General features: G+C 49.0%; 2 gene segments (V, D, J or C); one reads left to right on the top strand and one right to left on the bottom strand.

The window, feature by feature from the left end:
• The first annotated feature begins 15,037 nt into the window (after positions 1 to 15,037).
• LOC140897083 (immunoglobulin heavy variable 4-61-like) lies at positions 15,038 to 15,428 on the top strand. The segment is given in 2 exon segments: positions 15,038 to 15,083; positions 15,178 to 15,428. Coding segments are annotated over 2 exon segments (297 nt in total).
• A 228,240-nt stretch (positions 15,429 to 243,668) lies between these two features.
• Positions 243,669 to 246,078, bottom strand: LOC140896792 (immunoglobulin heavy variable 4-38-2-like). The segment is given in 3 exon segments: positions 243,669 to 243,674; positions 245,567 to 245,886; positions 246,033 to 246,078. Coding segments are annotated over 3 exon segments (372 nt in total).
• Positions 246,079 to 288,358: the final 42,280 nt, after the last annotated feature.

Here is a 288,358-nt window from a genome sequence, read left to right as displayed (position 1 = left end):
CATGGTAGGATACTTTACCATGCCATGCTAGTAGCAAGTAATCTGGTATCATCACATGACAAAGCCTGGCAGTGTATGGTCCCAGTGTTTGCTGGCATTCAAGCAACATCCGTTCTTTATCTCTCTGTGTTATCCTCATGAGAGTGATATTGTTCATGGTAACCTGGTTGAAATAGGGGAATTTTATTAAGGAGACATTCAGAGGTGCCCGTTCCTACTGGGCTGTTTGCCTATGGCTGAAAAGAAATCCTCCCCACAGTTAGCCACCTGGGGGGGAGGGGCATTGGTGCTGAGCTGTTCGCATTTGGCTAGCAGGGATCTTCCCTGATAACAGCCACACGGTGGTGGGAGGAGTAAAGCGATCAACCCAGAGAATTGGATGGGGGAGGTAGTTTGTTTTCTGCTGCTGCATGTTAACTGGAAAACCACAGCACTAAATGGCCAACTCAATGGGCTTTGCTTGGTATGGGAAAGGAGGGCGCTGCTGTTATGAAGGTGGAAGAAGCCGAAAGACTGTGGCTTACCATGGCTGCCTCCAAGCCGAAATCTGTTGCCTGGCCCTGCGTGTGTGATCTTCAACACCAAAGCTGCAGGCACTCAATATAAGATGCAAAATGCGACCAGGTACCAAAATCACATGTGCTATGTAATGTGAATAGTGTTGTTCACCGTGAAAGAATAGAGCCATTGTTCTGTAAAATGTATCTTTTTAAATACTTCACTCCCTTTTTTTCCTCCAGCAGCTGCAAATGTTTCAAGCCTCCCTCCGCTGTCCCAAAGGCTCTCTCAGATAAGGCGGTGAAAAAAACACACACGCGATGACATGTTCTCTGAGCTCATGCAGTCATCCGGCACTGACAGAGCTCAGCAGAATGTGTGGAGGGACACAGTAGCACAGTACAGGAAAGTGGCCAATGAATGTGAGGAGGGATGATCAAGATGAGAGGTGGTGGCAGGAAGATCAGAGGAGGCAGGATGCAACACTGGGGCTACTGCGGGAACAAACGGACATACTCCGGCATCTGGTGGAGGTTCAGGAACGGCTTCAGGATCACAGACTGCCCCTGCAGCCCCTGCTTAACCACTCTCCCTCCTCCCCAAGTTCCATGGCCTCCTCACCCAGACGCCCAAGAACACGGGGGTGAGGGGGAGGCTCCAGGCACCCAACCACTCCACCCCAATGGACAGCCCAAGCAACAGAAGGCTGTCATTCAACAAGTTTTGAAGTGGCCATTTCCTTCCCTCCTACCCTCCTCCCACACCCCACCCAGGCTACCTTGTGAGTTATCTCCCTATTTTTATAATCAATTAATAAAGAATACATGGTTTTTAAATGATAGTGACTTTATTTCCTTTGCAAGCAAGCTGTGATCGAAGGCGGGAGGTCGGGTGGCTTACAGGGAATTAGAGTCAACCAAGGGGGCAGGTTTTCATCAAGGAGCGATGATGCGCAGTGCTTCCTGCTGTGCTCTTCGAATCGCCTTGGTGTCTGGTTGCATGTATTCATCAGCCAGACGATTTGCCTCAACCTCCCACCCCGCCATAAAGATCTCCCCCTCACTCTCACAGAGATTGTGGAGCGCACAGCAAGCAGCAATAACAATGGGAATATTGGTTTTGCTGACGTCTGATCAGTAAACTGCACCAGCGACCCTTTAAACAATCAAATGCACACTCTACCGCCATTCTGCCCTTGCTCAGCCGATAGCTGAACAGCTCCCTACTACTGTCCAGGGTGCCTGTGTACGGCTTCATGAGCCAGGGCATTAAGGGGTAGGCTGGGTCCCCAAGAATAACTATAGGCATTTCAACATCCCCAACAGTTATTTTCTGGTCTGGGAAGTAAAACCCTTCCTGCAGCCATTTAAACAGACCAGAGTTCCTGAAGACGCAAGCATCATTAATCTTTCCCGGCCATCCCACGCTGATGTTGGTGAAATGTCCCTTGTGATCCACCAGTGCTTGCAGCACCATTGAAAAGTACCCCTGGCGGTTTATGTAGTGGCTGCCTTGGTGGTCCGATCCCAAGATAGGGATATGCGTTCCGTCTATAGCCCCACCACAGTTAGGGAATCCCATTGCAGCAAAGCCATATAGTATAACCTGCACATTTCCCAGAGTCACTACCTTTGATAGCAGCAGCTCAATGATTGCATTGGCTACTTGCATCACAGCAACCCCCACAGTAGATTTGCCCTCTCCAAATTGATTACTGACTGACCGGTAGCTGTCTGGCATTGCAAGCTTCCACAGGGCTATTGCCACTTGCTTCTCAATTGTGAGGGCTGCTTTCATCTTGGTATTCTGGCACTTCAGGGCCGGGGAAAGCAAGTCACAAAGTTCCATGAAAGTGCCCTTATGCATGCAAATGTTTTGGACGGACTGGGAACGATCCCAGACCTGCAGCACTATGCGGTCCCACTAATCTGTGTTTTTTTCCTGGGCCCAGAATCAGCTTTCCACAGCATGAGCCTGCCCCATTAACACCATGATCTCCAAATTGCCAAGGACCATGGTTTTAGAGAAGTCTGTGTTCATGTCCTCATCACCGTGCTTCTGTTACCTCCTCACCTGGTTTTTCAGGTGCTGGTTCTGTATAAACTGCAAGATAATGCATGAGGTGTTTACAATGGTCATAACTGCTGCGGTGAGCTGAACGGGCTCCATGCTTGCCATGCAATGGCGTCTGCTCAGGCAATCCAGGGAAAAGGGTGCAAAATGATTGTCTGCCATTGCTTTCACAGAGGGAGGGTTGACTGATGATATTTACCCATAACCACCTGTGACAAATTTTTGGCCCCATCAGGCATTGGGAGCTCAGCCCAGAATTCCAATGGGCAGCAGGGACCATGGGAACTGTGGGATAGCTACCCACAGTGCATCACTCCCAATGTCGACGCTTGCCACGGTACTGCCACCGAATTAATGTGCTTAGTGTGGGTGCATGCACTTGACTTTCTACAATCTGTTCCCAAAAATCAACTTCTGTGAAATCGGAGTAATTTTGTAGTGTAGACAAAGCCTTATTAGTTGTCACGGAGAGTGGGGGAGTCCAGGCCCTGCACCCCTCTTCCTGGGATCCACTGAGACTCTCAGCCAGCCAGTAAAACAGAAGGTTTATTGGACAACAGGAACACAGTCCACAACAGAGCTTGTGGGTACAACCAGGACCCCTCAATCACGTCCTTCTGGGGGAGCAGGGAGCTTAGACCCCAGCCCTGGGGTTCCCTCTCCCCAGCCCCAAACTGCAAACTCAACCCACCCAGCAGGTTCCCTGCTGCAGTCTCCGTCCACATTCCTGGGCAGAGGTGTTACCTCCCCCTCCCTCTCCTGGCTCAGGTGACAGGCTCTCAGGTCTCCCATCCCCAGGGCACATTCCCAGGTCAACACTCCCCCCTCCCTGCTGAGTCACATCGTCACATTAGTTTATTAAGGTGTCATAGGATTCCTCATTGTTTTTGTGGGTACAGACTAACATGGCTACCCCTCTGATACTTAAAAAGAAAAGGAGGACTTGTGGCACCTTAGAGACTAACCAATTTAGGTGCCACAAGTCCTCCTTTTCTTTTTGCGAATACAGACTAACACGGCTGTTCCTCTGAAACCTCTGATACTTGTCACTCTGCTGAGGATGTTATCTTAACAATTGACCATCTCGCTGATCAGATTAACAGGTAGTGTGTTATGGACAAAGTCATTCAGCCAGAGCCAGATCTCTGGATAAATCACTCTCCTATTTGAGCTCTGAGTTGGGGATTTCAAGTCAAGCAGAGGATGAACTTATCAGCCCCTTACAAAAAGCCAGTGTATGCAGACACGGTGACTCAGCTCCCTGCGTAAAACCCTGCCATTCCCCAGACCCTGCAACCCTAGCACTGAAAAGCCACAGCCCTGAGCCACAGCTGTCATCTCCCCAGAACACCCGACGCGGGCAGAGACACGAGACGTTGGCTTCTCTCTCTGCAGAGCTCAGAGGTGATTTACTCCCCAGCAAGAGCGGGGCATCCCCAGGTTTCTTCTCCAGCAGAATCGGCCAATGCCTGACGTGTCCTTATTTGCAGGTGTCCCGTCACAGGTGCAGCTCGTGGAGTCCGGAGCGGGTGTGAAAAAGCCCGGAGCCTCTCTCCGCCTCTCCCGCAAAGCCTCCGGGTTCCCCTTCACGGATTAGTGCATGGAGCGGGTCTGTCAGGCTCCCGGGAAGGGGCTGGAGTGGGTCGCCGTATCAGCAGCGGCAGTGGGAGTAGCACTTGGGAGGCTGATGCAGCCAAAGGGCGATTCACCATCTCCAGGGACAATCCCAGCAACCTGCTGTGTCTGCAGCTGACCGGCCTGAAGCCCGAGGACACCGCCCGCTATCGCTGTGCCAGACACCCACCCCTGCACAGTGAGGGGAAGCCGGTCTGAGCTCAGACAAAAACCTCCTGGGGCGGTTCCCAGAGAAAGTCCCGGCTGGTTTGGTGCTGCCAATCCGCGCGCTGGGAGCTCACAAGAGAAAGCAATTTCCTCCGTTTGAAATGGGGGAAATGAACCCGGCTGTACAGTCAGATCTAGATCCACAGGAGGCGGAGATACCGGGAACCGGGTGTCCCGCACTGGCTGTCTTGGGGATTCACTCGGTCCCAGATATTCTATTGCAGACACTGATAAGGGTTCAAAGGAATTATTATCTGTCCAAGAGAACTCCAGATATTCCCATGTTCGCCTCTCCGTTCCCGTGTGAGGATGGAAAGCAGCATTGGTGAAAACACAAACCCTGGCATCTATAAAGGGAACCGAATCCCTATTTGTCTATGCCAAAGAGCTGTGTGGGACATGTTTTAAGATGTTATACATGTATTCCACTCCCTGCCCTGTACATTGTCTCACTCCGATTAACCTCAACAATGAACTGGTCTCCAAACAGTCTGAGAGCCGAGTACCATGGCGCATTATGGATTCAACTATCCATCCTTGCCGTCTGAGCACCACTCAGTAAAACAGGCTATTTAACATTCCCTTGTTTCCCCATACACCCCCCCACCCCATCTATCCATCCATCAACAGTCATCCTTCCTATCTATCTATCTATCTATCTATCTATCTATCTATCCCCGCTCACGGTGCTTAGCCAGAGGAACCTCTCTCTTATATGAAGGGGTCTCTATGCAAATCAAGAGCTAATCACCTTGTTTAAATCCTGCCAAGTCTCTGGCCCTGCAGCTCCTGCCAGAAGAAGACGCAGGTTTTTCCACACTCTCACTTTCACTCTGCCCCTCGGAATTTCTTACACAAAACCCAGGAAGATGAGAGTTTGGCTGAACTTAATTCTCACTCTGTCAATTCTCCCAGGTAACTATTAAAGAACAATGTGTACGCCCCTCCGGGTTCCTGAGCGTGATAGAATCAGGGGTCTAAAGAAATCTCTATTTTCAGCGGCCAGGCTGCGGGTCCTGCTGGTGGAGTCCGAAGGGATTGGAAAAAACCTGGAGCCTTCGGGTTCACCGTCAGCAGTTATCTCATGGATTGGATGGATCCGTCTGGCCCCCGGGAAGGGGCTGGAGTGCCCAGTGGGTTTTGCATCAAACCCAATGAATGGAGCGAATTCCTCAAATCCTCAGCCAGCGTCAAGTCACACAACTGCTTTCACTAGATTCGAGTTACTCTCGATTTACACCCGTGAGGATCTCGCCCTTTAAGCAAAAGGGGATGTTTAGCGCATTAAAGCTACAGAGGGTGATTAGTACATTATAACCGGTGTGGGGCCCCTCACCTTGGCGTCTCCGCCCTTCACAAGCGCTTATTGCCTTTATCCCCACAAGGCCGGGGAACTATCACAGCCCCTGGTTCAAAGAGGAGGGACGGACGCCGGGACATGCAAATGGGCAATGCAGAGTCCGGGTGGGGCTGTGGGGCAGAGATCACCCAGCGCCTGACTAAGCCCCACTGGCAGAGCCTGGGAATATGGGCACAGCTGAGACTTCCCAAAGGACTGAGGGATTCTTTTCACCCCACTGACATCTGTAAATCAAAGCCTTGACTCTCAGCTGGTACCAATGGGTGTTGCTGAGACATCCCGACCCACAATAAATCTCTGCAATTTCATAATTTCACCATGGAGATAAAAGACCCCGCCCCTCAGCCCTTGATGACATCACTCAGCCCAGCGCTGGTCCTCGGGTCAAGGGGGACAGTCACGTGACCAAGGCTTCTAAGATCGGGGTCACTGCAATTGCAGACAGAGGCTGAGGCAGAGGGAGAAAAAGACCCCGGGATGGAGAGAGACCAGAACGCGGCTTCTACTGAACAACATAGAGCCCAGTGCTCCCTCCATCCTTCCGTGAAAGTCCCATCCTAGATTAGGCAACCCCTGAATTTTAACTGCCAGGATTTCCATTGTTATAAACAAGCGTGCCTCAGTTTCCTCTTGGAGCCAGAAAGTCTCACATGCGCCGCCCCCGTTCTCCTGCCAAATATTTTTCTCTCCAACCCTCTGATCCCAAGGCCATGAAGAACAAGGGGTGTCCTGCACTGAACCACCCGAAACATGCTCTGTCAGGCCATAAGATGGTGTTGAGGGGTGAGAGATCACTTCAGTCCTCCCCGGGATAACAGTATCATCAGGATCCGGCCGCCCAGGCGCTGCACAGCACAGAGGAAGGGACCGTCTGCACCGATAGTTAATCACCCAAAATAGTAAGGGTAAGAGTGTGTGTCTCTTATAAGGAGCGGGGCATGCAAATAAGGAGGAGAGTTTCCTGTTTAAATGTGTCCCTCTCCCTGCACAGGCTGCAGCCGGAGACACAATCCGCAGCCCCCTGGGTCTGTGCAGTGACCAGCCAGTCCCCTGAGAACTTTCCCCTCCAACACCAGGGAAAATGCGATTTTTGCTCCTTTTATTTTTCGCTGCAGCAGCTTTGGAAGGTATTTTCCTCCTCTGAATAACTGACAAAGTTAGAAGAATAGTTTCTTACCTCTACTTTTATGTCGATATTAACAACCTCTCTTTATTCCCAGGTGTCCGGTCCCAGAGGCTGGTGGAGTCCGGAGGGGGTGTGAAGAAGCCCGGAGACTCTCTCCGCCTCTCCTGCAAAGCCTCCGGGTTCACCTTCAGCAGCTACAACATGCACTGGGTCCGCCAGGCTCCGGGGAAGGGGCTGGAGTGGGTGGCTGAGATTAGAGCCGATGCATCCAAGCAATGGTATTCCCCGGCTGTTCAAGGGCGATTCACCATCTCCAGGGATAACGCCAGGAGTGAGCTGTATCTGCAGATGACCGGCCTGAAGCCCGAGGACTCCGCCCGCTATTACTGTGCGAGACACAGTGAGAGTAAAACGGTCCATGCTAATACCAAAACCGGAGCTGCGGGACTTCCCGCGCCGGCCGCGTGGGGGCAGCAACGACACAAGCAAAACTCTCCTGTCGGGGCCGCGGCAGGGGCAAGGGCAGTCAGGGCTGAAACCTCCGACATCGCGGGTTAACTCTTTCATGTCCGGACTACGTCCCCCCTCCCAGCGCATTGCGGAGCGCTGCTCGCCTCACGCAAACGGCTCTTCTCGTGCGAGTGAACGGGGGATCTCCGGGGAGCGAAGCAACGAGCCATTGGTCCCTTCTCCATACGGCTAAACCTGCCGGGGACTGTTTCCCTCTGGTCCCCGCACAGCTCCCTGGAGCCGGTCACTGCTGGGAAGGGGATGCAGTCCCAACTCTCTCCCAGCGCCAGCGGGTCCCAGCCCCATGGGACCCCGTGAACCGGACCCTCCCCCACAGCCCGCTGCTCAGGGGCTGGAGCTGCAGAGCTGAGATTCGCCCTGACTTAGGACTATTCATATTTATTTGTTTCCTTTATAACAAACAAACAAACAAACGAAAAAGAACCAGCTGCGGACACCGCCACCTGTCACTGCGCCAGGGACACAGTGACCAGGGCACAGCAGGGCCGGTACCAAAAGGGGAAGTGGCTTTTCAGCAGTGCAGAGATACTGGGTACCGTGGGATTGGTAACACCACGTGATTCTCTCTTGCCTTTCCCCAGCTGTGTTGCTGACAGAGCAGGGGAGTAGCTCCCGGGCTCAATGTCTACAGTTACACTAGCACATGTATGCCCATGACAATGGACCACCCAAGACAACCACGAGACTTTCTGTTCCCCTCTCACCTAGACAAAGACACCCCCTCTCCGACCCCTCTTTTCTACACTGATAGAAACAACTTAGGTATTGCCCCTCTGACATTGTTAATTACCACCCTGTACCTGTAGGGACACTTTCTGTTTGCCAGACGCTGGGAATGGGTGACAGGGATTGGATCACTTGATGATTCCTTGTTCTGTTTATTCCCTCTTCTGAGAGTGGCCAATGCCAGGTGCCCCAAACAGGACACTGACCAAGATGGACCATGGGTCTGACTCAGCATGGCAGTTCTTATCTGAGCCTGTGCCTATTTCCATGTATCCTCATGTGCATATCGGTATGATTTATGTGATCTAAGAAGGTCTCTTTCCTTCCTGTGGAAGGTAGCACTGACGCAGGCTCACACAAACAACAATCAGCACACCAAATCTCATTCCCTGCTGGACTGGGCAGCAGTCTTTCTCACACCCACCCTCACTCCGAGGCAGTTCTTCTACATGAAATGCACCTAATAACACGGCACTGTGTTTCTCCCCATCCTGCAGTCCAGATTCTGCCCTGTGTCCTGCCATCACAGCCTGTGTTCTGACAACGCCCAGGAGCTGCATCTCCTCTCCATTCCCTTTTCCTGCCCTGTCACCAGAGCTGCTTTTCAGGCTTTGTGGCCTAAACCAGCACAGCTCTGACGTTCAGCTGCTGCTCCTTCACCATGAGACATTCCCATGAGAGAGTCATTTCCCCGAGGACATTGTTAATATCTATTTCATATGCCCATCATAACATTTTCCCATAGCAACTGGTACAGGAGAGACACCCTTTTACTTAAATGTGGAGAAACAAAAATCATTATACTGGGAAAGAAAAAGAAAAGAAAGAAAGAAACCTTTAAGTGCAGACCAGGGGATATAAGCTGAGCCCTTGAAAGGCACTTTTCTACCCCAACAAGAGTGTACATTTGGGATTAGACCAGTATCTGTACATGGATTTAAATTCACTGTTTCATTTATAACAAAACTAATTTCCCCTGCAGACAAGGCCTAAATCAAACTGGTGCATGTTTATGTCTACACTACAAAATTAGGTCAATTTATAGAAGTCGATCTTTAGAAAGCGATTTTATACAGTCTATCGTGTATGTCCCCACTAAGTGCATTAGGTCAGTGGAGTGTGTCCTCAATACCGTGGCGAGAATCAGCTCATGGAGTGGTGCACTGTGGGTAGCTGTCCCACAGTCCCCACTGCCCATTGGAATTCTCGGTTAAGTTCCCAATGCCTGATGGGGCAAAAACATTGTCGCAGGTGGTTTTGGGTACATGTCATCAGTCTCTGCTCTGTCCCTCCCTCCCTCCTTGAAAGCAATGGCAAACAATAGTTTCACACCTTTTCTCCTGGGTTACCCATGCAGATGCCATAGCATGGCAAGCACGGAGCCTGCTCAGCTCACCGCTGCTATTGTGAGCATTGTAAATACCTCACACATTATCCTGCAGTATGTGCAGAACAGGGCTAAGAGACGCCAGCACGAGGACTATTGTGAGGAGGACATGGACACAGATGTTCCTGAAAGCACGGGATGTGGCAATTGGGACATCATGGCAGCAGTGGGGCAGGTTGATACAGTGGAACGCCAATTCTGGGCCCCTCAAACAAGAACAGACTGGTGGGACTGCATAGTGTTGCAGGAATGGGATGATTCCCAGTGGCTGTGACAGTTTCTCATGCATAAGGCCACATTCGTGGAACTGTGTGAGTTGCTTTACCCCACCCTGAAGTGCAGGAATACCAAGATGAGATCTGTCCTGACAGTTGAGAAGTGGGTTGCGATAGCCCTGTGGAAGCTTTCAACTCCTGACTGCTACTGGTCAGCTGGGAATCAGTTCAGAGTGGTCAAATCTACTGTGGGGGCTGCTGTGATCCAAGGAGCCAAGGCAATCACTAACCTTCTGCTAGCAAGGGTAGTGACTCTGGAAAATGTGCAGGTCACAGTGGATGGCTTTCCTGCAATTGGGTTCCCTAACTGTGGTGGGAGAGATAGACAGAACGCATATCCCTATCTTGGCACCAGACCACCTTGCCAGCCAGTACACAAACCACAAGGGGTACTTCTCAATGGTGCTGCAAGCACTGGTGGATCACAACGGATGTTTCACCAACAGCAATGTGGGATGGCCAGGAAAGATGCATGATGCTCCTATCTTTAGGAACTCCGGGCTGTTTGAACAGTTGCAAAAAGGCACTTACTTTCCAGACCAGAAAATTACTGTTGGGGATGTTGAAATGCCTAGAGTTATCCTTGAGGACCCAGCCTACCCCTTAATGCCATGGGTCATGAAGCCATACACAGGCACCCTGGACAGTAGTAAGGAGCAGTTCAACTATAGGCTGATCAAGTGCAGAATGGTGGTAGAATGTGCCTTTGGACATTTACAAGCTCGCTGCTGCTGTTTGCTGACTAGGTTAGACCTTAGCGAAACCAATATTCCCATTGTTATTGCTGCTTGCTGTGTGTTCCACAATATCTGTGAGAGTAAGGGGGAGACGTTTATGGCGGGGTGGGAGGTTGAGGCAAATCGCCTGGCAGCCAGTTTTGAACAGCCAGACACTAGGGCGATTAAAGAACACAGCTAGGTGTGCTGCACATCAAAGAGGCTTTGAAAACCAGTTTCATGACTGACCAGGCTACGATGTCACCGTTGTGTGTGTTTCTCCTTGATGCAAAACTGCCCTCTTTGTTGAATTTACTTCCCTGTAAGCTTATCCCCCTCCCGACTTCAACCACAGCTGGCAAAGGAAATAAAGTCCCTATTGTTTTGAATCCATGCATTCTTTATTTATTTTTTAAAAAGCGAGATCACTGACAAGGTAGCCTGGGTGAGGTGCGGGAGGAGGGAAGGACAGGTCCACATTGCTTACTGTAGCCAGACTACAAATCAAAACTGTTGAATGACAGCCTTCTGTTGCTTGGGCCATCCTCTGGAGTGGAGTGGCTGGGTGCCTGGAGCCTCCCTCCCTGCATTCTTGGCCATCTGGGTGAGGAGGATATGGAACTTAGGGAGGAGGGCAGGCAGTTTTACAATGGATGCAGCGGTGGTCTGAGCTCTTGTTGCCTTTCCTGCAGCTCCACCAGAAGCCTGATCATGTCCGTTTGCTCCACTATTAGCCTCAGCATCTCCACCTGAATGGGTCTGATCATGCTCACTGAATGCTTTCCTGGCCTCTGCCACTGAATGCCTCCATGCATTCAGCTGTGCCCTATCAGTGCGGGAGGACTGCATGAGCTTGGAAAACTTGTCATCATGAGTGCGTTTTTTTCGCCTTCTAATCTGCGATAACCTCAGGGACAGAGATGATAGGGGGAGCATAGAAACATTTGCACCTGCAGTGGGGATAGAAAGGGAGAGTAAAATTTAAGAAGATACATTTCTAAGAAGAAAAGGAAGACTCTTTCACAGTGAATCAAGCAATTCACAGCAGACAGCACATGTGCTCCAGATAGAAGCCATGGTAAGCCAAAAAGGGTATGCGGGGTTGGCTTCTTCCACCTTCATAACATGTGGAAATAGTCTCAAACTGCAGTGCCCTCCTTTCCCATAACAAGCAATGCCAGTTGGGTTTGCCGTTTAAAAGGAGAGGTTGTGGTTTTGGGTTGGATGTGCAGCACACCCCTCTCCCCACCGTGTGGCTATATTCCAGGATGATCCCTTTTAGCCAAGCGCAAACAGCCCAGCATGAACGGGGTCCTTTGTCTATTTCCTTACAAAAATTTCCCTGTTTCAACCGGGTGACCATGAATGATATCACTCTCCTGAGGCTGAGACAGAAAGATAAAGACCGAACGTTGCATGAATGTGACCAAAACCCACGATCATTCGCTGCCATGCTTTGTGCTGCAATGATTCCAGCCTACTTGCTACTGGCTTGACATGCTAAAGTGTCCTACCCTGGAGGACGGAATAAGGCAGCCCTCCCCAGAAACCTGCTGCAAAAGCTTTCAGAGTACCTCCAGGAGAGCTTCACGGCGATGTCCCTGGAGGATTCTCACTCCATCCCCAGACACGTTAACAGACTTTTCCATTAGCTGTACTGGCCACAAATGCCAAGTCTGCAGGGAAAATCAAACATTAAACACAATTGCTTTAAAACCCTGTACTGTAGTTACAAATGAGCACTCACCAGAGGTGCCTCCTCTGCTTGATTCTCTGCTTGCCTGCTACACATTCCCCTCCTCCCCCTCCTCCTCCTCCTCCACACAATCCTCCTCCATGTTGCATGAGACTCCCCCCTTGCAGGTCTCCATGGACAGTGGTGGGGTACTGGTAGGGTCCCACCCTAGAATGGCATGCAGCTGATCATAGAAGCAGCATGTTTGGGGCTCTGACCTGGAGCATCAGTTTGCCTCCTTTGTCTTGTGGTAGGCTTGCCTGAGCTCCTTAACTGGAGCATCCCTGGTGTAGCCTCTCTCCACCATGCCTTGTGCAATTTCGGCATATATATGAGCATTTCTTCTTTTTGATCAGAGTTCGGCCTGCACAGATCCTTCTCTCCACACAGCGAGCAGATCCAGTGTCTCCCGTTCACTCCATGCTGGAGCTCGTTTGCGATTCTGGGACTGCATGGTCACCTGTGCTGCTGAACTCGCCACGCTGACCAAACAGGAAATGAAATTCAAAAGTTTCCAGGGCTTTTCCTGTGTACCTGGCTAGTGCATCGGAGTTGAGAGCGCTGTCCAGAGTGGTCACAATGGAGCACTCTGGGATAACTCCCAGAGGCTAATACCATCAAATTGTGTCTACACTACCCCAGATTCAACCCAGAAAGGTCGATTTTAGCATTACTCCCCTCATTGGGGAGGAGTTCAGCAGTCGATTTTAAGAGCCCTTTAGGTCAAAGGAATGGGTTTGGTTGTGTAGCCTCATTGCTTATAAAATAGACCTAAGGCGGCTAAATTCAACCTACCCTCATAGTGTAGACCAGGGCTCAATCAGTCATGAGTCCCTAGAGCTCTCAGCTCCGGTCTACACACAGCTTTTGTATCCATATGTGTTTGAGTTAGGAGAGTAATGTTTTCACCCATGAGGGTATAACAGTGCAATGTCTAGTTTGTATGAGGTAATACCAGTGTAAACTTGCCTTACTCCAGACTATCTTGTTCTCCGTCGCCTCTGGATCATGAACAAGCATTTTGTCTGATTTCTCCTTGGAGGTCCCGGTGTTTGAGAGAAAGAGCAGAGTGTCTGAGCCCAGAATATTGGTTGTCTCTGAGCCATTCATGCTTTTCTCAGAAATGTCCCGAACCCCATTGAACCGGGCATAGCTTAGAATGGCGTCACCAGATACTTTACAGGTCAGCATGAGAGACTGGCTGGGCTTCAGCACTGACATACCCCTACACTCGGAGCAAGTTTCACTCCCCACCCCACAGCAGGGCCCGGCAATGTCTCTCTCACACTGTCTCTCCCCCTCAGACGTGTCCCAGCTACAGGAAAAGCACCGGACACTAAGGCGATGTGTTTCCCCCGAGCGTGTGCTCTAGACTGTCCCTGGGTTACTGCTGTCATGGCCTTTATTCTGACAGAGCCCATAACCTGCATCTATCCTCCCTGCCCAGCTCTCTCTCCCCTTTCCCTGAAGCGCTTTCTCACACTCTGGTGCCTGGAACCAGCCTTTGGCTCCCCGCAGATGCGGCTCCTTCCCCATCAGATGCTCCCGGGAGAGTCTCATGTCTCTGGACATTTCCTCTCTCTTGTCTGTATTTTCCAGCTCTGCCCAGGGTGTTCAGCAGCAGGCACGGCTGGAAGGCTGGATTCAAACTCCCAGTATAGGGACCCGATCCACAGTCCCTTGCCTCCCTTTGAAGGGCTCCAATGAATGTGAATTGACTTTGGGTCACATGCTAAGACACGAAGGGGATGCGTGACTCTGCTGCCCACCAGACAGCTCCCTACCTAGAGGGGTCCCTCCCTTTATACCTGCTGGGTGAAACCCGCATGCAAATCCCTTCCCCTGGAGGTTCCTGTTTAAATACAAACCCCTGAGTCGGGGAGTCAAGGTTCCTTCCCCACTCTGAACTCTAGGGTACAGATGTGGGGACCTGCATGAAAACCCCCTAAGCTTATTTTTACCAGCTTAGGTTAAACTTCCCCAAGGTACAAACTATTCTACCTTTTGCCCTTGGACTCTATTACTGCCACCACCAAGCGTCTAACAGATATATAACCGGGAAGAGCCCGCTTGGAAACATCTTTCCCCCCAAAATCCTCCCCAAACCCTACACCACCTTTCTTGGGGAAGGCTTGATAAAAATCCTCACCAATCTGCATAGGTGAACACAGACCCCAAACCCTTGGATCTTAAGAACAATGAAAAAGCAATTAGGTTCTTAAAAGAAGAATTTTAATTGAAGAAAAAGTAAAAGAATCACCTCTGTAAAATCAGGATGGTAAATACCTTACAGGGTAATTGGATTCAAAACACAGAGAATCCCTCTAGGCAAAACCTTAAGTTACAAAAAGACACAAAAACAGGAATATCCATTCCATTCAGCATAACTTATTTTCTCAGCCATTTAAATAAACAGAATCTAACACATATCTAGCTAGATTACTTACTAAGTTCTAAGACTCCATTCCTGTTCTGTCCCTGGCAAAAGCATCACACAGACAGAGAGAACCTTTGTTTCTCCCCCCGCCCCTCCAGCTTTTCAAAGTATCTTGTCTCCTCATTGGTCATTTTGGTCAGGTGCCAGCGAGGTTATCCTAGCTTCTTAACCCTTTTACAGGTGAAAGGGTTTTTCCTCTGGCCAGGAGGGATTTTAAAGATGTTTACCCTTCCCTTTATATTTATGACACAGGGAGTGTCAGTTTCTCCCCAGACACAGAACTGCCCGGTCCTGCCCGCTGAGGCGTTTCCCTTCTTTTATGAAAACAAGAATGACATCTCTGTGGCTTTTCCTTTCCCTGTTATCGGCCCCTACCTGTGAGTGTGTATTAGAGAGCGGGGAAATTGAGGACAGTTCCACAGATTAATTGGCTGCCTAATCACTTCCATAACTTGTTTCCCTCTGTTTCAGGTGTCCTCTCTCAGGTGCAGCTGGTCGAGTCCAGCCCGGGCGTGGTGAAGCCTGGACAGACCCTCACACTGACCTGCGCTGTCTCGGGTGTCTCCATCACTGACAGCAGCTACGCGTGGAGCTGGGTCCGGCAGTCTCCCAGGAAAGGGCTGGAGTGGGTAGTACGTATATATCCGTACAACGGGAACAAGTCGTTTGCCGCGTCGCTCCAAAGCCGGACCACCATCTCGTCGGATACCTCCAAGAACTAGTTCTCCCTGCAGCTGGCCTCCCTCGCGGCTGCAGACACCACCATGTATTACTGTGCCAGAGACACACAGTGACACAGAGCAAAGCGGGGCTGGTACAAAAAGGGGAAGCGGATTGTCTAGACTCACTCGGGGCCCTTTCACACTCACGTCTCCATTAGAAGCGGGATGAGACACTGGTCACAAGGAGGTTTAGGAGGTGGAAAGGGGAGAGGGAAAATTCCTCGTCTCCTCACTCAGCTCCTTGTAAAAGAGAGACACAGAGCTCATATCTCATGGCTTCCCCAGGGAGAATCAATCAGACAAGCAATCAGGTCTCATTCCCAGCAGCAATCCCATAACCCTTCTGGCACCAGCTACAGAAGACAGCGCTGCCTTTCTCCCTCAGGAGCCCAGGAATTCCCAGCGGGGTTCAAGTCAAGTTCGCGTAGCCCAATAACCTGTCTCTGAGCATGACTAGCAGGGACTGCTTCACATAAGGACCCCGCATCTAAGGATATGAGAATACCCACCCTCCAGAACACGTCTCACTCTGGCCTCTAACAGAGATTGGGTTAAACCAGATTTCAGAGGAACAGCCGTGTTAGTCTGTATTTGCAAAAAGAAAAGAAAAGGAGTACTTGTGGCACCTTAGAGACTAACCAATTTATTTGAGCATGAGCTTTCGTGAGCTACAGCTCACTTCATCAGAAGATGAAGTGAGATGTAGCTCACGAAAGCTCATGCTCAAATAAATTGGTTAGTCTCTAAGGTGCCACAAGTACTCCTTTTCTTTTCTTTTTGGTTAAACCAGAGACACTCACACTGTGGCTCTCCAGCCGCAGGGGGCTTTTTAATGTGTTTCCCGCCGGCCTTTGCAGCACGTGGTATGGTTTAATTATGAACCCATCCAAGTTATTAACCAATCAGGATGTTTTTATTATGTTATTAACCAATTGAGTTATCGACTTGCACTAAGTTATTAACTTACTGTGGGAATTTTATAGATATAGATATACAGATAGACATCAAAATAATATATTATATATAAATACTTATATACTAAATATATATAGAGAGTGTGTCTATATGTATACATATACACTAAATATTTTCCCTGTCATTCACACTACTGTGACTCTTTGGGTAATATTGATGGATAGTTTGGCTCCTGAACCCCTGAGGCCTGGGTATCACTGGTTTGAACCCTAAAGGACAAGGTTTAACATCTCTGCCAAATTCTCCCGCTCCCCCCTTGCCAGTGTGTGTCCCAGCCCCGCTCCTGACCTACCACAATCACAGGCCTCCTTTGGATACAGCCCAGAACTTTCCTGTCTCCCAACTTCTCTCCCTCCTGCTCCTGCCCTGAAAGCTGTTGGCTGGTGCTACATGGGAAAAAACAACTTTTCTCCCTCCCCCAGTTAGACGGGGTGGCCTCTTAGTGAGAGAACTCCCGACCGAGGGAGCTGGCCTGCACCCTCCCAGGACCCAGCCCCCTTTACCAAAATCCCTGCTCCATTTACTGAATCCTCTTGCTTCCCCTGTGCTGGCTTCTCCTGTGTTTAGTGTGAACATCTGCCTGTTCACAACCACTGGATTTATTTCCAAATTCTCTTTCCCACCCCCCCGGAAATGACGTGAACAACTCAACAGGCGCCCAAATCCAGTGGGTCATAGAATCACAGAATATCAGGGTTGGAAGGGACCTCAGGAGGGCATCGAGTCCAACCCCCTGCTCAAAGCAGGACCAATCCCCATTTTTTCCCCAGATCCCTAAATGGCCCAGTCAAGGATTGAACTCACAACCCTGGGTTTAGCAGGCCAATGCTCAAACCACCCAGCTATCCCTCCCCCCAGTTAGGTCTGGGGATCCTAATTCCCTTAACTCCCGTTCCAAACCCGCAACCACATGTGCAAATACCACATTGACCTGTCCCTGACGCCGGTGTACAACACACTGTAGATGGACTCCATGGAGCCAGGCTGGGATTTTATCAAGAAACCTGCGGCAGTTAGGAGCCAGAATCTCACTGGATTTTACTGGCAGTTGGATGCCCAGACCCCACCCTGTCTCTGCTCTTCTCTTCCCCTTGTCACTGGAGCATGTGAGCGACTCACGACCATTCCTGGATTTTACCCTCACACGTGAAGCAGGGAAGTCTCATTAGCCCCATTTTACATATAGGAGGAACAGAGGCCCTGACTCAGTAAGGCTGAGCCTATCCAATGCGCCCAGGGGATTTGGGCACCCACCGCCCATTGACATGAGTGGGCATTGTGCACACAGAGCCCCTCGGTTGATTCATACAACGACAACAGGGAGCGAGTGCATGATGTAGGGACTGACTCTGCAACTTCTGTCCTGTCTCCTAGGGCCCCAGGCGAATCACCAAAGATGAAAGTACAGCCGGGCTGAGCTGACCGTGTGGTCTCTCTGGGGCGCAAAGGAATCGGGGCATAAATTCCATTGCAATGACCTAGCGCCTCCCCCTCAGTCTATCACTCTGGGTTCTGAGGTCGTTTATTTGCCAAGGCCGGTGCCGCTGCGGTTTATTCAAATGCCATAGCAATGACCACATGCAAATGAAGTAAGAAAACTTCCTGATAAAGGAGAGAGACTGATCCTTACTGGAAATCTGCCGGGGCAGCCAGACAGTTCACAGTCGTTGCACCACACAAGGTGGTTGGGTAGAATTAAAATGGCATGTCTGGGGTTCCTTGTCCTTTTGGCAGCCTTCTCCGGTAAGTGGAGTAAACTTACAGGCAGCGAGCTCAGACAGCTGGGGTAGCATAGGAAGGATGGTTTATGGTTAAGATACAACTGGGATTCAATAAGTCTTTGAAGGAGTCATTTATGTGAAAAGTTACCTAGGGGGGTTGGGTGCCAGATTCTTATTGGTTTTCTGACGAACTTGGTGTCAAAACCCCTTGGGCAGCTTGGAAATTGTTAGGCTGGGTCTCTCTGTGCCTCAGTTTCTTGTCAGTAAAGTGATAATAACAAGTACTTCCCTACCTCCCCCGGGTGTTGTGTGGATAAAGTCCTGAATACCCCAGGAGCTCACATAATTCTAAGGGGGGCGGGGGAGGGGGCAATAGAAGGACCTGGATAAATCTGGGAAGAGGAGGGGCGGGAAGAGAGAAATTAATCATATTTTCCTTCCGTATCATTACACATTTACAGGTGTCAGCTCCCAGATCCAGCTGACCCAGTCTGGGGCAGAAATCAAGAAGCCTGGAGAGTCTGTGAGGGTGACATGTAAAACCTCCGGCTACACCTTCACCAGCTACAACATTAACTGGGTACGGCAGGCTCCCGGGAAAGGACTGGAGTGGATAGGATACATCAATCCCAGTAACGGTGGCACTGGCTATGCCCAGGCCTTCCAGGGGCGATTCACCATCACCAGGGACACCTCCATAAGCACGGCCTATCTACAGCTGGGCAGCCTGAGAACCGATGACACAGCCAGGTATTACTGTGCTAGGCACACAGTGACACAAACCACATCTACAGTAATTCAAAAACCCCCAGTGACAGAATCCAGGTCTCCTGCTAACACTGCAGCCCTCAGCCACCCTGGGAATGGTTACCCATAGAATCATAGAATATCAGGGTTGGAAGGGCCCTCAGGAGGTCATTTAGTCCAACCCCCTGCTCAAAGCAGGACCACTCCCCAATTTTTTCCCCAGATCTCTAAATGGCCCCCTCAAGGATTGAACTCACAACCCTGGGTTTAGCAGGCCAATGCTCAAACCACTGAGCTATCCCTCCCCCATGTGAACAGACGCTGGATAATCATTTGCCAAGTGACTTAGGGTCAGTGAAAGCTAATGGGATTTAGAACCTTAAGTGCCTAAATCAATTTTCAGGTTATGACTCTGTTCCTGGGACACAGTCAACTTTAACTGGAGGAGAAGGGGAACAGAACAATCAAAGCTCTTGGAGAAGCTGGGTGTGCCAGGAAGCAAGCTGTAGGAAACATTTGTCTGCCACAGATTGGACCCGTTACCAGGGCGTTGTCCCCCTGCCTTTGCCCACAGCTCTCGGGAGGGAAGGGAGCTCCGGCTATTAGAACTTGTTAGCGAACCTCGCTGGGAGTGAGAGGAGACTAAGGACCCACCAAACACAGGCTCCTTTAACTCTGTCTGTGGGAGGAGAGCAAGCTCTGGGAAAAGGGGGCTACCCAGGGAGTGCGAAGGAGGGAGGGCAGATTGGGAGAGGAGGGGGTGCTGAAAAGAACCCCAGGTCACTGTGTGCTGTCAGAGTGAAGAGAGGCAGCCCTGAGACAGATCACACTGACTTTGGGCTCACAGGCTGAGGCTTCCCTTCTTACAGAAAGAACAGGAGTACTTGTGGCACCTTAGAGACTAACCAATTTATTTGAGCATAAGCTTTCGTGGGCTACAGCTCACTTCATCGGATGCATTCAGTGGAAAATACAGTGAGGAGATTTATATACACACAGAACATGAAAAACTGGGTGTCTTTTCATGTTCTGTGTGTATATAAGTCTCTTCACTCAAGCTGCAGTGGGGGAGGTTTAGATTGGATATTAGGAAAAACTTTTTCACTAAGAGGGTGGTGAAACACTGGAATGCGTTACCTAGGGAGGTGGTAGAATCTCCTTCCTTAGAGGTTTTTAAGGTCAGGCTTGACAAAGCCCTGGCTGGGATGATTTAACTGGGAATTGGTCCTGCTTCGAGCAGGGGGTTGGACTAGATGACCTTCTGGGGTCCCTTCCAACCCTGATATTCTATGATTCTATGTAGCTCACGAAAGCTCATGCTCAAATAAATTAGTTAGTCTCTAAGGTGCCACAAGTCCTCCTGTTCTTTTTGCGAATAGAGACAAACATGGCTGCTCCTCTGAAACCTTCTTACAGAGAACACGGACACCTCAGAGGGACAAAGACTTGAATCTCACTGAGCCCTGAAAACATATGGGGCAGGTGGGACTCAGAGTGACTGAAGGGAAATCCTAGCGAAATAAACACCCGGGAGGTTTTAATAGATCTGCTCCATCTCTGTCTTTATTTTCCCCACCACTTCTGTGGTGGGCAGGTGAGTAGCTGGTGACTGTCCCTAAATCCCTTAGGTATTCAGGGGACTATTGGCATAAATGTTTTCCACATGAGTAGAGGATACACAATCTAACCCAGTAAAAGGACATCAGAGGCAAGGAGACAGGAGCCTTCCCTGAAATTTCACACTTCTCAGAGCAGAGAATGGCCAGAATTATAAATGGAGATTAAGGGAATTAGGCACCAAAATCCATATAAAACTGAATGCAACTCGGTGTGGGATTTTCAGAAATATCCAACTGCCTCAACAGTACTAGTCCTGTTGGTTTTCCTCTGCACCTTTGGAAATCACAGCCAGCATGTCTATCTGTCTGCTAATGACTCTTTGGGGCTGAGATTTGAAACCCAAACTACATTTCAATCAGTGGGACCCAGATATACAAATCCACTCAGCAGCTCTCAAAAAATCCCAGTCTGTTTAAATATCTATTAAATAGCCGTGTTGACACGCTGTGGGGGTCTGTCTCACACACCCTAACGGAGTTCAGGGCCCCATTATGCCTGGTTCAGCACTTACCCATATGGACAGACTGTCCTAGCTCTGAGGAGTTTACAGTCTAACTAGACAAGCCAAACTCTAGCAGAAGCTCAGAGAGGTGAAGTGACCATCCAAGGTCAACCAGCAGGTCCACTGGAAAAGCAGGAGGAGAACCCAGGTCTGTTCTTTAGATCCTTTGGTTACAGCTTATAGCTGAGGCCTGCTTGGCACACAGATATTGTACAGGTATGAGATTTGGGGTAGGGATTTTGTAGTACGTGTGTGTGTAATTGAAATAGTTGTGTCAATATGCTCCCTAGAGTGGACACAGTTATATCTACAGAAATGTGCCTTGTACTGATATATTGCATTCTCCTTCCCACACAAGAATAGATATATTAGCATGAGGAACTTTAGACAGATTCGTAGCCTCTGATTTCAAAGCCAGAAGGGAAGATCCTGATAATCTACTTTGCCCTCTTGTGTAACATTGATACGCCTGTATCCATAATAGGGGTGGAGCTGGGTGTGTGTGGGGGGAGGGTGTTGTACCCCCTGAATTATACCATTATAATTTCAATGGTACACCTTTTGTAAGTGGACAAATGCTAAGATTGTCAAAGCTGTGTAGGGGATTTAGGCTCCAAGGGCGTAGACATGCAAAGGCACAAATGACACTTAGGCACTAACTCAATTATAAATCAATGTGCCCAAGTATTTGTATCTTTGAAAAATCCACATCAAGTCCCCATTGATTTGAGTGGGAACTGGATATCCAAATCCCTTGGACAGCACAGGAAAGTTCAGCCTCTACATCTGTTTTGTGTTTCCCTTTAAATCCTAATTCTTTTCCTTAAATCCCATTTTGAATATTTTACCTAGATAAACTGCAGCTCACAATAGAATCGGAGTCTTCTCCTGAGGTGCTACGGCAGCAGATATAATTAAAAATAAATTTGCAGGTGTTCTGAAAACCAGACAAATGACAGATGCCAGACCCAAGCACAGTTAATGCAGTCTGATTCCCATTCAGCTCCTTGGAGCTTTTAGGGTGTCATGGATGTTGAATATGAAAATAAAGTAATTAAACCTCTCCTTTAAAGATGGCAATGGGAGAAAATCACCAGCAAAAAGAATCACCTTGCTTTGCCAGGCAGAGGGTATTGGCAGAAACAAACATGAAATGCTTGCTAAATTTTCTGTTCTTGCTGGCAGCCTTCCCAGGTAAGTGAATTTCAGAGAGATCTGGGACGTGTAGGAGAAAGGAGAGCCAACAAGAAGGGTACTCAGTCTCATGCATTATTGTCCCTTATCTGCAGGAATCCGTCCCAAATCCAACTGGTCCAGCCTGGTGCTGAGATTAAAAAACCTGAGAGTCAGTGAAGCTGTCCTGTAGAATCATAGAATCATAGAATCATAGAATATCAGGGTTGGAAGGGACCCCAGAAGGTCATCTAGTCCAACCCCCTGCTCAAAGCAGGACCAATTCCCAGTTAAATCATCCCAGCCAGGGCTTTGTCAAGCCTGACCTTAAAAACCTCTAAGGAAGGAGATTCTACCACCTCCCTAGGTAACGCATTCCAGTGTTTCACCACCCTCTTAGTGAAAAAGTTTTTCCTAATATCCAATCTAAACCTCCCCCACTGCAACTTGAGACCATTACTCCTCGTTCTGTCATCTGCTACCATTGAGAACAGTCTAGAGCCATCCTCTTTGGAACCCCCTTTCAGGTAGTTGAAAGCAGCTATCAAATCCCCCCTCATTCTTCTCTTCTGCAGGCTAAACAAGCCCAGCTCCCTCAGCCTCTCCTCATAACTCATGTGTTCCAGTCCCCTAATCATTTTTGTTGCCCTTCGCTGGACTCTCTCCAATTTATCCACATCCTTCTTGAAGTGTGGGGCCCAAAACTGGACACAATACTCCAGATGAGGCCTCACCAATGTCGAATAGAGGGGAACGATCACGTCCCTCGATCTGCTCGCTATGCCCCTACTTATACATCCCAAAATGCCATTGGCCTTCTTGGCAACAAGGGCACACTGCTGACTCATATCCAGCTTCTCGTCCACTGTCACCCCTAGGTCCTTTTCTGCAGAACTGCTGCCTAGCCATTCGGTCCCTAGTCTGTAGCTGTGCATTGGGTTCTTCTGTCCTAAGTGCAGGACCCTGCACTTATCCTTATTGAACCTCATCAGATTCCTTTTGGCCCAATCTTCCAATTGGTCTAGGTCCTTCTGTATCCTATCCCTCCCCTCCAGCGTATCTACCACTCCTCCCAGTTTAGTATCATCCGCAAATTTGCTGAGAGTGCAATCCACACCATCCTCCAGATCATTTATGAAGATATTGAATAAAACCGGCCCCAGGACCGACCCTTGGGGCACTCCACTTGATACCGGCTGCCAACTAGACATGGAGCCATTGATCACTACCCGTTGAGCCCGACAATTTAGCCAGCTTTCTACCCACCTTATAGTGCATTCATCCAGCCCATACTTCCTTAACTTGCTGACAAGAATACTATGGGAGACCGTGTCAAAAGCTTTGCTAAAGTCAAGAAACAATACATCCACTGCTTTCCCTTCATCCACAGAACCAGTAATCTCATCATAAAAGGCGATTAGATTAGTCAGGCATGACCTTCCCTTGGTGAATCCATGCTGGCTGTTCCTGATCACTTTCCTCTCATGCAAGTGCTTCAGAATTGATTCCTTGAGGACCTGCTCCATGATTTTTCCAGGGACTGAGGTGAGGCTGACTGGCCTGTAGTTCCCAGGTAAACTACAGGTAAACTACAGGCCTGTAAACCATCTGGGTACAGCTTCACTAGCCCCTTGGTGTCTTGGATTCACCAGGATATGAGGAAAAGGCTAGTGTGGATAGGATGGTGTGACGTTATCTGACTAAACTATGATTATATAGATCAGAGGTGGCCTGAGGGCCACATCTGGGTGGGGAAATTGTATGCAGGGCCATCACTCTAGGTTTGGGGCAGGGGTTTGGGGTGAAGGAGGGGTGTGGGGTGTGGCAGGAGGCTCAGGGCAGGGGGTTAGGGGTCTGGGAAGGGGTGCAGAATGCAGCAGGGGGCTCAGGGCAGGGGGTTGGGGTGCAGGGTGCAGAAGGGGTGTGGGCTCTAGCCCGGCACCACTTACCTCGAGTGGCTCCGGGTTGGCTGCAGCACACAGCAGGGCTAAGGCAGGCTCCCTGCCTGCCCTGGCCCTGCACTGCTCACGGAAGTGGTCAGAATGTCCGGCAGTGGCTCCTGCGGGTAGGGTGGGGCAGGCGGCTCCATTAAGTGCTGCCCTCGCCTGCGGGTACCACCCTCAAGCTCCCATTGGCTGCTGTTCCCCATTCCCAGCCAATGGAAGCTGCGGGGGGCAGTGCCTGCAGGAGAGGGCAGCATGCGAAGCCCTCTGCACCACCACCGCTTCCCCATGGGCCACAGGGATATGGTGCCGGCCGCCTCCGGGAGCAGCACAGGGCCAGGGCAGGCAGGGAGCCTGTCTTAGCTCTGCTGCACCGCGGGGCTGGCAATCCTGCCCTCCCCTGACATAGATCATTATATATTTGCAACAAATCTTGTACAAAATCTGGCATGGAAAAAGTATCTATAAAAAGTTTATGATTTGCTGGTTATGAATATTGCTCTCTCTATGCATGTGTCATTTTTGTATTTGAAGTTATAAGTATTGGCTCTATTCCTGGATTTCAAATGTTGTCTCCTGTGGTAATGCCCACAGGGTAGCCAGCCAGCACATCTTGGAGGGACTGTTCAAGTTAAGTGGCTCATCAAGAAACACTTGGCTGACAATGGACCATGGGAGATGCCCATCAACATTGAGTGGACTGTCATGTAAAGGTGCTGAGTGGAATGTAGGTGATGGCTTCCGGCAATGACTGAGGGAAACTGGGCACGAACATGTGACTTGCCCACATGACTCCAAACTCCATCTTGTAATTTTCCACAGTAAAAACAGTGGGATGCCCTCTGTCACGGCGTCCCTGGGCGATGCTCTGGAACTGCTCCCTACGAAGCCAGTCAGGACTCTGGGGGAGCCTCCTCTCTGTGAGCAGACTGTCTCCAGGGCAAGAAGCTTTGACCTTCCTGGGTCTGACCACGGAGCATTCAGCATCTCTGTCCACACCGTGTGCTTCCCACAGTGAGTCGGCCCAGGTGGGGTCCTGGGGAAGCCAGAGGGTCCTGCCCCCCAACTCCGCAGTCAGACGTGACTCTCAGCCAGCCAGTAAAACAGAAGGTTTATTAGATGACAGGAACATGGTCTAAAACAGAGCTTGTAGGTACAGATAACAGGACCCCTCAGTCAGGTCCATCTTGGGGGGCAGGGAGGTCAGAGCCCCATCTGGGCCTCCCTCCATTTCCCCAGCCAGCTCCAAAACTGAAACTCGCTCACCCCTCCGCTCACCTTTTTCTCTTTCCCAGGCCAGGAGGCCACCTGATCTCTTTGTTCTCCAGCACCTTCACTTGGCACCTTTGCAGAGGAGGGGCCCAGGCCATCAGTTGCCAGGAGTCAGGGTGTCGGCCATTCTCTGTGCAGGCAGCATCACACTGGCCTTCTAGGACTCTGCAACAATCACACACCCTTATCTCACCACCTAGATACTTAAGAAATGCCGAGGGGAAACTGAGGCACCCACACAGCATTCAGAGAAAACATTAAGAACATTCCCACTTTGTCACACCCTCCACATGCCAAAAGCTATAAAAGGCCCTGGAAACACCTCCATGTTGTCTTCAATCCTGCTTCTTACCTCTGGAGGAACTTTGCTACAAACAGAAGCTCTGAGCAAAGGACTGAATGACCCATCCGAGCTGTGGGAGTGCTCCAGAGACTTGACTTAAGCCAGAAGTTTATTTCATCACTGCTACAAGCCTGAACCAAGAATTTTGCCATTACTGGATGTCATTGATTCCTTTAACCAATTTTAACTCTCACCTTTCTTTCTTTCTCTTTATGAATAAACCCTTTAGACTTTAGATACTAAGGGATTGGCACCAGTGTGATTTTTGGGTAAGATCTAAGTTATATAATGACCTGTGTGTGTGGCTGGTCCTTTGGGATCAGAATTAATTATTATTTGGTGAGATGGATTGTAAAGAACCACTCATCTCTGAATCCAGTGTTTTTGGTGCTGATATAAGAACTGGAATGCCTGAGGAAACTGCCTTTATGTTTTCTTGTTAGCCAGTGTGGTGAAATAAAAGTTTACTTTTGTTGCTGGTCTGGTATATCCTATGGGGGATTCACCACCAGTCTTGGGGTGTATCTGCCCTATTTCTCAGCAGTTCATTCTGCATTTGGCATCCTCAGTTGTGACCCACTGAGGCACGGTTACAGATGGATTAACCCGAGTTCTGGTGGAATTGGCTATGCCTCCAAATTAAAAGGGTGATTCACCCTCTCCAGAGAGAACTCCATCAGCACAGTCTATGCAGAGATCAGTGGGCTGAAAAGTGAAGACATCACCATGTATTACTGTGAGAAGCACAGTGAAAGAAAATATGTCAGAGTCATGAAAAAACTATCTGCAGAGGAAACCACAATCTCCTGACCACAGGAGAGCCCCTGGGGCAGCAGGAAACAGGACTCTGAATTCTATTTATATGGCTCATTGCACATACTAACCAGAAACACATCTGCACACCCCAATAGTGAAACAGAAGCACTATGGTGTCCTACAAAATGTGATAGTGATTTTGGGCATCTCCCGTTTTTAGTTGCTCAAGCTGAGACACCTTAAAAGGGATGGATTTATAGAAAATAAGGCTGCAATTTCAAAATCTGCCTAGATTTGGATGACTAAACACTTTACTTAGGATGTTAATATCATTGCCCCATTTGGCTTCCCTTTCTTTGTGAAGCATTTTATACTGTCTAGAAGAAAAAAAAATTTATATGTGACTGGAGCTCCTACACAATACCTTAATACAAATAATTAGTGATCAGTGATAATATTCTTGTCCCTGACAGTGACTTGCCATGTGATCTTGGGCAACTCATTGCAGTGCCTCGGTTTTCCCACCTATGAAATGCAGACACTTACTTTCCTTTACAAAGTGTTTTGAGAAGAACAGATGAAGTCAATGGGAGTCTTTCCACTTACTTCAATTCTCTGTGGATCAGGTTCTACGGGAGTTAGTATTATGCCTGGTGATTTCAAACTGGCTAGGGAGTTAGCTGATAAAATACCATGAGAGTTCAACACAAGTTAGGCACCTAACTCCCTTTGGCTCTTTTGAGCATCCCAGTATAATTAACTAGAGTTGTATCCATACCAGTAATTATCCCTGATATGCAGGGGAGTTCTTTCCTAGTCAGAGTTTGCGCTGTAGAAAAAGATTCTTATTCAGGACCTATTATAGCTTTTTTTTTTTTTTTTTTTTTTTTTTTGTGGAAAATGCACATCAGAGTTTGGCAGGTTTTGTTTAAAACCAAGCTACTGGTTTAAGTTCATTGACATTTTGCAGTTTGGAATTATTTTGATGAGCTCTTTAGTTGTTTGAAGAAGAAAGGGAGACTGATTGTGGAAATGGATTTTTGGTTGAAATTATAATTTGAAAATTCATCCTTAGGCCCCAATCATTCAAAGACTTTGGCACATACTGAAGTTTACTCACATAATGGTTCCCATTGAAGTCAATAGGGTTCCTCATGTACACAAAGTTAACACATGCTTTAGTCCTTGCAGGCCAGACAGGAAGAATGCTCCTAATATTAACACGTTAGCCCAGGATTTAGGAGGTCTGCCACAGGCTTCCTATGTGACTGCAAGGAAGTTTAGTGGGGCCAGATGTTTAAAAGTATTAAGGTGCCTAAAGATGCAGAGAGACACATAGTCTAGTTTTCAAAAGTGATTTCTATTACAGTTAGATGTTTGCCCTTTTGAAAATCCCACTAGGCACCTATCTGCTTCCTTGGGCCCCCAAATATCTTTTGAAAGCAGGCTTTTACTCTCTCAATGCCTCATGTGTAAAACTGGGATGAAACTTCTTATCTCACCAGTTCGTTGTTAGGATAAATACACTACAGATTGTGAGGTGATCACGTCCCACAGCAGTGCAGCCATATAAGTAGCTAAGAGATAAATCTGGAGCATACCTCATTACTCGGATCTTTGAGTCTATCATGCAAGTTTTCAGCCTTACTCCTTCTGGCTCATGGGTTCTGTACTTTTTGAGGGTGGTGCGATCTCCATATGCAAATAAAGAGGAAATTTCTTTCCTTTTTAAAAGATTGCGGTTCGTCCTCAGATAATGCTCTTTGCAGCAAAAGGAGCCACGGTGTTCTGCTACGGCAGGGGGTGTTGAGAAGAATAACCATGAAAAGTCTGTTCAGTTTTCTTCTCGTGTTGGCAGCTCTCCCAGGTAGGTGAATTTCACTGGGACAAGGAAGGGGAAAAACAGAACTAGCCAGAAGAATTCTCAACCTGCTTCTTCTTTCTCCACAGGGGTAAAGGCTCAGATCCAACTAATCCAGTCTGGTGCAGAGATTAAGAAACCAGGGGAGTCTGTGAAGGTGTCCTGTAAAGGCTCTGGTTATACATTCACTAGCTATGCAATCACCTGGGTTCAACAGATTCCCGGCAAAGGGCTGGTTTACATAGGATGGACTAACACAGATACAGGAGTGCCTACTTATGCGGAGAGTTTTAAGGGAAAAGTCACCATGACTCTGGAGAAATCCATCAGCACAGCCTTTCTGCAAGTGAGCAGCCTCCAAGCTGAAGACACGGCTGTTTATTACTGTGCCAGAGGCACGGTGAGAGAAACCTCATTCAGAGCCATTCAAAAAGGAGAACTGGATTTACTCCTGGTGTGTGGCAACATCTGCTTATTACACTAACAAGCAGCATCATTATTTCACTGCTACATTCTGCACACTTGTGTCCCTGGTATCCACCTGTTGTGGGATACTCCAAGTCTCCCAGGGAATTTAGACATCCCATTCCTGTAGATTTCTGATGGGTACTGAGCAGACATAGCCCTAAGCTGCTCTGAAAATCTCATCCTCACATTGTCCTCTCTTTGGGGCATTAGCCACCATTTCCTTAGGGATGTGTGTGACACCTAGCACCATGAAGGCCCGATCTCTGCCTGTGGCCTCGAAATGCTATAATAGTAATACTAATATAAGTAACAAATGTGTCCCTGCACTGACATGCCAGAGTTATTACAGAGAGATGCACCCCATGGTCTAGATTCTCAGCTGGCTTAAATAAGCATAACTCCATTGGCTTTGATGAACTATACTGGTTTATGCCTGCTGGGAATCTGGCCCCATTGACTCCAATGGAGAGATGTTGATTTACACCAGCTGGGATTCTGGACCCATTGATTCCAATGGAGCTATGAACAATTTACTCCGTTTGGGGTTTTGGCCCACTGACTTCAATAGAGCTACACCAATTGGCATGAGCTGGAAATCTGGCTCCATGGTAAATAATCTTGAAAAGTGCAACTAAAGATAAGCCCAGTAAAACTGAATGAACTGGGTTTGTGTCAGAAACGTACCTGATCATTACAAGTTCGTAGTGGGAGATTCAGAATGCAAGAGGTGATGGCTTTTTCTTCCTAAATAAAGAAAATAAGCAAAAATAAACCTTCAGTAAAACAAAACAAGCATGAGGTTGAACAAACAAGTTAAAAAAAAAGCAGAAACAATAGATACACAATTGCAGAGAAAACAATATGCAGCTGCATATCCCACATTATCAGTTCATTCAGAAGTAATACGAGGAGAGTTTTATCAAACATCCTCACCTTCGATCTACATTCTCATAGCTTCCCCACCACCAACGTAACTTAATAATGTCATTTCAGCTTGCCAGAGGCTCTAACGCAGAGCAAGGATTTGAGCCCAGATTTTTCAAAATGCTTGTGTAGTCCCGTGGTCCTAAGTGACAAAGGAGCACAGTCCCTACTGAAAAACCAATGCCGCTCAGCCATGGGCTCGCACCCAAATCACAAACTGATTTTAAACCTTTCACTTTTCAGTGCCAGTCTCCGCATGGATTCTCTTTATTCTCTTTTGCTCTGCCTTAGGTTGGTAAGGGTGTGAATGACACCGAAGTGGTTCTCTTGCTGCCAGTCTGTGTGTAGGCCAGCCTGAACCTAGTGCTTTATAACCACAAGTCCTTCCAGTCCCGCCTTATGCACCTCGGGCAAATCATGCAAATTCGGGGCGGAAGCCTTCTGTTTAAAGCCACTTTCTAAACTAAAGCCCTTTCTGCAGCTTCTGGGTCTCTTGCTCTTCATTCATCCCCTTTATCATGCTGTCCTTATGGAGATTTCTTCTTGCTAACAGCTCTCTCAGGTGTCTTCCTGTTCCCTTAAATTACATGCACTTACCTATCATTTCAGTTTCTACACTGGGGATGTTACTTATTTTTGTATTTACAGGTGTCCAGTGCAATGCGGAGCTGGTGGTGGAGTCAAAAAACCAGAAGAGTCACTAAAACTCTCCTGCAAAGCTTCTGGATTCACTTTCAGTAGCGACTCGACGAACTGGGTGCCTCAGGCTGCTGGGAAAGGGCTGGAGTGAGTAGCCCGAATTAGGCACGATACAAGGAGCAATCTACTACACAGACTCGGTCAGGGGGCGATTCGCCATCTGCAGGGACAATCCCAACAACCTGCTGTATCTGCAACTGACCAGCTTGAAGACTGAAGACACTGCCCAGTATTAGGGGGGAGGGATAGCTCAGTGGGGGGAGGGATAGCTCAGTGGTTTGAGCATTGGCCTGCTAAACCCAGGGTTGTGAGTTCAATCCTTGAGGGGTCCATTTAGGGATCTGGGGCAAAAATTGGGGATCCCTCCTGCTTTGAGCAGGGGGTTGGACTAGATGACCTTCTGAGGTCCCTTCCAACCCTGATAGTCTATGATTCATATACTGTGCCAGAGACACACAGTGAGAAGAAATCCACTCACAGCCATGCAAAAACCCCTGGGGGCAGCACAAAGAAAGGTTGTCACTAGCTCAGCCTGTAGAACGAAATTTTCTCAGCGGGCTAAAGGACTTAGATGCGCAGTGGGGAATCCAGCTTCCTTGAGTGGCTTTGGCGTTCTTGAAGTACACAAAGTGGGCCAGCTGCAATACAAGTTGGAATTGTGGGTGATGTTTGAAATGGTTTAGTGTGTCTGTGAAGTCAGAGCACTGGCTCTCTCATGTCTGTACATAGGCCACAAATTGAACAGAGTTCTCCTCTATTAGAAATGGCGCTTAGCCATCGAGTCTAACCTCCTGCACAACACCTGTCTGTTTGTACAACTACAAACTTCTTTCACTGCTACACTGAGCAAAAAGGAATCCTCAACTGCCAGAGGGGCGGGGGAGGGGGGGTGGGAGGGTTTGAATTTTTAGGGATAGATAGATAGATCGATTTCCTTGGTTTAACAAAAATCCCCAGGGATACTTTTGAAACCGAATAATCTCTCAAAGAAAAATGGATGATTTTTTTTTTTTGCTAGGTAAGAAGAGAAAATTCAGGGAAGTTTAATCCTTTAGAAAGAAAAATATGGGGAAATATTTTTCGCTCTTTAGCAAAAACTATACATGGTGGCAACAAAATGCCAGGTCTTAGCATGGGGGTGAATGTTTCATAAAGGCTGGACCTGGAAATGATCAAGAGGATTTTGTCTTCATCAGATACTGAAGGCTGGGGTTTTCAAAGGGATGATTTGGGCACCCAAATCCCCTATAAATGTTTGGGAATGGAGTAGCCAACTCTTTTATGAGGTTTTGGAAATCACAGCTCACGTATGCATTTCACTGTTCAAGAGTGCTGGTATGCATAGATTTATCAGTTCTCTGTTATTGCAACTTTATTCCTGTCCATTGGGTGTCACATGCTGGAAATGTAATATTATGCGCCTTAAAATTTCAGGTTCCCGATTAACTCGAAGCTCACACTTCAGTCCCATTGGTGTCAACCTGCTCTACTGCCCTCCTTTGTCAGGGCCCAAATTCCATTACACTGATCTAGTGTCTCTCCGTCCGTCTGCCTCTCTGGGTTCTGACGAGATTTATGAGTAAAGGTCAGTGCAGCTTTTATTCAAATGATTTAGCACTGCCCACATGCAAATGAAGTAGGAAAACTTCCTGATAAAGGAGAGCGATTGATCCTCACAGAAAAACTGCCCCACAGAGAAAGTGTTTATTGCTTTTTGCAGCCCGCAAGGTTGATGAGGAGAATGAAAATGATATGTCTAGATTTCCTTTCCTTTTTGGCTACTCTCCCAGGTAAGTGAAGTAAACATGCAGGTGTCTGGTGCAGACAGTTGGGCTAGGATGGGAAGGAGGGTTTTATGCTTCTAAATTCTGTCTCCATATGTAGCAGGAGCATATACTGCCAGACCACTTTGTTTATCATCTGCCTGGATTTCAGGGTTTTTTATTTAGTCCCACCTCATTTACACTAGAGGAGTTGAGGAATAATTCCAAGGAAGCCAGCAGCGATCTGTCAGTGAAAGGGAGAGAGAATCAGACTCTTTGTATGGATTAAAATGCTGTTTGGAAAAAATCGATTAGCTCTAATGATTAGGGTTGCGATCCTGGCCCTATCCAAATCAATGGGAGTTTTCACTCTAGGTGTTCAGTTCACCTACCAACCTTCTTTCCCAAGGTGCCTTTTCCCAGCTGAAAATGGTCCAGTCAGGCCCAGCTATAGTGAAGCCCACAGAGCCTCTCAAGTTGACCTGTGTGGTGTCCGGTATTTCCATTTCCAGCAGTAACTGGTAGAGTTGGTTCCGACGGACTCATGGGAAGGGGCTGGAATGGATGGGGCTCATTGTGAGCAATGGAGACACTGTCTACGCCCCGAGTTTGCAGACCCACATAGCGATCACCACAGACACAGGCAGGAATGAGTGCTACTTACAGGTCCGCTCTGCTGCGGCAGAAGATACTGGCATGTATTACTGTGCGAGGGATATATATCTGTTTGGCACAATGACTGAGACCATTTCAAATACTGGAAGGAAACTGTTCAGATGCCAGTGACTTGTCTCCTTCTGTCTCTGGTCCCACCCATGAGACCACACTCTGCTTCTTCCTTCCAGAGATGGGAAAGAACCAAGGAGTCCTGGCTCCCACTATCCCACCCAGATCTCTCCCACTAGGCCCCACCCCGCTCCCAAAACTGGGAAAGCAGCCCCCAAGTCACCCCGTCTATTATTTAATTAACCTTTCTCAGAACACACACACACACACTTTACTAGATAAGGGCTGTTGGCTTCAATGGATCTATGCTGACTTAAACCAACTTGGGATCTGGCCCACTGATTTCTGTGGGGCTACCTCACTTTACACAATCTGGACATCTGGGCCTTAGATTTCATTCATTGTTATATGTAGCCTGTGAAATCTCTTTATGGTTTGTTGGTTTGGTTTGGTTTCACTGCCAATTCGGTCCAGGTAAGTTTTAGTTGTTGCAAAGGAAATAGTCAATAAAGCATACATTTACACAAATTGTTTCTTCTTTCCTGCCCTATATCCTGTGATCAAATAAAGTACACATGCATTACTTCTGGGTAAGACTTTCCTTATTAAAATCTTGCATTTGTTCTACTGGGGGATCTCTGAGAAGCTCAGCTAGCAGGTGAGAAATGTTCTTCTGACTGAAAATGTCTTCCTGTCCAATGAGTAAATTTGCTAATTAAAAATAATCATCAGATTAGGAATAAAGGTTAAGTTACCAGTAGAAACAAACTTGTCCTCAGAGTTCCCCCCCCCATGATGTTTTCCTTCATCACTCAATTTATATTTCTGTGACAGGCACATAACTGAAATAACAACGGCTGATGCTAATTATTACTGAGGTGCACTGGGTATTTGTGAATGAAAGGAAGTGATGAAGGTCTCCTTCCTTCCTTCCCCAACATTATTTTTACAAAGGAGGATGTTTTATTATCCTTTTCAAAAAATGGGCATTTCCCTCATCTACATATATAAGTTCTCTCAAAGATGCAAAACTCCCCCATCTTATTTAAAAACTCAATGGACCAGAGAGGCTTGTTCCTTCAATTTGCCAGCAACCTGCTGAATTCACCTTCTAACCAATCCTATGGCTGTGCCCTTACCTGTCTGCAGCTTCATTTTCCTGAGTGGACTTTCATGTTAGTTAAATATTTATAAATAACTATGTATATATCATTAGAAATCTGGACAGAAACTATAGTGATGAAGGAATAGATAGATTGAGGTGTATGGAAATTAGATAGATAGATAGATGTGGAGATGTAGTGGAGGAAGAATACATAGATAGCCAGCCAGCATACATATTGAGGGAAGGATTGATGGATGTTGCAGAGAGAAGGCTAGATAGCCAGCCAACATGCAGAGAGAAGGAAGAATAGGTAGATGGACAGATGGAGGCATAGCTCTTGCTGATGCATGGACAGAGAGGTAATTTTGAAAGTAGATTGTTCAAAGGTTACTCTTTTTCAGGTGTCCTCTCCGAGGTTGTCCTGACCCAGTCAGGTCCAGAAGTCAGGAAGCCAGAAGAGTCCACTATTTTGAAATGTGCTGTAATGGGGGCTGATCACAGCACATCTGTCATGACTTGGATGAGACAGGCTCCGGGGAAGGGACTGGAGTGGCTGGGTTACTACTATTCCCAGACTAGCTGTCACGGAGTGTGGGGGAGTCCAGGCCCTGCACCCCTCTTCCTGGGATCCACTGAGACTCTCAGCCAGCCAGTAAAACAGAAGGTTTATTGGACAACAGGAACACAGTCCACAACAGAGCTTGTGGGTACAACCAGGACCCCTCAATCACGTCCTTCTGGGGGAGCAGGGAGCTTAGATCCCAGCCCTGGGGTTCCCTGTGTTCCTCTCCCCAGCCCCAAACTGAAAACTAAACCCACCTAGCAGGTTCCCTGCTGCAGTCTCCGTCCACATTCCTGGGCAGAGGAGTTACCTCCCCCTCCCGGCTCAGGTGACAGGCTCTCAGGTCTCCCATCCCCAGGGCACATTCCCAGGTCAACACTCCCCCCTCCCTGCTGAGTCACATCGTCACACTAGCATCTTCTACTCCCCTGCCATCCCGGGGTGATTCACCGCTTCCAGGGACAGCTCCGGCCTCTATCTGCAGATGCACAGCCTCAGAGAGGAAGACACTGCTGTGTATTACAGTGTGAAACTGGGCATGTCCACAGTGCTCCAGCCCCTTACAAATACCCCGTGGCACAGCAAGAACCCTATATTATCCTCCTTCAGTTCCCGCATCCTGTCACCTGTGCCATCATCACACCTAGAACACAATGGCTTGGCAGGTGGTGTGCTGTGAACTCTGCTAATCACAGTCTCTCTGATGGTCTCCTTGTTTCCTTGTGCTGCCCAATCTGTTTGTTGGCCCTACCTGATGACTCTGGTCTTAAACGAAGGCTGGACTCCTTTATGGGCAGGGACTGTATTTTTTTGCTATAGAATCCTACAGTGCCTGGAACAACGAGGCTCCAATTAAGTGTGATGTTAATAAAAAGCACCTACGTGACTTAGGAGCACAAGTGAAATTGAAAGTCAGTGGAACTCACTCTCCTAAGTCACTCAGGCAATTTTTAAAGGAGGAGGGGGAGTTATCCAAAACTTCTATGGAGAGTTACAAACACTTTCCCCGATCTTCTTATAGTAGTCTTCATAATTATGGGGAATTAAAATAGCAACAATTATGTTTATGGCAGCACCCATAATCCACCACTCACTTTCCGGACATTCACAAGGGACAGAGGCACAATGTAGGCACAGAGAGGCGCCCGGAGGTACTGCAGTTAAGGGAAGGCACTGCTCTGTGTTACTGCGTGAGAGACACAGAGAGCAGACCCCTCCTGCGCTTAACACAAAAACCTCCTATGCAAATCTCCATCCTGCCCATTGCCAGTAGTCTCCGCCATGACCAAGCCGTTTAGACACAGAGGAGCACAGATTATACTGTCTCCAGTTGTTTGTCTGGGCTTCAGTCCTCTTTAAATGCACATCGCTCATGAAAACCCCACTGTGCTGACAGAGCAGGGATCACCTTATGTATTGACCAACGAGGCAGAAATAGCCTTGCTTATCTTTCCCTCCTTCAGGCTGCTTTTCAAACCCTAACCAATTAACTAAGGAGAAGGAATGCCAGAGATATGATGTAAAGGGTCATGGTGTGGCCTGCCCTTGAATTTTGCACACTGTGACTTTAACACGATTTTGTACCCCACTAAACAAGGCTGAATTGTGCTTCTGGGGCACATTGTCTTGTCTGGTTACACAATAAACTACAGGTTTCAGCAGGGTAGCCATATTAGTCTGTATCAGCAAAAACATCTAGGAGTCCTTGTGGCACCTTATAGACTAACAAATTTATTTGGAATAAGCTTTCGTGGGCTATAACCCACTTCATCAGATGCATGGAGTGGAAAATACAGTAGCAGGTATAAATTTACAGCACATGAAAGCTGAAATTGTGGAAAAGCAGCATCACTTTCCCCATAATCTCAGCCATGCAGAACACAATGTCACCCACAGCCTCAGAAACAACTCTGACATCATAATCAAAAAGATTGACAAAGGAGGTGCTGTCATCATCATGAATAGGTCAGATTATGAATGAGAGGCTGTAGGCAACTCTCTGACACCACATTCTACAAGCCATTACCCTCTGATCCCACTGAGGGTTACCAAAAGAAACTGCGCCATCTGCTCAAGAAACTCCCTGAAGCAGCATAGGAACAAAACCACGCAGACAGACCCCCAGAGCCCCAACCAGGGGTATTCTATCTGCTACCCAAGATCCATAAATCTGGAAACCGTGGACTCCCCATCATCTCAAACATTGGCACTCTTACAACAGGATTGTCTGGCTCTGTGGACTCTCTCCTCAGGCCCTATGCTACCAGCACTCCCAGCTATCTTTGAGACACCACTGACTTCCTGAGGAAACTACAATCCATCGGTGATCTTCATGATAACACCATCCTGGCCACCATGGATGTAGAAGTTCTTTACACCAACATTCCACATGAGGATGGACTACATGTCGTCAGGAACAGTATCCCTGATGAGGCCACGGCACACCTGGTGGCTGAACTTTGTGACTTTGTCCTCACCCACAACTATTTCAGATTTGGGGACGATTTATACCTTCATATCAGCAGCACTTCTATGGGTACCAGCATTGCCCTACAGTATGCCAACATTTTTATGGCTGACTTAGAACAACGCTTCCTCAGCTCTCGTCGCCTAATGCCCCTACTCTACTTGCGCTACATTGATGACATCTTCATCATCTGGACCCATGGAAAAGAAGCTGTTGAAGAATTCCATCTGGATTTCAACAATTTCCACCCTACCATCGACCTCAGCCTGGACCAGTCCACACAAGAGATCCACTTCCTAGACACTACGGTGCCAATAAGCGATGGTCACATAACCACCACCCTATATCGGAAAATTACTGACCGCAGTACTTACCTACATGCCTCCAGCTTTCAGTCAGACCACATCACACAATTCATTGTCTACGGCAAAGCCCTAAGATACAACCGCATTTGCTCCAACCCCTCAGACAGAGACAAACACCTACAAGATCTCTATCAAGAGTTCTTAAAACTACAATACCCATCTGGTGAAGTGAAGAAACAGATTGACAGAGCAAGATGGGTACCCGGAAGTCACCTACTACAGGACAGGCCCAACAAAGAAAGTAACAGAACGCCACTAGCCATCACCTACAGCCCCCAACTAAAACCTCTCCAGTGCATCATCAAGGATCTACAACCTATCCTGAAGGATGATCCCTCACTCTCAGAGACCTTGGGAGACAGGCCAGTCCTTGCTTACAGACAGCCCTGCAACCTGAAGCAAATACTCACTAGCAACTACACACCACACAACAGAAACACTAACCCAGGAACCAATCCCTGCAACAAACCCCATTGCCAACTCTGTCCACATATCTATTCAAGGGACACCATCATAGGACCTAACCACATCAGCCACACCATCAGGGGCTCGTTCACCTGCACATCTACCAATGTGATATATACCAAAAGAAAAGGAGTACTTGTGGCACCTTAGAGACTAACCAATTTATTTGAGCATAAGCTTCATGAGCTACAGCTCACTTCATCGGATGTATAAAGTGGAAAATGTAGTGAGGATACACACAGACCATGAAAAAATGAGTGTTTATCACTTCAAAACATTTTCTCTCCCCCCACCCCACGCTCCTGCTGGTATTGCTTATCTAAAGTGATCACTCTCCTTACAATGTGTATGATAATCAAGGTGGGCCATTTCCAGCACAAATCCAGGGTTTAACAAGAACGTCTGAGGAACAGGGGGGGGGGGAGGGGGGGAGACAAAAACAAGGGGAAATAGGTTACCTTGCATAATGACTTAGCCACTCCCAGTATCTATTACAGCCTAAGCTAATTGTATCCAATTTGCAAATGAATTCCAATTCATTCCAATTCAGCAATGTGATATATGCCATCATGTGCCGGCAATGCCTCTCTGCCATGTACATTGGCCAAACTGGATAGTCCCTACATAAAAAGGATAAATGGACACAAACCAGACCTCAAGAATTGTAACATTCAAAAACCAGTAGGAGAACACTTCAATCTCCTTGGACACTCACTAACAGTCTTAAAAGTGTCCATTCTTCAACAAACAAACAAAAAAACTTTAAAAACAGACTTCAATGAGAAACTGCAGAACTGGAATTAATTTGCAAACTTGACACCATCAGATTAGGCCTGAATAAAGACTGGGAGTGGCTGGGTCACTACAAAAAATAATTTTCCCTCTGTTGATATTCACACCTTCTTGTCAACTGTTGTGAATGGGCCTCATCTAATGGGCCTCACCTAATCAAATTGGCCTCATTAGCACTTACCCCACGCTTGGTAAGGCAACTCCCATCTTTTCATGTGATATATATGTATACCTGCTTACTCTATTTTCCACTCCATGCATCTGATGAAGTGTGTTCTAGCCAATGAAAGCTTATGCCCAAATAAATTTGTTAGTCTCTAAGGTGCAACAATAAACTACGTAACAATTAAAGGTGTCATTGTAACACATAAGCACAGAGGGGCAGAGTTAAAGGGTCATTTGTGAACCCTGAATATTTTCAGGGCCACTCCTATAGACCTGGTGAGCTCTACTGACTAGGGGTATTCAGAGTTGGATGTTGAACTATGAAAAAGCCATTTTAGGTTGGGATGTTCAAAGGCACCTAGGCAATTTGTGCATCCAGATCCCATGGCATTGCAATGCAAACTGGGTCCCTTACTCCTTTTCTCTGCTTGGAAAAATCTCAGCCTCAGGGACTTGCCCCAGACCAGGAAGTTCCCAGAGCTTGTGATTCACAGCCCAGTGCCTTAAGCACAAGTCACGCATCCTTGGAGAGACCCATCCTACCCTAGGCCATAAGGGGAGTAGATTGATGGTACTCAGGCAGATTGCATCCTTCATTGAATGTTCATCCTTCACTTCTGTTCATGCAATGGCCTTTGGCAGGGAGTGTATATTAGAAAGAGCTGGGCAGCAGGTTTTGGCACGTGGTGGGGGCAAATAAGGCAGAGCAAAGAAACATCCCCTTCTGTAGGCAGTGTCCTAAGGCTGAGAGAACAGTTTCCCCTATTCTATTTGTCCATAGTCCTATTTCCTGCTGAGGGTTCTGGTCTCCGCTTTTCTATATCAGGCCACACCCTGACCCTGGAAGCTCCACACACCCGTTCAGCTGCTCCCCCTGCCTGCGCTCTTCACTGAATTCAGCACCTTTTATTTCCCACCTGCCCGGCTCTCCCCAGAATATGCAAAGCTGCCAGATCTGACTCCCTGCTTAAACCCCAGCTCAGGCATCTAAGCCAAAGGCCCTGCATCCAGCTCAGGGACTTACAGGGCTGCACTCCCATCCCATCACCATGCTGGGTCCGCTGAGAATCCGCATTTTCCTGATTGGACTCTCCTGTGCATTTCTTTGGTTGTTTACAAGTCATTTTAGATCGCTCTGCAGTTCATGGGCTCAGGGGGGTTTCCAGAAGTTCTGAAGTCACCTAGGAACACATAGAAAAATCAATAGTTCTTGTGCTCCTAAATAATGTAAGTGCTTTAGAAAAATCCCCTACATGTTTCATCCTACATGGAGAGACATTGAAATATTGGGAGTTATACTAGGGATTTATTCAGTGGTGGATTTAGAGTTAGTGGGGCCCTGTGCTCAGTTTCATTTTTGGGGCCCCTCCTTGGGACCCAGCCAAGAAAAAGATCATTCTCTCTTATCTCCCCCGTCCCTGTTTTTCATTCTTTTTTTCTTCCTCCTCCTCCTGTAAGTAATAGGAAGTAAATGAAAATAAAGGGAGGTACCTTGACTGTTGTTGTCATCTAACTTATTTTTCCACAGGCCACTTGAAAAAATCACTGGGGGTGGCGGTGGACACTTAATGATCTTTCCAAATATTATGCATACTGGTCGCTAACGATTTTAAAGCACTTCGGATAAGAGCCCTTTATAAAAAAAATGTAAAACAAAAGTGGGGTGGGGAGTCTGGCCAGGACTTAGGGTGCGGGAGGGGGCTCAGGGCTGGGGCAGGGGGTTGGGGTGTGGAACACTTACCTGGGACAGCTCCATTTGGTGCGAGGGATGCAGGTGGGGATGGGGGGGATGCAGGAGTCAGGGAGGGCAGGTGGCTGTGGCTGTGTGAGGGGGTGCAGGAGTCAGGGCTGGGGGTGCAGGGTCTGGGAGGAAGTTAGGGTGCGGGAGGGGGCTCAGGGTTGGGCCAGGAGGTTGGGGTGAAGAGCGCTTACCTGGGGCACCTCCTATTTGGTGGGGAGGGGTGCAGGAGTCAGGGTGTGGGGGGTGTAGCAGTCAAGACTGAGGGTGTGGGCTGGGGTGGGAGGGGCTGAAGGGGGTATGTGTAGGGGAGTGCGGGGCCCCGCCTTTGCTCCATCTGCCCTGATTCCACCCTTTTCCCCAGGGCCCCGCCCCTGCCTCTTCTCCACCTCCTCACCCAAGCGCGCTGCGGCCCCACCCCTTCCCCTCCCTCCCAGAGCGCCAGCAAACAGCTGTTCGGCGGCGGGGGAAGTGTTGCTGAAAGACACCACAGCCCCACTACTTCAGTGCCCCACTAACACTTCAGGGTCATTCTAAACTCACACTCAGTAGATATTCGCTCTGCTATTCCAGGAAACGCATTTGGGACTAGGGTTTATTTCCCTTATAAAAGCAGGCCATGCAAATTCCCTCACCCAGCTTCCTCTTTAAAAACAAACCCTCACCTCACCTTGCAGGTCTGAGGTGGAGAATCCGCAGCCCCCAGTGTCTGTGCAGTGCCAGGCCTAAGCCCCACAATCAGGAACATGCCACTGGGCTACTTTCCCTTCTGATTGCAACTGTTTCCCCCTGTACATTGTTTTCCTGAAGACACCGGGGAGCCTCCAGGTTTTGTATCAATCTCACCGGGAGCCAGGTCTCAATGTGCAGGTGTCTGGTCCCAGGTGCAGCTGGTAGAGTCCGGAGAGGATGTGAAAGAGCCCGGAGACTCTCTCCGCCTCTCCTGCAAAGCCTCCGGCTTCACCTTCAGCGATTACTGTATGCAATGGGTCAGACAGGGCCCTGGGGAGGGACTGGAGTGCACAGGGGAAATACACCCAACTGCAACTACCAGCAACTACGCACAGCCCTTCAAGGGCCGCTTCACCATCTCCAGGGACAACCCCAACAACCTGCTGTACAATTTAAACAGCAGTGCGGGATGAGACCTATAACTGTGCTGTCCACTGTCCCCATGACTTATGTGCACATTGGTCTGTTGAGAAGTATAACTGCACAAGTAACCCATGTAAGAAACATTCCATTTTTCAAAACTTGTAGATAAAAGAGTAACCGTATCTAAAAACCTGCTGTATCTGCAAATGACCGGCCTGAGACCCGGGGCACCGCCCGGTATCACTGTGCCTGACACACAGTGAGGGGAAACCGGCCTGAGCTCTGACTAAAACCTGCCCTGTGGCTTTCAGAATCAGGTCGCTGCTGACGGGGATCAAACATCAAAATCTACAGAGGAGAAAAGACAGAAAACAGGGGAATCTACCAATCCCTGTCCGTCACCTCCACTTTCCTGTTCCAGGCAATTTACCCAACGTAGAGGTTCACACTCATACAAGAAGGCACGTATGAGAGGGGCTTCCCCACTCCGTCCCCCTGCCACTTACATACCAGGGGGGGTCCCCTTCTCCACCCACCCCACCCCACCCCACCCCACCCAGCATCTCCACATTCCCCATGTGCTGGGACTGATGCAACATAAATTACATCGGACAAACGGATCTTTGTGGGAGGGAACATCTGTTTGTCCTGAGATGGCCCAGGGCTTCCACTCGTGGGGCCCGAAACGGGGCCCCCCGGCCCAACCTCAACAAAGAGAATAAATTACTATTAATTATTTATTATTATCCAGGATAATACTATAACTGAACAGCAGTGATTCAGGACTCCCAGTTTTATCGCAGGTGCTAGTATGCCCCAAACTGAGGTAATGTATCAGCCCCCCCACAATGTTTAGTGTCGTTGCTTTCACAGCATCTGTGAGACAGGGAAATGCTGCTGCCCCCGCCCCCGTTCGAGATGAGGAACTATCGAGAACGAGTCTATAAAATATTTGCTGGCAAAGTTTGAGACTGCGCCAAAGCTGAGGAGGGGGAGGAGGATGAAGATCATGGTGATGCTGATTGAAAGGGGCCTAGAAGCGCTAGGCTGTCATTACCAGGACTGCAGCTTCCTTTCTTGCTTTCTCTCTTTTCTGCTACAATCCCTCACTCCCGGCTTCCTCTCTTTCTGCTCTGACAGCCCCTCTCCGGAGCACTTCAGGACCAGGCTCCCATTTCGCAGGACTCCATGCAAACAAATGGGACCTGATCCGATGTCGATCCAAGCCACCTAAAAATCCCCCGGGGTTTCAGCGCGATGTGGGTCGGAGCGCTGCAACACATTGACACATAACTCCCCCTTCTCTCGGAATCCGAGGGCAAGAAATGAGATCACCCAGAGAAGGAGTTTGTGTGTCTTATAAGGAGCGGGATATGCAAATCAGGGTGAGAGTTTCCTGTTTAAATCTGTGCCTCTCTCTGCCCAGGCTTCACCCGGAGACACAATCCGCAGCCCCCTGGGTCTGTGCAGTCCCCAGTCGGTCCTTTGAGAACTTTCCCCTCCAGCACCCGGGAAAATGTCCGGTCCCAGACGCTGGTGGAGTCCGGAGGGGGTGTGAAAAAGCCTGGAAACTCTCTCCGCCTCTCCTGCAAAGCCTCCGGGTTCACCTTCAGCAGCTACGAAATGAGCTGGGTTCCCCTAGGCTCCCGGGAAGGGACTGGAGTGGATCGCTTACATAAACCCTGGTGGGAGTATTACATACTACCTCGATTCAGTGAAAGGGCGATTCACCATCTCCAGGGATAACGCCAAGAGTGAGCTGTGTCTGCAAATGACCGGCCTGAAGCCCGAGGACGCCGCCCGGTATCACTGTGCGAGAGACACAGTGCGGGGAAGCCGGGCTGAGCTCAGACAAAAACCTGCCCTCGCTGGCTAAGGGCAAACTCTCCGCTGGGGGCGCTGCAGTTCTACAGCTGGCAGCGGGGAGAGCCGTGAAATTAATTACTCCTCCCTTGAGCTGCCTCGCTGTGGCTCTTTCTCACACACACAAATGCAGACACTGACTAACCGCACTATTTGCAGAGACCAGCCCGCAACTTTCCCTTGTCCCTAATAGGCTCTGTGCCCCACGCACCGCTCGTCCCCGACTTTCCTCACCCCCCTCCACCTCCCAACACCCCAGGCTGATAGAACCAACATTAAAGTGTATGAATTAAAATGTGTTATTTAAACCACCTCTAACAGCCAGGCTGAGGGTTTCCAAGCTGTCCTAGAGATACGGACACCTCATGCCTATTATAACCCCTCGGGAGCTCTAGAAGACACATCTGCCTGATACTCCAGTACCCATTCAGTCCCATGTCACAGACAACTTATCCCTACCCGCATGTCCTCCCACTGCCATTCCCACCTCATGGAGACCCCCACGGCAGGGCTTATTCCCCTACCCTCCATATCCACACACCCGTCCCCAGCGTCTCCCTTCAACTATTTTCACCTGCAGAGAACCCCATCAGCAGAACCTGAGCCCCTCCTTTCTATAACTCATAGATATTAGCTGACAAAAGGAGAAGCTTTTCAAGTGGCTCAAATCTGGTGCCTACAAATTTGGGATCATTCAAGACAGGTGTAGATTTGTCCCTGAAGGAAAAGTATAGTCAGGATCACACTGCAGCATGCTAGATGCTGTACAAACATACAGAAAAGTGCAGTCGAGTTCCCCCTCTTTCAGCCCTTGTGCAAGAGATTCGGGTCAATAATGAAAGGAGGGTGTTTCTCTCATAAGCAGCAGGATATGCAAATAAGGAGGACAGTTTCCTGTTTAAATCTGTCTCTCTGCGGAGGCTGCACCCAAAGAGAAAATCTGCAGCCCCCTGTGTCTGTGCAGGTACCAGCCAATTCCCTGAGTAGTTTCCCCTCCAACACCATGGAAAATGAGACTTTGGTTCGACTTAGGCCTTGTCTACACTGGCAAGTTGGAGCACATTAAATCAGCTCATGGTGCTGTAATTCCTGAGGTGTCCACACTGGCAAGTTGTGCCCGGACTCTGCGGTTGGAGTGCTCTGGGTAATACACCTCGATGAGACGCATAGAGCTTTCTGCGCCCCGGCGACAGCATTGCGGTGCCAGTGTGGCCACCCTGCTCTATTACTGTGCTCTGATCGGCCTCCGGGACGTGTCCCACAATGCCTGGGCTCGCCTCTCTGGTCACTGGTTTGAACTCTGCTGCCCTGCCCTCAGGTGGCCAACTGTCAGACCCGGCCTTTAAATTCTTTGGGAATTTGAAAGTCCCTTTCCTGTTTGCTCGGGGATGTGTGGAGTGCTCTCAGGGCATCTTTCCAGGTGACCAGGTCTCCACGTGCCAGGCAATCCCCTGCTTGGAGCAATGCCGAGGTGCTAGACCTCATCAGCGTTTGTGAGGAGGAAGCTGTCCAGTCCCAGCTGCACTCCAGCTGTAGGAATTATGATACCTATGGGATGACATCAAGGTCCATGACTGGGATGCCGTGCAGTGCAGGGTTAAAATAAAGGTGCTGTGGAACGCCTGCCACAAGGCATGGGAGGCAAACCACTGCTCCGGTGCTGTGCCAACGACCTGCCGGTTCTACAGAGGTGGACACAATACTTGGGGGCGACCCCACCTCCACTGCAAACAGCCCCGTGGACACTTCAGGGGCTGTTCCAGCTGAGAGGACACCAACCCAGGAGGAAGAAATTGGAGGCGACGGTGCAGGGGAGGAGAGGGGCCCAGAGGCAGAGGACAACTCAGCATCCATAGGTGCAGGCAGCCAGGAGCTCTTTTCTACCCCGGAGGAGGCTAGCCCGTCACAGCAGTCAGAGCTTGGGGAAGTGCAAACAGCAGAGGAGGCACCTGGTAAGCAGCTTTGATTTTGGAAAGCGAGTAGCTGGGGGCAGTTTGTTGGGGCGAGGAGGGTTGCAGGAAGCACACTTGGCTATGTGCGGTGCTCGTATAGACACATGCCCGGAGGTGGAACAGGGCATTGATGGTCTCTCTCACATCCTAGTAATCGGCCTCAGTGATCTCACTGAAAGCCTCATGCAGATAATGGGCAATCTGCTTCTGCAGGTTCTTTGGCAGAGCTGCTTTGTCCCTTGTCCCATTAAGGGTAACATTCCCAGACTACTGTGATGTCGGGGCGGGAGGGAGGGGGGCAGCATTGCTGCACACAGAGAAGCCGCATAAGGGCCAGGGCAGAAGCCATGTCTTGCACAAGATGATACCTTGCTTCCTTGCTCACCCTCAGCAGCGAGATATCTTCAGTGATGAACACAGCCTGTGGAAAATGTGTGGACAGTAGTGAGTATTGTGCCCCCACAGTTTGGGCACCATCCTGTCCCCTGTGGCCACCCACTCCCTCCCCCCCTTGCTCCTTCACTGTCCAGCCCTGCAGACTCCCACCATTACCAACTGCACTCGACCCTGGTCGGCATGCAGTTTGTCCCGGATGAAGTGCAGCAGCCGTTGCATGGCATTCCAGACAGCAAGACTGCATATGATACCTGGACATACGTAAATCTGTAAATGTCCCTGGGGCCCCGCACCTCCCTTCCCCCATCCCACACAGTGCAGATGTGCCATACCGTGTGTCTCTCTCCTACTGCTTTTTTTAAAATAAATGTGTTGGTTTTTTTGTTGTTTTTTTTTTTTTGGTTTGGAAGCACTCTTTATTGCATTAAGTGACAGCAAGCATAGCCCAGGAAAGTGACAGGGACTGCTAGTCAGTGCGTCACACAGAGCAATCACAGACACCTACCAGCATTACAAGCATGCATGGCACCAAACATTACTGGCCTTCAGCATCCAATTGCTGCCTCAAGGCATCCCTAATCCTTACGGCCCAGCCCTGTGCCCTTCTAATAGCCCTGGTCTCTGGATGTTCAAATTCAGCCTCCAGGTACTGAGACTCAGTGGTCCAGGCCTGAGTGAAGCTTTCACACTTCCCTTCACAAATATTATGCAGGGTACAGCCTGCGGTTATATGCATAGGGATGTTGTCATTGGCCAGGTCCAGATTCCCATACAGACATCAGCAGCAGTCCCTTAAATGGCCAAAAGCACACTCAACAGTCATTCTGTACTGACTCGACCTGTTGTTGAACTGCTCCTCACTGCTGTCAAGACTCCCCATGTATGCCTTCATGAGCCACAACATCAAGGGGTAGGCAGGGTCTCCCAGGATCACAATGGGCATTTAGATTTCCCCTACAGTGATCTTCTGGTCCGGGAAGAAAGAACCCGCTTGCAGCTTCCTGAACAGTCCTGTGTTCCAAAAGATGCATGCATCATGCAACTTCCCGGACCAGCCTGCGTTAATGTCTGTGAAATGCCCACAGTGATCCCCATACTCCTGAAGAACCATGGAAAAATACCCCTTTCGATTAATATACTTGGAGGCTATGTGGTCTGGTGCCAGAATTGAAATGTGCGTGCTGTCTATCACCCCTCCACAGTTAGGGAAACCCATTTGTGCAAAGCCAGCCACAATGTCACGCACTTTGCCCAGAGCCATGGTTTTTCTGAGCAGGATGTGGTGAATGGCCCTGCACACTTCCATCAACACAAGTCCAACGGTTGGCTTGCCCTCTCCAAACTGGTTAGCGACCCATTGGTAGCTGTGTGGAGGAGCCAGGTTCCAGACTGCAATCGCCACTCGCTTCTGCACCAACAGGGCGGCTCTCATTCTTGTGGCCCTGCACCACAGGGTGGGGCTGAGCGTAGCACACAGTGCCATGAAAGTGCCTTTCCTCATCCAAAAATTCTGCAGCCACTGCTCCTCATCCCAGACTTGCATGATGATGTAATTCCACCACTCGGAGCTTGTTTTCCAAGCCCAAAAGCAGCCTTTCACGGTGGTCAGCACCTCCCTGAATGCCACAAGCAATCTCGTGTCATATTTACTATGTGCAGAGACATCATTGTCAGCCTGCTCATCTTCACTTCGTAGTTTAAGGAGTAGCTGGGCTGCCATTCCTGTCATGTTAGTGAGACCCATGAGCATATTCCTCACCAGTTCGGGATCCATTCCCACAGAAGGAAGAGGCAGACAGAGCTGCAGTACAAAAACCATTGAAAAATGGCGCCAAATGCTGATGGAAGCGCAGAGGCTACTGGGATGCAAAGCAAACCCCCCCCCCACACACACACACACTCACACTCACACACCCCTTCCCACAAGCTTCATATGCAGACAAGGAAGAGGTGCTCTGTGGGATAGCTGCCCAGAATGCACCGCTCCGAATGGCTCTGCAAGTGACGCAAGCGTGGCCACGCCATTGCACTGGCGGCTGACAGTGTGAACACAGAACAGCGCTTTCCCTGCCGTGCTCTCTGGGGGATGCTCTGTCTCCAGGCGCTGTACATCTGCAAGTGTAGACACAGCCTATGTGTATGTTATCACTGCAGTGGGGTGTGAGCCCCACCCCTAGGATCTCTCTTACCCGGGCTCTAAAGCCGGGAGGTTTTTGTCTGAGCTCAGACCAGCTTCTTCTAACTGTGTCTCTCGCACAGGAAATACAGGGCGGTGTCCTCAGCTAAGCCGCCCAGAGGGGAAGATTTCTCATAAGCCCCTATCACTGCGTTGGGTTTAGTCACCGAAGCAAGAGAGTGGATCTCCTTACCGAAAATCTCGGGGTGAGAATTTCGAAGCTAAGAGATTGGGACAGACATTTGCCTTTCAGATTATTCCGCAATGAACATCGGAAGCCCCAAGTCAGATTATTTGCTAATTACTTTTTCTGAAATTTATTCTCTTTCTGGTATTTATGGGCTTTAGAAAGAAAAGGAAGAGGGCACTGGATCTTTTACGACAGATACCCTACAGAACTTGAAGAGCCTCCTACTGCTTGTGACAAAGGTCCTTTTAATTCTGCCTCATTACAGTGAAGAAAGTGAATTAGTCTTCCAGTCTCAAAGACGCCCAATGGAGATACACCCTCCATTGAATGTATTTTCCGCTATGGCAAGGATTACACTCCAAACAGGCCCCTTTACACCAGCAGTCTCCAATAATAAATAAGTAGTAAGAGAGAGACAGAGATAATATCTACATGCATCTTAAACATAACAATTAAAACCCATGAAACAAACAAATCTTGCGACTGATGCAAACGCAGGCGCTAAACGCCAGAGAGAGTTTTCACGATTAACAGGCAAAAAGGCTAGACATTCTTCCAAGTCCTCCATAAAATTCCTTATACAATCCAACGATAGATAGATAGATCGATTAAATTTAATGGGTTTTACATTTTCAACTGTAAGGAGCACAAACTGAATACCCTCAGGAATGTTTCTTTTTTGAGGTCGGACTGTCTAATCCACCGGCCACTGGATTTTACAACGCGACGCTGCGTCATACGCCTCCTATGTCCCCCCGTTATATTGTCCCCACCCCCTGGCCCATGCAAATGAGCTCCCCGGGGCCCCGTTCATAGCCCAGCCGCAGGCCGCTCACCCCGCACAGAGCCAGCGACGGGCTTCAGCTTCTCATCCCGCCTGGGGAACGAGCCGCCAGCCGCAGACATGACCCCCAGCCTGGCCATCGCCTTCCTCCTGCTGCTCCCAGCGGGTACGGGCGGGATCTGGACTGCAGCGGTGCGCCCCGTACCATATCTTCCGGAATAACTGCGCCTCCAGTAATCACTGCAATATTTCCCCTTTATTTCCCCCTCTGCAGGTGTCTATTCGCAGATCAGCCTGGTGGAGTCTGGTGGGGGAATCAAGAAGCCGGGAGAGACCCTCAGACTGACCTGCACCGTGTCCGGATTCTCTCTCACTAGCGAGGGGGTGCACTGGGCCCGCCAGCCAGCGGGGAAAGGGCTGGAATGGGTCGGAGTTATCTGGCACGCTGGAAATACGGCTTACAGCGGTGCGCTCACAAATCGCCTCAGCATCACCAGAGACTCCTCCAAAAGCCAAGTGTTCCTGCACCTGACCGGCCAGCAAATCGCTGACAGCTCCATGTACCACTGTGCTGGAGACAGACAGCGAGGGGAAACCTATTAGAACCAGCCCCCAAACTCATCCACCGCTGTGTAGTGGGGCCAGTAGCAGGGCGTGTGCACCTAGCGAGCCCCACCTAAGCCTCACGGTACGATTGAATCATTGGCTGAGCCTCGTCCTGGCCTTCTGTCCTACCTCTGGAGCACTGGCCCTTCTCCTCAGACTCAGGGCTTTCCCTCCAAAACCCTTTCCAACATCACATCCCAAAGCAGAAATATCATGGTGCTTCCTTCCAAAGTTTCTTTTCCCAGTCGTTTTCCAGGTTCTCCTGAATAAGGAATAGATCGGTAATGCGACTAGGTCTTGGTTCATAACTTTGACACCAACATCTAAGGGAAAGAGTGCGGAAACACACCCAGATTAGCTAGAGATATAGATAGGAGGCGATAGATAGATAGATAGATAGATAGATAGATAGATAGATAGATAGATAGATAGATAGATTAGATAGATACCTCTGTTCAGTTGTTTTACCGTTGCTAATAAAAATAAAAATGTATTATTTTCACAGAAAGGAAATTGAATATATAAACATGAAAGTGGACGAGAAGCTGGATATGAGTCAGCAATGTGCCCTTGTTGCCAAGAAGGCCAATGGCATTTTGGGATGTATAAGTAGGGGCATAGCGAGCAGATCGTGGGACGTGATCGTTCCCCTCTATTCGACATTGGTGAGGCCTCATCTGGAGTACTGTGTCCAGTTTTGGGCCCCACACTTCAAGAAGGATGTGGATAAATTGGAGAGAGTCCAGCGAAGGGCAACAAAAATGATTAGGGGACTGGAACACATGAGTTATGAGGAGAGGCTGAGGGAGCTGGGCTTGTTTAGCCTGCAGAAGAGAAGAATGAGGGGGGATTTGATAGCTGCTTTCAACTACCTGAAAGGGGGTTCCAAAGAGGATGGCTCTAGACTGTTCTCAATGGTAGCAGATGACAGAACGAGGAGTAATGGTCTCAAGTTGCAGTGGGGGAGGTTTAGATTGGATATTAGGAAAAACTTTTTCACTAAGAGGGTGGTGAAACACTGGAATGCGTTACCTAGGGAGGTGGTAGAATCTCCTTCCTTAGAGGTTTTTAAGGTCAGGCTTGACAAAGCCCTGGCTGGGATGATTTAACTGGGAATTGGTCCTGCTTTGAGCAGGGGGTTGGACTAGATGACCTTCTGGGGTCCCTTCCAACCCTGATATTCTATGATTCTATGATTCTATGAAAGCTTTTTATTTGCACATATACAAAGGGGAAGTTGTAAAAATATAATAATAATCTTCATTTTCAGCAGCCCTCTCTGTAATGATGACCTCATGACAGAAATAAATTGTAGACAAATTCTTTGAACTAATTGCATTTGTAAATAAAGTAGAAGTAAACAATACAATATAAAAATACAAATTAAAATACAGTAAATAATACAATTTACTAGAAGAGCTTTCAGGAAATTCTTCTTCTCTCCTGGGGCATCTAAATTGTGGAATTCCTTCTCTAAATATGCAATCAGACTCTGAGAGGATATAAGGTGGAAATAAAGGATACAAGAGACCATAGAGGATATAGGATGTGGGTAACCCACAAGCTTAATGCTCAACTCTTAGTTATATTGATATGAATTACACCCAGGTAATAAGCAAACCATCAGAAAATTGGATGTGGGTTGTATTTTTCCAGTAAATGAATTTGCTTTGTTTGAATAGAAAGGTTATGCTTAATTACCTAATATTGATACTAAAATTAGTAGCAGAAAGTTTTTTATTGAAACCAGTAAAAAGTTGATAGCTCTCTGATTGATCCAAATGTAGCTTCTGTTGCTGGACAAAGATCTACTACTGTCCTAGCAGATGCCTGGATGGCACTGTTTAATGACCCAAGTAGTCTCAACAGTAGACTTACAAGAGAAAGAATGGCAATAGTCTTCTCTGAACGTAGTAGCAAAAGTAATCCACCAGCCTCACTACTAAGATCCACCCCATCTTGGCAGATACTTTCCAAAGCCAGTAATAATGGCTGGAGTAATTTTCAGACAACAGCCAAGGATTGCTCATGAGAAAGCCAGAGGGTTTGGCCAGGTTGGACGAATATGAACTTAGTCCCAGTGTATCTTCTATATTTTCCAAGATATTCAGTCTTTTTGGACTCTTGCTGAAAAAAGAATATAATGAAGACATTACATTTATAGCTTTTTAAATGTCTTTTGAAGAGTCGTACTAGTGCTAGCTGGAGTAGATGGGATCTGCAGTGTGTATGGGAGAGATTAGGGTTAGACTTTTCTGTGAGCAAAGCTTGTGCTCCACCATGTCTTCCATGTCTTCCAGAGAAGTTTGCAGCTCCATCAAATGCACAAGCAGCCATCTGTTTGGGGTCCAATTGACAAGCATTTATCTCTTCTAAGATGTGGGTTGTCACAGATGCAGCCGATGTGTCTTCTATAACTTGAAGATCTAGAAATGCATCTACTGGCCTACCTCTGACATCAAGATAACGTATACGATGACTTAATACTTGGTGCCCATTTGTATCTGTGCATTCATCAGCCACGTATGCAATTTTCTGAATGTGGTGAGAGAGGTCTTCACTTTTTCAACTGTTGAGTCTTTCACTGTTGCACCGCATGCTTCTAGCCAGTCAGTTGAGTTTCTTGAAGAAAGTCAGTGAGCATTTGCTGGTCTTGTTCGGAACCAGTGTTCAACTACAGGATGAACAAATGGCTATGCACTTAACATTGGCCTCCAGTCTGCAGTGTGTTGTATCTCTTGCTTAAATAGAAAGTAGGATGCCACAGCCATGTTTGTTCGCATGAACGGTGTTGTGTCTCCAGCATTCTTAACAGCCTCATTAAGTACTTCTAAAATTGGCTTTGAAAGGGGGCTTATGAGGCTTTCTGCATGTTGATGCACTCCAGAGACCTGGTGTTTTGCTGCCTTTTCACGTAGTTTGTCATATTTGGCTTTGCTAATTGGTCTGACAAGCCAAACTCCTCCACTTTTACCAGTTATAGCATTGGGAAGCTTTCCTTCTTCGGAAGCTTTTTTGCAAGAGGTGCACCATCGTAACTTCAATAAATGGGAACAATTTGACTGACAAATATCGGGAACTGCCTTTAGGATTTGGAGACACTGTTTCTTCAGTAGGTAGCTGTATTTGTGCTTTGGGCTGGTCAGATGTAGATACACCACTTGAACCTTCAGATGATATGTTGATATATTCTTGGTTATTGATGTGTTCTTCACCTTGGTTAATTTTTGAGGCCTTTGAGTGGAAAAATTGTTGTATTGTTTTTTGTCTTTTCATTTTCACTTTGACCTGCAACATATAAAAGAGATATGAATAAATTAAATATTTTGTTAGGATAATGTAAATTTAACATAAGAATAATGCAAAATACACCAAAACACATAACAAATCTAGATTTCTAAAAAAGTATAAATTAAAAAAGTGTATTTAATTTAAATTGACTTTTGAAAAGTAAGCCATCATGGGATAAGAGGGAAGTCCTCTCATGGATCAGTAACTGGTTAAAAGATGGGAAGCAAAGGGTAGGAATAAATTATCAGTTTTCAGAATGGAGAGAGATAAATAGTGGTATCCCTGTGGGGTCAGTACTGGGACCATTACTGTTCAACATATTCATAAATGATCTGGAAAAATGGGTAAACAGTGAGGTGGCAAATTTTGCAGATGATACAAACTATTCAAGTTAGTTAAGTCCAAAGCAGACTGAGAAGAGTTACAAAGGGATCTGACAAAACTGGGTGACTGGGCAACAAAATGGCAGATGAAATTCAATGTTGATAAATGCAAAGTAATGTACATTGGAAAACATTAATCTCAACAATACATACAAAATGATGGGGTCTAATTAGTTGTTAACACTCAAGAAAGAGATGTTGGAGTCATTGTGTATGGTTCTCTGAAAACATCCACTCAATGTACAGCAGCAGTCAACAAAGCAAAGAGAATGTTGGGAATCATTAAGAAAGAGATAGATAATAAGACAGAAAATATCATATTGCTTCTCTATAAATCCATGGTACATGCACACCTTGAATACTGTGTGCAAATGTGGTCACCCCATCCCAAAAAAGATATACTGGAATTGGAAAAGGTACAGAGATGGCAACTAAAATAATTAGGGGTATGAAACAGGAGGAGAGATTAAAATGTCTGGGAATTTTCATCTTAGAAAAGAGACACTAAGGTGGGGGTTTGTTAGAGGTCTATAAAATCTTGACTGGTGTGAAGAAAGCGAATAAGGAAATGTTATTTAATCCTTCACATAACACAAGAACTAGCAGTCACCCAATGAAATTAATAGGCAGCAGGTTTAAAAAAAACAAAAGGAAGTACTTCTTCACACAGCATAAAGTCAACTTGTGGAACTCTTTGCCAGGGGATGCTGTGAAGACCAAAACTATAAAAGGATTAAAAAAAGAACTCAATAAATTCCTGGAGAATAGGTCCATCAGTGGCTATTAGCCTGGTTGGGGAGGGATGCAACACCATGCTCTGAGTGTCCCTAGCCTGTTTGCCAGAAGCTGGGAATGGGCAACAGGGGATGGACTGCTTGATGATGATCTGTTCTGCTCATTTCCTCTGAAGCACCTGGCCTTGACAACTGTCGGAAGACAGGATACTGGGCTATATGGACCATTGGTCTGAGCCAGAATGACCATTCTTATATAGGTTTCAGAGTAGCAGCCATGTTAGTCTGTATTCGCAAAAAGAAAAGGAGTACTTGTGGCACCTTGGAGACTAACAAATTTATTTGAGCATAAGCTTTCATGAGCTACAGCTCACTTCATCGGATGAAGTGAGCTGTAGCTCATGAAAGCTTTCTTCTATAAAAATTAATTATAATAATAAACATGTTTAGTACAGAAACTCCCCAACATAACGACCTCTCAAGATAGCAATGATGTGAGATAACAACCTTGACAAATAATGCATTTTTAAAATCTTGGCCTACTGGGAAACATATCTCTATAAATCTAGCATTCTAGAGCAAAGTCACTAAAACATAGTCCAACAAACAGATGTACATTTAATGGGCCCCTCGCTTTTCCCTGCCCCGCACCCCACTCACCGCTGTTGTCCTTGGTCAGTGGAGACTCAGAGTTCAGAGGTGCTTTCAGGTGAGTTCATCTCCCAGCTGGGGGGCAAGAAGGCACCTTGCTCGTTCCTCCAGCTGCTCACTGTTCGCTCTGGCCACTGCTGTTTGTTGTGCCACCGTTCACTCCACCGCTCTGTCCCCCATGGCCCTGCGCCGTCACCTTCTGCTGCCACCTGCCACTGTGACCTCTGCGAGTCGGTCTCTTGAGGTTCCACCAGATCTCAGTGATTTCAGCCGAGCTCTCAGTGGGGAACCTCGCTGCTGGTGCAGGCTGGGCCGTCTCTGCCACAGAAACACTGTCCCACAGCCGGTCTGAGCACTTAGACCTGATTCTCAGTGATTTCAGCTGTAGTGGTGACTTAACAAAACAAAAGACAATTTATGAAGCCTAATCAGCTCTGTCTTTAAACAGTGGAGAGGGGCAGGTCAGATCATACTTGTGACTCAGCCAGACCACCAAGGAAAACACCTGTCCCCACCCTCTCTCTTGATGCCCTCAATCAACACAGGCGAAGCACAGTTCTACTGCCCTATACTCAGACAATAAGAATAACATTTCATTCCCCCCCCCCACACACACACACACACCCGCACTCAAGTGATTTGTAACCCAACCCCAGCCAAAATCTGTCACTTGGGCAACACAGCTCTGTTTGCTAGATACCTAGGTAGATTAGGTGTGAATGGAAATACAATCTGGTCCTGAAGCCTTTCCCCCCAACCCTCAGCTCATCACTAGCTGTCAGCGAGAGCTCATTTAGACTTTGCTTACAAATCACAATTTGAATATTATTAGGTTGGCCAACATCACCGAAATGAATGCACTGACATTGTCCTAAAAAACAACAGCTGTATAAGGAAGCTAGTCTTTGTTCATACTTTTCAAATCTATTATACTTTTTCAGATACACATATTTTAACATACACTTTATATGCTTTGAAAGTGTGTATTAATGTTTCAATTTCAATTCAAATTTCCAAACAGTCACTAAATTGGCATGTAACTAGTTCACAAAACTGGCGGAGGGTGGGGGTGTTGGGGAAATTCAGGGGGGGAGTGTACACCTCCCCTAGGGGGGTGCAGGGAAATCACCTGCAAACTCAGTCATTTGAAACATGGATAGTGCATGAAAGCAGAAAGCGGTGTGTGCACTAAAATGCATGATTGTGTGTATGTACAGATCAAAAGAAGAAAGAACACATGAACACTGAAGAAAATTAAGAAAAACAGGAGTGAAGGCTGGAGCGTGCCTCAGTGCTACACAAAAGATGGTGGCGTTGTGGCTATTACCAGCTAAGGGGGACGCTAGGCATGATGTCACTCCTAGGAAGAGTCCAATACGGGTATGAGCTTGGCAGGATTGCTTCAGGACACTGCTGTCTCCGACCTCACATTATTCCGGATTTTATTGGCAGTGAGATTATGTATTTATGTAAATAAGTTCTGAAGACACACTCAGAATTTTACCAGTAGCAGCTGGCCAACAAAACGCTGCTTTCGAAGGCTGAGAGCAGGCTTACTCATAGAAATACTAATTTTACAAGTGCAATTATCGTTTTTTTCCTCAGCCCTGGCCTCCTGCCTGCCAGTAATGAACAATTAGTGAAGGGTAAGTCTAGGCTAAGGGTATTTGTGTAGCCAGATCTGTATATTTTTGTCATATTTGAACGAAAATGTCTATAGAGAGAATCTTTTCCCCCCATCTCCTTTATTTATCAACCAACTTTGAAAAAAAATTCAAATAGATTCAGCTTTTTTTTCCTTTTAGAGGCCCCTCATATTGCAAACCCCGAAACTGTAGCTTGGTTAGTTTACACCTTAATCCGGCCCTGGGTAACTCTCTCTATTCACTGATTTCATGGTTGCAAATCTCAGGCGGGCAGAAGACAGAGCAGAAGGGAACATTCCGTGTGACAGCGGGACCCTGGAGTCCACCCGCCAAGAGACTGAACAACGCGATGCTGCGTCACACGCCACCTGTGTCCCCCCGTTATATTGTCCCCACCCCCTGGCCCATGCAAATGAGTTCCCCGGGGCCCGGTTCATAGCCCAGCCACTGGCCGCGCCGGGCTTCAGCTTCTCATTCCGCCTGGGGAACGAGCCGCCAGCCGCAGACATGACCCCCAGCCTGGCCATCGCCTTCCTCCTGCTGCTCCCAGCGGGTACGGGCGGGATCTGCGCTGCCGCTGGGCGTCCGATACCGCATCTTCCCTAATAACTGAGCCCTGGGAATCACTGTAATATTTCCCCTTTATTTCCCCCTCTGCAGGTGTCTTTTCCCAGATCAGCCTGGTGGAGTCCGGTGGGGGAATCAAGAAGCCCGGGGAGACCCTCAGTCTGACCTGCAGCGTGTCCGGATTCTCTCTCACTAGCGAGGGGGTGCAGTGGGTTCGCCAGCCAGCGGGGAACGGGCTGGAATGGATGGGAGGGATCTGGGGTGGTGAAAGCAATAAGTATAACGATGCTCTCAAAAGTCGCCTCACCATCACCAGAGACACCTCCAAAAGCCAAGTGTTCCTGCAGCTGACCGGCCTGCAGCCCGCAGACACCTCCGTGTATTACTGTGCCAGAAACAGACACACAGTGAGAGGAAACCGATCAGAGCCCGCACGAAAACTAACCGTGCGGAGAGCCAGCCTGCCTGTGAGAGCCGCCGGGAGCAGCAGCTGCCAGCCCCGCGCTCTCTCTGCTTCGTTAGTTGTTTGCTTCTTGCGGATTCCCCTGAAAGTTACAAACCCTCCTGAATTAAACCCCGTATCATCCCAAGTCACACAGTGAATCAGAGACACCAAGATTGAGAATGGAACCCAGGAGTCCTGACTCCCACGGCCCTGCTCTACCAATTTGTCTCTCGTTCTGCTCAGAAGTGAAAGGAAAGACCCCAGGACTATTCATAGCTAGATTCATTCTGTAGCAAGCATCTTATTCTTCCCTCTCGTGCCTGGGGAAATAAACAAGGAGTCTTTTTTATCGGGGACTGTTGTAGATCCTAGAGCCCGACTGTCATGAGCTATGGAACAGAGCCCAGGCCTTCTGTTTCCTGGAGGACAAAGTCGGAGTCAATGGCTCAAGGACACATTGATTGAGAGCAAACAGCCAACACCTGACTCTGGCCCTCGGCCTGCACGGTGCTGAGCGGGCTAAATCTCTTCCCCTTCAGCCCATTGAGAAATCTCTGGGGGTGAAATTCATCCCAGTGCCGAGAGCCCAGCACAAAGGCCTGAGCCCCTAGTGAGCCCCACCTCAGCATGAGGTGTCCTTTTAAACTTTCACAGGCCTTGTCCTACCATCTTTACAGGAGCCAACTTCTCTGTTTTATTGCAGTTCCCCTGAGGTGTTGCCATCTCTGCCTCTGTGCCCCAGATGCAGCCTCATAAAACCAATTCATGACAAAATAAATGTTTATGGAGATCCACTTTGAGACGTGCACTCCGTGCCTCAGTTACACCGTCACCTCCAAACACAAGGCAGAGTTCACCCAGAGGAATTTCCCAAACCCACGCGGATGCTTGGAGATGAACAATCCGGATTCTTCCCTGCTCTACTCCACGTGGTCCACTTTAATCTCTGCAAAGCAGATGGGCTGTGAGCCTCTTCTGATCTTCAGCGCATCCTACACTTTCAGAACAGGAACAAGTTTCACCTCCCATTTCTAGAATCGACATCAGCTGATACACAGAACAGGGGCAGAAGCCCAATTGGTCAGGTGACCAGTGTCAGCCCCTGACTGAGAGCAGGATATGGAAATAGGGTTGCTTAGCTCCCTGCTTAAAACCTGCCTTTCCCCAGACCCTGCAGCTCTCGCACTGAGAAGCCAGAAACTTTGGGGACCGAGCAGTGAAAGAGTTAGTCCCTGGAGGTTCCCCGACCCTGGCAGAGAAATGCGATTTTGGCTCCATCTCTTCCTCACTCCCGCAGGGCTCAGAGGTGATTTTCTCCCAGACAACAGCGGAGGATCCTGAGATTTCTTCTCGGCCACAATCTCCTGATTCTTAACGTGCCTTGATTTGCAGGTGCCCGGTCGCAGGTGCAGCTGGTGGAGTCCGGGGTGTGTGTGAAAAAGCCCGGAGCCTCTCTCCGCCTCTCCCGCAAACCCTCCGGCTTCACCTTCAGCAGCCACTCGATGAACTGGGAAGGGGCTCCTGGGAAGGGGCTGGAGTGGGCCTCGGTAATTAGCGGAGGGGAGAGGGCAGCACATATTACCCCGCTTCAGCCCTGGGTCCCTTCACCGTCTCCAGAGATACCTCCAGCAGCCTGCTGTACTTGCTAATGCCCGGCCTGGGACCCGAGGACACCGCCCGGTGTCGTTGTGGGAGAGACACCGTGAAACGAGACCGATGAATGTTAATAGAAAAGCCCAAGCTGCAGAATCTCATTCTCCGGTGCGACGCGTGGGGGCAGCAGATCCACAAACAATTCACCCCAGGGCACGAGAATAAGAGGGACACCAAAATGAATAAGAGCCTGCCATCAGGTTTTCACCTTATAATTCACTGGCTATGGCCCCCATTGCTGCACAAAATCCGGATGGGCCGGCGGGCCAGGGATCATTCAGCTCCTTGATAAACCCTACTCAGCTCCAACCCGAAATGTGGGGCAGGGCTAGGAATTTTTTAAGGGGCATCATGGATTTATTCACCCACCTCAGATCTCAGGTTCACAGCCCAGGATCTCTGCCTTGTAAAAGGGCGGAACTAAAGATCCAGCCCACAATATGTTTCCAGGATTTAATGCAGTAACCATAGAGATAAAGGACCCCACACCTCCGCCCTTACTTACCTTAATCAGCCCAGTGCTGCACAGGGGAGAGTCACGCGCCTAGGGATTCTGGGATGCAGCGGAACTGGGTGTCAAGTGTTGGTGAAGGGTTAAAGGTGACTAGGATCAGAGTCTAGAGAGGAGAGGGCTGGAGTTATTATCGGGTGCTGCTGCTATATGGACTTTCAATTTTCCTTCTGAGTCTCTCTGTTCCCAGCTCATGCACCATAAGAACATAAGAACGGACCTACTGGGTCAGACCCATCGAGTCCAATATCCTGTCTTCTCACAGTGGCTAAGGCCTGATGCCCCCAAGGGATTGAACAGATCAGGCAATCAAGTGATTCATCCTCTGTCACTCAGTTCCAGCTTCTGGCAAACAGACGCTAAGGATACCTGACTAACAGCCATTGATGGACCTATCCTCCATTAACTTACCTAGTTATTTTTTGAACCCTGTCATATTTTGGCGTTCACAACATCCTCTGGCAAAGAGTTCCACAGGTTGACTGTGTGTTGTGTGAAGAAATACTTCCTTTTATCTGTTTTACACCTGCTGCCTATTAATTTTATTCCGTGACCCCTAGTTCTTTTGTTCTGAGAAGGAGTAAATAACACTTCCCTCGTTACTGTCTCCATACCAGTCATGATTTTATAGTCCTCTCTCATCTCCCCCCCTTAGTTGTCTCTTTGCCCACTCCCCAGTTTTGTTAATCTGTCCTCATATGGAACCTCTTCCAAACCCCTAATTTTTGTTGCTCTTTTCTATACCTTGGTATGCAATAGTGGAATATTACACACACAATCACTAATATTAAATACGGGCTTTGAAAAAACAACATAACATAAATATAAGGGGATTTCAGGATGGGAGCAGGGAGCAGTCTCTCCATTATTTTGGTTATTATTCTTGTTATTCTCTTGATAGCTGCAACTCCAGGTTATTTCAGGAAAGAGGTGGACAAATTAGAAAAAATCCAGAGAAGAGCAACGGAAATAATTAAAAGTCTAGAAAACATGACCTATGAGGGAAGAGTGAAAAACTTGAGTTTGTTTCATCTGGGGAAGAGAAGACTGAGGGGGACATGGTAACAGTTTTCAAGTCCATAAAAGGAGGAGTACAAGGAAAGAGGGAGACAAATTATTCTCTTTAACCTCTGAGGATAGGACAAGAAGCAATGGGCTTAAATTGCATCAGGAAAAACTTGACATGAGAAAAAAAGTCCGAACTGTCAGGGTGGTTAAGCACTGTTCCCAGGGTGGTTGTGAAATCCATGCTGATCTTAAACACAAAAAAGAAGCTTACAAGAAATGGAAGATTGGACAAATGACCAGAGAAAAGTATAAAAATATTGCTCGGGCATGCAGGAGTGAAATCAGGAAGGCCAAATCACACCTGGAGTTGCACCTAGCAAGAGATGTTAAGAGTAACAAGAAGGGTTTCTTCAGGTATGGTAGCAACAAGAAGAAAGTCAAGGAAAGCGTGGGCCTCTAACTGAATGAGGGAGGCAACCTAGTGACAAAGGATGTGGAAAAAGCTAATGTACTCTATGCTTTTTTTGCCTCTGTCTTCATGAAAAGGTCAGCTCCCAGACTGCTGCACTGGGCAGCACAGCATGGGGAGGAGGTGACCAGCCTTCTGTGGAGAAAGAAGTGGTTCGGGACTATTTAGAAAAACTGGACGAGCACAAGTCCATGGGGCCAGATGCGTTGCATCCGAGAGTGCTAAAGGAGTTGGCGGATGTGACTGCAGAGCCATTGGCCATTATCTTTGAAAACTCATGGTGATCGGGGGAAGTCCCGGACAACTGGAAAAAGGCTAATGTAGTGCCCATCTTTAAAAAAGGGAATAAGGAGGACCCTGGGAACTACAGGCCACTCAGCCTCACCTCAGTCCCTGGAAAAATCATGGAGCAGGTCCTCAAGGAATCAATTCTGAAGCACTTCGAGGAGAGGAAAGTGATCAGGAACAGTCAGCATGGATTCACCAAGGGCAAGTCATGCCTGACTAATCTAATTGCCTTCTATGATGAGATAACTGGCTCTGTGGATGAGGGGAAAGCGGTGGACGTGTTGTTCCTTGACTTTAGCAAAGCTTTTGACACGGTCTCCCACAGTATTCTTGCCAGCAAGTTAAAGAAGTATTGGCTGGATGAATGGACTACAAGGTTGATAGAAAGCTGGCTAGATTGTCGGGCTCAACGGGTAGTGATCAATGGCTCCATGTCTAACTGGCAGCCGGTATCATGTGGAGTGCCCCAAGGGTCGGTCCTGGGGCCGGTTTTGTTCAATATCTTTATAAATGATCTGGAGGATGGTGTGGATTGCACCCTCCGCAAGTTTGCAGTGACACTAAACTGGGAGGAGAGGTAGATACGCTGGAGGGTAGGGATAGGATACAGAGGGACCTAGACAAATAAGAGGATTGGGCCAAAAGAAATCTGATGAGGTTCAACAAGGACAAGTGCAGAGTTCTGCATTTAGGACGGAAGAATCCCATGCACCACTACAGACCAGGGACCGAATGGCTTGGCAGCAGTTCTGCAGAAAAGGACCTAGGGGTTACAGTGGACGAGAAGCTGGATATGAGTCAACAGTGTGCCCTTGTTGCCAAGAAGGCCAATGGCATTTTGGGATGTATATGTAGGGGCATTGCCAGCAGATCGAGGGACGTGATCGTTCCCCTCTATTTGACACTGGTGAGGCCTCATCTGGAGTACTGTGCCCAGTTTTGGGCCCCACACTACAAGAAGGATATGGAAAAATTGGAAAGAGTCCAGTGGAGGGCAACAAAAATGATTAAGGGACTGGAACACATGACTTATGAGGAGAGGCTGAGGGAAGTGGGTTTGTTTAGTCTGTGGAAGAGAAGAATGAGGGGGGATTTGATAGCTGCTTTCAACTACCTGAAAGGGGGTTCCAAAGAAGATGGATCTAGACTGTTCTCAGTGGTAGCTGATGACAGAACAAGGAGTAATGGTCTCAAGTTGCAGTGGGGGAGGTTTAGGTTGCATATTAGGAAAAACTTTTTCACTAGGAGGGTGGAGAAATGCTTGAATGCTATACCTAGGGAGGTGGTGGAATCTCCTTTCTTAGAAGTTTTTAAGGTCAGGCTTGACAAAGCCCTGGCTGGGATGATTTAGTTGGGGATTGGTCCTGCTTTGAGCAGGGGGTTGGACGAGCTGACCTCCTGAGGTCCCTTCCAACCCTCATAATCTATGATTCTGTGACTCATACCAAGCTTCAGAGTAACAGCTGTGTCAGTCTGTATTCGCAAAAAGAAAAGGAGTACTTGTGGCACCTTAGAGACTAACCAATTTATTTGAGCATAAGCTTTCGTGAGCTACAGCTCACTTCATCGGCTCATCCGGGATCTGAGGGAATTTAAGGGAGCTCTTTGTGCACCAGTATGGTCAGGATGGCCCCGCACTCGGTGAGCGCCTCCCAGACACAGAGTCCAACTCCCTCTCCTAGAGTGACCAGCCAAATAACTCCGAGCATTCAGGGAAAGGGTTTGCCTCTCCTATAAGCAGCGGGATATGCAAAGAAGGGTGTCAGTTTCCTGTTTCAAGCTCTCTCTCCCTCTGCCCAGGCTGCACCCGGAGAGACAATCCACAGCCCTCTGTGCAGTTACCAGCCAACCCCGCAAGAACTTTCCCCTCCTAAACCAGGGACAATGAGGCTTTGGCGCCACTCACTGGTAATCGTAGTGGCTTTGGAAGGTATTTTATCCCCTGAATGCCCTGCAGAATGTTGAGTTATTGATTCTAATACCAAACTGGTTTTAACATGCCTTTATTTGCTGGTGCCCGGTAGCAGGTCCAGCTGCTGGAGTCTGGAGGGGATGTGAAAAAGCCTGCTAGCATGTGATATATACATTGGTAGTGTGTGATCTATGCCATCATGTGCCAGAAATGCCCCTCTCCCATGTACATTGGCCAAACCAGACAGTCTCTACGCAAAAGAATAAATGGACACAAATCTGACATCAGGAATCATAACATAAAAAACCAGTAGGATAACGCTTCAGCCTGTCTGGCCACTCAGTAACAGACCTAAAAGTGGCAATTCTTCAACAACAAAAACTTCAAAAACAGACTCCAACATGAAACTGCAGAACTGGAATTAATTTGCAAGCTGGAGACAATCAGATTAGGCCTGAATAAAGACTAGGAGTGGTTGGGTCATTACAAAACCTAAACCTAATTTTCCCAATACTGATTTCCCCCTACTGTTACTCACTCCTTCTTGTCAACTATCTGAAACGGGCCACTCTCATTACCACTTCAAAAGTTATTTTTCCTCCCTTGGTATCCTGCTGTTAAGGGAATTGTCTCATTAGACTGACCTCACACTTGGTAAGGCAACTTCCATGTTTCCATGAATTTATACCTGCTCCTGTATTTTCCACTCCATGCATGAAGAAGTGGGTTCTAGCCCATGAAAGCTTTTGCCCATATAAATGTGTTAGTCTCTAAGGTACCTCAAGGACTCCTCGTTGTTTTTGCTGATACAGACTAACACGGATACCACTCTGAAACTCTATACATGTACAGATTTGTTCAGTACCCAACTGTAACCATGCCTTCTTGTCTCACAACTGAGAATGCCAAATTCAGGACAAACTGCTGAGAAATAGGGCAGATACACCTGAAGATTGGTGGCTAATCATCCATAGGATATAGCAAACCAGCAACAAATGTAAACTTCTGTTTCGCCACAATGGCTAACAAGGAGTCATAAAAGCAGTTTCCTTTGGCATTCCAGTCCTTGTATTACCACCAAAAACACTAGACTTAGAGATGAGTGGTTCTTTACAACCAATCTCTACAAATAAAAGGTTCTTCTGATCCCAAAGGACCAGCCACACACCCAGGTCAATATATAACTTAGATCTTACCCAAAAATCACGCTCATGCCAATCCTTTAGGATCTCAAATCTAAAGCTTTCATCATAGAAAGAAAGAAAGAAAGAAAGAAAGAAAGAAAGAAAGAAAGAAAGAAAGAAAGAAAGAAAGAAAGAAAGAAAGAAAGAAGAGAGTTAAAGTTGGTTAAAGGAATCAAATACATTAAATAAATAGCAAAGTTCTTGGTTCAGGCTCGCAGCAGTGATGGAATAAACTTCTTGCTTAAGTCAAGTCTCTGGCTGCTTCCAAATCATTGGAAGGTACTCGGTCCATTGGTTCGAAGGCTCCCATTCGTATAAGTCCATATTCCAGAGGTTTGAGCAGGAAAGAGGAAGAATGGAGGGGTGTCCAGGACTTTTTATATCTTTTGCTATCTGAAGGGAAACCCATGGTCGAGTCACAGGTCCATGCATGATTTCCTTACTCATTGCAGGAAGACATTACCTATACCCCAGTGTAGTGAGGTGGCCTGGCCCTCCCCAGACACAGAGGAAGAGGGTAGCTCCATCCCCTCATGGGCAGAGCCCTACCCACTAGCTCACCCCCTGGAAGCCAAGGGGTGGGGCTGGAAGTATAAAAGTGGGACCAGAAGCTCAGATGGGGCCCAGACACTGGAGGGGACAGACGCATCCCCTGAGCTCTCACACTGGGAGGTAGCAGGAGTCCCGCAGAGTGCAGACGACTGGCCCGGACCTCCTGGACCCCTGGACAACTTGGCCTCGCAGGAAATAAATGACTGGCCTGGACTGCTGGCTGGCCCAACCCTGGCAGAGCTTCTGCTGGCAACTGAGGCCCTCGCCGATCACTGTACCTCACCAGATCAGCAGGTACCCATGGAGGGGGAGTGTGGAAGTGGCCATGGGATAGTAGACCCCTGTCTGGCTGCAATGCTGGCAGAGAGTGAGTCAGCGTGTTGCGGCTTGGATCCCCACTGACACGATGGCAGACCCCTCTGCCACCCTTAGGACCCTGGGCCAGGACGCAGTGGAGTGGGAAGGCCTGAGTCCCCCCTGCCACCCAAGCCGGGAGGGGATCGGAATGGGTCTCTGCCACAGACAGCTCTGGATGCTGGCGCATATTGCACCGATTCAGTGGAAGGGCGATTTACCATCTCCAGGGACAACCCCAGAGACCTGCTGTATTCGCACAGGAACAGCTTGAGACCCGAGCACACCGCCTGGTATCGCCGCCAGAGACTCGCTGCTGTAGTGGAAGCTCAGACAAAAACCTTCCCTCAGAGTGGGTGTTCTCCTCTTGGGGCGCCCAAGGTCTGTAAAATGTAAAGAGATTAAATCTGAGAATCGACACGAGACTGGGCACCGTCTTCAGTAACGGCCCCACTCTCGCATCCATGGCTCTCACCAGGAAATAGGATGCTTTAAATAAAACAGGCAGTGATTTGACCTCCCCAGTATCGTTCTTCCTGCCGCCAGAGTGACAAGACTTCGCAGCTCCCTCACTGTCTCTGCAGGATTGATTCCCGAGCGGTCCTGCAGTCCCAGACTTTACTCCCTTGCCACGCGGCTGGCACTGCGCAGAATCCTGCAATTCATGCAACGCTTGGGGCTTCGAGTGGAAAAAACACACACACCTCCCAGCAATGAGCGGCCACTGAGCGAAATGTAGAGAGAGGAAAATTCAGCCTCAATAAAATCCTCATACGTGTACCGGGAAAAGTCCGAGTGTTGTGGTTAGGGTTATGCCTAAAGTTAGGGTTAGGGGATAGGGTTAAGATGAGAGATACGGGTATGATTAGAGTTAGGGGACAGGGTTAAGATTAGGATTAGGGTTAAGGCTAAGGGTAAGGTTCAGTGTGGTTAAATATAAGTGGAAGGGCCGGGATTAACTTTAGTGTCCGGGTCAGTGTTATATTAAACGTGAGGTTTAGAATTACAGAGCCAGGGTTAAATTAGACTGTTGGATTAAATCAGGATTTTCGGGGTTAGAGGAAGAATTAGCATTTTAGGGTAAAGGCAAACATTTGGTGTATGGATTAGTGTTCAGATCCGGATTTGAAGAGAGGTTAAATTTAGGGTTAGACAGAAAGGCAGGGTTAGGTTCTTGGTCAGATTTAAAGAAAAACTGGGGAATTTTATCTTCTCTAAGAAACAGAGTGTGAGGAACCCCAGGGTATATTATAAAGGATCTTGTCATTTTCTCCTGCATAAATTTAAGTTTTACATTGTTTGGAAATCCATTAACTTCCCTGGGGTGACCCCTGTTTTGCAGCCGAGGGAGGGAGAGAAACGTGTTCTCTTGACTCCAAGTGAAGTGTTTCTTACTGACAAGGAGGTGAGAGGACTTCCGGTTCCTTGAGCTCATCGGTTGCTTTCCTGGGGCTTTACACTGGGGCGAGTGAGAAGAAAATCAAGCCCTATAATGTCAGGGTAGTCTGATAAACACGACAGCAGCAATGCTGGGACAAAGCGGTCTTTTCCTTTTCGTTCATTGGGCACGCTGTGTGACTCCTCTATGCCCCCAAAATCTCAGAAAGGTGTCCCCTCCCCTCCAAAAATTTTTCTCAATCCCCACAGAGTCTACCAATGTTCTCGCTCTCACCAAACTCTCCTCCGTGTCTGATTCTGCCTCGTCTTCCCAACCCCTGTTCCTACAACACTGCTCGGTTTGAGGGGCGGAGCGGTGTTTATGAAATGTCCCTTTAGCCGCAGTAACCACAACTCCCCCCGCCCCCCTTTCAGTACCAGAGCCCCTCCTCCGGCGAGCAGAGGATTTCCATGCCCCATGCTGTCCCCATGGGTCTGTCCCCCTCTATTCATAGGCGGCCTGTCCCGATCCGTCTGCAAGAGACAAAGCTGGGAACCCACTTCCAGACCCAGCTACTGAAACTCACGGTGCATCTGCAGAGACCCAACACCCACTATCGGCTGAGTCCCCCCAACCCTGCCATGCCAGACCCTCCCTTCGTCCCCTTGCTGTGGGGTCTGGAGCCCAGACCAGCCTCCTGCTTGTCAGACTCTCATGTGTGCGCGGGGCGGGGAGGGGTTCGGTCCCCTCTCAGTTGAGGTGGGATGTTTGTTGTCACCGCTTCCCGCTTCGTTCCCACAGGGCCCGGTGGCAGATTGTTCTCACCCAGTCGGGTCCCGAAGCGAAGCAGCCCAGAGAATCCATGCCGCTGAAATGCGCCGGGAGCGGGGTTAATCCCAAGGACAAGCCGCTCCTCTCACACCCTCCGGGCCGATTCATACCAAGGCCAGCTCCAGCGGCTACCTGCATACCCCGGGCGGGGACCGGAGAACACGCGCTGTATCGCTGAGTGAGGAGACTCAGACTGGGTGAGCCAGGCTGCAGAGACCCGCTGCGGACTCGCCCTTCTGCCATTCTCCGCGTGGGGGCAGCGTTGACACCCAGCGCGGCTGTGGGGACCGGACTGAGAACACGCCCCAGGGTGGACGCGCATCTCACTCCAGCTTTTCACTCCTCCCTTCCCTGGAAACGTCTCCCACTGATGCACAAAGCCGCAATCCAGAGCAGAGCCCTGCCTGCCTCTGTCCAGCCGCTCCTCTCCTCGCAATTCTCGGTTGAACTCCGGGGAGAGAAGCAAACCGCGATTGTCCCGTGTGGTGAAAGCTGCCGGGGAATATTTCCCACCAGGCAGAGCACAGGTCAGTGGAGCCGCCGCTTCTGGGAAAGGGGGATGGGCCGGGGCTTCAGTCGCAGCTACTGCCCAGTGCCCAGGGCTTTATTCTGTCTCCAGGGGTGTCCCAGCCCAATGGAACCCTGTGACCCGACCCCTCCCCCGGCACTGACCCCACTGACCCGCCGTACCACAGCCCCATACGCCGGGAGGGGGCACCGGGGCTGAGTCTCCCAGTCCCACCCCCAGTACGAACTGACAGCAATCGGGCCCTGCAGTCGCGTCAGGGAAATTCTTATTTGGGGCCCTTCTTCTTTCTTTCCTCTGCCAGGGACAAATTCTGAGCGCACAAAAGAACCTGCCAGATAGTCGCAGATTCATAAACCGCAAGGGAGCGGTATGATAAACTAGTCTGAGCTCCTGCATAATACAGGCCATCGATCCTCAGCCTGATTCATTCTGGTTCTACCACCCTCATTAATAAACCAGGCTGTGAGTCCACTTAGTGTCACCACGGTCAGCGACACATTCCAGAGGAAAGGCACTGACCTCTCACTGGAACCCACCACCTGGGTTGGTTGGTTTGTTTTCCAGTTGACTATTTTTTCTACCAAATGTGGCTCTGGCACAAGGACCATTTTCCTAATAGAAAAAATTCCTGGTTTAAAAGAATAAATACCCCCCCCCCTCCTCAAAATATTCATTTTCTGGCTTTAATATGGCCAATAACACAAAAAAGGAAAACAGAGAAGGGGGGCGGGCTGCAGAGTCCCCTTCTCCCATGCACCACGAGGGGGCAGTGATGAGGAATACGGCACCGCACAGCCTTGGGGACAAGACTGGAAAGGGGCAGTGGGTTCCCTACCTACCCGGCTCCTTTACACACAGAAACTGCGTTTGCACGTTGACCCTGTCAATCCCCCCTGAACGCTGTGCGGAAAATAACGGGTAACAGTTTTCAAAGAAAAGCAGCCACAAAACTACATCCCGAGGTTCCCCTCAGATCCAGCCCTTGTGTAATCCAATCCTTTTGAGATGAAGCCCAAATTAAGGTCGGCCTTTTCCATTGGACCCATATTATTATTTTTAGTATGCCTTCCTTTGGAAGCTTGGGCAAGTCACTGAGACCCAGATTTCAAACGTTATTTAGGTTCCCAAAGAAGGACATTGGCACCTAATGACATTATGAAGGCTCCTAAACGCCTAAATTCCATTGAAATCAAGGGGTGTTAGAGTCCCGGTCACTTTTGTAGATCCCACAAGGTGCCTTCCTGCATTTTAGGGCACCTAAATACCTTTCAAAATCCCCTTCTCTCTGCCTGCGTCCCCGCTTTGTAAAGAAAATTGCAATTCTTGACATCACTGTCGTGTGGTGAGGTTAAATACATTTAAGCCTGGCGAGGCGCTGAGATGCTATGGTTAGGGGTGCTCCCAGAAGTCCCTAAGACAGACGGCTGGAATATATGACGAGAGGTATTTCTAGCATTACGGTGAGCAGAGTGTCAGATCCGATGCTTAACACAGTCAAAGGAAAGATTCCCATCGAGTTCTCTGAGCTTTGGGTCAGACCCAGAGCAAGACCAAAAGACTTGCCCATTTCTCTGAACCCCACGAAAAGAAAATGAGACGGCTCGGGAAGGAGTTTGTCTCTTATAAGGGGCGGGATATGCAAATAGGCGACTGTCTCCTGTTTAAATCTCTCTCTGTCCCAGCAGCACCCGACCAAAACTGCAGCCCCCTGTGTCCCTGCAGTTACCAGCCACTCCACTGAGGACTTTCCCCTCCAACACCAGGGAAAATGAGACTTTGGCTCAATTTACTTTTCCTTGTGGCGGCTCTGGAAGGTATTTTCTCCCCTAAAGGCACTGGGGAAGGGGGCAAACATTCCTGGTTTTCTGCAACGATCTGAAAACGTATTTTGTAACCTGCTTTTATTGATATTCGTGTCCTGTTAACTGAGTTAATAGTGTTTCATGTGGCTGGTTCCCTCATTGTTCGCTTTTCTCTCCCCCCTTTCCCACAGGGGCCCGGTCACAGGTTGTTCTGACCCAGTCCGGCCCGGAAATGAAGAAGCCCGGAGAATCCACTCGGCTGAAATGCGCCGTGAGCGGGTTCACTATCACAGATTATTATATGGCTTGGGTCAGACAGGAGCCGGGAAAGGGGCTGGAATGGCTGGTCAACTACTGGAAACCAGGGCAGGGCGAGTATTATTCTCCCACCATCAAGGGGCGATTCACAGCCTCCAAGGACAGCTCCAATTTCTACCTACAAATGAACAGCCTGAAACCCGAGGACACCGCCCTGTATTACTGCGCGAGAGACACAGTGAGGGGAAGCCGGTCTGGGCTCGGACAAAAACCTCCCCCTGCAGAGACAGGGGAAGGGAGTTCCTGGGGGTGGCGCTTTCGATCCACAGCTGTGAGAAGAGAGACACAAAGTATCTCCCCTTGGCAGGATCCCACACAGCTGCCAGCGGAGAGAGAGGCGCTGCTGAGTCCATCTGTCCCCAGGGAGCGCAGGGAGCAGATGGTCGGTGGCTATTTTAGGGAAGAAGGAGCAGGTGCATCCGCCCTCACTCTGCGATGCTCCCCACGATTCACCAGGGCTTTCTGGTCAGCCGGTCTCCAGTGCAAGGCTCCCTCCTTCTCCCATTGAAGGGAGAAGCTGAGCCCCGAGGGAAGGTCAGTGGCAATGTTGAGCCCTTAATGAAGATGATTGACTGGAAGGGAGGGGTCACTGGTCTAGAGGTGACCTTCCCCCTCAGCCCAGGGATCATTCTCTGTGGGTGAAATTCACCCCCGTGTGGAGGGCCTAGCACGAGGGCCTCTGCCTGTACTGTGTCCCGCCTAGCCTGAGGAATATCGTCACCCCATGCAGCCGTTTAGAAGTGTACAATCCCGATTTCCCTGCCTTCCCCCTTCTGTTTACACTTAGGCCTGGGCCAGTTGGGTGGGATATGGGTCTCTTTTCTTGCACACTCCTCCTGTGCCTCGTACACCTTTGGGTAGGGACAGTTTGGGGTCCCCACACCAGTGCTGACAGCAGCCAATGCGCAGAGTGGGGGAGAATCCATGTGAGTCAGGTGAGCAGAGACAGCAAGACTAAGGCGATTGCTGAGTGTTCCCAGGGCACAAAGAACCAACCTTTTCAACCTCAACCCTCAGGACCCATCCTAGAGAGACAGCAAAGTGGCGCCATTGAGCAAACAATTCCCGGAACCGACAAGAGGGGGTTCAAACATACACCAGTGTTATTCCCCATGTCTCTGCTTCACAGCAAAAGGGGGAGTTTTGGAAGAAATACAAACACGTGTCCAAAGGCCATTCCTGTCCCATGGGCACAGAGTGCCTAACTGCCCTGGGTGCTCTCAAACATGCCACCGAAAATACATTATTTCGGCAGCATAGAAGCAAATGAATTTTCCTTTGTTCTCTCGCCTTACAAACGGACCGGCTGTGTCCTGTGGCCGGCTGCCCCACGCTGGGTACCCATATGGCTGCACCTCTCTGGAGGTGCTGACCACCCAACTTCTCACAATCAAACTCCTTCTAAGTTGCCGCAAAATGGGCAAAGAAAAACTCACGGGCACTAAATAATGAGTCCCTTTTAAACAGCTTATCCTGTGAGCACGGTAGGAGAATTGGTGTTGTAATGACAGAGGCCCCAATATTGTATGCTAAGGATGATACATGAATTTACCAGGGCTTTGATCATGTATCAGGCGCTGTGTTAAAGATACTGGCATTCAATCCTTGCTCGATGCTCTAGTACGTCACTCTCCTCCGGGAGATGGGGCTGGGATCTGGAGTCCATTCGAAGTTGAATTGATCGGTCCCTTAGGAAAAGGGGAAGATGCAAATGCAGCTACTCACCTCCCCTGCTTCAGAACATAAGAACATAAGAACATCAGACCAAAGGTCCATCCAGCCCAGTATCCTGTCTGCCAACAGTGGTCAATGCCAGGTGCCCCAGAGGGAGTGAACCTAACAGGTAATGATCAAGTGATCTCTCTCCTGCCATCCATCTCCACCCTCTGACAAACAGAGGCTAGGAACACCGTTCCTTACCCATCCTGGCTAATAGCTGTTAATGGACTTAACCTCCATGAATTTATCCAGTTCTCTTTTAAACCCTGTTCTAGTCCTAGCCTTCACAACCTCCTCAGGCAAGGAGTTCCACAGGTTGACTGTGCGCTGAGTAAAGAAGAACTTCCTTTTATTTGTTTTAAACCTGCTACCCATTAATTTCATTTGGTGGCCCCTAGTTCTTATATTATGGGAACAAGTAAATAACTTTTCCTTATTCACTTTCTCCACATCACTCATGATTTTATAGACCTCTATCATATCCCCTCTTCCTCTCCTCTTTTCCAAGCTGAAAAGTCCTAGCCTCTTTAATCTCTCCTCATATGGGACCAGTTCCAAACCCCTCATCATTTTAGTTGCCCTTTTCTGAACCTTTTCTAATGCCAGTCTATCTTTTCTGAGATGAGGGGACCACATCTGTAAGCAGCATTCAAAATGTGGGAGTACCATGGATTTATATAAGGGCAATAAGATATTCTCTATCTTATTTTCTATCCCTTTTTTAATGATTCCTAACATCCTGTTTGCTTTTTTGACTGCCGCTGCACACTGGGTGGACGTCTTCAGAGAACTATCCAGGATGACTCCAAGAGCTTTTTCCTGATTAGTTGTAGCTAAATTAGCCCCCATCATATTGAATGTATAGTTGGGGTTATTTTTTCCAATGTGCATTACTTTACATTTATCCACATTAAATTTCATTTGCCATTTTGTTGCCCAATCACTTAGTTTTGTGAGATCCTTTTGAAGTTCTTCACAGTCTGCTTTGTTCTTAACTATCTTGAGCAGTTTTGTATCACCTGTAAAATTTGCCACCTCACTGTTTACCCCTGTCTCCATATCATTTATGAATAAGTTGAATAGGATTGGTCCTAGGACTGACCCTCGGGGAACACCACTAGTTACCCCTCTCCATTCTGAAAATTTATCATTTATTCCTACCCTTTGTTCCCTGTCTTTTAACCAGTTCTCAATCCATTAAAGGATCTTCCCTCTTATCCCATGACAATTTAATTTATGTAAGAGCCTTTGGTGAGGGACCACCAAAACCCGTAATTCTCCAGACCCTGAAGCTCTCGCACTGAGAAGCCGCAGCCTTGTGGGTTTAAGCAGTGAAGTAGTTATTTACCCTTCCCCCAAATACAAAAAAAAAAAAAAAAAAAAAAAAAAAAAACCAGGGGTCACCAGATGAAAATAATAGAGATCCGAAAGTCTAATGAGGATCCCAGCACCCTGTTCCCGGCGCTGTACAGACAAACAGGAGGGGACAGTCTGACTCCCGCACCCGGAGCCCTAGGGCCAGTCAGTCAGATCACTAGAGGCAGGAGTGTGTGTCTCTTATAAAGCAGGGGCATGCAAATCAGGGTGAGAGTTTCCTGTTTAAATTTGTCCCTCTCTCTGCCCAGGTTGCACCCGGAGACACAATCCGCAGCCCCCTGGCTCTGTGCAGTCACCAGCCAGTCCCCTGAGAACTTTCCCCTCCAGCACCCGGGAAAATGGGATTTTTGCTCCTTGTCATTGTCGCTGTAGCAGCTTTGGAAGGTATTTTCCTCCTCTGAAGACCTGACCGAGTTAGAAGAATATTGTGTTCTCGCTGTTTTTATACCGATATTAATGGCCTGTCTTTATTCACAGGTGTCCGGTCCCAAACGCTGGTGGAGTCCGGAGGGGGTGTGAAAAAGCCCGGAGACTCTCTCCGCCTCTCCTGCAAAGCCTCCGGGTTCACCTTCAGCAGCTACTCGATGAACTGGGTCCGCCAGGCTCCCGGGAAGGGACTGGAATGGGTCGCTCTTATATACCCCGGTGGGGGTAGTACATACTACCTCGATTCAGTGAAAGGGCGATTCACCATCTCCAGGGATAACGCCAAGAGTGAGCTGTATCTGCAAATGACCGGCCTGAAGCCCGAGGACACCGCCCGCTATTACTGTGCGAGAGACACAGTGACACCAAACCGGTTTGTGATCGTACAAAAACCGAGGCTGCGGAATCGCCCTTCTCCCGGCGGCCGCGCGGGGGCAGCAGCGACACCCCCCGCTTCGGGCTCGGGCAGGAGACCCGGCCCCCGGGGGAACGGGACACAAACCTCCCGCCAGTTTAACCCTTCCGTTCCCGGGGAATGTGTCTCCCCTTCCTGCCCAGAGCCCTGCTGGGCCTGAGGTGCAGAGACCCCCCGCTTCATCTGTGAACTCCAATCCGGAGTGAGTCCTGTTCTGAGTCGCTCTCCCCTCATAGACCTGGCACGTTGGCTCTGCCGGGGCCCGTCTCAGTGTCAGACTCACAGGACAGCGTCTGTCAGTGTAAATGGCACAAGGGCGTTGGGGTTTGCATCAGACCCAAGTGATGGAGCGAATTGCCCCTGGGGCCAAATTCCCCCCCCCCCAGTGTAAAGTCACCGCAACTGCATTCACTAGACACAAGTTACTCCTGATTTACACCAGGGAGGCTCTGGCCCTTTCAGAAAACTGGCATTAATGCAGCAGAAGGTGATTAGTGCATTATAGCCGATGTGGAGCCCCTCACCGTGGCGTCTCCGCCCTTCACTTGCGGGAACTGAGGCAGAGAGATGGAGGCCAGGGTGTGGAAATGGGCCATTCAGGGTCCGGGCGGGGCTGGGGGGCAGAGATCACCCGGCGCCGGAATAAACCCCGCTCCGCTGCGCCGGGGGATGTGGCGCCGCCGGGACTTTCCAAAGCGGCTCCTGGGTTGTTTTCACCAACTGCCCTGTGGAAATCCCGGCCCGGACCCTCCGCTGGTGTCAGTGGGTGGAGCTGAGACATCCCAACCCCCAATAAAGTGCCCCCATGTCACAGAGTCACCATGGAGATAAAAGACCCCGCCCCTCAGCCCCCGATGACATCACTCAGCCCAGCGCTGGCCCTCAGCTAAGGGCTGTGGACAGGGACACGGTGGGATTTAATGGGGTGGCTCAGGGGGAGGCGGCTGCTGAGGGAGAAGTTGAGGCCCGTTTATGAAGATATGGGTAAGGGTCGGTCCTCCCGCCGGTATTGTTCAATATCTTCATAAATGATCTGGAGGATGGTGTGGATTGCACTCTCAGCAAGTTTGCAGAAGACACTAAACTGGGAGAAGAGGTAGATACACTGGAGGGTAGGGATAAGATACAGAGGGACCTAGACAAATTAGAGGATTGGACCAAAAGAAATCTGATGAGGTTCAACAAGGACAAGTGCAGAGTCCTGCTCTTAGGACCGAAGAATCCCATGCACCGCTACAGACTAGGGACCGAATGGCTCGGCAGCAGTTCTGCAGAAAAGGACCTAGGGGTTACAGTGGAGGAGAAGCTGGATATGAGTCAGCAGTGTGCCCTTGTTGCCAAGAAGGGCAATGGCATTTTGGGATGTATACGTAGGGGCATTGCCAGCAGATTGAGGGACGTGATCATTCCCCTCTATTCGACATTGGTGAGGCCTCATCTGGAGTACTGTGCCCAGTTTTGAGCCCCACACCACAAGAAGGATATGGAAAAATTGGAAAACGTCCAGCAGAGGGCAACAAAAATGATTAGGGGACTGGAACACATGAGTTATGAGGAGAGGCTGAAGGAAGTGGGATTGTTTAGTCTGCGGAAGAGAAGAATAAGGGGGGATTTGATGGCTACTTTCAACTACCTGAAAGTGGGTTCCAAAGAGGATGGATCTAGACTGTTCTCAGTGGTAGCAGGTGACAGAACGAGGAGTAATGGTCTCAAATTGCAGTGCGGGAGGTTTAGATTGGATATTAGGAAAAACTTTGTCACGAGGAGGGTGGTGAAACACTGGAATGCGTTACCTAGGGAGGTGGTGGAATCTCCTTCCTTAGATATTTTTAAGGTCAGGCTTGACAAAGCCCTGGCTGGGATGATTTAATTGGGGATTGGTCCTGCTTTGAGCAGGAGGTTGGACTAGCTGACCTCCTGAGGTCCCTTCCAACCCTGATATTCTATGATTCTATGATTCTATATTGAAGAAAACTGCCCGAGGACCGACCCTTGGGGCACTCCACTTGATACAGGCTGCCAACTAGACATGGAGCCATTGATCACTACCCTTTGAGCCTGACAATCTAGCCAACTTTCTATCCACCTTATAGTCCATTCATCCAGCCCATAATTCTTTAACTTGCTGGCAAGAATACTGTGGGAGACAGTGTCAAAAGCTTTGCTAAAGTTAAGGAACAACACATCCACTGCTTTTCCCTCATCCGCAAAGCCAGTTATCTTGTCATAGAAGGCAATTAGATTAGTCAGGCGTGACTTGCCTTTGGTGAATCCATGCTGACTGTTCCTGATCACTTTCCTCTCCTCGAAGTGCTTCAGAATTGATTCCTTGAGGACTTGCTTCATGATTTTTCCAGGGATTGAGGTGAGGCTGAGTGGCCTGTAGTTCCCAGGATCCTCCTTCTTCCCTTTTTTAAAGATGGGCACTACATTAGCCTTTTTCCAGTTGTCCAGGACTTCCCTTGATCGCCATGAGTTTTCAAAGATAATGGCCAATGGCTCTGCAATCACATTCACCAACTCCTTTAGCACTCTCGGATGCAGCACATCCGGCCCCATGGACTTGTGCTTGTCCAGCTTTTCTAAATAGTCCCGAACCACTTCTTTCTACACAGAGGGCTGGTCACCTCCTCCCTATGCTGTGCTGCCCAGTGCAGCAGTCTGGGACCTGACCCGGAGACACAATCTGCAGCCCCCTGGGTCTGTGCAGTGACCAGCCAGTCCCCTGAGAACTTTCCCCTCCACCACCAGGGAAAATGAGGTTTTTGCTGCTTGTAATTTTTGCTGTAGTGGCTTTGGAAGGTATATTTCTCCTCTGAAGAACCGCCACTGAGAAAAATATTATGTTATCACTGTTTTTTATATCGATATTTACAACCTGTCCGTATTCTCATGTGCCCGGTCACAGGTGCTGGTGGAGTCGGGGGGGGGGGGTGAAAAAGACCGGAGACTCTCTCCGCCTCTTCTGCAAAGCCTCTGGGTTCACCTTCAGCAACTTCTGGATGGACTGGCTCCGACAGGCTCCCGGGAAGGGACTTGAATGGGTCGCTGCTATAAACTTTGGTGGGGGCAGTACATATTACCCTGATTCAGTGAAAGGCCGATTCACCGTCTACAGGGATGATTCCAAGAGTGAGCTGTATCTGCAAATGACCAGCCTGAAGCCCGAGGACACTGCCCGGTATCACTGTGCGAGAGACACAGTGAGGGAAGACGGTCTGAGCTCAGATAAAAGCCTCTCCCTGCAGTAACTGGAGAAGCAGTTTGATGTTGGGGGCGCCCAAGACCTCTAAGTGAAAATGAGATCAGTTCTGGGAAAGGGACTAGTGACAACAAACACTTTTTATTGTTATTATTCCTCATTTTTGATTTTACGCAAGGTGAAGGAATTTATACAAGTTCCCGCAAAGGTCAGGACATTCTTATTTGGGTCCCTTCCTCTTTCTTTCCTCTCCAGGGAAGAAATTCTGAGCCGGCACACCACCTTTGATTCACTGATTCATAGACATAAAGGTTGGAATATTCAGGGCTGGGGGCCCTGCTCCACCAATGTTTGGAACTGTTCTCTCCCCCAGCCCTGCCTGGAGCGGCCCCCGGCCCCCGCGCACCTCACTCGGGCCCCGGAGCAGCCCCTCCATCCCAGCCCCGGAGCGTCCCTGCCTGACTAAAAGCGGCGCAACTCTCCCTCACCTGCCCGCACTGCCTAAGGCTACAGCACAAGAGCAATGCCGGGGGAGTGGGCGCACAGATACTTCACAGCCCTCCCCTCCCTTTCCCCTGCACCCACCCGGAGGAGAAGCTGAGGGGGCTTCCGGTGGGAGATATCTGGAGTGGACCTCACTCACCTGAGCAGCTACTGGGTCTTCGGTGAGTGTTTGACCCTGTGACCCTGTGATATCCTCTGTTCTCCACTTGGTTAATTCAATCTAGGTATTTTAAGGCCCTCATCAACGCTGCATTTAGGATTCATCAATGAATCTCAAAGTAGAGAAATATAATTTCCATTGTACAATTTGGGAACAGTTTAAGTTAGCTGGGAGCCCAAGTCCAACTTTCGATAGTGACTTATATTTCAGAGCCTAAATTCCTGAGACAGTGATTAGGATTTAGGTTCCCAAATCATGTAGTTATGCCAAACCCAACTCCCTTAGACTCCTGTGCCAATTCTAGACATCTAATCTGTGTTGCCGAAAGACATCAGAGCCTCACTACCTCAGTGCCCCAGTAACACTGCAGGGGTCATTCTCAGCTGACTCCCAGTAGGAATTCACCCAGGCAACGCATTGGGGACTACAGTTTATTTCCCTCTTATAAAAAGTAGACCACGCAAATTCCCTCACTCAGCTTCCTCTTTAAAGCCAGCCCTTCCCTCACCCTGCAGGTCTGGGGTGGAGAATCCACAACCCCCAGAGTCTGTGACGTGCCAGGCAGAACCCCAAGCTCAGGAAAATGACAGTCTGGCTACATTTCCGTCTGATTTCCTCCAGTACATTGTTTTCCTGAAGACACCAGGGAGCCTCCAGGTTTTGTATCAATCTCACTAGGAGCCAGGTCTTCAGGAATCTCACTGTGTCTTTATTTGCAGGTGCCCGGTCCCAGTCCAGCTGGCAGAGTCCAGAGGATGTGTGCAAAAGCCCGGAGACTCTCTCCGCCTCTCCTGCAAACCCACCATGTTCACCCTCAGCAGCAACTGGATGCGCTGGGTCAGACAGGCCCCTGGGAAGGGACGGGAGTCTGTTGTATCTGCAAATGACTGGCCTGAAGCCCGAGGACACCACCCAATGTCAATGTGCTGGACACAGTGAGGGGAAGCCGGTCTGAGCTGAGACAAAAACCTGCCCTCGCTGGCTAAGGACAAACTCTCCGCTGGGGGCGCTGCAGTTCTACAGCTCGCAGCGGGGAGACAGTGCGCGTGATACCTCCTGAGTGGCCTTTCCGTGACTCTCCCCCACTCAAATGCACACACTGACTAACCGCACTATTAGAAGAGGCCAGCCCGCAACTTTCCCTGTTCGTCTAACACACTCTGTGTCCCTCACTCCACTGCTCCCCGCCTTTCCTCACCCTTCCACCTCCCAATATCCCAGGCTGATAGAACCAACGGTAAAGTGGATGAAAACATGTCATTTAAACCCCTCTTATAGCCAGGCTGAGGGTTTCCAACCTTCCCTTCAGATATGGGCACTTCATTCCTCTTATAATCCCACAGAAACTTTGGAAAACCTCAGCCTCTGGGATTCAGGCTTGTGAGCTAACCCCTTAATTCCTAGAACCCCCGCCCACAAAATTACATCTTAAATAACTACCCCCACCCCTCAAGAAAACATACACAAAGGCAAAGACATAGAGAGAGCAGAATGCAAGGAGATAAATAAAGCTGACCTTGAGAGTTTCCCTTCCACTGATCATTCCAGACAGAAGAAGGGAACAGACAGTGACACCCTTATGTTCACGCTGGCACATTACATGCTGAATAACCCTTCTGGTGGCAAGTATCAGAGGGGGAGCACCTCATTAGTCTGTATCCACAAAGCCTACAAGAAATCCGGTCAGGGTGGCACCTTAAAGACTAACCGATTTCTTTTGGCATAAGCTTTGTGGGCAAAAAGCCTCCTTCTGGTGGAAGTGAATATTAGCGGGTGTTTGGGTATTTCTATATGATTCAGTAACATGGGACAAATCTTCTCCCGGCCTTACATAGCCCATGGCGCAACTCAGAGACGCAGTGAGCTGCTATCTCCCTTAAAGACCCTTGAATATCCCAACCCCAGCTCGCAGATTAAAAAAAAAAAACATCTCTGCAAAGGTTCGCCCACCCCTAAAGGAAACGGAGCTTTGCCTGAGCACAGGACCCCTCACCTGGGAGATAACACTCACTGCCTGACTGAGCAGCTATGTGCCGAATCACGGTGCCTCTTGGGTCGCGACTCTCAACAACAACAGCGGGGATCCTGACCCCCAAATTCCCACTGATTTTAAGGTGCTGGTAGAATAATAATACATAATAATTTTGTCTTCTCTTCCATCATTGCTAGAAAGAGTTTAACGTATTGTCTCCAATTCTTCTTCTAGAAGAAGAAGATTTCAGAAATTACTAGTAAAAGCAAAACCTAGCTATTCTAGAGTGGTTTTCACTGATATACCTCAAAGCCTTGTCAAAGGAGGGTCAAAATCTGGTTACCCAGTTGTATTGCCATACAAATCGAGGCACAGGAAGTGTAAGTTTCTTGCCAAAGGTCACCCATCACACGAGTAGCAGAGCCAGGAATAAACCGCCAGATTCTCAAGTGCCAGGCTAAGGTCCCCCGACCGATCACACTGCTCCAGGGATCTCAGAAGAGCAGAGGGACAAGCAGACAGAACTGAGTGGAAGATGAACGATCTTTAAGGAATTTTATCTCCCCAAAGCAACCAGGGTAATTGTAGAGCATTCTGCAGAAATTATTCCATGAGTGGAGCTCTTTACCCAGATAACCCTTTCCCGCTACACCCAACTACCGGGAGGCTGACTTTGCTGAGGGCCGAGGGCCAACATGTGTCTTATAAAGAGGAGGAGATGCAAATTCAGTGCCTCGGCTCACTATAGAAATCCCATGATCTCCGGGACCCAGCAGTGTGAGAAGGGAGGAGGGGCCAGTCCGAGTGTCGGTGCAGATCCCACCAGAAAACCTTCCAGCCTCAGCAACATGAGACTGTGGCTGAACCTCGCTTTCTTACTAGCAGCCCTTCAAGATAATTTTATCCCCTTCCCCACTACATGGACTGCAGACGCCGGAGGATGCTGCACATCCCGAACCTGACCCAAAGGACAGTGAAGTCACTTGGGACACTTTCTGCTGCTTCCAATGGGCTCTGAGCCAGGCGGTGTGTGAATGTGATTTTCATTCTTTCCAGGTGTCCGGTCACAGGTCCAGCTGGTGGAGTCCGGAGGGGGGATTCAAACCCCTGGGGGATCTCTCCGCCTCTCCTGCAAAGCCTCCGGATTCACCTTCAGCAACTACTTCATGGACTGGGTCCGTCAGGCTCCCGGGAAAGGACTGGAGTGGGTCGCAGAGATACGCAATCCTGCTTATAGTTCAGCAGCATATTACAGTGATGCGGTGAAAGGGCGATTCATCGTCTCCAGAGACGAGTCCAGCAGCACGGTGTATCTGCAAATGAACAGCCTGAAAGCTGAAGACACCGCTCGGTATCACTGTGCGAGAGACAAAGCGATCAGAAACCTCCTGCAGTTAGCACAGAAACCTCCAGCGCGAATCCCCCTCCCTCTCCGTGCCCACAGTCACTGACAGAACAGAGCCGTTCAGACAGGAACCGAGAGTGGGAAGCCTCCAGTCCTTTCTCCGGGCTTCACTCCTCGGAAATTTCACTTTTATTGTCAGAGACCCGCGGTTCCGACAGAACCGAGACCACCTTATACGTTTCCTAGTCACGCAGAAATAGAATCCGCCTAAGAAGTGTGATTAACATTTAGCTGCCAGCCCTTCAGCCTGCCTTGCCAGCAAACTGAGCTGGAGAAGACAGGCAGGAAGCAGGAGCCAGAGAGCCAAGCTGGAGCCTGAGCGAACTCGACTTTTTTACACCGGGATCTTGCCACACTTTGCACTCACCTAACGAAGGCTGAATTGTGTTTCTTGAACACGCTGCTTCTTCTGCAAAGCGACTGGGGTATCCTAAATAGTCAATGCCACGTTCTGCAGGAGGGGGAAATCGGTCCACTAGTCCTAAAGTCACAGGCAGAGCGTGGGAATTCCCTGTACAGACTCCAGTGGATTCATCTTTTTCCAGACTCCAGGTTTCTTGCACTTGCCCATTCTTAATAAAACGCCCAGGGTACAGAGCCGTCTGGTTTTAAAAATTGCCTTTAAAAATAATCCTGGTTTTCTGAGCGCGCAGTAAATTATCACCACTGTTCTCTGGTTAATTCATAAAAAGAAAAGGAGGACTTGTGGCACCTTAGAGGCAAACCAATTTATTTGAGCATCAGCTTTTGTGAGCTACAGCTCACTTCATCGGATGCATTCAGTGGAAAATACAGTGGGGAGATTTATATACACAGAGAACATGAAACAATGGGTGTTACCATACACACTGTAAGGAGAGTGACCAGGAAAGGTGAGATATTACCAGCTGGGCGGGGGGGAGGGGGCGGACACCTTTTGTAGTGATAATCAAGGTGGACCATTTCCAGCAGTTGACAAGAACAGTATGGGAGGAAATAAACAAGGGGAAATAGTTTTACTTTGTGAATTGACACATCAACTCCGAGTCTCTATTCAAGCCTAAGTTAATTGTATCCAGTTTGCAAATTAATTCCAATTCAGCAGTCTCTTGTTGGAGTCTGTTTCTGAAGTCTTTTTGTTGAAGAATTGCCACTTTTAAGTCTGTAATTGAGTGACCAAAGAGATTGAAGTGTTCTCCGACTGGTTTTTTAATGTTATAATCCTTGATGTCTGATTTGTGTCCATTTATTCGTTTGCGTAGAGACTGTCCAGTTTGGCCAATGTACATGGCAGAGGGGCATTGCTGGCACATGATGGCATATATCACATTGGTAGATGTGCAGGTGAACGAGCCTCTGATAGTGTGGCTGATGTGATTAGGCCCTATGATGGTGTCCCCTGAATAGATATGTAGACACAGTTGGCAATGGGCTTTGTTGCAAGGATAAGTTCCTGGGTTAGTGATTCTGTTGTGTGGTGTGTGTTTGCTGGTGAGTATTTGCTTCAGGTTGGGGGGCTGTCTATAAGCAAGGACTGGCCTGTCTCCCAAGATCTGTGAGAGAGATGGGTCAACCTTCAGGATAGGTTGTAGATCCTTGATGATGCATTGGAGAGTTTTTAGTTGGGGGCTGAAGGTGATGGCTAGTGGCGTTCTGTTATTTTCTTTATTGGGCCTGTCCTGTCCTAGAAAAGCCATTTACAACACACACTTTACTTCTCTACAAAAGAAAAAGGACACTAAACTATCTAAACTACTACATGCCACAAGAGGCCACAACAGTGGTTCCCTTAACCCACCCAGCAATATTCTTAATCTATCCAACTATACTCTTAGCCCAGCAGAAGAATCTGTCCTATCTCGGGGCCTCTCCTTCTGCCCCTTCACCCCCACGAACATGATACAGTTCTGTGGTGACCTAGAATCCTATTTTCGATGCCTCCGACTCAAGGAATATTTCCAACACATCTCTGAACAGCATACTAACCCACAGAGACCTTCCTACCAAGACTACAAAAAGAAGGATTCTGGGTGGACTCCTCCTGAAGGTCGAAACAACAGACTGGACTTCTACGTTGAGTGCTTCCGCAGATGTGCACGGGCTGAAATTGTGGAAAAGCAACATCACTTGCCCCATAACCTCAGCCGTGCAGAACACAATGACATCCACAGACTCAGAAACAACTCTGACATCATAATCAAAAAGGCTGACAAAGGAGGTGCTGTTGTCATCATGAATAGGTCGGAATATGAACAAGAGGCCGTTAGGCAGCTCTCCAACACCACTTTCTACAAGCCATTACCCTCTGATCCCACTGAGGGTTACCAAAAGAAACTACAGCATTGATTCAAGAAACTCCCTGAAAAAGCACAAGAACAAATCCGCACAGACACACCCCTGGAACCCCAACCAGGGGTATTCTATCTGCTACCCAAGATCCATAAACATGGAAACCCTGGACACCCCATCATCTCAGGCATTGGCACCCCGACAGCAGGATTGTCTGGCTCTGTAGACTCCCTCCTCAGGCCCTACGCTACCAGCACTCCCAGCTATCTTTGAGACACCACTGACTTCCTGAGGAAACTACAATCCATCGGTGATCTTCCTGAAAACACCATCCTGGCCACTATGGATGTAGAAGCCCTCTACACCAACATTCCACACAAAGATGGACTACAAGCCATCAGGAACAGTATCCCCGATAATGTCACGGCTAACCTGGTGGCTGAACTTTGTGACTTTGTCCTCACCCATAACCATTTCACATTTGGGGACAATGTATACCTTCAAATCAGCAGCACTGCTATGGGTACCCGCATGGCCCCACAGGATGCCAACATTTTTATGGCTGACTTAGAACAACGCTTCCTCATCTCTCGTCCCCTAACGCCCCTACTCTACTTGCACTACATTGATGACATCTTCATCATCTGGACCCATGGAAAAGAAGCCCTGGAGGAATTCCACCATGATTTTAACAATTTCCATCCCACCATCAACCTCAGCCTGGACCAGTCTGCACAAGAGATCCACTTCCTGGACACTACGGTGCTAATAAGTGATGGTCACATAAACACCAGCCTATACTGGAAACCTACTGACCGCTGTACTTACCTACATGCCTCCAGCTTCCATCCAGACCACACCACATGATCCATTGTCTACAGCCAAGCTCTACGATACAACCGCATTTGATCCAACCCCTCAGACAGAGACAAACATCTACAAGATCTCCATCAAGCATTCTTACAACTACAATACCCACCTGGTGAAGTGAAGAAACAGATTGACAGAGCCAGAAGATTACCCAGAAGTTACCTACTACAGGACAGGCCCAACAAAGAAAATAACAAAACGCCACTAGCCATCTCCTTCAGGCCCCAACTAAAACCTCTCCAGCGCATCATCAAGGATCTACAACCATCATAGGACCTAATCACATCAGCCACACTCTCAGGGGCTCATTCACCTGCCCATCCACCAATGTGATATATGTCATCATGTGCCAGCAATGCCCCTCTGCCATGTACATTGGCCAAACTGGACAGTCTCTATGTAAAAGAATAAATGGACACAAATCAGACGTCAAGAATTATAACATTCAAAAAGCAGTCAGAGAACACTTCAATCTCTCTGGTCACTCGATTACAGACCTAAAAGAGACAATTCTTCAACAAAAGAACTTCAGAAACAGACTCCAAGGAGAGACTGCTGAATTGGAATTAATTTGCAAACTGGATACAATTAACTTAGGCTTGAATAGAGACTGGGAGTGGGTGGGTCTTTACACAAAGTAAAACTATTTCCCCATGTTTATTCCCTCCCCCCGCCCCCCACTGTTCCTCAGACCTTCTTGTCAACTGCTAGGAATGGCCCACCTTGATTATCACTACAAAAGGTTTTTCCACACTCTCACTTTCACTCTTCCCCTCGGCATTTCTTACACAAAACCCAGGAAAAAGAGATTTTGGCTGAACTTAATTCTCACTCTCTCAGTTCTCCCAGGTGTCTATTAAAGTACAAAATGTACTCACCTCCGGGTTCCTGAGCCTCATAGAATCAGGGATCTAAACAAATCTGTATTTGCAGAGGCCAGGTCTCAGGTCCAGCTGGTGGTGTCCGGAGAGGATGTGAAAACGCCTGGGGACTCTCTCCGCCTCTCCTGAAAAGCCTCCGGGTTCCCCTTCAGCGGTTATCTCATGGACTGGATCCGTCTGGCCCCCAAGAAGGGGCGGGACTTGCTGGCCAGAGCTGCTGCCCAGGGCAGCGCCTACTACGCTGACTCCGTGAACGGGCGATTAGCCATCTCCAGAGACAACGCCAACAGCCTGGTGCATTTGCAAATCAGCAGCTTGAGAGCGGAGGACACACAGCCAGGGACCTAGGACAAAAACCGAGCCCTGTAGCCACTGTCTGGAGTTGGCTGGTTGGGGCGCTCAGGGTTTGCAAAACTGGAAATCTGAGGGAAGACTCAGATGACATTTAAGCACCAGACCCGCCCCACTGGGGGCACTGGCTGTGTCAATAAAGTAGGGAGCCAGCGGCTTCGAGTCACATAAGGGTCTATGGCTCGTTATTATAAAGCCTGCCTAGAGATGCCTGGCTCCCAATGGAATTTACAGCCTCGAATTAGGCACCCTGACTCTCAGCCCCACTGTGCCTGAACCAGAGCCTGGACTTCAACAAGGTCCATCTTCTACCTCCCAGGGGAGGGCCCAGCCATCGGGCTAGGAGGTTTCCCGGGGAACTCGTCTCCGTAGAGTTGCGGTTGAAGTTCTTCTACTTGCTTCAGAATGGAAAGAGTCTTTGTGACCAGAGAGCAGGACAGAGTATGAATGAGAATGACTGTATAGCCCGGTGACCAGGGTGCTCTTCTGGGATCAAGGGAGGTCCAACTTCAGGTCTCTGTGCTCTAAGGGTTATTTGAATGCTCGATTAGCAGGTTTCAGGCCAGTGTGGTTATTAGAACACTGGGCGGGCTGGGCCTCGGGGGACCTGGCTTTTCATCTAACAGCCAACAGACCTCGGGGAAATCAGTTTCCTTCTCTCTGCCTCAGTTTATCCACCTCGAAAAAGGGGACACGAAAGCTCGCCGTCCGTTCCCAAATCTCCGTTACAGAGCGGAGTATTTTTGTCACCCAAGGGTGTAATCACTCCTGGGCTGTATTTTACCGACTGGATACATTCAGTGCTTTAGATTACTTTGAACATGCTTCTATCCCCTCAGGGTCTCACACGTAACATGGCATCTCCCAAAGCCCGGGACAAGGGACCTCGGCGAGAAAAGCAATCCCAGCCCCTGGGACTCCATTTTAAGAGCACGGATATGCAAGTGGAGTAATTGTATTCCCTGCTTAAAGCCCTTTGGTTGGGAACCTGCAGCTCCCGGTGTCTGCAGCGATCGACCCAACCCTCTAGAGAACTTTTCCCAGCAAACACACTTGATGTTTTGGCTGCATTTCCTTTTCACTGTGACAGCTTTCCGAGGTGAGTATCTCTTCGGGGGGAAATGGAGATACCCTTGTTTTGAAATAACGTATGGCAATATTGGAATCAGAACTGTGATCAGTAGCAGCATTAACAGAAGCATCAATCATGTTAGCATCAGCACTGTCATCTGGATTCTCCGTGTGCTTTTACATCCTCCGAGGCTGGGGCTCAGGCTCCGCTGGTGGAGTCCGGAGGAGGAGACATTAAGAAGCCCGGACAATCTCTGCGCTCACCTGTACAGGCTCCGGCTTTGATTTCAGCCAGGCCGGGATGCACTGGGTCCTACAAGCTCCCGGGAAGGGAGTGGAGTGGGTCTCCGTGATTTTCTTCGATAGGGTAAGGAATATCACGCCGCTTCTGTCAAAGGATGATTCACCACCTCCAGGGACAACTCCCCAAACCTGGCCGATTTAGACATGAGCAGCCTGAAGCCAGAGGACACGACCTGGTTACTGTGCAGCGTCGCAGTGAGTGAAACCCGGTCTGAGCTGAGACAAAAACCCGTCCCCTGCAATGCCATGAGGCTCTTGCTCTTGGTGGCGCTGAAGGTCTGCAAGTTACAATGAGCCCAGCGAGGACAAAGGGAAGTAAACAAAGAAATCAGGGGGTTCATGTCATGTTCTTTCTCACGGGGAATTGCCCAGCAGGCCAGATAAGAATCCAGATGTTTAATCACAGATGTTAATAGGTTTATAAAGACTCCTTCCACCTCCCCTCTCCCTCCCCACAATACATTGTCTTTGCCCTCCTCTCCAAAAAAGGACAAATCCTGTGATGTTCTGGCTCTGTGTAGCATCCTCCCTCCTATGACCTACAGACCCGGCGCCCTCCTTTGTGTAACCTTTGCAGTGACTGACAGCACCGCTGGGGGGACAGTCAGACAGAGAGACCTGACTCTGTTGGGTCTTAGAATGAAGTCAGGGCCAAATGCTCCGACTCGCATTTGTGCAAAAGGAATGGGAATGGGAGTGTGAATCGGAATGGAAGAGGAATATCCATGGGAACAGAAATGGGACGGTGAGCATGAAAGAGAATAGGAAGGTGAGTGTGACTGGAAGTGGAAATGAGAGTGTGTGAGTGAACAGAAGGGGATGTAAACAGGAATGGGAGTGTTCATGGGAATGGGAATAGAAATACCTGTTTCAACGTGAATGGTTACAGGGGTCTGAATGTAAGTGGGAACGGAAATATTTTATTATTAAGTAGTAGTCGAATGTCTGAATTTTACATCATACAAAATCTAAGACATAAAAAGGAGAAGGATTCTGCCTGCACTTCATTGCTTATTAATAATTAACTAAGTAGATGATTATGCTGATGATGATTAGGGGGGAGGGAGTTGGTGGTGGTTGCGATCCTAGCGCCTGGGGTCTCCAATCATAGTCTAGGATCCCCTATTCCTAGGCACGGTACAAACACAGACCATGACACCTCTCTCTACCCCGCGGAGATTACAATTCGAGCATAAATGGGAAGTGGAGTGTGAATGGGAGTGGGAGTGTGAACGCGGACATAAATATCAGCAGGGCATAATAATCTTCCTTCACTGTCTGCTGAATCCTCCCTCTACTCCCTCCCTAAAGCAAAACTCCCAGACACGCCGCTCTAGGCACACTAATGTCAGGGAGGCTCCTCTGCAAAATCTTAACTCTGTCTTCAGACCCCCACCCCCAGCTCCTCCCACCCGCACACACAGGCGGGCCCCCAGACCTGGTCCAAAGTGGATCATTTCAATGCAGCCGGTCACTGCTGGGAAGGGAAAGGGGCTTCCCTCCCAAATCCCTCCCAGTGGCAAGGGAAATCTTCTGTCTCCAGGGGGTGGCCGAGCCCTATGGATCCCTGGGACACGACCCCTCCCCGGACACAGACTCCCCAGACCGGACATTGCATGGCCCCTGTGCCTGTGCAACGGGGCTCCAGAGCTGAGTCCCCCCAATCCCCAATATCACCTCAGAATAGCCAGACCCTCAGTTCCCGTGTGAGGAAATACAGTCACTGCAGGGAGCTGTTCATTCCTCCCAGGGGTCCAAAAATCTAATGAGGATCCCAGAGCCCTGTGCCCGGCGCTGCACAGACACTCCGGACGGAACACTCTGACTCCCGCACCCCGAGCCCGAGGGCGAGTCAATCCGATCACTGACACACAGGAGTGTGTGTCCCTTATAAAGCGGGGCATGCAAATGAGGAGACACTTTCCTGTTTAAATCTCTGCCTCTCTCTGCCCAGGCTGCACCGGAGACACAATCCGCAGCCCCCTGGCTCTGTGTAGTCACCAGCCAGTCCCCTGAGAACTTTCCCCTCCAGCACCCGGGAAAATGGGATTTTTGCTCCTTGTCATTGTCGCTGTAGCAGCTTTGGAAGGTATTTTCCTCCTCTGAAGACCTGGCAGAGTTAGAAGAATATTGTGTTCTCGCTCTTTTTATACCGATATTAACGGCCTGTCTTTATTCCCAGGTGTCCGGTCCCAGACGCTGGTGGAGTCCGGAGGGGGTGTGAAAAAGCCCGGAGACTCTCTCCGCCTCTCCTGCAAAGCCTCCGGGTTCACCTTCAGCAGCTACTCGATGAACTGGGTCCGCCAGGCTCCCGGGAAGGGACTGGAGTGGGTCGCTGCTATAAACCCCGGTGGGGGTAGTACATACTACCTCGATGCAGTGAAAGGGCGATTCACCATCTCCAGGGATAACGCCAAGAGTGAGCTGTATCTGCAAATGACCGGCCTGAAGCCCGAGGACACCGCCCGCTATTACTGTGCGAGAGACACAGTGACACCAAACCGGTTTGTGATCGTACAAAAACCGAGGCTGCGGAATCGCCCTTCTCCCGGCGGCCGCGCGGGGGCAGCAGCGACACCCCCCGCTTCGGGCTCGGGCAGGAGACCCGGCCCCCGGGGGAACGGGACACAAACCTCCCGCCAGTTTAACCCTTCCGTTCCCGGGCAACGTGTCTCCCCTTCCTGCCCAGAGACCCGCTGGGCGTGAGGTGCAGAGATCCCTCGCTTCATCTATGAACTCCAATCCGGAGTGAGTCCTGTTCTGAGTCGCTCTGCCCTCGCAGACCTGGCATGTTGGCTCCCCTGGCCGGTCTCAGTGTCAGACTCACAGGACAGCGTCTGTCCGTGTAAAGGGGACAAGCGCGTTGGGGTTCGCATCAGACCCAAGGGATGGAACGAATTGCCCCTGGGGACAAATCCTCCCCTAGTGTAAAGTCACACAACTGCTTTCACTAGACTGGAGTTACTCCTGATTTACACCAGGGAGGCTTTGGCCCTTTCAGGAAACTGGGATGTTTGTAGAAAAGGAGTACTTGTGGCGCCTTAGAGACTAACCAATTTATTTGAGCATAAGTTTTCCTGACCTACAGCTCACTTCATCGGATGCTCAGGAAAGCTTATGCTCAAATAAATTTGTTCGTCTCTAAGGTGCCACAAGTCCTCCTTTTCCTTTTGCGAATACAGACTAACATGGCTGCTACTCTGAAACTTAACTTTAATAGTCCCTTCAAGATGTGCTGGCTAAATACCTTGTGGGTGTTACCTAGGAGCAAACATTTGAAATCCAGGTATAGAGCCAATACTGATAACTTCAGTTTCAACCATACATGCTGACAGATAGCATCATCATAACCAGCAAATCATAACTTTTCTACTGACGCCTTACTTGACACACCTTGTATGAGGTTTGTTGCAATTATATAACAGTGGTAGAAACAATGATCTACATGGTCCTATTTTACTCAGTCACAGGTGCGAAAAAGCCCAGAGATTCCGCCTCTCCTGCAAAGTATCCGGGTCCTGGCTGGGCTGGGTCCGTCATCTTCCTGGAAGGGCATCCAAATGTATCTCCGACACAGACAGCTCTGGAAGCGGCACACATTTTCCCGGTTCAGTGAAAGGCGACTTACCATCTCCAGGGACAACTACACAGACCTGCTGTATCCGCACATCAAGGGCTTGAGAAGCCAGGACAGGGTCTGGTATCACTGTGAGAGACTCACTGACTTGGAAGCACAGACAAAAACCTTCCCTCGGAGTTGATGTTCTCCTGGTTGGGGCACCCAAGATCTGTCAAAGGACGGGAGGTGCAGTAGGAGTGGAAATGTGATCGCCGACATGAATCTGGATCTTTAATAATCATCTCCCTTCAGAGCTGCCTGCATCCTCGCTTACAGAAAGACTGCCAGACACACGGCGCTTGCCAGCCCAGAGAAATTTAACTCTCCAGTGAGTGTCCCAGCCCAATGCAACCCTGTGACCCCACCCCTCCCCAGTCACTGACCCGACGTTCGCATAGGCAGGGGTCCCGGAGACCCTTTCCCGAAGACGGGATAAATTGATGACAATCAGGCCGAAAATTCATAACCGGGGAATTGGGCTCACGCCCCGCAGCTGCTTCTTTCCCACTTTATACCCCACCGCACTGGGCTGGGCGCTGCACCGACCCACAGGAAGGGACGATCTGACTCCTCTCTGAGCCCTGGAGCAAGCAATTCGCAGCCTTCGGGGAAGGAGTTTGGCTCCATTATAAGCAGGTGTGAATATGCAAATAGGGCTGAGAATCTCCTCTTTAAATCTGTCCCTCTCTCTGCCCAGGCTGCACCCGGAGAGAAATTCCGCAGCCCCCTGTGTCTGTGCAGTGGCCAGCCAGCCCCCCGGGAACTTTCCCCTCCAGCACCAGGCAAAATGAGACTTTGGCTCGCAATTGTTTTCATTGTAGCAGCTTTGGAAGGTATTTTGTTCCCCCCGCTTAAATGGCAGAGCCCAAAGACTAGAACATTTTTGCTCTTTTCACACCAGTACTTGTAACATGCCTTTATTTGCAGGTGTCCGGTCCCAGGTGCAGCTGGTGGAGTCCGGAGGGGGTGTGAAGAAGCCCGGAGACTCTCTCCGCCTCTCCTGCAAAGCCTCCGGATTCACCTTCAGCAGCTACTGGATGGATTGGGTCCGCCAGGCTCCCGGGAAGGGGCTGGGGTGGGTGGCTGAAATTAACGAGGCTGGATCGAGCCAGTGGTATTCCCCGGCTGTTCAAGGACGATTCACCCACTTACTTCCCTGGTCCTTCTCACATGAACAGAGAGCAACAATACCCGAAGTCCAAAGGTGCAAACAATTTGATGTTTATTGGGGTGAACTTCCAGCAAGCATGATTCCAGTTTCCTTCCTTAGTATCCTCCTTCCCAGCTCTGACACCACAGAGCCTTGCACCTGTGTCCCTGTTCCCATTCCTACCCTTAGCCAAACATGATTCCAACTTCCTTACTCCCATTCCCTGTTCCCATTTCCCCCTTTAGCAAAACATGATTCCAATTTTCTTACCCCCATTCCCTGTTCCCATCTCCCCCTTTAGCAAAACATGATTCCAATTTTCTTACCCCATTCCCTGTTCCCATCTCCCCCTTTAGCAAACTTACCCCTGTTCCCATCTCACACACCCACATGCCCACCCCCCCAGTCACTTCCTCATTGACTACAGATTATATAGAAAAACTTGTGTTCTGCTTAGCTATACCTTAACCAATCATTTTCCTGAAATTTAACTAACCAATCCTAACATATTGTAACATGATTATGTAACCAATTATATCCCACCACCTCAATTAGTTTACACCCATCAAAATTAATTATACAGCAGACAGGAACAATCACAGAACCAGACAGATTATACAGACAAACAATAGCAAAGTGGGAACTACAATGACAAGACAACACAGAAGTGAGGATTTCACATCCCAGCTATTGATAAGTGAGTTCTTGCCAGACAGGATGCTATCAAACTAAGTTTCCTTTTACATTTTCTAGGCACTTCCCTTTCTCTGGAGGTGATAGGAATACAATCCTGTCCTGATAGTGCCTAACAGCCCAATAGCACCTTATTTCAATGTGACTAGTTTGGAATGTGAGGAGGTGACCGGTCGCTTCCCAGCTTATGGCTGCCTCTGCTGCTTAGCCAAAGGCCTTAGCATAAGAACAGGGCCTCAGACTGTCACAGTAAAAGAAGGCCCTTACACCAGCAGATAGTGATTTTGATTCTTTTATACCTCTATAATTAGCCAAGTGATAAGAATACACCTAAATTCTTAGAGTATAGGCCTTTACAAACAGGCATGAATATCTATATCCTAACATTCACCGTCTCCAGGGACAATTCCAACAGCCTGGTGTACCTGCAAATGACCGGCCTGAGAGCCGAGGACACCACCCGGTATCACTGTGCCAGACGCACAGGGAGAGGAAACCTCGTAGTGCTGATACAAAAACCAGAGCGGAAGAAATCCCATTTCTCCCCTGCGCCACACAGCCTTCGGCCACCATCGTGAGAAAGAAGAAACGGGGTGAAAAAACCTAAAACCTTCGCCGTCACTTTTTCACTGCACAGCTCCAGAGGGGGATGCAGCCCCCTGCAGTTCAAAGCAGAGACCCTTCTCGGAGCGCTACTTTCTCTCTTCAAGCCAGAAGCCTCGCTGAGGCGGATGGGAGACTTCCAGAGAGTGAAGAAAGCAGCATTTGGCCCCCGACCTCCGTCTGAACTTCCCACGGCACATTCCCCTCCGTTCCCTGCACTTTTCAGCGGAGCCGGACATGGCGGGGAAGGGGGATGGCCAGGGAATTGACTCCCAGCCCTCGTTTTGCGCCCTGGTGAATTTTCACCAGTCTGAGAGTGTGTCAGCCCAGTTGGACCCTGTGACCAGACCCGAGTCACTGACCCCCACCCCCAGTGGCCGGCCGTTGCACAGCCCCACTGCTCGGGGGGTGGGGGGGAGGAGGGAGGCTGCAGAAACAAATCTTCCACCATCACCTAAGTTGACTAGGAACAGGCCCTTAATACAAGCTGGGGAAGAGTTGTTTTAAAAGGTATTCATGTCTTCCTTATCCAAAAGTGAAATGAGGAACCCAGCGCTCTGTGAGACATCCAGGCTGTTCTGTGAACACGAGTGGAAGTAATTCACATCACCAAGGGAAGGAATTTGAGTCTCTTATAATGATAAAAACAAAGAGGAGTCCTGTGGTACCTTAAAGACAAATTTATTTGGGCATAAGCATTCGTGGGCTGGAGCGTCTGACAAAGAGGACACCAGCCCACGAAAGCTTATGCCCAAATAAATTGGTTTGTCTTTAAGATGCCACAAGACTCCTCCTTGTTTTTGCGGAAACAGACTAACACGGCTACCCCTCTGAAACTTATAAGGGTAAACATGGAAATAGGGGTGACAATTTCCTGCTTAAATCTCTCCATTCCGAGACTGCACTCCAAGAGACAATCAGTCTGTGCAGATACCAGCCAAACCTCGGCCCCCCAATATAACTTACCCCTCCAACACCAGGCAAAATGAGAGTTTGGCTTCATTTGCTTTTCATTGCAGTGGCTTGGAAAGGTAATTTCTCTCAGTCGTTCTATTGTAGAGACAGGAGAATATTGTACACTTCACCATTCATACTGATTAAAGAAAAGGAAAATTTATTTGAGCATAAGCTTTCGTGAGCTACAGCTCACTTCATCGGATGCATTCAGTGGAAAATACATACATAGAAAACATGAAACAATGGGCGTTACCATACACACTGTAAGGAGAGTGATCACTTAAGGTGAGGTATTACCAGCAGGAGAGCAGGGAAAAAACCTTTTGTAGTGATAATCAAGGTGGGCCATTTCCAGCAGTTGACAAGAACGTCTGAGGAACAGTGGGGGGACGTTCTTGTCAACTGCTGGAAATGGCCCACCTTGACTATCACTACAGAAGGTTTTTTCCCGCTCTCCTGCTGGTAATATCTCACCTTAAGAGATCACTCTCGTTACAGTGTCTATGGTAACACCCATTGTTTCATGCTTTCTATGTATATAAATCTCCCCACTGTATTTTCCACTGAATGCATCCAATGAAGTGAGCTGTAGCTCATGAAAGCTCATGCTCAAATAAATTGGTTAGTTTCTAAGGTGCCACAAGTCCTCCTTTTCTTTTTGCGAATACAGACTAACACGGCTGCTACTCTGAAACCTGTCATTCATACTGATGTGATTCTTAACGTAGTTTATTCCCAGGGGCCCTGTCCCAGGGGTTGGTGGAATCCCGGAGACTCTCTCCGCCTCTCCTACAGCGCCTCCGGGTTCACCACCCGCAGCTACGGGGTGCACTGGGCCCGTCAGGGGCTTCCGGGAAGGAGCTGGAGTAGCTCTCCCTCATGTCCCCAAGTGTGGAACTATATTCTACTCCCACTCTGTCCAAGGGCGATTCGTCACCTACAGCGGTAATTCCAACAACCTGCTGTATTTGCAAATGAACAGCCCGAGACCCGAGGACGCCGCCCGGTATCACTGTGCCAGAGACACGGTGACAGAACACGTATTAGTGTTCATACAAAAACTCAGCCCTGCAGAATCCGCTTCTCCCCTGAGTCGCGTGGAGGCAGGAGATTCACAAAGAATATAGCTGCCGGGACAGGCATGGGAATGGGTTTTATGTCACCCATTGCGGCACAAAGCCCCGACGGGCCTGTGTGGCAGAGAGCACTCAGCTCCTGTATGAACCCCCACTCAGCTACTCCTGGAAATATGATGAGCCAAGGCTGGGATTTTCAAAGGAGCCTCCTGGATGTCGTTACCCACCTCACAACCGAAGCTCACAATCCAATATCTCAGGTTAGTAAAAGGGCAGAACTAAGCAGCCCGCACAACATTTCCACAATTTCATACTGTCTGGTTAAGGGGAACACCACTGGTCATAACTATACGAATCAGCCCAGGGCTGGCACCGAGTCCTTAGTAATGATAAGTGAAGAAGGCAAGAAAGAAAGTTAGTTATACCAGAGGGAGAGTATTTGCCTGTTTACTGAATGGTACTGAATGGGTTAGAGATTAGATAGATAGATAGATAGATAGATAGATAGATAGATAGATAGATAGATAGATAGATAGATAGATAGATCACGCAACTGCTTTCATTTAGTGGGGATATATTTTCAAATTAAATAGTGCAAAAGATAGTTTCTCTATCCACATTAGACTCTCTCACCCACCTGCCATTAGATTTTTACAACTCTAGACTGTGTCACACACCTCCTAGATCGCCTTTTATATTCTCCCCACCCCTTGGCTCATGCAAATGAGCTCTCCGGGGCCCTGTTCATAGCCCAGCCGCTGGCCGCTCACCCCGCACAGAGCCAGCGCCGGGCTTCAGCTTCCCATCCCGCCTGGGGAACAAGCCGCCAGCCGCAGACATGACCCCCAGCCTGGCCATCGCCTTCCTCCTGCTGCTCCGAGCAGGTAAGGGCGGGATCCGCGCTGCCGCTGGGCGCCCTGTAGGGCATGTTCCCTAATAGCTGCGCTTCCCTGGGAATCACGGCAATATTTCCCCTTTATTTCCTATTCTCCAGGTGTCTATTCCCAGGTCAGCCTGGTGGAGTCCGGTGGGGGAATCAAGAAGCCCGGGGAGACCCTCAGACTGACCTGCACCGTGTCCGGTTTCTCTCTGCCGAGCTACCATGTCCACTGGGTCCGCCAGCCAGCGGGGAAGGGGCTGGAATGGGTCGGAGCCATGTGGACTGGTGGAGGCACTGGTTACAGCGATGTTCTCAATCTCGCTGCAACAAGTAGACAGTTCTTCCCGATCACATCTGAGAATAGAAATCAAGAGCCTTTTTATCTCCTGCTGGCTGTAGAATCTCGGCCCAGAGTTGCACAGGTCTCAGACCCAGTCGCTCTGTGGTGTGGATCACAACCTGTGTGTCATGAGCAGAACAGCACGCTTATTCAGAGCTACGAGCTAACATGGCATGGTGGCTCTATGCCTGCAAGGTGGGGAGCAGGTTGCATCTCTTCCCCCACAGCCTGTTCCTTGATAATTTAGTGGGGGTGAAATTCACCCCTCTGGGGATGGCTCAAAAGAAGGCGCTATGCACCTGCAGAGCTCAACTTTCCCAGTCCTTGTTCTGTCGTTTGTACAGACACCAACTTTCTCTGAAAGTGGATACCATTTTCATAACTGTTTTATGTGTATTAAATGTTGGGTGCCCAACATAGAATTCCTGCAGGGTCTTTCTCATGAGAAATTACAACACACCCAGACTCTGAAAGCCCATCTCCTTTGAAGGCCCCTCAGACTCAACAATTAAAAATTGAGGCAGTTAAAACAATTAGTCATTTTTTTTTTATAATCTTGGCCCATGGGCACACTAAGCAAATTCATATTTCAATGATAAAGGCCGAAAAGTTCTCTGATAAGGATAAAGACAACAAGGAGTCTGGTAGCACCTTAAAGACTAACAGATTTATTTGAATCTCATTTCCTGTTTGGCCAGGTGAGCTCATCAGCACAGGTGAACCAGCTGAGCAGCGGGGGACAGCAGAGCAGCACACAGCAGGAGTTTGCCTGGGAGTTCGCCTGGAGTGAGCCCAGTGAGGCTTACATCTTGCCAACTTCTCTGAGGAAGCTCATAGTAAGAAGGTGGTGTGGAAGGGAGGGGTTCAGCTATTGTGACCTGCACTGGATGTGCCATGTTTGTCTTTCTTCCACAGGACAGAAGCGACTTTGTGTGTACAAAGTGCAAGCTGGTCTCCATACTAGAAGAGAAGATTGAAGGTCTGGAGCAACAGATAACGACCCTGCATTGCATACGAGAAACGGAGGATTTTCTAGACAAAAGTCAGGATATGCTTCTACGGGCACAAAGCTCTAAAGATTTAGAGCAGGTTGCACAGCGGAGCCAAGAGGCCAGTGAAGAAGCTTGGCAACATGTGACCTCCAGAAGAAGAAGGGGGAATGTCCGGGTTCCAGCAACGCGGACACAGGTAACTAACCGCTTTCATGTTCTCTCCACAGGTACCGTTACGGAGAGTGGACCAGATGATATGTCTGGGGGGAGAAAGCAGAAGGAGACTCCACTGGTTGGAAGGCATGAGATGCGCTGTCCTGAGATGGAGGGTTCCACGACCACCACTCCCAAGAGAAGGAGGCGGGTGGTGGTGGTCAGGGACTCTCTACTCCGGGGGACTGAGTCATCTAATCTGCCGCCCTGACAGGGAAAACTGAGAAGTCTGCTGCTTGCCGGGGGCTAAGATTCGCGATGTGACGGATAGACTGTCGAGACTTATCAAGCCCTCGGATCGCTACCCCTTCCTGCTTCTCCACGTGGGCACCAATGATACTGCCAAGAATGACCTTGAGCAGATCATTGAGGACTATGTGGCTCTGGGAAGAAGGATAAAGGAGTTTGAGGTGCAGGTGATGTTCTCGTCCATCCTCCCCATGGAACGAAAAGGCCTGGGTAGGGACTGTCGAATAGTGGAAGTCAACGAATGGCTACTCAGGTGGTGTCAGAGAGAAGGCTTTGGATTCTTTGACCATGGGATGGTGTTCCATGAAGGAGGAGTGCTGGGCAGAGGCGGGCTCCACCGTACGAAGAGAGGGAAGAGCATCTTTGCGAGCAGGCTGGCTAACCTGGTAAGGAGGGCTTTAAACTAGGTTCACCGGGGGAAGAAGACCAAAGCCCTGAGGTAAGTGGGAAAGCGGGATACCGGGAGGAAGCACAGGCAGGAATGTCTATGAGGGGAGGGCTCCTGCCTCATACTGAGAATGAGGGGCGATCAGCAGATTATCTCAAGTGCTTATATACGAATGCACAAAGCCTTGGAAACAAGCAGGGAGAACTGGAGGTCCTGGTGATGTCAAGGAATTATGACGTGATTGGAATAACAGAGACTTGGTGGGATAACTCACATGACTGGAGTACTGTCATGGATGGTTATAAACTGTTCAGGAAGGACAGGCAGGGCAGAAAAGGTGGGGGAGTAGCACTGTATGTAAGGGAGCAGTATGACTGCTTAGAGCTCCGGTACGATACTGCAGAAAAACCTGAGTGTCTCTGGATTAAGTTTAGAAGTGTGAGCAACAAGAGTGATGTAGTAGTGGGAGTCTGCTATAGACCACCGGACCAGGGGGATGAGGTGGATGAGGCTTTCTTCCGGCAGCTCACGGAAGCTACTAGATCACATGCCCTGGTTCTCATGGGTGACTTTAATTTTCCTGATATCTGCTGGGAGAGCAGTACAGCAGTGCATAGACAATCCAGGAAGTTTTTGGAAAGCGTAGGGGACAATTTCCTGGTGCAAGTGCTAGAGGAGCCAACTGGGGGGGAGCTTTTCTTGACCTGCTGCTCACAAACCGGGAAGAATTAGCAGGGGAAGCAAAAGTGGATGGGAATCTGGGAGGCAGTGACCATGAGTTGGTTGAGTTCAGGATCCTGGCACAGGGAAGAAAGGTAAGCAGCAGGATACGGACCCTGGACTTCAGGAAAGCAGACTTCGACTCCCTCAGGGAATGGATGGGTAGGATCCCCTGGGGGACTAACATGAAGGGGAAAGGAGTCCAGGACAGCTGGCTGTATTTCAAGGAATCCCTGTTGAGGTTACAGGGACAAACCATCCAGATGTGTCGAAAGAATAGTAAGTATGGCAGGCGACCAGCTTGGCTTAACGGTGAAATCCTAGCAGATCTTAAGCATAAAAAAGAAGCTTACAAGAAGTGGAAGGTTGGACATATGACCACGGAACAGTATAAAAATATTGCTCGGGCATGTAGGAATGAAATTAGGAGGGCCAAATCGCACCTGGAGCTGCAGCTAGCGAGAGATGTTAAGAGTAACAAGAAGGGTTTCTTCAGGTATGTTGGCAACAAGAAGAAAGCCAAGGAAAGTGTGGCCCCTTAATGAATGAGGGAGGCAACCTAGTGACGGAGGATGTGGAAAAAGCTAATGTACTCAATGCTTTTTTTTGCCTCTGTCTTCGTGAACAAGGTCAGCTCCCAGACTGCTGCGCTGGGCATCACAACATGGGGAATAGATGGCCAGCCCTCTGTGGAGAAAGAGGTGGTTAGGGACTATTTAGAAAAACTGGATGTGCACAAGTCCATGGGGCAGGATGAGTTGCATCCGAGAGTGCTAAAGGAACTGGCGGCTGTGATTGCAGAGCCATTGGCCATTATATTTGAAAACTTGTGGCGAATGGGGGAAGTCCCGGATGACTGGAAAAAGGCTAATGTAGTGCCAATCTTTAAAAAAGGGAAGAAGGAGGATCCTGGGAACTACAGGCCAGTAAGCCTCACTTCAGTCCCCGGAAAAATCATGGAGCAGGTCCTCAAAGAATCAATCCTGAAGCACTTACATGAGAGGAAAGTGATCAGGAACAGTCAGCATGGATTCACCAAGGGAAGGTCATGCCTGACTAATCTAATCACCTTCTATGATGAGATTACTGGTTCTGTGGATGAAGGTAAAGCAGTGGATGTATTGTATCTTGACTTTAGCAAAGCTTTTGACACGGTCTCCCACAGTATTCTTGTCAGCAAGTTAAGGCAGTATGGGCTGGATGAATGCACTATAAGGTGGGTAGAAAGTTGGCTAGATTGTCGGGCTCAACGGGTAGTGATCAATGGCTCCATGTCTAGTTGGCAGCCAGTGTCACGTGGAGTGCCCCAGGGGTCGGTCCTGGGGCCGGTTTTGTTCAATATCTTCATAAATGATCTGGAGGATGGTGTGGATTGCACCCTCCGCAAGTTTGCAGTGACACTAAACTGGGAGGAGTGGTAGATACGCTGGAGGGCAGGGATAGGATACAGGGGGACCTAGACAAATTGGAGGATTGGGCCAAAAGAAATCTGATGAGGTTCAATAAGGATAAGTGCAGAGTCCTTCACTTAGGATGGAAGAACCCAATGCACAGCTACAGACTAGGGACCGAATGGCTAGGCAGCAGTTCTGCAGAAAAGGACCTAGGGGTGACAGTGGACGAGAAGCTGGATATGAGTCAGCAGGGTGCCCTTGTTGCCAAGAAGGCCAATGGCATTTTGGGATGTATGAGTAGGGGCATAGCGAGCAGATCGAGGGACGTGATTGTCCCCCCTCTATTCGACATTGGTGAGGCCTCATCTGGAGTACTGTGTCCAGTTTTGGGCCCCACACTACAAGAAGGATGTGGATAAATTGGAAAGAGTCTAGCGAAGGGCAACAAAAACGATTAGGGGTCTGGAACACATGAGTTATGAGGAGAGGCTGAGGGAACTGGGATTGTTTAGTCTGCAGAAGAGAAGAATGAGGAGGGATTTGATAGCTGCTTTCAACTACCTGAGAGGTAGTTCCAGAGAGGATGGTTCTAGACTATTCTCAGTGGTGGAAGAGGACAGGACAAGGAGTAATGGTCTCAAGTTGCCGTGGTGGAGGTTTAGGTTGGATATTAGGAAAAACTTTTTCACTAGGAGGGTGGTGAAACACTGGAATGCATTGCCTAGGGAGGTGGTGGAATCTCCTTCCTTAGAAGTTTTTAAGGTCAGGCTTGACAAAGCCCTGGCTGGGATGATTTAATTGGGTATGGGTCCTGCTTTTGAGCAGGGGGTTGGACTAGATGACCTCCTGAGGTCCCTTCCAACCCTGATATTCTATGATTCTATGATTCTAGGTGACCATGCAGTCCCAGAATCGAAAAAGAGCTCCAGCATGGCCCAAATGGGAGGTATTGGATCTGATCGCTGTATGGGGAGATGAATCCGTGCTATAAGAACTTCTTCCAAAAGACTAAATGTCAAAACATTTGAAAAAATCTCCAAGGCTATGATGGACAGAGGCTACAGCAGGAACGCAACACAGTGCCACGTGAAACTTACGGAGCTCAGACAAGCTTTCCAGAAAACCAAAGAATCAAATGGATGCTCCAGGACAGAGCCCCAGACATGCCTCTTCTACACTGAGCTGCATGCAGTTCTACGGGGGGCCACCACCACTAACCACCCCTGTCCGTGGACTCTGATGATGGGGTACTCTCCACCATGACTGAGGATTTTGGGGACGGGGAAGATGAGGAGGAGGAGGACGAGCTTGAGGAAAGCACACAGAACACCGTTCTCCCTGACAGCCAGGATCTTTTTATCACCCTGACTGAAATACCCTCCCAACCCAACGAAGCCGGAGAAGGGACCTCTGGTGAGTGTACCTTTTAAAATATAATACATGTTTTAAAAGCAAACTTTTGTAATGATTAAGTAGCCCTGAGGACTTGGGATGCATTCGTGGCCAGTACTGCTACTGGAAAAGTCTGTCAACATGTCTGGGGATGGAGCGGAAATCCTCTAGGGACATCTCCATGAAGCTCTCCTGGAGGTACTCTAAAAGCCTTTGCAGAAGGTTTCTGGGGAGAGCAGCCTTATTCCATCCTCCATGGTAGGACACTTTACCACGCCATGCTAGTAGCAAGTAATCTGGTATCATTGCATGGCAAAGCCTGGCAGCGTATGGTCCCAGTGCTTGCTGGCATTCAAGCAACATCCATTCTTTATCTCTCTGTGTTATCCTCAGGAGAGTGATATTGTTCATGGTAACCTGGTTGAAATAGGGGAATTTTATTAAGGGGACATTCAGAGGTGCCCGTTCCTACTGGGCTGTTTGCCTATGGCTGAAAATAAATCCTCCCCACAGTTAGCCACGTGGGCGGGGGGCATTGGCACTGAGCTGTTTGCGTTTGGCTAGCAGGGATCTTCCCTGATACCAGCCATGCGATGGTGGGAGGGATAAAGCGATCAACCCAGAGAATTGGATGGGGGAGGTAGTTTGGTTTCTGCTGCTGCATGTTAACAGGAAAACCACAGCACTAAATGGCCAACTCAATGGGCTTTGCTTGGTATGGGAAAGGAGGGCGCTGCTGTTATGAAAATTGCAGAAGCCGAAAGACTGTGGCTTACCATGGCCGCCTGCAAGCCGAAATCTGTTGCCCGGCCCTGCGTGTGTGATCTCTAACACCAAAGCCGCAGGCACTCAATATAAGATGCAAAATGCGACCAGGTACCAAAACCACATGTACTGTGTAATGTGAATAGTGATGTTCACCGTGAAAGAGTAGAGCCCTTGTTCTGTAAAATGGATCTTTTTAAACACTTCACTCCCTTTTCCCCCCAGCAGCTGCAAATGTTTCAAGCCTCCCTCCGCCATCCCAAAGGCTCTCTCAGATAAGGCAGTGAAAAAAACTCTGAGCTCATGCAGTCGTCCAGCACTGACAGAGCTCAGCAGAATGTGTGGAGGGACACAGTAGCACAGTACAGGAAAGCAGCCAGTGAATGTGAGGACAGGAGGGATGATCAAGATGAGAGGTGGTGGCAGGAAGATCAGAGGAGGCAGGATGCAATGCTGGGGCTACTGCGGGAACAAACGGACATGCTCCGGCATCTGGTGGAGGTTCAGGAACGGCTTCAGGATCAAAGACTGCTGCTGCAGCCCCTGCTTAACTGCTCTCCCTCCTCCCCAAGATCCATGGCCTCCTCACCCACACGCCCAAGTACACGGGGGTGAGGGGGAGGCTCCGGGCACCCAACCACTCCACCCCAATGGACAGCCCAAGCAACAGAAGGCTGTCATTCAACAAGTTTTGAAGTGGCCATTTCCTTCCCTCCTACCTTCCTCCCACACCCCACCCAGGCTACCTTGTGAGTTATCTCCCTATTTTTATAATCAATTAATAAAGAATACATGGTTTTTAAATGATAGTGACTTTATTTCCTTTGCAAGCAAGCTGTGATCAAAGGCAGGAGGTCCGGTGGCTTACAGGAAATTAGAGTCAACCAAGGGGGCAGGTTTTCATCAAGGAGAAACAAACAGAACTGTCACACGGTACCCTGGCCAGTCATGAAACTGGTTTTCAAAGCTTCTCTGATGTGCAGCACTTCCTGCTGTGCTCTTCCAATTGCCTTGGTGTCTGGTTGCATGTATTCAGCAGCCAGACGATTTGCCTCAACCACCCCGCCATAAAGATCTCTGCCTTACTCTGACAGAGATTGTGGAGCGCACAGCAAGCAGCAATAACAATGGGAATATTGGTTTCGCTGACGTCTGATCGAGTCAGTAAACTGCACCAGCGACCCTTTAAACATCCAAATGCACACTCTACCACCATTCTGCACTTGCTCAGCCTATAGTTGAACAGCTCCTGACTACTGTTCAGGGTGCCTGTGTACGGCTTCATGAGCCATGGCATTAAGGGGTAGTCTGGGTCCCCAAGGATAACTATAGGCATTTCAACATCCCCAACAGTTACTTTCTGTTCTGGGAAGTAAATCCCTTCCTGCAGCCATTTAAACAGACCAGAGTTCCTGAAGACACGAGCGTCATGAATCTTTCCCAGCCACCCCACATTGATGTCGGTGAAAAGTCCCTTGTGATCCACAAGTGCTTGCAGCACCATTGAAAAGTACACCTTGCGGTTTATGTACTGGCTGCCATGGTGATCCGGTCCCAAGATAGGGATATGCATTCTGTCTATAGCCCCACCACAGTTAGGGAATCCCATTGCAGCAAAGCCATCTAGTATGACCTCCACATTTCCCAGAGTCACTACCTTTGATAGCAGCAGCTCAATGACTGCATTGGCTACTTGCATCACAGCAACCCCTCAGTAGATTTGCCCACTCCAAATTGATTCCCGACTGACTGGTAGCTGTCTGGCATTGCAAGCTTCCACAGGGCTATTGCCACTTGCTTCTCAACTGTGAGAGCTGCTCTCCTCTTGGTATTCTGGCACTTCAGGGCCAGGAAAAGCAAGTCACAACGTTCCATGAAAGTGCCTTTAAGCATGCAAATGTTTTGGAGCCACTGGGAATGATCCCAGACCTGCAGCACTATGCGTTCCCACTAATCTGTGCTTGTTTCCCGGGCCCAGAATCAGCTTTCCATGGCATGAGCCTACCCCATTAACACCATGATCTCCAAATTGCCAGGGACCATGGTTTTAGAGAACTCTGTGTTCATGTCCTCATCACCATGCTTCTGTTGCCTCCTCACCGGGTTTTTCAGGTGCTCGTTCTGCATAAACTGCATGATAATGCATGAGGTGTTTACAATGGTCATAACTGCTGCCGTGAGCTGAACGGACTCGTAGATGTTTGCCATCCTACGGCATCTGCTCAGGAAATCCAGGGAAAAGGGTGCAAAAGATTGTCTGCCATTGCTTTCATGGAGGGAGGGCTGACTGATGACATTTACCCATAACCATCCGTGACAAATGTTTGGACCCATCAGGCATTGGGAGCTCAGCCCAGAATTCCAATGGGCAGCTGGAACCATGGGAACTGTGGGATAGCTACCCACAGTGCACTGCTCGCAATGTCGACGCTTGCCACGGTACTGCCACTGAATTAATGTGCTTAGTGTGAGTGCATGCACTTGACTTTCTACAATCTGTTCCCAAAAATCAACTTCTGTGAAATCGGAGTCATTTCATAGTGTAGACAAAGCCTTAGTTTTTAAGGTGCAAGACGATTACTCATTGTTTTTGTGGATACAGACTAACATGGCTACCCCTCTGATACTTGTCACTCTGCTGAGGATGTTATCTTAACAATTTACCATCTCGCAGATCAGATTAACAGATAGTATGTTATGGTCAATGTCACTCAGCCAGAGCCGGATCTCTGGATAAATCACCCTCCTATTTGAGCTGTGAGTTGGGGATTTCAAGTCAAGCAGAGGATGAATTTATCAGCCCCTTACAAAAAGCCAGTGTATGCAAACGCGGTGACTCAGCTCCCTGCGTAAAACCCTGCCATTCCCCAGACCCTGCAACCCTAGCACTGAAAAGCCACAGCCCTGAGCCACAGCAGTCAATCTCCCCAGAACACCCGACACGGGCAGAGACACAAGACGTTGGCTTCTCTCTCTGGCAGAGCTCAGAGGTGATTTACTCCGCAGCAAGAGCGGGGCATCCCCAGGTTTCTTCTCCAGCAGAATCGTCTGATGCCTGGTGTGTCCTTATTTGCAGGTGTCCGGTAACAGGTGCAGCTGGTGGAGTCCGGAGGGGGTGTGAAAAAGCCCGGAGACTCTCTCCGCCTCTCCCGCAAAGCCTCCGGGTTCCCCTTCACGGATTAGTGCATGGAGCGGGTCTGTCAGGCTCCCGGGAAGGGGCTGGAGTGGGTCGCCGTATCAGCAGCGGCAGTGGGAGTAGCACTTGGGAGGCTGATGCAGCCAAAGGGCGACTCACCATCTCCAGGGACAATCCCAGCAACCTGCTGTGTCTGCAACTGACCGGCCTGAAGCCCGAGGACACCGCCCGCTATCGCTGTGCCAGACACCCACCCCTGCACAGTGAGGGGAAGCCGGTCTGAGCTCAGACAAAAACCTCCTGGGGCGGTTACCAGAGAAAGTCTCGGCTGGTTTGATGCTGCCAATCCGCGCGCTGGGAGCTCACAAGAGAAAGCAATTTCCTCCGTTTGAAATGGGGGAAACGAACCCGGCTGTACAGTCAGGTCTAGATCCACAGGAGGCGGAGATTCCGGGAACCGGGTGTCCCGCACTGGGCGTGGTGGGGATTCACTCGGTCCCAGATATTCTATTGCAGACACTGATATGGGTTCAAAGGAATTATTATCTGTCCAAGAGAACTCCAGATATTCCCATGTTCGCCTCTCAGTTCCCGTGTGAAGATAGAAAGCAGCATTGGTGAAAACACAAACCCTGGCATCTGTAAAGGGAACCGAATCCCTATTCGTCAATGCGAGAGAGCTGTGTGGGACATGTTTTAAGATGTTATACATGTATTCCACTCCCTGCCCTGTACATTGTCTCACTCCGATTAACCTCATCAATGAACTGGTCTCCAAACAGTCTGAGAGCCTAGTACCATGGCGCATTATGGATTCAATCATCCATCCTTACCGTCTGAGCACCACTCAGTAAAACCGGCTATTTAACATTCCCTTGCCAAATATCTGTTTCCCCATACACCTCCCCTCCACCCCATCTATCTATCCATCAACCATCCTTCCTATCTAATCTAATCTATCTCTCTATCTATCTATCCCCGCTCACGGTGCTTAGCCAGAGGAACCTCTCTCTTATATGAAGGGGTCTCTATGCAAATCAAGAGCTAATCACCATGTTTAAATCCTGCCACGTCTCTGGCCCTGTAGCTCCTCTCAGAAGAAGGCGCAGGTTTTTCCACACTCTCACTTTCACTCTTCCCCTCGGAATTTCTTACACAAAACCCATGAAGATGAGAGTTTGGCTGAACTTAATTCTCACTCTGTCAATTTTCCCAGGTAACTATTAAAGAACAAAGTGTACTCCCCTCCGGGTTCCTGAGCGGATAGAATCAGGGGTCTAAAGAAATCTCTATTTTCAGCGGCCAGGCTGCGGGTCCTGCTGGTGGAGTCCGGAGGGGTGTATCAAAAAACCTGGAGCCCTCGGGTTCACCGTCAGCAGTTATATCATGGATTGGATGGATCCGTCTGGCCCCCGGGAAGGGGCTGGAGTGCCCATTGGGGTTTGCATCAAACCCAATGGATGGAGCGAATTCCTCATTGGGACAAATCCTCAGCCAGTGTAAAGTCACACAACTGCTTTCACTAGGTTCCAGTTACTCTCGATTTACACCCGTGAGGATCTGGCCCTTTAAGCAAAAGGGGATGTTTAGCGCATTAAAGCTACAGAGGGTGATTAGTACATTATAACCGGTGTGGGGCCCCTCGCCTTGGCGTCTCCGCCCTTCACAAGCGCTTATTGCCTTTATCCCCACAAGGCCGGGGAACTATCACAGCCCCTGGTTCAAAGAGGAGGGACGGACTCTGGGACATGCAAATGGACAATGCAGAGTCCGGGTGAGGCTGTGGGGCAGAGATCACCCAGCGCCTGACTAAGCCCCACTGGCAGAGCCTGGGAATATGGGCACAGCTGCGACTTTCCAAAGGGACTGAGGGATTCTTTTCACCCCACTGACATCTGTAAATCAAAGCCCTGAGTCTCAGCTGGTACCAATGGGTGTTGCTGAGACATCCCGACCCACAATAAATCTCTGCAATTTCATAATTTCACCATGGAGATAAAAGACTCCGCCCCTCAGCCCTTGATGACATCACTCAGCCCAGCGCTGGTCCTCAGGTCAATGGGGACAGTCACGTGACCAAGGGCTCTAAGATCGGGGTCACTGCAGTTGCAGGCAGAGGCTGAGGCAGAGGGAGAAAAAGACCCCGGGATGGAGAGAGACCAGAACGCGGCTTCTACTGAACAACATAGAGCCCAGTGCTCCCTCCATCCTTCCGTGAAAGTCCCATCCTAGATTAGGCAACCCCTGAATTTTAACTGCCAGGACTTCCATTGTTATAAACAAGCCTGCCTCAGTTTCCTCTTGGACCCAGAGAGTCTCACATGCACCGCCCCCGTTCTCCTGCCAAATATTTTTCTCTCCAACCCTCTGATCCCAAGGCCATGAAGAGCAAGGGATGTCCTGCACTGAACCACCCGAAACATGCTCTGTCAGGCCATAAAATGGTGTTGAGGAGTGAGAGATCACTTCAGTCCTCCCCGGGATAACAGTATCATCAGGATCCGGCCGCCCAGGGGCTGCACAGCACAGAGGAAGGGACCGTCTGCACCGATAGTTAATCACTCAAAATAGTAAGGGTAGGAGTGTGTGTCTCTCTTATAAGGAGCGGGGCATGCAAATAAGGAGGAGAGTTTCCTGTTTAAATGTGTCCCTCTCCCTGCCCAGGCTGCAGCCGGAGACACAATCCGCAGCCCCCTGGGTCTGTGCAGTGACCAGCCAGTCCCCTGAGAACTTTCCCCTCCAGCACCCGGGAAAATGCGATTTTTGCTCCTTTTATTTTTCGCTGCAGCAGCTTTGGAAGGTATTTTCCTCCTCTGAATAACTGACAAAGTTAGAAGAATAGTTTCTTACCTCTACTTTTATGTCGATATTAACAACCTCTCTTTATTCCCAGGTGTCCGGTCCCAGAGGCTGGTGGAGTCCGGAGGGGGTGTGAAGAAGCCCGGAGACTCTCTCCGCCTCTCCTGCAAAGCCTCCGGGTTCACCTTCAGCAGCTACAACATGCACTGGGTCCGCCAGGCTCCGGGGAAGGGGCTGGAGTGGGTGGCTGAGATTAGAGCCGATGCATCCAAGCAATGGTATTCCCCGGCTGTTCAAGGGCGATTCACCATCTCCAGGGATAACGCCAGGAGTGAGCTGTATCTGCAGATGACCGGCCTGAAGCCCGAGGACTCCGCCCGCTATTACTGTGCGAGACACACAGTGAGAGTAAAACGGTCCATGCTAATACCAAAACCGGAGCTGCGGGACTTCCCGCGCCGGCCGCGTGGGGGCAGCAACGACACAAACAAAACTCTCCTGTCGGGGCCGCGGGAGGGGCAAGGGCAGTCAGGACTGAAACCTCCGACATCGCGGGTTAACTCTTTCATGTCCGGACTACGTCCCCCCTCCCAGTGCATTGCGGAGCGCTGCTCCCCTCACGCAAACGGCTCTTCTCGTGCGAGTGAACTGGGGATCGCCAGCGAGGGAAGCAACGAGCCATTGGCCCCTTCTCCTTCTGGCTAAACCTGCCGGGGACTGTTTCCCTCTGGTCACCCCACAGCTCCCTGGAGCCGGTCACTGCTGGGAAGGGGATGCAGTCCCAACTCTCTCCCAGGGCCAGCGGGTCCCAGCCCCATGGGACCCCGTGAACCGGACCCTCCCCCCCCAGCCCGCTGCTCAGAGGCTGGAGCTGCAGAGCTGAGATTCGCCCTGACTTAGGACTATTCATATTTATTTGTTTCCTTTATAACAAACAAACAAACAAACAAACAAACAAACAAACGAAAAAGAACCAGCTGCGGACACCGCCACCTGTCACTGCGCCAGGGACACAGTGACCAGGGCACAGCAGGGCCGGTACCAAAAGGGGAAGTGGCTTTTCAGCAGTGCAGAGATACTGGGTCCCTTGGCATTGGTAACACCACGTGATTCTCTCTTGCCTTTACCCAGCTGTATTGCTGACAACGCCCAGGAGCTGCATCTTCTCTCCATTCCCTTTTCCTTCCCTGTCACCAGAGATGCTTTTCAGGCTTTGTTGCCTTAACCCACACAGCTCCCACGTTCAGCTGCTGCTCCTTCACCAAGAGACATTTCCATGAGAGTGTCATTTCCCCGAGGACATTATTTATATCTATTTCATATGCCCATCATAACATTTTCCCATAGCAACTGGTACAGGAGAGACACCCTTTTACTTAAATGTGGAGAAACAAAAATCGTTATACTGGGAAAGAAAGAAAGAAAAAGAAAGAAAGAAAGAAAGAAAGAAAGAAAGAAAGAAAGAAAGAAAGAAAGAAAGAAAGAAAGAAAGAAAGAAAGAAAGAAAGAAAGAAAGAAAGAAAGAAAGAAAGAAACGTTTAAGTGCAGACCAGGGGATATAAGCTAAGCCCTTGAAAGGCACTTTTCTACCCCAACGAGAGTGTACATTTGGGATTAGACCAGTATCTGTACATGGATTTAAATTCACTGTTTCATTTATAACAAAACTAATTTCCCCTGCAGACAAAGCCTAAGTCAAACTGGTGCAACTATGTTTATGTCTACACTAAAAAATTAGGTCAATTTATAGAAGTCGATCTTTAGAAAGCGATTTTATACAGTCTATCGTGTATGTCCCCACTAAGTGCAGTAGGTCAGTGGAGTGCATTCTCAATACTGTGGCGAGCATCAGCTCAGGGAGTGGTGCACTGTGGGTAGCTGTCCCACAGTCCCCACTGCCCATTGGAGTTCTGGGTTAAGTTCCCAATGCCTGATGGGACAAAAACATTGTCGCAGGTGGTTTTGGGTACATGTCATCAGTCTCTGCTCTGTCCCTCCCTCCCTCCTTGAAAGCAATGGCAAACAATAGTTTCACACCTTTTCTCCTGGGTTACCCATGCAGATGCCATAGCATGGCAAGCATGGAGCCTGCTCAGCTCACCGCTGCTGTCGTGAGCATTGTAAATACCTCACACATTATCCTGCAGTATGTGCAGAACCGGGCTAAGAGACGCCAGCACAAGGACTATTGTGAGGAGGACACAGATGTTCCTGAAAGCAAGGGATGTGGCAATTGGGACATCATGGCAGCAGTGGGGCAGGTTGATACAGTGGAACGCCAATTCTGGGCCCCTCAAACAAGAACAGACTGGTGGGACTGCATAGTGTTGCAGGAATGGGATGATTCCCAGTGGCTGTGACAGTTTCTCATGCGTAAGGCCACGTTCGTGGAACTGTGTGAGTTGCTTTACCCCACCCTGAAGTGCAGGAATACCAAGATGAGATCTGTCCTGACAGTTGAGAAGTGGGTTGCGATAGCCCTGTGGAAGCTTTCAACTCCTGACTGCTACTGGTCAGCTGGAAATCAGTTCAGAGTGGTCAAATCTACCGTGGGGGCTGCTGTGATCCAAGGAGCCAAGGCAATCACTAACCTTCTGCTAGCAAGGGTAGTGACTCTGGAAAATGTGCAGGTCACAGTGGATGGCTTTCCTGCAATTGGGTTCCCTAACTGTGGTGGGAGAGATAGACAGAACGCATATCCCTATCTTGGCACCAGACCACCTTGCCAGCCAGTACATAAACCACAAGGGGTACTTCTCAATGGTGCTGCAAGCACTGGTGGATCACAACGGATGTTTCACCAACAGCAATGTGGGATGGCCAGGAAAGATGCATGATGCTCCTGTCTTTAGGAACTCCGGGCTGTTTGAACAGTTGCAAAAAGGCACTTACTTTCCAGACCAGAAAATTACTGTTGGGGATGTTGAAATGCCTAGAGTTATCCTTGAGGACCCAGCCTACCCCTTAATGCCATGGCTCATGAAGCCATACACAGGCACCCTGGACAGTAGTAAGGAGCAGTTCAACTATAGGCTGATCAAGTGCAGAATGGTGGTAGAATGTGCCTTTGGACATTTACAAGCTTGCTGCTGCTGTTTGCTGACTAGGTTAGACCTCAGCGAAACCAATATTCCCATTGTTATTGCTGCTTGCTGTGTGTTCCACAATATCTGCGAGAGTAAGGGGGAGACGTTTATGGCGGGGTGGGAGGTTGAGGCAAATCACCTGGCAGCCAGTTTTGAACAGCCAGACACTAGGGCGATTAAAGAACACAGCTAGGTGTGCTGCACATCAGAGAGGCTTTGAAAACCAGCTTCATGACTGGCCAGGCTACGATGTCACCGTTGTGTGTGTTTCTCCTTGATGCAAAACTGCCCTCTTTGTTGAATTTACTTCCCTGTAAGCTTATCCCCCTCCCGACTTCAACCACAGCTGGCAAAGGAAATAAAGTCCCTATTGTTTTGAATCCATGCATTCTTTATTTATTTTTTAAAAAGCGAGATCACTGACAAGGTAGCCTGGGTGAGGTGCGGGAGGAGGGAAGGACAAGTCCACATTGCTTACTGTAGCCAGACTACAAATCAAAACTGTTTGAATGACAGCCTTCTGTTGCTTGGGCCATCCTCTGGAGTGGAGTGGCTGGGTGCCTGGAGCCTCCCTCCCTGCATTCTTGGCCGTCTGGGTGAGGAGGATATGGAACTTAGGGAGGAGGGCAGGCAGTTTTATAATGGATGCAGCGGTGGTCTGAGCTCTTGTTGCCTTTCCTGCAGCTCCACCAGAAGCCTGATCATGTCCGTTTGGTCCACCATTAGCCTCAGCATCTCCACCTGAATGGGTCTGATCATGCTCACTGAATGCTTTCCTGGCCTCTGCCACTGAATGCCTTCATGCATTCAGCTGTGCCCTATCAGTGCTGGAAGACTGGACGAGCTTGGAAAACTTGTCATCGTGAGTGCGTTTTTTTCGCCTTCTAATCTGCGATAACCTCAGCAACAGAGATGACAGGGGGAGCATAGAAACATTTGCACCTGCAGCGGGGATAGAAAGGGAGAGTAAAATTTAAGAAGATACATTTCTAAGAAGAAAAGGAAGACTCTTTCACAGTGAATCAAGCAATTCACAGCAGACAGCACATGTGCTCTAGATAGAAGCCATGGTAAGCCAAAAAGGGTATGCGGGGTTGGCTTCTTCCACCTTCATAACATGTGGAAATAGTCTCAAACTGCAGTACCCTCCTTTCCCATAACAAGCAATGCCAGTTGGGTTTGCCGTTTAAAAGGAGGGGTTGTGGTTTTGGGTTGGATGTGCAGCACACCCCTCTCCCCACCGTGTGGCTATATTCCAGGATGATCCCTTTTAGCCAAGCACAAACAGCCCAGCATGAACAGGGTCCTTTGACTATTTCCTTACAAAAATTCCCCTGTTTCAGCCGGGTGACCATGAATGATATCACTCTCCTGAGGCTGAGACAGAAAGATAAAGACCGAACGTTGCATGAATGTGACCAAAACCCATGACCATTCGCTGCCATGCTTTGTGCTGCAATGATTCCAGCCTACTTGCTACTGGCTTGACATGCTAAAGTGTCCTACCCTGGAGGATAGAATAAGGCAGCCCTCTCCAGAAACCTGCTGCAAAGGCTTTCAGAGTACCTCCAGGAGAGCTTCACGGCGATGTCCCTGGAGGATTCTCACTCCATCCCCAGACATGTTAACAGACTTTTCCATTAGCTGTACTGGCCACAAATGCCATGTCTGCAGGGAAAATCAAACATTAAACACAATTGCTTTTCAACCCTGTACTGTAGTTACAAATGAGCACTCACCAGAGGTGCCTCCTCTGCTTGATTCTCTGCTTGCCTGCTACACATTCCCCTCCTCCCCCTCCTCCTCCTCCTCCACAAAATCCTCCTCCATGTTGCGTGAGACTCCCCCCTTGCAGGTCTCCATGGACAGTGGTGGGGTACTGGTAGGGTCCTGCCCTAGAATGGCATGCAGCTGATCATAGAAGCAGCATGTTTGGGGCTCGGACCCGGAGCATCAGTTTGCCTCCTTTGTCTTGTGGTAGGCTTGCCTGAGCTCCTTAACTGGAGTGTCCCTGGTGTAGCCTCTCTCCACCATGCCTTGTGCAATTTCGGCATATATATGAGCATTTCTTCTTTTGATCAGAGTTCTCCCCGCACAGATCCTTCTCTCCACACAGCGATCAGATCCAGTGTCTCCCATTCACTCCATGCTGGAGCTCGTTTGCGATTCTGGGACTGCATGGTCACCTGTGCTGCTGAGCTCGCCACGCTGACCAAACAGGAAATGAAATTCAAAAGTTCCCGGGGCTTTTCCTGTGTACCTGACTAGTGCATTGGAGTTGAGAGCGCTGTCCAGAGTGGTCACAATGGAGCATTCTGGGGTAACTCCCAGAGGCTAATACCATCAAATTGTGTCTACACTACCCCAGATTCAACCCAGAAAGGTCGATTTTAGCATTACTCCCCTCGTTGGGGAGGAGTTCAGCAGTCGATTTTAAGAGCCCTTTCTGAGTCTCTCTGTTCCCAGCTCATGCACCATAAGAATGGCCCTACTGGGTCAGACACATCGAGTCCAATATCCTGTCTTCTCACAGTGGCTAATCCCTGGTGCCCCCAAGGGATTGAACATATCAGGCAATCAAGTGATTCATCCTCTGTCACTCAGTTCCAGCTTCTGGCAAACAGACGCTAAGGATACCTGGCTAACAGCCATGGATGGGCCTACCCTCCATTAACTTACCTAGTTATTTTTTGAACCCTGTTGTATTTTGGCGTTCACAACATCCTCTGGCAAAGAGTTCCACAGGTTGACTGTGTGTTGTGTGAAGAAATACTTCCTTTTGTCTGTTTTACACCTGCTGCCTATTAATTTCATTCAGTGACCCCTAGTTCTTGTGTTCTGAGAAGGAGTAAATAACACTTCCCTAGTTACTGTCTCCACACCAGTCATGATTGTATAGCCCTCTCTCATCTCCCCCCCCCCCCCTTAGTTGTCTCTTTTCCCACTCCCAGTTTTGTTAATCTGTCCTCATATGGAACCTCTTCCAAACCCCTAGTTTTTGTTGCTCTTTTCTGTACCTTGGTATGCAATAGTGGAATATTACACACACAATCACTAATATTAAATATGGGCTTTGAAAAAACAACATAACATAAATATAAGGGGATTTCAGGATGGGAGCAGGGAGCGGTCTCTCCATTTTTTTGGTTATTATTCTCGTTATTCTCTTGCTAGCTGCAACTCCAGGTTATTTCAGGAAAGAGGTGGACAAATTAGAAAAAATCCAGAGAAGAGCAATGGAAATAATTAAAAGTCTAGAAAACATGACCTATGAGGGAAGAGTGAAAAACTTGAGTTTGTTTAGTCTGGGGAAGAGAAGACTGAGGGGTCATGGTAACAGTTTGCAAGTCCATAAAAGGAGGAGTACAAGGAAAGAGGGAGACAAATTATTCTCTTTAACCTCTGAGGATAGGACAAGAAGCAATGGGCTTAAATTGCATCAGGAAAAATTTGACATGAGAAAAAAAGTCCGAACTGTCAGGGTGGTTAAGCACTGTTCCCAGGGAGGTTGTGAAATCCTTGATGATCTTAAACACAAAAAAGAAGCTTTCAAGAAGTGGAAGATTGGACAAATGACCAGGGATGAGTATAAAAATATTGCTCGGGTATGCAGGAGTGAAATCAGGAAGGCCTAATCACACCTGGAGTTGCACCTAGCAAGAGATGTTAAAGGTAACAAGAAGGGTTTCTTCAGGTATGTGAGCACCAAGAAGAAAGTCAAGGAAAGCGTGGGCCCCTAACAGAATGAGGGAGGCAACCTAGTGACAAAGGATGTGGAAAAAGCTAATGTACTCAATGCTTTTTTTGCCTCTATCTTCATGAACAAGGTCAGCTCCCAGACTTCTGCACTGGGCAGCACAGCATTGGGAAGAGGTGATTAGCCCTCTGTGGAGAAAGAAGTGGTTCGGGACTATTTAGAAAAACTGGAGGAGCACAAGTCTATGGGACCAGATACGCTGCATCCGAGAGTGCTAAAGGAGTTGGCGGATGTGATTGCAGAGCCATTGGCAATTATCTTTGAAAACTCGTGGCGATCGGGGGAAGTCCCGGACGACTGGAAAAAGGCTAATGTAGTGCCCATCTTTAAAAAAGGGAAGAAGGAGGATCCTGGGAACTACAGGCCACTCAGCCTCACCTCAGTCCCTGGAAAAGTCATGGAGCAGGTCCTCAAGGAATCAATTCTGAAGCACTTAGAGGAGAGGAAAGTGATCAGGAACAGTCAGTATGGATTCACCAAGGGCAAGTCATGCCTGACTAATCTAATTGCCTTCTATGAGAGATGACTGGCTCTGTGGATGAGGGAAAATCAGTGGACATGTTGTTCCTTGATTTTAGCAAAGCTTTTGACATGGTCTCCCACAGTATTCTTGCCAGCAAGTTAAAGAAGTATGGGCTGGATGAATGGACTATAAGGTGGATAGAAAGTTGGCTAGATTGTCGGGCTCAACGGGTAGTGATCAATGGCTCCATGTCTAGTTGGCAGCCGGTATCAAGTGGAGTGCCCCAAGGGTCGGTCCTGGGGCCGGTTTTGTTCAATATCTTCATAAATGATTTGGAGAATGGTGTGGATTGCACCCTCAGCAAGTTTGCAGATGACTCTAAACTGGGAGGAGAGGTCGATACACTGGAGGGTAGGGATAGGATACAGAGGGCCCTAGACAAATTAGAGGATTGGACCAAAAGAAATCTGATGAGGTTCAACAAGGACAAGTGCAGAGTTCTGCACTGAGGATGGAAGAATCCCATGCACCGCTACAGACTAGGGACCGAATGGCTCTGTAGCAGTTCTGCAGAAAAGGACCTAGCCATTACAGTGGATGAGAAGCTGGATATGAGTCAACAGTGTGCCCTTGTTGCCAAGAATGTCAATGGCATTTTGGGATGTATATGTAGGGGCATTGCCAGCAGATCGAGGGAGGTGATCATTCCCCTCTATTCGACATTGGTGAGGCCTCATCTGGAGTACTGTGCCCAGTTTTGGGCACCACACTACAAGAACGATGTGGAAAAATTGGAAAGAGTCCAACGGAGGGCAACAAAAATGATTAGGGGACTGGAACACATGACTTATGAGGAGAGGCTGAGGGAAGTGGGATTGTTTGGTCTGTGGAAGAGAAGAATGAGGGGGGATTTGATAGCTGCTTTCAACTACCCGAAAGGGGGTTCCAAAGAGGATGGATCTAGACTGTTCTCAGTGGTAGCTGATGACAGAACAAGGTGTAATGGTCTCAAGTTGCAGTGGGGGAGGTTTAGTTTGGATATTAGGAAAACCTTTTTCACTAGGAGGGTGGTGAAATGCTGGAATGCGTTACCGAGGGATGTGGTGGAATCTCCTTCCTTAGACGTTTCTAAGGTCAGGCTTGACAAAGCCCTGGCTGGGATGATTTAGTCGGGGATCGATCCTGCTTTGAGCAGGGGGTTGGACTAGCTGACCTCCTGAGATCCCTTCCAACCCAGATATTCTATGATTCTGTGACTCATATCAAGCTTGTGATCCCCTATGATCCCCTGATCCCTTTCCGCAGTTCTTATTCCTAGGCAGTCATTTCCCATTTTGCATGTGTGCAACTGATTGTTCCTTCCTAAGTGGAGTACTTTGCATTTGTCCTTATTGAATTTCATCCTATTTACTTCAGACCATTTCTCCAGTTTCTCCAGATCATTTCACATTAAAACAAATCACTTGCAACCCCTCCCAGCTTGGTATCATCCACAAACTTTATAAGTGTACTCTGTATGCCATTATCTAAATCATTGATGAAGATATTGAACAGAAGCGGACCCAGAACAGATCCCTACGGGGCCCTTCTGCTTAAGTCCTTCCAGCATGACTGTGAACCACTGATAGCTACTCTCTGGGAATGGTTTTACAACCAGTTATGCACCTACATTGTAGTAGCTCCATCTGCTGGTATATAGGTCTGTTTGTTAGCCTGGAATAGAATTTTGGGTTTCACTTTTTGATACTATTATACTAATGTGTGTAAACAAGGGACAAAGACATTGTGATGTTGCTTTTACCTAGTCAGCTGGATTTGTTAGTACAATGAGAACAGATAGGAGCAATTAAAGTGTTACTCAGAGAACACTTTGAGATTGCCTCAATCCCTACCTCAAGGCAAAATCAAGCAACCAGTCAGAAGGGGCTTGGGGGCGGGGGGGTGTATAAAACACTAAAAGACCAAATAAATGCCCATCCCTGACCAGAGCACACACAACCTCACTCCTTCCCCCTCCCATGGGGCACAAAAAGGGTGGGACGAAGACCCCATATCCAAAATGGAGCATGACCCTAATCTGTAAGGGATGGGACTGTGGCTGTGCACAGCAGGTGTGTTTGGGCCTGCTAAGAAGGAGGAGGTGGGAATAGGAGGAATAGGGGATGGGGACACAGTCAGAGCTGGGAAGAGGGACATGCAGTAAATGCTCTTCGGTGTCAGAGCTGGGAAGAGGGATGCGGGGTAAACCCTCTGTGGCATCACTGCTGGGAAGGGGGTGTCAGGGTTCCCTCCCCACTCTGAACTCTAGGGTACAGATGTGGGAACCCACATGAAAGACCCCCTAAGCTTATTTCTACCAGCTTAGGTTAAAACTTCCCCAAGGCACAAATTCTTCCTTGTCCTTGGAACAGTATTGCTGCCACCACCAAGTGAGTTAGACAAAGATTTAGGGAAAGGACCTCTTGGAGATCCTGTTTCCCCAAAATATCCCCCAAGTCCCTTCACCCCTTTCCTGGGGGTGATTGACAGTAAACAAGGTGAGCGCAGACCAGACTCTTGGATTTTTAGGACACTAAAAACCCCAATCAGATTCTTAAAAAACAGAATTTTTATTATAAAGAGAAAAAAAAAAGTAAAAGAAACAGCTCTGTAAAATCGGGATGGAAGATAATTTTACAGGGTAATAAGATTTAAACACAGAGGATTCCCATCTAAAAAACAGGAATAAACCTTCCTCTTAGCATAGGGAAAATTCACAAGCTAAAACAAAAGATACTCTAACACATTCCCTTGCTGTTACTTACTATTTCTCTAATTTTAGATGTATCATTCAGTAGGAGCTGGATTATTTGCTTGGTCTCTCTCTTTCTCTCCAGAAAGAACAACAACATCCCAAAACAAAAAGCTTCCCCCACAGATCTGAAAGTATCTTCTCCCCTTATTAGTCCTTTTGGTCAGGTGCCAACCAGGTTATCTGAGCTTCTTAACCCTTTACAGGTAAAGGAGGGATTTTATGCTACCCTTAGCTATATGTTTATGGCAGGGGAACATGGGGTAAATGCTCTGTGGTGTCAGAGCTGGGAAGGGGGAAGCGGGGGAAGCACTCTGCGGCATCAGAGCTGGGAAGGGAACACTGGGGAACAGACTCTATCGGTGTATAGAGATAAGCCCGACTGGTGTGAAGGGCTGTGGAATATGCTTGCTTGGAAAGTAACCTCAAAAAACATTGCATTATCTGTTCTTTGGACTTCTGGTTTTTGCTGCTTGCTGTCTGGATGACAAGAACCAGGGAAGTGGGAGGGTGGAAGGAAATCCCTCTAACACCATCTAGGTTGTATTTCCCTAGTTGAAAAGAAGGTCATTTGAGACAGTATGAAAAGTCTTACTAAAGTTAAGATATAACACATCTACCACTTCCCCTTCTTTTTTTATATGATCATGTGTCCATAGGAACTGGGGCTTCTTGAATATTCAGACGTTTGAATTTGGCATTTATCTGACACCAAAGTTAAAATGCACCCTGCAGAAGAGGAATATTTCTGGAATCAGTTACTGGTGTAACAACTAGGACTTGGATTTTCAAAGGTGCCTAAATGCGCTGGGTTTGAAACCCCTATTGCGGTTTGTTGAGCATCAGATACTAATACACTAATACTCTCAGCTACCTTTGAAAAATCACCCAATGCCACTATCAATCTAACACTCTTGAAAGGTTACATCATGTTCCAAACTCCTCTGGCCTCAATACAAAAAGAAAATTTCCCGTGATGCTGCCCTGCTTACTAGCAAAATAGTTTTCTCTGTAAGGGCCTGATCCACAGTCTGCTAAAGCCAAAGGTGGGGTTTTCCATTCCCTTCAACAGACTGTAGCTCAGCCCTTACATCTGAAGGGATCTGAGGGAATTTAAGGGAGCTCCTTGTGCACCAGTATGGTCAGGATGGCCCCGCACTCAGTGAGCGCTTCCCAGACACAGAGTTACCACCAGTCCGACTCCCTCCCCTAGAGTGACCAGCCAAATAATTCCGAGCATTCAGGGAAAGGGTTTGTTGTCTCTCCTATAAGCAGCGGGATATGCAAATAAGGGTGTCAGTTTCCTGTTTCAATCTCTCTCCCCCTCTGCTCAGGCTGCACCCAGAGAGACAATCCACAGCCCTCTGTGCAGTTACCAGCCAACCCCCCAAGAACTTTCCCCTCCTAAACCAGGGACAATGAGGCTTTGGCTCCATTCACTGATAAGTGTAGTGGCTTTGGAAGGTATGCTATCCCCTGAATGCCTTGCAGAATGTTGAGTTATTGATTCTAATACCAAACTGGTTTTAACATGCCTTGATTTGCTGGTGCCCGGTAGCAGGTCCAGCTGCTGGAGTCCGGAGGGGATGTGAAAAAGCCTGGTAGCATGTGATATATACATTGGTAGTGTGTGATCTATGCCATTATGTGCCAGAAATGTCCCTCTCCCATGTACATTGGCCAAACCAGACCGTCTCTACGCAAAAGAATAAATGGACACAAATCTGACATCAGGAATGATAACATTCAAAAACCAGTAGGAGAACGCTTCAGCCTGTCTGGCCACTCAGTAACAGACCTAAAAGTGGCAATTCTTCAACAACAAAAACTTCAAAAACAGACTCCAACATGAAACTGCAGAACTGGAATTAATTTGCAAGCTGGAGACCATCAGATTAGGCCTGAATAAAGACGGGGAGTGGTTGGGTCATTACAAAACCTAAACCTAATTTTCCCAATACTGATTTCTCCCTACTGTTACTCACTCCTTAAAAAGAAAAGGAGTACTTGTGGCACCTTAGAGACTAACCAATTTATTTGAGCATAAGCTTTCGTGAGCTACAGCTCACTTCATCGGATACAAGTGAGCTCACGAAAGCTTATGCTGAAATAAATTGGTTAGTCTCTAAGGTGCCACAAGTAATCCTTTTCTTTTTGCGAATACAGACTAATACGGCTGTTACTCTGACAACTGTCACTCCTTCTTGTCAACTGTCTGAAATGGGCCACTCTCATTACCACTTCAAAAGTTATTTTTCCTCCCTTGGTATCCTGCTGTTAAGGGAATTGTCTCGTTAGACTGACCTCACACTTGGTAAGGCAACTCCCATGTTTCCATGAATTTATACCTGCTCCTGTATTTTCCACTCCATCCATGAAGAAGTGGGTTCTAGCCCATGAAAACTTTTGCCCAAATAAATGTGTTAGTCTCTAAGGTACCACAAGGACTCCTCATTGTTTTTGCTGATACAGACTAACACGGATACCACTCTGAAACTCTATACATGTACAGATTTGTTCAGTACCCAACTGTAACCATGCCTTCTTGGCTCACAACTGAGAATGCCAAATTCAGGACAAACTGCTGAGAAATAGGGCAGATACACCTGAAGATTGGTGGCTAATCCACCATAGGATATAGCAAACCAGCAACAAATGTAAACTTCTGTTTCACCACAATGGCTAACAAGGAGTCATAAAAGCAGTTTCCTTTGGCATTCCAGTCCTTGTATTACCACCAAAAACACTAGACTTAGAGATGAGTGGTTCTTTACAACCAATCTCTTTAAATAAAAGTTTCTCTGATCCCAAAGGACCAGCCACACACCCAGGTCAATATATAACTTAGATCTTACCCAAAAATCATGCTCATGCCAATCCTTTAGGATCTCAAATCTAAAGCTTTAATCATAGAAAGAAAGAAAGAAAGAAAGAAAGAAAGAAAGAAAGAAAGAAAGAAAGAAAGAAAGAAAGAAAGAAAGAAAGAAAGAAAGAAAGAAAGAAAGAAAGAAAGAAAGAAAGAAAGAGGAGAGTTAAAGTTGGTTAAAGGAATCAAATACATTAAATAAATAGCAAAGTTCTTGGTTCAGGCTCGCAGCAGTGATAGAATAAACTTCTTGCTTAAGTCAAGTCTCTGGCTGCTTCCAAATCATGGGAAGGTCCTTGGTCCATTATTTCGAAGGCTCACATTAGTATAAGTCCATATTCCAGAGGTTTGAGCAGGAAAGAGGAAGAATAGAGGGGTTTCCAGGAATTTTTATATCTTTTGCTATCTGAAGGGAAACCCATTGTTTCAAACAATGCCCTCAGCACAGCTAGTGGAAAATTACAGGTGACAAGACAGTGTTTGGAGTCACATGGTCGAGTCACAGGTCCATGCATGATTTCCTTACTCATTGCAGGAAGACATGCAGGGAAGAAAGGTAAGCAGCAGGATACGGACCCTGGACTTCAGGAAAGCAGACTTCGACTCCTTCAGGGAACGGATGGCCAGGATCCCCTGGGGGACTAACTTGAAGGGGAAAGGAGTCCAGGAGAGCTGGCTGTATTTCAAGGAATCCCTGTTGAGGTTACAGGGACAAACCATCCTGATGAGTCGAAAGAATAGTAAATATGGCAGGCGACCAGCTTGGCTTAATGGTGAAATCCTAGCGGATCTTAAACATAAAAAAGAAGCTTACAAGAAGTGGAAGGTTGGACATATGACCAGGGAAGAGTATAAAAATATTGCTCGGGCATGTAGGAATGTTATCAGGAGGGCCAAATCGCACCTGGAGCTGCAGCTAGCCAGAGATGTCAAGAGTAACAAGAAGGGTTTCTTCAGGTATGTTGGCAACAAGAAGAAAGCCAAGGAATGTGTGGGCCCCTTACTGAATGAGGGAGGCAACGTAGTGACAGAGGATGTGGAAAAAGCTAATGTACTCAATGCTTTTTTTGCCTCTGTTTTCACTAACAAGGTCAGCTCCCAGACTGCTGCGCTGGGCATCACAAAATGCGGAAGAGATGGCCAGCCCTCTGTGGAGATAGAGGCGGTTAGGGACTATTTAGAAAAGCTGGACGTGCACAAGTCCATGGGGCCGGACGAGTTGCATCCGAGAGTGCTGAAGGAATTGGCGGCTGTGATTGCAGAGCCACTGGCAATTATCTTTGAAAACTCGTGGCGAACCGGGGAAGTCCCGGATGACTGGAAAAAGGCTAATGTAGTGCCAATCTTTAAAAAAGGGAAGAAGGAAGATCCTGGGAACTACAGGCAAGTCAGCCTCACCTCAGTCCCTGGAAAAATCATGGAGCAGGTCCTCAAAGAATCAATCCTGAAGCACTTGCATGAGAGGAAAGTGATCAGGAACAGCCAGCATGGATTCACCAAGGGAAGGTCATGCCTGACTAATCTAATCGCCTTTTATGATGAGATTACTGGTTCTGTGGATGAAGGGAAAGCAGTGGATGTATTGTTTCTTGACTTTAGCAAAGCTTTTGACACGGTCTCCCATAGTATTCTTGTCAGCAAGTTAAGGAAGTATGGGCTGGATGAATGCACTATAAGGTGGGTAGAAAGCTGGCTAAATTGTCGGGCTCAACGGGTAGTGATCAATGGCTCCATGTCTAGTTGGCAGCCGGTATCAAGTGGAGTGCCCCAAGGGTCGGTCCTGGGGCCGGTTTTATTCAATATCTTCATAAATGATCTGGAGGATGGTGTGGATTGCACTCTCAGCAAATTTGTGGATGATACTAAACTGGGAGGAGTGGTAGATACGCTGGAGGGGAGGGATAGGATACAGAAGGACCTAGACCAATTGGAAGATTGGGCCAAAAGGAATCTGATGAGGTTCAATAAGGATAAGTGCAGGGTCCTGCACTTAGGACGGAAGAACCCAATGCACAGCTACAGACTAGGGACCGAATGGCTAGGCAGCAGTTCTGCGGAAAAGGACCTAGGGGTGACAGTGGACGAGAAGCTGGATATGAGTCAGCAGTGTGCCCTTGTTGCCAAGAAGGCCAATGGCATTTTGGGATGTATAAGTAGGGGCATAGCGAGCAGATCGAGGGACGTGATCGTTCCCCTCTATTCAACATTGGTGAGGCCTCATCTGGAGTACTGTGTCCAGTTTTGGGCCCCACACTTCAAGAAGGATGTGGATAAATTGGAGAGAGTCCAGCGAAGGGCAACAAAAATGATTAGGGGACTGGAACACATGAGTTATGAGGAGAGGCTGAGGGAGCTGGGATTGTTTAGCCTGCAGAAGAGAAGAATGAGGGGGGATTTGATAGCTGCTTTCAACTACCTGAAAGGGGGTTCCAAAGAGGATGGCTCTAGACTGTTCTCAATGGTAGCAGATGACAGAACGAGGAGTAATGGTCTCAAGTTGCAGTGGGGGAGGTTTAGATTGGATATTAGGAAAAACTTTTTCACTAAGAGGGTGGTGAAACACTGGAATGCGTTACCTAGGGAGGTGGTAGAATCTCCTTCCTTAGAGGTTTTTAAGGTCAGGCTTGACAAAGCCCTGGCTGGGATGATTTAACTGGGAATTGGTCCTGCTTTGAGCAGGGGGTTGGACTAGATGACCTTCTGGGGTCCCTTCCGACCCTGATATTCTATGATTCTATGATTCTATGATTCTATGACATTACCTATACCCCAGTGTAGTGAGGTGGCCTGGCCCTCCCCAGACACAGAGGAAGAGGGTAGCTCCATCCCCTCATGGGCAGAGCCCTACCCACTAGCTCACCCCCTGGAAGCCAAGGGGTGGGGCTGGAAGTATAAAAGTGGGACCAGAAGCTCAGTTGGGGCCCAGACACTGGAGGGGACAGACGCATCCCCTGAGCTCTCACACTGGGAGGTAGCAGGAGTCCCGCAGAGTGCAGACAACTGGCTTGGACCTCCTGGACCCCTGAACAACTTGGCCTCGCAGGAAACAAATGACTGGCCTGGACCGCCGGCTGGCCCAACCCTGGCAGAGCTTCTGCTGGCAACTGAGGCCCTTGCCAATCACTGTACCTCACCAGATCAGCAGGTACCCATGGAGGGGGAGTGTGGAAGTGACCATGGGATAGTAGACCCCTGTCTGGCTGCAATGCTGGCAGAGGGTGAGTCAGCGTGTTGCGGCTTGGATCCCCACTGACACGATGGCAGACCCCTCTGCCACCCTTAGGACCCTGGGCCAGGATGCAGTGGACTGGGAAGGCCTGCGTCCCCCCTGCCACCCAAGCCGGGAGGGGATCGGAATGGGTCTCCACCACAGACAGCTCTGGATGCTGGCGCATATTGCACCGATTCAGTGGAAGGGCAATTTACCATCTCCAGGGACAACCCCAGAAACCTGCTGTATTCGCACAGGAACAGCTTGAGACCCGAGCACACTGCCTGGTATCGCTGCCAGAGACTCTCTGTTGTGGAAGCTCAGACAAAAACCTTCCCTCAGAGTGGGTGTTCTCCTCTTGGGGCACCCAAGGTCTGTAAAATGTAAAGAGATTAAATCTGAGAACCGACACGAGACTGGGCACCGTCTTCAGTAACGGCCCCACTCTCGCATCCATGGCTCTCACCAGGAAATAGGATGCTTTAAATAAAACAGGCAGTGATTTGACCTCCCCAGTATCGTTCTTCCTGCCGCCAGAGTGACAAGACTTCGCAGCTCCCTCACTGTCTCTGCAGGATTGATTCCCGAGCGGTCCTGCAGTCCCAGACTTTACTCCCTTGCCACGCGGCTGGCACTGCGCAGAATCCTGCAATTCATGCAACGCTTGGGGCTTCGAGTGGAAAAAACACACACACCTCCCAGCAATGAGCGGCCACTGAGCGAAATGTAGAGAGAGGAAAATTCAGCCTCAATAAAATCCTCATACGTGTACCGGGAAAAGTCCGAGTGTTGTGGTTAGGGTTATGCCTAAAGTTAGGGGATAGGGTTAAAATGAGAGATACGGGTATGATTAGAGTTAGGGGACAGGGTTAAGATTAGGATTAGGGTTAAGGCTAAGGGTAAGGTTCAGTGTGGTTAAATATAAGTGGAAGGGCCGGGATTAACTTTAGTGACCGGGTCAGTGTTATATTAAACGTGAGGTTTAGAGTTATAGAGCCAGGGTTAAATTAGACTGTTGGATTAAATCAGGATTTTCGGGGCTAGAGGAAGAATTAGCATTTTAGGGTAAAGGCAAACATTTGGTGTATAGATTAGTGTTCAGGTCCGGGTTTGAAGAGAGGTTAAATTTAGGGTTAGGCAGAAAGGCAGGGTTAGGTTCTTAGTCAGATTTAAAGAAAAACTGGGGAATTTTATCTTCTCTAAGAAACAGAGTGTGAGGAACCACAGGGTATATTATAAAGGATCTTGTCATTTTCTCCTGAATACATTTAAGTTTTACATTGTTTGGAAATCCATTAACTTCCCTGGGGTGACCCCTGGTTTGCAGCCGAGGGAGGGAGAGAAACGTGTTCTCTTGACTCCAAAGTGACGTGTTTCTTACTGACAAGGAGGTGAGAGGACTTCCGGTTCCTTGAGCTCATCGGTTGTTTTCCTGGGGCTTTACACTCGGGCGAGTGAGAAGAAAATCAAGCCCTATAATGTCAGGGTAGTCTGATAAACACGACAGCAGCAATGCTGGGACAGAGCGGTCTTTTCCTTTTCGTTCATTGGGCACGCTGTGTGACTCCTCTATCCCCCAAATCTCAGAAAGGTGTCCCCTCCCCTCCAAAAAATTCTCTCAATCCCAATGTCTACCAATCCCAATGTCTACTCTACAGAGTCTACCAATGTTCTCGCTCTCACCAAACTCTCCTCCGTGTCTGATTCTGCCTCGTCTTCCCAACCCCTGTTCCTACAACACTGCTCGGTTTGAGGGACGGAGCGGTGTTTATGAAATGTCCCTTTACCCGCAGTAACCACAACTCCCCCCGCCCCCCTTTCAGTACCAGAGCCCCTCCTCCGGCGAGCAGAGGATTTCCATGCCCCGTGCTGTCCCCATGGGTCTGTCACCCTCTATTCATAGGCGGCCTGTCCCGATCCGTCTGCAAGAGACAAAGCTGGGAACCCACTTCCAGACCCAGCTACTGAAACTCACGGTGCATCTGCAGAGACCCAAGACCCACTATCGGCTGAGTCCCCCCAACCCTGCCATGCCAGACCCTCCCTTCGTCTCCCTGCTGTGGGGTCTCGAGCCCAGACCAGCCTCCTGCTTGTCAGACTCTCATGTGTGCGCGGGGCGGGGAGGGGTTCGGTCCCCTCTCAGTTGAGGTGGGATGTTTGCTGTCACCGCTTCCCGCTTCGTTCCCACAGGGCCCGGTGGCAGATTGTTCTCACCCAGTCGGGTCCCGAAGCGAAGCAGCCCAGAGAATCCATGCCGCTGAAATGCGCCGGGAGCGGGGTTAATCCCAAGGACAACCCGCTCCTCTCACACCCTCCGGGCTGATTCATACTAAGGCCAGCTCCAGCGGCTACCTGCATACCCCGGGCGGGGACCGGAGAACACACGCTGTATCGCTGAGTGAGGAGACTCAGACTGGGTGAGCCAGGCTGCAGAGACCCGCTGCGGACTCGCCCTTCTGCCATTCTCCGCGTGGGGGCAGCGGTGACACCCAGCGCGGCTGTGGGGACCGGACTGAGAACACGCCCCAGGGTGGACGCGCATCTGACTCCAGCTCTTCACTCCTCCCTTCCCTGGAAACGTCTCCCACTGATGCACAAAGCCGCAATCCAGAGCAGAGCCCTGCCTGCCTCTGTCCAGCCGCTCCTCTCCTCGCAATTCTGGGTTGAACTCCGGGGAGAGAAGCAAACCGCGATTGTCCCGTGTGGTGAAAGCTGCCAGGGAATATTTCCCACCAGGCAGAGCACAGGTCAGTGGAGCCGCCGCTTCTGGGAAAGGGGGATGGGCCGGGGCTTCAGTCGCAGCTACTGCCCAGTGCCCAGGGCTTTATTCTGTCTCCAGGGGTGTCCCAGCCCAATGGAACCCCTGTGACCCGACCCCTCCCCCGGCACTGACCCCACTGACCCGCCGTACCACAGCCCCATACGCCGGGCGGGGGCACCGGGGCTGAGTCTCCCAGTCCCACCCCCACTACGAACTGACAGCAATCGGGCCCTGCAGTCGCGTCAGGGAAATTCTTATTTGGGGCCCTTCTTCTTTCTTTCCTCCGCCAGGGACAAATTCTGAGCCCACGAAAAAAACTGCCAGATAGTCGCAGATTCATAAACCGCAAGGGAGCGGTATGATAAACTAGTCTGAGCTCCTGCATAATACAGGCCATCGATCCTCAGCCTGATTCATTCTGGTTCTACCACCCTCATTAATAAACCAGGCTGTGAGTCCACTTAGTGTCACCACGGTCAGCGACACATTCCAGAGGAAAGGCACTGACCTCTCACTGGAACCCACCACCTGGGTTGGTTGGTTTGTTTTCCAGTTGAATATTTTTTTCTGCCAAATGTGGCTCTGGCACAAGGACCATTTTCCTAATAGAAAAAATTCCTGGTTTAAAAGAATAAATACCCCCCGCCCCTCCCCCCAAAAGATTCATTTTCTGGCTTTAATATGACCAATAACACAAAAAGGTTAAACAGAGAAGGGGGGCGGGCTGCAGAGTCCCCTTCTCCCATGCACCACGAGGGGGCAGTGATGAGGAATACGGCACCGCACAGCCTTGGGGACAAGACTGGAAAGGGGCAGTGGGTTGGTTCCCTACCTACCCGGCTCCTTTACACACAGAAACTGCGTTTGCACGTTGACCCTGTCAATCCCCCCTGAAATCTGTGCGGAAAATAACGGGTAACAGTTTTCAAAGAAAAGCAGCCACAAAACTACATCCCGAGGTTCCCCTCAGATCCAGCCCTTGTGTAATCCAATCCATTCGAGATGAAGCCCAAATTAAGGTCGGCCTTTTCCATTGGACCCATATTATTATTTTTACTACGTCTTCCTTTGGGAGCTTGGGCAAGTCACTGAGACCAGATTTCAAAAGTTATTTAGGTTCCCAAAGAAGGACATTGGCACCTAATGACATTATGAAGGCTCCCAAACGCCTAAATTCCATTGAAATCAAGGGGTGTTAGAGTCCCGGTCACTTTTGTAGATCCCACAAGGTGCCTTCCTGCATTTTAGGGCACCTAAATACCTTTCGAAATCTCCCGCTCTGTGTCTGCGTCCCCACTTTATAAAGAAAATTGCAATTCTTGACATCACTGTCGTGTGGTGAGGTTAAATACATTTAAGCCTGGCGAGGCGCTGAGATGCTATGGTTAGGGGTGCTCCCAGAAGTCCCTAAAACAGACGGCTGGAATATATGACGAGAGGTATTTCTAGCATTACAGTGAGCAGAGTGTCAGATCCGATGCTTAACACAGTCAAAGGAAAGATTCCCATCGAGTTCTCTGAGCTTTGGGTCAGGCCCAGAGCAAAACCAAAAGACTTGCCCATTTCTCTGAACCCCACGAAAAGAAAATGAGACGGCTCGGGAAGGAGTTTGTCTCTTATAAGGGGCGGGTTATACAAATAGGCGACTCTCTCCTGTTTAAATCTCTCTCTGTCCCAGCAGCACCCGACCAAAACTGCAGCCCCCTGTGTCCCTGCAGTTACCAGCCACTCCACTGAGGACTTTCTCCTCCAACACCAGGGAAAATGAGACTTTGGCTCTATTTATTTTTTCCTTGTGGCGGTTCTGGAAGGTATTTCCCCCCCGTAAAGGCACTGGGGAAGGGGGCAAACATTCCTGGTTTTCTGCAACGATCTGAAAACGTATTTTGTAACCTGCTTTTCTTGATATCCGTGTCCTGTTAACTGAGTTAATAGTGTTTCATGTGGCTGGTTCCCTCATTGTTCGCTTTTCTCTCCCCCCTTTCCCACAGGGGCCCGGTCACAGGTTGTTCTGACCCAGTCTGGCCCGGAAATGAAGAAGCCCGGAGAACCCACTCGGCTGAAATGCGCCGTGAGCGGGTTCACTATCACAGATTATTATATGGCTTGGGTCAGACAGGAGCCGGGAAAGGGGCTGGAGTGGCTGGTCAGCTACTGGAAACCAGGGCAGAGCGAGTATTATTCTTCCACCATCAAGGGGCGATTCACAGCCTCCAAGGACAGCTCCAATTTCTACCTACAGATGAACAGCCTGAATCCCGAGGACACCGCCCTGTATTACTGCGCGAGAGACACAGTGAGGGGAAGCCGGTCTGGGCTCAGACAAAAACCTCCCCCTGCAGAGACTGGGGAAGGGAGTTCCTGGGGGTGGCGCTTTCGACCCACAGCTGTGAGAAGAGAGACACAAAGTATCTCCCCTTGGCAGGATCCCACACAGCTGCCAGCGGAGAGAGAGGCGCTGCTGAGTCCATCTGCCCCTGGGGAGCGCAGGGAGCAGATGCTCAGTGGATATTTTAGCGGAGAAGGAGCAGGTGCATCCGCCCTCACTCTGCGATGCTCCCCACGATTCACCAGGGCTTTCTGGTCAGCCGGTCTCCAGTGCAAGGCTCCCCCCTTCTCCCATTGAAGGGAGAAGCTGAGCCCTGAGGGAAGGTCAGTGTCAATGCTGAGCCCTGAATGAAGATGATTGACTGGAAGGGAGGGGTCACTCATCTAGAGGTGACCTTCCCCCTCAGCCCAGGGATCATTCTCTGTGGGTGAAATTCACCCCCGTGTGGAGGGCCTAGCACGAGGGCCTCTGCCTGTACTGTGTCCCGCCTAGCCCGAGGAATATCTTCACCCCATGCAGCCGTTTAGAAGTGTACAATCCCGATTTCCCTGCCTTCCCCCTTCTGTTTGCACTTAGACCTGGGCCAGTTGGGTGGGATATGGGTCTGTTTTCCTGCACGCTCCTCCTGTGCCTCGTACACCTTTGGTTAGGGACAGTTTGGGGTCCCCACACCAGTGCTGACATCAGCCAATGTGTAGAGTGGGGGAGAATCCATGTGAGTCAGGTGAGCAGAGACAGCAAGACTAAGGCGATTGCTGAGTGTTCCCAGGGCACAAAGAACCAACCTTTTCAACCTCAACCCTCAGGACCCATCCTAGAGAGACAGCGAAGTGGCGCCATTGAGCAAACAATTCCCCGAGCCGAGAAGAAGGAGCTCAAATGTACACCAGTGTTATTCCCTACGTCTCTGCAAAAGAGGGAGTTTTGGAAGAAATACAAACACGTGTCCAAAGGCCATTCCTGTCCCATGGGCACAGAGTGCCTAGCTGCCCTGGGTGCTCTCAGACATGCCACCGAAAATAAATTATTTCAACAGCATAAAAGCAAATGAATTTTCCTTTGTTCTCTCGCCTTGCAAATAGACCGGCTGTGTCCTATGGCCGGTGTGCCCCGTGCTGGGTACCCATATAGCTGCCTCTCTCTGGAGGTGCTGACAGCCCAACTTCTCACAATCAAACTCCTTCTAAGTTGCCGCAAAATGGGCAAAGAAAAACTCACTGGCACTAAATAACGAGTCCCTTTTAAGCAGCTTATCCTGTGTGCACGGAAGGAAAATTGGTGTTGTAATGACAGAGGCCCCAGTATTGTATGCCAAGGATGATACATGAATTTACCAGGGCTTTGATCATGTATCAGGCGCTGTGTTAAAGATACAGGCATTCAATCCTTGCTAGATGCTCTAGTACGTCACTCTCCTCCGGGAGATGGGGCTGGGATCTGGAGTCCATTCGAAGTTGAATTGATCGGTCCCTTAGGAAAAGGGGAAGATGCAAATGCAGCTACTCACCTCCCCTGCTTCAGAACATAAGAACATCAGACCAAAGGTCCATCCAGACCAGTATCCTGTCTGCCAACAGTGGTCAGTGCAAGGTGCCCCAGAGGGAGTGAACCTAACAGCTAATGATCAAGTGATCTCTCTTCTGCCATCCATCTCCACCCTCTGACAAACAGAGGCTAGGGACACCGTTCCTTACCCATCCTGGCTAATAGCTGTTAATGGACTTAACCTCCATGAATTTATCCAGTTCTCTTTTAAACCCTGTTCTAGTCCTAGCCTTCACAACCTCCTCAGGCAAGGAGTTCCACAGGTTGACTGTGCGCTGAGTGAAGAAGAACTTCCTTTTATTTGTTTTAAACCTGCTACCCATTAATTTCATTTGGTGGCCCCTAGTTCTTATATTATGGGAACAAGTAAATAACTTTTCCTTATTCACTTTCTCCACAACACTCATGATTTTATAGACCTCTATCATATCCCCCCTTCGTCTCCTCTTTTCCAAGCTGAAAAGTCCTAGCTTCTTTAATCTCTCCACATATGGGACCGGATTCAAACCCCTAATCATTTTAGTTGCCCTTCTCTGAACCTTTTCTAATGCCAGTATATCGTTTCTGAGATGAGGGGACCACATCTGTATGCAGTATTCAAGATGTGGGCATACCATGGATTTATATAAGGAAAATAAGATATTCTCCATCTTATTCGCTATCCCTTTTTTAATGATTCCTAACATCCCGTTTGCTTTTTTGACCGCCACTGCACACTGTATGGATGTGTTCAGAGAACTATCCACCATGACTCCAAGAGCTTTTTCCTGATTAGTTGTAGCTAAATTAGCCCCCATCATATTGTATGTATAGTTGGGGTTATTTTTTCCAATGTGCATTACTTTACATTTATCCACATTAAATTTCATTTGCCATTTTGTTGCCCAATCACTTAGTTTTGTGAGATCTTTTTGAAGTTCTTCACAGTCTGCTTTGGTCTTAACTATCTTGAGCAGTTTAGTATCACCTGCAAACTTTGCCACCTCACTGTTTACCCCTTTCTCCAGATCATTTATGAATAGGTTGAATAGGATTGGTCGTAGGATTGACCCTTGGGGAACACCACTAGTTACCCCTCTCCATTCTGAAAATTTGCCATTTATTCCTACCCTTTGTTCCCTGTCTTTTAACCAGTTCTCAATCCATGAAAGGATCTTCCCTCTTATCCGATGACAACTTAATTTATGTAAGAGCCTTTGGTGAGGGACCACCAAAACCACTAATTCCCCAGACCCTGAAGCTCTGGCACTGAGAAGCCACAGCCTTGTGGGTTCAAACAGTGAAGTAGTTATTTACCCTTCCCCCAATACAAAAAAAACCAGGGGTCACCAGGTGAAAATAATTGAGATCCGAACGTCTAATGAGGATCCCAGCACCCTGTGCCCGGCGCTGTACAGACACACAGGACGGGGCAGTCTGACTCCCGCACCCCGAGCCCTAGGGCCAGTCAGTCAGATCACTGGAGGCAGGAGTGTGTGTCTCTTATAAAGCGGAGCATGCAAATGAGGGAGACAGTTTCCAGTTTAAATTTGTCCCACTCTCTGCCCAGGCTGCACCAGGAGACACAATCCGCAGCCCCCTGTGTCTGTGTAGTCACCAGCCAGTCCCCTGACAACTTTCCCCTCCAGCACCAGGGAAAATGGGATTTTTGCTCCTTGTAATTTTCTCTGTAGCAGCTTTGGAAGGTATTTTCCTCCTCTGAAGACCTGGCAGAGTTAGAAGAATATTGTGTTCTCGCTGTTCTTATACCGATATTAATGGCTTGTCATTATTCCCAGGTGTCCGGTCCCAGACGGTGGTGGAGTCCGGAGGGGGTCTGAAAAAGCCCGGAGACTCTCTCCGCCTCTCCTGCAAAGCCTCCGGGTTCACCTTCAGCAGCTACGGGATGAGCTGGGTCCGACAGGCTCCCGGGAAGGGACTGGAGTGGGTCTCACACATTTACTCTGATGGGAGCCAACAATTTTACGCAAACTCAGTGAAAGGGCGATTCACCATCTCCAGGGATAACGCCAAGAGTGAGCTGTATCTGCAAATGACCGGCCTGAAGCCCGAGGACACCGCCCGCTATTACTGTGCGAGAGACACAGTGACACCAAACCGGTTTGTGATCGCACAAAAACCCAGGCTGCGGAATCGCCCTTCTCCCGGCGGCCGCGCGGGGGCAGCAGCGACACCCCCCGCTTCGGGCTCAGGCAGGAGACTCGGCACCCGGGGGAACGGGACACAAACCTCCCGTCAATTTTAACCCTTCTGTTCCCGGGCAATGTGTCTCCCCTTCCTGCCCAGATCCCCGCTGGTCCTGCGGTGCAGAGATCCCTCACTTCATCTGTAAAATCCAATCCGGAGTGAGACCTGTTCTGAGTCGCTCTCCCCTCAGAGGCCTGGCACGTTGGCTCTGCCGGGGCCCGTCTCGGTGTCAGACTCACAGGACAGCGTCTGTGCCTGTAAAGGGGACAAGCGCGTTGGGGTTTGCATCAGACCAAAGTGATGGAGAGAATTGCCCCATGGCCAATTCCCCCCCCCCCCCCGAAAAGTCACCGCAACTGCTTTCAGTAGACTCCAGTTACTCTTGATTTACATCAGAGAGGCTCTGGCCCTTTCAGAAAATTGGGATGTTTATCGCATTAATGCAGCGGAAGGTGATTAGTTCATTATAACCTGTGTGGGGCCCCTCACCGGGGCATCTCCGCTCTTCGCACGCGGTTATTGCCTTTATCCCCTCAACGCGGCCGGGAGGCCGGCGAACTATCACAGCCCCTGGTTCAGAGGGGGACTGAGACAGAGAGATGGAGGCCGGGGTGTGGAAATGGGCCATTCAGGGTCCGGGCGGGGCTGGGGGGCAGAGATCACCCGGCGCCGGAATAAACCCCGCTCCGCTGCGCCGGGGGATGTGGCACCGCCGGGACTTTCCAAAGCGGCTCCTGGGTTGTTTTCACCAACTGCTCTGTGGAAATCCGGGCCAGGTCCCTCCGCTGGTGTCAGTGGGTGGAGCTGAGACATCCCAGTAAAGCGCCACAATGTCACAGAAAGAAAAGGAGGACTTGTGGCACCTTAGAGACTAACAAATTTATTTGAGCATAAGCTTTCCTAAGCTACAGCTCGCTTGATATGATGTATTCAGTGGAAAATACAGTGGGGAGATTTATATACACAGAGAACATGAAAGAGTGGGTGTTACCGTACACACTGTAACCAGAGTGATCACTTAAGGTGAGCTACTACCAGCAGGAGGGGGGGTGGGGAACCTTTTGTAGTGATAATCAAGGTGGGCCATTTCCAGCAGTTGACAAGAACAGTAGGGGAGGAAATAAACATTGGGAAATAGTTTTACTTTGTCTAATGACCCATCCACTCCCAGTCTCTATTCAAGCCTAAGCTAACTGTATCCAGTTTGCAAATTAATTCCAATTCAGCAGTCTCTCATTGGAGTCTGTTTTTGAAGTTTTTTTATTGAAGAATTGGCACTTTTAGGTCTGTAATCAAGTGACCAGAGAGATTGAAGTTTTCTCCAAATGGTTTTTGAATGCTATAATTCTTGATGTCAGATTTGTGTCCATTGATTCTTTTACGTAGAGACTGTCCGGTTTGGCCAATGTACATGGCAGAGGGGCATTGTGGGCACATGATGGCACATATCACATTGGTAGATGCGCAGGGGAATGAGCCTCTGATAGTGTGGCTGATGTGATTAGGCACTGTGATGTTGTCCCCTGAATGGATATGTGGACAAAAGTGGCAATGGGCTTTGTTGCAAAGATAGGTTCCTGTGTTAGTGGTTATGTTGTGTGGTGTGTGGTTGCTGGCGAGTATTTGCTTCAGGTTGGGGGGCTGTCTGTAAGCAAGGACTGGCCTGTCTCCCAAGATCTGTGAGAGTGATGGGTCGTCCTTCAGGATAGGTTGTAGATCCTTGATGATGCGTTGGAGAGGTTTTAGTTGGGGGCTGAAGGTGATGGCTAATGGCGTTCTGTTATTTTCTTTGTTGGGCCTGTCCTGTCCCAGACAAGCCATTTACAACACACACTTTGCTTCTGTACAAAAGAAAAAGGACACTAAACTATCTAAACTACTACTTGCCACAAGGGGCCACAACAGTGGTTCCCTTAAACCGCCCCTAAGAACTTTCCCCTCCAACCACAGGGAAAATGGGGCTTTGGTTGTACCTCGTTCTCATTGCAGCATGTCCGGAAGGTCCATTATCCCTTTCCATGGGTTGGATGTACTGGGGAGGCGGGGGGGTTATTGTGCTATTGCCCGAGGTCCTCATGTTCCCCATAATTAATTGTTATTCCCAGGTGCCCGGTCTCAGATCCAGCTGGTGGAGTCCGGACAGGATGAGAAGAAGCCCGGAGACTCTCTCCGCCTCTCCAGCAAAGCCTCCGGGTTCACTTTCAGCAGCTTTGGGATGAGCTGGGTCCGACAGGCTCTCCCGAAGGGATTGGAGTGGGTCGCCCAGATTCACGGCTGTAGCATATAGGACAGTGACTCGGTAAAAGGGCGATTCGCCATCTCCAGAGATGACCCCAACAACCTGCTGTATCTGCAGATGACCGGCCTGAAGCCCCTGGACACCGCCCGGTCTCACTGAGCGAGAGACCCAGCGAGGGGAATCCCGACCGGGCTCACACAAAAACCCGAGCGGCAGAACCGCCCTTCTCCCGTGCGCCGCGCGGGGGCAGCACTTCCACAGACAGCCCAGCCCTGGGCACAGGAACGGGACCCACAGCCAGAGTGAAAAACAAATCCGCGCTCAGGTTTCAGAGCTCAATATCCATCTATAGAGCCCAGAATCCTGGGACCGGAAGGGACCTGGAGAGGTCATCTCCTCCCGCTCAGTGCACTCATGGCAGGACTAAATATTATCTAGACCATCCCTGACAGGTGTTTGTCCAACCTACTCTTAAAAATCTTCAGGGACAGAGATTCCATAATCTCCCTGGGAAATTCATTCCAGTGCTTAACTACTCTGACATTTAGGAAGTTTTTTCCAGGTCTGCAGGAATCTCACTGTGTCTTTATTTGCAAGTGCCCAGTCCCAGGTCCCAGGTCCAGCTGGCAGAGTCCAGAGGAGGTGTGCAAAAGCCGGGAGACTCTCTCCGACTTTCCTGCAAACCCACCATGTTCCCTCAGCAGCAACTGGATGAGCTGGGTCAGACAGGCCCCTGGGAAGGGACGGGAGTCTGTTGTATCTGCAAATGTCCGGCCTGAAGCCCAAGGACACCACCCAATATCAATGTGCTGGACACAGTGAGGGGAAGCCGGTCTGAGCTGAGACAAAAACCTGCCCTCGCTGGCTAAGGACAAACTCTCCGCTGTGGGCGCTGCAGTTCTACAGCTCGCAGCGGGGAGACAGTGCGCGTGATACCTCCTGAGTGGCCTTTCCGTGACTCTCCCCCACTCAAATGCACACACTGACTAACCGCACTATTAGAAGAGGCCAGCCCGCAACTTTCCCTGTTCGTCTAACACACTCTGTGCCCCTCACTCCACTGCTCCCCGCCTTTCCTCACCCTTCCACCTCCCAATATCCCAGGCTGATAGAACCAACGGTAAAGTGGATGAAAACATGTCATTTAAACCCCTGTCTTATAGCCAAGCTGAGGGTTTCCAACCTTCCTTTCAGATATGGGCACTTCATTCCTATTATAATCCCACAGAAGTTTTGGAAAACCTCAGTCTCTGGGATTCAGGCTTGTGAGCTAACCCCCTAATTCCTAGAACCCCCGCCCACAAAATTACATCTTAAATAACTACCCCCACCCCTCAAGAAAACATACACCAAAGGCAAAGACATAGAGAAAGCAGAATGCAAGGAGATAAATAAAGCTGACCTTGAGATTTTTGCTTCCACTGATCATTCCAGACAGAAGAAGGGAACAGACAGTGACACCCTTATGTTCACGCTGGCACATTACACGCTGAATAACCCTTCTGGTGGCAAGTATCAGAGGGGTAGCACCTCATTAGTCTGTATCCACAAAGCCTACAAGAAATCCGGTCAGGGTGGCACCTTAAAGATTAACCGATTTCTTTGGGCATAAGCTTTGTGGGCAAAAAGCCTCCTTCTGGTGGAAGTGAATATTAGCAGGTGTTTAGGTATTTCTATATGATTCAGTAACATGGGACAAATCTTCTCCCGGCCTTACATAGCCCATGGCGCAACTCAGAGACGCAGTGAGCTGCTATCTCCCTTAAGGACCCTTGAATATCCCAACCCCAGCTCGCAGATTTAAAAAAAAAAAAATCTCTTCAAAGGTGTCATGGAGTCCCTGGGCGATGCTCTGGAACTGCTCCCCATGAAGCCAGTCAGGACTCTGGGTAGTTGCCTTTCTGTGAGCAGCCTGTCTTCAGGACACACAGCTCACACAGCTTCCACCTTCCTGGGTCTGACCTCGGAGCATTTAGCATCCTCTGCCCCTCCGTGCGCTTCCCCCCAGCGAGTCCGCTCAGGCGGGGCTCCTGGGGAAGCCAGAGGGTCCTGCACCCCAACTTCGCAGTCAGACGTGACTCTCAGCCAGCCAGTAAAACAGAAGGTTTATTAGACGACAGGAACATGGTCTAAAACAGAGCTTGCAGGTGCAGAGAACGGGACCCCTCAGCTGGGTCCTTTTGGGGGGCAGTGAGCCAGACAACCACGTCTGCACTTCACTCCATGTCCCAGACAGCCCCAAACTGAAAACCCCCTCCAGCCCCTCCTCCTCTGGGCTTTGTCCCTTTGGGCCAGGTGGTCACCTGATTCCTTTGTTCTCCAACCCTTCAGCTCTCACCTTGCAGGGGGGGGAAGGGCCCAGGCCATCAGTTGCCAGGAAACAGGGTGTTGGCCATTCTCTGTGTCCAGACTCCTGCACACACATGCCCTCTAGGGCTCTGCAATGATCATACACCCTTACTCCACCCCCTAGATATTTAAGAACTGCCTAGGGGAAACTGAGGCACCCCCACACTATTCAGAGGAAACATTAAGAACAGTCCCACTTCGTCACAAAAGGTTCTCCCACCCCTAAAGAAAACGGAGCTTTGTCTGAGCACAGGACCCCTCACCTGGGAGATAACACTCGCTGCCTGACTGAGCAGCTATGTCCCGAATCACGCACGGCGCCTCTTGGGTCGCGACTCTCAACCACAGCGGGAATCCTGACCCCCAAATTCCCACTGATTTTAAGGTGCTGGTAGAATAATAATACATAATAATTTTGTCTTCTCTTCCATCATTGTTAGAAAGAGTTTAATGTATTGTCTCCAATTCTTCTTCCAGAAGAAGATGATTTCAGACATTACTAGTAAAAGCAAAACCTAGCTATTCTAGAGTGGTTTTCATTGATATACCTCAAAGCCTTGCCAAAGGAGGGTCAAAATCTGGTTACCCAGTTGTATTGCCATACAAATCGAGGCACAGGGAGTGTGAGTTTCTTGCCAAAGGTCACCCATCACACGAGCAGCAGAGCCAGGAATAAGCCGCCAGATTCTCAAGTACCAGGATAAGGTCTCCCGACAGATCACACTGCTCCAATGATCTCAGAAGAGCAGAGGGACAAGCAGACAGAACTGAGTGGAAGATGAACGATCTTTGAGGAATTTTGTCTCCCCAAAGCAACCAGGGTAATTGTAGAGCATTCTGCAGAATTATTCTATGAGTGGAGCTCTTTACCCAGATAACCCTTTCCCGCTACAACCAACTACCGGGAAGGTGACTTTGCTGAGGCCCGAGGGCCAACATGTGTCTTATAAAGAGGAGGAGATGCAAATTCAGTGCCTCGGCTCACTATAGAAATCCCGTGATCTCCGGGACCCAGCAGTGTGAGAAGGGAGGAGGGGCCAGTCCAAGTGTCGGTGCAGATCCCACCAGAAAACCTTCCAGCCTCAGCAACATGAGACTGTGGCTGACCCTCGCTTTCTTACTTGCAGCCCTTCAAGGTAATTTCATCCCCTTCCCCGCTACATGGGCTGCAGACAACAAGGAATTTGCACATTCCTAACCTGACCCAGAGTACAAGGACGTCATTGGGAACTTTTCTGCTGCTTCCCAATAGACTTAGAGCCAGGCCGTGTGTGAATGCGATTCTCATTCTTTCTTTCTTTCCAGGTGTCCGGTCACAGGTCCAGCTGGTGGAGTCCGGAGGGGGGATTCAAACCCCTGGGGGATCTCTCCGCCTTTCCTGCAAAGCCTCCGGATTCACCTTCAGCAGCTACTGGATGGACTGGGTCCGTCAGGCTCCCGGGAAAGGACTGGAGTGGGTCGCAGAGATACGCAATCCTTCTTATAGTTCAGCAGCATATTACAGTGATGCGGTGAAAGGGCGATTCACCATCTCCAGAGACGAGTCCAGCAGCACGGTTTATCTGCAAATGAACAGCCTGAAAGCCGAAGACACCGCCCGGTATCACTGTGCGAGAGACACAGCGATCAGAAAGCTCCTGCGGTTAGCACAGAAACCTCCAGCGCGAATCCCCCTCCCTCCCCGTGCCCACAGTCACTGACAGAACAGAGCCGTTCAGACAGGAACCGAGAGTGGGAAGCCTGCAGTCCTTTATCCGGGCTTCACTCATCGGAAATTTCACTTTTATTGTCAGGGACCCGCGGTTCCGACAGAACCGAGACCGCCTTATACATTTCCTAGTCACGCAGAAATAGAATCCGCCTAAGAAGTGTGATTAACATTTAGCTCCCCGCCCTTCAGCCTGCCTTGCCAGCAAACTGAGCTGGAGAAGACAGGCAGGAAGCAGGAGCCAGAGAGCCAAGGTGGAGCCTGAGCGAACTCGACTTTTTTACACCGGGATCTTGCCACACTTTGCACTCACCTAACGAAAGCTGAATTGTGTTTCTTGAACACGCTGCTTCTTCTGCAAAGCGACTGGGGTATCCTGAATAGTCAATGCCACGTTCTGCAGGAGGGGGAAATCGGTCCACTAGTCCTAAAGTCACAGGCAGAGCGTGGGAATTCCCTGTCCAGACTCCAGTGGATTCATCTTTTTCCAGACTCCAGGTTCCTTGCACTTGCCCATTCTTAATAAAACGCCCCGTGTACAGAGCTCGTCTGGTTTTAAAAATTGCCTTTAAAAATAATCCTGATTTTCTGAGCGCGCAGTAAATTATCACAACTGCTGTCTGGTTAATTCATAAAAAGAAAAGGAGGACTTGTGGCACCTTAGAGACTAACCAATCTATTTGCGCATAAGGTTTCGTGAGCTACAGCTCACTTCATCGGATGCATTCAGTGGAAAATACAGTGAGGAGATTTATATACACAGAGAACATGAAACAATGGGTGTTACCATACACACTGTAATGAGAGTGACCAGGAAAGGTGAGATATTACCAGCAGGAGGGTGTGGGGGAGGGACCTTTTGTAGTGATAATTAAGGTGGGCCATTTCCAGCAGTTGACAAGAACAGTATGGGAGGAAATAAACATGGTGAAATAATTTTACTTTGTGAACTGACACATCAAATCCGAGTCTCTATTCAAGCCTAAGTTAATTGTATCCAGTTTGCAAATTAATTCCAATTCAGCAGTCTCTCATTGGAGTCTGTTTCTGAAGTTTTTTTTTGTTGAAGAATTGCTACATTTAGGTCTGTAATCGAGTGACCAGAGAGATTGAAGTGTTCTCCGACTGGTTTTTGAATGTTATAATCCTTGATGTCTGATTTGTGTCCATTTATACTTTTGCGTAGAGACTGTCCAGTTTGACCAATGTACATGGCAGAGGGGCATTGCTGGCACATGATGGCATAGATCACATTGGAGGATGCGCAGGTGAACGAGCCTCTGATAGTGTGGCTGATGTGATTAGGCCCTGTGATGGTGTCCCCTGAATAGATATGTGGGCACAGTTGGCAACAGGCTTTGTTGCAAGGATAGTTTCCTGGGTTAGTGGTTCTGTTGTGTGGTGTGTGGTTGCTGGTGAGTATTTGCTTCAGGTTGGGGGGCTGTCTGTAAGCAAGGACTGGCCTGTCTCCCAAGATCTGTGAGAGTGATGGGTCAACCTTCAGGATAGGTTGTAGATCCTTGATGATGCGTTGGAGAGGTTTTAGTTGGGGGCTGAAGGTGATGGATAGTGGCGTTCTGTTATTTTCTTTGTTGGGCCTATCCTGTCCTAGAAAAGCCATTTACAACACACACTTTGCTTCCCTACAAAAGAAAAAGGACACTAAACTATCTAAACTACTACATGCCACAAGGGGCCACAACACTGGTTTCCTTAACCCACCCAGAAATATTGTTAATCTATCCAACTATACTCTAAGCCCAGCAGAAGAATCTGTCCTATCTCGGGGCCTCTCCTTCTGTCCCTTCACCCCCACGAACATGATACAGTTCTGTGGTGACCTAAAATCCTATTTTCGATGCCTCCGACTCAAGGAATATTTCCAACATACCTCTGAACAACATACTAATCCACAGAGACCTTCCTACCAAGACTACAAAAAGAAGGATTCTGGGTGGACTCCTCCTGAAGGTCGAAACAACAGACTGGACTTCTACGTCGAGTGCTTCCGCCGATGTGCACGGGCTGAAATTGTGGAAAAGCAACATCATTTACCCCATAACCTCAGCCGTGCAAAACACAATGACATCCACAGCCTCAGAAACAACTCTGACATCATAATCAAAAAGGCTGACAAAGGAGGTGCTGTTGTCATCATGAATAGGTCGGAATATGAACAAGAGGCTGCTAGGCAGCTCTCCAACACCGCTTTCTACAAGCCATTACCCTCTGATCCCACTGAGGGTAACCAAAAGAAACTACAGCATTGATTCAAGAAACTCCCTGAAAAAGCACAAGAACAAATCTGCACAGACACACCCCTGGAACCCCAACCAGGGGTATTCTATCTGCTACCCAAGATCCATAAACATGGAAATCCTTGACGCCCCATCATCTCAGGCATTGGCACCCTGACAGCAGGATTGTCTGGCTATGTAGACTCCCTCCTCAGGCCCTACGCTACCAGCACTCCCAGCTATCTTCGAGACACCACTGACTTCCTGAGGAAACTACAATCCATCGGTGATCTTCCTGAAAACACCATCCTGGCCACTATAGATGTAGAAGCCCTCTACACCCACATTCCACACAAAGATGGACTACAAGCCGTCAGGAACCGTATCCCCGATAATGTCACGGCTAACCTGGTGGCTGAACTTTGTGACTTTGTCCTCACCCATAACTATTTCACATTTGGGGACAATGTATACCTTCAAATCAGCAGCACTGCTATGGGTACCCGCATGGCCCCACAGGATGCCAACATTTTTATGGCTGACTTAGAACAACGCTTCCTCAGCTCTCGTCCCCTAACACCACTACTCTACTTGCGCTACATTGATGACATCTTCATCATCTGGACCCATGGAAAAGAAGCCCTGGAGGAATTCCACCATGATTTCAACAATTTCCATTGCACCATCAACCTCCGCCTGGACCAGTCTGCACAAGAGATCCACTTCCTGGACACTATGGTGCTAATAAGCGATGGTCACATAAACACCACCCTATACCGGAAACCTACTGACCACTATACTTACCTACATGCCTCCAGCTTTCATCCAGACCATACCACACGATCCATTGTCTGCAGCCAAGCTCTATGATACAACTGCATTTGCTCCAACCCCTCAGACAAACACAAACATCTACAAGATCTCTATCAAGCATTCTTACAACTACAATACCCACCTGTTGAAGTGAAGAAACAGATTGACAGAGCCAGAAGAGTACCCAGAAGTTACCTACTACAGGACAGGCCCAACAAAGAAAATAACAGAACGCCACTAGCCATCTCCTTCAGCTCCCAACTAAAAACTCTCCAACGCATCATCAAGGATCTACAACCTATCCTGAAGGACAACCCATTACTCTCACAGATCTTGGGAGACAGGTCAGTCCTTGCTTACAGACAGACCCCAAACCTGAAGCAAATACTCACCAGCAACCACACACCACCCAACAGAACCACGAAACCCAGGAACCTATCAACAAAGCCCGTTGCCAACTGTGCCCACATATCTATTCAGGGGACAGCATCATAAGGCCTAATCACATCAGCCACACTATCAGAGGCTCGTTCACCTGCGCATCTACCAATGTGATATATGCCATCATGTGCCAGCAATGCCCCTCTGCCATGTACATTGGTCAAACTGGACAGTCTCTACGCAAAAGAATAAATGGACACAAATCAGACATCAAGAATTGTAACATTCAAAAACCAGTAGAAGAACATTTCAATCTCTTTGGTCACTCGATTACTGACATAAAAGTAGCAATTCTTCAACAAAAACTTCAAAAACAGACTCCAATGAGAGACTGCTGAATTGGAATTAATTTGCAAACTGGATACAATTAACTTCGACTTGAATAGAGACTGGGAGCAGATGGGTCATTACACAAAGTAAAACTATTTCCCCTTTTTTATTTCCCCTCCCACTGTTCTTGTAAAGTGCTGGAAATGGCCCACCTTGATTATCACTACAAAAGGTTCCCCCTTCCCCCCGCACCTCCAACCCGCTCTCCTGCTGGTAATAGCTCACCTTTCCTGGTCACTCTTGTTACAGTCTGTATGGTAACACCCATTGTTTCATGTTCTCTGTGTATATAAAATCTACCCACTGTATTTTCCACTGTATGCATCCGATGAAGTGAGCTGTTGCTCACGAAAGCTTATGCTCTAATAAATTTGTTAGTCTCTAAGGTGCCACAAGTCCTCCTTTTCTTTTAACTCTCACATGAACACATATAAACACAAACAGACACATAAAAGGAGAAATCTACTATACAGGCTCAGTGAAAGGGCGATTCACCATCTCCAGGGACAATCCCAGCAACCTGCTGTATCTGCAAATGAGCAGCCTGAAGACCGAAGACACCACCCAGTATTACTGTGCGAGAGACTCACCGTGAGAAAAAAGAACAGGAGTACTTGTGGCACCTTAGAGACTAACAAATTTATTTGAGTATAAGCTTTTGTGGGCTAAAACCCACTTCATCGGATGCATGCAGTGGAAAATACAGTAGGAAGATATATATATATATATATATATATATATATACAAACTGAGAACATGAAACAATGGGTGTTATCAGAAATCCACTCACAGCCATGTAAAAACCTCTGGAGCGCAGCACAGAGAAAGGCTGTCACGTGACTTGCTCACAATAAGAATGCATTTTTTTTCTCAAGCTGCCTAAAGGAGTTAGATGCACAATATGGGATTCCAGCTCAGCTTGGTGGCTTTGAAACTATGAGCCTAAGGGGCCAGTTACAAGACAAGTTGGCATTCTCGGTAATGCTTAGCATTGCTTTGTTTTTCTGTTAATTCATAGGATGCATTCTCACATTCTATATACTTAATACGTTGAACAGGACTCCCTTGATTCATACAAGCGAGGGCCAGGACATTACATTTAGTCTGGACATTACATTTAGTCTCACCTCCGGTTTGTGGATAACACGTACCTATAACATCACAACACCTGCTCACTGACTGTCCCTATCAAACCTTCTCATTGACTTCACACCCATCCTTCTTAGTGTAGCCAGCTTCCAGAGAACAGCAGTGAAAGGTGCTTTGCAGACAGATTTCTTGTGAATAGGCAGACAGATGGACTTTTTGAAGTTTAGTGATAACCCCTGGAAACAGTTCTAAAACCAAATCAGCCTTCAAATAACCCCCGCCCCCCACGTTCCATGGTTTACAGGAGACAAAAATGACCAAGTTCCATTAACTTAAAGAAAAGGAGGACTTGTGGCACCTTAGAGACTAACCAATTTATTTGAGCATGAGCTTTCGTGAGCTACAGCTCACTTCATCGGATGTATGCCGTGGAAACTGCAGCAGACTTTATTTATACACAGAGAATATGAAAAATTTGAATAATGAAAATATGAAATATGAAAATATGAAAAATTTCTCCAGCGAGAAACTGCTGAATTGGAATTCATTTGCAAATTGGATACTATTAATTTAGGCTTAAATAGAGACTGGGAGTGGCTAAGTCATTATGCAAGGTAGCCTATTTCCTCTTGTTTTTTCCTACCTCCCCCCACCCCAGATGTTCTGGTTTAACTTGGATTTAAACTTGGAGAGTGGTCAGTTTGGATGAGCTATTACCAGCAGGAGAGTGAGTTTGTGTGTGTATGGGGTTGGGGGGATGTGAGAAAACCTGGATTTGTGCTGGAAATGGCCCACCTTAATTATGCACATTGTAGGGAGAATGGTCACTTTGGATGAGCTATTACCAGCAGGATAGTGAGTTTGTGTGTGTGGATTTTGGGAGGGGGGTGAGGGGGTGAGAGAACCTGGATTTGTGCAGGAAATGGCCCAACTTTATTATCATGCACATTGTGTAAAGAGTTGTCACTTTGGATGGGCTATCACCAGCAGGAGAGTGAATTTGTGTCGGGGGGTGGAGGGTGAGAAAACCTGGATTTGTGCTGGAAATGGCCCACCTGATGATCACTTTAGATAAGCTATTACCAGCAGGACAGTGGGGTGGGAGGAGGTATTTTTTCATATTCTCTGTGTATAAATAAAGTCTGCTGCAGTTTCCACGGCATGCATCCGATGAAGTGAGCTGTAGCTCACGAAAGCTCATGCTCAAATAAATTGGTTAGTCTCTAAGGTGCCACAAGTACTCCTTTTCTTTTTGCTAATACAGACTAACAAGGCTGTTACTCTGAAACCTGTCATTAACTTAAAGGAAGAACAGGGGGAAATATTTTCTGTTTATCAGACCCACATGGGGGCAGCAAAGTGTCATGTTCCATTATGAAACATTTCTTCCCAAAAACCAAACCTGGGAACAATCACAAGGAATTATCGCCCTCAGCACTGAAGGCTGGAATGTTCAAAGTGGGGGTTTGCCCCCCAAATCCCTTTCAAATCAGTGGGAATGGATTACCCTGTGCTCCAGGGTAATTTGGAAATCACACCTCACATACGTATTTCACCAGTGAAGGGTGCTAGTGTTTATACATCCACTGATTCTGTTATTTCAGTTTCATATCCACTGGGTGTTACATTTTGATAACCCAATATTGGGCATCTTAACATCTGAGCTTTTAACTCACACTGAAGTCCCACTGAAGTCAATGTGGCTTTAGTGTTTCCCTGGACTGGGGCCCAAATTTCATTAACATACTCTGACATCCTCCATGACTGTGTCCTTCTAAACTCTGAGGTCAGTTATTTGGAAAGGTGGAGGAAGCTGAGGTTTAGTCAAATGATTTAGCAATGCCCACATGCAAATGAAGTAGGAAAATTGACTGATAAAGGAGAGCAGTCAACCCTCACTGAAAAGCTGCCAGCAGGGGAAGGGTTAATGCTTTGCAGCCCTGCAGGTTCTTGTGGAGAATGAAAATGATCTGTCTGGGGTTCCTTTTCTTTTTGGCAGCTTTCTCAGGTAAGTGGATGAACCAACAGGTGTCTGGTTAGGATGTCTGGGCTAGGGCAGGAAAGATCGTTTTAAGACTAAGACGTAGGACGTGGATTCAGAAATTCTTGGATTCTAAATCCTATAGATTTGAACAAATTACTGTGGATGGAATTTTAAAGCCATGAAGAGGATTTTGATACTGAATTTCCATTAACCTTTAATGGGAACTAGGTGTCAAAATGTCTTAGGGTACTTTGAAAAATCTCAGGCTGATTCTGTGCCTCAGTTTCCCATCTGTAAAATGGGGATAACTGTACTTCCCAGGAGTGTGGTGTGGATAAATTAGTTATTACATACAAGCAGATCAGATTCTGTCATGAGGAGGGCAGCAGAAGGAAAAGAATGGAATTAACTGTGTTTTTGTTGTTTATTTATCCCATATCCAGCTGACCCAGTCTGGGGCAGAAATCAAGAAGCATGGGGATTCTGTGAAGCTGACATGTAAAACCGCCAGCTGCACCTTTACCAGCTATGACATTGAGTGGTTACGGCAGGTGCCCGGGAAAGGTCTGGAGTGGATAGGACTTATCAATCCCAACAATGGAGGCACTCGCTATGCCCAGGCCTTCCAGGGGCGATTCACCATCACCAGGGACACCTCCATGAGCACGGCCTATCTACAGCTGGGCAGCCTGAGAACCGATGACACAGCCAGGTATTACTGTGCTCGGGATGCAGTGACACAAACCACATTGACAACCATTCAAAACCCCCAGTGAGAGAATCCAGGTCTCTTGCTAACACTGGAACGTTTAGTCCCTCCAGAGAGCATTTGCCCATGTAAACAGGCTGAGGGTAATTTCCCCCAAATATCTTGGGCTCCCAACTCACTTACACCTCCTGGTAAGTACATTTTTTTCTGTCTCCTTACTCACTTTTCAAACTATGAATTAGGCTCCTGTGACACAGTCACCTGTCACAGCAGCAAAACTGTCCTGGGTGAACGCCCTGAGCACCAGACTACAGGGTATTTTGTGGAGGGGTCTTTCAATCTCTCCCATTGTAACTGATTCAAACTGTTCCACCCTGACTAAGTTAATACCCATTAGGCCTGAAAGAGAACAGGGATGTCTGTACCTCAAATGTCACCCTCCCCTGACAGTGGAAGATGTGGGCTCAAATCCCTGCTCCCAATTCAGGCGGGGGGGGGGAGAGGGAATAGAACGGTCTCTACCATGTCCCAGGCAAGTGCTCTAACCACTAGGCTAAAAGTTAAGGGAAGCACCAACAACTCCTTCTCTGGCACAAGTGGTTTTGGGGAATGGAGGTGGGAGGAGTGGGGGGTTAAGTAGCAGCTGAGGCACCTAACTCCAGCAGAGGGCTGTGAATCCCAACTGGAGTGACGCACCTAACTCCCTTTAACAGGTGGGAGACAGGCCAGTCCTCGCTTACAGACAGCCCCCAAACCTGAAGCAAATACTCACCAGCAACTACACACCACACAACACAAACACTAACCCAGGAACAAACCTCTGCAACAAACCCTGTTGCCAACTCTGTCCACATATCTATTCAAGGTACACCATCATAGGACCCAAACACATCAGCCACACATCTACCAATGTGATATATGCCATCATGTGCCAGCAATGCCCCTCTGCCATGTACATTGGCCAAACCAGACAGTCTCTACGCAAAAGAATACAGAAACCTTTCCTCCGCATTTCCTAGGGCAGAGGTAGGCAAACTATGGCCTGTGGGCCACATCCGTCCTGCGGGACCGTCCTGCCTGGACTTGAGCTCCTGGCTGGGGAGGCTCCACCCCAGCCCCTCCCCTGCTGTGCCCCCCCCCCCCCCCCCCGCACAGTCTCAGCTCGCCACCCGCCAGCGCTCTGGGCTGCAGGGTTGTGAGCTCCTGCCAGGCAGCACGGCTGTGAGAGCTGCCGGCCTGCTCCAGTGCTCTAGACTGCGCGGTGGCATGGCTGGCTCCGACCAGGCGGCGCGGCTGCTCGTCCAGGTCCTCTGAGTGGTATGGTAAGGGGACAGGGGTGGTCCGGGGGGGCAGTCAGGGGACACGGAGCAGGGGGCAGTTGGATAGGCATGGGAGACCCAGGGGGCCTGTCAGGGAGAGGGGTGTGGATGGGGCTGGGGCAGTCAGGGGACGGGAAGTGGGAGGGGATGGATAGGGGGCGGTGGCCAGGCTGTTTGGGGAGGCACAGCCTTCCCTACCCGGCCCTCCGTGCAGTTTCAGAACCCCGATGTAGCCCTCAGGCCAAAAAGTTTGCCCACCCCTGTCCTAGGGGGTAGATGAGGCAGCTCCCCGCTCAGTGTGCTGGCTTTTGCAGACCCTATTATCAAGTACCTAACTCTCCTCTACAAGTGAATCCTTACCTCTAGGACAGCCCCACCTGCCCAGATGGGGAATGGCAGGGGACAGCTCCTCTCACACCCCTCTGCTGGCCCCTTCTCAGCTGCAAGGGCCAGTCCCAGCCAGTGTCTTCTCCAGGTTCTCCCACTGGGCCTCCTGTCAAGCCCATCACACAACAGCTCAGTCCCCTCCCAGGGGCAGCTCTGAACCAAGGGTCCTTCCTCACCTCCTGGGCTTCACTTCAGTTCCCCCCCTTGTGAGGGTACTGGGTCCCTGGGCTCCTCTCTCTCAGAGTCCATGTAACTTAAACCGGCCTTCCACCCCTCCTGCGCTCTTGGGTCCCCAGGCCCAGGCCTGGGGTGTGGGGGGGCAATTGCCCCAGGGTGCAGGCGATTTAAAATGACCCTTTTAAATCGCCCCGGCATGGGAGGCTCGCCCCCAGCTCCACCCCTTCTGCCTGCGCCCTCAACCCATGGCCAGAGCCTGGTCCTGGAGACCCCCCACAGCCAGAGAAGCGAGCCGCAGCCGCAGCCCCATCCCCACCCTCGCCTGAAGGAGCCCCGGTCTGAGGTCTGATGTGCCTGCTGCACACGAGGGAATGAAAGGCCTCCCTCCCACCTAACTAATGGAGCCCCATAGGCTGGCTCCACTAATTAGGTGTCTCCTGGACCCTGGAGAGGAGGTGGAAGAAGGTGAAGTGATGGGAGAAATAGGGGGTAGGTGAGAGAAATAGGAGATATGTGGGGGTCAGTGGGGTGAGGTGGGGGTGGGGGGTTTGAAGTGTCCCAGCCCCAGCTGGGCTGGGGAGAGCAGGCTGCAGGAGGTGGAGGGGCTGAGGAGAGCAGGCTGCTTAGGGAGTCGGGGGGCGGAGCTTTGAGGGGGATCAGGCTTCGTGGAGGGGTGCCAAGATTTCTGGCATGTTGCTGGCATTTTGGAGCCTGTGGCTACCTGGGTGTGATTTTATGGATAAAGTAGAGTAATCCAACGTTTAAAGAAATAGATCTGTGATTTTATTTTGATTGGTGTCACTTTAAGAAGATGCTTTATGCTATTTACTCTGTCTTAGATACTGATCCTGCAAACAGGTCTGCCTGTGGAGGGCTCCCATGCATGGGCATTTGCAGGATTGGGGCTTTAGTGAATAAATACTGGAGAAAAAGGCCTAGCTCAGGGGTGGGCAAACTGAGGCCTAACTCAGGGGCGGGCAAACTACTGCTCGCAGGCCGAATCGGGCCGATCAGGGCTTTAGATTTGTCCCGCGTGATTGCCACCCCCATGGTGCCGCGGGGAGAAGCGGCTGGCACCAGGTCCCTGTGGTCCCTGGGGGAGGGGGAGCAGAGGGCTCTGTGCACTGCCCTCACCTGCAGGCATGACCCCCCGCAGCTCCCATTTGCTGGGAACAGGGAACCGTGGCCAATGCGTGCTTCGGGGGAGGTACCCGCAGGCAAGGGCAGCGCACAGAGCCCTCTGCCCCTCCCCCCCAGGGGCTGCAGGGATGTGGTGCAGGCTGCTTCCAGGAGCCACGCAGGGCCAGGGCAGGCAGGGAACCTGCCAGAGCCCTGGTGCGCGCTGCTTCCACCCTGGAGCTGCTCCAGGTAAGCAGTACTGAGCCAGAGCCTGCACCCCTCCTGAACCCGACCCCCTGCCCTGAGCCCCTTCCTGTATACCACACTCACTCCCGCACCCCGACCCCCTGGCCCAGCCCTACATTCATGGCCCTGCATGCAATTTCCCCACCCAGATGTGACCCTGGGCCCAAAAAGTTTGCCCACCCCGGAATAGAGAGAATCTTATTTAGTGGCTAGCAATGCAGAAATGGAATCCTCCTCAGTTCCTATGAATAATTAGCTTGGTGAAGATCTTGTAGGTGTATTCTCAAAACTACCATACCCACACGAGGAAATAAGGAAACAGATCAACAGAGCCAGACGTGTACCCAGAAGCCTCCTGCTGCAAGACAAGCCCAAGAAAGAAACCAACAGAACTCCACGGGCCATTACATACAGTCTTCAGCTAAAACCTCTCCAACGCATCATCAGTAATCTACAACCCATCCTGGACAACGATCCCTCACTTTCACAGGCCTTGGGAGACAGGCCAGTCCTCGCCCACAGACAACCCGCCAACCTAAAGCATATTCCCACCAGCAACTACACACCGCACCATAGTAGCTCTGACTCAGGAACCAATCCATGCAACAAACCTCGATGCTGACTCTGCCCACATATCTACGCCAGCGACACCATCACAGGACCTAACCAGATCAGCCACACCGTCACCGGTGCATTCACCTGCACGTCCACCCATGTCATCTACGCCATCATGTGCCAGCAATGCCCCTCTGCTATGTACATCGGCCAAACTGGACAGTCCCTACGTAAAAGGATAAATGGACACAAATCAGATATTAGGAATGGCAATATACAAAAACCTGTAGGAGAACACTTCAACTTCCATGGACACACACTAGCAGATTTCAAGGAAGCCGTCCTGCAGCAAAAATACTTCAGGACCAGACTTCAACGGGAAACTGCTGAGCTTCAGTTCATTTGCAAATTTGACCCCATCAGCTCAGGATTAAACAAAGACTGTGAATGGCTCGCCAATGACAAAAGCAGTTTCTCTTCCCTTGGTGTTCACACCTCAGCTGCTAAAAGAGGGCCTCATCCTCCCTGATTGAACTAACCTCGTTATCCCTAGCCTGATTCTTGCTTGCATATCTATACCTGCCCCTTGAAATTTCCACTACATGCATCTGACGAAGTGGGTATTCACCCACGAAAGCTTATGCTCCAATACGTCTGTTAGTCTATACGGTGCCACAGGACTCTTTGCCACTTTTACAGGTCCAGACTAACACGGCTACCCTCTGATACAATCCAGCACTAAGCACAGAAGCGGGATTTGCAACCAGAGTGAAAACAAAATATCTGTCATCAGGTTTCAAATCTCTATATCCATCTATGATTGTGTGTCCGTAAAAACTGGAGCTTCTTGAATATTAAGCTGTCATGGGATAAGAAGGAAGGTGCTCTCATGGACTGGTAACTGGTTAAAAGATAGGAAACAAAGGGCAGGAATAAATGGTCAGTTTTCAAAATGGAGAGAGGTAAATAGTGGTGTCCCCCAGGGGTCTGTACTGGGCCCAGCCCTATTCAACATATTCAGGAATGATCTGGAAAAAGGGGTAAACAGTGAGGTGGCAAAATTTGCAGATGATAAAAAACTACTTAAGATAGTGAAGACCCAGGCAGACCGCAAAGAGCTACAAAAGGATCTCTCAAAACTGGGTGACTGGGCAACAAAATGGCAGATGAAATTAAATGTTGATAAATGCAAAGTAATGCACATGGGAAAACATAAATCCCAAGTAAACATAGAAGATGATGGGGTCTAAATTGCCATTCAAGAAAGCGTATGCCCAAATACATTTGTTAGTCTTTTAGGTGCCACAGGACTCCATATTGTTTTGTTTTAAATAAGGAAGTGTTATTTACTCCTTCTCATAACACAAGAACTAGGGGTCACCAAATGAAAGTAATAGGCAGCAGTTTTCAAACAGAAAAGGGAAGTATTTCTTCACACAACGCACCGTCAACCTATGAAACTCTTTGCCAGAGGATGTTGTGAAGGCCAAGACTATAACAGGGTTCAAAAGAGAACTAGGTAAGTTCATGGAGGATAGGTCCATCAATGGCTATTAGTCAGGATGAGCAAGGATGGTGTCCCTAGCCTCTGTTTGCCACAAGATGGGAATGGGAGACAGAGAATGGATAACTTTATCATTACTTGTTCTGTTCATTCCCTCTGCGGCACCTGGAATTGCCCATGGTCAGAAGGCAGGATACTGGGCTAGATGGACCTTTGGTCTGATACAATATGGCCGTTCTTCTGGTCATATTTGAATGTGGCCTTTATCACAGTGGTTTTCAAACTTCTGTGCTGGGGACCCCCTTCACATAGCAAGCCTCTGAGCATGACCCCCCCCTTATAAATTAAAAACACTTTTAATTATATTTAATACCATTATAAATGCTGGAGGCAAAGTGGGGTTTAGGATGGAGACTGACAGCTCGTGACCCCCCATGTAACAACCTTGTGACCTCCTGAGGGGTTCCAACCCCCAGTTTGAGAATCACTGCTTTATCACACACCAAAGTAAAAATGCACACAACCTCCTGGATAGTTACAGGTTCATAGAATTAAAGGCCGGAAAGGAGCAGTATGATACTCTAGTCTGATCTCCTGCATAATACATGCCATAAACCCTCAACCTGATTAACTGGGATTCAGTCTAGCACCCTCTTTACTTCAGCATGCTGTGATTCCGCTTTCTTTCACCACTGTCAGAGAGAAATTCCAGCAGAAGGGCCGTGATCTCTCAGCTTTTACAACTAGAATGCACCAAGTTTGTCTGTTTTGTTTGTTTGCTTTTCTGGTTAGTTGAATAATTTTTCAGCAAAAGCTGTTTTTTTCTGGCACAAGGAGCATTTTCCTAGGAGCAAAAAAATCGTCCCCTAATGCCCCTACTCTACTTGTGCTACATTGATGACAACTTCATTATCTGGACCCATGGAAAAGAAGCCCTGGAGGAATTCCACCGTGATTTCAACAATTTCCATCCCACCATCAACTTCAGCCTGGACCAGTCCACGCAAGAGATCCACTTCCTGGACACTATGGTGCTAATAAGCAATGGTCATATAAACACCACCCTATACCAGAAACCTACTGACCGCTATTCCCACCTACATGCCTCCAACTTTCATCCAGATTACACCACACAATCCATTGTCTACAGCCAAGTTCTACGATACAACCGCATTTGCTCCAACCCCTCAGACAGAGACAAACACCTACAAGATCTCTATCAAGCATTCTTACAACCACAATACCAACCTGCGGAAGTGAAGAAACAGATTGACAGAGCCAGAAGAGTAACCAGAGGTCACCAACTACAGGACAGGCCCAACAAAGAAAATAACAGAACACCACTAGCCATCACCTTCAGCCCCCAACTAAAGCCTCTCCAATGCATCATCAAGGATCTACAACCTATCCTGAAGGACGACCCATCACCCTCACAGATCTTGGGAGACAGGCCAGTCCTCGCTTACAGACAGCCCCCCAACCTGAAGCAAATACTCACCAGCAAACACACACCACACAACAGAACCACTAACCCAGAAACCTATCTTTGCAACAAAACCCGTTGCCAACTGTGCCCACATATCTATTCAGGGGACACCATCATAGGGCCTAATCACATCAGCCACACTATCAGAGGCTCGTTCACCTGCACATCCACCAATGTGATATATGCCATCATGTGCCAGCAATGCCCCTCTGCCATGTACATTGGGCAAACTGGACAGTCTCTACGTAAAAGAATAAATGGACACAAATCAGATGTCAAGAATTATAACATTCATAAACCAGTCAGAGAACACTTCAGTCTCCCTGGTCACTCCATTAGAGACCTAAAAGTGACAATTCTTCAACGAAATCTTTGAAAACAGACTCCAGCAGAGACGGCTGAATTGGAATTAATTTGCAAACTGGATACAATTAACTTCGGCTTGAATAGAGACTGGGAGAGGATGGGTCATTTCACAAAGTAAAACTATTTCCCCATGTTTATTCCTGCCCTCCCCCCCCACACACACACACACTGTTCCTCAGATGTTCTTGTCAACTGCTGGAAATGGCCCACCTTGAGTATCACTACAAGAGGTTTTCTCCCCGCACCCCGACCTCCTCCCCACCTCCCCTTTCCTGCCGCTATTAGTTCATCTTAAGCGATCACTCCCCTTACTGTGTGTAGGGTAACACCCATTGTTCTGTGTGTATATAAATGTCCCCACTGTATTTTCCACTGAATGCATCCGATGAAGTGAGCTGTAGCTCAGGAAAGCTTATGCTGAAATAAATTGGTTAGTCTCTAGGGTGCCACTAGTCCTCCTGTTCTTTTTACTCAATCATACCATCTATTTAACGTTCCCTTGCCAAATATCTGTTTCCCCATACACCTCCCCACCCCATCTACTCCTCTACCAATAGTCATCCTTTCTATCTATCTATCCCCGCTCACGGTGCTGAGCCAGAGGAACCTCTCTCTTATATGAAAGGGTCTCTATGCAAATCAAGAGCTAGTCACCAGGTATAAATCCTGCCACGTCTCTGGCCCAGCAGCTCCTCCCAGAAGAAGACACAAGTTTTTCCACACTCTCACTTTCACTCTTTCCCTCGGAATTCTTACACAAAACCCAGGAAAAATGAGATTTTGGCTGAACTTAATTCTCACTCGATCAGTTCTCCCAGGTAACTATTAAAGTACAAAGTGTACTCACCTCCGGGTTCCTGAGTCTCATAGAATCAGGGATCTAAACAAATCTGTATTTGCAGGGGCCAGGCCTCAGGTCCAGCTGGTGGAGTCCGGAGGGGATGTGAAAACTCCTGGGGACTCTCTCCGCCTCTCCTGCAAAGCCTTCGGGTTCACCTTCAGCAGTTATCTCATGGACTGGATCCGTCTGGCCCCCGGGAAGGGGCGGGACTTGCTGGCCAGAGCTGCTGCCCAGGGCAGCGCCTACTACGCTGACTCCGTGAAAGGGCGATTCGCCATCTCCAGAGACAACGCCAACCGCCTGGTGCATTTGCAAATCAGCAGTCTGAGAGCGGAGGACACCGCCCTGTATTCCTGTGTCAGAGACACACAGCCAGGGACCTAGGACAAAAACCGAGCCCTGTAGCCATGGTCTGGAGTTGGCTGGTTGGGGAGCTCAGGGTTTGCAAAACTGTGGAAATCTGAGGAAAGACTCAGACATTTAAACACCAAACCCGCCCCACTGGGGGCACTGGCTGTGTCAATAAAGTAGGGAGCCCCGGGGCTTCGAGTCACATAAGGGTCTAAGGCTCGTTATTATAACGCCTGCCTAGAGGTGCCTGGCTCCCAATGGAATTTACAGCCTCGAATTAGGCACCCTGACTCTCAGCCCCACTGTGCCTGAGCCAGAGCTTGGACTTCAACAAGGTCCATCTTCTACCTCCCAGGAGAGGGCCCAGCCACTGAGCTTGAAGGTTTCCCAGGGGACTCCTCTCCAAAGAGCTGCGGTTGAATTTCTTCTACTTGCTTCAGAATGCAAAGAGTCTTTGTGAGGAGACAGCAAGACAGAGTGTGAATAAGAATGACTGTATAGCCCGGTGACCAGGGCGCTCTTCTGGGATCAAGGGAGGCCCATGTTCAGGTCGCTGTGCTCTAAGGGTTATTTGAATGCTCGATTAGCAGGTTTCAGGCCAGTGTGGTTACTAGAACACTGGGCAGCCTGGGTCTCCGGGGTCCTGGCTTTTCTTCTAACAGCCAACAGACCTCGGGCAAATAAATCAGTTTCCTTCTCTCTGCCTCAGTTTATCCACCTCGAAAAAAGGGGACACGAAAGCTCCCGTCTGTTCCCAAATCTCCGTTACAGAGCTGAGTATTTCTGTCACCCAAGGGTGTAATCACTCCTGGGCTGTATTTCACCGACTGGATACATTCAGTGCTTTAGATTACTTTGAACATGCTTCTATCCCCTCAGGGTCTCACACGTATCAAGGCATCTCCCAAAGCCCGGGACAAGGGACCTCGGCGAGAAATGCAATCCCAGCCCCTGGGATTCCATTTTAAGAGCACGGATATGCAAGTCGAGTAATTGTATTCCCTGCTTAAAGCCCTTTGGGTTGGGAACCTGCAGCTCCCGGTGTCTGCAGCGATCGGCCCAACCCTCTAGAGAACTTTTCCCAGCAAACACAACTGATGTTTTGGCTGCATTTCCTTTTCACTGTGGCTGCTTTCCGAAGTGTGTATTTCTTCGGGGGGAAATGGAGATACCCTTGTTTTGAAATAATGTATGGCAATATTGGAATCAGAGCTGTGATCAGTAGCAGCATTAACAGAAGCATCAATCATGTTAGCATCAGCACTGTCATCTGGATTGTCAATGTGCTTTTACATCCTCCGGGGCTGGGGCTCAGGCTCCGCTGCTGGAGTCCGGAGGAGGAGACATTAAGAAGCCCGGACAATCTCTGCGCTCACCTGTACAGGCTCCGGCTTTGATTTCAGCCAGGCCGGGATGCACTGGGTCCGACAAGCTCCCGGGAAGGGACTGGAGTGGGTCTCCATGATTTTCTTTGATGGGAGTAAGGAATATTACGCCGCTTCTGTCAAAGGATGATTCACCACCTCCAGGGACAACTCCCCAAACCTGGCCGATTTAAACATGAGCAGCCTGAAGCCAGAGGACACCGCCCGGTTACTGTGCAGCGTCCCAGTGAGTGACACCCAGTCTGAGCTGAGACAAAAACCCGTCCCCTGCATTGACATGAGGCTCTTGCTCTTGGTGGCGCTCAAGGTCTGCAAGTTACAATGAGCCCAGCGAGGACAAAGGGAAGTGAACAAAGAAATCAGGGGGTTCATGTCATGTTCTTTCTCACGGAGAATTGCCCAGCAGGCCAGATAAGAATCCAGATGTTTAATCACAGACGTTAATAGGTTTATAAAGACTCCTTCCACCTCCCCTCTCCCTCCCCACAATACATTGTCTTTGCCCTCCTCTCCAAAAAAGGACAAATCCTGTGAGGTTCTGGCTCTGTGTAGCATCCTCCCTCCTATGACCTACAGACCCGGCGCCCTCCTTTGTGTAACCTTTGCAGTGACTGACAGCACCGCTGGGGGGACAGTCAGACAGAGAGACCTGACTCTGTTGGGTCTTAGAATGAAGTCAGGGCCAAATGCTCTGACTCGCATTTGTGCAAAAGGAATGGGAATGGGAGTGTGAATCGGAATGGAAGAGGAATATCCATGGGAACAGAAATGGGACGGTGAGCATGAAAGAGAATAGGAAGGTGAGTGTGACTGGAAGTGGAAATGAGAGTGTGTGAGTGAACAGAAGGGGATGTAAACAGGAATGGGAGTGTTCATGGGAATGGGAATAGAAATACCTGTTTCAGCGTGAATGGTTACAGGGGTCTGAATGGAAGTGGGAACGGAAATATTTTATTATTAAGTAGTAGTCGAATGTCTGAATATTACATCATACAAAATCTAAAACATAAAAAGGAGAAGGCTTCTGCCTGCAGTTCATTACTTATTAATAATTAACTAAGTAGATGATTATGCTGATGATGATTAGCGGTGGCGGAGTTGGTGGTGGTTGGATCCTAGCGCCTGGGGTCTCCAATCATAGTCTAGGATCCCCTATTCCTAGGCACGGTACAAACACAGACCATGACACCTCTCTCTACCCCGCGGAGTTTACAATTCGAGCATAAATGAGAAGTGGAGTGTGAATGGGAGTGGGAGTGTGAACGCGGATATAAATATCAGCCGGGCATAATAATCTTCCTCCATTGTCTACTGAATCCTCCCTCTACTCCCCCCCTAAAGCAAAACTCCCAGACACGCCGCTCTAGGCACACTAATGTCAGGGAGGCTCCTCTGCAAAACCTTACCTCTGACTTCAGACCCCCACCCCCAGCTTCTCCCACCCGCACACACAGCCGGGCCCCCAGACCTGGTCCAAAGTGGATCATTTCAATGTAGCCGGTCACTGCTGGGAAGGGAAAGGGGCTTCCCTCCCAAATCCCTCCCAGTGCCAAGGGAAATCTTCCCTCTCCAGCGTGTGGCCCAGCCCTATGGATTCCTGGGACACGACCCCTCCCCAGACACTGACTCCCCAGACCGGACATTGCATGGCCCCTGTGCGTGTGCAAGGGGGCTCCAGAGCTGAGTGCCCCCAATCCCCAATATCACCTCAGAATAGCCAGACCCTCAGTTCCCGTGCGAGGAAATACAGTCCCTGCAGGGAGCTGTTCATTCCTCCCAGGGGTCCGAAAGTCTAATGAGGATCCCAGAGCCCTGTGCCCGGCGCTGCACACACACACACAGGACGGGACACTCTGACTCCCGCACCCCGAGCCCGAGGGCGAGTCAATCCGATCACTGACAGCTGGAGTGTGTGTCTCTTATAAAGCGGGGCATGCAAATGAGGGAGACAGTTTCCTGTTTAAATCTGTGCCTCTTCTCTGCCCAGGCTGCACCCGGAGACACAATCCGCAGCCCCCTGGGTCGGTGCAGTCACCAGCCAGTCCCCTGAGAACTTTCCCCTCCAGCACCCGGGAAAATGGGATTTTTGCTCCTTGTCATTGTCACTGTAGCAGCTTTGGAAGGTATTTTCCTCCTCTGAAGACCTGGCAGAATTAGAAGAATATTGTGTTACCGCTGTTTTCATACCGACATTAACGGCCTGTCTTTATTCCCAGGTGTCCGGTCCCAGACGCTGGTGGAGTCGGGAGGGGATGTGAAAAAGCCCGGAGACTCTCTCCGCCTCTCCTGCAAAGCCTCCGGATTCACCTTCAGCAGCCACTGGATGGATTGGGTCCGCCAGGCTCCCGGGAAGGGACTGGAGTGGGTCGCTGCTATAAACCCCGGTGGGGGTAGTACATACTACCTCGATGCAGTGAAAGGGCGATTCACCATCTCCAGGGATAACGCCAAGAGTGAGCTGTATCTGCAAATGACCGGCCTGAAGCCCGAGGACACCGCCCGCTATTACTGTGCGAGAGACACAGTGACACCAAACCGGTTTGTGATCGCACAAAAACCCAGGCTGCGGAATCGCCCTTCTCCCGGCGGCCGCGCGGGGGCAGCAGCGACACCCCCCGCTTCGGGCTCGGGCAGGAGACCCGGCACCCGGGGGAACGGGACACAAACCTCCCGCCAGTTTAACCCTTCCGTTCCCGGGCAACGTGTCTCCCCTTCCTGCCCAGAGACCCGCTGGGCGTGAGGTGCAGAGATCCCTCGCTTCATCTATGAACTCCAATCCGGAGTGAGTCCTGTTCTGAGTCGCTCTCCCCTCGCAGACCTGGCATGTTGGCTCCCCCGGCCGGTCTCAGTGTCAGACTCACAGGACAGCGTCTGTCCGTGTAAAGGGGACAAGCGCGTTGGGGTTCGCATCAGACCCAAGGGATGGAACGAATTGCCCCTGGGGACAAATCCTCCCCTAGTGTAAAGTCACACAACTGCTTTCACTAGACTGGAGTTACTCCTGATTTACACCAGGGAGGCTCTGGCCCTTTCAGGAAACTGGGATGTTTATAGAAAAGGAGGACTTGTGGCACCTTAGAGACTAACCAATTTATTTGAGCATAAGCTTTCCTGAGCTACAACTCACTTCATCGGATGCTCAGGAAAGCTTATGCTCAAATAAATTGGTTAGTCTCTAAGGTGCCACAAGTCCTCCTCTTCTTTTTTCGGATACAGACTAACACGGCTGCTGCTCTGACACCTGGGATGTTTATGGCATTAATGCAGCGGAAGGTGATTAGTTCATTATCACTGATGTGAGGCTCCTCACCGTGGCATCTCCGCCCTTCAGGTGTGGCCTTTATCCCCACAACGCCGCCGGGAGGCCGGGGAACTCTCACAGCCCCTGGTTCAAAGAGCGGGACTGAGAAAGTCTCCCAGGCTATAGATAGTTGCAGACTGGTGTAGTTTCATAATCGCTTTAACTCACTCCCCCTGGAACTCCTCTCAGCATCTGACACTGTGTGGGAAATATTCCCCCCCACCCCACCCCACCCCCTTTTTTTTTCTATTCCAGACACACAAACAAAACAGTGATGCATACAGAAAAATACAGAAACACACATAAACACATACAGGCAATCACTGCTGCACAAAACCACACAAGTACACACACAGCGAAAGCATGCAAACACACATTAAAACACAGGCATATACACCATCACTGAAAAATCAAACACACACCTAAACACAAAAAGCAAGCTCAGAGACACAAACGAACCCTTTCTGACACAAATATACACACATAAACAAACACATACAAACAGATTCATCTTTTAACACACAGAAAATGCTCACACGAACACATATAAACACAAACACACAAATAGACACATACTTACAATTACTGTATGCCTCTAACATAAAGAGAATGGACCAAATTCTCCTCGCAGTGACGTTGCTTTAAATATGAAGTCGCTTCCTTGTGGTAAACATAATTATTCTCAATTTGTGCTGAGTGACAGAGAAGAGATTTTTACCCAACACTGAGTGAAAAATGAATTCAGTGTAGAGAGATGGTCTACTGCCTTTACCTACACTTTAATTCCCTCACAGATTTGCAGCTGGCTACAGAAAGTTTTCCCATAGTGGTAAAGCACTAGAATCCTGGGGTCTGGGTTCTGTTATCACCTGTGCCAGGGAATTACTGGGCGACCTTGGGCATGTCACTTTACCCGCCACACCATACCCCAGACAAGTGATAAGGTCTGGTAGTTTTAAGGGTAACATAAGTGTAACTGTGTCTTAGTGGGTCATAACTGATAATGGCAAATTCATGATGGACTGCTAAGAAATAGGGCAAAAACATCCCCAAACTGATGGCTATTCTTTTATAAGATATACCAAACCAGCCACAAAAGTAAACTCCTGTTTCACCACACTGGCTAACAAGTAAACATAAAGGCAGTTTCCTCAGGCATTCCAGCTCTTATATCACCAACAAAAAACACTAGGTTCAGAGATGAGTGGTTCTTTACAACCTGTCTCATCAAATAATAGGTTCTTCTGATCCCAAAGAACAGGCCACACACCCAGGTCAATATATAACTTAGATCTTACCCCAAAATCACACTGATGCCAATCCCTTAGTGTCTAAAATCTCAAGGTGTATTGAAAGAAAGAAAGAAAGAAAGAAAGAAAGAAAGAAAGAAAGAAAGAAAGAAAGAAAGAAAGAAAGAAAGAAAGAAAGAAAGAAAGAAAGAAAGAAAGAAAGAAAGATTAGAGTTAAAATTGGTTAAAGGAATCAATTACACTCAGTAATGGCAAAGTTCTTGGTTCAGGCTTGTAGCAGTAATGGGATAAACTGCTGGCTTGTTAAGTCTCTGGTGGCTTCCAAATCATTGGAAGGTCCTCAGTCCCTTGGTTAGAATTCCATTAGTTGCTCCCATTAGTACAAGTTCATAGTACAGAGGTTTCAACAGGAAGAGGCTTGAGAAGGAAAGAGGCAAAATGGAGATCTTTCCAGAGCCTTTTATAGCTTCTGCCATGTGGAGGCAAATCCATTGTTTCAAACAAAGCCCTCAGCACAGCCAGTGGAAACTTAAGTAACAAGATGGATTTTGGAGTCACATGGGTAAGTCATATGTCCATGTACGATGTCCTTAGTCACAGCAGAAGCCATTGCCTATGCCCCAGGCAGAACATTTACAGGAAAGTCCATTCAGTGTAGATGGACCATCTGCCATGGTCCATGGTGAGGTAAGTGTTCCTTGATGAGCCGCTTAACTTGGAATGCATCCGATGAAGTGAGCTGTAGCTCAGGAAAGCTTATGCTCAAATAAATTTGTTCGTCTCTAAGGTGCCACAAGTCCTCCTTTTCCTTTTGCGAATACAGACTAACATGGCTGCTACTCTGAAACTTAACTTGAATAGTCCCTTCAAGATGTGCTGGCTAAATACCTTGTGGGTGTTACCTAGGAGCAAACATTTGAAATCCAGGTATAGAGCCAATACTGACAACTTCAGTTTCAACCATACATGCTGACAGATAGTATCATCATAACCAGCAAATCATAACTTTTCTACTGACGCCTTACTTGACACACCTTGTATGAGGTTTGTTGCAATTATATAACAGTGGTAGGAACAATGATCTACATGGTCCTATTTTACTCAGTCACAGGTGCGAAAAAGCCCAGAGATTCTGCCTCTCCTGCAAAGTATCCGGGTCCTGGCTGGGCTGGGTCCGTCATCTTCCTGGAAGGGGATCCAAATGTATCTCCGACACAGACAGCTCTGGAAGCGACACACATTTCCCCGGTTCAGTGAAAGGCGACTTACCATCTCCAGGGACAACTACACAGACCTGCTGCATTCGCACATCAAGGGCTTGAGAAGCCAGGACACAGTCCGGTATCACTGTGACAGACTCACTGAAGTGGAAGCACAGACAAAAACCTTCCCTCGGAGTTGATGTTCTTCTGGTTGGGGCGCCCAAGGTCTGTCAAAGGACGGGAGGTGCAGTAGGAGTGGAAATGTGATCGCCGACATGAATCTGGATCTTTAATAATCATCTCCCTTCAGAGCTGCCTGCATCCTCGCTTACGGAAAGACTCCCAGACACACGGCGCTTTCCAGCCCAGAGAAACTTAACTCTCCAGTGAGTGTCCCAGCCCAATGCAACCCTGTGACCCCACCCCTCCCCAGTCACTGACCCGACGTTCGCATAGGCAGGGGTTCCGGAGACCCTTTCCCGAAGACGGGATAAATTGATGACAATCAGGCCGAAAATTCAAAACAGGGGAATTGGGCTCACACCCGGCAATTGCTTCTTTCCCACTTTATACCCCACCGCACTGGGCTGGGCGCTGCACCGACCCACAGGAAGGGACGATCTGACTCCTCTCTGAGCCCTGGAGCAAGCAATTCACAGCCTTCGGGGAAGGAGTTTGGCTCCATTATAAGGAGGTGTGAATATGCAAATAGGGCTGAGAGTCTCCTCTTTAAAACTGTCCCTCTCTCTGCCCAGGCTGCACCCGGAGAGAAATTCCGCAGCCCCCTGTGTCTGTGCAGTGACCAGCCAGCCCCCCGGGAACTTTCCCCTCCAGCACCAGGCAAAATGAGACTTTGGCTCGCAATTGTTTTCATTGTAGCAGCTTTGGAAGGTATTTTGTTCCCCCCGCTTAAATGGCAGAGCCCAAAGACTAGAACATTTTTGCTCTTTTCACACCAGTACTTGTAACATGCCTTTATTTGCAGGTGTCCGGTCCCAGACGCTGGTGGAGTCCGGAGGGGATGTGAAGAAGCCCGGAGACTCTCTCCGCCTCTCCTGCAAAACCTCCAGCTTCACCTTCAACAGCTACCTTATGCACTGGGTCCGCCAGGCTCCCGGGAAGGGGCTGGGTGGGTGGCTGAAATTAATGAGGCTGGATCGAGCCAGTGGTATTCCCCGGCTGTTCAAGGACGATTCACCATCTCCAGGGACAATTCCAACAGCCTGGTGTACCTGCAAATGACCGGCCTGAGAGCCGAGGACACCGCCCGGTATCACTGTGCCAGACGCACAGGGAGAGGAAACCTCCTAGTGCTCATACAAAAACCAGAGCGGAAGAAATCCCATTTCTCCCCTGCGCCACGCAGCCTTGGGCCACCATCGTGAGAAAGAAGAAACGGGGTGAAAAAACCTAAAACCTTCGCCGTCACTTTTTCACTGCACAGCTCCAGAGGGGGATGCAGCCCCCTGCAGACCCTTCTCGGAGCGCTACTTTCTCTCTTCAAGCCAGAAGCCTCGCTGAGGCGGATGGGAGACTTCCAGAGAGTGAAGAAAGCAGCATTTGTCCCCCGATCTCCGTCTGAACTTCCCACGGCACATTCTCCTCCGTTCCCTGCACTTTTCAGCGGAGCCGGAGGTGGCGGGGAAGGGGGCTGGGCAGGGGATTGACTCCCAGCCCTCGTTTTGCGCCCTGGTGAATTTTCACCAGTCAGAGAGTGTCTCAGCCCAGTTGGACCCTGTGACCAGACCCGAGTCACTGAGCCCCGCCCCCCCCAGTGGCCGGCCGTTGCACAGCCCCACTGCTCTGGAGGGGGGGGGGGAGGGGGGAGGCTGCAGAAACGAATCTTCCACCATCACCTAAGTTGACTAGGAACAGGCCCTTAATACAAGCCGGGGGAAGAGTTGTTTTAAAAGGTATTCATGTCTTCCTTATCCAAAAGTGAAATGAGGAACCCAGCGCTCTGTGAGACATCCAGACTGTTCTGTGAACACGAGTGGAAGTAATTCACATCACCAAGGGAAGGAATTTGAGTCTCTTATAAGGATAAAAACAAATAGGAGTCCTGTGGTACCTTAAGGACAAATTTATTTGGGCATAAGCTTTCGTGGGCTGGAGCGTCTGACGAAGAGGGCACCAGCCCACGAAAGCTTATGCCCAAATAAATTGGTTTGTCTTTAAAATGCCACAAGACTCCTCCTTGTTTTTGCTGAAACAGACTAACACGGCTACCCCTCTGAAACTTATAAGGGTAAACATGGAAATAGGGGTGACAATTTCCTGCTTAAATCTCTCTTTCTCTCTCCATGACTAGACTGCACTCCAAGAGACAATCAGTCTGTGCAGATACCAGCCAAACCTAGGCCCCCCCAGATAACTTTCCCCTCCAACACCAGGCAAAATGAGAGTTTGGTTGCATTTGCTTTTCATTGCAGTGGCTTGGAAAGGTAATTTCTCTCAGTCATTCTATTGTAGAGACAGAAGAATATTGTACCCGTTGCCATTCATACTGATAAAAGAAAAGGAAAATTTATTTGAGCATAAGCTTTGGTGAGCTACAGCCCACTTCATCGGATGCATTCAGTGGAAAATACATACATAGAAAACATGAAACAATGGGCGTTACCATACACACTGTAAGGAGAGTGATCACTTAAGGTGAGGAGAAGGAGTACTTGTGGCACCTTAGAGAGTAACCAATTTATTTGAGTATGAGCTTTCGTGAGCTACAACTCACTTCATCGGTGAGGTATTACCAGCAGGAGAGCGGGGAAAAAACCTTTTGTAGTGATAATCAAGGTGGGCCATTTCCAGCAGTTGACAAGAACGTCTGAGGAACAGTGGGGGGACGTTCTTGTCAACTGCTGGAAATGGCCCACCTTGATTATCACTACAAAAGGTTTTTTCCCCCCCTCTCCTTCTAGTAATACCTCACCTTAAGTGATCACTCTCCTTACAGTGTGTATGGTAACACCCATTGATTCATATTATCTGTGTATATAAATCTCCCCACTCTATTTTCCACTGAATGCATCCGATGAAGTGAGCTGTAGCTCAGGAAAGCTTATGCTCAAATAAATTGGTTAGTCTCTAAGGTGCCACGCGTCCTCCTGTTCTTTTTGCGAATACAGACTAACACGGCTGCTACTCTGAAACCTGTCATTCATACTGATGTGATTCTTAACGTAGTTTATTCCCAGGGGCCCTGTCCCAGGGGTTGGTGGAATCCCGGAGACTCTCTCCGCCTCCCCTACAGCGCCTCCGGGTTCACCACCCGCAGCTACGGGGTGCACTGGGCCCGTCAGGGGCTCCCGGGAAGGGGCTGGAGTGGCTCTCCCTCATGTCCCCAAGTGTGGAACTATATTCTACTCCCACTCTGTCCAAGGGCGATTCGTCACCTCCAGCGGTAATTCCAACAACCTGCTGTATTTGCAAATGAACAGCCCGAGACCCGAGGACGCCGCCCGGTATCACTGTGCCAGAGACACGGTGACAGGAGACGTATTAGTGTTCATACAAAAACTCAGCCCTGCAGAATCCGCTTCTCCCCTGAGCCACGTGGAGGCAGGAGATTCCCAAAGAATATAGCTGCGGGGACAGGCATGGGAATGGGTTTTATCTCACCCATTGCGGCACAAAGCCCCGACGGGCCTGTGTGGCAGAGAGCACTCAGCTCACTCCTGGAAATATGATGAGCCAAGGCTGGGATTTTCAAAGGAGCCTCCTGGATGTCGTTACCCACCTCACAACCGAAGCTCACAATCCAATATCTCAGGTTAGTAAAAGGGCAGAACTAAGCAGCCTGCACGACATTTCCGCAATTTCATACTGTCTGGTTAAGGGGAACACCACTGCTCATAACTATACGAATCAGCCCAGGGCTGGCACCGAGTCCTTAGTAATGATAAGTGAAGAAGGCAAGAAAGAAAGTTAGTTATACCAGAGGGAGAGTATTTGCCTGTTTACTGAATGGTACTGAATGGGTTAGATAGATAGATAGATAGATAGATAGATAGATAGATAGATAGATAGATAGATAGATAGATAGATAGATAGATAGATAGATAGATAGATAGATAGATAGATAGATAGATAGATAGATAGATAGATAGATAGATAGATCACGCAACTGCTTTCATTTAGTGGGGATATATTTTCAAATTAAATAGTGCAAAAGATAGTTTCTCTATCCACGTTGGACTCTCTAACCCACCTGCCATTAGATTTTTACAACTCTAGACTGTGTCACACACCTCCTAGATCGCCTTTTATATTCTCCCCACCCCCTGGCCCATGCAAATGAGCTCTCCGGGGCCCTGTTCATAGCCCCGCCGCTGGCCGCTCACCCCGCACAGAGCCAGCGCTGGGTTTCAGCTTCTCATCCCGCCTGGGGAACGAGCCGCCATCTGCAGACATGACCCCCAGCCTGGCCATCGCCTTCCTCCTGCTGCTCCCAGCGGGTAAGGGCGGGATCTGCGAAGCAGCTGGGCGCCCTGTAGGGCACGTTCCCTAATAGCTGCGCTTCCCCGGGAATCGCTGCAATATTTCCCCTTTATTTCCTATTCTCCAGGTGTCTATTCCCAGGTCAGCCTGGTGGAGTCCGGTGGGGGAATCAAGAAGCCCGGGGAGACCCTCAGACTGACCTGCACCGTGTCCGGATTCTCTCTCACGAGCTACGATATGCACTGGGTTCGCCAGCCAGCGGGGACGGGGCTGGAATGGGTCGGAGCCATGTGGAGGGGCGGAGGCACTGCTTACAGCGATGCTCTCAAAAGTCGCCTCACCATCACCAGAGACACCTCCAAAAGCCAAGTGTTCCTGCAGCTGACCGGCCTGCAGCCCGCAGACACCTCGGTGTATTACTGTGCCAGAGACACACAGTGAGGGGGAACCGATCAGAGCCCGCACTCAAACTAACCGTGCGGAGAGCCAGCCTGTCTGTGAGAGCCGCCGGGAGCAGCAGCTGCCAGCCCCGCGCTCTCTCTGCTTGGTTGCTTGTTCGCTTCCTCCAGGCTCCCTAGCAAGTTCCTATCACTAGCGATTTAAATCTCACATCACCCAAAGGCAAAGAGAGAATGAGAGAACTCCCAAGGCTGGCAGTGAAATCAGGAGTCACATCTCCTGCTCTACCATTTCATCTGCCGTTCCGCTGAGAATTGAAGGGGGAATCTCCACTGACACTCTCGCTGCAACAAAAGACCGTTCTTCCCGATCACATCTGAGAATAGAAATCAAGAGCCTTTTTATCTCCTGCTGGCTGTAGAATCTCGGCCCAGAGTTGCACAGGTCTCAGACCCAGTCACTTTGTTGTGTGGATCACAACGTGTGTGTCATGAGCAGAACAGCACACTTATTCAGAGCTACGAGCTAACGCGGCATGGTGGCTCTATGCCTGCAAGGCGGGGAGCAGGTTGCATCTCTTCCCCCTCAGCCTGTTCCTTGATAATTTAGTGTGGGTGAAATTCCCACCCTCCCACCCCCCGCCGCCGGGATGGCCCAAAAGAAGGCGCTATGCACCTGCTGAGCTCAACTTTCTCAGCCCCTGTTCTGTCGTTTGTACAGACACCAACTTTCTCTGAAAGTGGATACTATTTTCATAAGCGTTTCATGTGTATTAAATGATGGGTGCCCAACATAGAATTCCTGCAGGGGCTTTCTCATGAGAAATTATGACACACCCAGACTCTGAAAGCCAATCTCCTTTGAAGGCCCCTCACACTCAACAATTAAAAATTGAGGCAGTTAAAACAATTCGTCATTTTTTTAATAATCTTGGCCCATGGGCACACTAAGCAAATTCATATTTCAATGATAAAGGCCGAAAAGTTCTCTGCTAAGGAGAAAGACAACAAGAAGTCTGGTGGCACCTTAAAGACTAACAGATTTATTTGGGCATAAGCTTTCATGGGTAAAAAACCTACTTCTTCAGCAAAAGCTTATGCCCAAATAAATCTATTGGCCTGGTCTACACTACGAGTTTATGTCGAATTTAGCAGAATTAAATTAAATTAACCCTGCAACCGTCCACACAACGAAGCCATTTTTGTCAACATGAAGGGCTCTTAAAATCGATTTCTGTACTCCTCCCCAAGGAGGGGATTAGCGCTGAAATCGACATCACCATTTCGAATTAGGGTTGGTGTGGACACAATTCGACGGTATTGGCCTCCAGAAGCTCTCCCACAGTGCACCATTGTGACCGCTCTGGACAGCACTCTCAACTCAGATGCACTGGCCAGGTGTACAGAAAAAGCCCGGGGAACTTTTGAATCGCATTTCCTGTTTGGCCAGGCGAGCTCGATCAGCACAGGTAATCATGCAGTCCCAGAATCGAAAAAGAGCTCCAGCATGGACCGAAAGGGAGGTACTGGATCTGATTGCTGTATGGGGAGATGAATCCGTGCTATAAGAACTCCGTTCCAAAAGACTAAATGTCAAAACATTTCAAAAAATCTCCAAGGCCATGATGGACAGAGGCTACAGTAGGGTCTCAACACAGTGCCATGTGAAACTTAGGGAGCTCAGACAAGCATTCCAGAAAACCAAAGAATCAAACGGATGCTCTGGGACAGAGCCCCAGACATGCCTCTTCAACGCTGAGCTGCATGCAATTCTGCGGGGGGCCACCACCACTAACCCACCCCTGTCCGTGGACTCTGATGATGGGGTACTCTCCACCATGACTGAGGATTTTGGGGATGGGGAAGATGAAGAGGAGGAGGACGAGCTTGAGCAGAGCACACAGAACACCTTTCCCCTGACAGCCAGGATCTCTTTATCACCCTGACTTAAATACCCTCCCAACCCAACAAAGCCAGAGAAGGGACCTCTGGTGAGTGTACCTTTTTTAAATATAATACATGTTTTAAAAGCAAACTTTTTAAATGATTAAGTAGCCCTGAGGACTTGGGGTGCATTCGTGGCCAGTACTGCTACTGGAAAAGTCTGTCAACATGTCTGGGGATGGAGCGGAAATCCTCCAGGGACATCTCCATGAAGCTCTCCTGGAGGTACTCTAAAAGCCTTTGCAGAAGGTTTCTGGGGAGAGCAGCCTTATTCTGTCCTCCATGGTAGGATACTTTACCGTGCCATGCTAGTAGCAAGTAATCTGGTATCATTGCATGACAAAGCCTGGCAGTGTATGGTCCCAGTGTTTCCTGGCATTCAAGCAACATCCGTTCTTTATCTCTCTGTGTTATCCTCATGAGAGTGATATTGTTCATGGTAACCTGGTTGAAATAGGGGAATTTTATTAAGGGGACATTCAGAGGTGCCCGTTCCTACTGGGCTGTTTGCCTATGGCTGAAAAGAAATCCTCCCCACAGTTAGCCACGCGGGGAGGAGGGGCAATGGCGCTGAGCTGTTCGCATTTGTCTAGCAGGGATCTTCCCTGATACCAGCCACACGGTGGTGGGAGGAGTAAAGCGATCAACCCAGAGAATTGGATGGGGGAGGTAGTTTGGTTTCTGCTGCTGCATGTTAACTGGAAAACCACAGCACTAAATGGCCAACTCAATGGGCTTTGCTTGGTATGGGAGAGGAGGGCGCTGCTGTTATGAAGGTGGAAGAAGCCGAAAGACTGTGGCTTACCATGGCCGCCTGCAAGCCGAAATCTGTTGCCCGGCACTTTGTGTGTGATCTCTAACACCGAAGCCTCAGGCACTCAATATAAGATGCAAAATGCGACCAGGTACCAAAACCACATGTGCTCTGTCGTGTGACTAGTGTTGTTCACCGGGAAAGAGTAGAGCTGTTGTTATGTAAAATGGATCTTTTTAAATACTTCACTCCCTTTTTCCCGCCAGCAGCTGCAAATGTTTCAAGCCTCCCTCCACCGTCCCAAAGGCTCTCTCAGATAAGGCGGTGAAAAAAACACACACGCTATGACATGTTCTCTGAGCTCATGCAGTCGTCCGGCACTGACAGAGCTCAGCAGAATGTGTGGAGGGACACAGTAGCACAGTACAGGAAAGCGGCCAATGAATGTGAGGACAGGAGGGATGATCAAGATGAGAGGTGGTGGCAGGAAGATCAGAGGAGGCAGGATGCAATGCTGGGGCTACTGCGGGATCAAATGGACATGCTCCGGCATCTGGTGGAGGTTCAGGAACGGCTTCAGGATCACAGACTGCCCCTGCAGCCCCTGCTTAACCGCTTTCCCTCCTCCCCAAGTTCCATGGCCTCCTCACCCACACGCCCAAGAACACGGGGGTGAGGGGGAGGCTCCGGGCACCCAACCACTCCACCCCAATGGACAGCCCAAACAACAGAAGGCTGTCTTTCAACAAGTTTTGAAGTGGCCATTTCCTTCCCTCCTACCCTCCTTCCACACCCCACCCAGGCTACCTTGTGAGTTATCTCCCTATTTTTATAATCAATTAATAAAGGATACATTATTTTTAAATGATAGTGACTTTATTTCCTTTGCAAGCAGGCTGTGATCGAAGAGGGGAGGGAGGATGGCTTACAGGGAATTAGAGTCAACCAAGGGGGCAGGTTTTCATCAAGGAGTGATGATGCACAGTGCTTCCTCCTGTGCTCTTCGAATCGCCTTGATGTCTGGTTGCATATATTCATCAGCCAGACGATTTGCCTCAACCTCCCACCCCGCCATAAAGATCTCCCCCTCACTCTCACAGAGATTGTGGAGCGCACAGCAAGCAGCAATAACAATGGGAATATTGGTTTCGCTGACGTCTGATCGAGTCAGTAAACTGCACCAGCGACCCTTTAAACGTCCAAATGCACACTCTACCACCATTCTGCCCTTGCTCAGCCGATAGCTGAACAGCTCCTGACTACTGTTCAGGGTGCCTGTGTATGGCTTCATGAGGCAGGGCATTAAGGGGTAGGCTGGGTCCCCAAGAATAACTATAGGCATTTCAACATCCCCAACAGTTATTTTCTGCTCTGGGAAGTGAACCTTTCCTGCAGCCATTTAAACAGACCAGAGTTCCTGAAGACGCGAGCGCCATGAATCTTTCCCGGCCATCCCACATTGATGTTCGTGATACGTCCCTTGTGATCCACCAGTGCTTGCAGCACCATTGAAAAGTACCCCTGGCGGTTTATGTACTGGCTGCCCCGGTGGTCCGGTGCCAAGATAGGGATATGCGTTCTGTCTACAGCCCCACCACAGTTAGGGAATCCCATTGCAGCAAAGCCATCTAGTATGACCTCCTCATTTCCCAGAGTCACTGCCTTTCATAGCAGCAGCTCAATGATTGCCTTGGCTACTTGCATCACAGCAACCCCCACAGTAGATTTGCCCACTCCAAATTGATTACTGACTGACCTGAAGCTGTCTGGCGTTGCAAGCTTCCACAGGGCTATTGCCACTTGCTTCTCAACTGTGAGGGCTGCTCTCCTCTTGGTATTCTGGCACTTCAGGGCCAGGAAAAGCAAGTCACAACGTTCCATGAAAGTGCCTTTCAGCATGCAAATGTTTTGGAGCCACTGGGAATTATCCCAGACCTGCAGCACTATGCGTTCCCACTAATCTGTGCTTGTTTCCCGGGCCCAGAATCAGCTTTCCATGGCATGAGCCTGCCCCATTAACACCATGATCTCCAAATTGCCAGGGACCATGGTTTTAGAGAACTCTTTGTTCATGTCCTCATCACCGTGCTTCTATTGCCTCCTCACCTGGTTTTTCAGGTGCTGGTTCTGCATAAACTGCATGATAATGCATGAGGTGTTTACAATGGTCATAACTGCTGCTGTGAGCTGAACGGGCTCCATGTTTGCCATCCTATGCCATCTGCTCAGGCAATCCAGGGAAAAGGGTGCAAAATGATTGTCTGCCATTGCTTTCACAGAGGGAGGGCTGACTGATGACATTTACCCATAACCATCCGTGACAAATGTTTGGACCCATCAGGCATTGGGAGCTCAGCCCAGAATTCCAATGGGCAGCAGGAACCATGGGAACTGTGGGATAGCTACCCACAGTGCACCGCTCCCAATGTCCACGCTTGCCACGGTACTGCCACCGAATTAATGTGCTTAGTGTGCGTGCATGCACTTGACTTTCTACAATCTGTTCCCAAAAATCAACTTCTGTGAAATCGGAGTAATTTTGTAGTGTAGACAAAGCCTTATTAGTTTTAAGGTGCCAGAGGATTCCTCATTGTTTTTTCTGGATATAGACTAACATGGCTTCCCCTCTGATACTTGTCACTCTGCTGAGGATGTTATTTTAACAATTTACCATCTGGCAGATCAGATTAACAGGTAGTGTGTTATGGACAAAGTCACTCAGCCAGAGCCGGATCTCTGGATAAATCACTCTCCTATTTGAGCTCTGAGTTGGGGATTTCAAGTCAAGCAGAGGATGAATTTATCAGCCCCTTACAAAAAAACAGTGTATGCAAACACGGTGACTCAGCTCCCTGCGTAAAACCCTGCCATTCCCCAGACCCTGCAACCCTAGCACTGAAAAGCCACAGCCCTGAGCCACAGCAGTCAATCTCCCCAGAACACCCGACGCGGGCAGAGACACAAGACGCTGGCTTCTCTCTCTGGCAGAGCTCAGAGGTGATTTACTCCCCAGCAAGAGCGGGGCATCCCCAGGTTTCTTCTCCAGCAGAATCGGCCAATGCCTGACGTGTCCTTATTTGCAGGTGTCCCGTCACAGGTGCAGCTGGTGGAGTCCGGAGGGGGTGTGAAAAAGCCCGGAGCCTCTCTCCGCCTCTCCCGCAAAGCCTCCGGGTTCCCCTTCACGGATTAGTGCATGGAGCGGGTCTGTCAGGCTCCCGGGAAGGGGCTGGAGTGGGTCGCCGTATCAGCAGCGGCAGTGGGAGTAGCACTTGGGAGGCTGATGCAGCCAAAGGGCGATTCACCATCTCCAGGGACAATCCCAACAATGTGGTGTGTCTGCAGCTGACCGGCCTGAAGCCCGAGGACACCGCCCGCTATCGCTGTGCCAGACACCCACCCCCCCCGCACAGTGAGGGGATGCCGCTCTGAGCTCAGACAAAAACCTCCTGGGGAGGTTACCAGAGAAAGTCCCGGCTGGTTTCGTGCTGCCAATCCGCGCGCTGGGAGCTCACAAGAGAAAGCAATTTCCTCCGTTTGAAATGGGGGAAACGAACCCGGCTGTACAGTCAGATCTAGATCCACAGGAGGCGGAGATACCGGGAACCGGGTGTCCCGCACTGGCTGTCTTGGGGATTCACTCGGTCCCAGATATTCTATTGCAGACACTGATATGGGTTACAAGGAATTATTATCTGTCCAAGAGAACTCCAGATATTCCCATGTTCGCCTCTCCGTTCCCGTGTGAGGATAGAAAGCAGCATAGGTGAAAACACAAACCCTGGCATCTATAAAGGGAACCGAATCCCTATTCGTCAATGCGAGAGAGCTGTGTGGGACATGTTTAAGATGTTATACATGTATTCCACTCCCTGCCCTGTACATTGTCTCACTCCGATTAACCTCAACAATGAACTGGTCTCCAAACAGTCTGAGAGCCTAGTACCATGCCGCATTATGGATTCAATTATCCATCCTTAGAGTCTGAGCACCACTCAGTAAAACCGGCTATTTAACATTTCCTTGTTTCCCCATACACCTCCCCACCCCATCTATCCATCCATCCACAGTCATCCTTCCTATCTATCTATCTATCTATCTATCTATCTATCTATCTATCTATCTATCTATCTATCTATCTATCTATCCCCGCTCACGGTGCTCAGCCAGAGGAACCTCTCTCTTATATGAAGGGGTCTCTATGCAAATCAAGAGCTAATCACCATGTTTAAATCCTGCCAAGTCTCTGGCCCTGCAGCTCCCCCCAGAAGAAAGCACAGGTTTTCCCACACTCTCACTTTCACTCTTCCCCTCGGAATTTCTTACACAAAACCCAGGAAGATGAGAGTTTGGCTGAACTTAATTCTCACTCTGTCAATTCTCCCAGGTAACTATTAAAGAACAATGTGTACGCCCCGCCGGGTTCCTGAGCTTGATAGAATCAGGGGTCTAAAGAAATCTCTATTTTCAGCGGCCAGGCTGCGGGTCCTGCTGGTGGAGTCCGGAGGGGTTGGAAAAAGCCTGGAGCCTTCGGGTTCACCGTCAGCAGTTATCTCATGGATGGGATGGATCCGTCTGGCCCCCGGGAGGGGGCTGGAGTGCCCAATGAGGTTTGCATCAAACGCAATGGATGGAGCGAATTCCTCATGGGGACAAATCCTTAGCTAGTGTAAAGTCACACAACTGCTTTCACTAGGCTCCAGTTACTCTCGATTTACATCCGTGAGGATCTGGCCCTTTAAGCAAAAGGGGATGTTTAGCGCATTAAAGCCACAGAGGGTGATTAGTACATTATAACCGGTGTGGGGCCCCTCACCTTGGCGTCTCCGCCCTTCACAAGTGCTTATTGCCTTTATCCCCACAAGGCCGGGGAACTATCACAGCCCCTGGTTCAAAGAGGAGGGACGGACTCCGGGACATGCAAATGGACAATGCAGAGTCCGGGTGGGGCTGTGGGGCAGAGATCACCCGGCGCTTGACTAAGCCCCACTGGCAGAGCCTGGGAATATGGGCAGAGCTGCGACTTTCCAAAGGGACTGAGGGATTCTTTTCACCCCACTGACATCTGTAAATCAAAGCCCTGAGTCTCAGCTGGTACCAATGGGTGTTGCTGAGACATCCCGATCCACAATAAATCTCTGCAATTTCATAATTTCACCATGGAGATAAAAGACTCCGCCCCTCAGCCCTTGATGACATCACTCAGCTTAGCGCTGGTCCTCGGGTCAAGGGGGACAGTCACGTGACCAAGGGCTCTAAGATCGGGGTCACTGCAGTTGCAGGCAGAGGCTGAGGCAGAGGGAGAAAAAGACCCCGGGCTGGAGAGAGACCAGAACGCGGCTTCTACTGAACAACATAGAGCCCAGTGCTCCCTCCATCCTTCCGTGAAAGTCCCATCCTAGATTAGGCAAGCCCTGAATTTTAACTGCCAGGATTTCCATTGTTATAAACAAGCGTGCCTCAGTTTCCTCTTGGACCCAGAGAGTCTCACATGCACCGCCCCCGTTCTCCTGCCAAATATTTTTCTCTCCAACCCTCTGATCCCAAGGCCATGAAGAACAAGGGGTGTCCTGCACTGAACCACCCGAAACATGCTCTGTCAGGCCATAAGATGGTGTTGAGGGGTGAGAGATCACTTCAGCCCTCCCTGGGATAACAGTATCATCAGGATCCGGCCGCCCAGGCGCTGCACAGCACAGAGGAAGGGACCGTCTGCACCGATAGTTAATCACTAAAAATAGTTAGGGTAAGAGTGTGTGTCTCTTATAAGGAGCGGGGCATGCAAATGCTGGAGTTACCTTCCTGTTTAAATGTGACCCTCTCCCTGCCCAGGCTGCAGCCGGAGTCACAATCCGCAGCCCCCTGGGTCTGTGCAGTGACCAGCCAGTCCCCTGAGAACTTTCCCCTCCAGCACCCGGGAAAATGCGATTTTTGCTCCTTTTATTTTTCGCTGCAGCAGCTTTGGAAGGTATTTTCCTCCTCTGAATAACTGACAAAGTTAGAAGAATAGTTTCTTACCTCTGCTTTTATGCCGATATTAATGGCCTCTCTTTATTCCCAGGTGTCCGGTCCCAGAGGCTGGTGGAGTCCGGAGGGGGTGTGAAAAAGCCCGGAGACTCTCTCCGCCTCTCCTGCAAAGCCTCCGGGTTCACCTTCAGCAGCGCCTACATGAATTGGCTCCGCCAGGCTCCCGGGAAGGGGCTGGAGTGGGTGGCTGAGATTAGAGCCGATGCATCCAAGCAATGGTATTCCCCAGCTGTTCAAGGGCGATTCACCATCTCCAGGGATAACGCCAGGAGTGAGCTGTATCTGCAGATGACCGGCCTGAAGCCCGAGGACACCGCCCGCTATTACTGTGCGAGACACACAGTGAGAGTAAAACGGTCCATGCTAATACCAAAACCGGAGCTGCGGAACTTCCCGCGCCGGCCGCATGGGGGCAGCAACGACACAAACAAAACTCTCCTGTCGGGGCCGCGGGAGGGGCAAGGGCAGTCAGGGCTGAAACCTCCGACATCGCGGGTTAACTCTTTCATGTCCGGACTACGTCCCCCTCCCAGTGCATTGCGGAGCGCTGCTCCCCTCACGCAAACGGCTCTTCTCGTGCGAGTGAACGGGGGATCTCCAGGGAGCGAAGCAACGAGCCATTGGCCCCTTCTCCATACGGCTAAACCTGCCGGGGACTGTTTCCCTCTGGTCCCCGCACAGCTCCCTGGAGCCGGTCACTGCTGGGCAGGGGATGCAGTCCCAACTCTCTCCCAGGGCCAGCGGGTCCCAACCCCATGGGACCCCGTGAACCGGCTGCTTCCTCCCTCCCGCCAACCCCCCAGCCCGCTGCTCAGGGGCCGGAGCTGCAGAGCTGAGATTCGCCCTGACTGATGACTATTTATATTTATTTGTTTCCTTTATAAAAAAAAAAGAGCCAGGTCTCCCTGTATCCTCTTCAGGACCTGTGTTTACACCATAAGCTTGTATCGGGGTGTTCTGGAACTACCCTTAAGGAATGTGTTGACGTGAATACTTAGTGCCGAGGAAAGCTTCTGTTTTTGCAGCTCCAGCCCTGTCCTTGCCCAGATCATGGATTGGATCGCTAGCCTGCAAGCGGGCATCTGCTTTGTAACGGGGGCTGACTTTTGCTCATAGTTTAACTCTTGCTATTTTCGCCTTAGATTCGCAGGGCCTGTCTTTAGGTCAGGGCTTAGGCCGTACACCAAGCCCTTATACCAGGTCTTATCTCGCAGGTGCTCTCTTTGTACTACACCCTGCTTCACAGATGGGGAAACTGAGGTACAGGGAGGAGACGGGACTTGTCCACTGTCAAAGTCAGATTCAGGACTCACATAATTTGTCAGACCACTCTGTTTATTAGCAAAGCACTTTGCCAATGCACCCAGATATGTGAGCCCCTCTCTGAGGCTCAAGCTAGCTTATTTATACAGCTAAACCAAAGCCAATTTAACATAAGAGACAAAAGGAAGCAGAAACTGACAAATATACATACATATCTTATTTGCATACTAACGTTTACCAATCTCCTAGCTCAGTAGGAACTCTAAGTTAATTAGTTTGAGGACCATTGTCTCACACTCCTTAATGTTTCTCTTCCTGACAACTATATTTCAACAAACCCTTCAAGTAGCATGTCTTTAATGAATTATAATTTCAATATAATTCATTCTACTTTCACAATCTCTCCTTTTGGTCAAGCTATGCAATGACCAACAATGACTGGGTTCCACATATCAATCATTCTTTATCTCTTTGTTCATCATTGATATTTAAAATCATCAAATTAGCACTCTGGTTTTGGGGCAGCTATCTGTGTAGCATGCCTGACACAATTTTGAATACAACAGGAAAGTAACTGAAAACATACAAAAATTATTAGGATTCCAAACAGGAGAGTTAGGGCTCCCTGAAACAACCAGTTTCCTATGCCAGAGAAATTGAAAAGGTTACTTAGCCACTTTCATAAAGAATTTGGCTCTTCGTGGGGAAGATATGCAATTTGATCTAAGTGGCTAGCACAATCTATTACCTCATTGGTGTTGTCTGGTATATACACACAGCAGTCTTTTCCAATGAGAGCACAAGTCCCTCCTTTTGCGGCCAGCACTATGTCCAGTGCCTGACAGTTTTGGAGGGCCATCTGTCAGATTGCCCCTGTTTCTTTGGCCAGGGCTCTTAAACTTTCTCCGGTTTCATTTGCCATTATTTCAACTACTGCTTGTAACCTTAGGGGCCTTTTTGCATGGTGTATTACTCCCCCTAATGGTATGAAGGAACCGCCAGTGGCCTCTTCCCAGGTTAAGGGGCTTATGTTATTTACATACCATTGGGCATCTGTTAAGTCCCTTCTTTTTCACCTGAAATTGTGGAGGCGTTCTCGAGGGTTCCTAGGTGTTCCTAGCGCTCGGAATTGTGGGAAGAGTCGGGCGGGATAACAGATTCCTGACCAATTAGCTGGTAGTGCGGTATAAGCTCTGGTTCCACACACCCAGTGATGGCCTATTAAGGCCGGGAAGGGTCGGTTGCACCCATTTGTCATATAGGTGTTTGCAAATGAGGAGGAGTATCCCCCAAAGGGTACAGGGTAATTCTCCTTATGAGGAGTGGTGTTATTTGCATGACATTGAAAGATTGTATTGTTTTCACTAAGGTTACTGTAGGGGGAACATGAGATTGATTTCTCTGTTTGATCCCTGGTTGAGAAAAAAATCATATCTCCATACCCAGCCCGCCACTTTTTAGTTTTGTTTGAATAATTCCATACACCATTGGCCACAATATGCTGAAGGCAATGGCTTTTTCCCAGATCCAGCCCTGTCCCATTACACACCCAACACCAATGACCTTTTCCCTCCACCACACTTATCCATTGAGATGCATTTATTCCCACCACTTCCCAAGTGTCATTGCTGTTCCATATTTTGTTAAACGGACGAGGCCCTCCAGTGAGGTCTGGAGACTTGAGTGGGATAGCCAGGACAGGAACACCTGTTTGAGAGTGGGCTGGGATGTGGCTGCAGGCCCAGCAATTAGAAATATTAAGGGTCTGAGGTATTCACACCTGCTGCTGGATAAAAGAATTGTGATCTTGGCAACAAGAAGAAAGCCAAGGAATGTGTGGGCCCCTTACTGAATGAGGGAGGCAACCTAGTGACAGAGGATGTGGAAAAAGCTAATGTACAATGCTTTTTTTGCCTCTGTTTTCACGAACAAGGTCAGCTCCCAGACTGCTGTGCTGGGCATCACAAAATGGGGAAGAGATGGCCAGCCCTCTGTGGAGATAGAGGTGGTTAGGGACTATTTAGAAAAGCTGGACGTGCACAAGTCCATGGGGCCGGACGAGTTGCATCCGAGAGTGCTAAAGGAATTGGCGGCTGTGATTGCAGAGCCATTGGCCATTATCTTTGAAAACTCGTGGCGAACCGGGGAAGTCCCGGATGACTGGAAAAAGGCTAATGTAGTGCCAATCTTTAAAAAAGGGAAGAAGGAGGATCCTGGGAACTACAGGCCAGTCAGCCTCACCTCAGTCCCTGGAAAAATCATGGAGCAGGTCCTCAAAGAATCAATCCTGAAGCACTTGCATGAGAGGAAAGTGATCAGGAACAGCCAGCATGGATTCACCAAGGGAAGGTCATGCCTGACTAATCTAATCGCCTTCTATGATGAGATTACTGGTTCTGTGGATGAAGGGAAAGCAGTGGATGTATTGTTTCTAGACTTTAGCAAAGCTTTTGACACAGTCTCCCACAGTATTCTTGTCAGCAAGTTAAGGAAGTATGGGCTGGATGAATGCACTATAAGGTGGGTAGAAAGCTGGCTAGATTGTCGGGCTCAATGGGTAGTGATCAATGGCTCCATGTCTAGTTGGCAGCCGGTATCAAGTGGAGTGCCCCAGGGGTCGGTCCTGGGGCCGGTTTTGTTCAATATCTTCATAAATGATCTGGAGGATGGTGTGGATTGCACTCTCAGCAAATTTGTGGATGATACTAAACTGGGAGGAGTGGTAGATACGCTGGAGGGGAGGGATAGGATACAGAAGGACCTAGACAAATTGGAGGATTGGGCCAAAAGAAATCTGATGAGGTTCAATAAGGATAAGTGCAGGGTCCTGCACTTAGGACGGAAGAACCCAATGCACAGCTACAGACTAGGGACCGAATGGCTAGGCAGCAGTTCTGCGGAAAAGGACCTAGGGGTGACTGTGGACGAGAAGCTGGATATGAGTCAGCAGTGTGCCCTTGTTGCCAAGAAGGCCAATGGCATTTTGGGATGTATAAGTAGGGGCATAGCGAGCAGATCGAGGGACGTGATCGTTCCCCTCTATTCGACATTGGTGAGGCCTCATCTGCAGTACTGTGTCCAGTTTTGGGCCCCACACTTCAAGAAGGATGTGGATAAATTGGAGAGAGTCCAGCGAAGGGCAACAAAAATGATTAGGGGACTGGAACACATGAGTTATGAGGAGAGGCTGAGGGAGCTGGGATTGTTTAGCCTGCAGAAGAGAAGAATGAGGGGGGATTTGATAGCTGCTTTCAACTACCTGAAAGGGGGTTCCAAAGAGGATGGCTCTAGACTGTTCTCAATGGTAGCAGATGACAGAACGAGGAGTAATGGTCTCAAGTTGCAGTGGGGGAGGTTTAGATTGGATATTAGGAAAAACTTTTTCACTAAGAGGGTGGTGAAACACTGGAATGCCATACCTAGGGAGGTGGTAGAATCTCCTTCCTTAGAGGTTTTTAAGGTCAGGCTTGACAAAGCCCTGGCTGGGATGATTTAACTGGGAATTGGCCCTGCTTCGAGCAGGGGGTTGGACTAGATGACCTTCTGGGGTCCCTTCCAACCTGATATTCTATGATTCTATGATTCTATGATCATGGTCTCCCCAGACCGTAAGATACCAGCAGCCGAGGAACAGCGTCTGTTTCTGGCAACCCTTACGAGAGCGTAGATTGTAAGGTATTGCAGACTGTTCCTCTACGTCTTCTTCTGGAGTCAAAATTGACTCTGTGTTGTCCTGAGGTGATGATTGGTTCTCTGGGGATGGTGCCTTCTTACACTGTGAGGCATGTAACCACGCTGTGATGCCAGATAGTTTAACAGCCGTCCATGTAGTAAGCAGTACCTGATGAGGACCCTTCCACTGGGGCTCAAGGCGTGCTTTCAAGGATGGCGCCGTACGTAGACCCAATCACCTGGCTCAAGGTTGTGGCAAGTGTCGGAGGTGGGTTCCGTGGGCCAGGCGGCTCGAACCTGTGAATGGAAGTGACTTACAGCTTGCATTAGTCCCTTGCAATACTGAAGAAGCGCACTGTGAGTCAAGTTCAAATCTGGAATGGGAGTAATGGTAGTCATAGCTTGCATAGGGCGTCCCATAACAATTTCAAAGGGACTTAATTTATGCCTTTGGGATGGAGTGGATCTCATGTCCATAAGGGCTAATGGTAAGGCTACTGGCCAGCTTAATCCTGTAGAGTCACAAATTTTAACAAGCTTATTCTTAAGTACACTATTTCGTCTTTCAACTGCACCTGCGCTCTGTGGGTGGTAGGGACAGTGCAACAGGTGTTTGATGTGCAATATATGGTCCAGGTGTTGAACAAGTTGTCCAGTAAAATGTGCACCCCGATCCCTGGACAGAGTAGCAGGAATTCCCGTGGCAGGCATAATATGATTTAACAAACATTTGGCAACAGACAGTGAGTCAGCCTTGCGACAAGGAAAGGCTTCAATCCAACCAGAGAATAAACATACCATAACAATATAAATTCATATTGTTGACACTTAGGCATTTGTACAAAATCAAGTTGCCAATGCAAGAACGGTGCTTGAGGCAGGCCCCGGAACCCCTGGGCCACTTTTACAGGTTTACCAATATTATGGCTTTGGCAAATGGTACAGGCTGCACAGTGGCAGGCTGCAAAAGAGCTAAAATGGGGGGCCCACCATCCTGTCTTAGTTACAGCAGAGACCATCCCCTCCTTTCTGACATGCAAAACACCATGTAGCAGGGCGGCCTGAGATGGGTAGAGTGAAAAGGGGGCTACAAAGGCACCAGTAGGCAAGCAGCAAAAAGAATCGGGATGTAGGACCTTAGCAGGGAACTGACTCGCTTTGACTACGTATCTGTGCAGCGCCTAGCACATGGAGGCTGTGAACTTGCTTGCGATAATAATGTGTGTCATCCACATGAGCCATTAACTGATGGCTATTAGGCAGGTGCCACATTTATGAGGAGGACAGAGAGAACTAATTTCCTCCTGCTTTGCATGAGAGGGCGGGGTATGCAAATGATTATTTCGCTTCTTCTTAAGAATAGATTATCTCCGTTCTTTAGTTCAGCGGTCCCTGCAAAAGTCAAATCTGTGTCATTCCCTCTGGATCTTCGTGCCTGTTCCTAGCTGATTTCCGGAGCGAAGATGAAAACTTTGCTTCTCTCTCTCCTTCTCTCTGCTATTGCAGCATGTAAGTACCGAGGAGGGAGCAGTCTCCTGTCTCTACCGATCCCGCTGCTGGTCATCTCTCTGACCGAGATTTCCCCGTGCTCTTTGCAGGTGTCCGCTCCCAGGTTAAACTGCTGCAGACCGGAGCAGCCCAGGTGAAGCCCTCACAGACCCTGAGACTCACCTGCTCAGTGTCCGGATTCTCTCTCACTGAGTACGGGAATGGAGTGAGCTGGGTTCGACAGCCCCCGGGGAAAGGCCTGGAGTGGTTATCCACTGTGTACTGGGACGAAGACAAATATTACCAGGAGTCGCTGAAAAACCGATTGACCATCTCCAGGGACACCTCTAAAAGCGAGGTGTATCTGGAAATGAGAGGCCTGGAAGCCGGAGACAGCGGCACCTATTACTGCGCCAGGAGACACACAGTGACCCAGAGCACAGCAGGGACTGGTACAAAAAGGGGAAGCGGATTCTGAGGTGTGCAGTGAGGCCAGATTAACTCAGAGCAAGGAGGTTCCCCCAGCCAAACTCCCTGTGAATGAAAAGAAAATACAGAGTAGGAGAAAACAGCTTCTTTTCTCTCTCTCCCAACATGGTACTGCAGAAAGAGGAATCGCGATATTCAGTGACACACACTGGAAAAAGCAATCCGTTTAATTCAACATATATGACTTCCAAGCGTTTCACCATTAAATATGTGAATACATCCAGTCGTTACCAAATGGCAAAGAGAGAGAGAGAGAGGTCTATCCATAAATAAGTATCATAGATAGATAGATAGATAGATAGATAGATAGATAGATAGATAGATAGATAGATAGATAGATAGATTAGATAGAACTGGAATCATGTTTTAGTTGTTTTGTACAATGTCTAGTATAGTTTTGGATGTTGTATCTGAAGGAAGAAACAAACAGCAAGAAAAATGACAAAGAAGAAAAGGAAAAGGATCAAATATGTAAAGGGGGGCCCATAATATTGACGAAAACAATAACAAGAAAGACATTTATTCTTACTGTGACAGTGAAAGAAAATTGACAGACTGAAACCAGAAACTAGAAGAGTAATTTAAACTCACATATAACAAAATAAAAATAAAATCTTAGTCTCCGGACATGAGCCGGTGTGAATTTTTCACAAAAGGGATGATGACTGTAAGGCTAGTCGGGTGATAAACTAATAGGTAGCGGGTCTGATTCATAAACTATCTGTCAGAAGGCGAGAGGGGATACCCACCTGTTCTAGTAAAGTAAGTGTGTTGTGAAGGCAGCAAATGTAGCTCTGCCAGGCTGGGACCAGATCCAAAGCCCATTCAACTCAATGGAAAGCTTAGCTTCTCCCCACCAGGCTGAAAATCTGGCCTCGATGACTAAACTCTTTAGAGCAAGGAATTGCAGAAGGATCTAAGGGCGCCTATATCCAACCGAATGTCCCCTGGAGACGGTTCCTAACTCCCTTGGGCGCTATTGGAAATTCCAGACTTTGCTGTCACACGTGCTCCTCCCCCAGGGGATAAGACTCATTTACGGTTTCCCTTTCCAGGCGTCCTCTCCCAAGTGCAGCTGAAGGAAACGGGCCCGGGAGCGGTGAAGCCCGGGGAGTCCCTTAAACTTTCCTGCACCAACTCTGGAGACTCGGTTTCTAGCACCAGCGCCACCTGGGACTGGGTCCGGCAGCCTGTGGGGAAAGGGCTGGAGTTTATGGGGCGCATCTGCGACAGACCTAGCAGGTGGTACATAGACTACGCCAGGTCTCTGCAGAGCCAAAAGAGCATCGCACAGGGCACCACCAAGAACCCGGTCTCCCTGCAGCTCCGCTCGCTGACAGCTGCGGACACCGCCACCTGTCCCTGCGCCAGAGGCAACGCTCAGGGACACACCAGCAGGCAGCTGTACAAAAACGGGAAGCGGGTTTTTGTCATTGGCAAGCTACAATGGAAGGGGAAGATATGAACTGACTCTTAAAATCAATTAGCGACGAGGCCATTCACACTGCGTTCCTCTAGGGACATGGGCATCTTCACAGGAGAACATTCTTCTGGAGCGGGGGGAGGAGGATACGGACTGTAACTGCTTTCAAAATACAGTAGCAAAGAAGCAAGGTGTGTTCCCTCCTTCTGCTGAGATAGATGTCAAATTCCTGTACCACAGAAAGTGACAAATCAGTGGGATAAACATATTGATTAAAAACATATTGGCGACCTGAAGTATTGATAAAGTCCTCTGTGTGCGTTTGATTTTTCACTACGTGCATTATGATGTGAAAAAGGGAAAAAGAAAAGAGAGGGAATGGAGACTCCTCCACCTTGACTGCAACAGAGTTACCACTGATTTACGCTACAATTTTATGAATGAGATAGAAAATGGGTCATTATTCACCTTTGGTGTAACACGACCCAAAGATAAAAGTATCGTTCATGGCCTCGTGATCTCCTGTGGCAATGACACAAGTAAGTTGTGCGAAATTCTGCGGGAAACTATTCCCTTCAAAGAGGAGAAAAATGTTTGAGACAAACACTTGCAGTGAAGATGCTGGCCTTGCCTCTACAAATAGTTTTCAGCATCATGCTCTGTTCTCTGGTATTCTACTCTCTGATAGTGCAATCATGAAACCAATGCTTGTATCCCTTCTCCTGCTGGCCACCCCATTGCGTGAGTATTGCGTGGGACAGATCTGCACACCACCAGATGATGAATGGCTTGTGGGATTAATTCACAGGGCTCTGTCTTTTCCACAGAGGTCCTGTCACAAGTGCAGCTGGTGGAGTCAGGACCCGGGACTGTAAAACCCTCAGAGACTCTCAGCCTCACCCACTCCATCTCAGGGGCCTCCTCGGACACCCTGGGCAGTAATTATTGCTGGTGGCTCTGGATCCAGCAGGGTCGCGGGAAAGGGCTAGAATGGATGAGGCCTATAGCGCAAGAGGGAGGCACAAACTATGCTGCTTCCCTCCAGAGTCGCATCAGCATCAACCTTCCAAGAACCAGGTCTCCCTGCAGCTCCGCTCACTGGCAGCTGCGGACACCGCCAGGTATTACTGCTCCAGAGACACACAGTAACACGGAGCAAAGCAGGGGAAGCGGATTCTGAGCAGCCCAGGGAGACCAGTTTAACTCACTTGTCTACCACAACAATGAATCCACCCCTGCAGTAGCCTGCTGCCGTCTAACTTTTGGGGTGTATCCTCATGACTGGGATTAGGAGCTTGTCAGAGCTCTCTCAGCTACTCCGGTTTCAAAGGGGACTAGACCAAAGAGTTCTAAGGAGCTATGAAAGCATATCCCAAGGGTGCCTTGCGTTTAGGAGGCAGTGTTGCTATGCACCACCAACAAAGAGATGGTCTATGGAATGCAGACACCTGATAATGTACATAGATCTATGTTCTCTCAACATGTCTTTGGGAATCAGACCATTGAAATGGAAGGGGCTAATTTTTCAGGATGCCAGAAGATGAGGAAGCTTTAAAAAACAAACAGAAAAAAACAACAACAATGCATGTTACATGTTACCAGCAAGAACAAATGGATTTACACTGGCCATTGACAAGTTTAGGCTTTACATTTGGGGAAGGTTTCTAACCATCAGAGGAGTGAAGTTCTGCAACAGCCTTCCAAGGGGAGAAGTGGGGGCAAAAAACCTAACTGGCTTCAAGAATGAGCTTGATAACTTTGTGGAGGGGATAATATGGTGAGTCTGCCTACAATGCCATGTATTCAATCTGCGACTGCTAGAAGCAGCTATCTCCAAGGGCTGGTGATCAGACACTAGATGGGGAGGGCTCTGAGTTACTACAGAGAATTCTTTCCCAGGTGTCTGCCTGCTGGGTCTTGCCCACATGCTCAGGGCTTAACTGATCACCATATTTGGGGTCGGGAAGGAATTTTTCCCCTGGTCAGATTGGCAGAGACTCTGTTTGTTTGTTTGTTGCCTTGCTCTGCAGCATGAGGCACGGGTCACTTGCAGATTTAAACTAGTGTAAATGGTGGAGTCTCTCTAACTTGAAGTCTTTAAGCCATGATTTGAGGACTTCAGTAACTCAGCCAGAGGTGAGGGGTCTTTTACAGGAGTGGGTGGGCAAGGTTCTGTGGTCTGCAATATGCAGAAGGTTAGAATAGATTATCATGATCTTCCATTCTGACTTTAAAGTCTAGGAAAGCCCTGTCCTCAGTGAATACTCACTCACTGTTAAATGGCACACATTGCAAACGTTGGTATTCTTAGAGTAATAAACGTTGGTATTCTTAGAGTAATAAACGTTGGTATTCTTAGAGTAATAACTTTTCAACAGTAGACCTCAAATCTCTTTACAAGGAGAGGGAAGAATTGTCCTCCTTCTTGTTATAGATGGGGAAACTGAGGCACAAGATAGGGAAGTGACAGGACTTGCCCAAAGTCACCCTGCAAGCCACAGCGAGGGAAGACTCATAGGCTCATTGATGTTAGGGCCAACAGGGACCATCCTGATCATCTAATCTAGTCACAGAACCTCACCCACCCATTCTGTGATAGACCCCTGACCTCTGGCTGAGTTACTGAAGTCCTAGAATCATGATTTAAGCACTGTCTGAGCTCAGAATAAACCCTTTGTCACGGAGTGTGGGGGAGTCCAGGCCCTGCACCCCTCTTCCTGGGATCCACTGAGACTCTCAGCCAGCCAGTAAAACAGAAGGTTTATTGGACAACAGGAACACAGTCCAAAAACAGAGCTTGTGGGTACAACCAGGACCCCTCAATCACGTCCTTCTGGGGGAGCAGGGAGCTTAGACCCCAGCCCTGGGGTTCCCTGTGTTCCTCCACCCAGCCCCAAACTGAAACTAAACTCACCCAGCAGGTTCCCTGCTGCAGCCTCTGTTCACATTCCTGGGCAGAGGTGTCACCTCCCCCTCCCCCTCCTGGCTCAGGTGACAGGTTCTCAGGTCTCCCATCCCCAGGGCACATTCCCAGGTCAACCCTCCCCCCTCCCTGCTGAGTCACATCGTCACATCTCTCCCCCCTTTGAGACTGAACTGAGCGGGGTCACGCTGACCAGTGACCTGGGGAAGTTCGGGGCCCCCTCTCCGGGACAGCGCATCCGCTATCAGGTTGGCACTTCCCTTCACGTGGACCACGTCCATGTCGTAATCCTGCAGGAGCAGGCTCCATCTCAGGAGCTTGGCGTTGGCTCCTTTCATCTGGTGCAGCCAGGTCAGGGGAGAGTGGTCGGTGTAGACGGTGAAGTGCCGCCCGAAGAGATAGGGTTCTAGTTTCTTGAGGGCCCACACCATGGCCAGGCACTCCTTCTCGATGGCCGCGTAGTGTTGCTCCCGGGGTAGCAACTTCTTGCTCAGGTACACGATGGGGTGTCTCTCCCCCTTTTCATCCTCCTGCATTAACACCGCCCCCAGTCCCGTGTCTGAGGCGTCGGTGAACACCACAAAGGGCTTGTCAAAGTCTGGGTTTGCCAGAACTGGGCCACTGACCAGAGCCTTCTTCAGCGCCCGGAAAGCCACCTGGCACTGCTCGGTCCAGACCACCTTGTCTGGCTTCCCCTTCTTGCATAGCTCCGTGATGGGGGTGGCGATGGCGCTAAAGTGGGGCACAAATCTTCGGTAGTATCCTGCCATCCCAATAAAGGCTTGGACCTGCTTTTTGGTGTGGGGAGCGGGCCAGTCTCTGATCACCTCCACCTTGGCTGGTTCCGGCTTTAGGCGGCCGCTCCCCACCCGATGGCCCAGGTAAGATACTTCCGCCATCCCCACCTTGCACTTCTCCGCTTTCACAGTCAGCCCAGCCCCCTGGAGTCGGTCCAGCACTTGTCTAACCTGGGACACGTGGTCCTCCCAGGTCTGGCTAAAGACACAGATGTCATCAATATACGCCACGGCAAAACTCTCCATCCCCCTCAGGAGCTGGTCCACCAGGCGCTGGAAGGTGGCCGGTGCTCCCTTGAGGCCGAAAGGCAGGGTCAGGAACTCATAGAGCCCCAGAGGGGTGATAAAGGCCGATTTCAGTCGGGCATCTGCATCCAGTGGCACTTGCCAGTAGCCCTTTGTAAGGTCCATGGTGGTAAGGTACCGAGCTCCTCCCAGCTTGTCTAGGAGCTCGTCCGGCCTGGGCATGGGGTAGGCATCAGATACAGTGATGGCATTGAGCTTCCGATAGTCCACACAGAACCGGACCGACCCGTCCTTTTTGGGGACCAGCACCACCGGCGAGGCCCAAGGGCTGGCAGATGGCTGGATCACCCCCAAAGCCAGCATGTCCCGGACCTCTCTTTCCAGGTCCTGAGCAGTTTTCCCTGTGACTCGGAAGGGGGAGCATCTTATCGGCGGGTGCGACCCTGTCTGCACCCGGTGGACAGTCAGATTAGTGCGTCCAGGCTGGTTGGAAAACAGCTGTCGGTACGGATGCAGCACCTCCCTGACCTCAGCTTGCTGGGCAGGGGTTAGCTGATCCGAGAGGGGAATTGTTTCCAGGGGGAAACCAGCTCTGGTCCCAGGGAATAGATCTACTAAAGGGTCATCTCCCTGCTCTTCCCACTGTCCACACACGGCCAACACCACATTCCCCCTGGCATAATATGGCTTCATCATATTCACATGGTACACCCGGCGGTGGTGCGCCCGGTTTGACAGCTCCACCACATAGTTTACCTCATTGAGCTGCTTGACGACCTTGAAAGGGCCCTCCCAGGCGGCCTGTAGTTTGTTCTTTCTCACTGGGATGAGAACCATCACCTGATCCCCGGTGGCGTAGGCACGGGCCCGTGCCGTGCGGTCATACCAGACCTTCTGCTTCCTCTGGGCTCTGGCCAGATTCTCCCTGGCCAGGCCCATGAGTTCAGCCAGTCTCTCTCGGAAGATCAGGACATACTCCACCACTGACTCTCCATCGGGAGTGGCCTTCCCCTCCCACTCGTCTCTCATCAGGTCCAGGGGGCCCCTCACCCTCCTGCCATATAACAGTTCGAAAGGCGAAAATCCGGTCGATTCCTGGGGCACCTCCCTGTATGCGAACAGCAGGTGAGGTAAGTACTTGTCCCAATCCTGTGGGTGCTGGTTCATAAAGGTTTTCAGCATCATCTTTAGCGTCCCGTTAAACCTTCCCACCAGCCCGTTGGACTGGGGGTGATAAGCTGAGGCCCAGTCGTGCCGGACCCCACATTTCTCCCACAAGCACCGGAGCAGGGCCGACATGAAGTTGGAGCCTTGGTCTGTCAAGACTTCCTTGGGGAACCCCACTCGGCTGAAAATGGTCAGGAGCGCATCGGCCACGGTGTCTGCTTCAATGGAAGCTAAGGGCACTGCCTCGGGGTAGCGGGTGGCAAAATCTACCACCACCAGAATGTATTTCTTCCCCGACCGGGTCGTCTTGCTGAGAGGCCCCACGATGTCCATGGCCACCTTCTGGAAAGGCTCCTCTATGATGGGCAAAGGTCTCAAAGCCGCTTTCCCCTTGTCCCGGGCCTTCCCCACCCTCTGACAGGGGTCACAGGATCGGCAATACTGCCGGACCGTGGTAAAGACCCCGGGCCAGTAAAAGTTCTGTAGCAACCTCTGCCGGGTGCGCCGGATTCCCTGGTGCCCTGCGAGGGGGATGTCATGGGCCAGGTACAGGAGCCTGCGGCGATACTTCTGGGGGACCACCAGCTGCCTCCTGATCCCACAGGACTCTACTTCCCTTGTGGGAGCCCATTCTCGGTACAGGAACCCCTTCTCCCACAGGAACCTCTCCTGGCAGCCTCTCCTCATGGTCCGTACCACACTGAGGTCGGCCAGGTCCCTGAGCTTCCGCAAGGAGGGATCTTTCCTCAACTCGGCCTGGAACTCAGCAGCTGGGGAAGGGATGGGGCCCGGTTCCCTCTCGCTGGCCAGGTCCGAGGCCTCCGCCTCTCTGAGCCGTGCCCCTCGGCCCTCCCTCCCCACCAGGGTAGGGTCCTGCGCCTCTGGTGTGATACCCTCCCCGAGGTCAGGGCGCAGTGCCCCTCGCCGGCTCTGGCTACGCGTCACAACCAGGGTGGCCTGGGGCTTGCTTGGCCAGTCCTCTAGGTCTCCCCCCATCAAAACTTCAGTGGGCAAATGGTGGTGTACCCCCACATCCTTGGGGCCCTCCTTGGCCCCCCATTTCAGGTGTACCCTTGCCACGGGCACCTTAAATGGGGTCCCGCCCACCCCTGTCAGGGTCAGATAGGTGTTGGGCACCACCCGATCTGGGGCCACCACCTCGGGCCGGGCCAGCGTCACCTCCGCGCCCGTATCCCAGTATCCATTGACCTTCCTCCCATCCACCTCCAGGGGAACAAGGCACTCTCTCCGTAGGGACAGCCCCGCGCCCACCCTGTAAACTGAGCACCCTGAGTCCAGAGCCTCCAGCCCTCTGGTGGAGCTGGCCTGGGGTACTCTTCCCTCCGGGGCAGGTGGTAAACTGGTAGGCCCCCTTTCCTGGGTCGTCTGCCCCTCGTCCAGCTGGGTCCCTACCCAGTTAACCCTGGGTAGGTTGGGTCTGCTCAGTTTGTCCCTGAGCCTGGGGCACTGGGACCGTACGTGGCCTCTCTGGCCACAGTGATAGCAGCTCAGGTCACGTTGGTCCCCTCGAGCGGGTCGGAGGGGCCCGACACCAGGCGTTCCCCTTGGGAGGGGGTTCTCCCTATTTCCCCGCTGGGAGGCCCCCTGGTGACTCTCTCTCTGCATCGGGGGGGGTCTGTTCTTTTGGGACTCCTCCCGGCTACCCCCTGACCGACTGTTCACAAACTCGTCGGCCAGCTGCCCTGCGTGCTGGGGGTTCTCGAGCTTTTTGTCCACCAGCCACAGCCTCAGGTCGGACGGGCACTGTTCATACAGTTGCTCCAGTACGATTAGGTCCAGCAGGTCCTCTTTAGCTCGGGCCCCAGCTGTCCACTTGCGGGCATACCCCTGCATCCGGTTGGCCAGTTGTAGGTAGGTGACCTCAGGCGTTTTACGCTGACTCCGGAACCTTCTCCGGTACATCTCGGGGGTCAGCCCAAACTCACGGAGCAGGGCCTGTTTGAACAGTTCATAGTCCCCTGCCTCCGGCCCTGTCATCCGGCTGTACACCTCCACGGCTTTGGGGTCCAGTAAGGGGGTGAGAAACTGGAGCCTGTCTGCAGGGTCAACCCTGTGCAGCTCACAGGCATTCTCAAAGGCCGTCAGGAAGCTATCTATGTCCTCCCCCTCCTTCCGCTGGGCCAGGAAGCACTTATCAAAGTTCCTTGCAGTCTTGGGTCCCCCCGCACTCACCGCAGCCGCAGCCGGGACCCCACTGCTCCTCAGCCTGGCCAGCTCCAGTTCATGCTGTCTTTGTTTCTCCTTCTCCTGACGCTCCCTCTCCTTCTCCTGACGCTCCCTCTCCTTCTCCTCCTGCTCATGTTGACGTTGTTTCTCCTTCTCCTGACGCTCATGTTGACGTTGTTTCTCCTTCTCCTCCTGCTCATGTTGACGTTGTTTTTCATGATCCTCCAGCTCCCTCATTTTCATCTCCCTCTCCCATTCCAGCCGCCTCCGCTCCAGGGATGGGGAGCTCCGCCGGGAGGATCCCCTGCTGGGTGCCGGGGTCAGGGTGCCCTCGGTATTCGCCGGGCTTCCCCCAACCCCTCCCCCGGACATAGGTAGGAAGGGTCTCGGGATGTCCTCAGCAGCAGTCTGACCCCTCCCAGCCCGGTCAGGCCCCAGGGCCCACGCTGCGTCTGCCGGGCGGCTTCCCTCAGGGACAGGGATCGGGTCATCCAAGCGATCCCTCTCCTCCAGCTGGGCAATCAGCTGTTCCTTGGTGGACCTCCCGATGCGCAGCCCCCTCTGCCTGCACAGCTCCACCAGGTCGCTCTTCAGGCGTTTAGCGTACATCTCCCTGCTGGCCCCTCGCAGGCCGGGCAGCTTCCCACGGTTTCCAGGAAAAGCCCCTCGTGTGCCAGTCCTTCTTGAGGTCACCGACTCTTTGCCAGGGTCGAGCTGCAGACTCCTCCGCCCCTGGGACCGCTCGCTGCAATCCCCCGGGGGACCCTGTTACTGCAAAAGTCTTTCTCTCTGGTCACACATTCCCAGGGGTTAACCGCCCCCCGAAACCGTCTCTCTCTGAGTCTTCAGCACGCCTGGTCCCCGTCAATTCCCCTTCGTTTTACTGCTCCCCAGTCACTTACTGCAGGAAGCGCCGTTCACGGGGTGCAGTAGATCCCACCGCTGCCACCAGTTGTCACGGAGTGTGGGGGAGTCCAGGCCCTGCACCCCTCTTCCTGGGATCCACTGAGACTCTCAGCCAGCCAGTAAAACAGAAGGTTTATTGGACAACAGGAACACAGTCCAAAAACAGAGCTTGTGGGTACAACCAGGACCCCTCAATCACGTCCTTCTGGGGGAGCAGGGAGCTTAGACCCCAGCCCTGGGGTTCCCTGTGTTCCTCCACCCAGCCCCAAACTGAAACTGAACCCACCCAGCAGGGTCCCTGCTGCAGCCTCCGTCCACATTCCTGGGCAGAGGTGTCACCTCCCCCTCCCCCTCCTGGCTCAGGTGACAGGCTCTCAGGTCTCCCATCCCCAGGGCACATTCCCAGGTCAACACTCCCCCCTCCCTGCTGAGTCACATCGTCACACCCTTCGCTCCTCAAAGTCTACTTAACCTACAATAAGCTTAACTGGGGGAAAAGAGACAATTCTAGGAACTCATTGATTTTATTTCATCTAATTCCTTTCCGTTAATTTAATATTGAATCCCAGTGATCAGATTTAACTCCTCACAAAGAGACAGTATTTCTTTGATAGGGAGCTTCTCTTCCTCCTCCTTTCACCTCCTCCTAACACACTCTGTTCCCACAACGAGCCTCAGATGTCTTATCAGGGAGGTTGCCTAGGGAGGCTGTGGAATCTCCATCATTGGAGATTTTTAAGAGCAGATTAAACAAACACCTGTCAGGGGTGGTCTAGATGGCGCTGGTCCTGCCATGAGAGCAGGGGACTGGACTATTTGACCTCTCGAGCTCCCTTCCAGTCCTATGATTGTACAAACGGGGAACAGTTTAAGTGAACTGGGAGCCTAAGTCCAACTTTCAGAAGTGACTTAAATTTAGCAGCCTAAATCCCAGAGAAAATTATTAGAATTTAGGTCCCCAAATCATTTAGTTACATCAAACCCAAAGCCCTGAGGCTCCTTTGCCAATTCTAGACGAATAAACAGTGTTGCTGAAAGACACCACAGCCCCACTACCAGGAGTGAAGAATCCGCCGTCCCCAGTGTCTGTGCAGTGTCAGGCAGAACCCCAAGGCTCAGGAACATGCCACTCTGGCTACATTTCCTTCTGATTGCAACTGTTTCCGCTGGTACTTTGTTTTCCTGAAGACAACGGGGAGTCCCTGGTTTTGTATAAATCTCGACAGGAGCCAGGTCTGCAGGGATTTCATTGTGTCTTTATTTGCTGGTGTCCGGTCCCAGGTCCACCTGTTGGAGTCCGGAGGGGGTGTGAAAAAGCCGGGAGACTCTCTGCGCCTCTCCTGCAAAGCCTCCAGGTTCACCTTCAGCAGCTACTGGATGAGCTGGGTCAGACAGGCCCCTGGGAAGGGACTGGAGTGCACAGGGGAAATACACCCAACTTCAACTACGCACAGACCTTCAAGGGACGCTTCACCATCTCCAAAGACAACCCCAACAACCTGCTGTATCTGCAGATGACCGGCCTGAAACCCGAGGACACCGCCCGGTATCACTGTGCCTGACACACAGTGAGGGGAAACCGGTCTGAGCTCGGACTAAAACCTGCCCTGTCGCTTTCAGAATCTGGTAGCTGCTGGTGGGTATCAAGCACCAAAATCTGCAGAGGAGAAAAGGCAGAAAACAGGGGAATCTACCAATCCCTGTCCGTCACCTCCACTTTCATGTTCCGGGCAATTTACCCAACATAGAGGTTCACACTCATACAGGAAGGCATGTTTGAGAGGGGCTTCCCCACCCCGTCCCCCTGCCACTTACACACCAGGGAGGGTCCCCTTCTCCACCCACCCCAGCCCACCCCACCATACCCAGCGTCTCCACATTCTCCATGTGCTGGGACTGATGCAACATAAATTATATCCGACAAACAGATCTTTGTGGGAGGGAACATCTGTTTGTCCTGAGATGGCCCAGGACTTCGACTAATGGCGCCCGAAACGGGGCCGCCCGGCCCAACCTTAACAAAGGGAATAAATTACTATTAATTATTTATTATGATCCAGGATAATACTATAACTGAACAGCAGTGATTCAGGACTCACAGTTTTATCGCAGGTCCTAGTACGCCCCAAACTGAGGTAATGTATCAGCCCCCCACAATGTTTAGTGTCGTTGCTTTCACAGCATCTGTGAGACAGGGAAATGCTGCTGCCCCCCTGTTCGAGATGAGGAACTATCGAGAACGAGTCTATAAAATATTTGCTGGCAAAGTTTGAGACTGCGCCAAAGCTGAGGAGGGGGAGGAGGATGAAGATCATGGTGATGCTGATTGAAAGGGGTCTAGAAGCGCTAGGCTGTCATTACCAGGACTGCAGCTTCCTTTCTTGCTTTCTCTCTTTTCTGCTACAATCCCTCACTCCCGGCTTCCTCTGACAGCCCCTTTCCGGATCCATGCAGGACCGGGTTCCCATTGTGCAGGACTCCACACAAACACTTGGTACCTGATCCGATGTCGATCCAAGCCACCTAAAAATCCCCTGGGGTTTCAATGGGATTTGGGTCGGAGCGCTACAACACATTGATACACATTTACCCTCTTCCCCTGGAATCAGAGGGCAGGAAATGAGATCACCCAGGGAAGCAGTTTGTGTGTCTTATAAGGTGCGGGGCATGCAAATCAGAGTGACAGTTTCCAGTTTAAATCTGAGCCTCTGTCTGCCCAGGCTGCACCCGGAGACACAATCCGCAGCAGCCCCTGGGTCTGTGCAGTGACCAGCCAGTCCCCTGAGAACTTTCCCCTCCAGCACCCGAGAAAATGAGGCTTTGGCTCTATTTAGGGTTCCTTACAGCAGCTTTGGAAGGTAATTTCAGCCTCTCACACCTTTGGCGTGGCAGGGGAACAGTCTATTAATTGCTCTTAATATTAATGAGAATTATATTGTGTTTCTATTCCCAGGTGTCCGGTCCCAGGTGCAGCTGGTGGAGTCCGGAGGGGATGTGAAGAAGCCCGGAGACTCTCTCCGCCTCTCCTGCAAAGCCTCCGGCTTCACCTTCAGCAGCTATCAGATGAGCTGGGTCCGTCAGGCTCCCGGGAAGCGGCTGGAGTGGGTCTCACTCATTTACACTGATGGGAGCCAACGATTTTACGCAGACTCAGTGAAAGGGCGATTCACCATCTCCAGGGACAACTCCAACAACCTGCTGTATCTGCAGATGACCGGCCTGAAGCCCGAGGACACCGCCCGGTATCACTGTGCGAGAGACACAGTGCGGGGAAGCCGGACTGAGCTCAGACAAAAACCTGCCCTCGCTGGCTAAGGGCAAACTCTCCGCTGGCCGGGCTGGAGTTCTACAGCTCGCAGCGGGGAGAGCCGTGAAATTAATTACTCCTCCCCTGAGCTGCCTCGCTGTGGCTCTCTGACACACACACAAATGCAGACACTGACTAACCGCACTATTTGCAGCCTCCAGCCCACAACTTTCCCTTGTCCCTAATACACTCTGTGCCCCACACTCCGCTCCTCCCCAACTTTCCTCACCCCCCTCCACCTCCCAATACCTCAGGCTGATAGAACCAACGTTAAAGTGTATGAATTAAAATGTGTTATTTAAACCCACCTCCAACAGCCAGGCTGAGGGTTTCCGAGCTGCCCTAGAGATACGGACACCTCATGCCTATTATAACCCCTCGGGAGCTCTAGAAGACACATCTGCCTGATACTCCAGTACCCATTCACTCCTGTGCCACAGACAACTTATCCCTACCCCCATGTCCTCCCACTGCCCTCTTTGCAGGAGCCAATTTACCAGTTTTTAGAGCATTTCCCGTAAAGCGGTGCTTTCTCTGGCTCTGTACCCCAGATGCAGCCTCGTAGAACCGATTCATAACAAAATAAAAGTTCAGAGATCCCCTTTTAGAAGTGCACTGGGCTGCCTCAGAGGAATTTCGCAATCCCACTCAGAAGTTTAGAGATGAACTATCCGGATTCTCCCCTGCTCTGCACCTTGCGTTCCATTTCTAACCTAGCCTGCAAAGCAGATGGGCTGTGGGCCTGTTCTGATGTCCAGCGCCTCCTACACTTTCAGAACCGGGGCAGATTCACCTCCCATTACTGGAGTGCAGGTCAGCTGATATATAGAACAGGGGGAGAAACCCAATTTGTCGGGTGACCAGAGCCACAACATAAATAACCTGCTGATGAAGACTCCAGGGGAACAGGGTCACAAACATGTCACAGGCTGAACTTTATTCATCTCCGCCAAGCCCAGGTACACAGAGTGTCAAGGTCACGTTACAAGCCGTTCCCTGGCTTAGAACAAGGGGCCTAGTTAGACCAAAACATTGCTCACCATGTATGTCTGCTACAGAGATGGACGGGGAAATCTTCAAAGTTACTCACACAGGCTGGGTGCCGCTCCCTTTCTTAGGGAGCCTGGATACCAAGGTGCCCTTAGTAAGTTTTCCTCCGAAAATGTTCCAATTCAATCGTTTAAAATAAAATATGCTTTTGTTTGTTTCCTCGTATTGAAATAGACACTATTTTCCTAGTGGTTTTAAATCTCTCAAATTGTGGGTGCCCAGCTTGGAATCCCTACATGGGGATTTCTCACCAGAAAATGCGCCACTCCCAAACTCGGAGAACCAAGCCCCTTCCAAAGCCTCTCCGACCCGCCGAGTTCAAAATTGAGGCAGTTCAAAGAGCTGTTTTTGTTTGTTTGTTTGTTTGTTTTTGTTGTTGTTGTTTTTTTTAATCATGGCCAAGGAGCACAGCAGGAAAATGCGTGTTACCGTGCTAATGACTCCCAAGTTCTCTGTTAAGAGCAATGTTCTCTGTCTCTGGTCACGTATCAGGCAGTGTATTAAGGACACACACAACGTTTGCCAGACTCTCTGGATGTGTCACTCTCCTCTCTGAGCTCGGATCTCGGGATTTCAAGTCGATTATTAAAAGTGGGATATGCAAATAGGGTTAGTTAGCTCCCTGCTTAAACCCCGCCATTCCCCAGACCCTGCAGCTCCGCCTTTGGGAAGCCAGAGCCTTGTGGGGCCGGGCAGTGAAAGAGTCCGGAGGGGACGTGAAAAACCCGAGACTCTCTCCGCCTCTCCTGCAAAGCCTCCGGCTTCGCCTTCAGCAGCCACTGGATAGACTGGGTCCGCCAGGCTCCTGGGAAGGGGCTGGAGTGGGTCTCTGGAATTAGCGGAGGGGGGAGCACGTATTACCCCGCTTCAGTCCGGGGTCGCTTCACCGTCTCCAGAGACACCTCCAGCAGCCTGCTGTACTTGCAAACGCCTGGCCTGAGACCCGAGGACACCGCCGTGTACTACTGCGCCAGAGACTCACCCACCTGCGGAAGCTGCGCCAAAAACCTTCCCCTGCAGTGTCTGGAGAAGGACTTGGCTGCTGGGAGGCGCTCAAGCTCTGAACTACTAAACGAAGCTCGGATATAGGGACAGAGCAAAACCAGGGAGTTTGTTCGCTGGCTCAGGAAGGGAACAAGCAGGTAAAACCCAGAAATATTTCAGCTGTGCTGCACAGAAGCTGGTGTGTCCATAGTCTCTCTCTCTCTCTCTCTCACACACACACACACACACAGCCAGAGAGGTTTGTAAAAGGGAGACTGCAAATACTCATCTCCTTGCCTGTTCAGAGTTCCTTTCCATTTAGCCAGTCAGTGAACGTTAAGGGGGAACTTTTATCTGGTTTCACTGGGATTTTAATAAGACCCTAAATAAAACATACATCACAGAGACTGGTCGACAGCTGTTTCACATTGTGGAAGATCCACTGATTTCAATAACCTTATCCCTATACACAAAAGCTGAGGATTCAAATAGGAAAAAAAAAGTCCATTATTTAACACAGGGGCTCTATTTATACCTTAAGATGTAGGCGCAACACCTAGAAAAGTTCCTTTGAAAATGCCAACAATATTTAGGAGGCGGTTCTAGCTACACATTTAGGAATTTATATTGTCCCCGTCAACAATCAGTGAGGAATCAAAAAGGGAACGTGATTAGCAATTGGTTATTTAAGCAGTTAGCAGCTATTGATTATCCGTAACAGGGCACAAACCTGGGATCTTCAGAAAGCCTAAGGGAACCCCAGTCTGTAATTTGGGACGGTCAGTTAAAGCAGGAGGTACCAAGTCGGGGACAGCGGTGAAGAAGCCCGGAGAGTCCCAGGCGGTGAAATGTGCAGTCAGCGGGTTTAACGGTATGGGCTGTAACACGTTCTGGATCCGGCAGGCTCCTGGGAAGGGGCTGGAGTGGCTGATTTACTATTATTCTCCGTCCGACAGCAGCTACTCTCCGGCAATCCAGGGGCGATCCACAGGCTCAAGGACAGCTCCAATTTCTATTCGCAAATGACCAGCCTGAAAGCCGAGGACACCGCGGGCTATCACTGTGCGAGAGACACAGCAAGGGGAAACCTGCCAGGCTTCATACAAAAACCAGCCCCCTCCTCCGCAAGTCAGTGAATGGCAGTTAGTCTTTAAGGTGCCACTAGACTCCTGGTTGTTTTTGTGGACACTCACTCACTCTCGTAATGGGAAGGGGGCAGCCGTTACACTGAGAACAAAGGGAAGGTCTCACACGGAGTTTTCATGCCGCTATTCACCACGGTGGAAACTGGGACAACAGTGAAAAGTTTTCCCCTCTGCCCTGGAGGTTCTGACCCAGTCTGGTCCACTGGTCACAGAGCCCAGAGCGCCCGACACCCGGTGTGTACTGAGAGAGGCTTTCGCATTAAGCGGGGCTGGGAAGGGGCTGGAGTGCCAGGGGCTCGCAGAAATAGTGCAGAGAGTTCTGCAAATGATTTTTCTGAGGATGAAAAGAGAACTGAAAATACCACCAAAACTGAAGATCGCATAGGTCAAGGAGAAGACCCTGCTGACAAAGAGTATGAAGACGAATGCCCCGATCTGGTTGACTTGTCAACATTAAACAGAGAATTTCAGGAAACTACCACGTGCTTCTGCCATAGAGGGGAGGATTCACAGCTTCCCAGGACAGCTTCAATTTCTGTTTACATAGGAACAGCCCGAGAGCCAACAACTCATCCTTGCATTATTGTGCCAGAGACCCCGGTCCTGGGAGCACAATGACTGTCTCCATTGCAACTACCGCGGGGGGGGGGGACAGTTAAACATATACATTGTACTTTAACTCCCTACACAATTCCCTCTCCCATGACCTCAGGAATTGGGAAACAGGGCATGGATCACGTGATGATTCCCTGTTCTGTTCATTGCCTCTGGGGCACCTGGCATTGGCCACTGTCGGAAGACAGGATACTGGACTAGATGGACCTTTGGTCTGACCCTGTATGGCCGTTCCTATGTTCTTAAAGAACAGTTGCATTATTTATAAAGAGATTTTAATAGATTCCAAAGCCAGAAGGAAACCTTGTGATCCTCTAGTCTAACCTCCTGCATAACAAAGGCCACAGAAGTGGGTCTATGGGAGATAGGCACCCAAAAGCTCTGTGAAATCAATAGGATTTGGGCTCCTAACTCGCTTAGTTTCCTTTGGGAATACCAGCACGGAAGAAGAGTTAGTCGTTTGAAGCTGGAATTTATCTGATACCCACAGTGAAAATCCACTATGTAGGAGGAGATTGAACAAAGGGAAGTGACTATGGCTGGAATTCTAAAGGGCACTAGGGGTGTTAGGTGCTCAAATCACGTTGAAATTGGTGGGAAGACAGGGTCCTAAACACCTTTAGGCTTTTTTTAAAAAAAGCTCTGTACTTCCAAAACAATCTTCAAGGAGACCTTTAGCTTTCACACCTCCCTGACCAAGACAGTTCCCTGGTCTCAAGCCAAAACAAAAGAGTTCTCCTTCGGGGTTTGATCCAACGACGTCTAAACCTAAGAAGAGCATCTGTGTTGATCGCAATAAAGTTTGGGTCTAGCCCTAGAGCCATGTCTAGAGATTTGAGTGAAGGCAAGTGGTGATTTCTCTCTTCGGCGAAAGTATATTCCGGACCCCAGCACACTTTGTTGGGCGCTGCACAAACACAGAAAGTCCCCTCTGAGCCTTAGTTACCGTAATTCTGCTGATCAGTGACAGATGTTCGTACCGCTTATAAAGAGGGAAATATGTAAATTACGGTGCCAGTTTCCTGTTAAAATCTGTGTCTCTCTCTGCCCGGCTGCACCTGGGAACAGAGTCCCTAGTCCCCTGTGTCTGTGCGGTTACCAGACATTCGCTCTGAGAACTTTCCCCTCCAGCACCAGCGAAAATGAGATTTTGGCTCCTTTTAATGTTCACTCTGGCGGCTCTGGAAGGTATTCTTTCCATTGAATCGCTGGCAGAGCTAAAATAATATTATATTATTGTTGGTTTTCAACCAATATTTGTCACATGTCCTTATTCCCAGGTGTCCGGTCCCAGGTGCAGCTGGTGGAGTCGGGAGGGGATCTGAAGAAGCCCGGAGACTCTCTCCGCTTCTCCTGCAAAGCCTCCGGGTTCCCCTTCAGCAGCTACAACATGGATTGGGTCCGACAGGCTCCCGGGAAGGGGCTGGGGTGGGTGGCTGAAATTAACGAGGCTGGATCGAGCCATTGGTATTCCCCGGCTGTTCAAGGACGATTCACCATCTCCAGGGACAATTCCAACAGCCTGGTGTACCCGCAAATGACCTGCCTGAAGCCCGAGGACACCGCCCGGTATCACTGTGCCAGACGCACAGGGAGAGGAAATCTCGTAGTGCTGATACAAAAACCAGAGCGGAAGAAATCCCATTTCTCCCCTGCGCCACTTGGGGGCAGCAGTGGCGCAAATAACACAGCCTCCAGCCACCACCGTGAGAAAGAAGAAACGGGGTGAAAAAAACCTAAAACCTTCGCCATCACTTTTTCACTGCACAGCTCCAGAGGGGGATGCCGCCCCCTGCAGTTCAAAGCAGAGACCCTTCTCGGAGCGCTACTTTCTCTCTTCAAGCCAGAAGCCTCGCTGAGACGGATGGGAGACTTCCAGAGAGTGAAGAAAGCAGCATTTGGCCCCCGATCTCCGTCTGAACTTCGCACGGCACATTCCCCTCCGTTCCCTGCACTTTTCAGCGGAGCCGGACATTGTTGGGATCTGGGGCAAAAATTGGGGATTGGTCCTGCTTTCAGCAGGGGGTTGGACTAGATGACCTCCTGAGGACCCTTCCAACCCTGATATTCTATGATTCTATGATTCTATGCTGGGCAGGGGCCTGGAGGGGAATTAACTCCCAGCCCTCGCTCTGCGCCCTGGTGAATTTTCACCAGTCAGAGAGTGTCTCAGCCCAGTGGGACCCTGTGACCCGACCAGAGTCACTGACCCCCCCCCAGTGGCCGGCCGCTCCACAGCCCCACGGCTCAGGGGGTACGAACAGGCCCTTAATACATGTGGGGGGGGGAGTTGTTTTTAAAGGTATTCATGTCTTCCTTATCTAAGGTTTCAGAGTAACAGCCGTGTTAGTCTGTATTTGCAAAAAGAAAAGGAGGACTTGTGGCACCTTAGAGACTAACCAATTTATTTGAGCATGAGCTTTCGTGAGCTACAGCTCACTTCATCGGATGCATACCGTGGAAACTGCAGCAGACTTTATATACACAGAGAGATCATGAAACAATACATCCTCCCATCCCACTGTCCTGCTGGTAATAGCTTATCTAAAGTGACCATCAAGTTGGGCCATTTCCAGCACAAATCCAGGTTTTCTCACCCTCCACCCCCCCCCCCCCCCCACTCACTCTCCTGCTGGTAATAACCCATCCGAAGTGACAACTCTCTACACAATGTGCATGATAATCAAGTTGGGCCATTTTCTGCACAAATCCAGGTTCTCTCACCCCCCTCCAAAAACACACACACAAACTCACTATCCTACTGGTAATAGCTCATCCAAAGTGACCACTCTCCCTACAATGTGCATGATAATCAAGGTGGGATGGCCCACCTTGATTATCATGCACATTGTGTAGAGAGTTGTCACTTTGGATGGGCTATTACCAGCAGGAGAGTGAGTTTGGGGGTGGGGTGGAGGGTGAGAAAACCTGGATTTGTGCTGGAAATGGCCCAACTTGATGATCACTTTAGATAAGCTATTACCAGCAGGACAGTGGGGTGGGAGGAGCTATTGTTTCATGATCTCTGTGTGTATATAATGTCTGCTGCAGTTGCCACGGTATGCATCCGGTGAAGTGAGCTGTAGCTCACAAAAGCTCATGCTCAAATAAATTGGTTAGTCTCTAAGGTGCCACAAGTACTCCTCTCCTTTTTCCTTATCTAAAAGTGAAATGAGGAACCCAGGGCTAGAGGGAGATTATATGCCTGTTTACTGATTTATACTGAATGGGTGATAGATAGATAGATAGATAGATAGATAGATAGATAGATAGATAGATAGATAGATAGATAGATAGATAGATAGATAGATAGATAGATAGATAGATAGATAGATAGATAGATAGATAGATAGATAGATCACGCGACTGTTTTCATTTAGTGGGGATATATTTTCAAATTAAATGGTGAAAAAGAAATGCAGTAAGTTTATCCACATTGGACTCTCTCACCCACCTGCCATTAGATTTTTACAACTCTAGACTGTGTCGCACACCTCCTAGATCGCCTTTTATATTGTCCCCGGCCCCTGGCCCATGCAAATGAGCTCTCCGGGGCCCTGTTCATAGCCCCGCCGCTGGCCGCTCACCCCGCACAGAGCCAGCGCTGGGTTTCAGCTTCCCGTCCCGCCTGGGGAACGAGCCGCCAGCCGCAGACATGACCCCCAGCCTGGCCATCGCCTTCCTCCTGCTGCTCCCAGCGGGTAAGGGCGGGATCTGCGCTGCCGCTGGGCGCCCTGTAGCTCATGTTCCCTAATAGCTGCGCTTCCCCGGGAATCGCCGCAATATTTCCCCTTTATTTCCTATTCTCCAGGTGTCTATTCCCAGATCAGCCTGGTGGAGTCCGGTGGGGGAATGAAGAAGCCCGGGGAGACCCTCAGACTGACCTGCACCGTGTCCGGATTCTCTCTCACGAGCTACGATATGCACTGGGTTCGCCAGCCAGCGGGGAAGGGGCTGGAATGGGTCGGAGCCATGTGGACGGGCGGAGGCACTGCTTACAGCGATGCTCTCAAAAGTCGCCTCACCATCACCAGAGACACCTCCAAAAGCCAAGTGTTCCTGCAGCTGACCGGCCTGCAGCCCGCAGACACCTCCGTGTATTACTGTGCCAGAGACACACAGTGAGGGAGAACCGATCCGAGCCCGCACTCAAACTAACCGTGCGGAGAGCCAGCCTGCCTGTGAGAGCCGCCGGGAGCAGCAGCTGCCAGCCCCGCGATCTCTCCGCTTGGTTGCTTGTTCGCTTCCTCCAGGCTCCCTAGCAAGTTCCCATCACTAGCGATTTAAATCGCACATCACCCAAAGGCAAAGAGAGAATGAGAGAACTCCCAAGGCTGGCAGTGAAATCAGGAGTCACATCTCCTGCGCTACCATTTCATCTGCCGTTCCGCTGAGAATTGAAGGGGGGAATCTCCACTGACACTCTCGCTGCAAGAAGCAGACAGTTCTTCCCGACCACATCTGAGAATAGAAATCAAGAGCCTTTTTATCTCCTGCTGACTGTAGGCCCAGAGTTGTACAGGTCTCAGATCCAGTCGCTCTGTGGTGTGGATCACAACGTGTGTGTCATGAGCAGAACAGCACACTTATTCAGAGCTACGAGCTAACACGGCATGGTGGCTCTGTGCCGGCAAGGCGGGGAGCAGGTTGCATCTCTTCCCCCTCAGCCTGTTCCTTGATAATTTAGTGTGGGTGAAATTCCCACCCTCCCACCCCCCGCCGCCGGGATGGCCCAAAAGAAGGCGCTATGCACCTGCTGAGCTCAACTTTCTCAGCCCTTGTTCTGTCATTTGTACAGGCACCAACTTTCTCTGAAAGTGGAAACTATTTTCATAAGCGTTTTATGTGTATTAAATGTTGGGTGACCAACATAGAATTCCTGCTGGGGTTTCCTCATGAGAAATTACGACACACCCAGATTCTGAAAGCCAATCTCCGTTGAAGGCACCTCACACTCAACAATTAAGGCAGTTAAAACATTTTTTGATTTTTAAGTCATTTTTTAAAAATCTTGGCCCATGGGCACACTAAGCAAATTTATATTTCAACAATAAAGGCCGAAACGTTCTCTGCTAAGAATAAAAACAACGAGGAGTCCGGTGGCACCTTAAAGACTAACATATTTATTTGGCTAAAAAACACACTCCTTCTGCGAAAGCTTATGCCCAAATAAATCTGTTAGTCTTTAAGGTGCCACGGGATTCCCCGTTGTTTTTTTGGATACAGACTAACATGGCTACCCCTCTGATACTTGTCACTCTGCTAAGGATGTTATCTTAGCAATTTACCATCTCGCTGATCAGTTTAACGGGTAGTGTGTTATGGACAAAGTCACTCAGCCAGAGCCAGATCTCTGGATAAATCACTCTCCTATTTGAGCTCTGAGTTGGGGATTTCAAGTCAAGCAGAGGATGAATTTATCAGCCCTTTACAAAAAGCCGGTGTATGCAAACGCGGTGACTCAGCTCCCTGCGTAAAACCCTGCCATTCCCCAGACCCTGCAACCCGAGCACTGAAAAGCCACAGCCCTGAGCCACAGCAGTCAATCTCCCCAGAACACCCCACACAGGCAGAGACATGAGACTTTGGCTTCTCTCCCTGGCAGAGCTCAGAGGTGATTTACTCCCCAGCAAAGGGGGACAACCCCAGGTGTCTTCTCAAGAAGAATCTTCTGATGCCTGACTTGTCCTTATTTGCAGGTGTCCGGTTACAGGTGCAGCTGGTGGAGTCCGGAGGGGATGTGAAAAAGCCCGGAGACTCTCTCCGCCTCGCCTACGAAGTCTCCAGGTTCATCTTCAGCAGGTCTTGGCAGGGCAGGATCCCTCAGGCTCCCGGACAGGGATTAAAATGGGATTCCTCTATAGACACATATTACCTGATTCAGAGAAAGGGAGATTTATCATCTCCAAAGACAACTACAGAGACTCGCTGCGTTTGCACATCAGCGTCTTGAGCCTCCAGTACAACCGACTGGCATTGCTGTGAGACACTCACTAGTGGAAGCTCAAGCAAACCCCTTCCCTCTGAGTGGATGTTCTCCTTTTGAGGTGCCCAAGCTCTGCAAAATGTAAACAGATGAAAAGGGATGACCCATAGGAATTTAGACACCCTATTTCCTCTCCTTTAATAATTGTCCCCGCTCTCCCAGTCGTCACTCTCACCAGAAAAAATACGATGCCCTAAGTAAAATATTTTATCATTTGAACACAGCGGTATCTTTCTTCCTGTCAGCAGAGTGACAAGAATTCACAGCTCCCTCGCTAACTGTACAGGATTTATTCTTGATTGATTTTGATAGTCCAAACTTTACTTTCTCCCCACGTGGCTGGCACTGTGGATAATCTTGCAATCAATCCCGCATGTGGGGTTTCTGGTGAAGAACCAAACACATTCCTCCCACCAATTAGCGTTCTGGCCCGAGATTTACCAAACACAACCTCATTCACATTTGTAGACAGAACGAGAAAAATCAGAGTGTTAGGGTTCTGTTGAGGGGTGTGGATAAGGTTTGGGATAAGGGTATGATTAGGGCCAAGGTTCGGGTTGGGGCTAACGTTGAAATTAGGTTCAGGGCTAAAGGAAGGGTTCCAAGCATTTATTGCTATCAAATAACCCTTAGGAGATTGTGACGCTGCACCTCCAAGGTGCTGAGTGGGATAAATAGTCTTCCACATGAGAGCTAAATATTTCAAGTCTGTCCAGTCAGGCACTCAGCCTCTTGCACGATTGGACATTTTCTATACCGGCCTCCCTCTTTAAATCCCCTTACCCACATAATTACCCTCATTTAGGCTTCAAGAAGCCCACTCATCATTAATCTACCATTAGAAATCTGGGACTCAAAGCACCGCCAGTCCTAGCACCCCCGCGGAAGCCCCATCAGGCTCACTGCCCTGTCTCCCGCAGGTGCCAGTAGGAGATGCTTCATCACATGCAGGGTAGAAATAATGAGCAGTTTAAATTCCATAGCTTGTGTTCTGCAGGGAGTCACACTGGGTGGTTACAGCAAAAACAAGGGAGTCCTTGTGGTACCTTAGATCCTAAGAAATGTATTTGGGCATAAGCTTTCGTGGGCCATAATCCACTTCATCAGATGCATGGAGTGAAAAATAGAGTAAGCAGGTATAAATATACAGCACATGAAAAGATGGGAGTTGTGTGCTGTATATGTACACAGTCTTGAGAGCGCACCTCAGTTTTCAGGCACCTATGCATCTGATATTCAAACAGAGTTTATCCTCCACAACTTCCCTATTCTTTCATCAAATATCGTTCTAGGTCCCTAATCTCAAAGACTTTAACTTTAGTGTGTCTGTTTGCAGTGACTCCAATATTTATTGGTTCAGACCACTGACTCCTGTCCCTGAGCTTTGGCCATTCAAGCCAGCTGTTTATTTCTCCCCGACGCAAAAAATATAATCAGTATCATACCGCACTGTGCTGGAGACTCACACACGAAGGGACTGTCTGAATACAACTTTCTGAAGCCTAGCAGAGGAATGTCAAAATTACTGAAGAAAGGAACAACTCTTATAAGGAGGGTGATATGCAAATAGGGGTTATAGTTTCCTGCTTAAATCTGCCTCTCTTTCTGTCTAGGCTGCACCCGAGAGACAATCCACAGAGCCCTGGGTCAGTGCAGTGACCAGCCGGTGCCCTGAGAACTTTCCCCTCCAAGACCAAGGAAAATGAGACTTTGGCTGCATTTAGTTTTCATTGTAGCGGCCTTGGAAGGTATTTTATCCCCTTCAGAGGACCGGGGACTACAGAGGAATGTTATTATTTTCGCTTTTATATTAATGAGATATATAGCATGTCTTTTATTGAGTTTCACACCTATTGTTTTATAGAGTAAGGAGTTAATGTATGTGGTTCCCTCATTCTTCCTTGTTCATTCTTTCTATTCTCCCATTGCTCCAGGGGTCCGCTCCCAGGTTGTCTTGACCCAGTCGGGTCCGGAAGTGAAGAAGCCCAGAGAATCCATTCAGCTGAAATGCACCGTGAGCGGGTTCAATCCTGATGATTATTGGATGTATTGGATCAGACAGGCGCCCGGGAAGGGGCTGCAGTGGTTGGTCAGCTACTGGAAATCTTCAGTGAGCAACCACTATTCTCCCATCGTCCAGGGGCGAGTCAGAGTCTCCAAGGACAGCTCCAATTTCTACTTGCAAATAAACAGCCTGAAACCGGAGGACTCTGCCGTGTATTACTGTGCCAGAGACACAGTGAGAGGAAGCCAGTCTGAGCTCAGACAAAAACCACCCATTGTGGTCTGTAGGGGAAGTCCCAGCTAGTTTAATGCGGAGAGTCCAGACACTGGGAACTCAGAAAAGGAAACACTTTCTTCAGGTCATGATGGGCTGATTTAGCCTAGATCAGCTCCACAGAAGACAAAGATCCAGGGCTTGGTCCCTGTCTGACTGAAAAAGGTTAGGGAGACCGTTGCCCTCAAATGTTTTATTGAAATATTTATTCCGTGGAGAATAAATTGTGTGAGCAAAAGGCTTTAAAACACCCTCGCACAGACCTCATTTCCCAAAAGAGAGGAAAAGGCAGGATAAGCAAAGCCTCACGGCTGTAGAAAGCCACCGAAAGACACTGTGGAGCGCTGTTCTAGAGCTGTGCAGTGTTGACTTAGAAAGGCTTTAAATACTCCCTATAAGAATTGGCCTCACCTCTGTTGGGCTCATTGATAAACTATTATCTATACAATATGAGAACAGAGCGCAAATTCAGATTCCCGAGCCTTTTGTCCATCCATTCCGAATCTATCTCATGCGCACCTCCTTTCCCCACCCCTCCTTCTCTCAACCCATGGCCACAGAGTTCCGATCACAGACTGAGGAGAGTGTCTCTTCTATTTATACGTGTCCATGCAAATTATTAACCAAATGCCCCAGTTAAATTCTGCCCTGCCTCTAACCTTGCAGCTCCCGCTATACAGACACTCTGGCTTGTCTACAGTTTCTCATTTACTCCCCATCCTTGAACATTTTATTTTTCTACACCCAGGAAGCTTGAGATACTGGTTCAAAGTATTTACATTTTTTGCAATATCCAAGGTAAGATTTTCCTCCCTAAAAGTCATAGGATGTAACCTGGGTTCGAAGGCCCACAGCTATAATACGGATGGAGTCTGAAAAGAGAGCATATCTTTTCACACTTCTCTATCTCAATAATCATAGAACGTTTAATGTCCATCTGTCCTGCTCTCTAGCCCGATATTCCTCTCTCACACAACATGAGTCAAAGCCCACTAATGACACTGAGGGGGAAATATTTCCCTTCACTACAGTGGATTTAAAAGCAATCCCTTGAAGTTAAGGGCAAGTTAATTAAGAACATAAGAACGGCCATACTAGGTCAGACCAAATGCCCATCTAGCCCAGTATCCTGTCTTCTGACTGTGGCCAATCCCAGATGCTTCAGAGGGAATGGACAGATCAGGTAATCATAGAATCATAGGACTAGAAGGGACCTCAAGAGGTCAACAAGTCCAGCCCCTGCATTCATGGCAGGATCAGCACCATCTAGAACATCCCTGACAGTTAGCTATAAAAATCCTTCTTGTGGTGGTATTCTACTTGGCTTACCTGACATGGTGGCAGAGCAGTGGGAACAAATCCTGAGATCTGTGCTCCTGGTTCAAAATGTGAAATTGCAGAACTACTGACTGTAGTCTGTAACCTATCATCTAAACCAGCTTCTGTACCAGATGACTGGAGGGTAGCTAATGTGACACCAATTTTTAAAAAGGGCTCCAGAGGTGATCCCGGCAATTACAGGCCTGTAAGCCTGACTTCAGTACTGGGCAAACTGGTTGAAACTATAATAAAGAACAATATTGTCAGACATATAGATGAACATAATTTGTTGAGAAAGAGTCAACATGGTTTTAGTAAAGGGAAATCATGCCTCACCAATCTACTAGAATTCTTTGAGGGGGGTCAACAAGCTGTGGACAAAGGGGATCCTGTGGATATAGTGTACTTTGATTTTCAGAAAGCCTTTTACAAGGTCCCTCACCAAAGGCTCTTAAGCAAAGTAAGCTGCCACGGGATAAGACGGAAGGTGCTCTCGTGGATTGGTAACTGGTTAAAAGATAGGAAACAAAGAAAAGGTATAAATGGTCAGTTTTCAGAATGGAGAGAGGTAAATAGTGATGTCCCCCAGGGGTCTGTTCTGGGACCAGTCCTATTCAACATATTCATCAATTATCTGGAAAAAGGTGCAAACAGTGAGGTGGCAAAATTTACAGATGATACAAAATTACTAAAGATAGTTCAACCCAGGCAGACTGCAAAGAGCTACAAAAGGATCTCTCAAAAGTGGGTGACTGGGCAACAAAATGGCAGATGAAATTCGGTCTAGATAAATGCAAGGTAATGCACATTGGAAAGCATAATCCCAACTATACATATCAAATGATGGGGTTTAAATTAACTGTTACCACTCAAGAAAGAGATGTCAGAGTCATTGTGGATAGTTCTCTGAAAACATCCTCAAATATACAGCAGCAGTCAAAAAAGCGAACAGAATGCTGGGAATAATTAAGAAAGGGATAGATAATAGGACAGAAAATATCAACTTGCCTCTATATAAATCCATGGTACGCCCATATCTTGAATACTGTGTGCAGATGTGGTTGCCCCAGCTCTAAAAAGCTATATTGGGATTGGAAAGGAGTACTTGTGGCACCTGAGAGACTAACAAATGTCTATAGAATACATGAACGAGTATGAACGTTTTAAACAAAAGGCCAGAATTAGGATGAGGCTCACCCCTAAACATGCCCGTCCGGGGTTCAGACGGTGGAAACCAGAAGTAGCATTTTCCCTACACGCCGATCACACTGTGAAAAATTGTGTTGCCTGGATACCAGGAGCAAATGCTAAGGCTCTGGAAGAGCTGTTGCTCCTGATGCAAATGGAGCAGTCCTTTGAGCGTGTTCCTGAAGAGATACAAAGATACATCCTAGATGGGAAGCCCAAAAGCATAGTCAAGGTGGGGACGATCAGAACCACATGGGTGGAGATGGCAGAGAGGAACAAAGCTAGTAGCAGTGTGTGGTTCTGTCTCTCTCTCTCTCTCTCTCTCTCTCAGTACACTGGAGATGCAGAGGAATGTAGGAGTATTTGAAACTCACATTGATATGATTTATAATGTATTTCTACTCCTAGGTGCCCGGTCCCAGGTCCAGCTGGTGGAGTCCGGAGGGGATGCGAAAAAGCCCAGAGACTCTCTCTGTCTCTCCTGCAAAGCCTCTGGGTTCTCCTTCAGCAACCACAGCATGCATTGGGTCCTAAAGGCTCCAAGGAAAGGGCTGGAATAGGTGGCTGAGGTCAGCAAACCAACTGGATTGAGCCAGTGGCATTCACAGGCTGTTCAAGGGTGATTCACCATCTCCAGAGACAACTCCGTCGCCAGGGTGTATCTGCAAATGACCGTCCTGAAACCCGAGGACACCGCCTGGTATCACTGTGTGAGACACGGTGAGGGAAAATGAATTTATACCCAGGCAAAAACCTTTTGCTGTAGTTTGAAAACAATGTCTTAAGCTCTAAGGGGAGATAAGGGGCTATAAAGGACAACTCTGAGAAATGAGACAAAGGAAAAAATCAGTTACTGTGATGTTCATAGAATCATTGAATTGGAAGGGACCTCGAGAGGTCATAAAGTCCACTCCCCTGCACTCAAGTCAGGACTAAGTATTATCTAGAACAGTGGTTCTCAAACTAGGGCCCCGCTTGTTCAGGGAAAGCCCCTGGTAAGCTGGGCCATTTTGTTTACCTGCTGCATCTGCAGGTTCCGCGGATCACGGCTCCCACTGGCCCCGTTTGCCAGCTCCAGGCCAATGGGGCCTGCGGGAAGCGACGCAGGACCTAGGGATGTGCTGGCCGCCCTTCCTGCAGGCCCCATCAGCCTGGAGTGGCTGCAGGAATTATGACCTCTAGAAGTCATCAAGTCCAGTCCAATTCTTCAACAAAAACCTTCAAAAACAGACTCCAACCAGAGACTGCTGAATTGGAATTAATTTGCAAACTGGGTACAATTAACTTAGGCTTGAATAGAGACTGGGAGTGGATGGGTCATTACACAAAGCAAAACTATTTTCCCATGTTTATTTTCCCTCCCTACCACGCACTGTTTCTCAGAGGTTCTTGTCAACTGCTGGAAATGGCCCACCTTGATTACCACTACAAAAGGTTCCCCCCCGCCGCCCCGCTCTCCTGCTGGTAATAGCTCATCTTAAGTGATCACTCTCCTTACAGTAAAAAGAAAAGGAGTACTTGTGGCACCTTAGAGACTAACCAATTTATTTGAGCATGAGCTTTCGTGAGCTACAGCTCACTTCATCAGATGTTTACCATGGAAACTGCAGCAGACTTTATATACACACAGAAATCATGAAACAATACCTCCTCCCACCCCACTGTCCTGCTGGTAATAGCTTATCTAAAGTGATCAACAGGTGGGACATTTCCAGCACAAATCCAGGTTTTCTCACCCTTCACCCCCCCACACAAATTCACTCTCCTGCTGGTGCTAGCCCATCCAAAGTGACAACTCTTTACATAATCAAGTCGGGCTATTTCCTGCATAGATCAAGGTTTTCTCACATCCCCCCCACCCCCATACACACACAAACTCACTCTCCTGCTGGTAATAGCTCATCTAAACTGACCATTCTCCAGGTTTAAATCCAAGTTAAACCAGAACATCTGGGGGGGGGGGGGTAGGAAAAAACAAGAGGAAACAGGCTACCTTGCATAATGACTTAGCCACTCCCAGTCTCTATTTAAGCCTAAATTAATAGTATCCAATTTGCAAATGAATTCCAATTCAGCAGTTTCTCGCTGGAGTCTGGATTTGAAGTTTTTTTGTTTTAAGATAGCGACCTTCATGTCTGTGATTGCGTGACCAGAGAGATTGAAGTGTTCTCCGACTGGTACTGGCACAAGTACTCCTTTTCTTTTTGCGAATACAGACTAACACGGCTGTTCCTCTGAAACCTCTCCTTACAGTGTGTATGGTAACACTCATTGTTTCATGTTCTCCATGTATATAAATCTCCCCACTGTATTTTCCACTGAATGCATCCAATGAAGTGAGCTGTAGCTCACCAAAGCTTATGCTCAGATAAAATTGTTAGTCTCTAAGGTGCCACAAGTCCTCCTTTTCTTTTTCCAGTTCAGTGGTTTAACCAGAGCGTTATCCTTCATCTTTGGCTTTCACGGGGTCAAACACAGGGCTCCTGTCACAAATTGTGACTTGAACAGATGGCACATTTATACGGATATGAAGAATATCCAGAGTTATCAGCTAATCACAACCTGTATTTGAAAGGGATTTTAAACCTGGTGCTTCAGGGTTTAAGCCAATCTCTCATTACTGGAAATCAGGATAAGATCTAATGTGGAAGGCAGGTTACCCCACACTGCCCACTACAGGGTTTCTTACACTTTCCTCTGAACCATCTGTTAGGGGCCACAGTCAGAGAGATAAGAAAAGGAGGACTTGTGGCACCTTAGAGACTAACCAATTTATTTGAGCATAAGCTTTCCTGAGCTACAGCTCACTTCATCGGATGCATACTAACACGGCTGTTACTCTGAAACCAGTCAGAGAGATGATATTGGACTAGATGGAACATGGGACTGACCGCATATGGCCATCACTATGGTCCTATGTAGGTATGCACCCTGGCTAATTCTCTGCAGGTGGTGACAAAATGAGATTTCTGGAGCACAGCTGAATTCTCCCCCTTTGTGCCTGGGGACATGTCCCCTTTTAGCCAGAGCCTCCCCCTGACAGCCCTTTTTATCCTAGCTGAGTGAAACGCGCATGCAAATCCCTGCCCCGGGGGTTCCTGTTTAAATACAAACATCTGGTTCTGGGGCCTCAGTCTCCACTCTGAGATAGCGCGTTCGTTCCTGCCGGCTGGGCACATTTTAGTCTTTGATTGCAAACAATGAAGTTTCTGGTGCTTTTCCTTTCCCTAATGGCCGCCGCGGGATGTAAGTAACGGCTGCAGGGGAAGGTAAATGCACAGTGATGGGGAATGGTTTCCTACATTGATGCGATGTTTTTATTTTCCCCTCAGGTGTCCTGTCCCAAGTTCAGCTGGCCCAGTCCGGTCCAGGGGTGGTGAAGCCCGGAGCGACCCTGACACTGACCTGTGCTATCACCGGTGACTCGGTCACTAGTCTCTACTGGGAATGGGTCCGACAGGCTCCCGGGAAAGGGCTGGAGTGGGTGGGACAGATCGACTGGTCCGGCTCCAAGTGGCGCATATACTACGGCCCGTCTTTCCAGAGCCGAGCAACCCTCAGCGCAGATTCCTCCAAGAACCAGTTCTCCCTGCAGCTCCGCTCGCTGACAGCCGCGGACACCGCCACCTATTACTGCGCCCGGAGAGACACGGTGACACGGGGCAGAGCGGGGCTGGTACAAAAAGGGGAAGCGTGTTCTGAACAGCGAGGCCACATTCAGCAGGGTTCACCGAACAAATCAATACGAGTTGAAAACAAGGGACATACGCAGATGAGGAGTCAAAAATGAAGCGGCAGTGTTGTCTAGTGGATAGGGCAGTGCACTGGGCATCAGGACACCTGGGTTCTTTTCTGCCACTGACCTCTGGGTGACTTTGGGAAAGTCACTTCCCTTTGCTTTCCCCTTTGTCTGTTTAGGCTGTAAGCTCTTCTGGGAAGCGACTGTCTCTGACTGTGTCTGGGATGTCTAGATACTACGATAACACCAGTAATTGGTACTAATAACAACAAAAACATGCATTGTAAAGCCCCAGTGCCCCGATCCTACTCCCCGGCAGGAGCTGGCCAAGTTACTGAAGTTCTCCGATCTTGAGCTAAAGACTTTAAATTACAGAGAAGCCACCTTTTACTCTAGTTCACATGAGCAAGTGACCAGTGCCCCACACTGCAGAGGAAGGGAGGAAAAAACAAAACAAAAAACCACAGGGTCTGTGCCAATCTGACCTGCCGGAAAATGCCTTCCCTCCCCAAATATGATGATCAGTTAGACCCTGAGCATGTGGGCAAGACCCACCATAAAGATGCCTGGGAAATAATTCTCTGTAGCAACAAGTGTCATAGACTTCAATGGGGACTACCGATGTGCTTAAAGATAAGTACATGTGTAAATGCTTTTGGCAGTAGGGCCTAAAAGGCACTGCACCGGAACTCAGGAGGATCTGGTTCTATTCCTGATTCTTGCTTGTTTGGTGACCCTGGGCAAGTCACTTTAATGCCACATGCCTCAGTTTCCCAATCTTTAAAAATGGGGATAATTTTACTGCCATCCTTTGTGAAGCATTTTGAGACCTGGGGAAAACTGCTATATAAAAGCTATTTATTCTTTGTTATTGTTGTTGTTGGTGGTGTAATTTCACCCATGGGCTCTTTGCAGGGTCTTTAACTCAGAGCCCAAGAATACTCAAGTTACTGACACAAAATACATTCATATGACCTGGATATACATGCTCACATACCAGTCTGAAATAAATTGTTTTTCCAAAATGATTTAGTTGACATTTGTGTATAGACAAGACGTCCATGTTTGAGAGATTGAGCCTTAAGGACAGAAATGTACCTATCCTGTTTTGCCTGATCATATGCCACTTGAATATGCCACTTGAATAGAGAAGCTCATTTAGCACTGGGAGTTCATCTCTGACATAAAAAAGTTATTTTATTGTGCTTCCTGTTTTAAAAGGAATCATAAAATCATAGAACTGGAAGGACCCTCCAGAAGTCATCAAGTCCAGTCCCTTGCACTCATGGCAGGACCAGACACCATTTAGACCACCCCGACAGGTGTTCAGGATAATTCTCTGATCCTGAAGCTCTCAGAGGACAGTACCTCTGTGTTTGTGCAGCCATTATTATCAGAACAGTTTCCATAATCAAACCAGATATTACAAGAAAGCTGCTATATAAGTACCAAAAGCCAGGTAATTATCCTGTGAAAAACTTCTGGATTCACCTTCAATGACCACTATTAGGGCTGGGCCTGACAGGCTGCTGGAAAATGACAGAAGTGGGTCTCTTGGCTATGCAGCCCAACTTATAGTGTTGTTGCATTTTATGTGGATAATTAAAAAGTCATCCACTCTCTCCAGGAATAATTCCCACAGCACCCTGTATTTACAAATCAACAGCCTCTGATCAGTGGACAGTGCTGTGTACCTGCCTGAAAGTTACACAGAGAGTTAAAAGTTAATACAAGACACACAGTGCCTCTGTCTCCCAGCAGGGGGCAGCAGATGCTCACAGACAGCTCAATGGGAACAGAGAAAGCATTTATCCTGCTACAGTTCTAGGTCCTGAATAGGAGCTGAGGCACACCAGTGTAAATCCAGAGTAATTTCACTGAAATCAATAGAGTTGCACTGGTGTAAAGAACCAGAATCAGCTAAAACTCCCAGGATGGTATTTTCAAAACAACTTAAGGGGATTTGCTCTGGTATTTTCAAAGGAGCATTTCAAAGTAGCCAAAGGGAAACAGGGGTGGTATTTTCAAAGCAGTCTAAGGGAATTTGGGCTGGGATATTAAAAAAGCCTAGAGAAAGGGTTAGGATTTCAAAGAGACCTAATGGAGTTGGAGTAACAGCCGTGTTAGTCTGTATTCGCAAAAAGAAAAGGAGGACTTGTGGCACCTTAGAGACTAACCAATTTATTTGAGCATAAGCTTTCGTGAGCTACAGCTCACTTCATCAGATGCATACTGTGGAAAGTGTAGAAGATCTTTTTATACACACAAAGCATGAAAAAATACCTCCCCCCACACCACTCTTCTGCTGATAATAGCTTATCTAAAGTGATCATTCGCCTTACAATGTGTATGATAATCAGGTTGGGCCATTTCCAGCACAAATCCAGGTTTTCTCTCTCCCCCCCCCCCACACACACAGACCCACTCTCCTGTTGGTAATAGCTTATCTAAAGTGACCACTCTCCTTACAATGTGTATGATAATCAAGGTGCGCCATTTCCAGCACAAATTCAGGCTTTAACAAGAACGTCTGAGGAGCGGGAGAGGGGAGGGGTAGAAAAAACAAGGGGAAATAGGTTACCTTGCATAATGACTAAGCCACTCCCAGTCTTTATCCAAACCTAAGTTAATTGTATCCAATTTGCAAATGAATTCCAATTCAGCAGTCTCTCGCTGGAGTCTGGATTTGAAGTTTTTCTGTTGTAATATCACAACTTTCATGTCTGTAATCGCGTGACCAGAGAGATTGAAGTGTTCTCCGACTGGTTTATGAATGTTATAATTCTTGACATCTGATTTGTGTCCATTTATTCTTTTTGTAGATCCTTAATAATGTGTTGGAGGGGTTTTAGTTGGGGGCTGAAGGTGACGGCTAGTGGCGTTCTGTTATTTTATACCTAGCAAAGAAAATAACAGAACACCACTAGCCGTCACCTTCGGCCCCCAACTAAAACCCCTCCAACACATTATTAAGGATCTACAACCTATCCTGAAGGATGACCCAACACTCTCACAAATCTTGGGAGACAGGCCAGTCCTTGCCTACAGACAGCCCCCCAACCTGAAGCAAATACTCACCAGCAACCACATACCACACAACAGAACCACTAACCCAGGAACCTATCCTTGCAACAAAGCCCGTTGCCAACTGTGCCCACATATCTATTCAGGGGACACCATCACAGGGCCTAATAACATCAGCCACACTATCAGAGGCTTGTTCACCTGCACATCCACCAATGTGATATATGCCATCATGTGCCAGCAATGCCCCCCTGCCATTTACATTGGTCAAACTGGACAGTCTCTACGTAAAAGAATAAATGGACACAAATCAGATGTCAAGAATTATAACATTCATAAACCAGTCGGAGAACACTTCAATCTCTCTGGTCACGCGATTACAGACATGAAAGTTGCAATATTACAACAGAAAAACTTCAAATCCAGACTCCAGCGAGAGACTGCTGAATTGGAATTCATTTGCAAATTGTATACAATTAACTTAGGCTTGAATAGAGACTGGGAGTGGCTAAGTCATTATGCAAGGTAACCTATTTCCCCTTGTTTTTTCCTACCCCCCCCAGACGTTCTTGTTAAAGCCTGAATTTGTGCTGGAAATGGCCCACCTTGATTATCATACACATTGTAAGGAGAGTGGTCACTTTAGATAAGCTATTACCACCAAGAGAGTAGGTTTGTGGGGGGAGGGGGAAGAAAACCTGGATTTGTGCTGGAAATGGCCCACCTTGATTATCATACACATTGTAAGGAGAGTGATCACTTTAGATAAGCTATTACCAGCAGGAGAGTGGGGTGGGAGGAGGTATTTTTTCATGCTTTGTGTGTATAAAAAGATCTTCTACACTTTCCACAGTATGCATCCAATGAAGTGAGCTGTAGCTCACGAAAGCTTATGCTCAAATAAATTGGTGAGTCTCTAAGGTGCCACAAGTCCTCCTTTTCTTTATGTTCATATAAGTATGTTTTATGTGATCTAAGAAGGTCTCTTTCCTTCCAGTAGAAGGTAGCACTGACACAGGCTCACACAAACAACAATCAGCACAACAAATCTCATTCTCTGCCGGACGGGGCAGCAGTCTTTCTCACACCCACCCTCACTCTGAGGCAGTTCTTCTATATGAAAAGCATCTAATAATATGGCACTGTGTTTCTCCCCATCCTGCAGTCCAGATTCTGCCCTGTGTCCTGCCATCACAGCCTGTGTTCTGACAAAGCCCAGGAGCAGCATCTCCTCTCCATTCCCTTTTCCTGCCCTGTCACCAGAGATGCTTTTCAGGCTTTGTGGCCTAAACCAGCACCGCTCCGACGTTCAGCTGCTGCTCCTTCGCCATGAGACATTCCCATGACAGAGTCATTTCCCTGAGGACATTGTTAATATCTATTTCATATGCCCATTGAAGGACATAAATCCACACAGCGTAGAGGTCAAGCACAGGAGTTTATTATGTACAGTGCTAACGGAGTGTCACCTTGCTTATTAGGCTCAGATGCACTGTTAATTAATTGATTACAATGGAATATATGGATTTTCCATGGGCGGGGGAAAGTGACGGGGTAGGCAGTTCCACACCTCTGGATAGGTTTAGCTGCAAGGCATGATAGCACAGTAGCCAATGGTCAAAAGGTTACATAATGTCTCCGCCCATGGTCTCAAGTTAACAAATTAACATTAAGCATTTATTTAGTACTTTAATAAATGTATTAGTATAAAATATATATGTTGAATTCTGATTTGGGGTCCATAGAAATGAAGTAGCTCCTTTGATTGTTCAACAGATACATATCTGGGGTAAAAGCAAAGAAACAGTGAAAGTATATGTCAATAAAGATTGTCTTTCAAGTTGTTCATTTGTGTTTTAAGGCAGGCTTTGGTCCCTGGGAAAGGGAGGTGGGAGGAGTCCATATCTTATACTGACATGTTCCAATCTTTTCATAAACTCAAGGTTGGATGTGTGGGAAGAACATCTCCCTACAGAAGAAACTAACACAACAGAAACAGCGCTTCTTTGTTCTATTTGCAACTTTGACTAAGACACAATTATTGCGCCCAACGTCTGGCGTTTTGCTGTCCAGGCAGATCTTAGCAAAAGCAAAGTTCTATTTTGTTATTCTGCTTTCTCTTAGCTATTGCTAGGCCTCTGGCCTCTTGACCAAACTCTGGGCTTTGGGCCTGTACACAAATCCATATACCAGGTTATTACATCAGCAATGGATTTTAACACTTCACCCATCATAACATTTTCCCATAGCAACCGGTACAAGAGAGACACCCTTTTGCTCAAATGTGGAGAAACAAAAATAGTTATACAGGGAAAGAAAGAAAGAAAGAAAGAAAGAAAGAAAGAAAGAAAGAAAGAAAGAAAGAAAGAAAGAAAGAAAGAAAGAAAGAAAGAAAGAAAGAAAGAAAGAAAGAAAGAAAGAAGGAGAAAGTTTAAGTGCAGACCAGGGGATATAAGCTAAACCCTAGAAAGACACTTTTCCACCCAAACCAGAGTGTACACTTGGGGTTAGACCAGTATCGCTACGTGGATTTAAATTCACAGTTTCGTTTATAACAAAACTAATTTCCCCTCTAGACAAGGCCTAAGTCAAACTCGTGCAACTTTGTTTCTAAATCAGTCTTCACTCCCTAGAGCACTCAGCTCTGGTCTACACACAGCTTTTGTATCCATATGTGTTTGAGTTAGGAGAGTAATGTTTTCACCCACAAGGGTATAACAGTGCAACACCTAGTTTGTATGAGGTTATACCAGTGTAAACGTGCCTTACTCTAGTCTATCTTGTTCCCCTTGCCTCTGGGTCATGAGCAAGCATTTTGTCTTATTTCTCCTTGGAGGTTTAAGAGAAAAAGCAGAGTACATGAGCCCAGAATATTGGTTGTCTCTGAGCCATTCGTGCTTTTCTCAGATATGTCCCGAACCCAAATGAACCGGGCATAGCTTGGAATGGGGTCACCGGATACTTTACAGGTCAGCATGAGAGACTGGCTGGGCTTCAGCACTGACATACCCCTACACTTGGAGCAAGTTTCACTCCCCACAGCAGGGCCCAGCAGTGTCTCTCTCACACTGTCTCTCCCCCTCAGAGGTGTCCCTGCTACAGGAAAAGCACCGGACACTAAGGCAATGCGTTTCCCCTGAGCATGTGCTCTAGACCAGTGGTTCTCAAACTTTTTTTTCTGTGGACCACTTGAAAATTGCTGAGGGTCTTGGAGGACCATGTAATGATCTTTCCGAATGTTGTTTGTACCATTATCTAACTATTGTAAAGCCCTTTGGATAAAAGTGCTATACAAAAATAATAGTTAACTTTTTTTTGTTCTACAAATGAAAGCACACAACTCATATTTTAATATCAATTGTCTTACCTTTCTAATGAGATAGATGTGCCCTCTCTCCCCTGCCACGGCAGCTCCTGAGATGGGGCTGGGAAGAAGGGGGTCTCCTGCGCTGCGGCAGCCACAAAGCTGGGCTGGGAAGGAGCAGGGTCTCTCCCCAGCAGCCCTGGAGCTGGGGAAAGTCACCTTTTTCTCTGACCACCGCAGTCCTACAAGTCCCAGATTCCCCCCACCCCCTCTTCTCACCCCACTGCCCCCTGCTACCTACCCCCTATTCCCCCCAAGGCCACCACCTCACCTTACATGGGCATCTTCTCCAGGGTCCAGGCACCTAATTAGTGGAGACATGCCTGCGTGGCTCTACTAATTAGGTGGGTGGCCCTTCATTCTCTTGTGTGGGGCCACCCAGGCGCGCACCTTAGGGGGAACTATCCACGGACCACCTGAATGGAGCTTGTGGACCACTGGTGGTCCACGGACCACAGTTTGAGAACCTCTGTCCCTGGGTTACTGCCCTCATGGCCTTTATTCGGACAGAGCCCAGAATCTGCATCTCCCCTCCCTGCCCAGCTCTCTCCCCTTTCCCTGAAGCGGTTTCTCACACTCTGGTGCCTGGAACCAGCCTTTGGCTCCCCTCAGATGCAGCTGCTTCCCCCACAGACACTCCCGGGAGAGTCTCATGTCTCTGGACATCTCCTCTCTTTTGTCTGTATTTTCCAGCTCTGTCCGGGGCGTTGGGCAGCAGGCGCAGGTGGAAGGCTGGATTCAAACCCCCAGTGTAGGGACCCAATCCACAGTCCCTTGCTTCCCTTTGAAGGGCTCCAATGAAGGTGAATTGACTTTGGGTCACACACTAAGACATGAACGGGATCCATGACTCTGCTTCCCACCAGACAGCTCCCTACCTGGAGGGGTCCCTCCCTTTATACCTGCTGGGTGAAACCCGCATGCAAATCCCTGCCCCCGGCAGTTCCTGTTTAAATACAAACCCCTGAGTCAGGGAGTCTCAGCTTCTCCCCAGACATGGAACTGCCCAGTCCTGCCCGCTGAGGCATTTCCCTTCTTTTATGAAAACAAGAATGACATCTCTGTGGCTTTTCCTTTCCTTGTTATCGTCCCCTACCTGTGAGTGTGTATTAGAGAGCGGGGAAATTGGGGACAGATCCACAGATTAATTGGCTGCCTCGTTACTCCATAACTTGTTTCCCTCTGTTTCAGGTGTCCTCTCTCAGGTGCAGCTGGTCGAGTCCGGCCCGGGCGTGGTGAAGCCTGGACAGACCCTCACACTGACCTGCGCTGTCTTGGGTGTCTCCATCACTGACAGCAGCTACGCGTGGAGCTGGGTCCGGCAGCCCCCCGGGAAAGGGCTGGAGTGAGTAGCACATATATACCCACACAACGGGAGAAAGTGGTTTGCCGCGTCTCTCCAAAGCCGGACCACCATCTCTTCGGATACCTCTGTTGCCGACACCCAGTGCCCAGAGGCAAACAGCAGCAGGGGTTCGTTGCCCGGTATGCATCACCCAATAAACACAACAGGGTGGAGAAGCAGAAAAGTTTATTTGGAATTCCAAAGAAAGGTACAGGGAGAGAAATCTCAAATCCTGCACACCAGAGCAGGTCATTACACACACTTTTATATTCCTTAATGCTACTGCACTACACATCAGCCAATCAAAGCTTTGCACAAATGCTCTGCCTTCCTTATATGGGTTACAACAATGTTTATTTCCTGCAACCTCTAACAAGCATTCCTAGCAACTTAAACAACCAGCACATTCTGTCTGGCCTTGTAGCTGTCTCTCCTGTTATCTTTAACTTGGCGTCAGCAAACTTACACTATGAGGCATTATCTACAACTGCAACATTGTTTTAAGAGCAAAAGAGCTTACTTAAACCAGCCAGGCCTGAGTTCTATTAAGGGGGGTTGAAAAGAAGCCCTTAGGCCTACAGCAGGGAGACTTCCTCGACCCTTATGGCCTTCCATCCCCTTGACTTAACTAGTGGCCATGCCCTGGGGTCTCCAACACCTCCTAGAACCAGGTCTCCCTGCAGCTGGCCTCCCTCGCGGCTGCAGACACCGCCATGTATTACTGTGCCAGAGACACACAGTGACACAGAGCAAAGTGGGGCTGGTACAAAAAGGGGGAGCGGATTGCCTAGACTCACTCGGGGCCCTTTCACACTCACGTCTCCATTAGAAGCGGCGTGAGACACTGGCCACAAGGAGGTTTAGGAGGTGGAAAGGGGAGAGGGAAAATTTCTTGTCTTCTCACTCAGCTCCTTGTAAAACAGAGACACAGAGCTCATATCTCATGGCTTCCCCAGGGGGAATCAATCAGACAAGGAACCAGGTCTTATTCCCAGCAGCAATCCCATAACCCTTCTGGGTACTAGCTACAGAAAACAGAGCTGCCTTTCTCCCTTAGGAGCTCAGGAATTCCCAGCAGGGTTCAAGTCAAGTTCGCTTAGCCCAATAACCTGTCTCTGAGCATGACTAGCAGGGACTGCTTCACATAAGGACCCCGCATCTGAGGATGTGAGAATATCCACCCTCCAGATCACTTCTCGCTCTGGCCTCTAACAGAGATTGGGTTAAACCAGATACACTCATGCTGTGGCTCTCCAGCCGCAGAGGGCTTTTTAATGTGTTTCCCGCCGGCCTTTGCAGCACCTGGTATGATTTAATTATGAACCCATCCAAGTTATTAACCAATCAAGATGTTTTTATTATGTTATTAACCAATTGAGTTATCGACTTGCACTAATTATTAACTTACTGTGGGAATTTTATAGATATAGATATACAGATAGATATCTAAACAATATATTATATATAAATACATATATACTATATATAGAGAGAGTGTGTCTATATGTATACATATACACTAAATATTTTCCCTGTCATTCACACTACTGTGACTCTTTGGGTAATATTGATGGATAGTTTGGCTCCTGAACCCCTGAGGCCTGGGTATCACTGGTTTGAACCCTAAAGGACAAGGTTTAACATCTCTGCCAAATTCTCCCCCTCCCCCCTTGCCAGTGTGTGTCCCAGCCCCGCTCCTGACCTACCACAATCACAGGCCTCCTTTGGATACAGCCCAGAACTTTCCTGTCTCCCAACTTCTCTCCCTCCTGCTCCTGCCCTGAAAGCTGTTGGCTGGTGCTACTTGGGAAAACCAACCTTTCTCCCTCCCCGGGTTAGATGAGCGACTCACGACCAGTCCTGGATTTTACCCTCACACGTGAGCTGAGAAGTCTCATTATCCCCATTTTACAGAGGAGGAACTGAGGCCCTGACTCAGTAAGGCTGAGATTATCCAACCCGCCTAGGGGGGTTGGGCACCCACCGCCCACTGACACGAGCGGGCATTGTGCACTCAGAGTCCCTCGGTGGATTCACACAACGGCAACAGGGAGAGAGTGCCTGATGTAGGGACTGACCCTGCGACTTCTGTCCTGTCTCCTAGGGCCCCAGGTGAATCACCAAAGACGAATGTACAGCCGGGCTAAGCTGACCGCGTGGTCTCTTTGCGGTGCAAACGGGACCCCTGTCCGAAGGGGACATCACCATGTACTGAGCGCTCACCCCCTGCCGTCTCTTATACCCGCCCTGGGGAACCCGCATGCAAATCCCTGCCCCGGGGGTCCTGTTTAAAAATAACCCCCTGGTTCTTGGAGCCTCAGTCTCTCCCCAGACACAGAACTGCCAGTTCCTGCCCGCTGGGGAGCTTCCCTCATTGCATGAAAACGACAATGAAATCTCTGTTGCTTTTCATTTCCCTGTTCTCTGCCCCCTCCTGTAAGTGTTTACTGAGAGCGAGAAAACTAGCAACAGATCCACAGATTCTTTCGGTGGCTAATTAATTCCTTGCTTTGTTTCCCTTTCCCCAGGTGTCCTCTCCCAGGTGCAGCTGGTCGAGTCCGGCCCGGGAGCGGTGAAGCCCGGAGAGACCCTCAGTATCACCTGTAAAGTCTCTGGAGTCTCCGTCAGTGATCACTATTGGAGCTGGAACCGGCAGCCCCCCGAGAAAGGGCTGGAGTGGATGGGGTTTATCCGCAGCACTGCACAGGGGGGGACCACAGAGTACAACTCGGCTCTGAAACCTCGGCTCACCATCACCAGGGACACCTCTAAAAACGAAGTTTATCTCCAGCTCAGCTCGCTGACGGTTGCAGACACCGCCACCTATTACTGCGCCAGAGACACGGTGATACGGAGCAGAGCCGGGCCTGGCACAAAAAGGGGAAGCGGATTTCTCAACAGTCAGCCGACATGAACACTCAGTTCGTGCTGTAGGGGGTGAGACAGACGGGGCATTGCTGGGTATTTTCTCCACCTGAACACATTGGAGATGCAGGAGCATGTTATATTTTTGGCATAAATGTCGTTATATTGTAAACACTTTTTTTTTTTTTGGTATTTCTTTGCCTCCTTTTAATTGATGGAGAATGTATTTAATTTGACTGGATCCTTCACTGTTCCCTGTTTTCTCTCCTCCCTCACTCCCCCCTCCCCCCCAGGGGCCCGTTCCCAGGTTGTTCTGCCCCAGTCGGGTCCCGAAGTGAAGCGGCCGGGGGAATCCACCCAGCTGAAATGCGCCGTGACCGGGTTTGTTCCGAACGACTGGTGGATGGATTGGGTCAGACTGCAGCCGGGAAAGGGACTGGAGTGGCTGGTCCGCTATCACAAATCTTCAGTCACGAATTACTACTCCCCCATCATCCAGGGGCGGTTCACAGCCTCCAAGGACGGCACCAACTTCTACCTGCAAATGAGCAGCCTGAAAGCGGAGGACACCGCCGTGTATTACTGCGCGAGGGACACTGACACACAATGAGGGGAAGCCGGTCTGGGCTCACACAAAGCCTCCCCGCTTTAGAGACTGGGGATTTGTCCACTGGCGAAGCCTTGTGCTGCCCTTCTGAACAGAGATGGGTTTTATCCTATCTCCGCAGCACTGACCCTTCTCCTCAGACAGTGACTCCAGAATTATTTCCAAAAATGTAGCCAACAAACAAACAAACAAACAAAAAACAGATATATTCCGGAACATCTCTGCAAAGTCTGTTTCCGCACTCAGGCACCAAGTTACCCTGAGAACGCAATGGACAAAAAAGTAGCTCGCTCCTAATTGATAACTCTGACACCAACATTAAAGAAGGGGTAGGAGGCAAAGTTAGAGAGATAGAGAGAGAGAGAGAGAGAGAGAGAGAGTCTTCGTATGTGTTTGACTAAGGACTTGGTTCATGGTTGGGTGCTGTGTTAACAGCAATAAACGAACAGCGGGAAACTTTACAAGGAAAGCGAAGAAGAGGATCAGGGACCTCTTAACTGATCAGAATTACAGCAGTGTAAATATCGAGAAGGATTATTCTGTTTCTGGTGTTAGAGCAAAATGACAATGAGAAGTGACAATAACTCAAGTGGCGCCAAGGACCAGAAATGTAATTTATCCTCGAAAATACTTCCTTGCAAAGGGTTGACTAAAAATAAACCACCCAGATATTATCCAGAATACGAGCTTGGGTCATTTCTTCAAGGGGGTGCTGGTGGAGAACACACGGGATATGATACCTAACGGAGGGGGAGAAGGGATATTCTCAGACAGTTACTGTCTTCTGAGGGCAGCAGACATAAATCCACTAACTAATGTCAACCAGAGTACGTTAATAGCAGCCGAAAGGCTCTAATTTAACTCAATGCATTGCAATAAAACCCTTATTCACTATAAATGTATGTCTGACTGTACAGTAAATGCAGAACGTTTGCTAACAAGATGATAAATCTCTACCGAACACGGAATAGGATTTAAGAGATCATAGAATATCAGAGATGGAAGGGACCTCAGGAGATCATCTTGTCCAACCCCCTGCTCAAAGCAGGGCCAATCCTCAATTTTTGCCCCAGATGCCTAAATGGCCCCCTCAAGGATTGAACTCACAACCCCGGGTTTAGCAGGCCAATGCTCAAACCACTGAGCTATCCCTCCCCCCAATGGATGGGGTGAGACAGATAAAGGCCCAAATCCTACTGAATTTCGATGCCATTTTTGTTCTTAATTCCCTTGGGCTCTTTTGAAATCCCATCCAAAACCACAGGAGAAGGGGTAAAATTTCTCTTCTCGAGATATCCCCTCATTCCAAAGAAGGCGCTGTCTTGCACTTACATTTGACTGAGAATTTCAACGTCCTTTAAGAGTGTTAAATGACCAAATTCTATTTATTTAAACTGAGTTTGGGGGGTCCAAATACCTTAGGCTGTTTCACATTTCGCTGAGCTGAACTCACTGTCTCGGGGGGTAGGACTGGTTCCAAGGAAAGATCCCCAAGTGTAGACAGAGCACACACCCTGTCAGCTTTTATATTAATTCTGGGAAACCCCCATGCAAATCCCTGCCTTTAAATACAAACTCCTGATTGGAGAAACCTCAGTCTCCCCCCAGACATCGAACTGCCTGGCCCCGGCTGCTGGGGACAGTTTACACCTTCACTTAAGATGAACCTGCTACTGGTTTTCCTGTTCATGCTGGAGGCCTCTTCAGGTACGTGCCGAGTGCGGGGCGGGGGTCAGGAGGGTTCCTTGCTGCAGTGACTGCAGAAGAGGAGATGTTCAAGGCAGCCTAAAGGAATGAGATGCCCGGATCCCAATGCAACTCAGTGGCATTAGGGTGCCTCACTCCCTTAGTAGACGTCTCAGGGTGTTTAATTTTCTCATGGGTCCCGCTCCCAGGGGATAGGAACCTGGCTCACGGATTCATTTCTCTGTTTCCTTCCCAGGTGTCCTCTCCCAAGTGCAGCTGAAGGAAACGGGTCCAGGAGAGGCGAACCCGGGGAGTCCCCGACACTCACTTGTACCATCTCCGGAGACTCGGTTTCTAGCACCTGTGGGGAAACGGCCGGAATGGATGGGACGCACATGGTATAGGTCTGGCAGATGGCACACTGAGTCCCCCAGCTCTCTGCAGACTCCAACGACCATCACACCAGACACTTCCATGAACCAGGTCTCCCTGGAGCTCCGCTCGCTGACAGCTGCAGACACCGCCGCCTGTTACTGCTCCGGGAGAGACACACAGTGACACGGAGCAAAGCAGGGACCAATCGGAAAAGGGGAAGCGGGTTTTCCACAGTGCAGTGAGGTACTGGCTCCCGTGACACCGGTAACAAGGCGGGGATTCTAGACCTCATTCTCCATGGCCTTTACCCATGTGTAGTCATTTACAATTTACAACGGAAGGGGGGCGAATTACTGACTCTAGCAATCGGTCAGTGACTCTGTTCCCATTGAGTTCTTTGAGGGTGGTGGGCATCTTAATTAGGGGAAATTCTCCTCTTGGAAGAATATTATAAGGAACTTAGCGGTGTTCAAAGTACACATGCACACAAATTAACTCTATTTCTTCCAGGTGATGAAATATATGTCTGCCTTCTCCAAAAGAAAAAGTCAAAACTCCACAGTAAATAAATATATCTAGGACCTCCTGTAAAATCCTCTATGTGCCTCTGATTTTTCATTACACCTGTTATCCTACGAGATATAAAAAGTAATAGAGTGAAAGCACAATAAGCCACATTACCTCCAAAAGAGTTACTCCTCACTTACAAAAGGAGGACTTGTGGCACATTAGAGACTAACCAATTTATTTGAGCATAAGCTTTCGTGAGCTACAGCTCACTTCATCGCAAGCTTATGCTCTAACAAATTGGTTAGTCTCTAAGGTGCCACAAGTCCTCCTTTTCTTTCTGTGAATACAGACTAACACGGCTGCTACTCTGAAACCCGTCTTCTGAGTTAGTAGATGAACACAATCTAATGAGAAAAATAATATTCTTTTTAAAAAAATAAAAAAATCTTGGCCCGAATGATATCATGTGACAAGGAGTTCCACCGGTAAATTGTGTGGAAAAGGATTCCCTTTATCCATTTTCAATTAGAAAAAAATAATAATTTCAGGCAAACATTCGCAGTAAAGATAATGTACTTGCATTTATCTATAATGTTGAAGATCATGGACTAGATTTTCAAATATATGGAGATGCTCAAAGATGAAGATAGATGCCCAGTGGTATTTTCAAAAGCTCCTGAGTTAGCCACCTAACTCCCGTGGAGGTGTTATGTTATATCCCCCGCACAATCCATTGGGCCCAGAGTCCTTCAAATCTGAAATGTATTTTCTCCTTCTGTTGTAAAATGAGGACAAGCCCCTGAGAGTGCACCCTCTTTTAACCTGAAATCTTGCCAGCCACTTTCAGCTTTCGTCCCCACCCCCAGTTGGGTGAAACAGGCCTGTATGGCCCTGCCTCAATGGGTCCCTGTTTAAATACAAAACTCTGATTCTAGACACAACAATATCCATACAGGAATATCTCTTTCACAAAGTCTCCCACAATATCTGCAAATAAATATAGGTTTCAGAGTAACAGCCGTGTTAGTCTGTATTCGCAAAAAGAAAAGGAGTACTTGTGGCACCTTAGAGACTAACCAATTTATTTGAGCATGAGCTTTCGTGAGCTACAGCTCACTTCATCGGATGCATGCCGTGGAAACTGCAGCAGACTTTATTTATACACAGAGAATATGAAAAAATACCTCCTCCCACCCCACTGTCCTGCTGGTAATAGCTTATCTAAAGTGATCATCAGGTGGGCCATTTCCAGCACAAATCCAGGTTTTCTCACCCTCCACCCCCTCACACAAATTCACTCTCCTGCTGGTGATAGCCCATCCAAACTGACAACTCTTTACACAATGTGCATGATAATAAAGTTGGGCCATTTCCTCTTTGGATGGGCTATCACCAGCAGGAGAGTGAATTTGTGTGAGGGGGTGGAGGGTGAGAAAACCTGGATTTGTGCTGGAAATGGCCCCTGATGATCACTTTAGATAAGCTATTACCAGCAGGACAGTGGGGTGGGAGGAGGTATTTTTTCATATTCTCTGTGTATAAATAAAGTCTGCTGCAGTTTCCACGGCATGCATCCGATGAAGTGAGCTGTAGCTCACGAAAGCTCATGCTCAAATAAATTGGTTAGTCTCTAAGGTGCCACAAGTACTCCTTTTCTTTTTGCAAATAAATATGAAATCCTTACAGACTTTTATCTTCTATTGGCCTTTCCTTCAGCAGGGAATTAATCATTTCTCTTTATAACTCTGTCTCTCATTCATGTGTTTTCTTTTATTCCATCTAGCCCAGTATCCTGTCTTCCTACAGTGGCCAGTGCCAGGTCCCCCAGAGGGAATCAACAGAACAAGGAATCATCAAGTGATCCATTCCCTGTCAATCATTCCCAGCTTCTGGCAAACAGAGGCTAGGGACATCATTCCTGCCCATCCTGGCTAATAGCCATTGATAGACCTATCTTCCATGAATTTATCTAGTTCTTTTTTTGAACCCTGTTATGGTCTTGGCCTTCACAACATCCTGTGGCAAGCAATTCCACAGGTTGACTGTGAATTGTGTGAAGAAATACTTCCTTTTGTTTGTTTTAAACCTGCTGCCTATTAATTTCAATTGGTGACCCCCTAGTTCTTGTGTTATGAGGAGTAGTAAACAATACTTCCTTATCTGCTTTCTCTATACCAGTCATGACTTAATAGACCTCAATCATATCTCCCTTAACCATCTCTTTTCCAAGTTGAAAAGTCCCAGTCTTATTAATCGCTCCTCATATGGAAGCCATTCCACACCTCTAATCATTTTTGTTGCCCTTTTCTGAACCTTTTCCAATTCTAATATATCTTTTTTGAGATGGGGCGACCACATCTGCACACAGTATTCAAGATGTGGGCGTACCATGGGTTTATGTATAGGCAAGATGATATTTTCTGTCCTATTATCTACCGCTTTCTCAATTATTCCCAGGATTCTGTTCACTTTTTTGACTGCTGCTGCACACTGAGTGAATGTTTTCAGAGAACCATCTACAATGACTACAACATCTCTTTCTTGAGTGGTAACAGCTAATTTAGACTCAAGCATTTTTTATGTATAGTTGGGATTATGTTTTCCAATGTGCATTACTTTGCATTTATCAACATTAAATTTCATCTGCCATTTTGTTGCCCAGTCACCCAGTTTTGAGAGATCCTTTTGTATCTCTTCGCAGTCTGCCTGGGTCTTAACTATCTTTAGTTTCCCAGCAGATGTCCTCTCTGAAATCCAGCTGATCTAGTTGGGGCCAAGGATCAAGGGATCCTGCAATCATGGGAAAGTAGGTGTGGAAAGGCCATCAAATCCATCCGCCCATATTCAACGGCAGGACCAAGTCCACCTTAGCTAGAGAATGGTGAAGAATGCTGGCTCACGTCTCACGAGCACTCAGAGTTATCATTTCCTTTGGATTTCTAAGCAACCTGCAATAATAATCTATATCACCCCCCACATGAGCCATTAACCCATTACTACTAGCTCAGCATTTTATATATGAGGACTACAGAAAGAACTCAAAAACAGGAATGGCCAGATTCAGTGAAACACACCCACATATCCTGGAAAAAGCAAACAGCGTGATATGAGGCATGCAACTGCCAAGTTTTATTTTTACTATTAAATAATTGAATAAAAGAAAGCAAGAAAGCAAGAAAGCAAGCAAGAAAGAAATTATGCCCCAACCTTATCTGGAAAAATCTCTTGTAGAGTAAGTGTCGTGTGTTTAATCAGTAGGGGGCACTGTCGCTACAAAGAAATTGACTAAGTAAAGAACCACCAGGAGAGTAAATAGATCAATGTTCTCTCAAAAGGGTTTTGGGAGCCAGACCATTGGCATGAACAAGACTGAATTGTTTGGGTGTTCATGTCTCTCGTGCATTTTCCTGAATTTCTTCACCCAACACTTAGATCCTCCTCCACCTTTGTCTGAAGCAAGTTACAAATGACAGCAAGTTAAGTGGTGCACATTCCTTACAGATGTGCTCAGGGGCAAACACCACGGACATTTCTCTTCCCAGCAGTGGTAGTAGCTGCTTTTCGTCAGCTCTAAAAGCTCTTCTTAAGGAGAGGTAAGAATCATTAGCCCCTTTTTTTTACAGATGGGGAAACTGAGGTACAAGGAGGAGAAGGGGCCTGCCCACTGTCACCCAGCAGACCAGGGCAAAGCCAGGAACCGAATCCAAGTCTCTGGAGTCCCGGTCTAATGCGCCATCCTAACAGACCGGACTGTTTCGCCTCTGTAACATCATCAGCATCACCATGGCTCGTGCTCTGCTGACGGTCAGACTAGATGGTCCTAATAGACCTTTCTGGTAATAACAACAATAATAAACTGTGTTCCCTCCCCCTTGACTCACCCAGGACTCCAGGCATCTCATATTCATATCAGAGTTAAAGATGTAGGACCTTACCAGGCGACTGACTGGCTTTGACTACGTATCTGTGCAGCGCCTAGCACATGGGGGCTGTGAACTTGCTTTCGGTTCTAGGACATACCTCGATAATAATGTGTGGCATCCACATGAGCCATTAACTGATGACTATTAGGCAGGTGTCACATTTATGAGGACTACAGAGAGAACTAATTTCCTCCTGCTTTGCATGAGAGGGCGGGGTATGCAAATGATTATTTCGCTTCTTCTTAAGAATAGATTAGGTCCGTTCTTTAGTTCAGCGGTCCCTGCAAAATTCAAATCTGTGTCATTCCCTCTGGATCTTCGTGCCTGTTCCTAGCTGATTTCCAGGAGGGAAGATGAAAACTTTGCTTCTCTCTCTCCTTCTCTCTGCTATTGCAGCATGTAAGTACCGAGGAGGGAGCAGTCTCCAGTCTCTACCGATCCCGCTGCTGGTCATCTCTCTGACCGAGATTTCCCCTTGCTCTTTGCAGGTGTCCGCTCCCAGGTTAAACTGCTGCAGACCGGAGCAGCCCAGGTGAAGCCCTCACAGACCCTGAGACTCACCTGCTCAGTGTCCGGATTCTCTCTCACGTCTAGCGGGAATGCAGTGAGCTGGGTTCGACAGCCCCCGGGGAAAGGCCTGGAGTGGTTGTGCCTTGTGTACTGGGATGATGACAAGCGCTACCACGAATCCCTCAAAAACCGATTGACCATCTCCAGGGACACCTCTAAAAGCGAGGTGTATCTGGAAATGAGAGGCATGGAAGCCGGAGACAGCGGCACCTATTACTGCGCCAGGAGACACACAGTGACCCAGAGCAGAGCAGGGACTGGTACAAAAAGGGGAAGCGGATTCTGAGCTATGCAGTGAGGCCAGATTAACTCAGAGCAAGGAGGTTCCCCCAGCCAAACTCCCTGTAAATGAAAAGAAAATACAGAGTAGGAGAAAACAGCTGCTTAATATTTTCCCTCTCAACTTGATACTGCAGAAAGAGGAATCTCGAGATTCAATGACATGCACCAGAGCTCCTGGAAAAATCAATCAGCTTAATTGAATACATATAACTTCCAAGCGTTTCACCGTTAAACATGTAAATACATCCAGTCGTTACCAAATGCCATAGAGATTGTATTGTATTGCTGATTAAGTATTGTATAACTTTTAAACCAAACTTTGTACTTTTGGATAATTTAAGCATTATGTCAAGATGTACAAACAGTATTTCCTCAACCCGTAGATTATATAATTTTAACATTAGCTTTAATACAATTTTTAATCTGTATCCCCTTTCTAGGGGCCCTTTCTGAAGTAAAGTCCTTCAGTCGGGTCCTGGAATCATGAAGTCCTCAGAATCTCTCCATCTGACTTGAACCGTCTCCGGTTTCTCCATTGCCAGTAGAGGTTATGCTTGGCCCTGGATCCGACAGGCTCCTGGCAAAGGGCTGGAATGGCTGGGCTAGATCCGGCTCCATCCCCTCCCTCCAGAGCCGAATCTCCATCAGCACCGACAATTCCAGCAAGGAGCTGTACCTGCGGCTCCGCTAGCTGACAGCTGCAAACACCTATTACTGTGTGTGACGGAGCGGGATTGTTCTGAAAGTTTCCTCTGAATAGCGTGGGGGTGCCTCAGTTTCCCCGAGGCAGTTCTTAAGTAGCTAGGTGGTGGGATGAGGGTGTATGATCATTGCAGAGCCCTAGAGGGCAGGTGTGTGCAGGGGTCTGGACACAGAGAATGGCCGACACCCTGTTTCCTGGCAACTGGTGGCCTGGGCCCTTCCCCACTGCAAAGTGAGAGCTAAAGGGTTGGAGAACAGAGGAATCAGGTGACCTCCTGGCCCAGGAAAGGGACAAAGCCCAGAGGAGGAGGGGCTGGAGGGAGTTTCAGTTTGGGGCTGGCTGGAGACATAGAGTGAAGGGCAGACATGGTTGTCTAGCTCACTGGCCCCAAAATGGACACAGCTGAGGGGTCCTGTTCTCTGTACCTACAAGCTCTGTGTTAGACCATGTTCCTGTAATCTAATAAACCTCTGTTTTACTGGCTGGCTGAGAATCAGGTCTGACTGCGGAGTTGGGGTGTAGGACCCTCTGGCTTCCCTAGGAGCCCCGCCTGAGTGGACTTGGTGTGGGAAGAACAGGGAGGGGCAGAGGATGCTGAATGCTCCGAGGTCAGACCCAGGAAGGTGGAAGCCGGTGAGCTGTGTGTCCTGCAGAGGGGCTGCTCATAGAAAGGAGACTTCCCCAGAGTCCTGCCTGGCTTCATGGGGAGCAGTTCCAGAGCATCGCCCAGGGACTCTGTGACACTGTGCTAGTCAGTGACATGGTGACACTGAGCCCAGCAGGGACCTGTACAGAAAGGGGAAGCAGATTTTAAATGGTGCAGCTGATAGTCACATGCACAGCCAACCAAAACACACTTTATACATTGACCATTTAATTGTCTTTGAAAGAGAGAAAAATTAGGCAATTGTGCCCACCTCTATTCAGAATGTCTTTGCAAAGACCATTTCCCTTGCCCTTGGTTTTCCATGTCACTCTGATCTTTTCACCCCTCCTCTGGATCCCTGTTCTCTGTCTATGGCATCAACCTCAAGCTCCTTGTCTTCGTGGAAAGCGTCTTTCTTAAGATTTTCCCAGCAATGGGCAGTGGCGATACATGAAGAGCTATTAAAACCACCCAGGGGAAGTCCGAGAAATAAAATGAATTTTGGGGGTTTAAAGGATTTGTGGACCCTGGACTGTCACTTTATATTCGTCACAGCTGCAAGGCAGAGCCCCTCAGAAGACCGAGTCCGCGAGCAGACGAATTTTCATGGGCTGGGAAGAAAAAGAACCTCGAACATATAGAAACCCAACAAAACCCGAATTCAAAAGCAGCCTTGCCAGTGGTTCGCGCTCCGCCCGCTGAAGAATATTTGTCTTTTCTCTGAATCATAGAATCATAGAATATCAGGGTTGGAAGGGACCCCAGAAGGTCATCTAGTCCAACCCCCTGCTCAAAGCAGGACCAATTCCCAGTTAAATCATCCCAGCCAGGGCTTTGTCAAGCCTGACCTTAAAAACCTCTAAGGAAGGAGATTCTACCACCTCCCTAGGTAACGCATTCCAGTGTTTCACCACCCTCCTAGTGAAAAAGTTTTTCCTAATATCCAATCTAAACCTCCCCCACTGCAACTTGAGACCATTACTCCTCGTTCTGTCATCTGCTACCATTGAGAACAGTCTAGAGCCATCCTCTTTGGAACCCCCTTTCAGGTAGTTGAAAGCAGCTATCAAATCCCCCCTCATTCTTCTCTTCTGCAGGCTAAACAAGCCCAGCTCCCTCAGCCTCTCCTCATAACTCATGTGTTCCAGTCCCCTAATCATTTTTGTTGCCCTTCGCTGGACTCTCTCCAATTTATCCACATCCTTCTTGAAGTGTGGGGCCCAAAACTGGACACAGTACTCCAGATGAGGCCTCACCAATGTCGAATAGAGGGGAACGATCACATCCCTTGATCTGCTCGCTATGCCCCTACTTATACATCCCAAAATGTCATTGGCCTTCTTGGCAACAAGGGCACACTGCTGACTCATATCCAGCTTCTCATCCACTGTCACCCCAGGTCCTTTTCCGCAGAACTGCTGCCTAGCCATTCAGTCCCTAGTCTGTAGCTGTGCATTGGGTTCTTCCGTCCTAAGTGCAGGACCCTGCACTTATCCTTATTGAACCTCATCAGATTTCTTTTGGCCCAATCCTCCAATTTGTCTAGGTCCTTCTGTATCCTATCCCTCCCCTCCAGCGTATCTACCACTCCTCCCAGTTTAGTATCATCCGCAAATTTGCTGAGAGTGCAATCCACACCATCCTCCAGATCATTTATGAAGATATTGAACAAAACCGGCCCCAGGACCGACCCTTGGGGTACTCCACTTGATACCGGCTGCCAACTAGACATGGAGCCATTGATCACTACCCGTTGAGCCCGACAATCTAGCCAGCTTTCTACCCACCTTGTAGTGCATTCATCCAGCCCATACTTCCTTAACTTGCTGACAAGAATACTGTGGGAGACCGTGCATTTACCGCGCCTCCTGGTCCAGCAGGGAGGAGTGGCACCATCCAAAAGAACCAAGCCTATGTTACCTGCTTATGCGCTGCAATTCGCACAGCTGCCATGTGGCGGCAGTGTTGAATCGATAATTAACCAGAAACCTTGAAGTGATCCCTAGCTCAGGAAAGCTTATGCTCAAATAAATTGGTTAGTCTCTAAGGCGCCACAAGTCCTCCTGTTCTTTTTGCTGAATCCTTCAGGAACTTTCCTGCAATGGGAATAGATTCATGTTACGCGGATAGGGTGTCTCTGAGAGTGGGGGGTGAGTTTTTCCCAAGGGCTAAGGAAACCTCTGGAAATTTGTTTACATTATTTTAATTTCCCCAGACTTTTTACCTCCTGGTTTCCGCTGGGTATCTAATATGCTGCAGCTAGAGAAGCCCCAAGTGGACTTTTGTGCTTACCCAAAGTTTGTATTCCCTAACTCCAGAAACATTCTGTTCCCCCTTAAAAGATACTGGTGTTCTTACGAACTAGGGGTGGGGTTTTCAAAGGCGCCTAAGAGAGATAGGGGCCCACATGCCATCCAAATCCAATGGGAACTGGATGTCTCATTTCCTTGGGTTTGTCTGAAAACCCCTGTCTAGAAGCTTCTCTCTTCATACAGTCTATGAGAACAATTTCTGTGAGTGGAAGAAAGCAATTCAAATGAAAATAAATACTTCAAGTAGTTGTTTTAAAAGTACTATCCATCGACATGGATGTTACTGGAAATTACTTAAACAATGTGAGTACCGGGTAGGTGCTGCTGTGTATGTGTCTGCGTTGGGCGAGTGTGTGCTTTGTGCGGGTGTTGTCAACGTCTGTGCTCTATGTTTGTGCGAGGTTGGTCTGGCGTGTCCATCTGTATAGCAGGGTTGTGGTGCGGGTGCGGTGTGTGTGGCTCTTGTTGCTGTTTTTGGGATGCAGCTGCATGTGTTTTGTGAGCATGTGTGCTGCCTGGAGGGGTGTGTGTCTGTGTCTCCCTGTTGGGGTGATCCTGGGTGTTTGTTGGGGAAAACTGAAAGCGAGAGATGGAGAGAGTCTAACTACTTTCTTTAAAACCGATGTTAGCCTATATTGCTGAGCGTTTGTTTTGACTGTAACCTAGCAACTGGGTGAATGGGATTTGGTCACTTATGGCCGGATTTTGAAAATAGTATATGGGAGGCGAGATTTCCAAGAGCTTCTCCCTAAGTGAGTCAGTGAAAAGTCATTGGAGCACATGCTCAAGAACAACAACTGACTCCAGCTGAAGTTCTGCTCCAAATATTACAATTAAATTACAACTTCCCCAGTTCAGATCAGTTCAGGTGTCCACTAAAGTCCATGGCAGCAGTTCCTGTGAGGTTAGTGGATGCTGGATCAGACCACAGGTCATGGGTCACGTCCACCTGACACGATCTTCATCTGTAGGGAAGGAGTTCCCAGTAATCTCCTTTCCTCTCTTCTATACCCTGTGTGCTGAAACTTCATGTGAATTGCTTGTTGGGGCTTTCTTCTCAAAAAGAAACTACTCGCTCTACTCCGACTCGGTCCCCCTCCTGTAGCTCAACTGGAGATTTCTTTTCTAGCGGCCTCCTCCAAAACCCAACTGGAGATTTGCCACAGAGAAAGTGTCCTTGCTAGAGACGATGATGTCTTTATGCATTTTCCTTCTCCTCCTGGCTGCCCCTTCATGTAGGTAATTGTCTTAAGACAGAAAGTAAAACCTTATGTTCCTACTTCAGTATTAAAGTGCGCTGAAATTCTTATTATTTTCCATTTTTCCAGGTGTCCTCTCAGAGATTCAGCTGGTGGAGTCCGGCCCGGGAGCGGTGAAGCCCAGAGAGACCTTCAAACTCACTGTGCTGTGTCTGGTTACTCCATTTCTAGTGGGTACTGGTGGCCCTGGATCCGGCAGTCCCCCGGCAAAGCGCTGGGATGGATGGCAGAGATGTATGGAGATGGGAACATATCCTCTGCCCAGTCTCTTAAAAACCAATTAGCCATCTCTGTATATGTTTCCAAAAATGAATCCATCTCTTCTATTACTGAGCTCTCTGACAGCTGCAGATACTGCCATGTATTACTGTGCCAGAGAGTGACATAGTGAAACAGAGGAAATAAAAAATCGAAGTGTTTCTATACAGTGCAGCGAGACTGGTTGAGTGCAAGGATCTGCCACTCCCCAAATGAGTAAATAGGAAGGCAAGGTTTCAGAGTAACAGCTGTGTTAGTCTGTCTTTGCAAAAAGAAAAGGAGTACTTGTGGCACCTTAGAGACTAACCAATTTATTTGAGCATGAGCTTTCGTGAGCTACAGCTCACTTCATCGGATGCATGCAGTGGAAACTGCAGTAGACATTATATACACACAGAGACCATGAAACAATACCCCCTCCCACCCCACTGAAGGCAAGGGACACCCATGTGGAACAAAGTAGTCATCTTCCTGCAGGAGAAAGGAGAGAAGTCATCCCCAATGGGTAGGGCAGCTAACTGGGAGCCAGAAGGCCTGTGTTTTTGTCTAGGCTTGGCACTAGACATCAGGAGCCCTGGATCCCAGTTCTGATGTGTATACGTACAGGGGGATATTCAGGAAAATCCCCCTTTAATGCAATTCGGGCCATTTTTCTTCTGAATGAGACCATCCACCTGGAAGGATTTAATGCATCTTCACGTCACATCTTTAGTTAATTAATCTTAAACTTTTCTGAGTTATATCACGTAGACAAGACCCTAGGCTCTTCTGAAAATCTCACTTTAACTTCCTAAGGGACTCGGATGTTTTGGAAAATCCCACCCTAAACTGACTATACAAATGGGACTGAGATGCATGCAACACAGGATACAGTCTGGGATGTTCAAAGCCTAGGGGAATTAGGTGCCAACTGCCCTTGGAAGTGAGTTCCCTTGTGCTCCATTCACACCCCCTCCAATTATTCTTTTTTATCTCCTTATTCCCCTCGCACTGGAAAAGTCCCATTCATTTCAAAGGGCCCAATGTCAAGTCTTCGAAATACTTAGCCTGATTCTCCTCTCACATACACAGGCGTAAATCCTGACCAACTACATTAAGGTCCAGGCAGTTACACTGTTGCAAAACTGGTGTGCCATAACCATACAGCTAAGGTTTCAGAGTAACAGCCGTGTTAGTCTGTATTCGCAAAAAGAAAAGGAGTACTTGTGGCACCTTAGAGACTAACAAATTTATTTGAGCATGAGCTTTCGTGAGCTACAGCTCACTTCATTGGATCTGATGAAGTGAGCTGTAGCTCACGAAAGCTTATGCTCAAATAAATTTGTTTGTCTCTAAGGTGCCACAAGTCCTCCTTTTCTTTTTGTGTACAGCTAAGGGTAGCCTAAAATTCCTCCTTACCTGTAAGGGGTTAAGAAGCTCAAATAACCTGGTTGGCACCTGACCAAAGGGACCAATAGGGAAAGAAGATGCTTTCAAATCTTGTGGGTGGGGCGGGGGGGGGCCGAAGAGGCTTTGATGGTGTGTTCTCTGGGGAAAGCAGAGAAGCATCAGGTCAAAAAAACCTCCTTCTCCTATAACCCATCCTGTACAAGTCTCCCATATTACAAAAAGAGTAAGTAAATAAGGCAAGGCGCGTTAGATTACCTTTTGTTTTCAACTTGTGAATTTTCCCTTTGCTACAGGGAGGTTTATCCCAGTTTTTTGTAACTTTAAAGTTTTGCCTGAGGGGAATCCTCTGTGTTTTAAATCTGATTGCCCTGTAAAGTATTTACTATCCTGGTTTTACAGAGGTGATTCTTTTACCTCTTTCTCTTTAAATAAAATCCTTCTTTTAAGAACCTGACTGATTTTTCCATTGTTCCAAGACCCAGGGGTTTGGGTCTTTGATCATTTTGTAACCAATTGGTTAGGATATTATTCTCAAGCCTCCCCAGGAAAGGGGGTGTAAGGGCTTGGGGGGGGGGATTGCTGGGGGAAGAGGAACTCCAAGTGGTCCTTTCCCCTGGTTCTGTTAAATCACTTGGTGGTGGCAGTGTTACTTAAACCCAAGGTACAAGGGAGAATTTGTGACTGGGGAGTTTTTAACCTAAGCTGGTAGAAATAAGCTTAGGGGGTCTTTCATCTGGGTCCCCATGTCTGTACCCTAGAGTTCAGAGTGGGGAGGAAACTCTGACATGGTGTATGCAAGAGAAGAACCAGCCCCTTTATATTTTGCTTATCATTTTTCCATGTGCATTTTTCTCCTGTGTTTGATGATCATTTTTAAAGTTTAGGCCTGAAATTTTCTAAGCCACCTAAAGGGTTTGGACACACTGGTTTTCAGAAGGAATTGAGCATTCAGAGCCTCAAGGCAGCTTTGCAGATCTCAACTTTTTTTTAATCCTTGTCAGGGGAAGGATGTTCTGGTGCTGAGGACACTAGCCTGAGACACGGAAGAACAGGATTACATTTCATGGGATGAGGGCCAGGAGACCTTCCTTTCATTCTGTACTGTGCTGAAGACTGAGTAACTGACTGACTGACTGAGTAAGACTGAGAAAACATCTGAGGCCAGATGTTTTAAGGTTTGTAGGTATCCAGAGAGATTTTTCAAAAGGCCCCTAACTCCCATAGGTTTTAAAAGATATTAGTCTGCTTCATGCTTCCTCAAATACCACTAGGTGCCTGTCTGCTTCTTTAGTTGACTAAATACTTTTGAAAATCTGGTCCAGATGTTTTCTCTGTATTTAGGCACTAAAGATGGAGGTAGGAGCTTAGGTACTTTTAAAAATCCTGCAAGTTGCCTATCTTCATGTTCAGGAAACTAAATAGCCTTAAAATCTGGTCCTTTGTGCCTAGTTTTACCTATCTGCATGAGGGTAATGTTATTTCTCTACCTCGCAGAGATGTCGTAAGATGAAATACATTAAAGACTCTGATGAGCTCAGATACTACAGTCATGGGGGTATATAAGTTCTATAGGTAAAAAGCCACATTCTCATTCACCGCAATAAACCAGAATTCATGCCCAGTTTTTACTTCTTTCTGGTGCGGAACACTGGGTGAAATTAACTTCTGTGTAGAGGGCTAGTAAAAGTCCTGTGCATCTGTCATAAATATAAAGGGGAGGGTAACCATCTTTCTGTGTACAGTGCTATAAAATCCCTCCTGGCCAGAGGCAAACCCTTTCACCTGTAAAGGGTTAAGAAGCTAAGGTAACCTGGCTGGCACCTGACCCAAAATGACCAATGAGGGGACAAGATACTTTCAAATATGGAGGGGGGGGAAAGGCTTTTGTCTGTCTGTGTGATACCTTTGCCAGGAACAGATCAAGGATGCAAGCCCTCCATCTCCTGTAAAGTTAGTAATCTAGCTAGAAAATGTGTTTTCTTTGTTTTGGCTTGTAAATTCGCTGTGCTGGAGGGAATGTGTATTCCTGTGTTTGTGTCTTTTCGCAACTTAAGGTTTTGCCTAGAGAGATTCTCTGTGTTTTGATTCTGACTGCCTGTGACATTATCTTCCATTCTGATCTTACAGAGTGCTTCTTTTATCTTTGTTTCGTTCTTCTAATAAAGTTCTGGTTTTTTAAGAATCTGATTGGGTTTTTAGGGTCCTAAGAAACCCAAGCTGGTCTGTACTCAACTTGTTTATTCCCAAGCCTCCCCAAGAAAGGGGGTGTAAGGGCTTGGGGGGATAGCTGGGGGGAAAGGAACTCCAAGTGGTCCTTTTCCCTGGTTCTTTGTAAAAGCGCTTGGTGGTGGCAGCATATCCTAGTCCAAGGGCAAAGATTTTGTGCCTTGGGAAAGTTTTTAACCTAAACTGGTAGAAATAAGTTTAGGGGGTCTTTCATGCAGGTCCCCACATCTGTACCCCAGAGTTCAGAGTGGGGAAGGAACCTTGACAGCACCACTTAAGCTCTCAAAATAGGGGTAAAGGAATAAATACTCTGCTGAATTAAGTGGACACAACTCCAGTGAATTTTTCCCCATGTGAATTGTGCTGTCCCTCTGCACAGGAGTCAGTGTCACCCATTGAGAGGTACACCACAAGGAGCTGAGATTCTGGAAGAATTTACCCACCTGCCCAGCCTCACTGGTGTGCTATACACCATCTGTGAAACCTGTATGCAAAAATCACTTCCTCCAGGTTTCCTCTTTAAAAAGAAACTCCAGAACCTGAGTCTGTCCCAAGAAAATGAGCTGGTGATTTGTAGCAGAGAAGTCTCTCCAGAAAAGAAAAAATATGAAACTATTATTGTTCTGTATTTCCATCTCAACCTTCCACATAGGTGAGTATTTGGAGGTTGACTGTGGGAAATAATTACTTGGGCTGGGTTTCAGGGAATTAGGTGTCCAGGTCCCATTCAGTCTCAGTGGGACCTTGGGTGTGTGTCTTTGAGAAAACAAGCCTTGATTGCTGGTTTTATTACCTATTCCATTAATGCATTTCCCTCTCTTGCCAGGCCCCATCTTGGGGTTTAAGATGACCCAGTCTGGTTTGGGAGAGGCAAAGGTCTCAGGGTCCCTCAGTCTGACCTGTGCTGTCTCAGATTCTGCCCTCTCTACTGGTGAAGACTGGTGGCATTGGCTCAGGCAGCCTCCAGGAAAAGAGCTGGTGTGGCTGGCATTGATAGACAGATATGGGAACACCCACTATTTCCCTGACATTAAAAATCGAGCCACCATCTCTGTGGACCCTTCCAAGAATGAGTTTTACCTGCGAGTGGACAGCCTGAGTCCACAAGACATGGCAACATACTACTGTGCGAGGAGCACCTACCAGATGCAGAAACCACCCTGATACATGCGAGCACAAAACCAGGCCTCAGCCTGAGCCCCCAGAGGCCATCCTTTTTTCAGTTGCAAGCCTTTCAGACCCTAGCACTAAGCCACATAGGGCTCTCTAAATCTTATGTGAAATCATGGGGATTTAAGATCCTAAATCCTAAAGCCACTTTTGAGAAATGAGGCCTGGGTTCCTAGTTCACTGAGTGCTTCTGAAATTTTTACCCTGCGTCATTTTTGAAAATGGGATTTAGGCTTCTAATTTATGAGATGCTTTTAAGAATTTTACCCTACATTTATTTATTTATGGGCAATCTGCTGAAAGAGACGCATTTCCATCAACAGATTCACTAGTTACTTCAAAATCTGTTGCTTTCAGCGGGCTAGATTACTTGTTAAAACCGAGGTGCTGCAGAATGCGCTGCTAGGTCCAACAACTGAAAAGAAAAGAAAAAAAAAGAAAAGAAAAGAAATTATGTGCGTTTAAATATATAAATAATTCTCTTCTGGTATAAATGGACAGAACTCTGGTAACTTCTATGCCAGTGAATTTCTTTCTAGGTGGGTCACAGACCATATATGTGTTTAAGTTAACAGAAATTAATGCAAGAGAGGAAGCAGTCATACCTGAAAGGGAAAGACACACAGGTGTTTTTTGTTCAATTCCAAGACAGTAAAAATGGGCTATTTATATGACTTCCACCTGCATGTGGACCACAGGAAAAAACCCATTCATTCTCTCTCTCTCTGCTTCCCTCTCCCTCCCTCCCCCAATTCCTCTCTCTCTCTTGCTCTGTCAAGGTTCCCTCCACCTCCAACCTTGTATCTTGCAAAATTAATCCTGCATTACAGGAGAATTGTACTGTGGCTCCCGCAATGCACATTCCTTGGGACATTTGTACCTTCAGACTCTCCCATTATCTTAAAAGCATGAAGATATCTAAATGACTACAATAGTGCTTGACTTCCCCAGGGGACACAGTGGAGTTAGGTGCCAGGTTTCCGTGAGAACCCCAGCCTAAAATAATTTAATGTTCAGTATCTTTGAAAATCTTACTCTATGTGGCATTCCCCATGTCACAAATAAAGTCCGTGTTTCAGTCGGGGAAGGGAAGCTTCGTAACTCCCTTTTCCAACCACTTGATCCTACTCTCCCCTAAGTGTTAGGAATAGAACCCAGGAGTGGTAACTTCCAGCCCTTTCTGCTTTACCTGTGAGACATCAATCTGCTCCCAAACCTGGGATAGAACCCAGGGAGTCCTGCACACAAAGCTCCTCTTCTGTAAGCCACTGGCCCCAATTCCCTTCCGAGATCTGGGATAGAACCCAGGAGTCCTGACTCCCAGATGCTCAAACACTCTACACTCTGCTCTCTTCGTAGATTTGGATAAGGAACCCAGGACTCCTGTCTCCAAGTCCCCACTTAGATCCCACTCTCCTACCGGATCTTTAAAGATAAGCATGGATTCCTGACTTCAAGCTCCCCTGCTCTAACCCACTAGACTACACTCCCTTTCCAAAAGTGAAAATAGAACACAGGAGACTCCAGCCCCCCCTTGTCTAATCGCTGACCTCTCTGACTTCCCTTTAAATTCATTTCCTGAGCTGCACAGATGCTTCCCCTAAAGAACAGAAAAGGGAGGAGAGATGTAGCGACAAAATAACCACTGGGTTGTTTTTATATCTGTCACTGAAGCAAGTAAGTATACGTCATGCAAATCAGCCATTTGGCTTTCTCCTTTAAATAAGAAACTCCCAGAGCAGTGGTTCTCAAACTTTTGTTCTGGTGACCCCTTTCACACAGCAAGCCTCTGAGTGCAACCCCCTTATAAATTGAAAACACATTTTTATATATTTAACACCATTATAAATGCTGGAGGCGAAGTGGGGTTCGGGGTGAAGGCTGGCAGCTGGCAACGCCCCATGTAATAACCTCACAACCCCCTGAGGGGTCCTGACTCCCAGTTTGGGAACCCCTGCCCCAGAGGTCTTTGTCCATCTGAATCTTGAATGGACGGCGGCATTCTTGTTAAATCTTCCCGCAAAAGAAAGATGAAAGCACTGATCATTTCCCTTGGCCTACTCATCCTGTGGCCATGTGAGTTTTGATAGGAGGCAGTGGGACATAGTTATTTGTCTTACACCATCTTTTTGTGTGATGGATTCCTTGTTTCTTGTGTGTGGTTGCTTGTGCTTTGAATTCTCCTCCCCTTTTCTTCCCAGGTGTCCTTTCTCAGGTGCAATTGAGACAGCCATGAAAAGCAGATTCTGAAACCCTCAGGGTCACACCGGCTGACCTGTGAAGTGGCTGATGTCCCCATCACTGATTCTTATGACTGGGGATGTGTCTGTCGGACTTGCCAGAGCCCGCTGGAATGGATTGGACACACCCTTCCCCATCATTTCAAAACCGATTACTCTTATCTAGGGACACGTCCAGAAATTAGTATTATCTCTTGTTGAATGCACTGACCACTGAAGACACCACCATTTATTATTATGCTGCAAATAAATACTACGGCCTCTCTGGTGCAGTAATACTTGGTGGTGTCTGCAGCTCCCAGGGAGGCCAGCTGCAGGGAGAACCGGTTCTTGGAGGAAACAGGGGAGATGGTGATTCGACTCTGGAAGGATGAGCCGTAGTTTGTGTACCAGGTGGAACTGCAGTAATATCTCTGTCCCAGCCACTCCAGCCCTTTCCCAGGAGGCTGCCGGACCCAGTGCCAGCCGTGACCACTAGTGATGGACTGACCCGAGTCAGTGCAGGTCAGCGTGAGGGTCTCTCCCGGCTTCACCGCTCCAGGGCCGGATTGGATCAGCTGGATCCAGGCATGGTCACCTGCAAAAGGAGGAAATTTCAGGAATTATAATGCTGTTCCGAGGACTGACCGGGGTCTCCCCCTGCTCTGCTGAAGTCAAAGGGCATTTCTCCCTCCAGTACAAGAGAAGTAGGATTTTTCCTATCTGTCTCACACAGACACTCACCAGAATGGGTGGCTAAGAGGAAAAGGAAGGTGAAGAAGGAGTCCATGATGGTCTGAATTAATTAACAGACTTCCAGTATCCGGGACTGGGCAGTTCAGTGTTTGGGGAGAGACTGAGGCAACTGGAAACAGGAGTTTGTATTTAAACAGGAACCCCCCCGGCAAAGTTCCCTCTAATTTTTGACAGGCCCTGTGCGCAAAAAATTTCTTCTGTGCAAATGTTTGTGTGCTTGGTGTTTTGCCGTGTGCTCGGGATTTAGGATTTGTGTGCATGCACACAGCTTAGAGGGAACAGTACCCCCTGGGTAGGGATTTGCATGCAGGTTTCACCCTGCGGGGATGGGAGATGAAAGGGGCCTGCAGGGAGCTGGTTCCAGGCTAAATGAGGGAAACAGATGGAGGTGCTGCAGCTGCTGCCCTCCGGGGAACAGGGGAGAATTGACTGGCTGATAGATTAGGTCTGGTGTCAGGTGGAGGGAGGATGGGTGAGTTTATCTCCCTGGGGCCTGGCCATTGTCATCAGTCAAAACTCAGGATTTGATCTGTCTGGGAAATGAGGCTCTCAGATCAGCTTCAGAGGCATAAAATAAAGACGTTTCTTCAGGGGAACTTGGAAATAACCTTAAATATGGTTAATTTAGGGCTGGCTTCTGCTCCCAATGAAATCACTGATGAAACTGCCAGGGACCAGTCATGCCCACAGTGACGGGGATGACAAGGATCTAAAATAATCCCACAGATATCAGTGCTGTTGTGCTGGATTTGTACCAGTGTAAATGAGAGTGGAATCTCGTTTTCACTGATGAGATAACAGCAGGATTGGACCAGATGGAGAACTGCTCTGATTCCAGTAGAGCTGGGTGGGAAAATGGGTTGTCCCTCTCCCCGAAAGCAATGACTTTTCTTCAAGAAAAGAAAAGACAAGACTCTGACAAGTAAACATTTTCAATTATCACCAACCTTAAAATTATTTTTTGGCCAAAACCCAACATTTTTGCAGCCAAATACCCTGCCCGGTTACACAGCCCTGAGAGAGCCACTGACCAAAGGAGCTAAAGAGCTCGAGTGGTTTCAGCTCCTTTTCAAGGGTGATATGGGAGTGTCTGATCTTTATGCAAATCTGACAGTCACGGTCCCCGCTTAAATAGCATCTCCTGGGTTCTCATGGGACCCGCCTGCCCAGGGGCTAAAGTGAATTTCATTCTTTGCCCTTTTTTCTCACCTTTTCAAGAAGATGGAAAAGGCATTGTCACTTCTGGTTTTACTCGCTCTCTCGCCCTGTAAGTCAGGAGGAGAAATCCGGGGGGAAATGATCAAACCCTGAGGAAGAGCGGTCAGGATTTAACTGAAACATTTCCTGTCTTTGCAGGTGCCCGGTCCCAAATCCAGCTGACCCAGTCCGGGCCGGGTGTGGTGAAGCCTGGAGAGACCCTCACACAGACCTGCGCCGTGTCTGGTTACACCATTTCTTCTGGCTACGACTGGGGCTGGATCCGGCAGGCTCCTGGCAAAGGCTTAGAATATATGGGGTATATATACGGACCTAGCCAGGGCACCAGCTATGCCCCGGCTTTCCAGAGCCGAATCACCATCGCCATAGATTCCTCCAAGAACCAGTTCTCCCTGCAGCTCCGCTCGCTGACGGCTGCAGACACCGGCACCTATTACTGCACCAGAGACACGGTGATACGGAGCAGAGCAGGACCCATACAGAAAGGGGAAGCGGTTTCTGTACAGACATGCAGGGCATTTAATGCTGTCATTTTCTCTTGAGAGACAGAGGCATGAATTGAGAAGGAGAGAGAATGGCTAAGAGTCAGGATTTCATAAAGTTCATACAAGGAAATGATACTCTAATATTACATAAGAACATAAGAACGGCCACTGGGTCAGACCAAAGGTCCATCTAGCCCGGTATCCTGTCTGCCGACAGTGGCCAATGCCAGGTGCCCCAGAAGCAGTGAACCCAACAGGTCATGATCAAGTGCTGAAAACAATGACATTTTTCACTGCAGGACTATGGTTTAAACAAGGAAATCACTGGCAAACCCCAACTCTCATCATGTTCTCTCGTCCCCAGCTGCTTTCTCACCCCAGTTTACAACACTCACTAGATGGACTCTACATGGTTCCAGGATGGGGGGTTATCAGGGATCTGGAACAGCTGCATATGTGGCCAGATTAATAAAACTGGGACTTTTCAGCTTGGAAAAGAGACAGCTAAGGGGGGATGTGACAGAGGCCTATAAAACCCTGACTGCTGTGGAGAAAGTGAATAAGGAAGTGTTATTTACTCCTTCCCATAACAGAAGAACCAGGGGTCACAAAATCAAACTAATAGGCAGCAGGTTTAAAACAAACTAAGGAAGTATTTATTCACACAGTGCACAGTCAATCTGTGGAACTCTTTGTCAGAAGATGTTGTGAAGGCCAAGACAATAACAAGGTTGAAAAAAGAACTAGATAAATTCATGGAGGACAGGTCCATCGGTGGCTATTAGCCAGGATTGGCAGGGACGGTGTCCCCAGCCTTTGCTTGCCAGAAGCTGGGAATGGGTGACAGGGGATGGATCACTTGATGATGACTTGTTCTGTTCATTCCCTCTGGGGCACCTGGCATTGGCCACTGTCAGAACACAGGACACTGGGCTAGATGGAGATTTGGTCTGACCCAGTCTGGCTGTTCTTGTGTTCTTATGTTCTTAAGAAGCCTAGAGGATTTAGGATCCAGAATCTCACTGGCAGCTGGAGGCTTAGCCCCCTACCTGTCTCTGTTCTTCTCTGTCCCTTGTCGCTGGAGTGTGTCAGCAACTCACAACCATTCCTGGATTTCACCCTCTCACTCTGCACGTGAAGCAAGGAAGTCTCATTAACCCCATTTTACAGATGAAGAACTGAGGCCCAGAGTCACAAAAGCAGAGATTATCCAACCCGCCTAGGGAATTTGGGCACCCATCACCCACCAACACGAGTGGGAATTGCACACGCAGAGCCCCCAGGCAGATTTACCCAAAGGCAACAAGGAGCGAGTTGGTGATTTCGGGACTGACCCTGCAACTCCTATCCTCTGTCCTAGGGCCCCAGGTGAATCACCAGACCAATACACAGCTGTGCTAAGCTGACCATGCGGTCTCTGTGGGGTGTAAAGGGGACCCCTGTCCGAAGGGAACATCACCATGTACTGAGTGCTTACCCCCCTGCTAGCTCTTATAGCCACCCCGGGGAACCCGCATGCAAATCCCTGACCTGGGGGGTTCCTGTTTAAATACAAACCACTTGTTCTAGGAGCCTCAGTCTCTCCCCAGACACAGAACGGCCCTGTCCTGCCCACTGGGGAGTGTCTCCATTAGGCATCACAATGATACTGTCACTGCTCTGCTCCCTTTTCCTACTCACTGCCCCATCAGGTGAGTATTTCATGGGACACTTAGAAACACCGATGTGGAAATGCACCAGGGAGATTCAGCCCTGTTTTCTCTTCCCCCAGGTGTCTTCTCCCAGGTACAGCTGGTCCAGTCTGGCCCGGGGAAGGTGAAGCCCGGAGAGACCCTCAGTGTCACCTGTAAGGTCTCAGGTCTCTCAGTGAGCGCCAACTATTGGAGCTGGGTCCGGCAGCCCCCTGGGAAAGGGCTGGAGTGGATGGGACGCATCCAGAGCACTGCAGATGGAGGCAACACAGCTTACAACTCAGCTTTTGGTAACCGGATCACTGTCACCAGGGACACCTCGAAGGACGAAGTCTATCTCCAGCTCCGCTCGCTGACAGCTGCAGACACAGCCACCTACTACTGCACCCGGCAGACACAGTGACAGAGCAGAGCACGGCCTGGCACAAAAAGGGGAAGCGGGTTCCGTGCAGACACTCAAGACCCTTTCATACAAACTTCCCTGCCCGAAGCAGAGTCAGGCATAGGCTGGGGAGGGGATTTATATTCAGACGGGGGAGGAGGAGGAAAACTTCTATCCGCTCACGTCCCTGCAAGAGACACACTCAGGCGCTGGCCTATTCCTACTCAACTCCACTTGTTTGGAGGCGTCAGTGGCACTAATGTGCAAGTGTAGGTTCACACGTTCACACTCACACACACTGTCACACTCACACCCACCACACACTCACTCACTCACACACTCTCTCACACACAGGGCAGGCTGGACTCCTTCCCGCAGCGGGCAGGACTCACACAGCAAACTGTGTGTCTCTTTGAAAATCGCCTCGGACGTGAAGCACTCCATTTCCCTCTACTGCATCGCCCCACCCTTTGGCTCCCCAGTCACGCGGCCCTGTTCGGTTAACACCAACACAAGCTGCGTTTTCTGGCCACCTCCAGCGCCACTGCCTTTTATTAAAGCCAATTGCCTCTCTCTGCTGTGTGCCGCCAGCCCTTCTTCCCCTGCAGCTTGACCTCCTGCCCCATCAGATCTGACACAAGCAGGAGAGACTCATTTCCACTCACAGCACCCGTGCTCTGTCTATATTTACTCTATCTCCCCAGCACGTTCTGTAGCAGGCCCTGCTCGAATGGGGAGACACCAATGGACTTCACTGCACAAGGTCACCCCGTAAGACGGGAAGAGCATGTGTGACCCTCCCAAGTGTGTGACAGCACTCCCCGGAGAGAGCTCTTCCTGGTACTTTATCCCCTTGGGGTGGCACCTGCATGGTGATCCCTGTCCCAGTGGGGCCCTGTTCTTTGACCCTCCAACCCACCCTCTCACAGCCACCTCCTCTCGTTACATGTGTGCTCAGCTGAAAGAACTACCTCTCTGTGGTGTAAAGGGGACACCTGTCCCAGAGGGGACATGGCCATGTACTGAGCCATGTACCCCATCTTATACCCACCCTGGGGAATCTGCATGCAAATCCCTGCCCTGGGAGATTCCTGTTAAATACAAAGCCCTGGTTCTAGGAGGCTCAGTCTCTCCCCAGACACAGAACTGCCCAGTCCTGCCCGCTGGGGGTGTTTCCATTAACCATCACCATGACACTGTCACGGCTCTGCTCCCTTTCCCTACTCACCACTCCATCAGGTGAGTGTTTCATGGGACCGTGAGAAACACTGAGGTGGGGAAAGCAGAGGTTCCAAGAGAGTCAGCTCTGCTTTCTCCTTCCCCCAAGGTGTCCTTTCTCAGGTGTAGCTGGTCCAGACAGGCCAGGGAGCAGTGAAGCCCGGAGACACCCTCACACTGACCTACGCTTTCTCGGGTTACTCCATCACTAGCGGTTCCGGCTGGCACTGGGTCCAGCAGCCTCCCGGGAAAGGTTTGGAATGGCTGGGACTGGGATATTACAGCGGTTCCACAAGGAACATGAACTGAGGCTCATCTTTCCAGAGCCGAATCACCATCTCCACAGATTCCTGGAAGAACCAGGTCTCCCTGCAGCTCCGCTCGCTGACAGCCGCAGAAACCGCCGCCTGTTACTGCGCCAGGGAGACAGTGACACAGAGCAAAGCAGGGAGCCACAGGAAAGGGGGAAGTGGAGCCTGCACCGACATTCAGGCCTCTACAACACATCCAATGAAGTGAGCTGTAGCTTATGCTCAAATAAATTGGTTAGTCTCTAAGGTGCCACAAGTCCTCCTGTTCTTTTTGCGAATACAGACTAACACGGCTGCTACTCTGAAACCTACAACGCTTTTATTTATCTGTCTAGAAAAGCAGGAGACCCACCTTTCTGGTAGATGGCAGTAAAGGGACAGCCTCTGTTTTCACTTGCAGGGGGTGAAAATTCATGAGGACAGAGGAAGAAACCAGTGAAGAGTGATCACTCCATCAAAACATGTCTGCACACAGGTAATTAACTACTGACTGTTCATTCCAGGCCATGTAAATTCTGCCTCTGGACGTCCTCATCCCATCCTTCCGCTAAAAACAAACAGGAGTAACCTGGGGGCAACACATGCACCACGATATTGTATCCCTTCAGGAAAGAGTTTGGCCTGACACAGTCAAAGTTCACAGGGATTTAGTCACACTAAAATAAATGTAAAAGTTCTCTGCCATGGTCTCCCCGTTGGCAGCCACATTCATCCACACACCAAACCCAGTGTCATTCCCTCCAACACACCCAGAAAGGGTACATGCTCCAGTACCACCCCTGAAAGCAAGGCTCATTCACTCCAGTCACACCCACACACACACCCTCGTCTGGAGTCTCTATTCCCTTTCCAGCTGGGGATATTTATTGACTTCCCAGCCATTATTTTTTTCTCTCTCCTTCTCCCTATCTATCGATGTCTGTTAATAATGCCCACTCCACTGCCATCCTATCTGAGGATTTTACAATCCATAACATACCCCCACAACAGTTCTAGGAGATCAGTTAGTCCATTTTGGGAACTGAGGCCTGGAAATCTTATGATCCTGTACTGTTCTATCTTTGGTAATTGTATGGCTTCCATCACCGCAGTATCTGACCTCACAATCTTATTAATATATTTCTCCTGACCGCATACCTGTGAGGCGGGGGGTGGTGTTATTCCCATTTGACAGAGGATGAAGTGAGACCCAGCCAGACTAAGTGACTTGCTCAGGGACACACAGAGAGTGTGTGGCAGAGAAGGAAAAAGAAGTGAGGGCCTTGTCTACACAGCACTTCCAAGTTGGAGAGCATTAAATCGGCCCTGGGCTCTATAACTCTCCAGGTGTCCACACTCGCAAGGCACTTAGAGGGCCTGTTCTCTGCAGCTGGAGCGCCCCTAGTAATCCACCTCCATGAGAAGCATAGAGCTTGCTGCACCCAGGCTGAAGCACGGGGGTGTCAGTGTGGACAACGTGTTGCATTACTGCATTGTGATTGGCCTCCAGAAACGTCCCATAATCCCTTGAAGTCAAATGACCGCTCTGGTCATTGTCTGGAACTCCGCCGCAGGCATGGGGCTACCCCCTTTCAAAGCTCCGTGTCTGGCAGCTGGCTGCTTCTCTGCCCCGGGACACAAAGCAGCAAGACAGCCTGTTGACACTCTGCCCCCAAAACACAATGTCTGTCCCCCCACATACACACAACACACTCCCTGTCACACTCACCCCCCACCCCACCCCCCATTTGAAAAGCAGCTGGCAATCTCTTCGGATGCCCATGGACCAATGGGATTGGGAATCCTGCATCGCCTGACACTGCGCCTGCCCCATTAGGCATTGCAAACCCTTTCCAGTGCAGGCTGCTTCCACTTGCACACTGGGATGGCTACCACAATGCACGGCTCTCTGTGGCGTTGCACGAGCTGGTAACGTAGCATGCTCCACGGTCACAAGGAGCAAGTGTGACCACGCAGCAGCAGCGCTTTCCCTGCAGCGCTCTACATCTGTATAGACATAGCCAAGGACGGTAATGCGGACTATTCCCGCAGGCGGGTGGAAAGGACCAGACACATCATATAAATGATCCATTATGCAGCCATCACTAGGGTCGCCACAGCGAAGGTTACACCAGGGACTTGGTTCGAAGCTGAATAATGAGTCTGGGCTAAAGCCCCCATACAGTCAGTTCAGCTGCAAAACTGATGTGTCAATTCAGGGGCTAGGATGCAGATCGTGGTGCCAATTCGAGGTTATTTCACATAGCGATTCCCGGCAATAACCCCTGCCCCCAGCCAAAGTGACCCGCGCTGGCATGGAAGATCTCTGAGCCTATTTAAAGTTGTACAAACCCTTCTGCCAACGTGTTGTTATGGAGAAGAAGAGCAGTGGCTAAAGCCCACCACAAACTGAGCCCCTTGTCCTGGGAAATATTAGAGTGAGAGTCTAGGGGATCTGAACCTCAAGTTCCCCCTTAATAACATAACAGAGCGAGCTAACTGCCCACCGAGCTCCGGTACTTGTTCGTCCAATCAACAATCAATAACGAATAAGCAACCATCAATAATCCAAACCTGCTGAGTCTGGGACACATCGGGGAAAGTGTCTGGGGCTTTGAAACAGGGAAAGGTGCTAAATAACTGACGTTCCTGGACCCAGAATTCGAGCTCTTCGGGTCCTCCTTTGTTTACACCAATCAGTGGACACCAGAAACTGATGGAGGGGGGAAAGGGGGGAGATGAGAGTTTAAATTCCATTCATTATGGGTGTTTGCAATTTCCTCTTCTTCAGTCCACTAGCCAAGCATTTATCCGTCTCTGTGTGTCTCTGTCTAACCCACTGCCTCTGTCTGTCCAATGTGGACACAGAGAGGCAGAGCCCCGCCCGGCCTTTTTATCAGCTCTCTCTCTCTCTCCTTCCTGGGGCGCTCCCACGTTATGCAAATCCCCGCTCCGGGCTCTGGGTTGAAGTAGCGGCCCCAGGGCGCTCAGACCCGCCGTGTCCCCCAGGCGCTGAGCTGCCCCTTGCGAGCGCTTTGTTGTCCCCGCCTAGCGCACAATGAACTCTCTGCTCCTCCCCCTGCTCCTCCTGGCTCTGGCCCCGGGTGAGTGGCTGCGGGAGGCTGCGGGAGGCCGCGCTGATTTGGGGTGGGGGGGGAGAGAAGGTGGGCTTGAATCTGACCGATCCCTGCTTTTCCCAGATGTCCTGTCCCAGCTCCGGCTCCAGGAGTCCGGCCCCGGGGTGGTGAAGCCCGGAGAGACCCTCACACTCACCTGCACCGTCACCGGGGGCACCGTCACCAGCAGCGACTACTGGAACTGGGTACGGCAGGCTCCGGGCCAAGGGCTGGAGTGGATGGGATACTGGACCGGGAGCACAAGCTACAACCCGTCTCTCCAAGGCCGAATCACCATCACCGTGGATTCTTCCAACACCAAGTATTATCTGCGGCTGGGCTCGCTGACAGCTGCAGACACCGGCTCCTATTACTGCGCCAGAGACACAGTGACCCGGAGCACAGCAGGGACCCGTACAAAAAGGGGAAGCGGATTCAAAGCAGAGCAGAGAGGCCAGTTCGGCAGGGAGTGCTGAGTGCAGACCCGTCCCCGGCACACACACGGACCCTGGCAGGTTTCAGTCCCTCCGGCAGGGAGCAGCGGGAACACACCCACCCACCAACACACAGAAGATGTGTGAATGTGAAACCCCTGCTTAGAAATCACTATTCCCCGGGACATAAAATCACACAGCCCTAGGACTGGAAGGGACCTGGAGAGGTCTCTGGTCCAGACACCAGAACTCATGGCAAGACTAAGTATTATCTAGACCATCCCTGACAGGTGTTTTTTTAACCTGCTCTTAAAAACCTCCAATGATGGAGACTCCACAACCTCCCTGGGCAGTTTATTCCAGTGCCCAACCACCCTGACAGCGCGGAAGTTTTTTCCTAATGTCCAACCTATACCGCCCTTCGCGCACCAGAAGACAAGACAAGATTTCTCTCAGATGTTGCTGAATTATGTCATTCTTAATCTAATGAAATAATGTTTTTACAATACATTGAAATAACTGTGTAACTATTGACAGAGAGTCAGAAAAAAGATTAAAGAAAAGGTAGTGTAATACAAATCTGTGTGTGTGTTTGTTTCCCGTTTTCCCCATCGCATTGGCTGACGTTCTCCCAGCAGAAGTTTTAGCCACACACGTTGCAACTCCTCTTCCAACGGGTAAATCGGCACCAAAGAGTCGAGACTTCTGTGTTGTCATCAAATCTCTCACACATTTACCTAGGGAGCAGGAGTTTCAACCCGCTCGCTGCTTCTCCCCTGTCCATACAGCCCCCCCACCCCAGCCAGCCCCTTTCATCTCCCATCCCCGCTGGGTGACACCCGCATACAAATCCCTGCGCCGGGGGTTCCTGGTTAAATACAAACCCCTGATTCTAGGAGCCTCAATCTCTCCCCAGACACAGAACTGCCCGGTCCTGCCCGCTGGGAAGTTTCCCTCCTTGCAAGAAAACGAGAATGAAATTTCTGTTGCTTTTCCTTTCCCTATTCTCTGCTCCCAGCTGTAAGTGTCCGGGTGGGGGTGGGGGTAGTGGAAGCCAGAACAGACCCATCGATTCATTCCATGCTTTGTTTCCCTTTCCCCAGGTGTCCTCTCTCAGGTGCAGCCGGTCCAATCCGCCCCGGGGCAGTGAATCCCAGAGAGACCCTCACCCTCACCTGCGCTGTCGCAGGGTTTTCCATCACTACTCAGCATTATCCCGGGACTGGCTCCGGCAGCCCCCGGGAACAGGGCTGGAGTGCCTGGGAGAGATTTATACCTATAACGGGGGTACAAGCTGTCCAAGGCCGAGTCACCATCTCTGGAGACACCGCCGAGAACCAGGTCTCCTTGCAGCTCCGCTCGCTGACAGCTGCAGACACCGGGGCCTATTACTGAGCCAGGAGACACCGTGGGATGGCCCAGATTGCTGCGACTCCATGTGACTTCATGACAAAATTTAAGTAAAATTTAAGATATTTTTTCAAGAGAATGGGGAGGGGGAGGGGGCGAGAGGAGACAGTCTCCCAGTTCAGCTTCCCTGCAACAGACACACACACTGACCTAGGCTCACTCAGCTTTGGCTGTCTGGGGAGTGGGGACAGCAACGAGGCCAGAGAACATGAGGAGACTCACACACGCCGGCGAGCGCGACACGATTCCATCCTTCCAGCAGAAAGCCCCAGTCACACAATGAACCGCTGTATTTGAAACCCGACTGCAGACTGTATTTCTCTTGTGTATTTCTCACCATTGTGCGCCCACAATCCCAGCCCTTCTTCTAATAAAGCCCAGAAGCTGCATCTTCCCCGGATTCCGAGTTCCCTCCACTTTCACTAAAACGGTTTGTCAGTCTCTGGTACCTAAAACCAGCCTCCCTATCCCTGCAGCTGCGGCCCCTTCCCCATCCGCAATTCCCGGAGAGTCGCATTTCTATTGGCAGTGTCTCTGCCTTGACTATGTTTATTTTAAATGCTCAGCATATTTTGCAATAGCCAGTTCTCCAGTGGAGAGACACCTGCTGACTTCAAGGGACTTTTGGTCACACGAAATTAAGGGGGTGCGTGACTTCCCCTCCACCAGACACCACGGCCTAGTCAGACGTCTCTCTAATGGTTTATCTCCGTTTGGTGACCCTTGCCCCATGGAGTTCTCTTCCCTGCCAGTCCAGGCCCCCGCCGTCTGGACCTGCCTTCCTACTCCCACCCAGCTTCCTGTCATTCCATCTGTCCTGAGCTGGGCACAGTGCCTCTCTGTGCTGTAAAGGGGACACCTTTCCCCAAGATAGAAGACATGGTCATGTACTGAGCGCTCACCCCCTGTCATCTCTTATACCCACCCTGGGGAACCCGCATGCAAATCCCTGCCCTGGGGGGCTCCTGTTTAAATACAGACCCCTGATTCTAGGAGCCTCCATCTCTCCCCAGACACAGAACTGCCCGGTCCTGCCCGCTGGGGAGTTTCCCTCACTGCATGAAACCGAGAATGAAATCTCTGTTGCTTTTCCTTTCCCTGTTCTCTGCCCACAGCTGTGAGTGTCTCTGGGAAAGGAGGGACATTAGGGACCGATCATTAGATTCGTTCCGTGATTCATTCAACCCTCCCTGTTTCCCTTTCCCCAGGCGTCCTCTCCCCGGTGCAGCTGGTCCAGTCCGGCCCGTGCGTGGTGAAGCCGGGAGCGACCCTCAGCGTCATCTGTAGAGTCTCTGATGTCTCCGTCAGCAGCTACCATTGGCGCGGGGCCCGGCAGCCCCCCGGGAAAGGGCTGGGGTGGATGGGGCGCATCCGGGATACAGCTAACGGGGGACCGCAGAGTACAACTCGGCTCTCACACCTCGTGTCACCGTCACCAGGGACACTTCGAAAGACGAAGTTTGTCTCCAGCTCCGCTCGCTGACAGCTGCAGACACCGGGACCTATTACTGTGCCCGACACACAGTGACAGAAAAAGGGGCCTGGCAGAAAAAGGGGAAGTGGATTTCTAAATAGTCAGCCGACTTGAACACTCAATTCGTGCTCTAGTCTAGGGGGTGAGACAGGCAGGGCATTGCCGACAGTGGGGTCTCAGCTACCACCTCCTTTACTCCCTTACATCCCAGGCCCTGACACCGAGGAATTTTAAACACTCCTCTTCCTCCTGTTTCGCACTGAAATGTACACCCAGGGATTCACCGAGGCGGGGGTGATGGTTTGGGCTACCTCGTATTTTGGGCATTTAACGGATACCATTTCGGGACGGATCTCCAGAAGATACTCAGCACCTGCACCTCTTATGGGCCTCAGCTGGAGCCTGGGGCGGGTGTCACCCCTGGGAAGCAGAGTCTCTGTGTCTCAGGCTGGTCCCCAAATATCGAGACTCCCAAATTCAGAAACCACTTCAGGACACGTTGCCCCAAAGGACTACATTTCACCCTCGCTCAGCACACACTGAGCTCTACCTGAAATCAATGGGAGCTGCAGATGCCAAATACCTCCGAAAATCAGCCCCGAAAGAAAATGTGTCCTGAGAGAAAAGATGCTTGAAGGTAAAGGAGCCGGACTCGGTTTTCAAAAGACTTGAGTTCCATTCTTGTGTCCGCCAGAGACTTGTTACAGCGTCCTTGAATAAGTCATCTGATCTGTCTCAACTGCTACACTAATAGGGACGTGTCGTTACAGTGTGTATGGTAACACCCATTGTTTCCTGTTCTTTACGTATATAAATCTCCCCACTGTATTTTCCACTGAATGCATCCGATGAAGTGAGCTGTAGCTCAAGAAAGCTTATGCTCAAATAAATTTGTTAGTCTCTAAGGTGCCGCAAGTCCTCCTGTTCTTATTGCAGTCTATGTAGCTCTCAGCTCCATGGTCTTGGTTGGAGACTGAAACGTCTTCTCTAAAATTAACAATAAGATCTCATTCATGAGTCACTGGGGGGAAAGGTCTGGGTAGACAAATTACCCCAAGGAACAGGATTTGATCTGGAAAAGGATCAGCACTGTCAGTGTGTAGCACAATAAAATAAAATTTATTTAGAATACTGTTTCAAAAGTACCTTGCACCAGTTGTGTTTAAAAAAAAAAACTATAGAGGCTGAATGACGATAAATGTTGGAGAACTTGTGGTGAAAGAGGAGGGTTTCCTGCATATATGTAGACATGTCCAGTCACTACTGCTTATAGAATCGCAATCCATAAGCAGATATCACCAATTTTTGGATATCCGTTACCAAATGATCCTCTAGAAGGTAAGGAACGGTGTCCCTAGCCCCTGTTTGTCAGAGGGTGGAGATGGATGGCAGGACAGAGATCACTGATCATTACCTGTTAGGTTCCCTCCCTCTGGGGCACCTGGCATTGGCCACTGTCGGTGGAGAGGATACTGAGCTGGATGGACCTTTGGTCTGACCCAGTCTGGCCGTTCTTATGTTCTTATGAAATTCTCCTGCAACTTCCTAGTGGAAATGGTTGCAACAAAGGATATAAAGAATTAATCTCTCATCTTCTGGTCGCAGGTTGGCTATTGGTAGCCTCTCATTGGAAAAAAGAAAAACTGCCCAACCATTGAGTAACGGTTCAAAAAAGATGCGAGGCTCAGGATTCGATGATGGAGAAATTAACACACCATTTACCTAGACAGCAAACTAAATGGAGGACAGGTACATATTTAGATATCTGAACACTTTTTATTCAGTACTTAAAGTACATTCACCTGCAAAAACAAAACAAAACAAAACGAAAACAAGGACACGTCATTTTTTTAACGTTAACATTCGATAGACATACCTAGGCTTTTAAACATGTGCATATAGAAATTTCACTTAATTTAATAAAATCACTAGAAGTGACAGGTGGTGTAATTATATTCACTCAGTAATGTGGTAACACCTCCTAAATTGAAAGATCTGATGGCTGCATTCCTGTGGAATCTGTGTAATGTCTCTTCACTAAAAAGCCAACTGTTGCAATGGCTGCTTTGCTTTTGAGGTTTACAGGGCAGGGATTTTAAACTGCTGAAATAAAGAGTTTGTAGGAAAATAAGATTTCGCTGATATGATGCCACCGGGGCCCACACATTTTACAACTACTACGTGAGGTGGGAAGTCCATGTTTAACTTGGACTCCCCAGTTCACCAGACAGCACGCCCAAGAGATACAGGCCTTCCAAATAGTTTATCCAACTAATTCTGGCCACAGCGGGTTCGCTGAGTCCCAGCCCAGGGCCCTCTCCTCCTTCTTGCTACCCTCACACAGCCTCCTCCTGTCATTACATGTGCCCGGTCATGCCCGCTGGGAATTCCCCTCCTTGCAAGAAAACGAGAATGAAATCTCTGTTGCTTTTCCTTTCCCTGTTCTCCGCCCCCAGCTGTGAGTGTCTAAGGGACAATGGGAAAAATAGGGACAGATCCATAGATTCGTTCAGTGAATAATTCAATCTTCTCTTTGTTTTCCTTTCCGAAGGTGTCCTCTCCCAGGTGCAGCTGGTCCAGTCCGGCCCAGGAGCTGTGAAGCCGGGAGGGACCCTGCGTATCACCTGTAAAGTTTCTGGTGTCTCTGTCAGTGACTACCATTGGAACTGGGTCCGGCAGCCCCCTGGGAAAGGGCTTCAGTGGATGGGGCTTATCCGGAGCTCTGCAGCAGGCGGGACCACAGAGTATAAGTCGGTTTTCAAACCTTGTGTCACCGTCACCAGGGACACCTCGAAGGACGAAGTTTATCTCCAGCTCCGCTCGCTGACAGCCAGAGACACCGCCACCTATTACTGTGCTGGATACACGGTGACACAGAGCAAAACAGGGCCTGGCCCAGAAAAGGGAAGCAGATTTCTAAACAGTCATCCAACTTTAGGATTCATTTTGTGCTCTAGGGCAGGGGTCTCAAACTCAAATGAGGAGCAGGGTCACATGATGACTAGTACATTAGCTGGAGGGCTGCACCATTGACCACTCACGCCAACCCCGCCCCCTAACCGGCCCCGCCCCCACTCCACCCCTTCTGTGAGGCCTCGCCCCTGCCCCGCCTCTTCCCACCCCTTCCCTGCCCCCATTCCAACCCCTTCCCTAAAATCCCCACCCCAACTCTGCCCCCTCCCTGCCCCCAGGGGCTGCAGGAGGGGTGCAGGGTGCGGCAGGCAGCTCAGGGCAGGGGGTTGGGGTGCAGGAAGGGTGCGGGGTGCAGCAGGGCGCTCAGGGCAGGGGGTCGGGTTGCAGGAGGGGTGTGGGGTGCGGCAGGGGTCTCAGGGCAGGGGGTTCGTCTGCAGGAGGGGTTAGGGTGGCGGTCGGGTCCGGCGCACACCGGGGGCAGGGCACGCTCCCTGTCTGCCTGCCCTGCCCCCGCGCCAGACCGGGAAGCGGCAGGGACCTGGGGGATGGGGTGCACAGGGCTCTGTGTGTTGCCCTGGCCGCTCCTCGGGGTACCTCCCCCGAAGCTCCCATTGGCCGGGAACGGGAAACCGCGGCAGATGGGAGCTTCGGGGGAGGTACCTGGCGGAGCGGCTAGGGCAACGCACAGGCCCCTGCCCGTCCCCCGCCTCCCAGATCCTGGCAGCTTCCGGGAGCAGCGTGAGGACAGGGAGGGCAGGAAGGCAGGGAGCCTGCCCTGCCCACGGTGCGCTCAGTGCCGGAGCCACTCTAAGTAAATGCTGGGGGGGGCGGGGCGCGGGGATAATAACCCGCGGCAGCCTGTTTGAGACCCCTGCTCTCGGGGATGACAGACAGGGTATTGCCACCTCCAATTCTCCTCTATGTTCCACCTCTTCTCAGCCTCTCTCAGCAAGGAATTTCAAACACTCCGTTTCCTTGTGCTGCACCCAGGGATTCACGGAGGGAGGACCGATGGTTTGGGCTACCTCATTTTTTGACACTTTAGCCAGAGACACTTTGGGTGTAATCTCTGGAAGATGCTCAATACTTGAATCTCTCACGGGTCTCAGTTGGAGCTGTGGGCGGGTGTCACCCCTGGGAACCAGGTTCGTCGTGTCTCGAATTGGGACACAAAGAGGGAGATTCCCAAACTCACCAGAAGCCTCTTTTAGCAGATGTGGTGGAAAGGGAACAAATGTCAGACTCCCCCAAGCGCACCCCAGCTGAGGTCAAACAAAGGAAGCTGCAGGTGCCCAACGCCTCTGAATATCAGTCCCCAAATTTCAACTTCTTGTTAGAGGAAGAGCGATTTTACCTTAAAGGTGCTGGGCTCAGTTTAAGAAGATTTGGGTTCAGTTCTCATCTGTGCCTGAGGCTCCCTGAGTGACCTTGGGGGATTTACTTCATCTTTCCCTCTGCCTCAGTTCCCCTTCTGTACAACTAGGGACTTCCCTAGTTTGATCGAAAGCTCTTTGAGCAGGAACTTTCTCTCACTGTGAGTCTCTACAGCGCCCAGCACCATGGGGCATGATCTTGGGTGATGCCTGTAATGGCTTTAGTAAAATTAATAGTAAAATCCCATATTTGATAGCTACGTCAGCTTGTGAGGTCATTGTTTAATGTTAATATAGAAATAAGCAACAGGGCACCATCCCAAGTCCTGTCACCAGTAGGATGACCAGACAGCAAGTGTGAAAAATCGGGAGGGGGATGGGGGTAATAGGCACCTATATAAGACAAAGCCCCAAATATCAGGACTGTCCCTATAAAATTGGGACATGTGGCCACCCTAGTCACCAGTGGTTTTCCACTCACCCACCGCACTACAGTAGGGCTGGTCTAGGGAGCTCTTGCTGCTCTGGGGGGAAACAAGGGGGCGGGGACGGGCAGGGAAACCGGCGCTCTTCGCGGAGAGGACTCTGGCGCTCATGGCTAGAAGTTGTGTCTGAGCCGTCAGGGTGAAAATCAGGAATTTCCCCTTCCCACCCGGACTTCTCATTCCCACCTCCGGGCAGCACTGACCCCGCCTTTCCATCAGCAGCAGCTGCAGCTTTGGGTCTCACCAGAAGGGTGCGCTGTGCCCGAGCAGAACTGAGTTCGACTGACCCCCAACCCAAGGCGATGAAAGCCCGGAGGGGCAGAGAGTTAATTCTACAGCAGCCTGTGTGGGAAACGCCAACAGTTCCCTTGGGGCCTGGCCTGTGGTTTGCAGATTTTCAAGGTGTCAGGAGGGGGGAAAGGACTTGGGGGACGCAGTCGTTTTTGCAAAATGAAGCGCTCTGTGGTCATTTGATCTCTGAGGACCAACAATTTTAAAATCACAAATATGCACGAGAAATGTATGGTGATGGGCGCCAGGAGAGAGAGAGTATGGCGACAGACAGACAGACAGATAGATAGATAGATAGATAGATAGATAGATAGATAGATAGATAGATAGATAGATAGATAGATAGATAGATAGATAGATAGATAGATAGATAGATAGATAGATAAAAAACGCAAAGTGGACACAAATTAGAGACTGACTGAACAGCAGTAGCTAGAGATCGCACTTTCTATGAACTTCTATTTAAGTGCGGTGGCGGGGGTGTGATGTTTATGCAAATCTCAGCTCCAGGTTCCCCCATAAAGCGGCAAACCCTGGCTTCTCACACTCCTCTTGGCTGCCAGGGAACTGGATTTCCTTTGTTTGAGTCTCATCCTCAAAGATGAAATCTTTGTTATCTGCTCTGTTGTTGCTGTCGGTCTGGCTCTGTGAGTGTCTAGGGGAGGCGGTGAGGAAATGATCGCCGAGCCCTTAGGGTAGTCAGGATCTAACTCTAATTTCCGTACGTGTCCTGTCCGTTACCCAGCTGGTCCACTTCGGCCGAAGAGCGGTGAAGCCTGGAGACACCCTCACACTGACCTGCGCTGTCTCCGGGACCTCCATTAGCAGCGATAGCGGCTGGCACTGGATCCGGCAGCGTCCCGGGACAGGGCTGTAGTCAGGATGGGATAGCTGTATCCATACGGCGGGAGCACAGGCTATGCCCCATTTCTCCAAGGCCGAGTTTCCATCTCTGCAGACACCGCCAAGAACCAGGTCCCCCTGTAGCTCCGCCCGCTGACAGCTGCAGACCCCGCCACCTGTCCCTGCGCCAGACACACACACAGTGACACAGAGCAAAACATTCCTACAAAAAGGGGAAGTAGTTTCCACACACCCATTCAGGGTCCCTTGACATCAATTTCTCCGGTAGTGGCTGAGGCACTGGGAATATTTATAGGAGGCGGAAGGGAATAAATTGTGTTTACTCATCTTTGTTCTCTGTAAAGAGAGACATGGAAAAGGACTCATTCCACTCCAAAGCAGGAAGAAGTGATGAAGACACACACAAAGACACACACACTGACCATGTCTCCTTCCAGCCATCAGGAGTTCGGACTCACACAAGCTTATGCTCTTTGATGAGTGTCTACAAAATCTGGTACATGTCTCTAGTGTATCTCTCATTTCTGTGTCCAGGTAGTCACAATCCTCATTCTGACAAAGCTCGAAGTTGTATCTTCTCCGTGATGCCCAGTTGCCTCTCCTTTAATTCAGGCTGTTTGTCAGACAGATGTCTAAAATCAGGCTTTCTCACCCTGAAGTTGTGGCTCGTTCCCCACCAGGCAACCTGTGGAACTCTTTGCCAGAGGATGCTCTGAAGACCAAGTCTATAAAAACGGTTCAAAAAAGAACTAGAGAAGTTCATGGAGGATAGGTCCATCAATGGCTGTTTGCCAGAGGCTGGGAATGGGCGACAGGGGACGGATCACTTGATGATTACCTGCCCTGTCCATTCCCTCTGGGGCACCTGGCACTGACCACTGTTGGAAGACAGGATACTCGGCTAGATGGGCCTTTGCTCTGGCCGTTCTTATATTCAGGCATTCCTGAGAGAGTCTCAATTTTATTGATACTGTCTGTGAATTGTTTGTATTTTAGGCCATTATTTGCCCGGCTTATTTTGCGGTAGCCAGTGCATAGACAACCAGTGACTTCATTGGCTATTGGATCACACCTTAAGACCCAACAGACAAGTTCTACCTTGCTCGAGGTCTCCCTGCCGGTTTATCTCCATTGGGTGAAACCTCCATGCAAATCCCAGAGGGTTCTGCAGACAGGGCCCACCATCCTATCCTCACAGAGCACCAGCTCCTGTCATTACATGTGCGCTGAGCTGAGCGCACAGTCTCTCTGGGGTGGAAGGGGGACCCCTGTCCCCGAGGGGACATCGCCATGTACTGAGCGCTCACCCCCGTCATCTTTTATACCCGTCCTGAGGAACCCGCATGCAAATCCCTGCCCCTGGGGGTTCCTGGTTAAATCCAAACCCCTGGTTCTAGGAGCCTCAGTCTCTCCCCAGACAAAAAACTGCCCGGTCCTGCCCACTGGGGAGTTCCCCTCATTGTGTGAAAAGGAGAATGAATTCGCTGTTGCTTATCCTTTCCCTGTTCTCTGCCCCCACCTGTGAGTGTCTCTGGGAGAGCGGGGGGGGGGGGAGAGGGAATTAGGGACAGATCCAGGAATTCAACAAGTGGCTAATTGTTCCCTTGCTTTGTTCAGCTTTTCCCAGGTGTCCTCTCTCAGGTGCAACTGGTCCAGGCCATCCCGGGAGCGGTGAGGCTCGGAAAGACCCACACAGTGACCTGCGCTGTCTCCGGGGTCTTCATTCATACTCATTAATACCCCTGAATTGGGCTGGAGTAGCTGGGAGAGGTTTATCCCTGTAACGGGGGCACAGGCTACGGCCCGTCTCTCCGATGCAGAGTCACCATCTCTGCAGACGCTTCCAAGAACCAGGTCTCCCAGTCCCGTCAGCTGCTCTCGCTGACCGCCGCAGACACCCCCACCTATTACTACGCCAGTGACCCAGAGCAAAACAGGGACTGATACAAACAGGGGAAGCCTTTTCTAAACAAAACAGAGAATCCGGAGTAGCAGAGATCGCTCAACCCCCAGGACACACAAGCTCTGAACTGAACTACGAGGAACATACAGAAGGACAGATATTTTTTAAAAGCACCTGTTTTCTCAGGAAATGTTTTCCCTTTGAGCTTCCCCAACAATCATGTTAAATTTAGTGACTGGGACCCTGGGAGGAGGGTTCGCTTTCCTCTGCAGTGGTGGGTGGGGGGCGATTTGCCGGCTGGGATCATCTGGGCAAGTCTCACCTAACAGAAGAATGGCCAGACTGGGTCAGACCAATGGTCCATCAAGCCCAGTATCCTGTCCTCTGACAGTGGCCAATGCCAGGTGTCCCAGAGGGAATGAACAGAACAGGAAATCACCAAGTGACCCACCCCCTGTCGCCCATTTCCAGCTTCTGCCTAACAGAAGCTAGGGACACCCTCCTTGCCCGTAATCAGTTCCGGGCCATTGTATCCGCCTTGGGCATTGTTGGCACCTCTGACTCTTCTATCCTCTATCTGGGACACAAAACAGGCTAGTTGGCTGTGGGCTGAAATGCTTTAGTTGTTTAACTAAAATCACTGTGTTCAATACCAGGGTATCTGGGGGGAAATTAGGAATGTGTGGGCCCCTTACTGAATGAGGGAGGCAACCTAGTGTCAGAGGATGTGGAAAAAGCTAATGTACTCAATGCTTTTTTTGCCTCTGTTTTCACTAACAAGGTCAGCTCCCAGACTGCTGCGCTGGGCATCACAAAATGCAGAAGAGAGGGCCAGCCCTCTGTGGAGATAGAGGTGGTTAGGGACTATTTAGAAAAGCTGGACGTGCACAAGTCCATGGGGCCGGACGAGTTGCATCCGAGAGTGCTGAAGGAATTGGCGGCTGTGATTGCAGAGCCATTGGCCATTACCTTTGAAAACTCGTGGCGAACGGGGGAAGTCCCGGATGACTGGAAAAAGGCTAATGTAGTGCCAATCTTTAAAAAAGGGAAGAAGGAAGATCCTGGGAACTACAGGCCAGTCAGCCTCACCTCAGTCCCTGGAAAAATCATGGAGCAGGTCCTCAAAGAATCAATCCTGAAGCACTTGCATGAGAGGAAAGTGATCAGGAACAGCCAGCATGGATTCACCAAGGGAAGGTCATGCCTGACTAATCTAATCGCCTTTTATGATGAGATTACTGGTTCTGTGGATGAAGGGAAAGCAGTGGATGTATTGTTTCTTGACTTTAGCAAAGCTTTTGACAGGGTCTCCCATAGTATTCTTGTCACCAAGTTAAGGAAGTATGGGCTGGATGAATGCACTATAAGGTGGGTAGAAAGCTGGCTAGATTGTCGGGCTCAACGGGTAGTGATCAATGGCTCCATGTCTAGTTGGCAGCCGGTATCAAGTGGAGTGCCCCAAGGGTCGGTCCTGGGGCCGGTTTTATTCAATATCTTCATAAATGATCTGGAGGATGGTGTGGATTGCACTCTCAGCAAATTTGCGGATGATACTAAACTGGGAGGAGTGGTAGATACGCTGGAGGGGAGGGATAGGATACAGAAGGACCTAGACCAATTGGAAGATTGGGCCAAAAGAAATCTGATGAGGTTCAATAAGGATAAGTGCAGGGTCCTGCACTTAGGACGGAAGAACCCAATGCACAGCTACAGACTAGGGACCGAATGGCTAGGCAGCAGTTCTGCGGAAAAGGACCTAGGGGTGACAGTGGATGAGAAGCTGGATATGAGTCAGCAGTGTGTCCTTGTTGCCAAGAAGGCCAATTGCATTTTGGGATGTATAAGTAGGGGCATAGGAGCAGATCGAGGGATGTGATCGTTCCCCTCTATTCGACATTGGTGAGGCCTCATCTGGAGTACTGTGTCCAGTTTTGGGCCCCACACTTCAAGAAGGATGTGGATAAATTGGAGAGAGTCCAGCGAAGGGCAACAAAAATGATTAGGGGACTGGAACACATGAGTTATGAGGAGAGGCTGAGGGAGCTGGGATTGTTTAGCCTGCAGAAGAGAAGAATGAGGTGGGATTTGATAGCTGCTTTCAACTACCTGAAAGGGGGTTCCAAAGAGGATGGCTCTAGACTGTTCTCAATGGTAGCAGATGACAGAACGAGGAGTAATGGTCTCAAGTTGCAGTGGGGGAGGTTTAGATTGGATATTAGGAAAAACTTTTTCACTAAGAGGGTGGTGAAACTCTGGAATGAGTTACCTAGGGAGGTGGTAGAATCTCCTTCCTTAGAGGTTTTTAAGGTCAGGCTTGACAAAGCCCTGGCTGGGATGATTTAACTGGGAATTGGTCCTGCTTTGAGCAGGGGGTTGGACTAGATGACCTTCTGGGGTCCCTTCCAACCCTGATATTCTATGATTCTATGATTCTATGAAATCAGTGGCCTGTGATACCCAGGAGGTCAGACCAGATAAGCTAATAGTCCTTTCTAACTTCAAAAGCTATGAATCCAGGGACTAAATCAAAATATGTGTTTGTGTTAAAATTGTAAGAGGAATAGACACCGAAAGCTACATAGAAACAGACACGCAAAAGCTCTTTTGGCTGAAAGAAAATGTAGTGCAATACAAATAGAGGGAAATGTGTGTGCCGTTTGTGTGAGAGAGAATGTCTGTGTGTCTCTCTCTGTGTGTGTCTCGCTGTGTGTATTTCCCTTTGGGGATCGTCTGTGGGCATGTCTGTGTGTCCCTCTGTGCACTAAGAAAGTATCTTTTCCTCCTGCAGGGGCTGCAGTTTCTCTCGCTCGCTCGCGCTCTTCCCCAAGGGCCAATTCATCATCATTTTGACCCTGAGAAAGGGGAGCGGCCAGCCACTCCGTGAAATTAGCCAACGGCTGTGCTCTTGCTATTGATTTTTACCTGGAAGTGCTCAGACAAGTTTACAAGCAGCTGTACACAAATGAAGATAACGCATGTCCCACAGAGAAAAGGGAAGCACTGCTTCGAAAGGCCGCTCGTGGAGGGGCCATGATGGCGCCCCCGGGTGCTTCCCCGAGGTGCCTCCCCTCTGTCCCCTCCCCCTGCTCCCCCTCGACCTCCCTGGCTCCAGTCGCCTCACATTATAGTGTCCTGCCACTAAAAGAGGTTCAAAGATAGACAGAAGCAGATAGAGAGGAAGATAATTTATCTGAAGTGTCTACGGAAATAGGATTAGGGTTATCGTTCGGGTTAAAATTAGAGGTTAGGGGCTCAGCTAGTGTTAGCATTAGGATTTAAGGTGAGCATCAGGTTAGAAGTAGGGTTAGAGTTAAGGGAAGGTTATGATTAAGGTTTAGGATAAGGTTAGGTTATAAAATGAGATACATGTTTTGATTAGTCTTTGAATTTCGATGGGGGTGTAGAGTTGGGTTTAGGATTATTGCTGGGGTTAGGATTCCCTGAAGGATATTAAACAAAGATGTTTTTGCGGGGGACAACAGACCCAACATGATCCTGCCTGGTCATAGGAACAGGGTTGGTATGAGAAAATGATAAGGACGGTGAAATTAAGACATTAAACGCTTGTCTATGTCTATCACCCACTGCTACACCCCGCACACAATGAAAATATTCCACTCGTACTGCAGGAATCCGCCGTGGGAATCATCAGTAGAATTTCTGAGACCGTACGTAGATTGAACTGTAAATTATTTTATAACATTTCTCAGTTCAAAGTCCCTGTGAACGATTCATCAACCAACCGGTAAACCAGTAACCCTTCTGGGCAGGTTATGCCACAATATTCCACTAGGGGCATCTTGGAACCATCCTCCTAAACCTGGGGGGCTGGACCCTGTCAGAGAGAGATGGACTCCAGGTCAGACCCTCTCCTGCAGTTGTAGTCTCTGTTTGTTTTTCACACCGTGAGGAACTCTGCCCAGAGAGCAATGGGAAGGGGTGAGATGGTCAGGATTTCTGTGACTCCCAGACTGGCTTTCAAAACAAAATGTAAGTAAAATTTAAGATGAATTATACAGAGAATGAGGGAAAGGAGGGAAGAAAGTCTCCCAACTCAGTTCCCTGAAACAGACACACACGCTGACCTAGGCTCACGGGATAGCTCAGTGGTTTGAGCTTTGGCCTGCTAAAAACCCAGGGTTGTGAGTTCAATCCTTGAGGGGGTCATTTAGGGATCTGGGGCAAAAATTGGGGATTGGTCCTGCTTTGAGCAGGGGGGTTGGACTAGATGACCTCCTGAGGTCCCTTCCAACCCTGATGTTCTATGATTAACTCCGGTTGTTTGGGGCCAGCAACGACGCTAGTGAGCACGCGCGCACACGGCAGGACTCCTTCTTTCCAGTAGAGGGCAGCACTCAAACATTCAACCCTTCTGTTTGAAACCCGACTACAGACTCTATTTCTCTAGTATATTTCTGAGCATTGTGCGCCTAGGATCCCAGCCCTTCTTCTTATCAACCTCAGCAGCTACATCTCCCCTTGATCCCCAGTTCCCTCCATTCTCCCTAAACCGGTTCGTCAGTCTGTGGTACCTAAAACCAGCCTCCCTATCCCTGCAGTTGCGGTTCATCAGAAATTCCCAGGAGAGTCTCATTTCTATTGGCAGTGTCTCTGTACAGTTTCTATTTACTTCAAATGCCTAGCACATTTTGCAACAGCTGCTACTTCAATGGAGAGACACCCACTGACTTCGACGGACTTTTGGTCACAGTCTAAGAGAGAAACAGGCTGTGTGACTCTCCCACCCACCAGGCACCACGGACGAGCTTGACTGCTCCCTGTTGGTTTATCTCCATTTAGTGATCTTGCCCGCACGGAGTTCTCCCGAGTCCCAGTCCAGGGCCCCGCTCTCTGGACCCTCTTTCCTATCCTCACACAACCAGCTTCTGTCATTCTAGATGTGCTGAGCTGGGCACAGTGCCTCTCTGTGCTGTAAAGGGGACATCGCCATGTACTGAGCTCCCACCCCCTGCAGTCTCTTATACCCGCACTGGGGAACCCGCAAGCAAATCCCTCCCCGGGGCGTTCCTCTTTGAATACCAACCCCTGGTTCTATAGGAACTTCAGTCTCTCCCCAGGTTTCAGAGTAACAGCCGTGTTAGTCTGTATTCGCAAAAAGAAAAGGAGTACTTGTGGCACCTTAGAGACTAACCAATTTATTTGAGCATGAGTCTCTCCCCAAACACAGAACTACCCTGTCCTGCCCGCTTCCCTCATTCTATGAAAACGAGAATGAAATCTCTGTTGCTTTTCCTTTCCCTGTTCTCTGCCCCCACCTGTGAGTGTCTCTGGGAAATAGGGGCCAATCCATAGATTTGTTCTGTGATTCACGCATCTCTCTTTGTTTCCCTTTCCCAGGTGCAGCTGGTCCAGCCCGGCCCGGGAGCGGGGAAGCCCGGAGGGACCCTCACTATCATCTGTAAAGTCTCTGATGTCTCCGTCAGCAGCTGATACTGGAGCTGGGTCCGGCAGCCCCCTGGGAAAGGGCTGGAGTGGATGGGGTTTATCCGACATACAGTTAGCGGGGGACCACAGAGTATAACTCGGTTTTCAAACCTCGGGTCACCATCACCAGGGACACCTCGAAGGACGAAGCTTATCTCCAGCTCCGCTCCCTGGCAGTTGCAGACACCGCCACCTATTACTGTGGGCGGCACACACAGTGACATAGGGCAAAGCCGGGAATGACACAAAAAGGGGAAACGCCAACTGACTGGAACATCAGTCAGTGCTCTAGGGGATGAGGCAGACGGGGTGTTTCCCACAGTGGGGTCTAAGGAGCCAACCCCGTTTCTGCACGTACATCCCTTCCCACCCCTTCCCTGCTCCTTTCACCAAGGAATTTTAAACACTCCGCTTCCTTCTGCTGCTCACTGAAATGTGCACCCAGAGACTCACTTAGACAGGGGTGGTGGTTTGGGCTACCTCGTATTTTGGGCACTTATCCTCCTAAACCTGGGGGGCTGGCCCCTGTCAGAGAGAGAGAGATGGATTCCAGGTCACATCCTCTCCTGCAGTTTTAGTCTCTGTTTGTTTTCACACCTTGGGAATTTGAGAGCCTGGAGACACACCTTGGTCCAAATCTCCAGAAGATGCTCAGCGCCTGTTATCTCTCATTGGCCTCAGCTGGCGCTGCGGGCGGGTGTCACCCCTGGGAACCAGGCTCTCTGTGTCTCCAGGCTCCTAAATTCAGAAGCCACTTCAGGACATGTTGTCCCAGGAGAGTAAATTTCATCATCACTCAGCACACACTGAGCTCTATCTGAAATCAATGGGAGCTGCAAGTGCCCAATACCTCCGAAAATCAGCCCCGAGTTACTTGTCCTGAGAGGAAAGATGGCTTGAGGGAAAAAGAACTCAGTACATGCCATAGCCACCCCTGCTCCTCCAATGGAAACACACCTGCTCATTTCACTGGGCTTCAGATCACGCCCTAAGACACGAAGGGGATGTGGGACTCCCCAGTTCACCAGACAGGACCCCCAAGACACAGGCCCTCCAATTGGTTTATCCCACCTCGGTGAGACCACCTGCCATTTCCCAGACCCGCGGGTTCTCCTGAGTCCCAGCCCAAGACCCTGTGCTCAGTACCCGGCTTCCTACCCTCACACAGTCTCCTCCTGTTTACAGGTGCGCTCAGCTGAGCGGGTCTCTCCGGGGTGTAAAGGGGGCACCTGTCCCCGACGGGACATCGCCATGCACTGAGCGCTCACCCCTGTCATCTCTTATACCCACCCTGGGGAACCTGCATGCAAATCCCTGCCCGAGGGTTCCTGTTTAAATCCAAACCCCTGGTTCTAGGAGCCTCAGTCTCTCCCCAGACACAGAACTGCCTGGTCCTGCCGGCTGGGGAAGTTTCCCGCATTGCATGAAAACAAGAATGAAATCTCTGCTTCTTTTCCTTTCCCTGTTCTCCGCCCCCACCTGTGAGTGTCTGTGGGGCAGAAGGGGCATTTGGAACCGATCCATAGATTCTTTCGGTGGCTAATTCTTTCCTTGTATTTTTTCCCCAGGTGTCCTCTCTCAAGTGCAGCTGGTCCAGTCCGGCCCAGGAGCGGTGAAGCCGGGAGAGACCCTCACCCTGACCTGCGCTGTCTCCGGGTTCTCCATCACTACGCAGCATTACCATTGGCACTGGCTTCGGCAGCCCCCCGGGAAAGGGCTGGAGTGGATGGGGTATGTGTATCCATACAATAGCGGGGAGACAGGCTACGCCCCGTCTCTCCAAGGCCGAGTCACCATCTCTGCAGACACCTCCAAGAACCAGGTCTCCCTGCAGCTCCGCTCGCTGACGGCTGCAGACACCGCCGCCTGTTACTGCGTCAGGAGGAGAAATTACACAGTGCCACAGAGCAGAGCAGGGACTGGTACAGAAAGGAGAAGCTGTTTCCAGGCAGACATTGAGAGCCCTTTAATGCACCATGCATTGCATCAGCTCTCTGCCCCGTAGGAATGTAAAACGGAGTTTTATCTCTCGCTCGCTCTCTCCTGTGTTCCATCGACGTTCTGACACATTTCACTCAGGGCCCAGCGGTCAAATCTCAGTATAAAACCGCTCTGACAGGTGCGCATTGCCACATTTGGAGGTGAAACTATCAAAAATTTTAATCCGGGTTAGAACTGGCAAAGAGCCAGCCTTCCATTTATACCCAGAACTGGATTTGAATTGACTTCAGCTTGTTGGTGCGGAGCTGCTGGGAAAATCTGACCCGGGCCCTGACTGTCACCAGGGGAGCTGTGCGCTGAGAAATTGCTAAGCTCTGGCCCGCATTCAGGTGACTACATGGGACGGGAGCACAAACTTGTGTAGAACCCGGGTGGGTAGTGAACCCTGGAATAGGAGCGATTCAGAGAATGTGGTTCCTGGTGTGGGTTAGAAGGGGGAGAATATAGGAGCTCTCTCATGGCCAGGTGCGGGATCTCCCTGGAGAGTGGAGCAGACTGGGCCATGTAAAGTCTGAGTCTTCAGTCAGTTACATACTGCGGGCTACGACCGCTCCGGGCCTATTTACCTAGACTTCACGGGCAGGGAAGTGGGACAAAAACCTCAAATGCTAGGGTGAGCTGTAATACCTGGTAGTCAGCAATTCTTTCTTATCTGCCTAGAGGGCAGCACGGTGAACACGAGCCGGTCCATCAAAAGAACCAAAGACTTGTGACCAGGGGGTTTAACAAAATCCCACATGCCTAGGAATTGCAACAGCCCAGAGCGAGCTCTGCAGACTGCTGGAGCTAAACTGGCGATTCCTGGGTGCCGGAGGCCACTTATCTCTAATAAACAAACACTGTGGATGGAAGAGTCTTGGGGTTTCTCTCCTGGCTGCCTTTAGGTAGGAATGTAGAGGAGACCGGGGTGGGGGTAGGGATGGGGGAGGGGAGAGAGAGAGAAATAATATATTTGATATGTTAAGTCAGTGGTTCTCCAACCTTTTTACTGGTGACCCCTTTCACATAGCAAGCCTCTGACTGCGACCCCCCTTATAAATTAAAAACACGTTTTTATCTATTTAACACCATTATAAATGCTGGAGGGAAAGCGGGGTTTGGGGTACATGTTGACAGCTCGTGACAACCCCCCCCCCCATGTAATAACCTCGCGACTCCCTGAGGGGTCGTGACCGCCAGTTTGACAACCCCTGTGTTAAGTGAAAGGGATTGAGGTGCAGGGTTAGTTAGATTAAAGAATGGGGTATAAATTAGGGCTGTCGAGATTAAAAATTAATTGCAATTAATCGTGCAATTAAAAAAATTGTGATTAATCGCACGATTAATCATGCTTTTTAACAATAATAGAATAACTTTTGTTTTAAATATTTTTGGGTGTTTTCTAAATTTTCAAATATATTGATTTCAATTACAACAGAATACAAAGTGTACAGTGCTCACCTTATATTGATTTTTATTACAAATATTTGCACTGTAAAAAATGCTTTTTTCAATTCACTTAATACAAGTACTGTGGTGAAATCTCTTTATCATGAAAGTTGAACTTACAAATGCAGAATTATGTGCAAAACATAACTGCATTCAAAAATAAAACAATGTAAAGCTATAGCGCTTACAAGTTTACTCAGTCCCACTTCTTGTTCAGCCAATCACTCACACAAACTTGTTTGGTTACAATTTGCAGGAGATAATGCTGCGGGCTTCTTGTTTACAGTGTCACCTGAAAGTGAGAACAGGCATTCGCATGGCACCGTTGTAACTGGTGCTGCAAGATATTTATGTGTCAGACATGCTAAAGATTTTTATGTCCCTTCATGCTTCAACCGCCACTCCAGAGGACATGCCTCCATGCCGATGTCGGGTTCTGCTCAATAACGATCCAAAGCAGTGCGGACTGGCCCATGTTCATTTTCATCATCTGAGTCAGATGCCACCAGCAGGAGGTTGATTTTCTTTTTTGGTGGTTCTGGTTCTGCAGTTTCCACATCAGAGTGTTACTCTTTTTAGACTTCTGAAAGCATGCTCCACACCTCTTCCCTCTCAGATTTTGGAAGGCACTTCAGATTCTGAAACCTTGGGTTGAGTAGATATTTTTAGAAATCTCACATTGGTTTCTTCTTTGCATTTTGTCAAATCTGCAGTGAAAGTGTTCTGAAAACTAACCATGCTGTGTCATTATCCCAGACAGCTATAACATGCAATATATGGCAGAATGTGGGTAAAACAGAGCAGGAGCCATACAATTCTCCCCCAAGGAATTCAGTCAGAAATTTAATTAACACATTATTTTTTTAACTAGCATCATCAGCATGGAAGCATGTCCTCTGGAATGGTGGCCAAAGCATGAAGGGGCATAGGAATGTTTAGCATATCTGGCAGTTAATACCTTGCAATGCTGGCTACAAAAGTGCCATACAAATGCCTGTTCTCACTTTTTGGTGACACTGTAAATAAGAAGCAGGCAGCTGTATCTCACATCAATGTAAACAAACTTGTTTGTCTTAGCAATTGGCAGAACAAGAAGTAGGACTGAGCGGACTTGTAGGCTCTGAAGTTTTATATTGTTTTGTTTTTGAGTGCAGTGTTTTGGCTGCGTTTCCTTTTCATTATGACAGCTTTCCCAGGTGTGTATTTCTTCTGAAAAAAAAACAAAACAATGGAGATATCCTTGGATTTAAATGATCTGTGGTAGTATTCGAATCAGAATTATTATCAGCAGCAGTAGTAAAAGAAGCAACAATTATATTAGCAGAAGCACAGTTAGTAAATATTGTTTTTGGTATCAGCATCTGGATTGTCAATGTGCTTTCACATCCTCAGGGGCTGGGGCTCAGGCTCAGCTTATGGAGTCCAGAGGAGACATTAAGAAGCCTGGACAATCTCTGCACCTCACCTGTAAAGGCTTCGGCTTTGATTTCAGCCAGGTCGGGATGCACTGGGTCCGACAAGCTCCCGGGAAGGGACTGGAGTGGGTCTCTGTGATTTTCTTCGATGGGAGTAAGGCATATTACACCGCTTCTGTCAAAGGGCGATTCTCCACGTCCAGGGACAACTCCCAAAACCTGGCTGATTTAGACATGAGCAGCCTGAAGCCAGAGGACACTGCCCGGTTACTGTGCAGCATCACAGTGAGTGAAACCCGGTCTAAGCTGAGACAAAAACCCATCCTCTGCAATGGGATGAGGTTGTTGCTCTTGGTACCGCTCAAGGTCTGTGAGTTACAATGAGCCCAGTGAGGACAAAGGAAAGTGAACAAAGAAATCAGGCATTTAATGTAATGTTCTTTCTCGAGGTGAATTGCCAAGCAGCCCAGATAAGAATTCAGATCTTTAATCACAGACATTAATACGTTTATAAACACTCCTTCTGTCACACTCCAATGACCCCCTCCCTCAGGTCCCTTGGGGAAGCAGAATAGTATTATATGATGCTAATGCTGTTGCAAGCATCGCAAAGTATTTTGGGAAGGGTTAAAGGTGTGAGTGTGGAATGAATGGTTCCTTTGCAGGTTATGAGAGGCCAAGGGGCGGGGGAGAAGAAGAAAAGAGTAGTGAATGGGTTAACTCGACACTCCGCACTCCTGCAAGGCCCGAGGTAAGACTCTGACTCCAGCCAGCTCAAGGCCGCAGTGCACATCTGACTCTCAGCTGCCTGCCAAAAGAGGAGGATGGCTCAGATTCCACCCCAACCAGCCGTGAGAAAGGAGAGTTGCTGAACGAACTGCAGGGACCACGAAAAGGAGTGAGACAGCGAAGGCCAGCAAGGAAAAAACTTGACTGTCTCATGACCCTGAAGCTGGTATGTTTTGGGGAAAGCTGAAGATGCCACAGAAGGCTGGTTGGAACTGGTACACTGAGCATGGGGAACAAAGGTCTCCGAAGGGGACGCTCCCAAGAGACCCCAGGACTTAAAAACCCTCCCAAGAGCGGAAGCAAGTTGGAGGTCACAGCGGGTCCCCGAACAACCTGTGCACAGGACAGAACTCCCGTCCACCCTTCCCCTTCTTCTTCCTACTGTGGAAGTATAACATTGTATAAGGGGACATGCTGGATACATTGTATATGAGAGGGCATGCCAAAACATGTTACAAAGTATCTGAGGGAGCACATGTAGGGACAGTTAGCTTTTGAATGGAGAAGCAATTAAGATAGAGCCAGCACATCTAAGAAGCAGGCATCAGAATGGAAGGTGTGAAGGGCAATTAGTTAAGTTAACTGGAAGCTGTTAAAGGAGATTGTTAAGGGTGGCAGGTAATTGAAGATACGTGACTGGTCTCAGGGATCTCGAGGGGTGGTGACTAAAATCTTTTTCTTCTTTTGTCTGTAACTTCTCTGTAACTTGTTCTCCAAAAAACTGTATAAATTAAAAGACACAAGCCCCACTCGGGGGGCTCACTTCTAAATGTATTAGCAGAGCAGCTTTGCTAATAAAACAGAGTGGTCTGATAAATTGTGAGTCTGAGTCAAACTTTAACACTACATTACATCCAGGCCTGGCCAGCCTCGGGTAGTGTGTGTGTGAATATGAAAGTGGGTTAGGGTTTGGGGCACTAACGCTTTCTTCCTTCCTCTGAGTGACATGGGGAGCACCCATCACTCTCCACTGTTATTTTATTATTTTATCATTCTATTAATAAAGCTTCAAAATTTAGTCACTTGGTGTGTTCGGGTATCTCCCCTGATCAATCCTGCAGTCTCAGATTGACCACCTGAGACCTTAGGCAGATTGGTAACAGAAATATGCCACATTTCCATCTCCACTCTCCAGACACACTGTTGCACCCCATTCCCACCCCCACCCCACCCAAAATAGAGAAACACTGTGATGTTCTGGTTCAGTGTAGCATCCTATCCCATAGACCATGCTGCCTCCTTTGTGTGACTTTACACTCATTGATAGCACTGCTGGGGGGATATTCTAACAGAGTGACCCAATTCTGTTAGTGCTTAGAATGAATTCAGGGCCTAATGTTCAGGCTCACATTAGTGCAAACGGAATGGAGTGGGAATATGAATCTGAATGGAAGAGGAATATCCATGTGAACAGAAATGGGACTGTGAACATGAAAGAGAATAGGAACCTGAGTGTGCCTGGAAGTGGGAATGAGAGTGTGTGGTTGAACAGGAAGGGGAATATAAACAGGAATACCATTGTTAATAGGAATATCAGCTTGTTTGTGAATGAGTATGGAGATATTGAATGAGACATGGGTGACAGTGGGTGTCAAGGCTGAGTCCCCCCTCTGGCACTTCGAGTTCAGAAATTGGGGGCCCTCAAGGATTTTAAAAATTAATACTGGCCACTCCAGGTTTGTATTAAACTCCCAAGGTTACAGCTTCTCTCTGACTTTGGCTTGCTAAATGCTGCCACCATCCAAATGCAAAAAAAAAAAAAAATCCTTGAACCCAGGAAGGAGCACCTGGGAATTCCTCCCTGTGAGATACCCTCAAGCCCTTTCACCCTGCTCCATGGAAGAACTGAGAAACAAAACAAAGGAAATTAGCTGTTGCCACCAGCTAATTAAACAACATATGCACAAACCTCTTATTAAAAACAAAAAGGAAGAAAATATATCTGGAATTTAGGCTTTTGCTAGATTTTAAAAGAGCAATTCCAAAAATTAAACACCCAAAATAGATTTATTGGGGGTTCAGCTTAAAGTTTACAGGCAAACAAAAGCATCCAGGGTCAGCAAGGAGGAGAGCCACAATCCAAAATAAAGAAATAAAGCTGATCACGTCTATTTAAACATTCCTAATTTACTTACATATTTGGAAAAAGAAAAGGAGTACTTGTGGCACCTTTGAGACTAACCAATTTATTTGAGCATAAGCTTTTGTGAGCTGTAGCTCACGAAAGCTTATGCTCAAATAAATTGGCTAGTCTCTAAGGTGCCACAAGTACTCCTTTTCTTTTTGTGAATACCAACTAACATGGCTGTTACTCTGAAACCTTACATATATGGGGGTTTCAAATAAGTAATTCTAGGTATGATCTGATGTCTTCTTATACCTGGCTTAAAACCTTACACACCATTCCTGCTTATAGCATTGCTGCTCCATGTCTCCTTCCCTGGAGAACAACAGACAAAGGGGAAGGGTTTTTTCCCCATTTTAAAATGTTCTTGCCTCCCATTGGCTCTTTTGGTCAGGTGCCCACTCCTTTTCCTTTACCTGGGGAACTTTGTTAACCCTTCACAGGTAAAGAAAGCAGAGAACAGCCACCAAGAGGGATTTTATATATATATATATATATATATATATATATATATATATATATATATATATATATATATATATATATATATATATATATATATATATATAATTGAATTATAGCACAAACCTCCTGTCAGTTTTAACCCTTCCGTTCCCGGGGAATGTGTCTCCCCTTCCTGCCAAGAGCCCTGCTGGGCCTGCGGTGCAGAGATCCTTTGCTTCATCTGTGAACTCCAATCCGGAGTGAGCAGGGATTTCCCTAGACCCCTCCTAGAGGGGGTGTACACCCCCCTGAATTTCCGCAGTACACCCCACCCCCAATTTTTGAATTAGTTACATGCAGTGTTGCCAATTTAGTGATTGTTTGGACATTGGAATTGAAATTAATACATTAATACAAACTTTAAAAGCAGATACAATGTATGATAAAATACACGTATCTGAAAAAGTGTAATAGATTTCAAAAGTATGAACATAGACTAGCTTCCTTATACAGCTGTTGTTCTTTATGACAATATCAGTGCATTCATTTTGGCAATGTTGCCAACCTAAGAATTTAAAAGTATGATTTCTAAGCAAAGTCTAAATGAGCTCTCCCTGACAGCTAGTGATGAGCTGGGGGTTGGGGAAAATTAGGACTAGATTGTATTTACATTCACGCCTAATCTACCTAGGTATCCAGCAAACAGAGCTGTGTTGCCCAAGTGATAGATTATGGCTGATGTTGGATTACAAATCACTTGAATGCGGGGGTAATGAAATGTTGTTATTCTTATTGTCTGAGTATAGGGCAGTAGAACTGTACTTGGCCTGTGCTGGTTGACGGCATCAAGAGAGAGGGTGGGGACAGGTGTTTTGCTTGATGGTCTGCCTGAGCCACAAGTACAATTTGACCTGCCCCTCTCCACTGTTTAAAGACAGAGCTGATCAGGCTCCACAGAGAGTCTTTTGGTTTGTTAAGTGACCACTACAGCTGAAATCACTGAGAATCAGGTCTAAGTGCTCAGACCTGCTGTGGGACAGTGTTTCTGTGGAAGAGACGGCCCAGCCTGCACCAGCAGCGAGGTCCCCCACTGAGAGCTCAGCTGAAATCACTGAGATCTGGTGGAACCTCAAGAGACCGACTCACAGAGGTCACAGTGGCAGGTGGCAGCAGAAGGTGATGGCGCAGGGCCATTGGCAACAGAGAGGTGGAGTGAACGGTGGCATAACAAACAGCAGTGGCCAGAGCGAACAGTGAGCAGCTGGAGGAATGAGCAAGGTGCCTTCTTGCCCCCCACCTGGGAGATGAACTCACCTGAAAGCACCTCTGAACTCTGAGTCACCACTGGGGACAACACCGGTGAGTGGGGTGCGGTGGAGGGAAAAGCGAGGGGCACGTTAAATAAACATTTGTTTGTTGGACTATATTTTGGTGACTTTGCTCCAGAATGCTAGATCTGTGACTGGGGATGGAAACGTATAGACATCTGCTTCCTAGTAGGCCAAGATTTTTAAAACGCATTATTTGCCAAGGTCGTTATCTCATATCGTTGCTATCTTGAGAGGTCATTATGTCGGAGAGTTTCTGTACTAAACATGTTTATTATTATAATTAATTTTTACATAAGAATGGCCATACTGGGTCAGATCAATGGTCCATATAGCCCATGCTCTGGAGTTTGCTGGTTGGGGCGCTCGAGGTTTGCAAGTCTGTGGAAATCTGTGAAGAGACGCAGATGACATTTAAGCAACAGACCCTCCCCACTGGGGGCACTGGTTGTGTCAATAAGCTAGGGAGTCTTAGGGGTAGGCATCACATAAGGGTCTAAGGCTCCTTATTATAATGCCTGCCTATAGTTGCCTGGCTCCCAATGGAAACTACAGCCTTGAATTAGGCACCCTGACTCTCTACCCCACTCTGCCTGAGCCAGAGACTGGACTTCAAGGTAGATTTTTTACCTCCCAGGGGAGGGCCCGGGCACGGGGCTAGAAGGTTTTCCAGGGAACTCATCTCCACAGAGCTGCATTTGAAGTTGTTCCACTTGATACAGAATAGCGTCTTTGTGACGAGAGAGCACGACAGAGTGTGAATGAGAATGACTGTATAGCCCGGTGATCAAGCCCCTGTGCTCTAATTAGTATTTAAATGTTATATTAATAGGTTCCAGGCAGTGTAGTTTGGTGGCTAGAACACTGGGCGGGCTGGGGCTCAGGGGACCTGGCTTTTCTTCTAACAGCCAACTGACCTCGGGCAAATCAGTTTCCCTCTCTGTGCTTCAGTTTATCCACCTCTAAAAAGGGGCACTAAAGCTCACCCTCCGTTCCCAAATCTCCGTTTCAGAGCTGAGAATTTTTATCCAAGGCTGCAATGACTCCTGAGCTAAATTTTACAGCATGGATAAATTCAGTGCTTTAGATTAGCTTGAACATGTTTCTATTCACTCAAAAAGAACAGGAGGACTTGTGGCACCTTAGAGACTAACCAGTTTATTTGAGCATAAGCTTTCGTGAGCTGCAGCTTAGTCTCTAAGGTGCCACAAGTCTTCCTTTTCTTTTTGTGAATACAGACTAACACAGCTGCTACTCCGAAACCTGTTTATTCACTTAGGGTCTCACACCATGTCATGGTATGTCCCACCGGCAAGACAAGGAACCTCAGTGAGAAATCAAGTCAGAGCCTCCAGGGCTCCATTTTAAGAGCACGAATATGCAAATCGAGTAATTGCACTCCCTGCTTAAAGCCTGCGGTTCCCCTTGGAGTGGAGAAGCTGCAGCTCCCAGTGCCGGTGCAGAGACCGGCCCAACCCTGCAGGAAACTTTTCCCAGCAAACACACATGATGCTTTGGCTGCATTTCCTTCTCATTGCGACAGCTTTCCGAGGTGTGTATTTCTTCGGGGGGGGGGGGACAAAACAATGGAGATGTCCTTGGATTTAAATGATCTGTGGTAGTATTCGAATCAGAATTATTATCAGCAGCAGTAGTAAAAGAAGCAACAATTATATTAGCAGAAGCACAGTTAGTAAATATTGTTTTTGGTATCAGCATCTGGATTGTCAATGTGCTTTTACATCCTCAGGGGCTGGGGCTCAGGCTCAGCTCGTGGAGTCCGGAGGAGACATTAAGAAGCCAGGACAATCTCTGCGCCTCACCTGTAAAGGCTCCGGCTTTGATTTCAGCCAGGCCGGGATGCACTGGGTCCGACAAGCTCCCGGGAAGGGACTGGAGTGGGTCTCCGTGATTTTCTTCGATGGGAGTAAGGAATATTACGCCCCTTCTGTCAAAGGGCGATTCTCCACGTCCAGGGACAACTCCCAAAACCTGGCCTATTTAGACATGAGCAGCCTGAAGCCAGAGGACACCGCCCGGTATTACTGTGCAGCGTCACAGTGAGTGAAACCCGGTCTGAGCTGAGACAAAAACCCGTCCCCTGCGATGCCATGAGGCTGTTGCTCTTGGTGTCGCTCAAGGTCTGCGAGTTACAATGAACCCAGTGAGGACAAAGGAAAGTGAACAAATAAATCAGGGGGTTCATGTCATGTTCTTTCTCACGGGGAATTGCCGAGCAGCCCAGATAAGAATCCAGATGTTTAATCACAGACATTAATACGTTTATAAACACTCCTTCCATCTGCTCTCCCCGGACACACTGTTGAGCCCCATCCCCCCACCCCAAAAGAGAGAAAAGCTGTAACAGATTTTGGGCCCCTCACCGGGGCATCTCTGCCCTTCGCACGCGGTTATTGCCTTTATCCCCTCAAGGCGGCCGGGAGGCCGGGGAACGATCACAGCCCCTGGTTCGGGGCGGGGGACTGAGGCAGAGAGAGATGGAGGCCGGGTGTGGAAATGGGCCATGCAGGGTCCGGGCGGGGCTGGGGGGCAGAGATCACCCGGCGCCGGAATAAACCCCGCTCCGCTGCGCCGGGGGATGTGGCGCCGCCGGGACTTTCCGAAGCGGCTCCTGGGTTGTTTTCACCAACTGCCCTGTGGAAATCCCGGCCCGGACCCTCCGCTGGTGTCAGTGGGTGGAGCTGAGACATCCCAACCCCCAGTAAAGTGCCCCCACGTCACAGAGTCACCATGGAGATAAAAGACCCCGCCCCTCAGCCCCCGCTGGCATCACTCAGCCCAACGCTGGCCCGCAGGGCATTGGGGACAGACACGTGACCAAGGGTTCTACGATCGGGGTCACTGGACTCGCTGAGTCAGGCTGGTGCAGAGGGAGAAGCTGAGCCGGGCTGCAGAGAGCTCGGGGCCAGGAAGGACAGAGAACCCGGCTCCCAATAAGACAGGACCCAATACTCCCCTGATCCTTCTGTGAATGTCCCAACGTTAATTCAGTTTAGGGTTAAGATTCTCTCTACTTTCTGGATTAGAGGTAAAGTTTTGAGATTACTGATAGGGTTAAATTTAGAGACACAAGTATAAATTTGTGGTACAGGTTACAGTTAAAAGTTACAGAGTAGCAGCCGTGTTAGTCTGTATTGGCAAAAAGAAAAAGAGGACTTGTGGCATCTTACAGACTAACAAATTTATTTGAGCATAAGCTTTCCTGAGCTACAGCTCACTTCATCTGATGTATTCAGTGGAAAATACAGTGGGGAGATTTATATACATAGAGAACATGAAACAATGGGTGTTACCATACACACTGTAACCAGAGTGATCACTTAAGGTGAGCTATTATCAGCGGGGGGGGGGGGGGTGAGCTTTTGTAGTGATAATCAAGGTGGGCCATTTCCAGCAGTTGACAAGAACTTCTGAGGAACAGTGGGGGGGGGGGAAATAAACATGGGGAAATAGTTTTACTTTGTGTAATGACACATCCACTCCCAGTCTCTATTCAAGACTAAATTAATTGTATCCAGTTTGCAAATTAATTCCAATTCAGCAGTCTCTCGTTGGAGTCTGGTTCTGAAGTTTTTTTGTTGAAGAATTGCCACTTTTAGGTCTGTAATCGAGTGACCAGAGAGATTGAAGTGTTCTCCGACTGGTTTTTGAATGTTATAATTCTTGATGTCTGATTTGTGTCCATTGATTCTTTTACGTAGAGACCGTCCAGTTTGGCCAATGTACATGGCACAGGGACAGTGCTGGCACATGATGGCTGTGTCTTTAACATCTCAAAGTGTTCGCTGCTGAGCCCTGGTCTACACTACAAGTTTAGGTCAGATTTAGCAGTGTTAGATCAGTTTAGCCCTGCACCCGTGCACCCTAAAAAGTCATTTTTTCTGACTTAAAGGGCTCTTAAAACCGGTTTCTGTATTCCTCCCTGATGAGTGGATTAGCACTGAAATCAACCTTGCTGGGTCCAATTTGGGGTTGTCTGGATGCAATTTGACGGTATTGGCCTCCGGGAGCTACCCCAGAGTGCTCCATTGTGACTGCTCTGGACAGGACTCTTAACTCAGATGCACTGGCCAGGTAGACAGGAAAAGCCTCGCAAACTTTTGAATTTCATTTTCTGTTTGCCCAGCATGGCGAGCTCTTCAGCACAGGTTACCATGCAGTCCCAGAATCACAAAAGAGCTCCAGCATGGACCAAATGGGAGGTACTGGATCTGATCACTGTGTGGGGAGACAAATCCTTGCTGGCAGAACTCCATTCGAAAAGACGAAATGCAAAAAATATTTGAAAAAATCTCCAAGGGCATGAAGAACAGAAGCTATAACAGGGACCCGCAGCAGTACCGTGTGAAACTTAAGGAGGTCAGGCAAGCCTACCAAAGAACCACAGAGGCAAATGCCTGCTTGGGGTCAGAGCCCCAGACATGCTGCTTCTATGATAAGCTGCATGCCATTCTAGGGGGTGCCCCTACAACTACCCCAGCCCTGTGCGTGGACTCCATCAATGGGCTCTCACGCAACAGGGATGCAGATTTTGGGGAAGAGGAAGATGAGGAGGAGGAGGAGGTTGAAGCACAGCAAGCAAGTGGAGAAACCGTTTTCCTCGACAGCCAGGAACAGTTTTTCAACCTGGATCTAGTACCCTCCCAACCCGCCGAAGGCGGGCTCCCAGGCCTAGAAGGTGGAGAAGGGACCTCTGGTGAGTGTACCTTTGTAAATATAATATATGGTTTAAAAGCAAGCATGTTTAATGATTAATTTGCCCTGAAGACTTGGGAAGCATTCGCGGCCAGTACAGCTACTGGAAAAATCTGTTAATGTGTATGGGGATGGAGCAGAAATCCTCCAGGGACGTCTCAATAAAGCTCTCCTGGATGTACTCCCAAAGCCTTTGCAAAAGGTTTCTGGGGAGGGCAGCCTTATTCCTTCCTCCATGGTAGCACACTTTACCATGGCAGGCCAGCAGTATGTAGTCTGGAATCATTTCATAACAAAGCATGGCATTGTATGGTCCCAGTGTTTGCTGGCATTCAAGCAACATCCATTCTTTATCTCTCTGTGTTATCCTCAGGAGAGTGATATCATTCATGGTCACCTGGTTGAAATAGGGGAATTTTATTAAGGGGACATTCAGAGGTGGCCGTTCCTGCTGGAGTGTTTGCCTGTGGCTGCACAGAAATCATCCCCGCTGTTAGCCACGCAGTGCGGGGAGGGGTGAAGCCATCATCCCAGAGAATTGGGTGTGTGTGTGTGGTGGGGGGCAGTGGTTAGTTGGGTTTGTGCTGCACATTAACCCAAAAACCGCAGCCCCTCCTTTTAAATGGCCAACCCAACGGGTGCTTGGTATGTGAAATGAGGGCGCTGCTGTTTGAAACCATTCCCACATGTTAGGAAGGTTAAAGAAGCTGAAAGACTGGCTTACCATGGCTGCCTGCCAGCCCTGCGTGTGTGATCTCTCACACCATACCAGCAGGCCCTCAACATAAGAGACAAAATGCGACCTTGTAAAGAAAGCACACATGCTATGTAATGTTAACAGCTTGGTTCACGGTGAAAAAGTCTACCCATTGTTCTCTAAAATGTGTCTTTTTAAAGCCTAATCTCCCTTTTTTCCCTCCTACAGCTGCAAATGTTTCATCGCTCCACGTATCATCTCCATCCCAGACGCTATCAAAGATTAGAAGCCGAAAAAAATGCACTTGAGATGAAATGTTCTCTGAACTCATGCAGTCCTCCCATGCTGAAAAAGCCCAGCACAATGTGTGGAGGGAGACAATATCAGAGTCCAGGAAAGCACAAAATGAACAAGAGGACAGGAGGGATAAGTGAGAGGAGAGGTGGTGTCAGTGTGATGAGAGGAGGCAGGATGCAATGCTGAGGCTGCTGGAGGATCAAACTGATATGCTCTGGCATATGCTGGAGCTGCAGGAAAGGCAGCAGCAGCACAGACCACCGATGCAGCCCCTGTGTAACCAACCGCCCTCCTCCCCAAGTTCCATAGCCTCCTCACTCAGAAGCCCAAGAATGCGGTGGGGGGGGCCTCCGGCCACCCAGCCACTCCACCCCAGAGGACTGCCCAAGCAACACAAAGCTGGCATTCAATAAGTTTTGAAGTGCAGTGTGGCCTTGTCCTTCCCTCCTACCTCCCTCCACCACCCCATCTGGTGCTTTCCTCCTCTCCCACCTCTCACAGGCTACCTTGGCAGTTCTCCCCCCATTTGTGTGATGAATTAATAAAGAATGCATTAATTTGAAACAACAATGACTTTATTGCCTCTGCAAGCAGTGATCAAAGGGGGGAGGGGAGGGCGGTTGGCTTACAGGGAACCAGGGGGGCAGGTTTTCATCAAGAAACAAACAGAACTTTCACACTGTAGCCTGGTCAGCCATGAAACTGGTTTTCAAAGCTTCTCTGAAGCTCAGCGCACCCTGCTGTGTTCTTCTCATCACCCTGGTGTCTGGCTGCGCATAATCAGCAGCCGGGCGATTTGCCTCAACCTCCCAACCCGCCATAAACGTCTCCCCCTTACTCTCACAGATATTGTGGAGCACACAGCAAGCAGTAAAAAGCATGGGAATATTGGTTTTGCTGAGGTCTGACCAAGTCAGTAAACCACACCAGTGCACTTTTAAATGTCCAAATGCACATTCTACCACCATTCTGCACTTGCTCAGCCTATAGTTGAACAGCTCCTGACTACTTTTCCAGGCTGCCTGTGCATGGATTCATGAGCCATGCAGTTGAGGGGTAGGCTGGGTCCCCAAGGATAACTATAGGCAGTTCAACATCCCCAGTGGTTATTTTCTGGTCTGCGAAGAAAGTCACTTCCTGCAGCCATTCCCACAGACCAGAGTTCCTAAAGATGCGAGCATCATGTACCTTTCCCAGCCATCCCACGTTGATGTTGGTGAAACATCCCTTGTGATCCACCAGTGCTTGCAGCACCATTGAAAAGTACCCCTTTCAGTTTATGTACTGGCTGCCTTGGGGGTCCGGTGCCAAGATAGGGATATGGGTTCCGTCTATCGCCCCACCACAGTTAGGGAATCCCATTGCAGCAAAGCCATCCACTATGACCTGCACATTTCCCAGAGTCACTACCCTTAATAGCAGGAGCTCAGTGATCACTTTGGCTACTTGCATCACAGCAGCCCCCACAGTAGATTTGCCCACTCCAAATTGATTCCCAACTGACTGGTAGCTGTTTGGCTTTACAAGTGTCCAAGAGGGCTATCACCATTCACTTGTGAACTGTGAGGGCTGCTCTCATCTTAGTATTCATGCGCTTCAGGGCAGGGGAAAGCAAGTCACAAAGTTCCATGAAAGTGGCCCTAAGCATACGAAAATTTCGCAGCCATTGGGAATCATCCCAGGCCTGCAACACTATGCGGTCCCACCAGTCTGTGCTTGTTTCCTGCACCCAGAATTGGCGTTCCACAGCATGAGCCTGCCCCATTGCCACCAGGATGGCCAAATTGCTGGGGCCCGTACTTTGAGAGAAGTCTGTGTCCATGTCCTCATCACTCTCCTGACCGCGCTGCCGTCGCCTACTCGCCTGCTTTTGCATGTTCTGGTTCCGGTTCTGCATATACTGCATGATAATGCACATGGTGTTTAGAGTGGTCAAACCTACCATGGTGATCTCAGTGGGCTCCATGCTTGCCATGTTATGGTGTGAGCAGGAGAGCAGAGTGGCAGCGGAAGCGGTAGGTGGATGACGATGCTGACTGCACTATGGTGCCTGCACAGAAAAAGGCATGAAACGATTGTCAG

This window comes from Lepidochelys kempii, chromosome 13 (assembly GCF_965140265.1).
Source record: "Lepidochelys kempii isolate rLepKem1 chromosome 13, rLepKem1.hap2, whole genome shotgun sequence".
NCBI lineage: Eukaryota > Metazoa > Chordata > Testudines > Cheloniidae > Lepidochelys > Lepidochelys kempii.
The sequence above is the reverse complement of the archived record's forward strand: the minus strand, read 5'-3'. Positions and strand labels throughout refer to the sequence as shown.